General features: G+C 35.4%; 1 pseudogene; it reads right to left on the bottom strand.

The window, feature by feature from the left end:
* Positions 1-55747: 55747 nt before the first annotated feature.
* On the bottom strand, positions 55748-212125 carry LOC118015387 (annotated as a pseudogene).
* Positions 212126-275321: the final 63196 nt, after the last annotated feature.

Consider the following 275321-nt stretch of genomic DNA (forward strand, 5'->3'; position numbering starts at 1 on the left):
GTTGTACTAAATTTTACTTCTATGTTTGTGATCTGCCTTACAAGACATTATTATTTTTCACTGAAGTAGTCAATTTCATTTGCATTCACCTTTTCCAATGTTTGTCATTATTTCTGATATTCTGTGTTTCTATATAGTGTCATATTTATTCAATATGAGGGCCTATCTTTTCGTATCCAGTAGTGAAGCCCACTGATTGTATATTTGCTCAGTTTTTATTTATCTGACACGTCTTTACTTTGCCTTCATTTTTGAAGGATGTTTTTGTTAGAATTCTAGGTGAATTCTCTTTTTTTTTTTGATCACTTCAAAGATATTCCATTGTCTTTTGCCTTCCATACTAATGATGATCCTTAAACTATAAGTTTTAATTTTTTTTTTTCTTTTGGTGCTCCTTTGAAAGCAAAGTGTGATTTTCTTTGGCTGCTCTTAAAATATTCTCTTTCTCTTTATTTTTTGGCAACCTAACTAATAAGTAACAAGTAACTAAAATATTGAAATCACCCATAGATTTCTCTTTTTCTTTCTTATTTTTCTTTGATTTTTGGTCATTTGTTTATTTTCCTTTTGCATGCCTCATACTTTGGACTGGATCAAAATTGTAGCAATTCAAAATGATGTTATCTTCCTCCAGGTGGGCTAAATTTTCTTTTGGAAAACAGCCAGAGCACTGGTGGATCCCCTTGGTCCTATTAAGGCTTGGTTTTAGTCTTTGTTAGAGCTATTTTATTTTTGTCTTTATTCCTAAGGTGTAGCCCTTAATATTACAGTGTTGCCTTTCTGGGGTCTCAGATTAAAGCTTTGGGACTTAGCAAAGCCACTCACCTTGGCAGGGTTTGAACTCCAGCTATTATCCCAACACCATGTGGCTGCTGTGATCTCTGCTTTAGCATTTTAGCCCCCCACATGCTGTCTCTACTAAGACTTAAAAAGATTTTTCTAAGTCTTACTCTCTCAGTGCGGTTTAGAAGTCAGCCAATGATTTAGGGGAGATTTGTGTACGAATTTTTGAACTCTGTCTCTGGGGTTTCCTTCTCCCCTGGGGTTTGCCCTTTAAATGGCAGTATGGGAGCTCCAAAATCTCCTCTCACTCTGCTCAGTGCAGCAAGACTTGCACTTCCTGCCTATGCTCTATTTCCCTTGTCTGATATTTGGAAAATGACTTTAGTGGACAAGGAAGGCCAGAGAGACTATGAATCTCACATTATACATTCCCTTCTCTGAAGGAGGTTAGCTCTTCAAGTCCTTTCTATATTGGATGTTTTCCAAAACCTTCAAATCCATGCTTTATAAATTTTTTCCGCTTTTATAGATGTTTTGTGCTGAAGGATTAGTCCAAAACAAGCTATTTTACTATGGCTGGAACCAGAAGGTCACACGTGTTTATTTTTATAAATTGTACTTTATTCATAAAGGTAATGTAACTCATGATGACAATGAAAAAGAATATAGAAGTTTGAAAGCTATATAATGAAAAATATATTACTCTGACCCCCATTTCCCTTTATAAATTCAACTAAGCTTTGTATGCATTTACAATTATAGATACGCATGTCTTTGTATGTATTTATGAATTTGTACATATATGCATGTGAACTCTTAACATTATGCTACTCTAATTAAGAAATTAACACTTCCTTATTAATTTAAACCACTTTTACCGTTTTTCTTTTCATTTTTACACTTTGTATGTTGTTAAATTTATCAAATCTTTTCCTTAATGATTTCTGAATTTTGTGTCATCTGCTTAGAAGGGTCATCTTACTCCAAGCATATGTTAAAAAATATCTTCAATGTTTTCTTCAGGCACTTGAAAGTTTTCACTTACTATGTTAAAATGCTGAATCAGTCTAAAATTTACTTTGGTATAAGGGCTGAGGGAAGGAGAAATCCAGCTATATTTTTCCAAATGGCTATCCATTTTTTGTAACACTGTTTTTTGATTAATTCATCTTCTTTACATAAATTTGAAAATGCTGCTGTATTTGAACTAAGTTTCTATAAATATTTGATATAACTATTGGCTCTATCTTCTGGTATGTTGCTATCTTCTGATTATGTAGCTGTTAGCCAGTACTAACATGTTTTATTAATTTTTTGTAATATATTTTAATGTGTGTTGTGGCTTACTACTCATATTTAAGAATTTTCCCAATTCGTCTCACATCTTTATATATTCAGTGTAAAAAGTCATTTTTTGTCAATTAGATAGTCCAGTTTGAAAAACACAGGTATAATGTTGAACACCCTGTGCTTTTGCTTTTGATCATAATTGCAGTTCCTGCTACCATTATTTCTATCCTTTTTATTAAACTGGATCAATTGTATCCCTAGAGCCTATTACCTGAGGTCATAGGTCATATGCACTTTGTGATGTGCTAGTATGTCCCTACTCCCTCCATACACATCCCTCAGGCAGAGCCCCTTGAGAGCTCCTTTTCTTTTTCTATCTCCTGTTATAAAACCAAGCCTAGTCCATCTAAATAGGACTTTGATGACATAAATGTATAAACCATATCACAGAGAAGTACTTGATATAAATGGGCAACAAGTTGTAGTCAGTACCAAAAAGAATAGCGTAGGAAAATGTGTTTCAACATTGAGCTGTGCACTGAACTTAGATAATATTCTCACTTAGTTCCTAGCTCTCTGTCTGCTACAAATACTCATCACATTGTTGTAAATAGTAAATACTATTTTAAATATCTGGCTATACTTGGAGAGTAATCCTCCATTCATTTGGTTGGTGCCAAACTAAAACAGAGCTGTTACAGTCACACAGGTAGGTCAGACACTTAGGACCAAAAGTCAGTGAGTCATCAAGTTTTGCTTTCATAATTTCCAGGCGCCGGGGGAATCCAAGATCTGGAAGATCAAAAGAGGGTGGGGATCAGTTCTTGGCTGCTAAATTAGGCGGGAGTGTGGAATACCTACCGTTAATAGAGTAAGGTAAACATAACAGAAAAATAAAAACAGGGAGAATGCAGAAGAGATTAAGCGTCTGGACAGGTTTATTTGTCTGTAATGTCAAAAAGAAATGTACGTGCAGCTGCTCTGGAGGCTTGTGTAGGTTAGATACAACAGAGTTAGGTGTTAATGTATGTCTGGCACATGTTCTAGGAGAGCTCATCACTATACCTTTCCTTTGTTGAAATAGTGTAATCCTTTGAAATGTCTGACCTACTAACTGCTTTATATAAAAAAGAGGTAGTAAAGCATTTGACCTGGTGTGGACCTACCTATGATTATCTAAGGGAATGTTAGTTCATTGCATTGCAAGGTCTACTTTGAATGTATACAGCCTTTAGGAGACATTGCAATATAAATCAGGGTTTCTTTGGTTACTGCCACATTTTAATCATTTAAAAATATTTTTTTGTTCATGGGATAGTATCCATAAATATTGGCACATTTAAGAATTTATGTACAAGAATACACATGCATCAGTGTATACATACTAAGAACCATTTAAGTATGAACAGAAGACATAATTTATTTCTTATATATGCATTATTTCTTTTTATCTGTGCACACTCTATTGCCTCATAACACCACAGGTGATAAAGTGTTGAAATGATAGCATTTGGCATGTAATACAATAAATGTGAAGATTTTGCAAACATTTGAAAATGAGAATATGAATAAGAATTCCTTTATGTGCTCTTTACTAATAGTTATTAATATATATCATCTTTATTGCATATGTTGAATTGTCTTTCCTCTTTATATGAGTCATCTTATTGAAACCATTTAAGCACTTTCCTTGTGTCAATTGAAGATCTATAACAATCCTGTAAGGAAAAAAGGAGTTAAAAAAAAAATAAAAAATTATACTAAGCCACAGGTAGTTTCTGCTGGTTCTAATGGCTCTTGCCCAGCTCTTTTGGTCAATATGATGTTCTGTTTGACAGTAGCTGTTAGTGTAGCACTGCCAGAGAAAGCCAGCCCGTGCATGCACCAGCCAATATTCCTCCACATCCTCACATGTTGAGTAAATCTTTGCTTACTGGCAGCCTTGCCCACTGGTTGGAGCACTTGACTGGAAAGGAGAAACATAGATGTGAAAACTTGGGTTGAGGGGGAAAGAGGAGACATGGAAAAGTTCAGAAAAAAAGAGGGAAAAGGATTTGAGAATTCTTCTCCTTAAAAATAAAAAATAAAAATTTTAGAATGATGAATCAAAGTGGAAAATATTCATGTATAATTCATAGCCACGTAACCATTGCTCCCATGGGTTTTTTTAAACTTTTTTTTCTTTTAAGATTTTATTTATTTATTTATTTAACAGAGGTGGGGGGAAAGCACAAGCAGGGGGAGCAGCAGGCAGAGGGAGAGGGAAAAACGGGCTCCCCGTGGAGCAGGGCGCCTTATGCAGGGCTTGATCCCAGGACCCTGGGATCATGACCTGAGCCAGAGGCAGAGGCTTAACCAGCTGAGCCACCTAGGTGCCCCTGCTTCCATGGATTTTTAAAACAACACAATACAATGAAAGAAGTGTTTGGATAAAAGTATCAACAGTATTGACTTCTTACAAATTCTTTACACTTAGAAGGAATACAGTTCTTCCAAGAGCAAGATGAAGTTTTACTTCCAGGGAAACATGCCACCATAATAGTTAAGGAAATGCTGTCTTTGTTTTCAACATTTTTGAGCCAAAATTTAGCCGATATGTTCTTGTCCTTTGTAGTCTTCTTCATTTGTCTATAGATAAATGTATGCTAGCTATCATTTCCATTTATCCATACATAAGAAACAAATAACTTATTTCACTTTGATAAAAAGTATCAGATTGAAAGGACTGATAGTTGAACAGATGTTGAAAAACATTTCTTTCTATTTTCAAAACCCTAAAACAGAATAAGTGAAAGGAAAAGTATATGTTCATTGAAAAATACTTCCATTTGTTTGCAGTAAGAATGTTTACTTATAGGGTAATAACCTAAGTAAAGTACAAGTGAATTCCTAAAAATAATATAAGCATAACTAACATAACACAACTATTGTAATAATAAATAAAACAAGTATTTGTATGTTCTAGGTGCATATAATTTATTCTATACCTTATGTAATAAAATAAAACCTAAAAGATTTCATTTTTGGAAAGATGACAGTGAGGATCAGGAACAAATAATTAAGCTCTTGTAATAAAAACATATTTTCAGGAACACCATTAAAAATAGATATAAGTATAGGTTGAAATATTTAAAGTTATTAATGTCATTTCACTTCTTACAATCATTTTTAAGCAAACCCCTTTCATAGACAGAATGTGTACAGATTAAGTTGTGTGAAAAGAGAACAATAAACCACTTTGTCTTGCAGTATCAGCAGATGAGTAGACATCTATGAATGGAGAAGATAGAAAAAACTTGCCAATATCAACCTTTCAATCAGATTTTTTTGTAAACATATTCAACAGAAGAGGATAGATATGTAAATTTTCATAAACATTGCTTGTTTAAGGAACAGCTTAGATACCTTAGACAAGCTGGATGTGTAATGTAAAAGATAAAGCAAGATAAGATATTGCTAGAAGAACTCAGAAAACAAAGAATAGGTGTAAAGTAAAAGAATACCCATGATGTAGGTGCATTACATTGAAAGCAGATTTAAAAAAAAGGAGTAATCTGACAATAGAACATGTTTTTGGCAATATCTCCCCTACTCCAGTCAAACACCAACAAAACAACCACCCTATACTTATGGTTTCAGAGCGGTGCTGTACCTCACTATGCCTGCCTCGTAGAAACCAGTGATTCTGATTGCCCCATTGGGTATTGGTGGGCCCAAACAGGTAGTTGACCTTCCAATCTCAACTAGTATAATCAGTAGATGCTTTGGTTTCCTTGCTAGGGTAGTGGCAATGGGGCTGAGTGGGAAACCCATCTCTATTCCCCATCCAGCAGAAGCAGGCAGTGCTTCTATCCCCCCACTACCCCACCCAGATAGTTTCCGTATGGTCCAGTGGTTGGTGAACCTCCACTGCCACCTAGCATCAAGGAGACTGAACAAGATGATGCAAAACCGACTACTCACCCCTCTACTGCCTCCTGCATCAGCAGGGCTCAGTGAAATGGTAAGACGTAGGACTAGTTTGTATTCTGCTTTTCCCTTTCTCTTCCTCTAGTAGCGTGGGGCCCAGCAGGGAAGGGCTCTTATACCTCTACTTGGAAGAAATAGTACTGCACTAGTGGGTATCCCACTTGTGTGGGGTGGTGTGGTAAGACCAAGCAAGAAGCTCGTCTTAAATACCTACTTGGCCCTTGTGCTATACCTCAACAGGAGGAAAATCTTTTATAAATATATATTATAATTTATATAAATATATATAAATATGAAATCCCTGGACATAACACAAATATATTTATGTGTATGTGTTTCATTTTCTTATATTACAAAATCAAAAAGTCCAGGATGCAATAAAAAATCCTATCAAGAACCAGGAAAATACCACAATATGAATGACAGTGGCAACATAGAGACAAATCAAATGTTGGAATTATCTGATGAGGATTTTACTAGACAGGCGCTTTAACCAACTAAGCCACGGCGCCGCCCGCCTGATGAGGATTTTAAAGTAGCCATCATAAAAGCACTTAAGCAATTTAAAATTCTCATGAAACAGGGGTGCTTAGGTGACTCTATAGGTTAAGCATCCGACTCTTGATTTCCATTCCGGTCATGATCTCAGGATCGTAAGATTGAGCCCCGTGTCCAGCTCCGTGCTCAGTGCAGAGTTTGCTTCTCTCTCTCCCTCTGCCCCTCCCCCTGCTCACGTTCTCTCTCTCTAAAATAAATAAATATTAAATATTAAAAAATAAAAATTCTCATGTAACAAATGAAAAAAAATAGAAAATCTCAGTTAAGGGGCGCCTGGGTGGCTCAGTTGGTTAAGCGTCTGCCTTCGGCTCAGGTCGTGATCCCAGGGTCCTGGGATTGAGGCCCATGTCGGGTTCCCTGCTCAGTGGGGAGCCTGCTTCTCCCTCTCCCCTCTGCTTGTGCTCTCTCTCAAATAAATAAAATCTGAAAAAAAAAAATAAAACTCAGTTAAAAAATAGAACATCAAAGAAGAACCAAATGGAAATTATTGAACTGAAAAGTACAATAACTGAACACATAACTCTCTGGATGCGTTCAGTACTAGAGTGGAGATGTCAGAGGATAAAATAAATTAACTTGAGGAAATATCAAAAGGATTGACCTAATCTGAATAACAGAAAATGGATTGAAAATAAATTACTGTCTACATTAAGAAGCAAGAAAGATCCCAAATAAGCAACCTGTTTGCCATAAGCAACCAGAAGAACAAATGAACCCAAAGTTATCAGAAGAAAGGAAATAATAAAGATTAGAGCAGAGATAAATGTAGTAGGGAACCAAAAAACAATAGAGAAGAGAACAAAAGAAACAAACTAAGAGTTGTTTCTTTGAAAAGATAAGCAAAATAAAAATTAAAAAGACAAATCCTTGGCTAGACTACTAATCAAAGAGAACCCACATTGATAAAATTGTAAATAAAAAGGAGACATTGTAACTGATACCTCAGGAATTCAAAGGATCGTCAGAGACTACTATGAACAACTATATGCCCACAAACTAGACACCCTAGAAGAAATGGAAAAAATTCTTAGAAACATACAATTTACCAAGACTGAATCAGGAAGAAATAGAAAATCTGGATGGACCAATTACTAATCAGTAATCCCAAACCTCCCAATCAAGAAAGGTCAGGGCCAGATGGTTTCATTGGTGAATTCTACCAAACATTTAAAGAATTAACACCAATCCTTCTCAAACTTTTCCAAAAAATCAGAGGAGGGAACACTCCCAAATTCATTTTACAAGGCCAGCATTATCTTGATAATAAAACCAGAAGAGGACATTACTAGAAAACAGAACTACAGGCCATTTTCCCTAGTGAATGTAGATACAAAATTTCTCAATAAAATACTACCAAACCAGGGCACCTGCATGGCTCAATCAGTTAATCGGCCTTTGGCTCAGGTTGTGATCCCAGGGTCCTGGGTTTGAGTCCCGCATCAGGCTCCCTGCTCAGTGGGAAGCCTGCTTCTCCCTCTCTCGTTCCTCCTGCTTGTGTGCACTCTCTCTCTGTCAAATAAATACATAAAATCTTAAAAAAAATACTACCAAACCATATTCAGCAGCACATTCGAAGGATCATTCACCATGATCAAGTGGGATTTATCCCTGGGATGCAGGAATGGTTCACTGTACACAAATCAGTAAATGTGATAAACCACATTAACAGAATGAAGTATAAAAATTATATGATGGCCTCAATAGATGCAGAAAAAGCTTGTGACAAAATTCAACAACTATTCATGATAAAAACTCCTTAACAATTTAGGAACATACCTCAACATAATAAAAGACATCTGTGACAAGCCTACAGCTAACATCATACTCAATGGTGAAAGGTTGAAAGCTTTTTCTCTAAGATCAGGAACTGGACAAGAGTGCCCATTCTCATATTTCTATTCAACATAGTCCTAGAAGTCTTAGCTAGAGCAATAAGGCAAGAAAAAGAAATAAAAGGTACTAGAATTGGGAAGGAAGAAGTGAAATAGTTTCTGTTTATAGATGACATGATCTTATATATAAAATACCCTAAAGACTCAATAAAAAAAACTTGAGAACTAATAAATGAATTCAGTAAAGTTGCAAGATACAAAATCAACATAGAAAAATCACTCACATTTCTATACACTAAATGAACTATTCGAAAAAGAAATTAAGAAACAATCCCATTTGCAATAGAATCAAAAAAATTAAATACTGGGGATAGATTTAACTGGAGATGAAAGACACCAAAAACTGTAAAACACTGATGAATGAAATTGAAGAAACAAATAAATGGGAAGATATTCTGTGTCCATGGATTGGAAGAATTAATTTCCTCTTAGTCATTTTCTCTAACTACTCTGACAGAGAAGTTGAAAGGAAATAGCATTTGAATAGATACGCCTTCTTTCTGATCTTTAACTATTGGGCATTTCTTCTTTTTGTTTGTGTTCAGTTTTAGAACATGATTAAAAAGCTCTTTTGTGTAGGAAATTCAAGAAGTTTATCTTAGGTGATTCTGTGTTCAATTTTATTCACAGTATTCTTATATTTATGATTATTTTTTTCCAGTTTATCATAGCTTAAAGATCCTCATTTCTCTCTTTTGAACACATTGGACTACAGTTTTTTAATCTTAATTTTCTGACTCTCTCAATTGTCAATCTATAGCAAAATTTTTTTACAAGGGAAATTTACTTTCTGTACAAAATTTATAGAACTAAAATAATTACTCAAATACTGAATTTATAGAGTATGAGGTGCCCCAAAGGCTCTCTTTTAAAAGGTAGAAGAGAAGAAAACTTCGTCAGGAAAGCCCCATGTAAAGCAATTCTTTCTTCCTGGAAAACTGTGGGTATTAGCAATTTCTGGTGTTTTCATTAGTTAAAAGAAAATGCCAAAGTCATCCTCCTGTGGTTTTGTCTTTTTTAACTTGAATCTGAGTTTCCATTTTTTTGGCTGCATTTTCTTGCTCCTCAGTACTTTACACTGGCAGGGATGCTAGGCCTCTGAAGAAAATTTTGAATGAAACTGCTCAAGTGTTAGATAACCGGAAGGTTGCTAATCCTATTGCTAAACTGATTCATGAGTGGTCTTTTTCACTATATACCCATCCACCTTATAGCCATGTTATTCATAATGCCAAGTGGTTTTACTAAGTCATAAATCTGATGTATCACTTCTCTGCTTAAATCTCTAAGGCTCTCTATTGCCTATGGGGTGTTCCAAGCTCTTCCTTGATCCATATAAAGCTTTCCATCACTATGAAATGGGTCTCCTTTACAATCAACCACATTACTTGCTACTTTGGCTCCAGAATTTATGGTCCCACAATACCAAGGTACCTGTAGATCTCACAATCTAAAGGCGTAATGCTTTTTACTTCTGTACTTCTAATTGTTGGTTTAGGAAGTCATGTCCATTGGAATAAAACAACATGTTGTTTCCCGGATCGCTGAACACTACATAAAAAACTAATGATATACTGTATGTTGGCTAATTGAACATAATAAAAAAATAAAATGAAATATAAAAAAAATAAAACAACATGTTAGAATGTTGGAAAAAATATTAATTGAAGCCATCCATTTAAATCTGCATGATATTTGTAAAAACTTGGCTCAAGCCCACAGATCTATATTCTGTTTCTGTATGTATAAGATGATAGGCAGTATCTCAGTGTTTTCACTTAGATTGCTGTGCATTTCTAGGATCTTATTTTTTATGGTGACTCTGTGATCCCAGTTCCTGGTCCCAGTTGTTTCACTCATGTTTCATTTCCTGGGACTATTCTCCCCTCTTTGCTCCATACCAATACAGATGTTTAAAAAAAAATCACTTAAGTTTCTTAAAACCCAAGTATTTCCGTGTGTAGTGGACCTTATCTTAGTCTAGGGTAAGAGAAAGCATTCAAATTGAAACAACAAAAATGATTCAAAATTGATTATAAGTTCCTGTTATTTAATAATCCTTTAGGCATCCCATTATTTGAATTCAGTAAATATTTTGCCCCAAAGGACTTCTAGCCAGGTTGCTTTAACTCTTTACACCTATTTATCCTTTTAATCTCTTTTCCAGGCCCTTTTTTCTTTTCTTTTCTTTTTTTTTTTTAAATTTATTTATTTGAGAGAGAGAGAACAAGTGGTGAGGAGGGGCAGAAGGAGAGAGAGAGGGAAAAAAAAAAAAAAGAAGGAGAGAGAGAGAGAAGCAGACTCCCTGGTGAGCAAGGAGCCTGATGCAGGGCTGGATCCCAGGACCCAGAGATCATGACCTGAGCTGAAGGCAGACACAACCGACTGAGCCTTCCAGGTGCACCTGGGTCCTTTTTTCTACCAGGAAGACTCAGATACTCTTACCTGGAATGTTAAGCAATTCCACATAATTCTTGACTCCTAATGGCTTCTCCTGAGTTAATTTAGTTAACCAAAATGAACTGAGTGGTTTTGAAGTTTAGACTCATTTTTCTCCCCTTCCTTCAATACATCTCTGTATGATGAAGTAAAAACCTGTATACTCCATTTGATACGAATTAGGCTCTCATAGAAACAAGGGGGAGAAATGGTACGTTTAGGATTTAAAATAACTGTCTCTTGGGGCACCTGGGTGGCTCAGTCAGTTAAGCATCTGCCTTAGGCTCTGGTCATGATCCCAGGGTTCTGAAATTGAGTCCCGCATCGGGCTCCCTGCTCAGCTGGGAGCCTACTTCTCCCTCTCCCTCTGCTATTCCCCCTGCTTGTGTGCTCTCTCTCTCTCTCTCTCTGTCAAATAAATAAATAAATAAAATCTTAAAATAACTGTCTTTTTCTTCTCTGGCCACCCTTAAACATATGTCCTCACTCTCTAAGCACACACCCTCTGATGCATCTCTCAGCAAGATGGTAAGCTCCCTAAAGGCAGGGTGTTTTTTTGTGTGTTTTGTTCACCATATTTCAAATGCTTGAATATTGTTTGGTATATAGTGATACTTGATAAATACATATTTTAATTAAATTAAATTTTGGCTAGTTGCCACATTTTCCTGAATTTTTTCTTCTTAAGTTTATCTGAAAGTTCAAGTTTTTATTGACTACAGTAATATCTTTTATTTATACCATACTTTAGAATTCTAAAAGCACTATAATGCAAGTTAGTTTTATTTAATCCTTACATGGCCTTTGTGGGGGTAGATAGACTAGGTAATATTATTTCTGTTTGGGGATAAGAACACTGAGATACAAAGATAGTATTATTTTTCTTAATTAGTAACTTTGGCCTCCAAACTTTGTATGGTATTTTTTATAACAATAAAGGGCATATGCAAATACATATATAATACAGGTATATGAAGTATTCTTTGTTTTAAACATACTACATTGTGAATTTATGAACTGAGTCTTGGAAGAAGTTACTTGGATTTAAATAAACAGCTGGCTCCACAACATGAAAGCATGCTAAAAGCCTACTTCGACTAGTGAAAGCAAATTTCTTCACAGTGCCTCCATTTTGGGGAGGAGGAAGACTTGTGAATCATTATTTTGAAGAATCGTTTTAATTGTAGTCTTCCTGAGATTGCAATAAAATACAGCCTCTTAAAACTTGCTTTTTGTTTTTTAACTTTTATGTTGCTACATAAGTAAAAAACAAATGGTAGTGAAATATGAGTACCATTCCATTTCAACATTACAATCATAGAAGCAGTTAACTAAAAAATCCAGGAATTATTAGCTGTTTTTAGAATAAGATTTATTTCTGGTTGGGTAAGCCAGATATTTAAGGCAACGTTCAAATCATCTGGAAGCCTTTAGGTCTATAAAACTACATGAAATCTTATACAAATTAGCCTCTTTGAGAAGAAAAAAAAATCCATAGTTCATTTTGTGTTGCTGCTTTATAGATACCAGGTTGTATCTTTGTATTAATAATCTATTAATTTTTATGGAAGTCATAAGACAATACAGAGCGAAACTCTTGCTAAAAATGTATCATTCTAAAGTCAAGCACACCAACTTTCACAGGTGTGTGTCTGGGTGTTATTTTTCTGTTCTTTGACAGTGTTTTCTGTGTAGTTACTATGTAATAGGCACTATCCTCAGCCCTACAAATACAGGAAACTTCCTTACTCTCTTTGAGCTCTCATTCCAATGTTAAAAGACAATCAATACAGGTGCCTGGGGGCTCAACTCTTGATTCTTGATTTCGGCTCAGGTCATGATGTCAACGTCCTGAGATTGAGCCCCACATTGGGCTCTGTGCTCCATGCAGAGTCTACTTGTCCCTCCCCCTTGCTCCTCCTCCTCTCTCTCAAATAAATAAATAAAATCTTTAAAAAAGAGACAATATATTCACAAAATATCTAAACAAATTTTTTTTTATCTAAAGAAGAAAATAATATATTTGGAAAATGTTCAATAAGTGTCTACAAAACAAAGTTCAAAATGAAATTTAATTTGGAATTTTGAGGGGGAAGTTGTAAGCCCCCAGTGCAAGCCGCAGGTTAGCAAACTTGGTTTGTGACTTTTAGTACATAACTTATTTTTTGCATAAACTCCTTAAAACTGAATTGAAACTAAATAATTGGCAGAGCTAAAGTTGTAACATTATCACAAACACAATGGCAACAGCATGATTTTCTGTTTCATCCCAGTGACTGGTACTTCTGGCCAAGAGAGTGATATGTGCCTGCTTAGAACTGAATCATCTTTTGTCAAGCTAGGAAAGAAAGCACTGGTGCAGCCAGGAGTTCCTCCGGGCAGACGTCATTTGGGTTCTCTAATTTAGTAGGGTGCAAATAGATCCTAAAATTAAAAACCCAGTCCTCTGTTTATTTCTTCTGTTTGGGAAGCAGTCAATAAACTCCACAAAACATAAGCTCTGTGCTATGTTTCCAATGTCAGCTGCCCCTGTAGCCAACTTTTGCTTGCTATGAAAGGGTTCCATTGACTTTCACTGACCAAAAACACAGGAGACTGACTCTCCAGGAACCCCACTTTATTTTCAGTTATGGCTTCTTCTGTTTCCATATTTAAAAACAAAAAGTCTTTTTTACCTCTGGTTTTCCAGTTTAACCAGGTCTTCAATTTTACTAACAATAATGTGTTTATATGGTGCTTCAACCCAGTGGAAGCCCCAGTTCCTTATATGAATATATATACGTAGTCTTTCCTTCTTCGCCTTACCTTCCCATTCCCCACTATATACACACAAATCACGTCATTCCTGAAATATGACCTCTCAAGGGTGGAGTATGCTTCATGCTGAAACAGCGTATAACATTGGGTATGACTAACTTCATATGGGTCTGCTGAAAGCCAGAGGGGAAGAAAAAAGAAAAAAGAATGCTCTTCTCTGAGCAAAAGCCATCCTGTACTCTGCACAGAAATGAGGACAGTTGTTGTTCTCCTGCCCTCATTCTCAGAGGGATAGGCTCACCTAGGTCATCCTTATATACATTTGTGTCATAGCATGTTATGTGCTTTTGTAAATTTGAGCTGGAGTCTTAACTCCAACCTAAAGCAGCAATGCGTAATGAAAAGAGCATTGCATTTGAAATCAGAATATCCAGGTAAATTCGACACTAAACAAGATATTTTGACTCTTCTGAGCCTCAATTTATTGATTTTTAAAACTGGAGTAATAATAATGTTAATCATAGGCGATAATTGGGGAATTTAAAAGAACTGTGAGAAAATTTGGTTTACTATACAGTTTATTGTAAGTTTATCGCATTAGGCCGGGCTCCTTTTGGTTCCAAGTGACAGATAACTCTAGCTGAAATGAAACAGAATATGCATTGCAAATCTGGATCTGGTGTTTGCCTGGATTCTATTTCTTGGTGCATCTTGCCGCTCTTCTTGGCCATCTTCTGCTACTTCACATATGCTGTCCCCACACAGAGGACAAGGTAATAGATGACAGGCTTCCAGCTTGATATACAAAAGGAAGAAAACCCCTCTCTCACCCTGTGACTGGGTGGCACATTTCAAGAAAAGGTTCTAATCAGCTATAGTTGAGTTATATGTCCAATTCTTTGATTTCTGTACACAGCTTGGGTGACTGTGGTTAAGGGGAGGCATCCTAGAATTACATGGGATGAGAAAAGAGTCATTCTTTTCTGGAAAGAGGGGTGCTGGGCAGAGAAGAGAGAGTTGGCCACTTTCACTCTGGAACTGGTAAATATTAAAATCCATATTTACTACATACCCTACTTCTTTATCCCTCTTTTTTTCTGTCCCCATTGATGGTTTAAGGCTAATATACCAAACACTTACTGAGCTCCTACTCACTGCCAGTGATGCCAAGTACTAGAAAACAAAAATGAAAAGACGGTGGCTCTCAAGAACTCATTGCCCAGGTGGGGAGATTGTAATGATATAATGTGACCTCCACTATACTTTAGAGATAGGCATAGAGTGCAATGAAATATCACTCAGTGCGATGTGGGACTGGGACAAGGAAGTGTGGCATATTGGGGTATGCTTCCTGAAGGACCTAATATGTAAAATGAATCTTGGCAGATAATTACCCCAAAGATACAAAAGTAGGGATCCGAAAGGGTATGTGCACCCCGATGTTTATAGCAGCAATGTCCACAATAGCCAAACTGTGGAAAGAGCCAAGATGTCCATCGACAGATGAATGGTTAAAGAAGATGTGGTATATATATACAGTGGAATATTATGCAGCCATCAAAAGGAATGAGGTCTTGCCATTTGCAACAACGTGGATGGAACTGGAGGGTATTATGCTGAGTAAAATAAGTCAAACAGAGAAAGACATGTATCATATGACCTCACTGATATGAGGAATTCTTAATCTCAGGAAACAAACTGAGGGTTGCTGGCCTGGTGGGGGGTGGGAAGGATGGGGTGGCTGGGTGATAGACACAGGGGAGGTTATGTGCTCTGGTAAGTGCTGTGAATTGTGCAAGACTGTTGAATCTCAGATCTGTACCTCTGAAACAAATAATGCAATATATGTTAAGAAAAAAAAAAAGATAGCAGGAGGGGAAGAATGAAGGGGGGGGAAATCGGAGGGGTAGACGAACCATGAGAGACGATGGACTCTGAGAAACAAACTGAGGGTTCTAGAGAGGAGGGGGGTGGGAGGATGGGTTAGCCTGGTGATGGGTATTGAGGAGGGCACGTTCTGCATGGAGCACTGGGTGTTATGCACAAACAATGAATCATGGAACACTATATCTAAAACTAATGATGTAATGTATGGGGATTAACATAACAATAAAAAAATTAAAAAAAAAAAAAGAATTAGCCAGGCAAAAATGGTGGGAAAGAATATTGCCGTATAGTTTAAAGTTACACACCATCTGGTTTTCTTTGCTACCTATTTTTTTTTAAAGAGTTTATTTATTTATTTGACAGAGAGATAGCGAGAGCAGGAACGCAAGCAGGGAGAGTGTGAGAGGAAGAAGCAGGCTCCCGGCTGAGCAGGGAGCCTGATGTGGGGCTCGATCCCAGGAACCTGGGATCATGACCTGAGCTGAAGGCAGACGCTTAACGACTGAACCACCCAGGTGCCCCTCTTTGCTATGTATTTTAGACTTCTCTAATTTTAATGTGTCTTGATACTGATCACATCTTATAAATCTTCTATACTATTGACAGTGCTTGCACAGTGCTAACTACCTTATTGATTCTTGCTGCCTAATCTATTTAATGTTGGCGATTGTTTCTTCTCATCACTGGCCATCTGGAACATTTTTTTCCTCCTTAGGAAAATGAGCTAATTATTAATAGTAGTGGAATGGCATATGTCAGTTTTCCTGGAGAGCTTTTCAGATTTTAATTTTTCCCTCCTAAGAATTCTTAACACTACTCCAGTAGTGCCATTTTAGCCAATTTTAGAACCTACAGCCATTCATGCCATTCATACATGACAAACGTCAAAGTGATGCCTCCTCTGAACCAGCCCTTCAACTGAAAAAATAAAAATCTGACTTTTGCCAACTGCTTTGGTCAAACTTTTGTTCAAAAAATATATTAACTTAGGAAAATAGCATCATGTAACTATGCCATGCCAGTAAAAATACCACCATGTCCAGAAACTACACTCGTGGGTGGCTTGATTTGTCTAGAACACCTAATTAAATTTTCTTCCCTTTCCTCAATGACATATTCACAGTCACTGATTGGTTGCTGGAACCATGTGTATCTCCAAAACCACTGATCTCTGATTTAATTCACATGCAAGACTTAGATGCAAGAAAAACAATACTGACTTTGAGTGAACCCACTGGCAACTCTTTCTCTCTATGCATGTTTACCTATCTACATATGGTAGAAGTGGCTTTAGCTATATGCATACATAGGCTGACCAGGATATTTATTCTTAATATGTTGGATATTAGGAGTATTTCTGTATTTAAGTATATCAGTTGACACAATCCCCACATGTGGTTGGGGGAATACAGATATTTTCTCTGTGACTATGAGGTAATTCTCACATTTTTGGATTTTGGATATGAGAAGAGAGTGAGCAATAGTGATGTGCCATCTCTGGAAACTCTCTGGCGGCATTTGTACTTTCCAGGCCTGCTTTACCAATTCCGCCACTAATCCTGTGAAATTTGTTTTATGCACTTATGTTTCATACAAAAAATGTAGACACAATCATATCCATTGACTCCAAGAAGTCATTGGTAGAAAAGCTTTCTTTGAAATAGTCATTTGGTTCAATTACATTCAAGGTATTTTTGAATAAAGAGGATTTTTAACCCATATCTTTTTCTTCTCTGAGGCAAATAGGTGGTCCATTGGTCTTTCTTTGGCTGGAGTATGGAAATAGAGTGACACTGACTTGTGAGATATGAGCACAAGGGAACCCAAAAAGATAAAAGGCAGTGTCCTTGTAAGAAAAGGCACAGTGTAGATGGCCCTGGGTCCAAAACAGGACAAGTAAAAGGACAAGTTTTGAGGCAAGGGGAGAACCTTAGGTTCAGGTTAAGTTCCCTGGGGTGTGTACCTGAAGCAGGGAAAGGTGTTAAGAGCACTCTGGCAGTACAGAACATTTTCATGAATTGTGTGAAGTCAGGTTTCTTCACATTAATGAATGCTTTTAATATGCTTGGCATCATTTTCAAGATAGGAGGTCTGTTTCCACAATTGCTTCTCTGGGCCAGCCCTTCCCCAGTAGGATAGGCAGTAGGCCAGCCATAGAATCATAGGATGTTTTACAGGGGTTCTCTCAGTTTGACCTTCAGGAAGGGGTACTGACGTTGAGAGTGAAGAGTAGGGTCTCTGTGGGCTGAGAGCAAAAGGCAGACTTGAAATATCTGGTGGATTCACTTAGATGAAGGTTGAAGAAGTCAGAAAACTATGGGAAAATTACTTCCATCTTAATGAAAAAGCCCTGGGAGCCATTCTCTCGCTTATCACTGGTCAGATTACACATGTAATGCAAAAAGGTCAGATAGTATTGTCCACCTAAATATCTTCCTACAGGCCAATGCCAGTCTGTGCTTATTATGTGGTGTTTTCCCCCACTCCTGCCAATATTCCAAAGATTATCTGAGTAACCTATATTTTGTTTGGGTTTTGATTAGCTGTTGATATTTTAGGGCTCATAGGGAAGTTGCATGGGGTAGAAACACTGAGTGCAATTAAATGGGGTTTATTCTTGATGGAGAAGGGCAGTAAGACAAGACTAGAGAGGTGAAAGTTGTGCTTTTGATACACAGCCCTCCATACACAGTGATGTAGTTCTCCGTTTAGGTCTCTGTCTATGGATTGGTGGGCAGTGGAATGTGGGTATGGACTTGGAGAATATGAACTTCTTCCAAATACAGGAACCTATTGAGACCCTAGCTGGAGAACTGATGGTTGTAGGAATGGTTAGTGTCCTAGATAGGGACTGTGTGAGTTTATAGTAGCCTTCTCAGAAAGAGTGGCTCATGAACCTGCACTTAAGTTTGTGCTTGGCTGGAAGCTTGGAAAGGAAATGTGCCCGCTTTGGGAGCATACAGGCACCAGGCTCTTGGAACCAATTTAATTGCAGTCTTCCTCACACAAACATACAACAGTTCTTGGCACATAGATACTTTGTTGAATTCTATTAAAATTAAATTGAAACCGAGACATTTTACTCTACATATTATATTTATTCCAGAGCTCATTTTAGAGGCACAGATGATGTTTTAATCACTCTTTCCATCAATGTCTCATATTTATTTGTCTGTGAAACTCTTTGTAAACTGACCTAATTCCCTCTTATTATCTCAAAGCTGGGTGAGATGTCATCAAACATGTCCAGACTTGTTCCTTTCAGCATATTCGCCCCATGAGAGAGTGTTCCCTGCTATCTCTAGCAGACATTTTCTGAGGGGACTCAGTATTGGGTCAATGGCTATTGGGTAGAGTTGGGCCATTTGTCATTTCTGAACTGGAAATAGCCTGATTGGCCAAACTTAGATAACCTGCCTGTTGCCATAGCTGCTGAGGAATGGAGGGCATGCTACTGTGATTGACAGTTCTACTTAAACCTCATGGAGGTGTGTGGGGGGAGGGGGAAGTTATCCCAAAAAGGGGGCTATTGTTTCTAATAGAAGAGAGTGATAGGACTTCCTGGGTAGATAAAACAAAAGCTACCATAGTCTACTACATATATATTATCTTTTAAAGTTGGAAAATTTATATTTGGAATAAATAAAAGGAAGTTCAGAAGTTCTCTTTATATGCAATTCTGGTATAAATATACTAATTTACTATTGTTTATTTCATCCCAGCCATTATAGGCAGTCAATACTTTTTAAGACAATTTAAATTAGACTAGACAAAAAGATGAAGTCAAAAATATAGGGATATGGAAAAGGTTATGAAGTGATAGAAAATAAACTCAGGCTTTGCAAATATACCATATTAAGGTCATATGTTACTTCAGAAGATACAACCAAAGAGATGGAAATCAGAAGATGAAGCTTGGTGGGCAACAGGATTATGGTGGTAGAACAGCTAACCTTTGATTCCAAAATTGCCTTAGTTCAAGCCCTAATTATCTTTTCATTTGATAATGGAGGTAGAGTTCTGAATAGACTTCTTGGGTCCAGTTTGTCTCCCATCTAATCAATTTGTCATTATTATCAACTATTGATCAAATACAAATTTGTGATCATTATAATGTCTTGAAGGACTATGGGGATCAAAATATTAACCACAGTGAGAAATTTCAAACTGGCTTGTCCTAGAAATGGACTTTGAAGGACAAAGAGTGATGTAAGGGAGCTCTCAAGTCAGACAGAACATGATATATATTGAGATGGCTGGAGTGAGACAAGTCTTTGTAAGGCAAATATGTGACATTAGGCAGGACCACAAGAGACAATAGTATGCCCTAATAATGAAATAGGTAAAGATATCAACATTCAAATGAGAATATTAAAAAAGTGTGCTAGCAGATATCATAATCTTATGGCAAGGTGAACGTTATAGTTAATCCCTGAAGCAGGGTTCATAATCAATTGAAGCTAATGGAGTGATGTAACGGGGCACAGGGAAAATGGTATGCAGAATTTAATGTGTATGTGGCCCTAACTTTTGTCAGTTTTCTGATGCTCCATATAAACCCCCAAATGTTCACACTGAAAATAAATTTCTATTCTATTTGCTTTTAATATGTAGAACTTATGTGATTTATTCAAAGAATAGTTAGAAAAAGTGCCATTCAAATTACAGTCATAATATTTGTTCTATTTTTTATGTGATTTTTAACCCAGATTAAATTTCTGAAATTTTACTTTCTAGTTTGAGTGACAGTAATAACTTAATACCATGAATGTTTTCCCCCTCGGTATTTTGTTTTTATTTTCTAATTTTTGGTTTATTGGGAAAAAAGTGGACATTTTAATAAAATGAGTACTTACTCCATTTGGAAATTTTATTTCTACATTTTTTTCTCTTATCTTTAAACAATTCTGAAATATGTAGTTTTCTTATGATAATAAGGTATCATTGAAGCTGTTTTTAACCTAAATTTGTTCCCACTGCTAGTCATTTTTTAATAGCTGGGTAATAGATTCCTCTTTGTGCCTTCACACTCCAGTGGCCAGCACAATGGTTGGCATGTAGTGACTGTTCAAGAAATATTTGTTGAACTGAATTGAAATGAATCAAGTTGTAAATATTTTCTGGTCACATGAGTGAATTAAGAAATATACTTCTCTTGGTTTGGCTTTAAGAGCTATTTTGATACTAGTAATTAAACTTTTGTCTTTGGACCACATTTTGAAATTTGAGTTGAGATCACTAACTACATATAACCTGTTTCTTTCTGGAATTGATGATGAAAAAATTTCAAAGCCTTGCCAATTCATTTTTTGAAAGGAAATATGTGGATATAATAAATGTAGAGAAAGCAGTATTTTACATCTTTGAAACTACTGACTTCTAATTAAAATATTGCATAATTAAAAATTGTCAGCATTTACTTACCACAATATGATGACATGAAGCACTACTTGGAAGACACAAGAATTCTTAAAATGAAATTGTTGTACTGTACAGTGGATCAAAGATCATTCTATAAGCTTTTCCCTAAAGGAGTAAAACAGCCTCTAAGTATATTCAGTCTCATTTATTTGAATTCCATATTAAGCAAGAAGCCTTAACTGTACTCATTTTGTCTCTCAGGCATTTAATTAATTTTGGGAAGCACTGACTTTCAATATAAAAATACATATCCTGATCCTTAGTATGATGTTAATAAATGAGGAAATCCTATCATTTCATTAGTTTACTGTTAAAGTGGTATATATGTATACCACTTTATATCAGATATATATATCAGATATGTGTATCTGATCACCTGAGCTGTGTTATTTTATTTGGGAGAAGAGATGAAATCTATAAAGGTGAGGATCAGATCCTAGAGTGATAAGCCTCCTGAGACAAAATTACCAGGAGAAACAGAATTTAAAGAAGCTAATATCCTCTTTTGATATTTCTGAGTTATGATGTTTTCCTTTTAGAATGATTTCTCCTGAAATTCAGAAGTTAATAAAGGCCAGTTATTGCTAATGAATTCTTCTTCTTTACATGTGTTTATACTTAGACTGGTGAATTGGAATGAGGCTTTCTCTTGTGAACTTCTGAAAAGGTAATGCCAAAATCTTAGGTTATATTGTTGTCAGTGGAACATTTTTAGATGAAAAACTTAATCACCACCTTTCAAAAGAACACTCAAGGCTTTATCTATACTGAGAACATAAACAGTTGTACAATCTACGCCAAGTGATTATACAATTCATCTCTGAACTTAATATACCTCATATGTGAAAAAATTCACTTGTTTACAAGGAGGAAAAGAGTAGAGCAACTTAATACGAAATTATAGAATGGAAACCTTGTAATAGCTTCGGCTTTATACTCCAACATCTTGGCATGAGGTCAGCCTTGCTTATTATGATTGGCACAGGCTGTAGACTGGCAAGTTAGCCTAGTGAGGCTAGAGTAGGTCTAGCTGTTTACATCATTAAATTTTGAATGATGGCATATTTTTACTTTTTTCCGCCAACTTTACCTTTGATAAATAATTCTTAGGATCAATAATTTGTTGGCTGTGACAATTGGGAATGAATCCAGAGAAACTAATTCCATATTATTTATTTTACACCAAATTCTCAAGCGCTCCTAGGGGGACTCTGAGTTATTAGTGTGTATTAAAAGCAGAAACTGAATACAGTAGATTTCCAGTGAGCACTGAGTTTACTCCAAAAGCTTATATAAATGTTCTTATTAAGTTACAGCTCTACAGCTCTATTAGAGAACTGTTTTATTTAATTCCAAGGCAGCCTTTCCAGTGATTGGCATATCTGTCCCCAGGCTAAGGCCTTAAGGTCAATTTTTCACCTTTAAAAACATAATTAAAAAGGTAAAATGAATACCCCCTACCATCCTCCAAAGGTCATTAATTAAAATAGTCCTATAGCAACTTTGGATTGGATTCATACCCCAACGGGAGTTTTACAAAAGAGAGGACTGAAAAATGCCCTAAATTTCACAAATCTAACTGGAGAAAAATTGTTGGCCTTAAAATAAGATAAATAGAGGTTAGAATCCTAGCCCTGCTACTTGGCTGTGTGATTTGGGAAAAATTGCTTATCCTCTCTGAGCCTCAGTCTCTACTCCTCAGTGTTCAGAATATAAGCAAAATAGAGTATGAAATTGTGTAGTAAAGAGCACAGCATAATGTAGATATTTTATTTTGTTTACTTTCAGTCCTTCCCCATGATAATGTGATTTACTTGACAGAGATTTTCATCTTTTGGTTAAGTGCTGTAACAGAATGTCATGAATATTCTGCCACATAGCAATACTCAGTATTTGTTGACTAGAGAAAAATCTCAATTACTTCATTGCTAAAATGGAAAGAAAAAATAACTTGCTATATATATCCTAATTAAAGCTATCTCATAATTATCTTTGTCTTATCATAGGGCATTTATTTCCAAAGTTTTAGGATGTCTGTGCATACATACATATTTTGTAACATAATCTTTTGAATTTATTTCAGATGATTACCTAAATATACATCATTTTATGTAGAACTGTTGTATCAAAATGAATCAATATGTTAAGGCTCTTATTACATGCAACAAAATATATTTCCAAAAATATTGCATCAATTTATGCCCTGAAAATAGTGCATAAGAATATCTGTTTAACCATAGTCTCATCAGAAATAAGTATTCTCACTTTTAAAAATTTTGCTAATGTTGGGGCACCTGGGTGGCACAGTCTGTTGAGCGTCCTACTCTTGGTTTCGGCTCAGGCTGTGATCTCAGGGTCATGAAATTGAGCCTGGAGAGGGGCTCCCTGCTCAGTGTGAAGTCTGTTTCAGGCTCTCTCTCCCTCTCCTTCTGTCCCTCCCCACTACCTGCTCTCTCTAACTTGAATGTTTTTATGAGCTAGAAATGTGGCTTCCTCACAGGATGGGAGGGGGGCGGTCTCACTAACCTTGTATATGGAAATGTCTGCAATAAAAGTACTTCTCGACTTCTGTAAAAAAATAAAATAATAAAATAAAATAAATCTTTAAAAAATTTTTTTGCTTATGTTAAAGACAGTTTGATTTCATTGTCTCTTGCTGTCTTTGATTGTATAAGATAACTGTACAGCCTTACAAAGAAGTTTGCTGAGCTAACTCATGAGTTTTTACCACTGGTAATTTAAAAAGTCCTGACTACCCAGTCGCTGCTCAGTTAAGCAGTGACTGAATGCGTGAGTGAATGACATACTCTACCCCCAGTATGGAGTCTCATGGCAGCAACTTTAAAACACTGGATTTTTCAGACATAATCTTCTCCAATTAAATAGGGTTGTTGCTTTCTATGTATTATGAGTATTGTGTATTGTATTATACTCATAATACTTTATGACTATTTCTCATAAGATTGGGGTATGATAAGTGCTGTGGTAGGAATTAAACAACGTGCTTTGGGACAAAGGAAAGGGCTAGGAGGATGGAACTATGGTCTTTGATCTGGATCTTGAAATATCACAGTGGTAAAAATGTTCACTAATAGGGAGAAGGACTTCCTTAAAAGATAAAACAGGAATGTCAGATTAGGAACAACTTACGAAAGATTCAACTATTAGACTAAATGTATAGTTATTTTAAAACAATGAATAACCATCAAAGTTCACATCATCACCATGTGGACTTTATGATTTATGGCTTTCCAAAGCTAACTCTGGCAACAGTGTATAGCTAATAATTGTTGAGAGAGCCTGAATGTGCAGATGAAATAGAGGAGATGGTTTCACTTTCTAAGTAAAGTTAAGAAAGTCTTTTCTATCTTAAAACAAAACCCTCCCTTTATTCATGTGACGATATAAAAAAGAGGCCACTGGAGATGATTAGCTGCCCTTAGTCTGGAAGGTTACTTGCTTGCAAGCTTATGCAAATGTTTAATTCTTGTATCACTTTGTTGTAAAGTTAAAGGACATTCTGGCTTTGTATCTGCATCAGAATATAGAAAATACATTATTTAGGCTTTCTATCACAACCTTTATATTTTCTAACAAATTATAGCTTGTCCTGAGAACTATATTGTCTCCTTTGTTAACAACAATAAAAAAGGCTTCAAAACCTTAAAAAATATCTACTTTATAACCTTTACATGAGGTCATTTGGAACACTTTATTAGATTTTACCATTCATGTCACAAAAATAACTTTTAATAAAATACCCTAGATTCCCATATTCAAAATCTTTATTGTTTTGTCTGGCCCTTTATAGTTTGTCAGAATAGATTTTATGTATTAAACTGTCTGTTTAGTTAAAAGTACATAATTAAGGAAGGAGTAAATTTCAACAACTTGTCATTTTTGGGGGAAAATAATTTTTAAGCAAGTGTACTGTAGATGACTGTATAAACATAAAAGTAGGATACATGCTGCTGTACAAAAACATACTTTGTTAGCTTGTAGGGTGGCCACACAGGCTGGCCTGCCTTAAATGCCTGGAAAATAAAGCCTTCTTGTTTTGAAGTGATGATCTACTGGTTTAATACTTACTCGTATTAAAAAACAGAATAGGATTTACAATTCATCACCTAACTTGATTTCAAGTTTTCTCCGCTTCTTGATTTTAATCTCTTGGAAGGGTGCTGATATCCAAGTACCTTGCTCTCAGAGATGCAAATTAAAACATTTCTGTACTGACTTTCAAAATAAGGATTCCCATGTGTCTCATGTGAAGTACTCATAGGCATCTTTTATAGTACAGGAAATGCAAGCCAATAGGGAGGTTAAGGAAATTGCTGAAGGACATTCAGCAAGTTGGAGTCAAAGCCAGAAATAGTAAACAGGCCTTCTCACTCCAAGTTCTTGGCACAATTGCCAGATTTTGGACACTTTTTGATGGTGAAAGAATGAGCCATCTTGGCATCATTTATTTCAATTCATTTTGGTGCTTAAGAAAGCAACCTAAACAACAGAAAATAAAGCCCAGAGCAGAAGGTATTATTAAACTTGAATTTAATTCCTAATCCTTCTTTAATCTCTTGTTTTCAGTCATCAGTTATAGGAACAAAAGGTGAAAAGTTAAATCAGGGATATTTTGGAGTGGTGCAGGTAGGACAGCAGGAGTAGTACTACTTTGGTATTATTTACCTTTTCCAACTCAGTTCAGCACATCCTCCTAAAGGATTTAGCCTGTGCCATGGACTGTATAAATCTGCAAACATGATTTAGACATTGTCGCTATCTTTGAGGAGAAACAGACATATAAACACATGCATAGTAATAAAGTCTCTGAAGTGTGAACATCCAGGAGTGTACAGAGCAGTGGAGAAGCTCAGAGAATGTGTGCAGCATTTAAAATAAGATGTAGGATCAGGGAATGCTGTCTTAGGGGAAGTATACTTGCATTGAGCTTCGAAGGATTATAGTTTTAGCCAAAGAAAAAGTCAGAAGGGAAAACAAGCAAAAGGAATAATATCCCTGAATGCAAAGAGATGTGGATTATAAATTTCATGCACGGAATCATAGTTCAATAATGTGAGAATGTAGAGGAAGGTGGTTGAGAGCTGAAACTAGAGAGGTAGGAAGAGGATGCAAAAGACTTTGTATGATATACTAAAGATCATGCTGAATTCCTTTTAGGCATGGAAGCCAGAGGAGGCTTTCACCAGTCACATGGCATGATTTGCTCGTTAGATAGATGATCCTGATTTAAAGAAAACAAACTTAAGTGGATAATGTAACAGTCCAGAAAGGGGTGCTGAGGCAATGACTCGGGGAATCGTAATCAGGATGGTGAGGAGAAGGTAGGTTGAAAAGAGATACGAATGAATCTAGACACAGACCTTGTACTCTTCACAAGAATTAGCTCTAAATGTGTCATAGACTTAAATGTAAAATGCAAAATTATAAAACTCTTAGATAATATAGGAGAAAATATAGGTGACCTTGTGATGGTGATAACTTTTTAGATACAATACCAAAAATACAACCCATGAGAAAAAGAATTGCTAAGCTGGACTTCATTAAATTAAAAATTGCTCTGTAAAGGACACTGTCAAGAGAGTAAGGCAAGCCCCAGATTGAGAGAAAATATTTGCAAAAGATGCATCTGATAAAGGACTGTTCTCCAAAATATACAGTGACTCTTAAAATCCAGCAATAAGAAAACAAAAACAACCTGATATAAAAAATGCCCAAAGAACTGAAGAGACATCTCTCCAAAGAAGATACACAGATGGAAGTAAGCATATCAGAAGATTTTCAACATCAGATGTCATCAGGGAATTGCAAATTAAAATGACAGTGTGATACTACTACACACCTGTTAGAATGGCCAAAATCCAGAACACTTAAAGCATCAAATACTGGTGAGGATGTGGAGCAACAGGAAGTTTTCATTCATTATGGTGGGAATGCAAAGTGGTACAGCCACTTTGGAAGACAGTTTGGTGGTTTCTTACAAAACTAACATACTCTTACATAACAATCTAGCAATTGTGTTTCCTGGAGTTGAGAACTTATGTCCACACAAAAATCTGCACACTGATGTTTATAGCACCTTTATTCATAATTGTGAAAACTTGGAAGTGATTAGAATGTCCTTCAGTAGGTGAATGGGTAAATAAACAATGGTATATCCAAACAATGGAGTATTCAGCTCTAAAAAGAAATGAATTATAAGCCATGAAAAGTCATGGGAACCTTAACTGCTTATTACTAAGTGAAAAAAGCCAATCTGAAAAGGCTACATATTGTATGATTCCAACTATATGACATTCTGGAAAAGGCAAAACTATGAAGGCAATAAAAAGGATCAGTGATTTCCAGTGTTTAGTGGGGAGGAAGTTATGAATAGGTATAGCTCAGAAGATTTTGACGGCAGTACAATTACTGTATGATACCATAATAATGGATACATGCCATTATGCATTTGTCAAAACCCATAGAATTTACAACACCAAAAGTGAAGCTTATGTTAAACTATAGACTGGGTTATAAGGATTTGTCAAGAGAGTTTCATGGATTGTAACAAATGTTCCATTGTGGTGGGGGTGTGGATAGTGGGAAGATTGTGTATGTGGCAGGGATGGGGTAATGGGAATGTTTCTGTAAACCTAAAACTGCTCTAAAAATAAAGTTTATTAATTAAAAAAAGATATAATCATAAGAATGTGGGGATTGACTATGGAATTTGAGGAAAGGGAGGAGTCTATATGTTCTCAAAGAATATAGAAGTAAAAGAATATAGAAATAAAAGTTTTGGGGAAGATGATAAAGTAAATTGGGATTTTAGTGGGCACATCATTGACTGTATTCTTTAGGAAGCTCATGATGTGACTCAGCCTCAGCAAATATGTTAGACCTGGAAATATTTCAAACTTTTAAATAAATAAATAAATATATATATATATCACTTAAAAATCTTTAGAGTAGAAGAGATAAACCAAGAAATGGAACTGAGGAAAAGAATAGTGAACCAGGGATGAATCTTGAGATAACCCTGAGATTAAGGTTCTGGCAGAAAAAAAAAGAAGTATGGTGACAAGAACTGGTGAGAGAAGTAGGGGTATAAATTGAATAGTCACCTAAATAAAATAATAATGTTTGTCTAGTAATTTATTTTTTCCAAGGAATTTATTTTTTCCAAGGAATTTTCTTATCAATTTACTTGCATCTCAAATTGAACATAGGCGAGATAAAGTGCCAGTTTTTACAGTTTTTACAAGTTCATTTTTAGAAATTAAAGAACTGATCATTTCTTCATAATCTACTTGACAGATTCTTTTTATTTAGTGCAACCTTAAATAATAGTATCATCCTTTTTTGTTTTCTATTCCATTCCTAAATTGTTTCATCTATTCTAATTGTTTATATTTTTTTCTGTAAATTTCTCACCCAAATCATTCTTCTTAGCACACAGATTTGCATCTCTGACTCTTTATTGAACATGTTCATTTGGACATTCCATAAACTTTTCCTTTTGTGTTTTCATCGCTGTCAGTGGCAACGATGTTAATCCAATCATTAAAGTCCAAAACTGGGGCACCTGGGTGGCTCAGTTGGTTAAGTGTCTAACTCTTGGTTTCTGCTCAGGTCATGATCTCATGGATCCTAAGATCAAGCTTCGAGGGGGCTCCATGCTCTGCTTGACAATTCTCTCCCTCTGCCCTTCCTCCCCACTCATTCACACATACCGTCTCTCTCTAAAATAAATAAATAAATAAATCTTAAAAAAAAAATCAGAAACCAAGAAATCACCCTTGGCCTTCCTCTCTCCCTCACTCCCCACATCCAGTCATCAAAGCGTATCACTTTTCCTTCCTACCTTCTGGTCTTTCCACTGTTTCCATTCTGTCTAGCAATGCCTCTAGGTTAAAACATCATTTTTTTTTTCTTCCATAAACTATGATAACTATTTCCTGATTCTGCCTTTATTCTTATCCCCATTTAGGCCATTGGCAACACTGCAGACAGATCAGAACATGTCATTTACCCCTGCTTAAAAGCTCCCATTTTCCCACCTATGCCTTCAGGACAAATTCTAAAGCTCTTTCAATGGCACATATGGCTCTTCAGGATCTGGTCACTCTTACTCCTGAATTCATAATTTATCTCTAACTATATCCTATGTTCTCCCCACACAAGGGGCACTTGCAGACCTTGAACAGATGTTTATTTTCTCTTTCTCTCGGGTGTTCTGTTCTATTTGCTTGTTATGCTCACACACACACACACACACACACTAGTAGTGAATGGATACATGGTAATCTTTTCAGATTTTCTCTTTAGCAGAACTCACCATTATATCCTCTTATGTGCATGATTCTCCATCTGAATGTCTGTTTCCAGGCAGCCCAATCTAAGACAGATAATTTGTCTTTGCATGTCAAGTTAGGAGGCCTCCTATGATTAACAATGACTTAGTGATCCTGCTTTGAGATACTTAAGAAACCAATAATTAGCCTTATCTAGTATTTAGCAACTATAATATAACTGTTTTGCTCACCAGGTGATAAACAACTTAAGGACAGACTTTGTCTTTAATGTAGTATTCCCAGTGTCTAGCACTCAGGCACTCAATAATTATTTTCTTAGTGATTAGTGTGCCCAAGGCTATTCAAATATTTGGTGACTTAAAGGTGCCTAAAATGCAGGTCTCCTGAGAACAAGTGCCAGTGTATTTACTTATAAACCACATAGCACTGGTTACTCAATAATATATGGAAGGAAAAGCACTGGGAAATATTTGTTGCCATTTTTCTATACCCTTATCAGATGTTGCTGAATTCTTGGATAGAAATCTAAATTCTTGAAAAGAGAATACAAATGTATTTACAAAATTAAACATGGGAAAGATTATACTAGAAATCCTCCCTCTTCCAGCAAACTCAAAATATTTTTACAATTTTATTAAATTAATTTATTTATTTTAGAGAGAGAGAGATTGAGAGTGAGGAGGGGGCAGAGAGGGAGGGAGAGGAAGAGGGAAAGATTCAAGCAGACTCCATGCTGAACACAGCCAAATGTAGGGCTTGATCTCAGGACCCTGAGATCTCATGACCCTGAGATCTCATGACCTGAGCCAAAACCAAGAGTCAGGTACTTAACTGACTGAGCCACCCAGGTGCTCACAGAAAACTGATGATATATGATATTAATTACAGAAGCAAATCATAGGTGCAATGAAGACTATATGATAATCCTGGAATATTACAGCTGTAGTCCTTCATACAATGAAACTGGAATAGATTTACTTTCAAGAAATATGTATTTTCAAGCATACAGGTCATTGTTCAGAATTGGTTCAGAGCATGCCTTTAGAATTTCCTTTTACTTCATATCTACATATGTATAAGCAGATACTATTACGTCAGGCTGTTTATCTGAGATTAGATAGGGGTCACTGACAATGAAACATTAAAATCCACTGTCCTAGTCTGTAGGCCACAAAATTATCACTGCATTAAAAAAAAACAATCTTGTTAGGTTTGCTGGCATGAAAAATTAAAATGATAAGTGCATGTCAGAATAAAAATATTGGAGTAGAAATGAGTAATGTTGGAAGGAATGTGCTAAAACTAATGTAGTAATTCAAACCAGGGAAAGGCCAACTAAAGTGACTGCTGTTAAAAATAGCATCATTGTTTTTAGTTATTGTTCTGTATAAAATTCTTTCTATTCAAAATTTATGTCTTTGACAATTTCTTATACATATGTGATATAACCTGACAATTTCAACATTAAAATGATTTTTATAATATGTATACATGTACAAAAATTGTTTTCTTTCACGTTTGACTATAGTGGCTGGTTTTATAGCCAGTTGCTATTTATAGTTCTGTTTATTGTCACAATCTCTTATTTTAACATTCTGTGTTTCTCAGCTTCTGAGGCTTATTACTATTGCTCTGTGTCTGAAAAGATGCTTTAAGAATCATATGCATATGTTAGTGCACTGACATACCAGACTTGTGTATACCAATCTCATTCATTATTCTTACCCATTTTAAATGATTTTCAAGGAGTTCAAGGTAGACTGAGAAACATGTGATGACAACACTGACTTTCTACTTAATGACTAATGGAGCTAAGCTCTTAACAAAAAAGGTGAATATACCATCTTTGCTAGTTCAGTTATAGCCATTTTGGGGAGCAAATACAGAGTGATAGAACTTAATTTAATCTGCAGCTTGATTTTATTTTGGCAACTGTCTTATTGTCCACTCTCTAAGGACATGTTGACCTTCTCATTTCCACTTTGGACATTATTTTCCAGCTCTCCTTTTAGTTGTCAGTTTTGTTGTAATATTACTGTTTCAAGTATATAATGCTATACTGTAATTGGCTTTTAAAAGAGTGGTTCTTTTTGTATTTGCCTATTTAGTTTGGCTTAATTTATATGGTGCTGGTAGTTGCTTAAAATATACTTGTTGTAATAATATGTAAAGTAGTTCATTTTAGGCAGCATTGTGTTAAAAAAATTAGTTGACGTAGTTGAGATACAGGAACATTGCCCAATGATAAATTAAAATGAGCATTTAATTATCCACTGATCTTCTGGTGATGATGCAAGGCAGTAATTCTCAAAGGGTAGTTCCCAGACCAACAAATTCAGTATCATTTGGGAAGTTGCTTGAGATGCAAATTCTCAAGATCCAATCCTGACTTACTGAATCAAAAATCCATGGGATTGGGACCCATCTAACTGTGATTTAACAAGCCTTTAAGGTGATTCAGAGGCATGCTAAAGTTTGAGAACTGCAACCGTAAATTATCCATCAGTGTAAATCTATGGAGGCTTTGAAAGATATACATCAGAATGGGAGATAATTTATTTACACTTAACCATAATGCCATACTGTTCATACTGAAAGTCACTCAAATACCTTTCTGCATTGATATTTTTCACATTTAATTAATAGTTGAGCCATTCTGATGAGTTTTAGCTATTTTTCATGAATACCACAGCCTATTCTTTGTCTTGTTGTAAATTGATCCTTTTTTTGTTATAAATATACCTATTTGGCTTTAATAATTGTCTTTGGGTTTTATCTGATATCAAGTGGACAACTCCTCTTTTATTTTCTTTTTGATTAATGTTTGCTGGTACAATTTTTCCATCCTTTTATTTTTATTCTACCTATTTCATTGTATGTGAAGTGAGTTTTTTGTAGACAGCATATTTTTGGATTATGTTTGTTGTTTTTTTAATCTGCTCTCCCAATGTCTCTTTTTAAACTGGTATAGATGATCTAGATTTAAGAAAATTGTCAATATGTAAAGGCTTAAGTTTGCCATTTTGTTTTTTGTTTCCTTTGTTTATTATTCCTCTATTTTTCTCTCTTAAAATTTATGGGTTACTTGAACTTTTTTTTAGGATCCCATTCTGATTTATTTATAATATTTTTTGGTATATCTCCTTATATAGTTGTCTTAATGGTTGCGCAAAGCATTACAATAAACAGTGTACTGTTATTGATGTTTTGCCATTTTAAATGTAGAAAACTTAACTTCCATTAGATCCTTTACCTTTCCCACTTTTAAAATGTCACACTGTATTATAATTTTGCTTCAACAATCAAGTATTATTAGAAACTCAAGAAAACCTATTATATTTAGCATAGTGTTTAACATTGCTTTCTGAAATTCCAAGCCTTCTGTTACTTTTTCCTTTCTGTTCAGAGAATTTCTTTATTTTTTTTTATTTTTGAAGATTTTATTTATTTATTTGAGAGAGAGAGAGAGTGTGTGTGAGAGAGAGAGCATGAGTAGGAAGAGCAGCAGAGGGAGAAGCAGACTCCTTGCCGAGAGGGGAGCCTGATGTGGGGCTCTATCCCAGGACTCTGGAATCATGACCTGAGCCAGAGGCAGAAGCTTAACTGCCTGAGCCACCCAAGGGACCCCAGAGAATTTCTTTAAAGGCAGCTTTGGTAGCAACAAATTCTTTCAGGTTTTTAGTTTTAGTTTTAGTTTTTGGTTTTTGGTGGGGTTTTTTTTTGATAACCTTCCTTTAGAAATACATTCATGAGGAAATTAGAACTATGGCTTAATATTGATTCAACAGCATTCAAAGACATTGTATTGATCTGAGACAAAGGATTTCAAAACCAGATTTAAAAGGCACCTGGAGCCAGACTGCCTGGTTCCTAAATCCTAGACCCACCATTTACTAGCTATGTGACCTTGGTTGAGTGACTTAATCTCTCTGTGCCTCAGTTTGCTATCTTTAAAGGATACTTATATGTGCCCCTTTAATGAGTTAATACATGTAAAGTTCATAGGAAAACAGTGGCTAGCATGTATGAGAAGTAAAAGTCAGCCATTGTTTTTAGTGATTATGGAGCTAGATGCATACTACCACATCTGGATTATTCAATTTCCTCTATTCTGATTTCAGGCTGACATATAATTTTGCTTTATATGTAGAATAAGCAGATTCTGGATAATGCACTAATCTACTAAGCATGTGGAAATACATATTTCAAGGTAGTACAGTAACTTACAGTAGCTTAGAGAGTTTGCTCCAATTCCCAGTGTAGTCCTCAATAGAACCTTCAGTAAACTTCTTAACTTCTAAAGCCTAGTCATCTTCATAGGTAAGTAAATATGGTATGTTCATCTCCTAGAGTTAAAAGAGGATTAAATTAAATAATGCATATAATTTACTTAGCCCAGAGCCTGATGCATGGTGACCGTTCAAGAAGTAGGAAGTCTTGCTCCTATTACAGTGGCTCAAGAAACAGTTATATTTGACACCCTAGTTTAAGACTTATAATTCTAAATATTTTGAGTTAAAGTCCCCAAGTCCAGCAATTCTGGGAAACTAGAAAGATCAAAGTTCTTGGTCTACAAAATAAGAGGCGATCACAGACCATGGAAATTTCAATGGGTCAGATGCCACCATGCTAGGTACTATTTAAAGTATCATCTCCATACTTCTAGACATTTTCCTATCCTGTTAACGATGAAAGATCAGAAACTAGATTTTTTGCCAGGAGGATTCCAGTTAGATTCCATCAACAGGAGACACTCCTATGAACTGAGGGAGCAACCATTATTCTCTGTCAGCACCTGTAGGCAGGCATGTGGGGGCTGCAGACAGCACGTTGAGGGAAATTGTGCCAGCAGTTTCCAAAGTCCTCCCAAGAATCACTCATTTTAGTATTACAGCCAGCCATAATTCTTGATGGCGACTTTTATGTGATTTCCTCACTTCTACATTTTCTAAAAGCAACTTTCCTGATCTCATTTCCCTAGTTCTAAGCTTTGTTGTTGTTGTTTTTATAAACCACAGATTTCCTGTTTTACTTTATTACTAAAACATCTAGAGTGGCTTCTACCATCCTAACTAAACCTATCTAATACAATGACCCATGAGTCCTCTCGGTAGAGATTCTTATGATTTTCTGATAATACAAGTCTCACATAGTGATCCCCAAAGGACAACAATAATTCGAATGTAATAACATTTCTATTAGCAACAGGAATATAGTACTGTGGGGATAGAACATATTACTTCAAAGCTGGGAGCATCAGAGCTGCAACCAAACATGCAAACATGCATACATGCCTGTCTCTGTACCCATCTTAACCTCCTTCTTACTGTAACAAGAGCAAGGCTGCTCTTTTTCCTTAGGTCAATACTGCCTTTGCATTTTGTTCCACATCTCCTCTTGTGTTGTCAATAAACTTTTATTTTATTTATTTATTTTATTTTATTTTATTTTTTTTTTAAGATTTTATTTATTTTTTTGACAGAGAGAGACATAGATAGAGCAGGAACACAAGCAGGGGGAGTGGGAGAGGGAGAAGCAGGCTTCCCCTCGAGGAGGGAGCCCGATGTGGGACTCGATCCCAGGACCCTGGGATCATGACCTGAGCCGAAGGCAGATGCTTAACGACTGAGCCACCCAGGCGCCCAATAAACTTTTATTTTTAATTATCTATTCATAGTCTTGTATGCATCAGATGTTATTTCTCAATGGAATCTTCCCTCTACCTTTTATTTTTTTTTTATTTTTTTATTTTTTAAAGATTTTTATTTATTTGAGACAGAGAGAATGAGAGAGAGAGCACATGAGAGAGGAAAGGGTCAGAGGGAGAAGCAGGCTCCCTGCCGAGCAGGGAGCCCGATGCGGGACTCGATCCAGGGACTCCAGGATCATGACCTGAGCCGAAGGCAGTCGCTTAACCAACTGAGCCACCCAGGCACCCCTTCCCTCTACCTTTAAAAAAAAAAAAGTATAACTTACATTCAGTGAAATTTACCCACTTAAGCCCGATGTGTTTTGACATGTATACAATCATGGAAACCACTATCACCATCAAGATATACAATATTTCCATCTCTCAAAGAATTGCCCTGTGTTTCTTTGCAGGTGATTCCCTCTCCTACATCAATTTCTGGAAACCACTGATCTTTTTTCTTATCATTATAGTTTACATTGTGTAGAATTTCTTATCATTGGAATCAAATAGTATGTAATTTTTTTGTGTCTCACTTATTTCACTTAGCTTAATACTCTCAAGATTATTCATGTTGCTTCCTGTATTAGTATTTCCTTTCTAGCTATTGAGTAGTCTTCCATTGTATGAATATACTAAAATTTGTTTATCCATTCACTAATCCGGAGACATTTGGTTAGTTTCATGTTTTGACTATTGTGGAAAAAGTTGCCATGACTATTTAAGAAAATGCCAAAATTATGATTTTGGCAACTATATACATCTTTCCTTAGGGTGGAAGTGACATTCTAATATAGCTGTATACATCCTAAGTCCCATTCACTTTTAAACAAGTATCTCCTAAAGAAGAAGAGGAAGAGGAGGAAGAGGAGCACTCTCCAAGTCTCATATCTTCTTTTTTTTTTTAAAGGCAAATAAAGTATTTATTAGATTTGTTATAAGTGGTAAGCAAGAATACAGTTCCCCCATGTTTCTTTCACCTCTTCTACATTCTTCCTTTATTTTCCACCTTTTGGAAGAGTTTCTGAGCATCTCCCCACATCTGTTACTTGGTCTCGTATCTTCTAGCCAGTTATCTATCTCACCCCCACACAGCCATAGTTTTAAAAATTATTTTGTGGAGATTAAATGAAAAAAGAAGTTTGTAAAAGTCTAGCAAACCGTTAATGGTAGCTTTTATAGCACTGTTAAGTACTGGACTAGGCTTAAATAAACTAAGCCTACTTAGATGGTCCTGGCATTTCAGAATGTGGAATCATTCTTATTATGTGCAACTTTTTTTTTTTATTACTTGCATAGATCATTAGATTGAAATGTGAGTGCAGGAAAAATTAAGATCAAACAAAAGTATGTGATTACACTTGATTTTTACAATAAGGCATCATTAGGTATTGTTAGGTAAATTATTCACATTGATGAAAGATTATACTTTTTAAGAAAAATTTTGTTCATGTAGGAATGTTTCTCAAAGAGAAGCTGGAAAAGTTTGCATAACTAAATATTTGCTGAAATAAAATGTTTTCTTTGGAGGGGCGCCTAGGTGGCTCAGTCGTTAAGTGTCTGCCTTCAACTCAGGTCATGATCCCAGCGTCCTGGGATCGAGCCCCGCATCGGGCTGCCTGCTCAGCGGGAAGCTTCCTTCTTCCTCTCCCACTCCCCCTGCTAGTGTTCCCTCTCTCGCTGTGTCTCTCTCTCTGTCAAATAAATAAATAAAATCTTAAAAAAATATGTTTTCTTTGGAATTAAAAGTTAGCCAGGTTATTTTTCTCTAGGAACAATGCTCAATATGAAATAATAAATGCAAATTTCATATCTAAAATTCATTCAGGATTTGGAGGTTGGTTTGGGGCATATTCACATGTTTAATTAGGAAAGGAAGTTTTCAAACACCAGTTTTTTGTTTTTTAATAACCATTTCTATTTCATTTGGCAGCATAGAGCATTTTTTCCTTTTTACCTAGCAGCTAAATCTGGTTTCCAAACTCTATTCCAGAGAATTATTTTAGGCATAAATTCCTGTAACTTTTAAATTTTTTTAATGAAAAAGTCTCAATTCAAAATTTTAGAAAGCTAGCAGAAAACTTTTAGATTTTTTTTTGTGCATAAATCTTTTTTTGAGTGTGTATATAAATCTTAATAGATATCTCTAAGCTTTTGAATTATCAACCCAAATCCCATAGCTCTCAGTTAAGAGATTATTGTTTTTATTTATGAAAATGAGTATGTTTCTCATACTTGAATGAAATTATAGTTTGCTAGTTTTTGAGGGATAAAAATGATTCAACATACATTTTTATCTGCAGAATATAAGAAACAGTTGAGTTCATTACATTTCCATAGTGTTAAATTAGAAACTGTAGTTCAAAGTAGATGCATTTCTTAAATGAATTTTTAAAAAAGAGGTCCATATATTTATGACTGCTTTTTGCATAGTCATTTTAAATAGTTAGAGGTTAAACATTATGCCCCAAATAAAGTCTTATACGTTGAATGAAAGTTCCTTCATTAACTTAGAGCTTTTATAATACTTATGAAATACATTTTTAAAAGGGTTGTTTTATATATTTTTGTCCTTCTTATTGCTTTCTTTAAAACACCAAATTCAGATTGCTTTTAACTACTTTTGACCAAGTTTTAAATTCTTAACCAATTATAGCTGTTAATGAAATTTGGTATTGGAACAAAATATTATCTCTAACATTTACTAGTTTTGTCTTTATTATTCATTCATGTTAGGAAAATTCTACCTCAAAGTTTCTTAGGTAGGATTGCTATTTTTATTTTCTTTATCCAATTAGAATTCCTAATATATTAGCTTCCTTATTTTGTTTCCTTTTTTTTTTAAAGATTTTATTTATTTATTCATGAGAGACAGAGAGAGAGAGAGTTGGGGGCAGAGGGAGAAGCAGGCTCCCAAGGAGCAGGGAGCCCGATGCAGGACTCGATCCCAGGACCCTGAGATCATGACCTGAGCCGAAGGCAGACGCTTAACCATCTGAGCCACCCAGGCGCCCTCCTTTTATTTTTCAGTACAGATTTTGACAATAATGGTATCCAAAGGATGCCAACATGCTGTAGAGAAGAAGGAAGGAAGGAGGGAAGGAAGGGAGGAAGGAAAAAGAGGGAGAGAGGGGAAGAGGGAGGAAGGAAGAAAGGAAGGTCCAGGTATATAAAAATATTCTCTGTAGTCATATGTAAAACTAGTTCTATTTCTGATAGTTTAGAACTAAAAAGGTGCTTTTTCTTGAATTTATTTTGACTGTCATGTAAGTCTTAGTTCACTTGATATTCACAGTGTCAATGGATTTGTGTTATTGAGGTATTTATTCATACAGGTACATCCATGTTGTGGCAAATGGCAGGATATCTTTCTATTTAACGGCTGAATAATATTCCATTGTATGTATACACCATGTATATGTATGTATTTTCTTTATCTATGCATCTGTTGATGAACCTGGGAGACATTATGTCAAGCAAATTAAGTCAGTCACAGAAGAACAAATACTGCACGATTCCTCTTATATGAGGCATCTAAAATAGTCAATAGTATAGAAGTAGACAATAAGATGGTGATTATCAAGGGGTGTGAGTAGGAGGATATGGGATGTTTGTTCAGTGGTTGTAAAGTTACAGTTATACAAGTTGAGTAAGTTCCAAAGATCTGCTGTATAACATAATGCCTGTAGTTAACAATAAAGTATTATGTACTTAAAAAATTATTAAGAGAGCAGATCTCATGTTAAGTGTTCTTCCCACAAGACAAACAAATAACAAAGAGACACAAGGAAACTTTTGGAGGTGATGGATATGTTTATTACCTGGACTGTAGTGATAGTAACATGAGTGTATATATATATATGTCCAAGCTCACTAATTGTATACATTAATTATAGGCAGATTTTGTATACCAATTATATCTCAATGAAGCTGGAAAAAAATAAATTATTCTTAGACTCTGAAAACCCACTGCATGCTTATCATGAAATATTGGATCAGAGGCTCTCAGATTTGTTACTTCACCCAATTTCTCAGAAATATGTTAATGTAGCTTATGATTAAGGTTTTTATAAGCAAAACAAGTCAATGGCAATCACCCTGTTTAACCAGCATTTATTATTTTCTTTGGGCTGAGGTGTAGGCATGGGTCTGATGCCCTGAAATATTATGCATTTTTTTAAAAAAGGCAATTATCAGAGTAGTGGATTACTTCTCTGATGCTTCTTGAATTGACCTTTGATGAAATAAAGTCTCTACCTGGTTTTGGACCACCTGAATTAATTCAAGCAAATTAGTCTCTCATAGTAGACCGATACTTCTGTTATGCATGATTCTTCCTTGTGCATGACCCAATTTTGTACAATGATTCTTATACTTTGACATATGAATATACTATAGCAAAGCTTAGGATTCCTTTGATGAGGTCTGGTCTGAATGATAAGTCCCATCATAACTTCTTCCCCATCATTTCCTTACCCCACCAGGACAGTGGAATTATCCTGGACTAAGACTCTGCTCCTATACATAATGACCATTTTATATTCCTTTTCATAATGAGAAATAGCAAGATCTTAAGGTCAACAATAAGGCACACACTATAGTATTGACCGGCATAAGTGCCAGCAGCTAGTTCAGAGGGAGGCTTAGGGACAAGAAGTGGAAGTACACTTTATCTGATCTGAGTAAGCGTTCTTGGGGAGCACATCTATTTCATAGTCTAAGAAGTTGGTAGAAGTGTTTTTACCGAAAGGTAGGAAAAGAATAAATGATATTGATAGAACTCTTTGTTGAATTAGTAAAAACTATTCATTTTTTTTTTTTTTTTACTATTCCTTTTGCTTACTTAATAAGCTTTTCAATCACTCAGGTTTCAGTAGACTAGCAATTTTCTGTCATTTTCATAACTATTGCATTACTCTTTTTTTTTTTTAAAGCAAAAGTTAGCTGTTGGATAATAGTTTGAGAACTAAAATCTGGACCCTAACCTTACCTCTACCACCCACATAAATGGAAAACATTTGGATATTTTCTCTATTTTATTTTTCCTTCAGTGCTTCTAATGTGGTTACTTCATCTTTGACCTAAATCTTAAGTAATTTTTTAAAACAAAGTTACATTAGGAGTACTGATTTTGGAAAAAGGGAAAGCCCAGTTGTTTCAGTAACTGTGGACTTCCAGATAATTCTTTTATATGTAAAATCCTGAAATGTAGTGTCCTAGATACATAATACAGAAACATTAACAATTACTCATTTAAAAATATTCAGCCAATATTTACAGAGTATTTTTTATATGCCAAACAGGGGCAAAACCTAGGCTTTGTGGAACCTGAAGTACATGCTATTTGGGTTGTCTCTATAAAATAAAGGGTGCAAAAGTTAAAGAAGTGAATGTTTTATATAGAATAATGAATCATTGAACACTACATCAAAAACTAATGATGTACTATACAGTGGCTAACTGAACATAATAAAAAATACATTAAAAAAAGAATAAAATTATGTTAAAATAAATCCAAAAGCTTACAAATGCCATAAACACTCCAAAAATCCAGAAAAATAACATTTTTCATAATTGATTGAACAACACACTTCTATAATATTTTCCTTGTATTTTGACTATACCCTTTGTTAGCCTCTTTATATAACAATTATAATATTCTGAGTAGAGGAAAAAATAATATAATTGTGTTTTTCCTCTAGCATAGTGGATCAATTTTTAAAATATCACTATTGATAATTTAGAAAAGTTTATTTGGGCCTCATACATCATTTTTAATAATTTCATAGAAAATTTTATAATTGTCAACTTTGGGAAACCTCAATTAAGTTTCTTTCATATATGTGCCACTAAATCCAGACTAAATACCTTTCCAACTCAAAGTCCTCTTAGAGGAGAATTTTAAAAATACTCAGAGTACTTCCTTGCCATATGGGCCTTGTTGTGTGGTGGCTTATTTTGTCAAAGCCAGTGAGGGGGAGAGTCAGTAGAGAGAGTTTTCTAGTGAAATGGAAGTTATAATTTTACATAATATAATCAGGGAAGTGACATCCTGTCACCTTTGTTATATTCTTTTGTTTAGAAGCAAGTCATAGTTCCTTCTCAACCTTAAGGGGAGGGAATGATACAGGGATATTAAAACCAGGAATGGGGATAATTGATTGGTACCATTTGGACTGTTGTAACCACTCTTGAAGATAAGGGGGATTATAATCTAAAACTGCTGAAGTTTGAGTTGATTATCCTACCTATGGGTTCACAGGGGCAGCATATGTTACCAAAGAAGTAAAAAAATCTTTCTGTGGAGAAAAAATGGTAGTTCCATCCCTAGAACTCCGTAAGTCCAAAATTAGGTCTTACCTATTTTTTTCAAAACTAATTTTATTTATATCAATTTTCAAAAAAACATATTTTAAATTCACAAAAGAATTTATTATTTAAAGAACTTTGTCCTGACTCCAATTTATGAGTTTTTACAGTTGGAAAGGCATACCATTCATCTGTCCTGAAATGTTTGAATTGATCAAAATATGTTAGTTCTGACTATATATTTGTATTAATCATAGAGAATGGCTGTCTCTAGACCAAGAGTTTACAAAATGGACGGTCTTGACAATTACATCATCATAAAATAATAAATCTTTGTTTCTACTTAAACATGTTTTAATAACATTTGAGGATCTGTTATATTCTGTGATTTTGTGATAGAGGCTTTCCTGTATAATATCTCTTTATTTCTTAAAATAATCCTAGTAAATAAATGGAATAGTTGCCATTTTATAAAGTACCATGAATCTATATTGGCCAGCAAAGATGACTTAAGAACTGTCAGAAATATAAGGAAGAAACCAAAATAGCATGATGTCCCAGAAGAAGTGACCAACTGTACAATATGTAGTTAAAAACTCTCATAATATGCAGACAAAAATGTAATAACAGTTAGCAATAGGTAGGTCACTGGTGAGTTTAGCGACATGAAGTCAAGGAGTGATGGAGATAGAATTCAATAATGAGTGTATTGAACTTGTTATGAGGAGCACTGGGTGTTGTATATAAGTGATGAACCACTGGATTCTACTCTTGAAACTAATATTGCACTGTATGTTAACTAGAATTTAAATAAAAATTTTGGGGAAAAAATAAGTGTATTGAGAAGTAAGTATGTGGTGAAGACTGGGTAGTATGCATAGTTATTTCAGGAAGTTTGGCTGTAAAGGGAAAGAAGCATACAAGGGATAATAACTGGAGAAAGAGAATTTTTTTTTTCTCATTTTTTTTTTTTTTTTTGTTAAGTGTGTTATTTTTTAGATTCTAGAAGGTTGATCCACTTAAGCGCTGATTGGAAGAATTAAGTAAGCAACGAGAGATAAAGACACAGGAAAGGAATTATCTCCAGGTCTGATAAGAGATTGGGAGGTAATTCAGGGTGCAAATGGAACAATTGGTCAGAAATAAAATTCTTAAGTTTCCAGGACAAGATTTGCCCCAGGTTTTAATCAGAAAAGGGATAAATTCACTTTGATGGAGTGATGCACATTTCCACACTTTTCCCTCACTTTCCGTAAATATGGCCAGAATTTTTTTTTTTTCTGAGCTAGTTCACCTGTTATTCCTCAGAGGCTCTTATAAATGAACCAAAAAGTGAAATGGAGTGTGGATAAATATGGGAAAAAAATTGTTTTTGGTGAGTTAACAGTTCTGCTCAAATAGAGACTTGATATTAAGGGAAGAGAAAGAAGTGATAATTACTTGAACAGTTCCAAGTCAGTCCTACTTACAACGTCCTTATTTTAGGCAAAAAATAATATAAGCAGCAAGAAGTGGGAGACTAGTTAGAAGATCATAACAAGATTACCCTTAAAGCTTGGATTATTTAAACCAGTTCTGAATATCACTAAATTTCTCTATCAAAACATTGAATAGATGGTATTAGAAAGTTTTAACAAAAGAGCTTCCACTTTTAGAGATGATTCAATCAGTTATTCACTCACAGGTATATATAGGACAGAAGAGTTCCCTGTTCTCTATTAGTACTTCACTGTTGTTTATATTGTTATTAAAGGACATAAATGACATTTTAACTACAATCAAACCACTTTTAGTATTGATATTTTTAAAGATGTATTTATTTATTTTGAGAGAGAGAGCCTGGGTGGGGTGGGGGGTGTCGGGGCAGTCAGGGGAAGAGGGAGATGGAGAGAGAATCTCAAGCAGACTCTGAGATGAGCATGGAGCCTGATGTGGGGCTTGATCCCATGACTCTGAGATCAGGACCTGAGCCAAAACTAAGAGTTGGACATTCAACCAACCACTACCCAGTTGTCCCTAGTATTGATCTGTGATACATATAGCTAATTTTGTGATCTCAACAAGCCACACAATTGCTCTGAACTTTGGATTCTTCTCTTTAATATAAGAAATGTATACAGTGATCTTAAAGGTACCTTTGGCATTATAAAATTGCATATTTCTAAGTTAATAATGAAATCTTTCCATAGGAAAAATGACATACCTGTAAGACTCAATGAAGAAATCCTCCTCTCTAGGAAGGGTTTCTTATTGATCGTCAGGGGGCGATGGATGAGGAGATTGGACATTAGCTACACCAAAACCAGCAGAAGGAATTTAATTCCCAGGGGCACCTGGGTGGCTCAGATGGTTAAGCGTCTGCCTTCGGCTCAGGTCATGATCTCAGTGTCCTGGGATCGAGTCCCGCATCGGGCTCCCTGCTCCTTGGGAACCTGCTTCTCCCTCTGCCTCTCTCTCTCTCTCTCTCTGTCTCTCATGAATAAATAAAAAAAAAAAAAAGAAGGAATTTAATTCCCAGACAGACACTCCATGAATACATTCAGAGTTCAAAAATGAACTAAGCCAAAGAGGGAGGATTAACAAGCTGCCAAATTAGCCACCAAAAGCAGATTCAGAAAGCAAAGGTATAAAGAGCCAAGGCAGAAAAGGGTTCAAAGCAATATACAAGGACAGTGAGAGGTGAATAGACTCTGGGCAATTATCTGGAACAAAATTTTTGCTTTTGCCTATATTTTATGTGTTTATTGAGGCATTGTGTTTGGAGGGATTCCAGTGTTTAAAAGGTAGACCTTTGCAAAGTTCAGGTTCTAAAATACATATACCCTTATGGACTGTTCAGGAATGTGATATTTAATAACTAAAATGAAATGAAATGCTATCTGTATCAGTGCAGAATCTCTTTTGGAGGTAAATGGCAGAAAAAACAATTCAAACTGACTTTAAAAGTGAAATTATTGGTTTAATTAACCAAAAGCTCAGGATTAAGACTAGTTTTTGATAAATCGTAAATTAGAGGCTTAAATGTCACTGTGGATCTTTTGTAACATGAAGTTTCTTTATTAAAGTAAGAATTTAGACAGTTTGTTAAAGAAAATCTCTAAAAATTAAAATGTATTATATAGAAATACAGAATATAAAATAAGATCTTGTACGATGTTGAACTGAAGCATTGGTAATGGAAATCTCTGTCTCACTCCTGATCATGAGGAGAATTTTCAGTTGTCACCATTTAGTATTATGTTTTTTGAAGGTTTTTTTGTTGTTGTTGTAGATACTTTTTATTTATAAAATATGCTTTATCATATTAATGATAAATTTTTGTAAATGTTTCCTTTTTTGAACCTTGAACAGACTTCGACTTTTATCCAACGTAGGATGATTTTAGTTGTTTTCCTTTTTTTAATCATTTAGGGTCTTTTTAGCCCTTATCACTTTCTCTAATCTGACAGTTGGGCAGGGAATGAGTAATCCCCCAAAGCAAATCAGTTTCCTGTCAATGAAAGAGGGGTGATGAAGGCCCAAGGGCAAAACAACCAATATTTTTTACATGATGACAGGTGTCTGTCCACTCCCCTCCCATACCAGCTCAGGGTGCCTTAGCATGTCTCAGATCAGCCTCAATGCACAAAGAATTGCCTTCCTTCTTACTTCAACTGATGTCCCATGGTGCCCTCTGGACCCAAGAATAGAAAAGGAAATATATCCACAGAATGGCCAAATAGTTAAGAGGGCAGAGACTTGAAGCACTGGTAAAATGAGGCTTCTACACTCAGGATTTCAGGGCAGTTGCTGCCCTATGCCATAAAGCATATGTAAGAGAGTATTTATTCTTGCCCAGGGGGCAGCCTGTCCAGGTGAATTATCTTACAGTCCCTAGAGTTGGAGTCCGTTTTCTCTTCACTGCTCTCAAGGTGCTCATCTCTGTGGTTCTTTCTTCTGACCCTCTGGTTCCTGGACCTGGAACTTTTAGACCTAGGGTGTCATTGTGGCACTTCTCAAGGGTGGGCTCCACATTTCTGAACTTCAAAATTTATCATTCATCTCCATGCCTTTCTCTGTGTCTATCTCTATGGAAGCCTTCCTTTTTCAAACAGAAACTTCAAACCACAACTTCTTTCATGCCACCAGAAAACCAAGAAAGAACTGATCTTGAAATCCTTTCCACCCAATGCTTTTTTACAAAGGGAAGCTACCTTATCCTATCCAAATTAATGGATTCAAAACTAAATATAAATTTAATCTCAAGTAGGAATGCTGTTGCCTATGCCCAAATAAGAAGAATAAAATAAGTAAATTCTAGACTAATGATTTTTGGGGCCGACATGATGTTATGTAACATATGTATTCTCATTTTTAGCTAGCAGTGTCAACTCACTAGGGAAATGTCAGAGTAAGAACTTTGGCAATTAAGGCAATTGACTTGGATGATAGGCATGAATTTGAAGATAATGGTACCTCATAGAGTTGTTTTGTGTTTTTATTTACAAAGTGCTGGTTCTGTTTTGGGGACACAGTAAATTATTAAGTTATTATAACAATGATACATGTGATGTTAGTGAGGAAGTATTGCCAAAATAGACTAAGTTCCTTGACTAACCCATAAAAACTTAGTTGATCCGTTAAGGAACTGATGGTACTATTGCAAAAGTACAAAGCAGAATTTAGGCCATCTCTGCTTCTCTTCCTTTGGAATTTTTAAAAATTTCTCGGGGCGCCTGGGTGGCTCAGTTGGTTAAGCGACTGCCTTCGGCTTAGGTCATGATCCTGGAGTCCCAGGATCGAGTCCCACATCGGGCTCCCGGCTCGGCAGGGAGTCTGCTTCTCCCTCTGACCCTCCTCCCTCTCATGCTCTCTGTCTCTCATTCTCTCTCTCGCAAATAAATAAAATCTAAAAAAATAAAAAAAATAAAAAAATAAATCTCTCTACTGGAAACCTTTTTGCCTTATGATGTAAATAGCTGATTTGGTAATTTCATGTTATCATGAAAGCACAAATACCTAAAACACAGGGAAAGTAAGGCAGTGGAAGTGATTTCATTTGCTAAGTGGGAGGCTTTAATTGTGGGTTCTTCTTCTGACCTTCTGATTCCTGGACCTGGAATTTTCAGACCTCCCTCTTTCCTTCTAAGTCTTCCTTTATTGACATACATTCGCCCTGCACTCTAAGTTTACAGTCTCCTAATTCCTTAGGGCTATAGGAAAGATCAGGTGGAAATAAAGAATTTGAGATATAGAAAAGGGAGAAATACTGTATCTAGAGAGGCTACATGTGACTTTCAGATTTGGGCAAGAAGAATGTGAAATTGTGTATGCCACTCCAAGGTCCAACACATCTGCCACCCTGAAAATAATCTTTTTCTAAGAATAAAGTATGAGGCTGAAGGAAATAATATTTTTTAAGTACTTAATATTTGTCAGGCACCAACTAGGATAATTTACATGTGTTGTTTCATTTAATCCTCAGGTTAAATACTGTAATTTTATATCACCATTTAATTTTACAACAGCTTGCGGAGTACTCCTGAAACATATTTTCACAGCAAGCTTATGAGGAAGGCACTATTCATACCCTTATTTTTTTTTTTAATTTTATTTATTTATTTGACAGAGAGACAGCAAGAGAGGGAACACAAGCAAGGGGAGTGGGAGAGGGAGAAGCAGGCTTCCTGCCGAGCAGGGAGCCTGATGTGGGGCTCGAACCCAGGACCCTGGGATCATGACCTGAGCTGAAGGCAGACGCTTAACGACTGAGCCACCCAGGTGCCCCTCATACCCTTATTTTAATGATAAACTTAGAGTCAGTTTATTAACTAGGTTAATTTAAGGATGACTGAGGATGACTATGCTAATCTAGTCTCAGCTTCTTCATTTTACAGGGGACCAACCTTTACAGGAGCAATGAGTAACTTAGAGGGTGCAGGTGAAGCATTTATTGGTACAGTGGCTCCAGTTAGTACTCACTCAAGAAAAGTTTACTGTGATTTTTCCTTGAGGGTAATTTGTTTGCTCAATACCACAAAGCCAGAATGTGGTAGGATTCAAACTCAAAGCAATTCTTCCAATTCCAAGCACTTTTTACTACACCCTGCCTCTTGAATGAAAAGATAAGCATCAGTAAGAATTCCATTGCCCTACTCTTCCTGAGTATGCACACAGATGTATACCTGCCACTTTTCTCACGTGCCTTCATGCTTTCTTTCATATTATTTTTATGCAATCATTTAGATACCTTTTGCAGTAGACGGTATAATAGCCTCCTAAAGACATCTACATCCTAATCCTTGGAACTTGTGAATATGTTACTTTACATGGTAAAAGGGACTTTGCAGATATGATTAGGATCTTTGAGATGGGAAGATTATCTTGCATTATCCAGGGGGTGCCCAGTGTCCTTAGAAGAGAGGGGCGGCAGTATCAGACTCGGAGAAGCCGAGGTTGTAGTGATGGGACCATGAGCTGTGGAGTGCAGGTAACCTCTAGACACTGGTAAAAGGTGAAGAAGAAGATTCTCCACTAGAGTTTCCAGGAGGAACACAGCTTTGCTGACACCTTGAGTTTAATCCTGTAAAAACTGATTTTGGACTTCTGATCTCCAGACCTGTAAAATAAGAAATTAAGTTTGTGGTAATTTGTTACAGCAGCAATAGGAAACTAATATATCTTCCTTCTTTTTATTCTTTTTTACCATACTCCTCTCTACTAATCCACTCAAATACTTCGGCATTAAGGACCAGGTAATTATTAATGTTTGAAATAACAGCAAACATTTATTTTTCATTTTTTTGCTTGTGTCACCCCACTGAATGTTTATGTGGCAGTGGCAAAGATCTCAGCAGCCTGAGTGTCTCTAAAGTCTCTGATCTTCTGGAATTACCCTTTCTTTTAATATTTGAAATAAATTGGCTATGGAATACGATCCTGGTAATTTGAAAAATACAGACTTCTCTTCAATATTCTTGTGGGTTATCAGGGAATTTTAATTGTCTTTTGCATTAATGCTTGTTTGTTGCTGAATTATTTATTTCCTCCTAAAATCTTGCTCCCTGAGTAGAATGGTGGTTGCCAGAGGTTAGGGGATGGGGTACATGGGAGATGTTGGTCAAAGGATACAAACATTGTACTTATAAAATGAATAAGTTCTGAGGATCTAATGTACAGCATGGTGACCGTAGTTAACAAAACTGTATTAGATACTTGAATTGCTATAAGAGTAGATGTTAAATGTTTTCACCACACACAAAAATGGTAAGTATGTGAGTGGATGGAGGTATTAACTAACCTTATTGTGGTAATCACTTTACAACATATACATGTATCAAATCATCTGGCTGTATATGTTAAACTTAAATAATTATATCTCAGTAGCACTGGAGAAAATTTCACTCCCAGGGGTTACAATTCTTTTCTCTCTGGGCTATGTTAAAATAAATGTTAAGACGAAGAACCCCCCCCCCCCCGCCCTTGTCCCTAGTCACTATCTATTTAGTTTATCTGGAAAGTAACTTAGCAATAACATGAAGTACTGTGCATAACAGAACTTTCCCAAAGGTTGGAGTAAAAGAGTGGGTTGATGTTACAAGCCAGCAACATATAAAATATTTAATATTAGTTTGCTGATTGGAAAATGTCTTTGCTTGTTTCCAACTTTGGGAATTTCTTAGTGGGTCTCTACTTGCACCCCTCATGTTAATGGACTCTGTGTTTCTTCCTAGATTCCCTTCTCTTTCATCTATTCTGCCACTGTCCATTAAACAATTATTTTTTTCCCATCTAGAATTTGTAAAAGCTCTCTTACAACCAGCTCCGAGGAAAGTAGTTTGCTTCCAAACTCCCAGAGCAAAGAGAGGATCAGTTTGAAGGAGTATCTCAGAAGGCCAGAGTTGGGGAAGGGTTTTTATAGGGCTTTGAGGGTTGAGGTATTAGTTACTGGATGGCATTAGGGCAGAAGTTAGGAAGAAAGATCTTATAAATGAGGGATTTTCTGGAACAGCCAGTGGTCTTATTTTTGGAACATGTGCATCCTTATAAGGTTACTCTTAAATCAGTTTGATTTTAGTTGTTCTTATACTGGAACATGGAGGTTTGAAGTAGCTGGTATTAAATTTAAGCTTTTAACTCTCTACTGCAAACTATTTCATGGTCTATTTTGTACATCCAAAAGACTCTTTTAGGGACTTTCTAAAACAAAAAGCACTTCTTTGTTTTTTTTCACACTTTGTTGGCATAAAGCATTCCCAGAAGCATTAAAATTAAAGCTTTTTCTAAAATAAGTAAATTCTTAGAAATGGTGTCATTCTCTCAGGCACAAAAAATATGCCAGCCAATTGGAAGGCAGAATCCTGAGTAAGTTTCTTTTGTTTAAAAATCACGTATTTTCCTCCCTGTTATAGTATAAAGTGGGTTTTATTGTCTTTTTTATTCTCAGTTTTAAGGTAAGGAAACTGGTGCTTATAGATTATAAGTAGTTTGCCTAAGGTGTGATATAGAAGTGTGATATCTCTATGCTATCAGAGCTATGATTTGTTGGGAACTTCCTATGAGAAAGCAACACAACTTGTGAGACTCTTGCAAACTGTTATTCCCTCACGCTCTGGGCTTTAGAACATTTTTTAGTAGACAAAACATACTATGGATTTATGGATTTAGTTCATGTCTTTGTCAGAGCAAAAGAGCAATTAATAATAATTCTGAAGTATAAAAGTTTTCAGTATAAAATGCTTCCTAGAATGAATTCTCCTTTTACTTTGGAGGAAAGCAGAAGTTACCTGTTTGCCATATTTATAAGGGGCTCATGAGAAATCTTGAGAACTTTTCTCTATTTATTCATTCTCTCCATCCTCCATCTCACTCAGGATCTGTCTGTGCTGCACCCCAGTGCTTGAGAAAGAAACATGTTTGGAAGCAATACTTTCTCTCTCTTTCTGCCAGACCAGCCCCTGTGTCTATAAAGTCAGCTGCAACATGACCAACTCCTTTATTGAATGTTTATATTATGATTGGCACTGTGCTGGAATGTGGTTTCTTAACATGTGTCCTTGCCCCATCTGAATGGGTGTGCAAGTAAATATAACACCTTATCAAACAGAACACAACCATTTAGCTTATCAGGAATGCACCTGGAATACAAAGAATGTCTTAGAATTTTGTTATTCTTCCAATATGATTTCCTTCGGACCTACTTGGTGCTAAGTATCTAGATATCCATTGTGATGGAGGGGGGAGACTGACTTCCGTATCTGATATAGGGAAATAATCTTACTTCCCTATAAGGGAAGTAAGGAGGAAATGGGAGGAGGGAGGAAAATGGGAGTCTTCTGTGTGGAGGGCCTCTTTCTTGCTAATATTGATCACCTCTCATACATCACAGCCAAACAGAGTTGAGGATAGAAGTGAAGGGCACATAGCACAGGGATCCTGTTCTGCTATCCTAATACAATCATATTTACTATTTATAAAACTCTACGAGATAGATATTTTTAAAAATCATCTTATAAATGAGGACCCTGTGCCAATTTGACAATTAATTTGTCAGAGGTAGTAGAACTTGAAATTAAATTTGGAGTTGTATCCAGTTAGGTTAAGTAAACTGTCCAAAGTTGGTATGCTTGGGTTGACTTTGGAATCAACTCAGTTCAGTGTAAATCCAAACACTAAGCATATGTCCATAATACTCTACTGCCCCTTCTATGTATTTTAAGAGGAGTTACCACATGGTTGGTTTCTTTAATATTTACCACTGTGCTTATTGGAATCCAAGTGTTTTAGGGTTTCTCTTTTCTATAATGTTTAGTAATGACTCATATTTTTTTTTAAAGATTTTATTTATTTGAGAGAGAATGAGATAGAGAAAGAGAGCATGAGAGGGGGGAGGGTCAGAGGGAGAAGCAGACTCCTCGCTGAGCAGGGAGCCCGATGCGGGACTTGATCCCGGGACTCCAGGATCATGACCTGAGCCGAAGGCAGTTGCTTAACCAACTGAGCCACCCAGGCGCCCATAGTAATGACTCATATTAACCTAGTAACTATGTGAGAGTATGAGCATCAGAAGACCAAAATTAATGGAAGTAAAATTTTTTCAGATAAATTCATATTTGTCTACTAATTTTCTTTTAGATTAAACTACTTTCTTACATGCTAATTTTCCTGGGTTGCAATGCCCCATATTATCTGTTATCATACTTCCAATTTCTCTTGAAATTCACACATCCTCATTTTTTTTTTTTTGAATGTAATGAGAGTTGTACGGTGGTCAGATTTATACACCACAGAGAAAGGGAAAAAAGTGCTCTGGTTTCACTGATGACATGAATCAGTTCCTGGTACATAGCAGATAATCAAAGGCTTATTGAAACTTAAAATGAATCATTATTTAAATCAACATGTAAAATGAATCATTATTTTTTAAAAATCTATTAATTTTCAAGATTGAAAGACTCTACTGTCTTTAGTCATGTTTAAAGGTGGCTTTTCTTGTTTGAAAACTCAGGAAGGTAATATTGTTTCTGAAGTTAAAATTTAGTTACTCATGAAGTGGAATTTACCATGTAAATTATGGAGGTCATGTAAACATTGTTTCTGGCTTTCAGAAAATATTGAGGACTTCACCATTTCCAATTGGAAAATAAAGCCAAGTAAATGGAAGTCAGGAGAAAGGATTATAAAAAACACAGTGTTCCCTTTAGCTGGCTTCTCTCTGTGTTTACTCATTATAGCCATTATATTTACAGAACAATTAAAGCAAGGAAAATTGTCATCAGGAAACCTCCTAGACATTCTCGTAACTGCTCATTGAATCCAGGAGATGTGATTATTAACTTCATTACCTAAGAGACAGGACAACCTGAAGTTTACATATGTTTACAAAAAGATGGTTTACTTTATTTAGTAAATAAGGAATTAATTATTATTTTCTAGTAGTAAATACATATGGGTCACTAGCAAGTTAACTAGTGTTTTCTGCCTGCCTGCATTAAAACAATCAGTGCAATAGCATATCCCAGTTTCCTTAGTCCCATGTTTCTTCATTTTAGTGGAGTAATGTATTAAAGCAGAGATGATAGGACCCTGTACCTGGAGAATCTGATTCAGTAAATCTGAGTTTATAAACTTTTCTACATGATATTTTATTTTATAAAAATAAAAAGCCAAAAGCTCACCTAGAGGGTAATCAGATACAGGAAAATTTAGTATACTCTTCACTAAACCAGTGGTTGGCCACCTTTTAAGAGAGGTGTGTTATGGTTTTAGCCTGAGGATGGTTTATTTGTGTATTCACCAACTTGAGGAAGAAGAGGCAACCAAACTGGGTCTTGACAGAAAGTAAAGAATATGTGACCATCAATACTCCTAATGACAGGAGCTGTCACAAGAAATATAAAGGGAACTGTGTAGGTGGTACCATATATTACCCCCTCCACCGTCACCATGTTGTCTTTGGCATATACATCATAGGGCCTTGATTACTGCATTGAATCCTAAAATATAAGCGGAACTTTGGGAGATTGTATGTTGAAAAGTTTACAGGGCACCATGGTTTCAATTTAATGTCTTTTTTTAAAAAGAAGATGACATGCTACATAACCGTGATGAAAAGTTTAGTGGGGTATGGGATTAGTTTTGAAGACCTAGCTCTTGATAACTTTTAGTTGGAATGCCCTTCCAGGCCTGTCGAGGTATAATAACACTGGCACAAAAGTTGGATAGTTTATTTTCATTTAAATTCAAAGAAGGTCATTGTCATGACATGCATGTCCTAATGATATTTGAATCTTTCCACCAAGTGCATTCACAATAACCTGTCATTTGATAAATTAATAAATGTAAGAATGAATGAATGAATTAAATGTACTATATTTCTTTCTTTCTCTTTGATTTGCTTTCTCTGTAATTTTCTCTATATTATTCCAATAGTGTGCATATGGCTAAATCAAGCACTGATTTAAAAACAGACCATGTCATTTTGAGCAACACTTCCTGCAAAATAATAACCGAGATTTTAGTTTTAATATAAATAAACCATCCTCAGGTTACACCCATGACACACCTCTCTTAAAAGGTGGCCAACCACTGGTTAGTGAACAGTGTTCTAAATTCTCTCGTTCTGATTACCCTCTAGGTGAGCTTTTTTTATTTCTTGTTATGAAGTAAAATACACATGTGGAAAAGTGTACATGTTAGGAATGTACAGCTCAGTGAATTCAGTAAGCAGTTTTAAGACCTGTATGAATTCTGTTGTAGCTACTAAGTTTATATTTACCTTCTTGAAAGATCTGCAGATTGCCATGTTCTTTTGCATATATTACAATAAACCTTTAACATGTGTTATTATTATTACATAGTAATATTATGGTATTTCTATAGATGAGGAAACAAAATCAGAGAGTTAAATTATATGTCCAAATTCCCACAGCTAGTAGGTGGAAGAAATGGTACTCAAATCCAGGTTTTCTGGTTCAAAGTCACATGGCTATTTTTCCTTAATGCTATCTTTTGTGAGGTGGATGACATAGCGCACTGCTCCGATCCTCCTCTTCCCCCTCTTAGATTGAAACCACTCATTTCCCCAGCTGCTGGGAGGATTGGTGGGTGACAGCTCTCAAATGAGTCAGCAAGTTATCTTTAGGAGTTGCCCTAACCCAAGAAGAGCACTGCCTAGCCCATGACCACACCCTTTGGGAAGATGTCAGTTCACATCCAGTTACTAGTTGATGCGAGGGTATAAAAAGTCTGCCACTCTTCATAGTTCTGAACAACTCATAAAAACCACTCTAGTTCGAGAGCTTTCCTGGTATGATTGCTGATGCCTTTGTTGGAAATGCATCACACAAAGAAGGTTGGATAGTTTACTTTCATTTAAATTCAAAGAACCTGCCTTCACTGCCCAGTCCAGGTGTTGATCCCAAAAACACCAGCCCATGAACTAACCGTGTGCAAATCGCTATCTTAGAGTCTGCCTCCCAGAAACACAAGTGAACTTCCTTTGTAGTGTGGTTTTCTTTTTTTTTTTTTTCGCTTTATAGAACTTTTATCCTTTGCTTTTTTAACCTTAAAAAATTGTGAAATATAACACACATGCAGAAAAGATCTTTTTCAATGTACTTTATGCCTCCTTAGAACTGTATGCATTCATTCAGTCAACAAAAACTGAGTGCCCATTTATCAGTCAGAAATGGGTTGTGAAAAACAGAAACCACTTTATTTTCAGCAAAAATGGATTTTATATAAGGAATTGGGTTTTTCCAAACCATTCAAATGGCTGGGCCTTCATAACTGACTGGCATATCTGCCACAATCAAAAAGATGGTAATCAAGTCATCATGTTGTACACCTTAAATATATACAATTTTTATTTTTTTAAAAAAAGTTTTTCAGAGAGGAGATGGAGAATCAGAAAGATTTGTTTAGTTGGTGAGTGTAGATCTTAGCACTTTAGCTGCCATTCCAAGATCAGAGAGCAGCTTCTAGAACCCTAGTTTCCAGAGCCTCATCAGACCTGATAGATTTGCACCAGCAAAATGGATACCTTGTATAAACTGTGCTTATTCCCACATTAACATAATTCCACATGTGAATAGATGCATGTATATGATTCAAGAATACAAGTCACCTCTGGAAACTTACCTGGAATCGGTTCAGGAAAAGGTTATTTTTTAGCTTTCTGGCCTTTGCAGTACAGGAAGTCTCCCCAGAAGGAAGTTGGGGCAGATGAAGCATGAGCCAGTCCTTGCCTTCACCAGGCTTACATTTTAGAGAAAATGTAAGACAAAAAATAAACAAATAGATATGGCAGACAATAACACTCCTAAATGCTGTTATTAGAAGATCAGCAAACTTTAATAATGAAAAATGCTTAGGTTTGGAAACAGTCAACACAATTTGTTCCCTACAGGAATTTTTTTCTGAGAAAAAGGATGTTTTATTGACTTGACTATAAATTATAATTATTATTTATAAAAGTTATATAAGTGATCATCTTTAAAGTATCAAAAAGCCAAATACAAATAAAGCACAAAATTATTAAATCGAAAAAGTTCTGACATAATTCTTCCACATGTTATAGGTAATCATAAGAAGAATCATTGCAATAATTACCCAAAGTAATATTAAAGTTAACAAAAAGATGTTTGATCTTAAATGTAAATTCAAATGTATAGTATATCTACAATAATAGATCAGTGTGAAAGTGTATCTACATTTTCTAACAGTAAAAGTAGGTAAGTTGGCAAATGCTGTATTCCTCAATGAAATAAGAAAGCAGATCAAGGATAATATATTGGATAGTCTTATCAACCAGGCCACCTTTGAGGATAAAATTTCAGGGTAGTGTTCTACACATGTAGCTGAATTTATTATTCTAGAGCCAGTATTTTTTTTTACTGAGTTTGCAAATAAAAATGTAACAAATAATTATATGTCAGGACTGGTAGGAATACCAAGTGTTATTTCACAACTGCCACTATGTATTTCTTCTTTTCTGACACAATCTACACAGATCCAGGCTTTCGGCGTTTGAGATGATTCACTTCCTTTCGTTGACGAGTTTCTTTCCCAATATGCTGTTCCTGGATCTGGCTGTAGATAGATTTTGATAGATATTGGTGACAAGCAATGCATTTTATATGAGGATGATGTTGAAATTTCTCCTTCAATTTCTGGTTATAATCTTTGGCTGCTTTTTCTCGTGATGCAAGTATACCCAATTTTTCAGAAGCATTAGCTCTCCATGAACGAATGTTCATTTCATCAGATCCACACATAATATATTTGCTGTCAGAAGTCCATTTTACCCAGATAACGTGTTGCATTCTTTTTGTGTGATAGACTTCCCTGCTTCTATTTTTGTCCACAGGAAGATTCAAATAGATTTATAAAAACTAAGAGACACAAACTCTTTCCTAGGGGGAAAGTGATCCACATCAAGCACCGCAGATACATGATCCACATGTACCATTACAAGAGTGTACAGTGCATGCGTATCAAAAGTACATAGGTTGTAACTTCATTTGCTGCAGTAAAAATGAAAACTGCCATAGGGTTCCAACAAACTGTGTTTGTTCTCATCTCTAAGATGACCTTTTTCAGAGGAGTAGCTTGCCTCATATCATGAAGCACTATATTCCTGTCAGAAGCACAACTTCCCAAGAGAAATGTCTCAATTGGGTTAAATTTAACACTATTTATACTGTTGAATCCCCAGGTCATACAACATATAGGATTGGTTCTTTGTTCATCCCAAATGTCCACTTGATGTTCACATGTGGCAAAACAGCTTCTTTCCAGTGATGATCAATTCCTGTATATACTCCCTTTCCTAATATTGTATGCGATGGTTGGTTCCTTCTCTTCTCCATCCATTTTCCACTACTTCACAGTTTTGTCATCACCAAAACTGAATGAGTACATGTTCTTTGTATAAAACCCTCATGTGTTTGTATTGTACAGATACATCTTCATTTGTCAAGTTCCAAATTCCAACCTCTCCATCATATGCTCCAGAAAGGACCATAGCCAGGCTCTTTGGATGCTTTGCCAAGCATTGACATCATCTCAGTGACCATCCAGGGAAGCAAGGAATGGTTTTGCAAATACCCGTTCGAGTTTGGTAGCATTTAAAACTCTTACAGATTCTTATGGGACCTTAAAAGAATGTAAGGTAGAATCATAGTTTCTTGGAACTGGTGATGTAGATCCAAATCTTCTTTCTTTCCTGAAAGTTCTGAATCCTCAATCTGCCTTTTCTGGTTCCTGTATTTTTCCATTAATCTTTACTGTTGGCATGGAAGTACTAAAAAGAACCTCAGAAAATCTCCTGGGTTCCAAACATAGTCCTCCTTGCTTGTACCATACCAGCAACCAATTTCCCTTGGTAATTGGGATCCATCAGTCTGTTCCTTACAGGAATTTATATAATAATGCCAATGTGATATAGTTATTGAAATACACCATTTGGCAGTCATTGCATGAATTGATTTGGGATCCTGAAAGACAGTGTGTGAGTTTAGATGTGTGCTACCACTTTTGAAAGAATTCTATTGGACTCAGCAAAACTGATCCATTAAGTTTGAAATATTCATGTTATGAAAATTAAACTTGATTAGGACTTGACCTAGCTCACACTCTCCAGATTTCAGATGTGACTAGGTTAACACTGAAGGGTACAAAATATGGATTATTCTATTAAGAGTTTCAAAGGAAAGCAGCTCTTTTGGTTGAGTGAACCTGAACAAATAATACAAAATTGAGTATAGAACACTGATGCTTAAACTGTTCTTAGTGATAGACCCTTTGAGAATCTAGTAAAAGCTATAAACACATATTCCAGACATGCTGAAATATACACATATATGCATATACAAATACTTTACAAATATCAGCCGGTTCATAGACCCTTTGAACTTTTGAGATCTCTTAAAGTCTTTGAGTCTTGGCTTAAGAAGTTCTAGTCTACAATCACATGCTTTCTTAAATTTCTGAGGATTTTGAGTTTTCAGTTCTCAAAAAGTGGTAATATATGTACATGCATGATACACATATAGCATATATATACATATATTATGTGTGTGCATATATAATACACAATACATGTATATACATATAATACATATATATAAATGAAATATATCCTACTAAATATCATGCTAGCAAAGGAGTGTAGCCTACCTAAGTCAGTTGTCTCAAAAATTGTTACTATGCACCCCCATCAGTAACACATTTTTGAGAATATTCTACTACCCAGTTTTCCAGAGGCTAGAAAATTACTCCATTTGTTTCTCTGTTTACATCTGTCACACAGTAATAAAATATAAGCAGATTACTTAATACCAAATGAGTAGTGGTGTGATCTTGAGCAAGTCATGGATCTTTCCTAGTCATGTTTTCATCTATAAATTTGTTTTGTAATTTGATTTATCTTGTTCAGTGCTAAGATTTTGTAATTCTTTCAGTTGATGCTAGAATATGGGATTGTATTTACAGAATTGTTTTTGATAGACAAAGACAATATATGTATGGATCAGAGCAGGTCCTGCTATATACATTATGCCTCAACAATATGAAATAGTAAACTAAAATAAAAGGGAAATTTCTTATGCCCTAATTCCAATATGAATGAATGAATGTGCTTCTCTTTAGGAACACATATTACCTCTTTAACCCATGATAATGAAGCTGTCATGGGGTGTGTGTATGACCTGAGTCTCAGGGTGCTCAGAGCAGCATGGGTAGTGATAATGCCCCTAGGACCTGGTCTGTTTGTCTTTCATCCTAAATTTGCTAAAGGAATGGGGTGGGTGAGGGACTGAAATAGAATGGCTGTGCTTAATGTGCAGGGGCCTCAAAGACACTGATTAGCCAGGAAAGTATTAATAATCAGAGTAGCCATAATAAAGTTATCTCAGGACATGAGTAATAGTATGCAAAGCTAAAGAGTGTCTGTGCCTGCATCTAGGGAGTAGATTTAGAAAACTTGGTTTATTTTATTATTATTATGGATAGAGTGCTTAAAACTAAAATGCTAGGTCGCCAATCCAAGGGGAGGATGCTGGAATGAGGACCAGTATGACATTTGATAACAGGGCAGGGTGTTTAAGAGGGAGGCAGCACTGGTGGCTTCATAATTTGCTGTTTCATTTCTGTTTGGCTTCTGCTGCAACCAGCTGGCATGAAGGATCTCTCTGGTGTTTTGAATCAAGAAGGGAATAAAACATACTTAGGCTTCACTACAGATAACCTGAACATTTTGAGTTTGGTTCATGGCAAGAGAAATGTGTACTTTGGATTTATATTTTAATAGTGGTGGTATGTTGGCTGAACTGATCTCCTTCATGACTTGAGAATTTATTTGTGCAGTAGTGCCTGGATTTAAGAAAGGCAATATATACCTACAGAAGGAAATGTTTATCTTATCTGAAAACAATTGACATGTATGAACAATGGCTGCTTAATGAGAAAATATCTATTGGCAAATAATAGAAATTGTTGAATTTTGGTTGCAGGATTAAGCAGTGGTTTTTCCTCTTAGCCTTATCTTGATCTGTTTAGCTTTGATTTGTTACTTGAATTTAGTCATTGTTATACAATTATGAAAAAAAAGAAAATTTTTTATACCCTTTGTCTTTGAAGTGATCTCTGCTTTTTATTTAATTTTCTAAGAATGTATAATGCATAACAAATACAGATATATGATCTTAAGAGTACATTTCAATTATTTTTATCTATTAATCACACCTTTGTAACTACCTCCCAGATCAAGATATACAATATTATTAGAAGCTTCCTTATACTCTCCTAGCCACCAGCTGTATATTCCATTCTTTGATCTGGCCGAACATCGTCAATATTATTCTGCTTGGCCAACTCACATTGACTTGGTTCCTCCCACATCCCCAAAGAGAACTCTATTATGACTTCTATCACACAGATTGGTTTTGCCTATTGGGGACATTTATATAAATGTAATCATATAGTATTTTTGTGTATATGTCTGTTTTCTTTCACTCAGTGCTATGTCTGTGAGACTATTCATGTTGTTGCTTGTAAAAATAGATTGCTCATTCTCATTGTCATGCAATATTCCATTTAGAATATCAATATTCTAAAATTATGCACGTTCTTCTATTCATGGATGTTTAGGTTGCTTCCAGAATTTCACTATGTCAAATAATGAAATTGTTAATTTTTTGACATGTCTTTAAGTGAACATATATATTCACATTTGCAATATTCAATAGCGTATTTGTTGTGTCATAAGATATTGGTATGTTTTGCTTTAGGAGATATACTGCTATACAGCTTCCCAGAAACATTGTACTTATTCATATTCTCACTGGCAGTACTTTCCCCCCAGCATTTCTGGCAGATGTATAGTGGTGTCACTGTGTGTGTGTATGTCTGTGTGTGTTTTATGTAATCTTTTTTTTTTTTTTAAAGACTTTAATTTGTTTAGAGCAGTTTTAGGTTCATAATAAACCAAGAGGAAGGTACAGAGATTTCCCATTTGTCCCCTCCCCCCCCACCCATGCATCCTCCCCCATTCAACATTCCACACCAGTGGTACCTTTATTAGTATCGAAGATCTGCATTGATACATAATAATCACCCAAAGACCTTAGTTTACATTAAGGTTCAGTCTTCCTGTTGTACGTTCTTTGGGTTTGGACAAATGTGTAATGACATGTATCCATCATTATAATATGATACAGGGAATTTTCACTGCCCTAAAAATCCTCTGTGCTCCATTTATCCCATCCCCTGCCCGCAATGATCCAATTATCTTTTTCCTGTTTCCACAATTTTTTCTTTCCAGAATGTTATATAGTTGGAATCATAGAGTATGTAGCCTTTTCACACTGGCTTCTTTGACTTAACAATATTCATTTAAGGTTCCTCCATGTCTGTTCATGGCTTGATAGCTCATTTCTTGTTAGAACTGAATAATATTCTATTGTTTGGAATCTAGAATTCTATAATTTCTATTGTATTCCAGTTTATTAATTCATTCACCCCCTGAGGGACATATTGGTTGCTTTCAAATTTTGGCAGTTCTGGGTAAAGCTTCTGTAAACATTTGTGTGCAGGTTTTTTGTGTGGACATGTTCTCAACTCCTTTAGGTAATTACTGAGAAGAGTTACTGCTGGATCATATGATAAGAATATGTTAGTTTTGTATGAAGTCACCAAACTGTGTTCTAAAGTGTCTGTACCATTTTGCATTTTCACTAGCAATGTATAAAAGCTCCCATTGCTCCACATTCTTGCCAACATTTGGTGTTGTCAGTGTTCCAAATTTTGTCCATTCTAATAGCTATGTAGTAACATCTCACTATTACTTTAATTTGTATTTTTTTGGTGACATATGATGTAGAACATCTTTTCATATGCTTACTTTCTGCATATTTTTTTGGAGAAATGTCTGTTTAGATCTTTGGCCCATTTTATTTTATTTTATTATGTTATGTTAATCACCATACATTACATCATTAGTTTTTGATGTAGTGTTCCATGATTCATTGTTTGTGTATAACACCCAGTGCTCCATTCAGTACGTGCCCTCTTTAATACCCATCACCAGGCTAACCCATCCCCCCACCCCCTCCCCTCTAGAGCTCTCAGTTTGTTTCTCAGAGTCCATAGTCTCTCATGGTTCGTCTCCCACTCCGATTCCTCCCCCCCCCTCATTTTCCCTTCCTGCTATCTTCTTTTTTTTTATTTTATTATGTTACGCTAATCACCATACATTACATCATTAGTTTTTGATGTAGTGTTCCATGATTCATTGTTTGCGTATAACACCGAGTGCTCCATTCAGTATGTGCCCTTTTTAATACCCATCACCAGGCTAACCCATCCCCCACCCCCTTCCCCTCTAGAACCCTCAGTTTGTTTCTCAGAGTCCATAGTCTCTCATGGTTCGTCTCCCCCTCCGATTTCACCCCCTTCATTTTTCCCTTCCTGCTATCTTCTTCTTATTTTTTTTAACATATAATGTATTATTTGTTTCAGAGGTACAGGTCTGTGATTCAACAGTCTTACACAATTCACAGCACTCACCATAGCACATACCCTCCCCAGTGTCTATCATCTTAAAATTTGGGGAGGCACTTTCTTCTAACAGACCAAAATAAGCCCAAAATCTAGTGTGTGACACTGATCTATGCACCAGCCTGATCATATTTGATCATATTCTATTTTTTTAAATATTTTTCTTTTTTTTTCTTTCTTTCTTTTACCCCAGTTTCAGGTCTCTTCTGATTTGTTTAGTGTATATTTTTCTGGGGTCGTTGTTACCCTGTTAGCATTTTGTTCTCTCATTCATCTATTCTCCTCTGGACAAAATGACAAGATAGAAAAAAATCACCTCAAAAAAAAAAAAAAAAAAGAACAAGAAACAGTACTGACTGCCAGGTACCTAATCAATACAGACATTAGTAAGATGTTGGAACTAGAGTTCAGAATGTTGATTTTAAAGATACTAGCTGGGCTTGAAAAAGGCATGGAAGATATTAGAGAAATCCTTTCTGGAGAAATAAAAGAACTAAAATCTAACCAAGTCGAAATCAAAAAGGCTATTAATGAGGTGCAATCAAAAATGGAAGCTCTAACTGCTAGGATAAATGAGGCAGAAGAGAGAATTAGTGATATAGAAAACCAAATGATGGAAAATAAAGAAGCTAAGAAAAAGAGAGATAAACAACTACTGGATCACGAGGGCAGAATGATACCATAAGACAAAACAATATTAGAATAATTGGGATCCCAGAAGAAGAAGAAAGAGAGAGAGGGGCAGAAGGTATATTGGAGCAAATTATAGCAGAGAACTTCCCTAATGTGGGGAAGGAAACAGGCATCAAAATCCAGGAGGCACAGAGAACCCCTCTCAAAATCAATAAAAATAGGTCAACACCCCGACATCTAATAGTAAAACTTACGAGTTTCAGAGACAAAGAGAAAATCCTGAAAGCAGCTTGGGAGAAGATATCTGTAACCTACAAGGGTAGAAACATTAGATTGGCAACAGACCTATCCACAGAGACCTGGCAGGCCAGAAAGGACTGGCAGGATATATTCAGAGCACTAAATGAGAAAAATATGCAGCCAAGAATACTCTATCCAGCTAGGCTGTCATTGAAAATAGAAGGAGAGATAAAAAGCTTCCAGGACAAACAAAAACTAAAGGAATTTGCAAACATGAAACCAGCCCTACAAGAAATCTTGAAAGGGGTCCTCTAAGCAAAGAGAGAGCCTAAAAGCAACATGACCAGAAAGGAACACAGACAATGTACAGTAACAGTCACCTTACAGGCAATACAATGGAATAAATTCATATCTTTCAATAGTTACCCTGAATGTAAATGGGCTAAATGCCCCAATCAAAAGACACTGGCTATCAGATTGGATAAAAAAACAAGACCCATTGATATGCTGTCTGCAAGAGACTCATCTTAGACCCAAAGACACCCCCAGATTGAAAGTGAGGGGGTGGAAAACCATATACCATGCTAATGGACACCAAAAGAAAGCTGGGGTGGCAATCCTTATATCAGACAAATTAGATTTTAAAACCAAAGACTGTAATAAGAGATGAGGAAGGACACTATATCCTACTTAAAGGGTCTATCCAACAAGAAGATCTAACAGTTGTAAATATCTATGCCCCTAACATGGGAGCAGCCAATTATATAAGCCAATTAATAACAAATGCAATCATATGGCCCATTGTAAAATCAGTAGTTCATTTTCTTATTGTTGGGTTTTAAGAGTTCTTTGTAGGGGCGCCTGGGTGGCTCAGTCGTTAAGCATCTGCCTTTGGCTCGGGTCATGGTCCCGGGGCCCTGGGATCGAGCCCCACATCGGACTCCCTGCTCGGCCAGGAGCCTGCTTCTCCCTCTCCCACTCCCCCTGCTTGTGTTCCCTCTCTAGCTGTCTCTCTCCCTGTGTCAAATAAATAAATAAAATCTTAAAAAAAAAAAAGAAAAGAGTTCTTTGTATATTTTGGGGGTGCCTGGGTGGCTCAGTTGGTTAAGTGTCGACTCTTGATTTCAGCTCAGGTCATGGTCTTGGGGTCCTGGGATCAAGCCCTGCTGTGTGCTCAGTGGGGAGTCTGCTTGAGGATTCTTTCTCCCTCTGCCCCCCCCCCACTCATGTGCGGGCACTCTCTCTCTCTGTCTCAAATAAATAAATAAATCTTAAAAAATAAAAAAACTTCTTTGTATAGTTTGGATAACAGGCCTTTATCACATGTGTTTTTGCAAATATTTTCTCCCAGTCTGTGGGCTTTTATTCTTATTCTCTTGACATGGCCTTTCACAGAAGTTTTAATTTTAATGAAGTCTAGCTTATCAATTATTTCTTTCATGGATTGTGCCTTTGGTGTTATATCTAAAAAGTCATCATCATATCTAAGGTCATCTAGGTTTTCTCCTATGTTATCCTCTAGGAGTTTTATAGTTTTGAATTTTATGATCCAGTTTGAGTTAATTTTTGTGAAGGGCATAAAGTCTGTCTAGATTATCTAGATTCATTTTTTTGTTGATGAATCTGGATTCATTATTCATCAACGTGTATGTCCAGTTGTTCCATAACATTTATTGAAAAGACTATCTGTGATCTATTTTATTGCCTTTGCTCCTTTGCCATAAATCAATTGACTGTGTTTGCATGGGTCTATTTCTGGTTTTGCTATTTGGTTCCATTGATGTACTTCTCATTCTTTCACTAATATCACATTATCTTGATTACTGTAGTTTTACAGTAAGTCTCAAATTCAGGTACTGTGAATCCCCTGGCATTGTTCTTCAATATTACGCTAACTATTCTGGTTCTTTTGCTCGTCCATCTAAACTTTAGAATCAGTTTGTCAATATCCACAAAATACCTTGCTGAGATTTTGATTGGGATTGTACTGAATCTGTAGATCAAGAACTACTGATATGTTGACAATACTGAGTCTTCCTTCCTATTCATGGTCATGGAATACCTTTCCATTTATTTAGTTCTTATTTGATTTCATTCATCAGAAATTTATAGTTTTCCTCTTGTAGGAAATGTTGTTATATTATCTGTCTTATGGTTTTATTTGCTCATATTTCATTTAAAAATTTTCAACTATGTTTTCCAAAGAAATTTGTAATTTTCCTTTATCGTTATGCCCTTTTAAAATTTTAGAGTAAAGGCTGTGCTGATCCCGTAAGGTGAGCTGGAGACTGTTCCTTGCTTTTCTCTTCGGTGAAAGTGTTGTGTAGAATTATTATTTCTTCCTAAATGTGTAGAAGAATTCAATAGTGAAGTCATCTGGGCTAGGTTTTTAAATGTGACTTTTTAGTATGAAAACCGTTAATATATTCAGTTGCTTTAGTAAATAATGGGATAATCTGAAATTCTGTTTTGTTTTATCCTGTCAGCTTTAACATATTTTATTATCTCCTCCCATCCTGGGGAATGTTTTTCTCATTTCATTTAAATTAAAGAAAAAATAACTTAGGACTGTATTTCATTATACAAAGTAAAACATTTTATAAATTTCCTCAGTTACATCAAATATATTAAATACTATATAATATTAGTAGGATATTTTACCAATAGATAAACCCTTATTTGCCTCTTTGATCAATTATCTTTATTTCCTAATGAGATATTAGATTAATTAAAATAAGAATATGTTTTTGATAAACATTATTGGTAACCCATATCCTCCACGTTTCAAAAACCGTAAAAGCTATGTAGTTCCAATAAAGCCCCAGCATTTTTGTTTGCTATTAGTTGGTTTTAAGAGTTCTTTTCTATTTCCTTGATCATACTTCTTTTTAAGGTTAAAGTGCTTGCTACTGTGAAAGACTTCTTAACAATAGTAAGTTAATTATTTAGAAAATTCATGTCTTCACTGTATATTTCATTGTCAGTATTTCATAAAATATACTGTGTCTCTTGCTTCTACCCCAGCCACTCTCTAGAATTTCAGTTAGTTTTTATTACATGTACATTTATTTTTTCAAACATTTAGATTAAAAAACCCACAAAGATTATAAATTTGGTCTCATTTTTTAAGAGAATTAATACAGATTGCAGTCCCTCCAGAAATATCACCTAGGTTGTAAAATGCCCTCAGCACTATTTACTTTTCTCTCCTTAGAAATGGGTTCAGAGTAGAGCAAACCACAGGTAAACTCATAGGGTTTCAGTAGTGATGGTGACGTGAGGTGAGGAATAGTAAGGGCAACGTTCAGGATCTAGGTCAAGAATATTAGTGAGGGCCCCACCAATTCAAATTTAAGGTAACTTGTATGAAGTCCCAAGGCAAGGACTACACAGGCTGTCTTTATTGGGAGTTTGGTTACACAAGCTCTGGGTCAGCTCCCATTCTTTGTGGCTATCCAGGCAGGCCATCTCACCTAGTTAGTGTGGCCAGGTAGACCAAGGAAAGCACCAACAACTGGGTGCTTTTCATTGCTAATCCTGGCCTTGACTCACTCTGTGACCTCTCTTGGTGTGTTTCTTCAGCTGGGAAGTGAAGATAATAATAATGAGCTATTTAACAAGGGGTGTTGTGTGGGTTAACAGTTAATAACATGTTTCATAAGACAAGGCAGCATTGAACTTGTAAATACTAATAGAAAGTTTCTCCACACTACAAAGTAAATTAGTGCTTCTCTTGAAGAAAACCCAATATGCCAGAACATGAACATACAAAGCAGTTGAAATAAGGTGAATTTTTACTTGACAGAAGTAACTTCATTTTCTAAAAGAATACTCCAGTTTTCCTTTTGATATTTGGTTCATCCCTTGCACATTTAAAAACTTTATTAATAAAGTTTATCCATATCTTCTATTACTTTAGTGTTTTGTTCTTAATATACATATTTTGATGTGATTGGATACAATTTTTTTTTCTCAAAAATTGAACTAAGAATAAATATATAGCTTACTACCTGTATATATATGTAAGTCAACTTCATTTATATAAGCCTTTTTGTTAATTCTGTTGCTTAATCGTGAAGGATTCTTTTATTACTTGGGGAAATTGTGTTAAACTTAATGAATTTAAACTTATACATAGCTTTCTAGGACTCTAACATATCACATCCGGTAACCTATCTCCAATAGCTTAGCACTGAGCCAGCTGTTTGTAGGCAAAATTGTACATGCCCACTAAATTAATTCTCCATACAATTTACTTCATTTACATTCTGTTTACTTGCTTTGTTATTCACAAAGATGAGGAAAAATCACAGATATATATGTAAAAGAACTATGAGCTTGCTAAAAGAACATCCAAAGATAGTGATAATTTCTAACCACTAAAAAGTGCTTATTGAATTCAGGAATTATTGTTGATATTACCAAGACAAAGTCAAATGCAAAAAAAACCCCAAAAAAATTATACTGGTAGAGGAAAACTTCAAATAGAAAAATTGAACCCCATGTTTAGTAAGGTATTGTTAAAATAATTGGAAAATGCTCTTCCTTTCTTTATATAGATCTGAATGTCATTTTTTATTTTATTTATTTTTTAAATTTTATTTTATTATGTTAATCACCATACATTACATCATTAGTTTTTTGTTTTGTTTTGTTTTTTTACATCATTAGTTTTTGATGTAGTGTTCCATGATTCATTGTTTGCGTATAAAATAAAATGATAATAATTTGGGAAATGAAAAGGAGTGACTAGGCACTTAATTGAAATTTTGCCCAGGCTATGACTTAATGTTGTCTTACAGTGCTATTAACAATTGTTGTCATTTTATAAATTTTTGGAAATTTTAATGGGAAATCGGGGAGATCTTTATAATACACATCTTATTTGATCTTTACAAATAATGTACTTCTGACCTCATTAGTTCACTTAATATTTGTAAGTTTCTTGAGTGATATGAAGAGTATATATAATCCTTTTCTTTCTATAGAAGGAAAATGAGACTCTGACAGTTCAGTTATTCATCTTTTTATTTTTTTCAAAAAATATTTATGAAGCTTTACCCTGTCATAAAACTAGTTAAAAATTATACTAAAATTATCTTTAAAATGTCTGTCAAGTCCTCCTCAATATGCCATATTGCTTCCATTTTTTTTTACCATCTAGATTATCTTCGCCCATTTTTCAATCTACTTCTAACTTCTTTCTACCACCTAACTATATACATATACATACATATATAAAGGGAGAGAGAGACAGAGAGAGACAGAGGGAGAGAGAAAGAGAAGAGGAGAGAGAATTGCCTTATATTGAGGTGGTATGGAACTACTTGTTTATTTTTTGTCTGTTCATTAAAATGTCCCACCTAAAATTAGATATCAATTTTCTATAAACAACATATGAAACAAATGAAGATAAACCATAAAATTATGGGAAATCTATACTGCTTTCATCATATACATGATTAGCCTTTGCAAATAGAAAAGTCTTGGGATCAGGCCTTGCAAAAAAGGTCCTACCAGAGTCTATATCTATCAGGATATAATTTTGAAATTAATTTCTGCTGTGAGGTAATTCTTAAACTTTGACTAAAAGTAATATTTCACTTTATTAGACATTAAGCACAACAGAATAGAGACCTGGTCTTATTCACGACTGTTCTGCTCTACTACCTATACAAGACTAATTATTTTCAACATCTTTTGGAATGAGTATATATATAAAATTAAGAAGGTGGGAACTATTAGCAGAGGGCCTTCCTCAAGAATCACCACACAAATTTCATGATTCTGATACTGGGTGTAGGTGTTTGGGAACCGTATTCTCTTTATAATTTGAAGTACAGCCCCTGACATAAAAGAATATTTGGCCCAAAATGTTGATAATGCCAAAGTTAATAATTGATAAACTCTGATAAGAGTGAAAGAGATACCAATACTTCTTCTATAATTTAATGACATTTAAAAAAATAATAAATGTTCTTTCATGAGCAAAACTTATTTCTAGATAATCTGATTATCTGATTTTTCTATTAGCTTCTATTACAACTACAGTTGTGACATAGATATTTGAGGTGATTTCAGTTATAAGGTCATAAGTAGACCAATGACATATTTTATTATCTTTAATCAGTAGTCATTTTTGTGCTTTGGTTTGATAATTGGCATCATTAAAGTACTATGGAATTCGATGGCATATAATCTAGCACAGGGTCATCTCATGAAGATCAGTCACACTTACCATACAGTCTTCTACACTCTCCAGCAAGGCAGTGTTGCAAACATTACTCTTTGAGATTTAATTACATCTGTAAAATGGTTATAATACCTCATTCATAGAATTCCTTAGTATTAGAGATAATAGAGGTAAAGAACAAAGCACATTAACATATAGCAATCTCCTAAAATATAATTGTATTATTATTACTCACTATGTAAGTTCCCTTGACCTGTTATTAGGATTTTACCTGCAGTTTACTCAGATTTCCCCAGATGTTGATGCTGTTTTATGATGATATGCAAAATCTTAGGAAAAACTGATAGAATATACTGCTGATATTGGGGAAAAACTGAGAGCTTTCCCCCTAAGGTCAGGAACATGGCAGGGATGTCCACTATCACCACTGCTATTCAACATAGTATTAGAAGTCCTAGCTACAGCAATCAGACGAAAAAAAAAAAAAAAAAAAAAAAGAAAGAAAAGGCATCCAAATCGGCAAAGAAGTCAAACTCCCACTCTTTGCTGATGATATAATACTTCATGTGGAAAACCCAAAACACTCCACCCCAAAACTGCTAGAACTCATACAGGAGTTCAGTAAAGTGGCAGGATATAAAATCAATGCACAGAAATCGGTGACATTCCTGTACACCAACAACAAGACAGAAGAAAGAGAAATTAAGGAGTGAATCCCATTTACAATTGCACCCCAAACCGTAAGATACCTAGGAATAAATCTAACCAAAGAGGCCAAGAATCTGTACTCAAAAGACTATAAAATACTCAGAAAGAAATTGAGGAAGACACAAAGAAATGGAAAAACGTTCCATGCTCATGGAATGGAAAAACAAATATTATGAAGATGTCAATGCTACCTAGAGCAATCGACACATTCAATGCAATCCCTATCAAAATCCCATCCACTTTTTTCAAAGAAATGGAACAAAAACAAATGTTTTTGTTTTTGTTTATTGTCCATGAAATTTGTATGGAACCAGAAAAGACCCCGAATAGCCAGAGGAATGTTGAAAAAGAAAAGCAAAGCTGGTGGCATCACAATTCCAGACTCAAGCTCTATTACAAAGCTGTCATCATCAAGACAGTATGGTACTGGCACAGAAACAGACACGTAGATTAATGGAACAGAATAGAGAGCCCAGAAATGGACCCTCAACTCTATGGTCAACTAATCTTCAACAAAGCAGGAAAGAATGTCCAATGGAAAAAAGACAGTCTCTTCAACAAATGGTGTTGGGAAAATTGGACAGCCACACGCAGAAGAATGAAACTGGACCATTTCCTTACATCACACACAAAAATAAACTCAAAATGGTTGAAAGACCTCAATGTGAGACAGGAGTCCATCAAAATCCTTGAGGAGAACACAGGCAGCAACCTCTTCGACCTCAGCCGCAGCAACTTCTTCCTAGAAACAATGCCAAAGGCAAGGGAAGCAAGGGCAAAAATGAACTATTGGGACTACATCAAGATAAAAAGCTTTTGCACAGCAAAAGAAACAGTCAACAAAACCAAAAGACAACCGACAGAATGGGAGAAGATATTTGCAAATGACATATCAGATAAAGGGCTAGTATCCAAAATCTATAATCAACACCCAAAGAACAAATGATCCAATCAAGAAATGGGCAGAAGACATGAACAGAAGACATGAACAGACATTTTTCCAAAGAAGACATCCAAATGGCCAACAGACACATGAAAAAGTGCTCAACATTGCTCATCATCAGGGAAATCCGAATCAAAACCTCAATGAGATACCACCTCACACCAGTCAGAATGGCTAAAATTAACAAGTCAGGAAATGACAGATGTTGGCGGGAATGCGGAGAAAGGGGAACCCTCCTACACTGTTGGTGGGAATGCAAGCTGCTGAAGCCACTCTGGAAAACAGTGTGGAGGTTCCTCAAAAAGTTGAAAATAGAGATACCATACGATCCAGCAATTGCACTACTGGGTATTTACCCCAAAGATACAAATGTAGGTATCCGAAGGGGTACGTGCACCCCGATGTTTATAGCAGCAATGTCCACAATAGCCAAACTGTGGAAAGAGCCCAGATGTCCATCGACAGATGAATGGATAAAGAAGAAGTGGTATATATATATATATATATATATATATATATATATACACAATGGAATATTATGCAGCCATCAAAAGGAATGAGATCTTGCCATTTACAATGACGTGGATGGAACTGGAGGGTATTATGCTGAGCGAAATAAGTCAAACAGAGAAAGACATGTATCATATGACCTCACTGATATGAGGAATTCTTAATCTCAGGAAACAAACTGAGGGTTGCTGGAGTGGGGGGTGGGGTGGGAAGGATGGGGTGGCTGGGTGATAGACATTGGGGACGGTATGTGCAATGGTGAGTGCTGTGAATTGTGTAAGACTGTTGAATCACAGACCTATACCTCTGAAGCAAATAATACATTATATGTTAAAAAAAAAAGATAGCAGGAGGGGAAAAATGAAGGGGGGAAATTGGAGGGGGAGATGAGCCATGAGAGACTGTGGACTCTAAGAAACAAACTGAGGGTTCTAGAGAGGAGGGAGTTGGGAGGATGGGTTAGCCTGGTGATGGGTATTAAAGAGGGCACGTTCTGCATGGAGCACTGGGTGTTATACGCAAACAATGAATCATGGAACACTACATCAAAAACTAATGATGTAATGTATGGTGATTAACATAACAATAAAAAATGGTAGTTTTACATCACTGAAAAAAAAATCTAATATTTTAAAAACCTAATTGTGGCATCAAAATAAACATCAGATTATGCTCCATAAGAATATTACATAAAATGAGAAATTGTCATATTTTCTGTTACTTCTGTATACTTTGTATGAGTAGTATATGCCTGTTCCATTATATACTGGTCCCTAAGGGCCATGTATCTACAGTTCATGAAACTTGGGCACTAGATGGCACTCTAGTATCCTTGATTAAATGAACACAATTACACTTTTCATTGTTTTCAAACAAATTAGGGCCATTGTTCGAACCTTTAATCAACTGGATTTCATAGAAATATCTGACACTCTAGAACATTGTTTCTGTGATATTCTTATGTGAGTGGAATATGCATATTAAGTACTCAGGACACACACACACTCTGCATCTACTATGAAATTCACCAATAAAGTTTCTCAGTCATGTTGAAAGGCTGGCATCAATTAGTTATAATTTGTCTATATCTCTAAAATCCTAGCTTATACTCCTACCTGGAAAGGTCTCCTTTCTTTAAATAAGGTTCAAGAAGAATTAAGTCTGTTGTGATTGTTTTTCTTTGACAGCTTAATACCTTAAGATTTTCATATTCTAAGGCAAAATGTAAACATATACACACATACACACGCAAAGGAAGGAAAAACCACCTACATTAACTAATAAAATAAATGCATTTATTAAGACTATTTCTGAGGACCATGTAAACTGTTTTTAAATATAGGGGTGCCTGAGTGAGTCAGTCAGTTAAGCGTCTGACTTCAGCTCAGGTCATGATCCCGGGGTCCTGGGATTGAATCCTGTGTCAGGCTCCCGCTCAGTGGGGTCTGCTTGTCCCTCTCTATTTGCCCCTCCCCCTGCTCATGCTCTCTCTGATTCTCACAAGTAAATGAATAAAATCTTTTAAAAAATTAAAAATAAATAATATACACACCCATTTTAAATGCTCATAACTCCCATTTTACAGTTGAAAAAACAGGCTCAGAGAGACGAATTTATCCAATATCATACAGCTTGTAAACGCAGCCCTGATCGGAGCCCAAACTGTGACTATAGAGCTAAGACACTTAATTACTACAGGAAACAGTCTTCCATTGTGTTTATCTTGCACTGTGGTACAGACAAAACTTTTCTATCTAAGCAGAAATATTAACCATTAAAATATTGACTTTGGCATATGCAGAGCTTATTTGGGTACTGATATGATAATGCCAACTATAAAGTAACATTTTTGAGACAACTAGAAACAACTAGTCAGTTGTTGGAGGTGATGTTGGCATTGTAGTTATGTTATATATATTTATTATTTAGGACTATATTCTGAAGTATTTATAATAGGTGAAATTATGAGTTATTTGGGATATGCCTTAAAATGCTCCAGAAAAATGGGATGGGATGATAGATTAAATACAATTAGCAAAATATTAATAGTGGCTACATGGGAGTTCAATAAGTTATTTTTCTAATATTGTGAATATTTGAAAAGTTTCATGGTAAAAGTTTAAAAAGGGATACTTATCAGTTCAAGGTACAAAAATCATCTCAAGAAATCAGTGTTAAAAAGCAGATGCGGTCAACTTTAGAGTTTGTGGCATAGAGCTCTGCTCTTTATAATGAACTCATCTCATAGAAACAGTGCTTTGGGTTTATTAGGTTAAAAAGTTCTTACCTTAGGAATTAGAGAGGAGTATGTTATTGCTTTCAGAACCAGTAAATTTTGATGAGAGCCAGGGGATGTAAAGAAGGAGGAAGTTGATCAGGGTATCTGTCAAGAGAAGACACCTGAGTATCACAGCAGGCAAAGGCACCATGAGAGTGTCAGTCTCTGGGGAGAGCTGAACGGACAAAAAAGAGGATTGGGAATGGAAAAGGTAACAATAAAGGCTTACTATAATTTTGTTCATGGTATATGCCTGGTGATCTGAAGTATAGTAAAGACAGACAACTATGTCTTTATGATTATTAACTCAGTCAAAGACTGTTATAAGAACAGCTCCAAAACATGTTATAGTTAATGAACTACTAGGCAGATGGATACATTTAAAGAAATTCATAATAGGAGCATTCTAAGAGAATGGAGAAGAATGAGAGACCTATAGATAATACCAATATGGGGAGAACGAGACCCTCAATAGTGAATCTTGTTAGTATCATAATAATCATATTTCTACTTTTAAGAATGTTTGCTTTGACTAATTTGAACCTTAAAAGAACCACAAAATCTATTACGCAGTGCTAATCAATGCCCTGCACATTTTCAGGCATGATGGAAGCTGAATAAATATGTTTTGAATGAATAAATAAATAAATGAATACATGAATTAGAATTTAAGTGATATATACACATATGTGCCACAAATGCTAACTAGTCATTCCAGAGACCAAAAGAATAATTTGGATTTTATATTTAGTAAAATATTATTAATTTTAAATGACTCATGAGAGAGACAGTTAGTTCATGGAATTTTTAAAGCTAACTCTGAAAAGAGGATATGTGAAACCTACTCCTTTCCATGGATATGTGGTTCTCTTACAGATAAATCCATTTTTGTATTCTCTTGACTATATTTTAAAGTTAAACTGTAGAGATTCTTTCCTATTTTAGAAGAAAAATTTGCTGTGGCAAGAACAAATTCAGGCTATTTTCTTTTCTCATTTCAAAACCTTTTCCTGACAGTCCAAACAGAAGAAAATCAACTAACAAATTCTTATTTCAGTCACAATACATAAATGTTTTAGGCTCTTTGAAGAAATTAAACATTAGAGTCTCTGTTAATTATAAGCATCTGTTTCTCTAGTAATAAGTAATACTTTTATTTTTATGTATTTATTTTTTATTTTTATTTTTCAGGCTCCATACCCAGCATGGAGCCCGCCAGGGCTTGATCTCACGACCCTGAGATCATGACCTGAACTGAAATCAAGTCAGATGCTTAACTGACTAAGCTAACCCAGGCACCCCAATAAGTAATATTTTTAAAGTAATATAAGTGCTTTTAGTAGAATTAATATTGTATAGTAAAAGTAAATATGTTTATGTTGAATTTGTTTCAGGGTCTCAAAAAATAGGGCTTGATTCAAGAAAGACTTGTTGGATTTTAACAAGATTCTAGATTCCATACATAGCAGTTGTAATAATATGAAGTGAAGCAAACCTCCAAATTGTGTCTGTTCAAAAAGATTATAATGAAGTATAAACAAAGAGACAACATAATTTAATAAATCTAATATCCAGTAGCATAACAACAAATGTAGAGAATTTTATATTATATAACTAGAGATTCTGCTATTGCTCACTTTGTCTTTTGTTCTGAGAGATCTGATACCTATGTTGTCGTTAGAAGCTCCTGGCATTTTATTCCCGTCACTATCTATAAACACTGAGACCTACTGCCTCTGATAGATATCATAGTACTTCAGATCAAGCTTCAAATTTTCTAGATTTATATGCCAGATAAGTACAACAGATATTCTCTGTATTTTTTCTTTAATCTGTATTTACAAAGGGCTATAACTGTGTCTGAGGCATAGAGCCAGTATAACAGAAATATTCTAACTGGGGGGACCAAATGTCCTCATCTCCCTAAGATGAGTGAGGTTTTAGAGCAGAGTAGTATTTCTATCTTTACCATGTCCAACATTTATACCATCACTTAAAACTTTTTTAACACAATCTTTAGCTGTTTGTAGAATTTCTAATGTGACATTATAAAAATGTGTCATATCTATGACTCAATATTCCTTATAGATAACTCCAAGAAAATAATTTTTTATTTTGGAAAAATGTTAGGCATGTTGGAGTAGTCATAATGATTTTAAAAGGTTATGTCTAAATATTTGCGTTGTAATGTAATCTGCATTTAGGATGTCCACTGGATCTTTCTTGGAAAATAACCTTTAGAATTGGAAGGGATCATTTAGTGATTTCCTTTAGACGATGTTTTCCTGGGTCCACTTCTAAGAAGATCCTTCAGTATCTCCCATAAATTATGGGAACAAGTTGTATTATTTTTATACTTTTTAAGTTATTTTAAATTGGTAAAGAAACTATAGTAAAGTACCCATTCTAAATTATATTTAATAAAAATATCCAAAGACCAAATAAAATAACAAATTTTTTTAAATTTTTTATTGTTATGTTAATCCCCATACATTACATCATTAGTTTTAGATGTAGTGTTCCGTGATTCATTGTTTGTGCATAACACCCAGTGCTCCATGCAGAACGTGCCCTCCTCAATACCCATCACCAGGCTAACCCATCCTCCCACCCCCCTCCCCTCTAGAACCCTCAGTTTGTTTTTCAGAGTCCATCGTCTGTCATGGTTTGTCTCCCCCTCTGATTTCCCCCCCTTCATTCTTCCCCTCCTGCTACATTCTTCTTCTTTTTTTTTTTTCTTAACATATATTGCATTATTTGTTTCAGAGGTACAGATCTGAGATTCAACAGTCTTGCACAATTCACAGCGCTTACCAGAGCACATACCCTCTCCAGTGTCTATCACCCAGTCACCCCATCCCTCCCACCCCACACCCCACTCCAGCAACCCTCGGTTTGTTTCCTACAATTAAGAATTCCTCATATCAGTGAGGTCATATGATACATGTCTTTCTCTGTTTGACTTATTTCACTGAGCATAATACCCTCCAGTTCCATCCACATCGTTGCAAATGGCAAGATCTCATTCCTTTTGATGGCTGCATAATATTCCATTGTATATATATATATACCACATCTTCTTTATCCATTCATCTGTTGATGGACAAGTGCTCAATATCGCTCGGCATCAGGGAAATCCAAATCAAAACCTCAATTAGATACCACCTCACACCACCCAGTGCTCCATGCAGAACGTGCCCTCCTCAATACCCATCACCAGGCTAACCCATCCTCCCACCCCCCTCCCCTCTAGAACCCTCAGTTTGTTTTTCAGAATGGCTAAAATTAACAAGTCAGGAAATGACAGATGTTGACGGGGATGCGGAGAAAGGGGAACCCTCCTACACTGTTGGTGGGAATGCAAGCTGGTGCAGTCACTCTGGAAAACTGTATGGAGGTTCCTCAAAAAGTTGAAAATAGAGCTACCATATGATCCAGCAATTGCACTACTGGGTATTTACCCCAAAGAAACAAAAGTAGGGATCTGAAAGGGTACGTGCACCCCGATGTTTATAGCAGCAATGTCCACAATAGCCAAACTAACACAAAATTTTTTACTTGAATGATCATGTTGATTCATTTTTATGTAGTCCTTAAATAATTGTATTTAATTTTAAAAATATATTTGGATTTCTTGATTAAAAAGAAAAAGTAGCATCAGTTAAATTTGTAGCAATACACTGATTCTTGCCTTTCATTTCAGGCCTACCTATATTTGTGAGTCCATTACTATATCACAGACATGCGCACTGCCCTTTGTGAAATGCCAGGAAGGGTTTGGATGTATCCACTCTGAGCAGATGCTTAACTTGCAGTGATGAGGAGTTCAATGACAAGTAAAATGCAAATATATGTTCTCATGATAATGTTCTGCCAAAGTGAGATAATGGTACAAATACTGCAACTGAGACAATAAATAACTATATGTATTTTGAGAAATAGACTCTATTTGCTGAGTATCTGTCAAATAAATATAATACTTTGAGGATTTTTTTTCTGATTTAACAACTGAACAACTTTAATTTGCCTCTCCAAAATCTGTAACAACGTTACCATGTCACAGGAGATAAATGTCTTCATTTTCAGTAAGATGGAAAAACTCTCTTAGAACTAAATATTTGACAAAGATGTCCCTCTTTCCTGAAAAATAAGAGATAGTTGTAAATCATACCTCTAACCATTGCAATTGAAATTCCATCAGAAATGCAAATTTAAACTGGATGTCAATATGTTCAATGATTGTCTCCATATCTGACAAATTAAAGAATGACAACAGTTGTTAGATATTATTGGTGATTCAAATTTGATGGTATTTCCTCTTCTCTCAGTTTCTAATCCCGCATAGTCTTCTCTTGAGTGGGTCCATGTGAAGAATAGGTCATATAGAGTGTGGTTTAAGAACTTGGACCCCGCCCTTTACTACCTATGTCACCTTGGATAAATGACTTAACCTCAGCTTAATTTCCTCATCTGTGAAGCAGAGATAATACATCATAGGGGTCTTATGATGAATAATGAATTAATTATTAATAAAATGTATGGAACAGTGTTCAGTAGGAAAACTCGCTTCTCCTGTATGTTTTTTCTTTACTACTCACATATATAACACTTAACTTTTGGCATTTCTGGTCATCAAATGTGTGTGCTGGGAGATACACAAGCAGTTCCCTGTTACACCAGCAGGGCATCCTAGAATTCAATTCAATTCTGACACTAGCTGAAGTTAGTATCAGATCCTACAAATAAGGGCCTCAGTCCCACAAGACTTTCGTTCCCCGTTTGAAATGTCAGTCACAAGTTCCAGGTTATCACCTGTAGTTCTGACCCACTGGCTACAAATTGAGGTTCCCATGATTCCCTTCTTGGGTTCAGTAATCTGCTAGAATGGCTCACTGAACTCAGAGAAACGTTTAGTTTACTAGGTTACTGTTTTATTATGAAAGGATGTAATTCAGGAACAGGCAGATGGAAGAGATGCATAGGGCAAAGGAAAAGGAAAGGACGTGGAGCTTCCATGCTCTCTAGGCATTCTACTCTCCCCCCATCTCCATGTGTTCAGCAACATGGAAGCTCTCCAAAACTGTGCTTTTGGAATGGAGGCTTCATCATGTAAGCATGATAGATCATTAACCCCACTTCCAGCTCCTCTCCCCTCTCTGGAGAATGTGGCGTGGGGCTGAAAATCCAAGCTTCTAAATATGGCTTGGTCTCTCTGATGACCAGCTCCCATCTAGGAGCCCATATAGAATAGCCTCATTAGAATAAGAGACACTGCTATCACTGAGGATATTCCAAAGGACTTAGGAGTTTGGTGTCCAGAACCAGGATCAAAAACCAAATATTAGAACAAAAGATGCTTGTAGCTCTTATCAATTACAAGGGTAGTTACAAGATAATTACAAGGGGTTTGGAGCTCTGTGCCAGGAACTGGGGGCAAGGACCAATATATATACTATCATCTCTCAAGGGTCTAACCATAGTAAGTGCTACAGAAGTGTTTGTTATTTAAGCAAAAAATAAATATAGAATCTTGAGTGGGTATTGAAATTGCATGGTAAATTTAAGCATTTTCTATTTGTAATTTATTTTTACAAATAGTGTTTTCTCACATATTTCTGACAATAAAATTTTGAATATTTGGATTTTTTTCAAATGATAGCAATGTAAAATAGGGTCCAGTGCATGGACAAAAATGCAGTTATTTTACATTTGAACAAAGTGAATATACCATTTATTCATATATATATACATATATGAATATAGCATTAAAATCAAGTTGTCCAAAAAAGATAATGCTTCATAAATTTTCTCTTTTTATATTGGTAAACATCAAATAACACATTCTCTTTAATTTGTTATTCATCAGGTTGTAGAAATTCTCAAATGTTAACTGTTCTGTACTGAAATATACATAAACTGAGGAACAATACGGATAATCCTGGCACTCAGAACTTGCTCTTGTCAAAGGTTTCTGACCTTGGACTATACAACACACAGCTTTGAAATTTTTCAAGTATGAAATAGAACTTTTGATAGTGTAGAACTGTAACTTCAGTGTTAAAAATCCTGATTATCTTGGTTTGAGTTGTATTTTTAAGTTTAGTTTTGTGATTCTTTCACTTTTTATTTAAACTTTAAAATAACAGGATGTGCTTAAATATTCAGAAGTACATTATTATCTGTGTTGGAGTTGGAGTGATTTTTTTTCCCCTCAGAATCTGACCTGTCAATTACTCAACAGACCTTTTTTTTCCCCTGTTCTTTGTGCCAAAATCCACTTCTTCTGGGTTGTTTGGCCCTCTGTTAGCCCTCACAAGCTGAAATCCTACACTGAATAAACCGTCAATATTTATTTTATAAAGTCTCCTACTTTTATATCAGAAAGGTGGATCATGCGGTAGAGGAGTGAAATCTTAAGAGCACTAATTAAAATATTAATAACCCAAACCTACATTGATGCATTTTTCTAAATGGCACACTCATATTGGCCTTGAACTCCTTGAAGTTTCCAGATTCAATACTTCTGAACCTCTTTGTCTGCTCAAATAACCAAGAAGTGCTGATCTATGACAGACTCATCAACAACACTTTAGCTACCATGTGAGTTCTGAATGGTCTGTACAAGAAAACATCAGCCACAGCCCTGTATCTCATTCAACCCAGAAGTTCGTGCAGCTCTCTGGAGCATGTTTTCCATATAAAGCCAAAGTATGCAAATAAGCCCACTTTAATGGGCTTCAGTAGTTGATTTGGGGTTAGTTTCCCTTACTTCATCATTTCTAAAAGGTACATGTTGAAACACCATGAAATTGAATGAATGTTATGCTCAATTTTGGCTGAAAAGAGGTGGTTTACTTAAGGCAAGTGGGCCCCAGCTAGATTGCAGTTAGAAGGATGTAGAGTACATTAACACCAGACTTGCCCTGGAGGTGAAAGCTTAGTTTTTCAGTAAGTGTGTTGTGTGTGTGTGTGTGTATAAGTGTCTGAATCTTTGTTTCTGATTTTGCCAGGTTAAAGATAACTGTTAATTTGCTACTGCCTGAAATCATAATTTGGTTAAGTGTTTACATTTAACCCTTAGACAAATTGTTACTTTGAATTATGTACCTTATAAATATGTTTTTGTAGTGATGAGGATTTTAAGCATAGTGAGTTTCATGAAGCATTTGTATCCCTAAATTGAACTAATAAACGTGTTTGTTCTTATCAGTTGGATAGGTAACAGAGTTTGGAGATACATACTCTGGTTATTTGTTTAATTTTTAAAATCCCAACATAAAAATCACATTTTCCCATTATATTTTATTTATACTATTATCTATTCCTTAAAAAACCCTCTTGTTCCCATTTTATATTTTCTATATATTCTCTCTATATACAATATATGATATATTATATTTTATAAATATAAATATATATTATTTCTTATAAGGGATAGACAACTTGCCTAAAATTGTGTGAATGATAATAACTTTCTCTCATTCTGCTGAAAAAATAGAATGATCACTCGGAAGTGGAGAAACTTGGTTTTTAATCTCAGTGCTGCTGCAAAACATTTCTTTGACCTAGAGCAATTTCATATATTGGCATGACCGTCACCATTATACCTTTGTTCAAGTTTGCTCTCTGTCTGACCTACCCTTCACATATGTCATCACACATAAAAATTCTACCCAACTTTCATGTTTCAGAAGCTGTTCCTCCTTTGATGCTTTTCCCAGCGACTGAACCAAACTGATCTATCCCTTTTTCAAATTGATAGAATCATAACACATTAATATTAGAAATGTCTTGTAAAATGACATAGGTCAGTTGTCCAGTTAAAGCAGTCATATATCCAGCCAGTCACAACAGATAATCAGACTGTGCTTGTATACTAGCATTGACAAGAAGTAGTAAATTAGGAGAAATTCCATTTTTATCTCCAGAAAACTCAACTCTCAGGAACTTCACACTCACATTGCCCAAATTCTCTGCAGAGCTGAAAGGAAAGTCAATACACTGCCTAAGTGGAAGCATGCAAATATTCAAGCAAATTTATTTTTCTTTACATTAACAAAATCACTTCACTCTCCCCAGAGATTGTCTACCTCTAGACCTCAAATATTCCCCTTGTCTGAGAGTGCAGAATATATTTGGCTGGTAACCAGATAGGATCTTTGCACTATAAGGGGGCATTTCCTTTCTTTCAGAAAGGGAGCAGTGAGAGAAGCAGGGCACCTACCTTAACACACATACGCACACGCACACACACACACCACACACTCTTTTTTTTTTTTAATTTTATTATGTTATGTTAGTCACACACACACTCTTAAACCTACTTCCCTACTTTAATTTTACAAAATCAGCCCAAGTTGTCAGGAGGGATGTGGGAATTAACTTATCCCCTCTGCTTTTGTAAACTGCATATTTAGAAAATAATTTCTCGAGAAACAAGGAAAGATGGAAAATAAATCCTAATTGATGGCAGAGACCCAATAATAAAGAATGCCCCCAGCATCTTTTACTAGATTAATCAAACTCACCATGACAAGTCACCCATGTTTTAGAATAGCTTGTTTTATTTTCAGAATCCAATAGAAACGTTGGTAAATCCAGGTTGCTACTGTTCCTCAGTTCTTGATCAAACAGATGGAAACAGTAGGACAAAATAGAAAGTCTTTACTTGAATAGATGAAAAGGAAATTCATAAATATATATCTGTGTAACAGCCATTGTGAAAAATTCTCTTCAAATCTAATGATTTGTTGTATAATGAAACTATCCTATTAAAATCTTCAAAACTCAGTAAGAGTTTTTTAAAAAAAAATCTTGACTAAGAGATATTTATTTGTCTAATTTTAGTAATTTTAATTAGGTTTTGTTTTCCCAAAACTTTATAGAAATACTCCTGGCTCTGCCAATTTGTGCTGGTAAATGGAGATACTTTTTCCAAAAGAAAGTCTGTCTTTAATTTTCATGAGTAAGCATTTTCCCAGGACTTTGAAAAGGAACTCCAGTCATACAACAAAATTATTTTGCAAGGAAAAATGAACACATTGGCAAATTAAATCATTACCCAAAACTGTAATGCTGAGAAAAGTCATTTTATGTTGTTACCCCATTTTATCTTATTAGAAAGATTTACCTCTGTGATGTAAAAGCAAAAAGAAGAAGAAGGTATGTCTAGAAATTTTAGGGATTGGTAAAAAAATATAGGTTGTCTTTTTAAATTTTTTAAAAAATAATACAGGATGAAAAATTTTTCAGTCATCTAGCACAATGAAAATTGTCCCATGCCTTTGTAGCCCAGAATTTCCATTTATAGAAAAACTGCACAAAAAGATATGTACAAAAATGTTCATTGCAGCATTACTGGTAAAAACAAAAAGAATGGTTACAAACAAAATGTCCATCAGTAGGGATAGATAAAACAAATTTATAAGATGGGATACAGCATATCAGTTAAAGTAAATGAACTAAAAATAATGTATCAAAAAATAAATCTCAAAACATAATGATAAAAGAATTATAAAATAAGATTATATAAAAATATATGATACATTTATAAAAAACACAAAATACTATATGCTCTTCAATAATACATACATATGTATACGTAAATGTGTTAAAAAGATTGCAAGCATATATACTAAGTTCATGATAATATTTATCTCCATTGAAGGGAAAGTGACTAGACATAGGGGAAGGGACTTCAAATTTCGCTATAATATATGTTAGTGATTATATAAAAACAGATAAAACAGGTATGACCAAATTATAACACTTTTAAATTCTGGTTGGTGGATAATTGGTTATGCATTATATTTACTTGGACTGTTTATTCATTTTAGAATTTCTCAACAATGACAAGATAGCCCAGGAAATTAATTTAGTAAAATGTTCATTATTTAAGTAAAGATACATATCCCCTTTTTAAATTATTATTAATCAGGCTTTACATAGCAAAATTTGAAACTGTTCTTTAAGCCTGTATGTGTTTGGGATGACAGGACCTTCAAGTCACTTTATCCATGACTTCTAGAGCTGAATTCAAATATGAGAGTACCGAGTTTAGTGATCAAGCCAGATATAGATTCAAGGATTCTTTGAAACTTTGGCTCAAATAAGACAGTATCATGAGCCTTTTCCTTCTATGAATATACTATTCTGCATCTAGACTCTACTTACTGCTTGAGGGAAAACTCGTGTTATTTTTCAGAAATTACCAAAGGAGCTACTGCTATTTTTAAATGCCCAATAACACTTAACTCCCCCCCTTTTTTTTAGTCTGTAAATTAAGATTTGGAGTTTTCCCCAAATTTTGGTTTGAAATTGATTGATTTTAACACACATAAAGGATTTTCCTTCCACGTTCCCTAGGCCCGCATGAGAACTTATTAGGCAATGTGACAAATGTAGTGATTCTCCATCCCCCAGCTCATAGAGTGCTTTCCTTGTATGGAATGAAGCGGCCATAACTTTAGTTAGGTTGCAAATACATGTCTGCATTTCCACCAATGAGACACTTGCTATGGACTTTGGATATTGAACCTGTGGCTCCAAGTAGGGCCAAATAGAGGGGGTAAGATCATTGCAGGTTTGGTGGTACCACGGACACTTTTGGTAGCAGCAAGAGTCTCAATAGTGCTAGCAGCTGCAGTAAGTTGGCTGCATAATGCCAGGAATAGCAACCCCTTGAATTGTCCTATATATGAGCCAAGTTTTTCAGCCTCAGTTCTGTGACCTAACTAAATAACTTTTCTGTTGGAATTACTCAGAATTCCTATCTGTTGCTTGCAACCAAAAAGTCTGATCTCAATCTACTAAACAATCGAAGTGAATGAAATACCCCCCAAAAGCCAAAAAAGCCTATTTAAGCATGTTTTAGAGCAAAAATATAGAGAAAAGTGAAAATTTCACTTTGAAATGGAATCTTGAATACATATTATGTTTATGTTTAAACAAACAGGTATTATAATGGTGTCAAAAGTTTTTTTTTTTTTTAATTCCATGCATGAAGATGAGTTCACTTATCAACAAAGAATGCAAGTACATTTTTAAGAATTTCCCATTTCCCTCCATGCTGAATAGCCTTCAAGTTTTCCATTTTAGATTTATGTTGTAAGAAGATGTGAAGGGAAAACCATTGTGACTGCTATTGCTGGAGTTGGAAAACCACTAAATTAAGGTGACTAACACTGTCTTAAAAAAGAAAAATTAGAAAAACACATATTAATTTCTCAGTATCAGAGGAATTGGTAATTACTATTTAATGACTAAAAATATAGTTTGTGGAAGGACTAAACATATTTTTGCCCTCAGATTTCATACATAACATGATAGATTTTTCAATCTTATTATCAGTTGGACTAAATTATCTTTTAATCTCAGAGAAAGTACAAATTTTAGTTAGGTTGATATTCTATTTTTAGTGGTATTGCTAGTTGATATGGGTTGAATTGTGTCTTCCCAACATTCTTATGTTGAAACTCTAGCCCCAGCGGGTCCCATGGTATAATGGTTAGCACTCTGGACTTTGAAACTCTAGCCCCAGTATTTCAGAATGTAACTAGCTGTGTTTGGAGATTGGGCCTTTAAAGAGGTAACTATGTTAAAATGAGGTCATTAGGGTGGACTTAAATTCAATCTGGCATGTGTCCTTTTAGAAGAGGAATTTGGACACAAAGGGAAGCCAGGGATGCATTCATACAAAAGAAAGACCATGTGAGGACACAGTGACAAGGTGTTCATCTACAAACCAAACAGAGAAGCCTCAGGAGAAGCCAACCCTGATGACACTGTGATCAGACTTCTAACCTCCACGACTGTGAGAAAATATATTTTTGTTGTTTAAGCCATCCACTCTCTAGTATTTTGTTACGGCAGCCCAGGCAAATTAGTACATCAGTATGACTGGGTTTTCAATGACTAATAAAATCCTGGAACAATTGGGATTCAAATTTGTATGTGTTATAGAATAGAGATCATCAAACTCACAAACATATCAAGAAAGCAATTAAATATGGTGTAATATGATAAAATAAAATGTTAGGTTATGGTTTTATTGAGCATATGCGTGTACTTATGTACATGTATCATGATTTTTTCCCTCACTTTTCGATTCTTGGATATGTCAGTGTATGATAGCAAATTGCCCATTTAGGGAAATGGCAGGCTTCTGTTTAGGGAATTAAACCTATAATTCTACTTTTTTGATATTAAAATATCTTTTTGTTGTTGTTGTTATGTGATGCTGATTGTAGATGATATACCTTTTGTTTTTTCATTGATGTTATTTTCTTTTACTTAATAAAATAACAAGTTTGTAACCCTCTGTCAGGATTGGTAAGAGAAATTTAGCTACCTAGGAAGCAAGGACAAAATTCTCTACAGAGGTTGGCTATAAGAAACAAACAATAAAAAAACTTAGTGGATTCACTTTGGAAACAAAAAGAAACATTGCTCCGTAGTCCTTACCCCACTTACCAGGGATATAAATGAGAAAAAACATGTTGGCAGTAGAATGATAGAATGTTCAGGAAGGAAGAAAATAGTACAAGGTAGAACTTGGCAGAACATTCTTAATTCCTAGTTCATGAAATCATTGTACATTGACTTAGAATTACTTAATTTCCAATTAAATTTTAAAAGATGATATGGACTATATCAACTTGTTCAGTGTTCTGTGTATAATAGGTAATAAATGTTAGAGTAATTTCATTCTTCTTTTATGTAAACATTCAGGAAACATAAAAGTTGAAGAAATACTTTAGTGAAAAAAAAGAAACATAAAAACCATGTTTAGATAATGTTAACATGAACATGGTTATTTTGTATACTAAGCAACAAAGATCACCATGCAGGAGAGGATAGATGAGAGATCTCATGGATATGTATGTGCAGATAAAGGCTGTTTGAAAATGTATATGAATAATTTGAATTTCATATGCAAAGAAACACTGTCTTTGAAGGATTTGCAGAAGGAAGTGATGTGGGCAAAGCAGTGCATTTGAGAGATGATTTTGGCAGAAGTGTCTGGCTGCATGTTATGGAAACACAAAAATGTGGAGGAGAGGTGAGACTACATATGTGGAAGCTGGGAGATGAAATCTACCAGATGTGCAGGATGCCACTGTAGAAATGGAGAAGAGGATGTTATGAAGGAAGAAACATTGTCAGAATATTTTCAGTTTGGGTCCAAAATAATACTAAGTGGTGAATTTTAGGATGTAGAGGTTTTTTTTTTTTTTTAAGATTTTATTTATTTATTTGAGAGAGAGAATGAGAAAGAGACAGCACGAGAGGGGGGAGGGTCAGAGGGAGAAACAGACTCCCCGCTGAGCAGGGAGCCCGATGCGGGACTCGATCCCGGGACTCCAGGATCATGACCTGAGCCGAAGGCAGTTGCTTAACCGACTGAGCCACCCAGGTGCCCAGGATGTAGAGTCTTTTTAAAAACAACCAACAACATAGGGATGGAAGAACAAAGAACCATAGGGCAGAAAGATACAAATACCAACATTTGGTAATATGAAGGAAATATTTTGAATAAAGTAAGTAATTTATTTACATTATAGAAAATTTTCAAATTAAACATGAGAAACACGTTATTTACTTCTCATTTCTCAAACCAAGATTGTTAATTTTTTGACATATGTATGCATACATACACACACACTATCTCATATAGTTTTATATATAATCTGTATGTATTTTATGACATACATTTAAATTAGTTATATATGTTGAATATTTGCCACAACATTAAATGTTCTTCAACAGTATTTATCATACAGTATTCTGTTAACCATTATTCTATGTGATCTTAACAAATTATCTGTAAAAATAGGGTTCTAGGATCGAATTAAATTTAGACACATTACATAAATATCTCTTACATCCTTCTATGTGGAGAAACACAATGGATGTTAAAACATTAACATATTTGAGAATTAATGACCCCTAACTTTATATAATTTTACAGATTCCAAATATTTTTCTATACAATACATTCCAAGTACTAGTGTTTCTTAATACAAGTTTGGTAAATATTGTTCTATTTTAATATCTACATTTTATTCCATTCTATAGATATGGCATATTTGATCAATCCACTATTACTAGACTTCAACATTGTTTCAGGTTTTTTGTATTTCCATAATATAGGATAACTTTCGATTTATAAATTTTAACACTTACTTGATTATTTTCTTATGGGGGTTTTTCTGTTTTTCTAAATTTTAATCACTCAGTGGTCATCACAAGTGCACTCCTTAATCCCAATCACCTGTTTCACCCATCCCCCCCCCCCACCTTCCCTCTGGTAACCATCTGTTTGTTCTCTGTAAATAAGAGTCTGTTTCTTGGTTTGTTTCCCTCTCTCTTTTTTTTTCTTTTTCTCATTTGTTCTGTTTCTTAAATTCCACATTTAAGTGAAATCATATGGTATTTGTCTTACTCTCACTGACTTACTTTACTTAGCATTATACTTTGTAGCTCCATCTATGTCATTGTAAATGGCAAAATTTCATTCTTTTTTATGGCTGAATAATATTCCTCTGTGTGTGTGTGTGTGTGTGTGTGCGCGCGCGCACTAGCTGCATCTTCTTTATCCATTCCTCATCAGTTGATGGACACATGGGCTGTCCATAATTTGGCTTTTGTAAATAATGCTACTATAAACATAGGGGGCATGGATCCCTTTGAATTAGTGCTTTTGTATTCTTTGGGTAAATACCCAGTAGTGCAATTGCTGGATTGTAGGGTAGTTCTATTTTTAAATTTTTTGAGGAGCCTCCATATTTTCCCAAGTGGCTGCACCAGTTTGCTTTCCCACCAACAGTGCATGAGGGTTCCTTTTTCTTCACATCTTCACCAACACTTACTGTTTCTTGTGTTGTTGATTTTAGCCATTCTGACTGGTGTGAGGTGATATCTCATTGTAGTTTTGATTTGCATTTCCCTGATGATAAGTGCTGATAAGCATCTTTTCATGTGTCTGTTGGCCATCTATATGCCTGTTCATGTTTTCTGCCCATTTATACATTTTTTGTATGTTGAATTTTATAAGATCTTCATATATTTTGGATCCTAAGCCTTTATCCGGTAACTCATTTGCAGATATCTTCTCCCATTCCACACATTGCCTTTTAGTTTTGTCAATTGTTTCCTTCTCTGTGCAGAAGTTTTTTATTTTGATGAAGTCCCAATAGTTTATTCTTCTTTTTGTTTCCCTTGCCTCAGGGTACCTATCTAGAAAGAAAGTTGCTACCGCTGATGTAAGAGAAATTACTACCTGTGTTCTCTTCTAGGATTTTTATGGTTTCAGGTATCACATTTAGGTCTCCAATCCAATTCAAATTTATTTTTGTGTATGGTGTAAGAAAGTGGTCCAGTTTAATTCTTCTGCATGTTGCTGTCCAGTTTTCCCAGCACTATTTGTTGATGAGACAGTCTTTTCCCCATTAGATATTCTTTCCTGCTGTGTTGAAGATTAATTGACCATATAATTCTGGGTTTATTTCTGGGTTTTCTATTCTGTTCTATTGATCTGTGTGTCTGTTTTTTTACCAGTATCATACTGTTTTGATCACTATAGCTTTGTAATATAACTTGAAGTCCAGAGTTTTGATGCCTCCAGCTTTGATTTTCTTTTTCAAGATTGCTCTGGCTATCTGGGGCCTCTGTGGTACCATACACATTTTAAGATAGTTTGTTCTAGTTCTGTGAAAAATGCTGTTGGCATTTTGTTAGGGATTGCACTAAATGTGTGGATTGCTTTGGGTGGTATAGACATTTTAACATTTGTTCTTCCAATCCATGAGCATGGAATATTTTTCCATTTCTTTGTGTTGTATTCAATTTCTTTCATCAATGTTTTGTAGTTTTCAGAGTAGTACAGGACTTTCACCTCTTTGGCTATGATTATTCCTAGATATCTTATGGTTTTTGGTGCAGTTGTAAATGGGGTTGATTCCTTAATCTTTCTATGTGTTGCTTCATAATTGGTATATAGAAGTGCAACATGTCTGTACATTGACTTTTTTCAAATTTTTATTTAAATTCCAGTTAGTTAACATATAGTATAATATTGATTTCAGAAGTAGAATTTCGTGATTCATCACTTACATATAACACCCAGTGCTCAACAGAACAAGTGCCCTCCTTAATACCCATCATTCATTTAACCCATCTCCTACCCACCTCCCCTTCATGAACCCTGTTTGTTTTCTACAGTTATGAGTCTTTTATGGTTTGCTTCCCCCTTTTTCCCCTTCCCCTATATTCATCTGTTTTCTTTCTTAAATTCCACATATGAGTGAAATCATATGGTATTTGTCTTCTCTGACTGAATTATTTCTCTCAGAATAATATACTCTAGCTCCATCCATGTCATTGCAAATGGCAAAATTTCATTCTTTTTGATGGCTGAGTAATATTCTATTGTATAAATATACTACATCTTTATTCATTCATCAATCAATGGACATTTGGGCTCTTTCCATAATTTGGCTATTGATAATGCTGTTCTCCATCAGGGTGCATATGCCTCTTCAAATCAGTATTTTTTTTATCCTTTGGGTAAATGTCTAGTAGTGCAATTGCTGGGTCATGGGGTAGTTCCAGTTTTAACTTTTTGAGGAACCTCCATACTGGTTTCCAGAGTGGCTGCACCAGTTTGCATTCACACCAACAGTGTAAGAGGGTTCCTTTTTCTCCACATCTTTGCCAATAATTTGTTTTCTGTATTATTAATTTTAAACATTCTCCCAGGTGTGAGGTGATATCTCATCGTGGTTTTGATCTGCATTTTCCTGATGATGAGTGATGTTGAGCATCTTTTCATGTGTCTGTTGGGCATCTGTATGTCATCTTTGGAAGAATGTCTATTCATGTCTTCTGCCTATTTCTTAACTGGATTATTTGTTTTTTGGGTGTTGAGTTTGATATGTTGTTTATAGATTTTTGACACTAACCCTTTATCAGATATGTCATTTGCAAATATCTTCTCCCATTCTGTAAGCTGCCTTTTAGTTCTGTTAATTGTTTCCTTTGCTGTGCAGAAGCTTTTTATCTTGATGAAGTCCTAATAGTTCATATTTGCTTTTGTTTCTCTTGCTTCAGGAGACATATCTAGTAAGAAGTTGCTGCAGCCAGTGTCAAAGAGGTTGCTGCCTGTGTTCTCCTCTGGGATATTGATGGTTTCTTGTCTCACATTTAGGTCTTTCATCCATTTTGAATTTATTTTTGTGTATGGTATAAGAAAGTGGGCCAATTTCATTCTGCATGTTGCTGTCCAGTTTTCCCAACACCCTTTGTTGAAGAGACTGTCTTTTTTCCATTGGATATACTTTCCTGCTTTGTCAAAGTTTAGTTGACTATAGAGTTATGGGTCCATTCTGGGTTTTCTGTTCTGTTCTACTGATCTACATGTCTGTTTTTGTGCCAGTACTATACTGTCTTGATGACTACAGTGTTTAAGTATAGCTTGAAGTCCAGAATTGTGATGCCTCCAGCTTTGATTTTCTTTTTCAAGATTGTTTTGGGTATTCATGGTCTTTTGTGGTTCCACACACATTTTAGGATTCTTTGTTCTAGTTCTGTGAAAAATGCTGTTGGCATTTTTTTTTTAAAGATATTTATTTATTTATTTATTTGACAGAGAGAGAGAGACAGCGAGAGAGGGAACATAAGCAGGGGGAGTGGGAGAGGAAGAAGCAGGCTTCCCGCCGAGCAGGGAGCCCGATGAGGGGCTCGATCCCAGCACCCTGGGATCATGACCTGAGCCGAAGGCAGCCGCTTAATGACTGAGCCACCCAGGCGCCCCTGCTGTTGGCATTTTGATAGGGATTGCATTAAATGTGTAGATTGCTTTGGGGAGTATAGGCATTTTAGCAATATTTGGAATTCCTATCCATGAGCATGGAATGTTTTTCCATTTCTTTGTGTCTTTAATTTTTAATTTCTTTCATCAATATTCTATAATTTTCAGAGTACAGAGCTTTTATCTTTTTGGTTACATTTATTCCTAGGTTCTTATGGGTTTTGGTGCAATTGTAAATGGAATCAATTCCTTAGTTTCTCTGTCTGCTGCTTCAATATTGGTGTATAGAAATACAACGGATTTCTCTACCTTGATTTTGTATCCTGTGAATTTACTGAGTTCCTGTCACAGTTCTAGCAGTTTTTTGGTGGAATCATTCAGGTTTTCTATATGTAGTATCGTGTCATCTGCAAACATTTGAAACTCTTCTTCCTTGCTGATTTGGATGCCTTTTATTTCTTTGTGTTGTTTGATTGCTGTGGCTAGGACTCCCCAGTACTATTTCATTTTATATTTTTAAAATATGTATTTATTTATTTTAGATGAGGACGGGTAGGGTCAGAGGGAGAGAGAGTCCCAAGCAGACTCCGCACTGAGTGTGGAGCCTGCCATGGGGCTCAATCCCATGACCCTGAGATCATGACCCAAGCGAAAACCAAGAGTTGGAAGCTTAACTGACTGCAACACCCAGATGCCCTATTCCAGTACTATTTTATTTATTTATTTATTTTTCCAAGTGTACTAGAATTTTATTTTGAAACATTACATTACTTTTCACAACTAAGAAAAAATAGTTTCTTTAAAAATTTCAGGTCATAACTATGATTTCTGATCACCCCTGGCCAGACTTATGAAAAGGAAAAGAGAAATGACCCAAATAAATAAAATCATGAATGAAAGAGGAGCGATCACAACCAACACCAAAAAATAAACAATTATAAGAACATATTATGAGCAACTCTATGCCAGCAAATTAGATAACCTGGAAGAAATGGATGCATTCCTAGAGATGTATGAACTACCAAAACTGAACCAGGAAGAAATGGAAAACCTAAACAGACCTATAAACCACTAAGGAAATTGAAGCAGTCATCAAAAATCTCCCAAAAAACAAGAGCCCAGGGCCAGATGGCTTCCCAGGGGAATTCTACCAAACATTTCAAGAAGAATAAATACCTATTCTTCTGAAACTGTTCCAAAAAATAGAAATGGAAGGAAAACTTCCAAACTCGCGTTATGAGGCCACCATTACCTTGATCCCCAAACCAGACAAAGAACCTATCAAAAAGGAGAACTACAGACCAATATCCTTGATGAACATGGATGCAAAAATTCTCACCAAAATACTAGCCAATAGGATCCAACAGTACATTAAAAGGATTTTTCACCATGACCAAGTGGGATTTATCCCTGGGCTGCAAGGTTGGTTCAACATCCACAAATCAATCAATGTGATACAATACATTAATAAAAGAAAGAACAAGCACCATATAATCCTCTCAATAGATGCAGAAAAAGCATTTGACAAAGTACAGCATCCTTTTTTGATCAAAATCTTCAGAGTGTAGGGATAGAGAGTACATACCTCAATATCATAAAAGCCATCTATGAAAAACCTACAGCAAATATCATTCTCAATGGGGAAAAACTGAGAGCTTTCCCCCTAAGGTCAGGAACATGGCAGGGATGTCCACTATCACTACTGCTATTCAACATAGTATTAGAAGTCCTAGCCACAGCAGTCAGACAACAGAAAGAAATCAAAGGCATCCAAATTGGCAAAGAAGAAGTCAAACTCTCACTCTTTGCAGATGATATGATACTTTATGTGGAAAACCCAAAAGACTCCACCCCAAAACTGCTAGAACTCATACAGGAATTCAGTAAAGTGGCAGGATATAAAATCAATGCACAGAAATCAGTGGCATTCCTATACACCAACAACAAGACAGAAGAAAGAGAAATTAAGGAGTGGATCCCATTTACAATTGCACCCAAAACCATAAGATACCTAGGAATAAATCTAACCAAAGAGGCAAAGAATCTGTACTCAAAAAACTATAAAATACTCATGAAAGAAATTGAGGAAGACACAAAGAAATGGAAAAATGTTCCATGCTCATGGATTGGAAGAACAAATATTGTGAAGATGTCAATGCTACCTAGAGCAATCTACACATTCAATGCCATCCCCATCAAAATACCATTCACTTTTTTCAAAGAAATGGAACAAATAATCCTAAAATTTGTATGGAACCAGAAAAGACCCCGAATACCCAGAGGAATGTTGAAAAAGAAAAGCAAAGCCGGTGGCATCACAATTCCGGACTTCCAGCTCTATTACAAAGCTGTCATCATCAAGACAGTATGGTACTGGCACAAAAACAGACACATAGATCAATGGAACAGAATAGAGAGCCCAGAAATGGACCCTCAACTCTATCGTCAACTAATCTTCAACAAAGCAGGTAAGAATGTCCAGTGGAAAAAAGACAAGTCTCTTCACTTCTATTTTAAATAAAAGTGGTCAGAGTGGACATCTCTGTCTTGTTCCTGACTGTTGAGGAAAAGCTCTCAGGTTATTTTGCATTGAGGATGATACTAGCTGTAGGTTTTTCATATATGGCTTTATTATGTTGAGGTATGTTCCCTCTAACCTACTTTGCTTTTTGACTTTCTGTTTTGATGATCTGTCCATTGACATAAGTGGGGTGTTAAAGTCACCTACTATTAATTGTATTATCATCAATTCATTCCTTTATGTTTGTTATTAACTGTTTAATGTATTTGGGTTCTCCCGTATTGGGTGCATAAATGTTTAGACTTCGTATATCTTCTGTTGGATTGCCCCTTTTGTTATTATATAGTGCCCTTCTTTATCTCTTGTTATGGTCTTTGTTTTAAAGTGTGTTTTGTCTGATATAAATATTGCTATTCTGGCCTTCTTTTGACCTCCATTTGCATGATAAATGTTTCTCCATCCCCTCACTTTCAGTGTGCAGGTTTCTTTAGGTCTAAAATGAGTCTCCTGTAGACAGCATATAGATGGGTCTTTTTTTTTTTTTAATACATTCTATCACGCTATGTCTTTTGATTGCAGCATTTAGTCCATTTACATTGAAAGTAATTATTGATAGATGTGTATTTATTGCCATTTTATTACCTGTTTTGTGTTTGTTTCTGAAGATTTTCTTTGATGATGTCTTTCTCTCTTTCATGATTTACTGGTTTTCTTTAGTGATATATTTGGATTTCTTTCTTTTTTTGTATATTTATTGGTTTTTGATTTGTGGTTACCATTAAGTTTATATAACATCATCTGCATGTAGCAGTATATAATAAGTTGTTGGTCTTTTAGGTTTGAACCCATTCTCCTTTCCTCCCCACATTTTAGGTATATAGTGTCATATTTTCTATCCTTTTACTTTGTGAATTTCTTGACTGATTTTTTTACAGAAATATTCATTACTGCTTTTGTGTTTCCTACCTTCATACTGTCATTTTTGGTCTTTCCTTTCACTCAAACAGTCCCCTTTAATATTTCTTGCAGGGCTGGTTAGGGTGGTCACAGCTCCTTTTGTTTATCTCTCCTTCTATTCTGAATGATAGCCTTGCTGGATAGAGTATTCTTGGCTTCAGGCTTTTCTCATTCAGTACTTTAAATATATCATGTCACTCCTTTCTGACTTGGAAAGTGTCTCCTGAAAAAATCTGCTGATAGCTTTTGGGGTTTCCTTTGTATGTAACTGTTTTCTTTTGTCTTCCTGCTTTTAATATTTTTTCTTCATCACTATATTTTGCCATTTTATTTTATTTTTTAAAGATTTTATTTATTTGTCAGAGAGAGAAAGAGAGCACAAGCAGGGGGAGCAGCAGGCAAAGGGAGAAACAGGCTCCCCGCTGAGCAAGGACCCCTGATGCGGGATTTGAGCCAGGACCCTGGGATCATGACCTGAGCTGAAGGCAGATGCTTAACTGACTGTGCCACCCAGGTGTCCCTATTTTGCCATTTTAATTACAAAATGTCTTGGTGTGGATCTGCTTTTGTTGATTTTGTTGGGGATTCTTTGTGCCTCCTGGATCTGGATATCTGTTTCCTTCCCCAGATTAGGGAGGTTTTCAGCTGTTATTTCTTCAAATAAATTCTGTGCCCACCTTTTCTCTCTCTTCTTCTGGGGTCCCTGTAATATAAATGTTATTACATTTAATGGAGTCACTGAGTTCCCTGAGTTTATTTTTGTTTTGCATAATCCTTTTTCCTCTCTTTTGTTCAGCTTGATTACTTTCCATTACTTTGTCTTCTAGGTCATTAATTCATCCCTCTGCTTCTTCCAGCCTGCTCTACATTCCATTAGGTGTTTTTTTATTTTGTTTATTGAGCGCTTTGTCTCTGCTATGTTATTCCTTATCTTTGTCTTAACGGTCTCACTGATGTTCTCTACTCTTTTCTCAAGACCAGTGAGTATCCTTATGATCATTGCTTTAAATTCTCCATCAGGCATGTTACTTATATCTGTTTCACTTAGATCGCCAGCCATGGCCTTGTCCTTGTCTTTCATTTGGGACAAATTCTTCTGTCTTCTCATTTTGTTTAAGTCTCTTTGCCTGTTTCTCTGTGTTAGGAAAGTCAGTTATGTCTCCTGTTCTTGAGGATAATGGCTTTATGAAGAAAAGATCATATAGTAACCTGCAGTGTAGTGTCCCCTGTTCCCTAGGGCCTGGGCTTCCATGAGTGTCTCCAGTGTGTGCTACATTTGCTCTATTGTTGTGTCCTGGCCACTTTATGCTTCAGGCCAGTTGTCTGCAGAGGCTCTCTTCGCCTTTTGTGGGCAGTGTTTGATCCTGGCCTGAATCTGGCACATTTTACCAAGGTGTACCCTGGTCTGCTTGTGATTTGAGGCCTGTCTCCACCACCACCTGAACCGAGGCCTTACAAAACTCCTGGGTAGGGAGATGCAGTGTTGGCAGTGGTTTAGGCCAGTCTTCTGGGGAAGGTGGCCTGCTACCCTGGGACTGAGATAAGTATGGCTGAGAGGGGTGGTCCCACTGGAGCACAATGGTGCAGGGTGTAGTGTAAGCAAGTTAGGTAGTGAGTATAGGCACTGTGCTGGTTCCTGCAGGTGGCTCTGTGTTTATGCTGAGGGACAGGGCAGGGAAATGGTACCTGCCAGTTTATTTGTTCCTGAGGGGTCTTTCTGTGAATGTTATCTCTCTGAGACATGGTCCAAGATGAGCAGCTAACCTCCTGACTGTGTGCCCTAGGCACTCTTTAGATGGCTGTTTTCATGCAGTATATCTGCGGGTCGTTTGCCCTTTGTTTTCTGCAAGAGTAGCTCCAATGCCCTGCAAGCTCTCCCAGAACCAAGCATGCTGACCTTTAAAATTCCAGGCTTTAAACACCACTGGTTGCAAGAACTCACAAAATTCGTGCCCTCTGGCTCCCAAACCAGTTGCTATGGGGATTCGTTTTTCCCACATGCTCCCCTGTGTTCTAGTCTGTCTCTTGCCCTTTTCTGCAACTGAGGCTCCTTCCCACCACTGGAGCCATGATCCATTTCCTTTCCAAGCCCCATCTCTGCACTTCCTACTTTCTTTGATGTAGCCTTGTCTCTTATTTTTAATTGTTGAATTTGTTCTGCCAGTCTCTAGGTCAATTTCTGCAGTATTTAGGATGATTTGGTAATTATCTAGTTGTATTCATGGGCCCAGGCAAGCCTAGGGCTCTCCTAGTCTATTGCTATCTTCCTCTACTCTTCCTTGGTGCCTTGCTATTGGTGTACTTTTTGAGAAAGTGTATACAAATAACTATAGCTTTAAAGGTGTATTGTTATATCATCCTTCAAAAAGTATATTCTAGTTTATTTTCCTATCAGCATTGTTTGCTTATCTGCAAATTCAACATTCAATTATGAATTGATTTTGAAAAATTCAGTACTTATCTAAGCTGTATTTGTGGGATATGGATGTTTTTATTTTAAAATTTATTTTTTACTGTTAAGCTTTTAATTAATTTTTTATTTTAATAAATTAAAGTTGGGGAAATATCTTTGCACTTGGAATTAGAACTGGAAGAAATTTCCCCAAAGTTACATAGTTAATAAGCAACAGAGCTGATTTTAGTATACAAGTCTCATTAGTCCCTGTCCTGGTCTCAGAGACCACTGAACTATACTTCCTCAAGAAAGAATTTCCCTGTCGTGGACTCAGACCCAACCAATAATAGGGAAAGTGTCAAATCCTAACCACCACAGCAGTACAGTCAAGAAATCTGAGTAGTATCTCCAACTCTGCCATTTCCCAATTCTATGAACTTGGACACTCAGCTTGTCAATAATTTAGTTTCCTTTTGTATAAAATGCCATGGGTCTCTTATAGTACAAACATTTTATAGTAGTGAATGTAAGTAAAAATACTACTTTAGATATAAATATCTTTAATTATGAGTATATTATTCCTGTTACTTTTGAATAGCCTTGACTTCTTTTTTAAAATTTGTTTTAAATACTTTCTTATTCTATTTATTATAATGTTTACCATTTTATTGCAGACTCTTAGTAGCTGGCATCTTCTACTAAACAAAATCCAAAATGGAAGAAAAAAAAATACAGAGACAGATTTTAAAGAAATGTGGATAATTATTAGTGGAAAAGAAACTAGTGTAGTTCTGAGAAAACTATTTATGATTAACTTTAGCCCATTATTATTTAAATGTTTTTTCAAAATAATTTCTGACTTATAGAAAAATTGCAAGAGTAGTACATAGAATTCTTGGACACCTTTTGCCAAGAGTCCTCAAATGTTAACATCTTATCAGATTTTCTTTATCACTTTTTCTAGATAAATAGGTAGATAGGTAGAAAATTTTTCTCTAAGCCATTAAAGAATAAGTTACAGACATGATGTCTGTTACCATAAACATTTAAATATTTATTTCCCAAGAACATAACCATAGTATAGTTTTCAAAGAAGGAAATTAATGTTGACGCAAGATTTATTGTTATTTCACCAATATCTATATTAATGATGGTTGAAGCAAAATAAATCCAAAATCATGTGTTATATTCAGTTGTCATATCACTTTAGTTTACTTTAATTTATTTTGTTTCTTTGCATTTTATGTCGATAGTTTTAAAGAATAGAAGATACTTTTTACAATATCCCTCAATTTGAGTTTGTCTGGTGTTTTCCCATGATTATATTGAGAGTATGCACTTTGGGTAGAAATGCCATAGAACTGATGCTGAGTTCTTAGTATATTATAACTGTTAGCACTTGCTGTTGATTTGTCTCATTACTGGCAATGTTAATTAGATTATTTGGTTTCTGTCAAATTTCTCCCCTGTAATGTTACTATTTTACGTATTGTGATTATTAAGTACCTTGTGATGAGATATGCAAAGATATTATAAATATCTTCTTACTCTTGTTGGACTAATTGTTAGCATCTATTTCTTGACTGAATCAATTATTATAATAAAAAAGGAAAAGATATTATAATGGTGGTTGGCAAATGGTGATTTCAAATGCCATTATTCTTATACATTTATTAGTTAGCATGTTACTGAAAAGAAGTAATTTGTCCTCTTTCCAGTTATATATTTACTTATTTATATCGGTATGAATTGTAGATTCCTATTCTGCTGAATATAATTTTTACTTTATTTTGATATTCCAAGTTATAATGCTATTTCCTTTAAGTTGACTCCAGGCCCCTTTGACACTCCTCCATCATTCTTTGTGCATTTGCTTATATTCTGGCTCAGAATTATTCCAGGATTATCTTGATGTTTCCCTACCCCAGTTCTGGAATCAGCCATTTTCCCAAGAATTCTTGGCTTTTTTTTTTTTTTAAGATTTTATTCATTTATTTGAGAGAGAATGAGATAGAGAGAGCATGAGAGGGGGGAGGGTCAGCGGGAGAAGCAGACTCCCTGCTGAGCAGGGAGCCCGATGCGGGACTCGATCCCGGGACTCCAGGATCATGACCTGAACCGAAGGCAGTCGCTTAACCAACTGAGCCACCCAGGTGCCCAATTCTTGGCTTTTTTAAGAAGAAAGTGGTATTGGGACTCCTGGGTGGCTCAGTCAGTTAAGCGGCTTCCTTCAGCTCAGGTCATGATCTCAGGGTCCTGGAATCGAGTCCCGCATTGGGCTCCCTGCTCAGTGGGGAGCCTGCTTCTCCCTCTCCCTCTGCTTGTGCTCTCTCTGTCAAATAAATAAAATCTTAAAAAAAAAGTGGTATTTAGAAATCAAAATCCTATTATTAAGTTTATTCATTACCACTGGGGAGCCATTGCTTATGTTTTTAGAGTACAAAAACAGATAGGTATCACACCGATGTTGCCAAGTCCAATCCAAATCCATGAGCCTTATTCTATCTTTTTAATTTCTGTATTTGTTTCTTTCTTCTCTGGTTGAGAAACCTGTCTCCCATTTCTACAAAGTTTTTATATATGTGTTCAGTTCTAGAAAGCATAGAAAGTGATTTTTGAACTACTTATTCATGCTTTTATCATAAAGAAACCATCTACTTGGATTTCAATTTATTATGAGTGTTTTTAGAAAGTACTTTTTTCTTTTGTGTTTAACTTGGGGGTGTATAATCTAACCACGATGTTAAAAGTGACTCCATTTTGGTGTCAACCCTTCCCTCTTCAAGTTGTAATGTTGTTCATTTGAACACATTTAAGTTAATATATTTTTGTTTGTATTCAGTTTTAGAGTTCTGTGGATTTTATTTAGATTTTTGTATATATGAAATATTAACATGACTATGAAATTCAGATGTGTAGAAAAAGGAATACAGGTATCTTCTGCTTTCCAAAAGTTCATGTTAAGTCACTTTATTTTATTTTATTTTGCAGGCAAGAAAACTCTTTATTTTAAACCACAAATATCAGGTGGCTACAACTATCCATGTTTCATTAAAATCACATAAAACTTAGGTACAAAAGCACCACTGATTATTGGCTGTAGAAAAACTGCGTGAAAAATTTAAATATTCACAGTAAAAACACCACAATATGCACAGTACTGAATTTTTAAAGCCAGTGCATGGAATGCTGAATCAATCTTACACATAGCTTCCAATATTAAACTGATACTTATTTTGCTTGAAGATGATGGAAATTTCCAAAAAGCATGACTATGAGAAGGCAGAATGTCCATCCTTATATATTTTTGTATGCCAACAGGTAGAAGCCTAAAAAATTAGCATTTACAAAATACTTGTTAAAAATAACTTAAAAGTTGCCCCATGAGGTACATTAAATCAATTCAAAATTTTCATGACATTCCATTCTCCCTTGTTATCTACAGATTCAGTTTTCTGTGCCTCTCCAGCTTTAGTTTTACCATTTTCATAGTTTTACAAAAGATCTGCATTAGTACAGTAAAGACTTTTTTTAAAGTGGAAATCTTTGGATCTCTTTCAGTTAACAAAAACAGGTATTAATATAGGTCTTTTGTGAAAGCAAAATGGTATAATGTGAATTTTTGGAAAATGGGGGATATTCTTTGCCCTAGGTTATTGCGGTTTACAAAAGGTTTCATAAGGATGCTCTACTTTTGGATAGCAGGGCAAATATGCCATTTATACCCACTTTTTGAAAGTAGACAATTATATTACTATCTAGCTGTCCCTCTGTGTTTCTTGTACATGTTTTATTTTCCCCTCTTTCTTACACAAAAGGTAACATACTAAAGATACCCTTCTTGACAGCCTTTTTTACTTAACAATAAATATTCTGGAAATTGCTCCATATCAGTTCATTTTCACAGTTGCATAGTACTCTATCAGATACACCGTATAGATGTATCAGAGTTCATTCAATCACTCCTCTATTTAAGGACATTAATATTGTGTCCAGAACTTTGCAGTAACAAATTAAGTTGCAGTGAATATCCTTGGGCATATCATGTGTATTTTAGTATTGCTGGAGATGTATCTTTTGATAAGTTTCTAAAACTGGGATTACTGAATCAGTGAGTAAATATGTATTTTTTGGTAGGTTTTGCCAAACTCTCCTCCACAAGATTTTATAAATTTGTGTTCCCACCAGTAATATATGAAAGTCAGTTTCCCCAAGTCCAACCAATAGATATATTGTTTACCTTTTAATTTTTTTTTCAATTTTGTAGGTAAAAATAGTATCTCAGTGATGTATTAAATTGCTTTCCTCTAATTATGTTTGATGTTGAACATGCTTTTATATGTTTAAAGATAATATTTTAATCTTTTGTTCAAGAGTTATCCATCACTATTTTTTGTCTATTATGCTTCCAGGCTTTTGTAATTTTTCCTCTCAATTTTTAAGAGTTCTTTATATATATTGGAATTATTAGCCCTGTTCTGTGATATGTGCTGCAAATATTATCTCCCAGTTTGTCAGTTACATTTTTATTTCATTCATAGTGTTTTTGTCATGGCTATGAAAAAAGATATAGCCAAGTAGTCATTCTGGATTTCTGGATTTTTAGTCATAATTAGAAAGCCTTCCCTATACCTGAGTTAAAGAATATTTTCTTCTGTAAATTTTTTTATAAAATACGTTTTTGTACCTGTTAAATCTTGACTTTATATTAATCAGTGTCACCTTCACTAGTTTTTTTTTTCTCATTTTAACTAATAACTATTAGATATTTAAATAAACCTTCAATATTTTTCAGCTTTTAGTACAGTTGATATTAGTTGATTTGCTGCTAGGCAATAGTGTGTGATCTTTTTTGAGAGATAAGTGCCTACCATTAAAATTAATAATTCTTCATTATAGAATGTAACAACTTAAAAAAATTAAGAACAGTTTATGGAGCTAAATAGCTCTATGTTAATAAATTCATGATGACTTAAATGATGTAAGCTTGCTTAATTAAAAATGATAATAAATGAAACTAGAGAAATATCAGGCACTAAATCATTTAAGACTTTGTAAAATACTTAATTTGGATGGGGTATTTCTAAGAGAAGAAAGGAGTGTTTATAGACTTAATTACTAAAGGGACAAGATGATTGTTTTAAGATACTGTGGCTCTAATATGAATAATGGATTAGAGAATGTATAAAACTTGGAAAAAGGAATTAAATTAAGGTACTAAAATATGATGCTGGTTTGTTCAAAGCAATATTTGTAAGAGAAATGGATAGATTTAAGACATATTTTGAAGATAAAATCAATGTATTTAACACTGGATGGAATTGGGTATGAGTGAGATGTAGTAGTCCAAGATAAAGTTCAGAGTTTTTGTTTAGGTCAACTGCATGCATAGTTATAACAATCATTTTGGTATCAAAAAACAGTAGAAGAAGGTAAGGGAGGGACTGAGAAAGCTGGGAAGAGATAGCAAGTTGAATTTTTGAAATGTTGAGTTTTAGATGACTATGGAACCTACAAGTGGAGGTTCAGTAAATAGTTGGATATATGGATCTGGTTCCCAAGAGACTTTTCTTGGCTAAAGTTAGTGATTTAAACATATTAACAGAAGAGAATGAGTTTTCTTCAGTAAATTGTGGAGGTACTATAATCATAGACTAAAGGTGACATTGTAGGAGGGAAAATGAACAAATATTAAAAGTTTCTTAATATTACATATACAGATGCATTTCAATGAATCTATTCATTTCAACAGAAACTCTGGGGATGTTGGGCTTGGAAAGAAAGCTTCAAACAGTTTGTGGGTAGGTGTAGCTTGAGGCCAGATTTTCTGGTCAACCAAGTAGGACAATTATAGATGCAAAGTCTACTTTACTGCTGATTTTTTTTTTTTTTAAGCAAGGCCAATAGACCACAGGATTTTTACTAAACAGAAACAATTCTTAACATGCCTTCCCCTGAAATCTTACAAAGCAACAATGAGTGGTAGGAAAGGGAAGGGAGCAAACATTAACTAAACTCACACAGGATAACTATTGTTGCTTAATACTGGGGTCTAACAACACAAAGCTTCTGCTCTATATACTATACAGTGTTTTTAAGTCCCATATCTACAGCACCTTTGTGAACTTTGAAAGCATAATGCAGTAATGTATTTGAAAGGGTTAATGAGGGAAGTCAAGAGCAATAAAAGATCACAAGACAAGAAGGTCAGTCTAGCCAAAGAAAATGGTGATAAATTGTAACCAGGTGTCTTTATTTCCTGATTCCTCAAGTACTGCTCACTCAGCTTTCTCTGCTAGAAAAGGAAGCTTGTGAAATTCCATACAGCATTTGTCAGCTTCAATAATTCCTTGCAAGATCTTAGAATTATTTGCTTTAATCTTAACTACCTCAGAGGCAAATGAGATAAACTATTTGGAAATTATATATGTAGTAAAAGAAAATCTAATGTTCATTGTGATTTAGGAAATTCATAGAAATACCTTGTTGGTGTCCTGTTGTTTGTCTGCTTTAATCTTTCAGGACAAAGAAGGTCTAATTGTGCATTGCTCATGTACCCAGGTCAAAAGTGAAGTTGTGAAGCATTCCAAAATTACATGCTGACTTTTGCAACACAAATACTAAAATTCCTGTGAATATATTTCACACACTATTTATGTTCTCTCTGAGTTTCTTCACAGGGCCAACCTCTCTTTAATTGCACACTGCACTATTTGTAGTATCTTATGTTTTCGTATTGGTATTTCTTTTAGGTCATGTTATTTCACTAGATTATATGGACAGAAAAATATTCAAGGAAATCTCCATTGTAAGGGAAGAGGATAAGACAAAGCCTGAGGTACAAAACAGAGAAACCATCTGAAAAGAGACAAAGTATGAGAACATTTACTAGTGTTGGATCTAGAAAATAGCCTGACCAGAGTGAGGCAAGAAACAAGCCTTGTCACCCAAAGGATACAAGACGGGGTTCCTCTTCTTATTCCAGTTTGAGAAAAGGAATAAAATGATAGAAAAATCCCTTGTATCTAAAATATCAGTGTAGAAAAAGAAAGAACATTCTTTTGCACTGCAAGTAAATGCACCTTTCTATGTGAGCATTTTCATGGAGCTGTTCATCAAAATATCAACTCCCAAAGTTACTCTCCTCCAGGTGTTTCAGTCTTCAGCCTCAGGGAATAGTCTATATTAACCAGTAGATAATTAACCCATGATATCTTGAAAGATGCAGATCTTTTGGGAAGGAGTATGCAGCCTTCTGGTGTCTTGACAGTTCAGTGCTACTAGATTATTTGAGCCAGCAGTAGATAAAAGATTAATTTTAAAAAAATAGTTAAATACAATTTCTTTGAATAAAAATCATGTAGGGGTGCCTGTGTGGCTCAGTCAGTTAAGCATCTGACTCTTGATTTTGGTTCAGGTCATGATCTTGGAGTTCTGAGATCAAGCCCCACGTTGGGCTCCATGCTCAGCCAGGAGTCTGCTTGAGATTCTCTCTCTCCCTCTCCCTTTGACCTTCCCCCTGTGCTCTCTCTTTTAAATAAATAAGTAAATAAATAAATAAATAAATCTTAAAAGAAATTCATGCCTACATTTCATTGTGTTCTTTCCTATTAAGGGTACTAGAGAAAAGAATTTAGAATAAACCAATTTTCAAAATAGTTCCCCTTATTTCAAAAGATCTCTCTTTTTTTTTTTTTTCAAAACTGGTAGTGTTGTTAAGGTGTAGAAAGGAATTCACTCTGTCATGTACTGGTTGTGTTTATAAATTAAAAAAAAAAAAGGAAAGGAAATACATTCAGTTTATGATGTAAGAAATTTAAAAAAAAATGTCAACCTATTATCAAATGACTGATTTTGGAATATTCCAAGGCACTATTTTTTTTAGAGATGGAAGAGATATGCTCCTGGATGGGGATAAATAAATACATCAATACTGTGTCTATGGAATGTCACAAGGATAAGTAGCTTGAAAAGCATCCTACAACTCACCATCTGTTAACATTCCTAGAACTAAAAAATTAAAAATTCAAGTTATTAAATATGCATAATAAAAAGAAATAAAGTGATGCCAAAACTTGGAAGCAACCATGATGCCCTTCCATAGATGAATGAATAAATAAACTGATACATTCAGATAATGGAATACTATTTGTATCTAAAGAGAAATTAACTATCACTGAAATGAAAATATATGGAGGAATTTTAAATCCGTAATAGAAGTGAAAGAAGCCAATCTGAAAAGGCTACCTACTATATGATTCCAACTATATGACATTGTGGAAAAAGCAAAACTATGGAGAGAGTAAAAAGCTCAAGGTTGCCAGGATTAGTGGGGAGGCAGAAATGAATAGGCAGAGCATAGAGGATTTTTAAGGCAATGAAACTGCTCTGTATAATACTATAATGGTAGGTCTTGTCATTATATGTTTGTCCAAACCCATAGAATTTACAACACCAAGAGTGAACCCTAATACAAACTATGAACTTCAGATGATTATGATGTATCAATGTAGATTCATCAATTACCACTCTAGTGAGGGATATCAGTAATGGAGGGGGCTGTGCATGTGTGCTGCAGGTGTTGGGGAAACCTCTCTACCTTCTGTTCAAAACTTGAATCTAAAAGTGTTCTAAAAAATAAAGCCTATTAAAAGGAAATGAGTCATTAAATCTATGAAAAACATGAGTAAACACAAATGCATATTATTATATGAAAGAAGCCAATCTGAAAAGTCTATACACTAAAAAGCCCGTGATTCCAACTACATGACATTCTGGAAAAGGCAGAGATATGGAAACAGTAAAAGAATAAGCTGGTTGCTAGGGGATAGAGGAAAGGGAGGGATGAATAGGAAGAGCACAGAGGAGTTTTTAGGGCAGTAAAATTATTCTATAAGATACTACAATGGTGGGTACAAGTCATTATTCATTGGTCCAAACTTACAGAATGTGCAAATCCTAGAACTCTAATGTCAGTGGTGGACTTTGGATGATAATGTAGTGTCACCATAGGTTTATTATTTATAACAAATGTGTGTACCACTCTAGTGAGAGATGTTGATTATGAAGAAGGCTATGCACCTGTACAAACAGGGGAGCATATGAGAATTCTCTGTACTTTCTACTTGATTTTTCTATGAACCTAAAACTGCTATAAAAGTAAACTCTATTAAAAAAAACAAAAAAAGAAGAAGAAACAAAACTGAAATGACCAAGCTGAAATTCAAAGAAGTTACTCATGTTAAGAAGATACCTAGAAGAAAAACCTTTGGCTTAGTCTGAAGCTTAATGACATGAAAATTGTCCACTTGAATAAAAGAGTAACTTATTACCTGGACTTTTGGATGTTTTCTGATTGGGAGGTAGGATATTTTATAAGAACATTTCAAACAGTGCATTGATTAAAGACAAAAATACAAAGAATATTGATCTGTTTGATGAAGGCTATCTCAAGAATAAAAATTAATAACCAGACAAAATGGTGTAGGAGCCTCAAGTTTTAATTTTAGAAAGGAAAATTAATAATTTTCCAGGAACCATGAAGTAGGAAATTTATAATTTTGGCAACTTGTTTGTATTTAATTTTGTGAAGTCTTGTTTTTTTCCTTTTAGTGATTAGCAGTAAAAGCCACTGGCTTGTTTATTTTTAGTGGCAAGAAAGAAGAGAAAGAACAAGGGAGACAGCATCCCCATTTGACTTCAAGTTTTGGGGAAGAGAAATCCCCAAAGGATAGATTAGTTGGTTGCAACCACAAATATAGAAATAAAAAAATTAGTCCCTTTGGCAAACTGGAGAAAGAGACAAAAAGGAGGAGATGGCTGTGATGTGGTTGAAGATGGGCCCTGGGGCAATGCATATGAAAGGACTTTGAACATCTTTAGTAACAATTCATCATGTAAATTCCAAATAACATAAGCATCGTATAGACATTTGGAAGAGAGGAAAATGATGTTTGTTTTTCTTGATAAGGATACTAGAAAGAAGAAGCTGAGTGCAAGTGAGAACAAATTTTAAAATAGAATATTGTTTATTATTTAGATAAGGATTATTTCCAATAATCACTATAATTTGTAACTGGTGAAGTGAAATGTAGAGTCAAACCTCTCACTGTTTTTTTTCAGTTGCATGGCAAAATAGGATATATTGGTACTAAACTACATCTCATTAACTTCTTTGCCTCAGCTATTGACATGACAAGTTGTTTTTATCTTGAAACTGTGCTAAAATACACTTGGCTTTGCCAAGTCTCTAAAATGGTTCACTGTTTTCTTGCCAGAGAACAAGAAACTAGCAATTTTTAAAATGGGTAATAATTTATTCTCTAATGACCTACACCTACCTCATTTTGGGTAATATAGTGCAGTTTCATTTAAATGTTTTAATGTATTCAAACTTAATTTATTACTAGTAAAAACTACCCAGTTGACATTCATAAAACTGAACTCCTTTGTCTATAACTACGTAACAGATACAATAGGAGTATAATTTGGTAATATAAAATGCTCTCCTTGATTATACAGCACATCTACCTCTCCAACTTCAGGATTGGATATTGTTTTGTTCAAGTTTCACTTTATTGGTTACAGTGCATTACTAACAATTTAAATTTCATCCTTGTTATCATAATGTGCGTATTTGATTACAGGAGGAGATGGTAATAATAGTAAATAATATAACTTACTAGCTTAAGTCCGTCTAAATAGCATGGCTTAAAGTGAATAAGCCAAAAAAACAAAAAAAACAAAAACAAAAAACAAAAAACAAAAAACCCAAAAACTTAAAAGAAAAAGAACTTCCAGGTAGCTAAAGACAAAAACAACTGTCTAAGTCTGCATCTTTCAGTATATCCAACCCAGACAATTCAAAACTGTAAGAAAAAGCATAAAACAACAACAAAAATAATAGCAAAAAAGCAATTAACAAATTGTCTTAAACCCGACTTGAAAACAAAGAATGACTGAACTTCAAAATAACAGTAAAAAAAAAAAGAAAACCATCAAATCCCAGGAAAACAATCTTCACATGATAGCACCACTGCAGTGAACAAGAACCGGCCAAGAAAAGCAGCAGGGAAAACAAAATTGAGAGGATTTTTTGGGCCATTGGGTAATAAAGGGGAAAAATTAGGGTCTTACCAGATAACAGAGAATCAAATGGCAGAGACACACAACCTCTTCCCTAACCATAAAAAAAAAAAAAAATACTACTAAAGGTCTAGATTTTTATCTATTTTGATAAATTGACAAAAGGGGTGCCATTGAACTAGAAGTTTTGTAAAGCACCCACAGTTCACAACAGTGAACAAAAGAAAACTCAATAAATCTACACAGAATTCTTATAAAAATCAGAAAACAAACTTAGTGAGCTTTGATAATACTCTTCATCTTTCCGAAAACTAACAAGAAGAAAAACATGTAGTAAAAAATGACCATGAGACAACACTTCAAATTTAGTTAAATATACTCAAACAGTTTTTTAGGGATGTGAAAAAGATAAAACAAAAAACAAAAAAACATTGAATTATAAATTAAAAATTAAGATCAGAAAAAAGAAGGAAAGATGGATTAAATTCAGTAAAGAAGTGGAAGGCATTGAAAAAATTATTTCAGAAATAAAAAAGAAACTGCATGAGATAATAAAATTATACAAAACCTCATAATAATAATTTAAGAAAAGCAGAGGAACAACCAAGAATACAAAAATTAAAGAACTGAGAAGAGCAAATAAGAGCATGGTAGAATGGAAGACAGGCAAAGAAGGCATAATATTTGTATAACTGGAGTCTGTAAAGATTAAAACAACACATAGGCATAAAATTAATATTTATCATTGTGATTGAAGAAATATTTACAGAAATAGAAAGCCTGAACCCATATATTGAAAGGGTCCTTTAGGAAGCTGGGAAAATTATCTGGAATCATCAACCTTGAGAAATATGCTAATAAAACTACTAAACTTCAAAGATAAAGGAAAACAATTCTCAAGGATTCTACAAATAAGATTAATTAAATTACAAGAGAAAGCAGTTATACTGGGAGCAGAATTTCCAAAATCGTGATACAGAGCCTTACCCTTCTTTTCTTTCTGAATGTTCTTTAGTTTTGGAAAGTTTCCAGGCATATTTGTGAGATAATATAACCTTAATGACCACTGAATATGAATTATGAAATTGACTGAAGGGCTAAACTTTTTTGATGAAGTAATCACAATAGAAGTGCAATAAATGACAACTTTGGGTAGCTGCAGTTTAGAAAATTCAAAGCACTAATAATGAAGACTCTGGCCCTAAGGACATAAAATTGGTATCAGAAAGTTTGACTTGCTCTTTTTCTTCCATTTTTACCCAGTCTTTTGACAAGCCCATGGCTCCTAACATGCAGTAACTGTCCCCAGAGCTTTTAATCCTCATTGGGTCAGTTTTCAGACAGTCCTCCATTATTTTGTATCCAGGACCCTGTAGCTGAGGATCCAGACCAAGGTAACTACAATGGATTGAAAAAGCTTCTAATATTTTTAAAAAAGGAAGAATTTTTGAGTTATTTCATCTCCATTTCAGGTAACTTAGTTAATTATAAAATGGCCTTTTAATTAAATTTTCCTTTTGTAGCCATTACTAGTTGAACCAAAGCATCATCTCTAGTCAGCAAATTGCAGATTGGGAGCAGGAAGGGACTTTACTGTTGAAGGCAAGAATTACAAATATGTAGAGGGGAAAAAAAAGACAAAACAAGAATGAAATTTGTGGATATTGCACACAGCCTGATAGTATACATTGTGAAGGACACAGCATCACTTCAGTAAAATTGCCACTAAAATTTGTAAAATCTAAATCTAATCATGAGAACACATCAGGTCCAAATTGAGAATAATTCTTGAAAATAATTGACCTGTAATCTCAGGTCAAAAACATGCAAGTCAAGGGAAAACTAAGACATTGTTTCAGATTGAAGGAGACTAAAAGAGACATGGCAACTAAATGGAAAAGTGATCCTAGGCAAGTGGAGTCCAGGCCTTTATTGGCAAAATTGACTGGGCTCTATAGATTAGAGTTAGTGATATATCAGTGTTGGTTGTATTGTGGTTACATAAGAGCATATCCTTGTTGGTAAAAACTGCACATTGAAGCATTTGGAATATGGGCCATTCTACTGGTAAGTTACTCTCAAATGATTTAAGAAATAAAAAAAAAAACATTTTGGTAGTAATATTGCAGTTTTTTAAAATAAATCTAAAATTATTTTAAAATAAAATAATATCACACATTATAAAACTAATTATATTTAAGAAAAAACTCGGTTATTTCTAAAACTTCCTAAAAGCAATGGTTATTTGTATAACTGAAAAGCATTTAGAAAAGAAGCTAAATTCTGAGCTAAATGGGAGAGATTCTTCACAAGTATGTATTGTTTTTAGTATTCAATTTAAACAATTTTTGCCTAAGTAGGATAAATAAAACTTACTGATAAAATAGAATCTATAAAACACAACTTATAAAGTCATATGTAAAATATTTTAAAAATTTAGCAGATACAATTTATACTGCATTCAAAGAGAGGACTTCTTATGTAGCTATATGCTCATTATGTTGAAGAAAATTTCCTGTTTTATGAGAGAAAAATAAAATCTGTGAAAACTCACTCTTGAATAGGATAAAACTCAAGACTTAACAAGAAAAAAAATCAATTTCCAGAAAAAGTTTCTAGCTATAATGCTGTTGTTAATGCTCACCATGGCTTATATTTAAGTAATTTGTTTGAATAAACTGTATTTTTCTCTTAAATGTATCATTCAGCTTTCTAAGTAAAGTAGAATAGTTTAGAAGTTAGACTTTGAGAAACAAACCAAAATACCTTCCAGAGATTGACATTTCTAGTTCAATGATTTGAAACTGAGTATTATTTGAGACAATTTTTCAGCTGTTAAAATTAACTATGCAGAGTTATCAGTTCTAATGAAATGATGATTTCCAAGAATAAAACCACTACAAAACTGACTGAAACTCCATTTTTTCCTCTTGGGTCATCATGATTTCTGAACAAAAACTTACTCTTCCTCCCTGTAGTTATATCCCCTGCTGACATTGGCAGAGACAGTATCTTCAGCTGATTCTCAGAATTCAGATTCTTGGCCTTCACTGATTTTTTCTGACTCTGACTCAAGCACACTGAGCTCTATCAATGAGGCCTTTTAGTGGTCTTTGGGAACAGTGATAAATGGGACTTGTTGAGTGTGACTCGTTTTCATGTGCTTTAGCCTTCTTTCCCCCATGATAATTCCTTGGTCTCTGAGAATTGGTTCTCATCCCCTCTTCTGCAGAGTGTCCCACAACTTGCCAGTTGGCACAAAGAGATTCTGAGTTCTATATTATATGGTTCATTAATGCCCATATTTTTTCTGCTGTATAGATCATTTGGCCATAATTTCACATGTAGTACTGTGAATGGAGATATCTTTTCTCAACCCACTTTTAGGTGAATTCCTCCAGGAGCTGGCAAGGGACTTCCAAACATTGGGGCGAACTTGTTGACAAAGTGTACAAGGACCACACAAAGGGAATTGTGAACTGAATGGATGCCCTTTTCTATTGGTCTTCTCAGTGGTATAGATCAGATTGGATGCTGAAGTCCAGACTTGTCTGGAATCTTAAAATTTTAATTTTACTGAGATCCTCTGGCTATATGTTACTTATCCATTTTGTGGGGACTAAAAGTTTTCACATATTACTATTGTCCACATCACATTGGCCACTAAGTCCAATGATTACACAGAACTGCAAAGGAGGCTGAGAAATAAAGACTTTAAATAGTAATAATTTTATTAATTTGGAAGAAGAGGAAAATAGATTTGAGGTACAAATAATGTCCTTTGTTATACCACTTCAAAATATTGTTTTTTAGGGCACCTGGGTGGCTCAGTTGGTTCGTCAGAAGGCTCAGTGCCTTTGGCTCAGGTCATGATATCAGGGTTCTGGAATCGAGTTCCACTTTTGGCTCCGTGCTCTCTGGGGAGCCTGCTCCTCCATATCCCTCTCTCTCTCTCTCTGTCTCTCATGAATAAATAAATAATCTTTTTAAAAATACTGTTTTTTAGGGTAGGATACAACCAAGAAAATCCCTTTGACTTAGTTTTCCTCCAATTATTGCATCTTATTATGAGAAATCCTTTAGATGGTCTGCTGAGTTACAGAAAATTTTGTTATAATGTTATTTTTCCTGGAATGACATAAAGTGGATTTGGATTTTGAATAAATGTTTGGCTGTGGTGAGGTGAGGAGAGTTAGGTATATCATATGATAGTTTATGATATTATACCCTAGTTAGTGTCTCAAGAAAGGGATGCATTCAGACTCCAGAGCAGCTTCCTATTGAAGGAATACTGTTTGGCTGTTCCTTCCTTGGCTGTTCCAAAGTGTCACTGCTGCAAGGGTAGGGACGTTCTGACAGAATAGAAGAAAGTGACCTAACATATTCCTATATCTGTGAGCTTCTCTTTCCCTTCCACCATTATTCTGAATGCTATACCACCAAAATGATGAGACAGTAGGATGGGACCTCTATCCAGGGACTCCTACCCACCTTCTGTCCACTGTTCCTCATCAACCCCCTTCTTTTCAGAGTTAAGAGGTGATGAGAGAAAAAAACCAAAATCTTTAGATGTGTCTATTTAACCTAGAAATATTTGAAACAGATTTGTTCCTCTTTTTTGTAATTGAAGAATAATTAATATACAGTTTTATATTAGTTTCAGGTGTATAATATAATGATTCAACAATTCTATACATTATTCAGTACTCATCACAATAATTGTATTCTTAATGATCATTATCTACTTCATCCATTCTCTCGCCCACCTCCATTCTGGCAACTATGAGTTTGTTCTCTGTATTTCGAAGTCTGTTGTTTGTCTCTTTTTTTCCTTTATTCACTTATTTTGTTTCTTAAATTCTACATATGAGTGAAATCATATCATATTTGTCTTTCTGTCTGACTTATTTCACATAGTATATACTCTCTAGGTCCAATGATCCATCTGATAAGGGTTAATATCCAAAATATATAAAGAACTTATACAACATAACACAAAAAACCTCCCGCAAATAATGCAATTTATAAATGGGCAGAGGACCCCAATAAACATTTTTCCAAAGAAGACATACAAATGGGTTTGTTCCTTTTTTAAACACTGTGCAAATTAGGATAACTTGAGACATACCCATCGCATGTTCATGTTGTAAAGCAAAGCCAGTAGCCATCTCTAAACACCAGGGAATATGAACATCCCAGGAGTAGATCCAAATTCTGCGATCTCTCTAGAGCTGGCCATTTAATAATTAACTTATTTACAGATGTTTGTAAACCATTGCTTTTCCTTTTAGGAAGATTATGGTAGTTTAGAAGACCAAAAATGTTAAGTGACAATGAAAGAGCAGTGTAAGTATAATAAGACTGATGGTAAGTTCTTAATGGGAATCACAAACAGTATGATCTCTGAGTTTGGAGGAGGGAATACAGTTCCTATACAGTGACTAACCAGAGAAGGCTTCATTGAGGACCTGCTAGAGCCCTCAGTGCTCCTGATTCCAGAGTGAGTAAGATCTTATCCACATGGCTAGAATGTACTACTTTACTTCCCTGGTTTTATTCAAGGAAATAGTTCCTTTCTTGATCATTTAGCTTAGGATCAGCAAACTCTTGCCTGCCACTTGTTTTGTATGGCTACTGAGTTAAGAATGGTTTTTACAGATTGTATTAGGTAGCTTAAACAACAGACATTTATTTTCTCATAGTGCTGGAGGCACTTTGGAGCAAGGTCTTGGCAGGGTTGGTTTCTGGTGTGGACTCTGGCTTATAGACAGCTGCATTCTTGCTGTGTTCTCACATGGTCTTTCTTATATGCTCATGGGTCCCTGGTGTCTCTCCTTCTTCTCATAAGAACACCAGTCCTGTCAGAGTAAGGCCCCACTTAAGAGTGACCTCACTTAATCTTTATTACATACTTATAAACCCTATATCCAATATTGTCATATTCTGGGTTATGGCTTTAACATATGAATTTTGAGATGAAATTCAGTACAGAAATGAGCACAATTCATAACAAATGAAAATTTTCAATCAACTTGATAATAGGAAACATTGACTTTAAACCCTAAATAAGAAAAATGTTGTCCCTTCAAGAAAAGAACTTCATTTTTTTATTAGACTTTTATTACAAAAAAAGAAACTGTACTCAATTATTACTTTTATATTGTGAATTTTGTCAATAAAATTTTGGGGAATTTGTTTTCTCTCTTGTTATAAAGCTACCTACATTATATTCTTGATTTTTCCTCTTGGCCTGCAAAGCCCAAAATGGTTACTACCTGTCCCTTGACAGAAAAAGTTCATCTACTCCTGATATAGCCCAAGCAAGTTTTGACTGATTCATTTTTGGCTTTAAGCCTTTGTCTGTATTATAGGCATCTGCTCAGGCAAACATTTGCTGCTTTTGATCTCTAAGTTTTTGCTAGAATTTCCTATTTTTCTTTAGCTCCCTTTCTACAGAGATTCATCTCTTCCCATAAGCTTATTTTATAGACTGTCCCAAACTATTTTGACAAGAATGGTATTAGCTTGTTTAAAGCCTAGTTCTGTTTTAAATGTTTTAGGATTATAGGGGTGTTACTAAGAAAAAAAAAATCCACAGACTCAATGTATCAAGGGAATTTTGAATTTTCTCACAATTATCTCAAGGGGCCCCCAGATTCCTAAATGCCTTCAGTACTAGGAATGTTTAATCCAGATCTGGGTGCCAGGCACACAGGGGAGGAACTGGAGCAAGCTCTTTTTCCACTTCATTCACCCAAATTTTTCTAGACCATTGTAGATTTACCATAGTAGAGGGGATATAAATCCTTTGCATATAAATCCAACATTCTGATAGTGTTGTGCTCTGAAAAATATTTAAAAAATATATCTTGCATTGAAAGGGCTTCTGATTTCATAGAATAGTGTACCTTTGCCTTAATAAATATACTTGAACCATAATCATGGCAAAATAATAATAATAACTGATTTACTGAGCATTTACTATGTATTAGTACTTTTTAACAATATTTTTATGATACAGATACTAATATTCCTAATGTACCAGGTGAGAAAATTAATCTTGGAACATATATATAACTTATCCAAGGTCACACACATTTACCAATTGGGAAAGTTGTGTCTCAAACCCAGTACCATTCAACATCAAATCTGTGTATCAACCACTGTATTTGATTGCCTCCATGTACACTTTTCATATGAAAGCTATTTTAAGCAAGAATTAAAGCAATAGTCATTATCCATCTATGGAGTAATATTACTGTGCTTTAGCTCATTGGTACAGATTGAAATCACTTTATACAATGTCTGAACTTCCCCAAGGTTAAGAAGTAAAACCCTAGAGGGATAGGCAGCCCTGGTGAATATTGGGCCCAGATCTGACACTATTCCTGGTATTGGTTATTAATTGATCCCCTTTGAATAAAATTGACAGACAACTGAGATCTTAAAGGACTTTTGTAGGTTTTTATTGTGCCTGATTTCAAAGGATATGTGTGTGGGGGGAAAAGGCCATGTTTGTTCAAGCCCTGAAGCAATTTTCAGGGACCCCACGAACAGGAAGTAGGCTGCTCAACTTGTGCCAATCACAGTTGCAGAGACAGCTTGTTTAGATAAGTTCCTATAATAGGCAGAACCTGTGATGAGCTGAGTGACTGACAAGGAGGTCTGTCCAATTCCAAGGAATGAGTCCTTTCTAGCCAGTCCATTGGGATGTGGTGTATGTCATGAATTACTGACTACTGCATATTGGTTTACCTTTGTACTTTTTCTAAAATAAAAAGATATTTTTTTCTTTTAGTTTTACCTTCAACATCATTTGATTTCAGGCATTGTACGTATGTTAAGACTGATTACAGTTGCTTTTAATCACACAGGTTTGTAGAGCTAAGTCTAATAGTTGAAAGAAATGAAAGTTACTAAGAAATCCTGAATTTGTTGCTAAAGGGAAGAGCTAGGTGGAGATTTCAGTTGCTAAAATTCTTCTTTATTAATAAAATAAATATTTTAACAAATATAAATAAATAAAATATTCTTTAATAAATATAAATAAATAAAAATTCTTATCTGAATTTTATATAATGTAGCAAGCTGCCCAGCTAGAAAACATTTCAGGCTTTCTTTGTAGAACTTATAACCTTATGTTACACTTTAACCAAAAAAATGTAAGCTAAAATTTGATAGCTTTTTCCATGACAATTTAGCTTTTCTAATATTGGCTCCCCTTCCCTACCCCTGTTTTACTTGTTTTCTTTTTCCTAATAGCATGTGCTTGTGAGGCTAAAGTTGTATAAGCCAATTTACAGATTCAAGAGATTTAATTTACAGACACATGAGAATGAAAACTGTATGTTAAAGATGGTAAAGAGAAATATGGAAGGAGCCCAAGGCATTGGTGACATCATGGAGATACTGTATTAGCATTGACGTGTCTAACTCTATATTCTTCATTGTGTGAGAAAAATAACCCACTATTACATGGATAAACAACTACTGATGGATTTTGTTAATGCAGGGGCCTTATTAGAATTGTGAAAAGAAGGCAGGGCGGCACGGGGGGATTGGGTAGGATATAGTGTATGTGAAAGGTGTCTGGAGTGTGTTCAACCAAAGGTTGAATGTAAAGCACATTTCCTCTTGGTCTCCTTTGAAAAATACCTCCTCTCTTTTGAGACATTATTCTCTTTTGTACCATCACATATCCCACTTCCAAATTTCTGAGTAGAAGCCACCAATTCTTAAATAATTTTCTGCATATTCATGGTGATTAGTGGAGTCATGAGCCATGGAAGTGTATGATTACATTCAGAATATCTCCAGCTTCCAGTCTTAGCAATCGGCACAGGAATGAGCAAGAGAATCAGTCTGGGCAATCACACTCCTTCCTGGGAATTTTCAAATTGGAGTGAGAGAAGGAAAATCCCTTTCCTCTCTTCTCAGAAGTTGGAGGATATGAGCTTGCAACTTCTCAAATCCTGTGAGGAGGGGATATTGAATATAACCCAGTGAGAGAACCAAAGATGAGAGACATTGCAAATTCTACTGTAAATGTAAATTTCTCTCTGCTTTTATTGTGGCTACATAAGCCAGTGGATTGTTTATTTGCTTAAGTTAGATCAGGTTTAGATGTATTTCACTTGCAGTCCAAAGAGTTTTGATGCTATAAAGTAGAGGCACCAGGTTTTATTTGTGACTATTTTAAAACACAGACTAATTTCAAATTTCTGGCATTTATACTTTATAATCTAAGTTTTAGTGTGGTTACATGGCCTCTCATTAACTGATTTGTTACCCTTTGACAGAAATGTGTAAAGTATAATCATTGCTTCATTTAAAAATACCCTGTGATTGAAATTATAGCCAATTAGTTAACAGACTGAAATTCATTAGAGACCCCACACATAGTGGTGACTAAAAGGTTTTCTGTAAAATTATAACTCATAGTTCAGCAAACTGTGATGACTTTGAAAATTAGTATTTTTCCCTCCACTATTGGATTTATATTTAATAGTTCAGGTTCACTTCTCCAAAATAGTTTATGCCCAAGAACATTTCTCTTTTGAATAAAGTTAGGAGTATAGTTCTTAGAAAAGAGTTTACTTTCCCAATTTTGTGGTTGTAAATCAGTGTTTCTTAAACTTTAGCAACAACAAACACAAGTGAAAACCTTTTAAGAAAAAATTCTTTGGATACCAATATTGGCTAGAATGGTTTTGTTTGTACTATGTATGTAATATTTTAACTAGCTACACATGTATTTATGCACATGTTTTGTACCATGATGCAATTAAAGTCAATAAAACTACAAAATATTTAACATTCACAATACCTATATTTTAATGTAATAAATTGTATGTTTTTTAATAAAAACCAAGGAACTATCAAGAGCTAATATATAACACTGACTGCTGTAGACATTTTTGTCATGAATGTACTGTACCTGTACTAGAATTGACTTGGTTCTCACCATTGTATCTACCTGAAACATAAAATCTTTGTTTATACAGTACATGAAATCATTTTGATTTGGCACAAAACTTCTTTTGCATATTAAGCTTATCTCTACCTTTTTTGTAATTGGCCTAATAATACATAGTACAAAACATAGTGTTATTCCCATGAGGTTAAAAACCTCAGTAAAAACTAGTTTATTTTGTAAAAGTATACATCAATTATTAATTATACCTGAAACAAAGTGTTTTCTTTATAACTGTAAATAAACTTCCACAAAGATGCAAACAGATTTGGGACAATTATTGTCATTTTGATTTTAGAACAATCTAAGATCATTAAGCATGAAACATTTGGTGGGAGGTGAATACTCTGTATCCACATTATAAACAGATGAAGAGGTGAGCACTAAAATTTGTATGGGTCATAAAATGATAGTGAATATGTTGAATATTGTTTTTAGATTATTAGCAAGCAAACTTCATTTCTAGCAATGATGGTGTATTTGAGAATTACAAAAATATCATGGAAGTTTTACCAATCTTTAAAAAAAAAAGAACAAATCTGGAGGACTTATACTACCTGATTTCAAGACTTACTGTAAATATGCTGGAATCCATTGTGTGGTATTGGTGTAAAGACACATCAGTGGATAGCTGGAACTAAACACAGAGTTCAGAAGTAGACCAAAGCACAAACATTCAATTAATTTTTTAAAAGAATGCCTTCATTCTTGAAGAATACTTTCATTGGATATAGAACGTTGATATTTATTTCAGCCCTTTAAAGAGGGTGCTCCACTGTCTTGTAGTTTTTATGATTTATTTTTATTGTGTTATGTTAGTCACCATATACTACATCATTAGTCTTTGATTTAGTGTTCCATGATTCACTGTTTGTGTATAACACCCAGTGCTCCATGCAGTATGTGCCCTCCTTAATACCCATCACCAGGCTGACCCATCCCCCCACCAGCCTCCCCTCTAAAACCCTGTTTGTTTCTCAGGTCTAATGAGAAGTTTGCTGGTGTTCAATTTGTTGTTCTTCTCTATAATTAATGTGTCATGTTTCTCTGAGTGCTCTCAAGATTTTCAGCAGGTTAAAGGTGATAATCCTAGGTAAGATTCTCTTTGATTTTGTCATATTTGGGTTTGCTGAGTTTCTTGAATCTGTAAATGTATGTCTGTCATTGAATTTTGGAAGTTTTCAGACATAATTTTTTCAAAATTTTTCCCACTCCTTTTTCCTTTTTTTCTTGTACTTCAATTGCTTATTTAATTGGCTTTTGAAATTTTCCCATAAATCTTGCGGATCTATTTATTTATTTTGTTCAATCTGTTTTCCTCTCTGTCTTTCAGAGTGTATAATTTTGATTGATCTTCATTAACTTCCCCCCCATCATTCTCATTTTGCTATTGAGACAGTCCAGTGAATTTATTTTTAGATATTATATATTCTAAAATTTATACTTGATTAATTTTTAATAATTTACATGTCTTTGCTGAGACTTTTTGTCATTTCATTCATCATGAGTATATGTGCTTTTGTTCCACTAAGCAGAGTTAAAATAGCTGTTTTGAAATCTTTGTCGTATAATTTTCAGCATCTCTATTACCTTTGGGTTGATATATTTTTGGGGGATTAGAGGGGGTTGACATATTTTGGTTGTCTTTTCCCTTCAGGTTATGTCCCATTTTCATGGTTCAGTTTATGCTAAGTAATTTTTTTGCATATTCTTAACATTGGGAATATGATGTGTGGATTCCAGATTATGCGGTAAACTCCATAGTGTTGATATGTTTGTTTTTGTCAGGCAGTTAACTTGGATAGACACAAATCTGGGAAGCAATTCAGATATCAGTTCCGTTCATCAAACCTTAATTGTTAGCTGCTTGTAGTTTGCGCCAGACAGACATGGTTCAGGGAATAGCATGGACTTAAGGTGAATTTATGCATGAAATTGGGTATCTTTGGATATCTTTTCTGGAGCTTCTTTCTAAATCTTTAGAGGCTATTGTTGCTCCAGGAGTCCTTCCTCTGGTTCCAGAAAGATGGTGAAATTTTCTCTCAGAATTTGAGTCACCTGTCATTACAGCCAAGGTCAAACTACATATACCCACAGTAGACAGGGTGAAAAAAAGAAAAAAGAAGCTTACTCTGTTGAACGTTTGCTTCAAATTTTGACCTCACTCCACAAATTTCCTGCTTTTATTCAATCTCCAGAGGCTTCAGGTATTTGTTGTTGTTGTTGTTGTTCATTGTCTAGATTTATGGCTGTTATTTATGGGAGGATCAGTTTCTTAGGAACTAACCTCTCTATGCCAGTTGACAATCTATTACTTTCAAATGGAGAAAAGCCCAGGGAAACTTGTGCTTTCTTTTTATATGTTTGTATTAAATTTGGGACCCTGCTGGAAAATCCTCATATCTTAACATTTAGATCAAATGGAATGGTACTCCATGCTCATGGACTGGAGGAACCAATACTGTTCTCAAAACAATCTACATATTTAACACAGTCTTTATCAAAATACCAACAGCATTTTTCATAGAACTAGAACAAATAATCCTAAAATTTGTATGGGACTTTGAATAGCAAAAGAAATCTTGAAGAAGAACAAAGCTAGAGTTAACACAATTCCAGATTTCAAATTATACTAAAAGCTGTAGCATGGTACTGGCACAAAAATAGATACACAGATCAACAGAACAGAATAGAGAGCCCAGAAATAAATCCACACTTGTATGGTTAATTAATCTATGACAAATGAGGCAAGAATATAAAATGGGGAAAAGACAATTTTCTATAAATGATACTGGGAAAACTGGGTGCTATATGCAAAAGAATGAAACTGGACCACTTTATTATATCATACATGAGATTAAACTCAAAACAGCTTAATGTCCTAAATGTGCGACCTGAAACCATAAAACTCTTAGAAGAAAATGGTCAGTAATTTCTTTGACGTTGGCTGTAGAAACATTTTTCTGGATCTGTCTCCTAAGGCAAGGGAAACAAAAGCAAAATTAAACTATTGGGACTATACAAAATAAAAAGCTTTTGCACAGTGAAGGGAACTATGAATAAAATGAAAAGGCAACCTACTAAATTGGAAAAGATATTTGCAAATGATATATCCAATAAGGGGTTAATATACAAAATATATAAAGAATTCATACAACTCAACCCCCCGAAACAAATAATCCAATTTAAAAATGGGCAGAAGAACTGAATAGACATTTTTCCAAAGAAAACATATTGATGGCCAACAGAGACATAAAAAGATGCTCAACACTACTAATCATCAGGGAAGTACAAATTGAAACTGCAATGAGATATCACCTTCACCTGTCAGAATAGCTAGAATCAAAATAACAAGTATTGGCAAGAAAAGGAAACTTCTGCACTATTAGTGGGAATACAAATTGGTACAGTCACTGTGGAAAACAGTATGGAGGTTCCTCAAAAAATTAAAAATAGAATTACCATATGATCCAGTAATTTCACTACAGGATATTTACCCAAGGCAAAATGAAAATACTAATTCAAGAAGATACATGTACTCCTATGTTATTGCAGCATTATTTACAATAGCCAAATTATGGAAGCAACCCAAGTATTCTTTGATAGATGAATAAATGAAGATGTGTTATATATACAGAATGGAAAATTACTCAGCTGAAAAAAAAAAATGAAATCTTGCCATTTGCACCAATATGGATGGACGTAGAGGCTACAAGAAAGACTAAGAAATTGTGTATTTGAGACCTTTCTTGTTTCTTGAGAAAGGCTTGTATTGCTATATACTTTCCTCTTAGGACTACCTTTGCTCCATCCCAAAGATTTTGAACAGTTGTGTTTTCATTTTCATTGGTTTCCATGAATTTTTTTAATTCTTCTTTAATTTCCTGGTTGACCCATTCATTCTTTAGTAGGATGCTCTTTAGCCTCCATGTATTCAAGTTCTTTCCAACTTTCCTCTTGTGATTGAGTTCTAGTTTCAAAGCTTTGTGGTCTGAAAATATGCAGGGAATGATCCCAATCTTTTGGTACTGGTTGATACCTGATTTGTGACCTAGGATGTGATCTATTCTGGAGAATGTTCCATGGGCAGTAGAGAAGAATGTGTATTCGTTGCTTTGGGATGGAATGTTCTGAATATGTCTGTGAAGTCCATTTGGTCCAGTGTGTCATTTAAAGTGTTTATTTCCTTGTTGATCTTTTGCTTAGACGATCTGTCCATTTCAGTGAGGGGGGGGTGTTAAAGTCCCCCACTATTACTGTATTGTCAATGTGTTTCTTTGCTTTTGTTATTAATTGGCTTATATAATTGGCTGCTCCCATGTTAGGGGCATAGAGATTTACAACTGTTAGATCTTCTTGTTGGATAGACCCTTTAAGTAGGATATAGTGTCCTTTCTCATCTCTTATTATAGTCTTTGGTTTAAAATCTAATTTGTCTGATAAAAGGATTGCCACCCCAGCTTTCTTTTGGTATCCATTAACATGGTATATGGTTTTCCACCCCCTCACTTTCAATCTGGGGGTATCTTTGGGTCAAAAATGAGTCTCTTGCAGACAGCATATCGATGGGTCTTGTTCTTTTATCCAGTCTGATAGCCTGTGTCTTTTGATTGGGGCATTTAGCCCATTTACATTCAGGGTAACTATTGAAAGATATGTATTCAGTGCCATTGTATTGCCTGTAAGGTGAGTGTTACTGTATATTGTCTGTGTTCCTTTCTGGTCTATGTTACTTTTAGGCTCTCTCTTTGCTTAGAGGATCCCTTTCAATATTTCTTGTAGGGCTGGTTTCGTGTTTGCAAATTCCTTTGGTTTTTGTTTATCCTGGAAGCTTTATATCTCTCCTTCTATTTTCAATGACAGCTTAGCTGGATATAGTATTCTTGGCTGCATATTTTTCTCATTTAGTGTTCTGAATATATCCTGCCAGTCCTTTCTGGCCTGCCAGGTCTCTGTGGATAGGTCTGTTGCCAATCTAATGTTTCTACCATTGTAGGTTACATATCTCTTCTCCCGAGCTGCTTTCAGGATTTTCTCTTTGTCTCTGAGACTTGTAAGTTTTACTATCAGAATCTAACCCTACACCTAAAGGAACTGGAGAAAGAACAGCAAATAAAGCCTAAGCCCAGCAGGAGAAGAGAAATAATAAAGATCAGAGCAGAAATCAATGAAATAGAAACTAAAAGAACAGTAGAACAAATCAATGAAACTAAGAGCTGGTTCTTTGAAAGAATTAACAAGATTGATAAACCCCTGGCCAGACTTATCAAAATGAAAAGGGAAATGACCCAAATAAATAAAATTATGAATGAAAGAGGAGAGATCACAACCAACACTAAAGAAATACAAACAATTATAAGATCATATTATGAGCAACTCTATGCCAGCAAATTAGGTAATCTGGAAGAAATGTATGCATTCCTAGAGATGTATGAACTACCAAAACTGAACCAGGAAGAAATAGAAAACCTGAAACTTATAACCACTAAGGAAATTGAAGCAGTCATCAAAAATCTTCCAACAAACAAAGCCCAGGGCTAGATGGCTTCCCAGGGGAATTCTACCAAACATTTCAAGAAGAATAAATACCTATTCTTCTGAAACTGTTCCAAAAAATAGAAATGGAAGGAACACTTCCAAATTCATTTTATGAGGCCACCATTACCTTGATCCCAAAACCAAAGACCCCATCAAAAAGAACTACAGACCAATATCCTTGATGAACATGGATGCAAAAATTCTCACCAAAATACTAGCCAATAGGATCCAACAGTACATTAAAAGGATTATTTACCACGACCAAGTGGGATTTATCCCTGGGCTGCAAGGTTGGTTCAACATCCACAAATCAATGTGATACAATACATTAACAAAAGAAAGAACAAGCACCATATAATCCTCTCAATAGATGCAGAAAAAGCACTTGATAAAGTACAGCATACAGCATCCCTTCTCCAAAACTCTTTGGAGGGACCCCTGGGTGGCTCAGTCATTAAGCGTCTGCCTTCGGCTCAGGTCATGATCCCAGGGTCCTGGGATCAAGTCCCACATCGGGCTCCTTGCTCAGTGTGGAGCCTACTTCTCCTTCTCCCTCTGCTGCTCCCCCTGCTTGTGCTCTCTCTCTCTGACAAATAAATAAATAAAAATCTTAAAAAAAAAAAAAAACTCTTTGGAGTATAGGGATAGAGGGTACATACCTCAATATCATAAAAGGCATCTATGAAAAACCCACAGCGAATATCATTCTCAATGGAGAAAAACTGAGAACTTTCCCCCTAAGGTCAGGAACACGGCAGGGATGTCCACTATCACTACTGCTATTCAACATAGTATTAGAAGTCCTAGCTACAGCAGTCAGACAACAAAAAGAAATAAAAGGCATCCAAATCGGCAAAGAAGAAGTCAAACTCTCACTCTTTGCAGATGATAGGATACTTTATGTGGAAAACCCCAAAGACTCCACCCCAAAACTGCTAGACTCATACAGGAATTCAGTAAAGTGGCAGGATATAAAATCACTGCACAGAAATCAGTGGCATTCCTGTACACCAACAACAAGACAGAAGAAAGAGAAGTTAAGGAGTCAATCTCATTTACAATTGCACCCAAAACCATAAGTTACCTAGGAATAAATCTAACCAAAGAGGCAAAGAATCTGTACTCAAAAAACTATAAAATACTCATGAAAGAAATTGAGGAAGGCACAAAAAATGGAAAAACGTTCCAGGTTCATGGATTGGAAGAACAAATACTGTGAAGATGTCAATGCTACCTAGAGCCATCTACACATTTAATGCAATCCCTATCAAAATACCATCAACTTTTTTCAAAGAAATGGAACAATCCTAAAATTTGTATGGAACCAGAAAAGACCCCGAATAGCCAGAGGAATGTTGAAAAAGAAAAGCAAAGCTGGTGGCATCACAATTCCGGACTTCCAGCTCTATTACAAAGCTGTCATCATCAAGACAGCATGGTACTGGCACAAAAACAGACACATAGATCAATGGAACAGAATAGAGAGCCCAGAAATGGACCCTCAACTCTGTGGTCAACTAATCTTCGACAAAGCAGGAAAGAATGTCCAATGGAAAAAAGACAGTCTCTTCAACAAATGGTGTTGGGGAAATTGGACAGCCACATGCAGAAGAATGAAACTGGACCATTTCCTTATACTACACACAAAAATAGACTCCAAATGGTTGAAAGACCTCAATGTGAGACAGGAGTCCATCAAAATCCTAAAGGAAAACACAGGCAGCAACCTCTTCGACCTCAGCTGCAGCAACTTCTTCCTAGAAACAATGCCAAAGGGAAGCAAGGGCAAAATGAACTATTAGGACTTCATCAGGATAAAAAGCTTTTGCACAACAAAAGAAGCAGTCAACAAAACCAAAAGACAACTGACAGAATGGGAGAAGATATTTGCAAATGACATATCAGATAAAGGGCTAGTATCCAAAATCTATAAAGAACTTATCAAACTCAACACCCAAAGAACAAATGATCCAATCAAGAAAAGGGCAGAAGACATGAACAGACATTTTTCCAAAGAAGACATCCAAATGGCCAACAGACACATGAAAAGGTGCTCAACATCGCTCGGCATCAGGGAAATCCAAATCAAAACCTCAGTGAGATACCACCTCAGACCAGTCAGAATGGCTAAAATTAGTAAGTCAGGAAACAACAGATGTTGGCGAGGATGCGGAGTAAGGGGAACCCTCCTACACTGTTGGTGGGAATGCAAGCTGGTGAAGCCACTCTGGAAAACAGTGTGGAGGTTCCTCAAAATGTTGAAAATAGAGCTACCGTACAACCCAGCAATTGCACTACTGGGTATTTACCCCAGAGATACATATGTAGGGATCTGAAGGGGTACGTGCACCCTGATGTCTATAGCAGCAGTGTCCACAATAGTCAAACAATGGAATGAGGCAAGATGTCCATCGACAGATGAATGGATAAAGAAGATGTGGTGTATATATATAATGGAATACTATGCAGCCATCAAAAAGAATGAAATCTTGCCATTTGCAATAGCGTGGATGGAACTGGAGGGTATTATGCTGATTTCACTGGTGAGGAATTCTTAATCTCAGGAAACAAACTGAGGGTTGCTGGAGTGGTGGGGGGTGGGAAGGATGTGGTAGCTGGGTGATAGAAATTAGGGAAGGTATGTGCTATGGTGAGTGCTGTGAATTTTGTAAGACTGTTGAATCACAGACCTGTACCTCTGAAACAAATAATACATTATATGTTAAAAAAAAAAGAAGATAGCAGGAAGGGTAAAATGAACAGGTGGAAATCAGAGGGGAAGACGAACTATGAGAGAGTATGGACTCTGAGAAACAATGTGAGGGTTCTAGAGGGGATGGGGGTGAGAGGATGTGTTAGCCTGGTAATGCGTATTAAAGAGGGCACGTACTGAATGGAGCACTGGGTGTTATACACAAACAATGAATCATGGAACACTACATCAAAAACTAATGATATAATGTATGATGATTAACATAACATAATAAAATAAAAAACAAAACAAAAAAAGACTGAGTAAGACAAATACCACATAATTTCACTCATGTGGAATTTAAGAAACAAAACAAATGAACAGAGTAAGAAAAGACAGACAAAAGAACAGACTCTAAAATACAGAGAACAATATGGTGGTTGTCTGAGGGGAAGTGCATAGATGGAGGAATGAAGTAGATAAAGAGGATTAAGAGCACAATTATCATTATTAGCACTGAGTAATGTATAGAACTATTGAATTATTGTACACCTGAAACTAATATAACACTCTACGTGAATTATATCTCAATTAAAAAATTGTGGTCCCATTAAAAAAAAGAAAAAAGTAGCAAATACGTCCACCTATAAAGCTTGAGAAATTTTCCTGATTCCTTGATTTGAGTGAAAAATGAAGACTAGTAATAGAGTTTTATGACCTAAAAAAGAGACGCAAAATTCTGTGTTAATTCTCTTGACCCATAGACCATATTTCCATTGTCCTGCTGCTCTCTCTCTTCCACCTGGTTTATAGTTTTGCTTGGGTCTTGCTCCTCTCTCAAATATAGTTTAATATTTCTTGATAGTGCCAGTGACTCTCTAGCCAAACATAACCTTTTCTTGCCAGGTGTTGTTCTGCTATCACAGGCTGTGTTCCAGAAAACCAAATTCTTTCTTCACCATAAATTTAGCTGACTATTCATTTCTCACATCTTCTCTCCTTTCTTCAAAATTACAATCTGGAGGAGAAGATACAAATATACAATGAAATTAGGTTAAAATATTAAAAATTGAAATGAAAATACCTTAAATTTCTTATTCAGCAGTTTAAAATTTTTATCTATTCATTCCTGTTTTTTCCTTTCTTTTTTGTTTTGTTTTACAGCTTATTTTATGGACCTGAAGAAATGACCAGTGGGCAATTTGACAGATATTGTTAGGCTTCTTGCCACATTTGTTCTGTCTCTTAGTAAGAGTCTCATTTACTAAAAGTGCTCCATCAGAATGTGGATGACATTCTTTCAGAGATATTTTAGAAGAGATTCCGACCACAGGGTGAAGTTGGATTTAGCATCTCCAAGGTCACTGTCAGTATTAAGGCACAATGATACATCTGCAAAGTTATCATGTCAAATTGGAAATGAGGTATTATTTTACCTAACCATGTATTTTAGAATTGATAGGTCTTTTGCATACATACAAATTATTCCAAAAATGATACATTTCATACCATTCAAAAAATCATGAAATTAAAGGAATCCAAGTAATAATAAGGGGCTGATTTATTGCTTTACTACACAAGAATTCTGCTGTTAACCTAACAGAGGCTCATTCAACAGAAAAGTCATTCTGTAGGGGAAGAAGCCAAAAGCCCTGTGCTGAAAGAAAACCCATTAGGGCTGATTTGATGATATAATGGCATTTCCTTTCTTTGCAGTATTGTCAAACCTAAACATATTAATGGTGTTCATTTCCTTACCTAGAATGGGAGGATTACATTGGTCTAAACTTTTTGTAAATTTTAGAGCATATGTTACTCTCATTCTTAGACTTGGCACTGAGTTTTAGGAGCTTCATTCCTTTGATCAGAAGCTGTAGAGCCAAAGCCACTTGGGGCTCCAGATCCTGCCTGCCAACCACTGGCCTTCATGATAGTTCATCCTGCCAAGTGGACAGAGACCGATTATTTTCTGGTTCCCAATTTCTGAGTCCTACACTGTAGGTTAGACCAGCCCATAAAGTTGACTTTGTGTATACAGTACTCTGAGATGGCATAATCGACACATTTTTCTTCCTGCACACGGCAGCAGAAGAGAAGAGCTTCCTCTATTAGTTGATCTGCTGAAAGCTTGGTCCGTGGGGAAATAAATCTTTCAACCCTTGAGTTATAAGAACTGTAGTTTACCTTAGGCAGTGTAGATCTTTTAATTTGCTTTTCTGTGTAAAGCCAAACCTTAGTTTTCAGTATTCCCATGTATTCAGGAACACTAAAAATCATTCTTATCTACCTACTATTTTATTAATTATAAAGTATTATAATTACTATACTTTCTGATATTACATTTTCTACTTTGCATGCCCATGATGCATATCTATAACAATGATCTTATTTAGAAAAACAGTAAAAGTAGAACAAATTAAGGATATGTAGCCAATTTTCAGTCTTAACCAACACACTAATTACTCAACCATTTCTATTACTGAAGGACAATTGAGAATCAAATTATCTATAAAATTAAAAATATGCCTATGGCAGATTAAATTACTGTATCATAATTATTCACCATTCTTTGTATTCATACCCTTTGTCATGTAATTTTGCAAGTCCTTTTACAGAAGGTGGGCTATATACATTTATCACTCTTTGGGCTTGTGGATATTGGTGAATGTGACATGACCAAAGCCACAGAAAACAATTGCATGAATGGGCTGGCTCTCTTACATGTCTCCCTTCAAGAGAAGAATATTGCAGCTAGCTCTGTGGTCCAAGGAGATGAGATATACTTGAGAGAGAGCTACATGTCTGACCTAAAACCTGAGACTGGAGGCATAGTCTAGCCTAGGTTAGGTGATTCCCAACTGAGAATGAGCAACAAGAGCAAGCTCAGCTAACAGGAAAGTGGCTCAGCCAATTTTCAGTCAGAGACAGTGGCAACTATTTATGCTTTTTTCCTGTGTTTGTGATATTTTAATATAGAGAATATCTTATTGGTGCTATATACTTTTAACTAAAGTAATCATCACAAATTCACATTTACTAAATTCCATGTCTTTAACTCATAATAGGTCTTTTTGTTTTAATGCCTTTTCAGAAACTCAGTTACCTTAATTACCAGTAACTCTAAAAATGTGGTCTAAAAGTAAAAATATAAAAATTTTGATGTATGACAAGATACATCCTCAATTTCTTAGAAAATTAAAAGGTTAAGAATAACTCATTCTCCTAGATTTACATATTTTTTAAAGATTTTATTTATATTAGAGAGGGAGAGAGCACAAGTAGGGGGAGTAGCAGAGGGAGAGGGAGAAGCAGGCTCCCCGCTGAGCAGGGAGCCCGATGAGGGGCTCGATCCTAGGACCCTGGGATCATGACCTGAGCTGAAGGCAGATGCTTAATGACTGAGCCACCCAGGAGCCCCATAGATTTACATATTTTTAACCACCCACTGAAAAGTAACTAAAACATTCAATGAAAGTGTGCTTATTTTAAAAGTCTTGAAAAACATGGTTTAGATTATGAGTAAAAGCAATACATGTCTGTATGGAACACCTCATCCACTGAAGAGCTCAGCATTGCCATTTCACATGGGTCCTTACAAGATCTGGTGTGGCAGGAGAGGAAAGATGTGCTTATTTTAGCTGATGGGGGTCTCAAGAGCATGTTTTTACTGAGAGATAAAAGAAATTATGGAAATGATTTATTGTTGCATATTAAATGGAAGCATTTTAAATTTAAGGAGATATTCCTCATGTCTATGGCCACCAAAAAGTCTTTATGGCCTACTGATCTTACATTTTGAAAGATAAACTTTTTATTATCACCTATTCTATTTTAAAACTCTTAATATTTTGTCACTGATTTATTTCTCTGTGTATTCCTTCTCATTTGGAGGATCAGAGCTTTAAATACTTAGCACCAAGGAAAAGCTATGCTTGGATAGAGTTATGGTAATCTGTCTCCATTAAGCAGTAAGGATCACCAAAAATAATGAATCCTCACTGCAAAGGCAATTTTGCAGCAGTGACAGAACACGTTTTTTCCAAAATTCTGTTTGTAAACCAGAAGGTGCGTTGTTTTTGTTCATCTGACCAAGTTTTCTCTGCTTGTGAGTGCTCTGGCTCATAAATATGTCTGTGATTCTCTCCCCAACCCCATTCTATGGAATCATTGCTATGCTCATTCAGAATTGTGCTTTCAGTTTATGACATTCTCTGTGCTTCCTGGTTGTTAGCAACTATCTCCAGGCCATTTTCCTAGAACCAGGGAGACCTTTTGATACCTAATGTGATTATTCTCTTGACATGCTAACACTTGCCTTTCTTCACTATTACTTGAGGAAATTCTGTGTTCTGTGTTTATCTGTATAAGGAATAGCTTTAGGCAAATGTCAGAAGAAACACTCAGGTTGAAGTTGGACAAAAATGAGATTTCTGTCAATGAAGGAAATAGACTTGAGCAGTGATATTAATTGTTGTTTATGATATGACTTTTGCTCTACTGGATGGCTGACATTAATGGAAACTATAAGTAAATCCTTTCAAAGAGTAGTAGTATAATAAGATTTTTGTAAAAGATTTTATTTATTGAGAGAGAGAGAGAGAGTCAGCAGAAGGAGGAGCAGAGGGAGAGAGAGAATCTCAAGCTGACTCTGTGCTGAACGCAGAGCCCAATGCGGGGCTGGATCCCATGACCCTGAGATCATGACCTGAACTAACACTCAACTGACTGAACCTCCTAGGAGCCCCTATAATAAGAATTTTTTTTTAAATTAAGCCTACAGTAGTATGTGTATTTAGCATTTGGGGGTCTTCTAAAGTCAATTTGTTAGACCTGAGTAGATATATTCTCAAAATTAGGAATGTCAGTATTCTGAAATTTAGCCTTACTATCAGTGTTTTAATTACTTAATTCAACATATATTTATTTAAAATCTACCATGGACTAGGTGCAGTCTTAGATGTTGAGGGGTAGTGGTGAACATGTATCTGTGCACTCCTGGAGCTTCATTCTAGTGGAGGAGACAAACAATAAACAATAATTATATTAAAACTTTATTACATTTGTGGGAAATGCTATATATAAAAAATGCAGGCCTCAATGAGTATAACGTAATCTTACTTGGTGAAGAAGGGCAGGGAGAAAGTAATATTTAGCTGAAATAAAATTTCAAAGATGTAGTTAACTAGGTTAATAAAAAGTTCTGGGTGCAGATTTTTTAAGCAGAAGAAAGAACAACCTGAGTTTAATAAGAAAATGGTGTGCATGAGGGGCGCCTGGGTGGCTCAGTCGTTAAGCGTCTGCCTTCGGCTCAGGTCATGATCTCAGGGTCCTGGGATTGAGCCCCGCATCGGGCTCCGCACTCCGCGGGAAGCCTGTTTCTCCCTCTCCCACTCCCCCTGCTTGTGTTCCTGCTCTTGTTATCTCTCTCTCTGTCAAATAAACAAATAAAATCTTTAAAAAAAAAAAAAAAAAGAAAAAAAGAAAATGGTGTGCATGAGTTTCCTAGGATTGTTGTAACAAAGTACCACAAAGTAAGTGGCTTAAAACAACAAACTTATTCTTTCATAGTTCTGCAGACTTAGGTAAAGATACAAATTAACTAGGAAATTAAAAGAAAAGAAAATTTGGGCATGCATACTAAAATGTGAGGACTACCCCTAAAATAGTAGAACTATAAGATTGAAGTAAAAATATAAGAACATTTTTTAAATCAATCTGTTGTTAATAAAGAGAAAAAAATAAGCAAAGAATAAGATAAGAAACATAAAACCTTAATAATATGGTAGAAGTAAGTCCAAATGTGTCATAAACTACATGAATATTATTTTTGCCTATTAAAAGACTGAAAATCTCAGATAATATTTTTAGAGTGTTCACTCTGGTTAACATTACAAAGGGAAGATGTGTGACGTGACGTGAAGATGGATTAGAAGGGAGAAAAAGTGTAAAGGGCAAGAAAAGTTCAGAGAACATTTCAGTATTGATGGTGGGAATGAAAATGGAATAAAATAGATATTTTAAGGAGATACTTGGGAAATAGGTTTAATAGTTCATTGTATAATCCAAGGATCAGAAGCCCATGTACTCCTAAATCTTAAAACCCTCTGAAGTTGCCTTCACCACTGAACTTTTAAAATAACTGTAAGTCCCATTTCTCAAAACTGACAAATCTAGTTCCCCGTTTCTGCTTACGGTATCTTGCAAGAGTCATATATAAGTATGTCTCTTAGTGATCTGATACATCCTGTCTCTTCTGAATTCTAGGTGGTTATTATATGATACATGTCCTGTGACTTTCTGTCCCACCTTGCCTTAAATATGTTATAAAACTCATTTCTTTATTTCTAGTAGCTAGTGATATAATAAAGCATTATCAGACTTTTATTCAAAATGGGGAGTCACAGAAGAATGTAATAGAAATGCATCACATTTAAAGTATTAGTCATCCTTTGTCTTAAGACTTTCTTAGTCTTCTCTGCCATTATGAGTTTATCTCTGGTTGTCATTATCCCACAGGCTATGTCCCTAAATCATGTAATTCAACCTTACTTTTTTCCTTCTTACATATAACCTTTCTTTCACACACTATACATTGCTTTCTTAAAAGAAAATAATAATTTAAAACTAATTCTTCTCAATATTTTTATGCAAGCAATTCCATCCTTCCTTTGTACTGCCTCTTATTTCTAGATTGTAATTTGGAGTAATCTTTTAACATTCAGTTAGACCATAAAGATATCTTGTAAAATAATAACAGTTCTCTTCCCAAAAGGAAACCTAAAGTTCAAGGATGATGCCCAGTTTCTGGCTGGTACCATTTATTGAAGTGAAAACATTGATGGACTAGTATTTTGGAGGGGGAGGTAGAATTGGAATGATGAGCTTCATTTTGAGTATATTGATCTTTTTTTTTTTTTTAAAGATTTTATTTATGTACTTGACAGACAGAGACACAGTGAGAGAGGGAACACAAGCACGGGGAGTGGGAGAGGGAGAAGCAGGCTTCCCGCTGAGCAGGGAGCCTAATGTGGGGCTCGATCCCAGGACCCTGGGATCATGACCTGAGCTGAAGGCGGACGTTTAATGACTGAGCCACCCAGATGCCCCTTGAGTATATTGATCTTAATGTACCTGGGGAAAATCCATTTGAACCAAAAGTCGAGAAAAAAGCTAGGCATATAATATTGTAGTCAGAGAATTATACATTCTTTCCATATAGATAATAATTGAAGCCATGGGAGTCTCTGTGATGGATACAGAAGATAGTATAGAGTGAAAGGAGAAGAAATAAGCCATAATAATTACAACATTCAGAGTCTGAATAGATAAAGAGCAGGAGAGACTGACCAAGAATTTGCCAGAGAGATAGAATGAAATCCAGGGGTTTCTAGTGATCATGAAAGCCAAGTGAGGCGGGGGTGGAAGAAAGTATTTTTTTAAGATTTTATTTTATTTTATATTTTATTTTTACTTATTTGAGAGAGAGGGTGAGGGAGAGAGCACAAGCAGGGGGAGCAGCAGAGGGGGAGGAAGAAGCAGACTCCCTCTGAGCAGGGAGCCTGATGTGGAGCTTGATCCCAGGACCCAGAGATCATGACCTGAGCTGATGCCTAACCGACTGAGCCACCCAGGTGCCCCAAGAAAGTACTTTGCAAGAAAGTTGTGATCAACAGCATGTGTCAAATGTTGTCATGGGTTTCAACAACAACAACAACAAAGATAGAAAATAATCCATTGAGCATAATTAGCAACTTTTAATAATAGTTTCAGTGGAGTCATATGGGTGGAAATCAGATTGGAAAGGACTTACATAATGAGGTAAGTGAAAATATAGAGGATATGAGTCTATATAAAATTCTTGACAAGTTTAGCCTTGAGCAGAATGGGTAGTTGGAGGGAAAGGTGGAGTTGAGGTAGGAAGGTTTTACTTTTCTTAAAATGGAAGAGATTTGATCATGTTTGTCTTTTTGTTTCCATCATGTTTAAGAGTTGATGAGAAGAAAGGAGTAGGGAAAATGGTAAAAATAGAAACATTCTAAGAGGAAGGGGATAAATGAGGATCCTGACAGAAAGGATGCCATCAGGGGCCAGAGTCTGAGCAAGACTTAATACTCACTTGAGTAAAATTGAAAGAATTACACAGAAAAAACTCATAGACTCTAAGTATTGGATTCCTGCTATTAATTCAGGTAAACAATGGAGCAAAGATTAGTAAAAGGCAAATTATCTTGGAGAAAGTTTCCAAACTTTGTGTGTTTTAATTTTTTTTCAGTAGAACACATTCTAAGTTAGAATATAATAAGTTTTCATTTATGGTGTCCTTGAATATAGTAATGTATTTTTCTTCTAAATTGCCTCATAATACTTTTTATATTTTCCATTTCATTTTGTGTGCAAAATATACTTTGAGAGACTTTTTTATGCAAAGGAAAAATGTTGATTCAGAAATGTTTACACATAACTTAAATAGTGATGCAATGCTAAAGTCCTTAACAGTCTTTCTCTCATGTTATTAGCAGCTCTAGAACTAATGACTACCTTTTGGAAGTGAGAATTATGAGTGGATGGTTGCTTGACAATCATAATCAATGGATAAATTCCATTTTAGAATGTGTTTGTATAAAGAAGTCCTAGAATTCAAAAATAGTTTTCCAGCACCAGTTTAAGACAGTTTCATTGAGCCTTTATCACAATAAAGATGTTGTGCTATGGGGGTGCCTCGATGGCTCAGTCGGTTAAGCCTCCCACTCTTGATTTCAGCTCAGGTGAGATCTTGGGGTCATAAGATCAAGCCCCCTGTGGGGCTCCATGCTCAGCGGGGTCTGCTTGAGATCCTCTCCCTCTGACCCTCTCACCCCCACTCATGCTCTCTTTCTCTCAAATAAATAAATAAAATAAATCTTAAGAAGAAAGGTGTTGTGCTATGTATAGGGGTTCAAAGATAGATAACGCTTCAGGACTTGCCTAGAGGAATGTTTCAGAAACAACATTCTAACCAAGACTTTATCTGTGTGGGTAATGGAAATAACATTGAAACTATAACCAAGATTTTACAGATTGTCATCACATTGAGGAACCATTATCCAGATAGCATCCTCACTCCAAAAAATTATAAAATAAAATTTAAAAATTCCAAAATTCATTTGTTCTTCAAGAACGACATGAAATGAGATGCAGTCCATAGACCCCTGACATGATTTTCATAGATACTTTCTCTCTTCTTTTGTTCCCTCTCACACACATGCTCTTCACATCTTCTCATTTACTATTATGTAAAAAGAACCTGCCACTCAAGACTTTGTCTACTCCCTTCACCTCTCATTTTCTGCACTCACGCAGTGTCCACCCACAAATACAATCTCCATACATAGTTCTACATTCAGAACATCCAAGGTCCCTACCTTGCTTTGCTGACTATTTTGCTTTACAGAAGATAAATCATGAGGCAAAATATTTAGGAGAGGTTTTCAAGTTGTCTTTCCTTTGACAACTGTTTGAAATTGAACTTATAGTCTGGAGCACAGGGCAAAATGTTCTGTTTTTCTACAATCTATTCCTGATGGTTTGCTGTATTTGTGTGTGTGTGTTGTTCATACATATATTATGCAATGTTTTGGTATACTGCAAAATATTGAATGATGGTATTTTTAACTGTTTTCTTCTTTGGGCTATCTTATCTTTCTCATAATTTAGGCTTTCTGGTTTTAGCTTTTAAAATACATCATTTTAAAATTACATATTCATATTCTCACTTTTATCATTTTGACTTGAAATAATTATTTTGTCTTATACACCTTTAACCTTGTAATATCTTCTAATATTAAAGATACTATTTTAGCTTCTTAAGCTATTGGTCTTAATTTTTATTTCTTTTAATGTTCATTCTTTAGATTTAGAAATTATCTATTTTACTTTATTCCTAAAGTTCTTTAAAAGTTGCAGCTTTTAAAAACTGTTATTTCTTGTTGCAACTTTTTTTTTACTTATTTTTTTATTTTACTATATTATGTTAATCACCATACATTACATAATTAGTTTTTGATGCAGTGTTCCATGATTCATTGTTTGTGTATAACACCCAGTGCTCCATTCAATACGTGCCCTCTTTAATACCCATCACCAGACTAACCCACCTCTTGTTGCAACTTTTAAAAACTATGTTATTTCTTGTCTTTTTTTTTTTAAAGATTTTATTTATTTATTTGACAGAGACACAGCGAGAGAGGGAACACAAGCAGGGGGAGTCAGAGAGGGAGAAGCAGGCTTCCCGCTGAGCAGGGAGCCCAATGCAGGACTCGATCCCAGGACCCTGGGATCATGACCTGAGCCAAAGACAGACACTTAACTGACTGAGCCACCCAGGCACCCCTGTTATTTCTTGCCTTATCCCTTTTTTTTAAGTTTTATTTATTTATTTATTTGAGAGAGAGAGAGAGTGAGAGAGAGAGTGCAAGAGGGGATAGGGTTAGAGGGAGAAGCAGACTCCCTGCCGAGTAGGGAGCCCGATGTGGGACTCGATCCCGGGACTCCGGGATCATGACCTGAGCCGAAGGCAGTCGCTTAAACAACTGAGCCACCCAGGCGCCCTGCCTTATCCCTTTTATTTAGGCTCCTTTACAGTCACAAACTCAGTAGTCATACATTTTTGCCATATTATAATTTTGGCTTTGCCGTAATTATATACTTTCATACTTAAGCTTTAATATTTTTCTACTCTTCTGATTTTAAAGTTTTTATCTTTTAACTCTAATCTTGGGTTTTGCTTTATAATTTTAACACTGCTTATTCTCATCTTTTAAAGTTAGTGTAGGGCGCCTGGGTGGCTCAGTTGGTTAAGTGACTGCCTTCGGCTCAGGTCATGATCCTGGAGTCCCGGGATCGAGTCCCACATCGGGCTCCCTGCTCAGCAGGGAGTCTGCTTCTCCCTCTGACCCTCCTCCCTCTCATGTTCTCTGTCTCTCATTCTCTCTGTCTCAAATAAATAAATAAAATCTTTAAAAAAAATAAAGTTAGCATAAAACTTCACAATTTTGTAGTTTCTATGATAGGTGGGAAAGCTCCGAATGATGGTCAAGATATGTTTTTAGATATAATGCGGTGCCACAGCAGTAGTGATGAAGAAGAAATGATTAGTTCCAGTTGATGGAACATAGGTGGATGGCAGAGGAAATGGTATTTCAAATACAAAAGAGAATTGCCTTCACTGAGGTCTATGTGTCCAGCATGATGAATGTATTTAACTCTGATATATTCCTTTATCCTCTCAACAACCAGGCATAGTTGGTATTATTAAATACAGTTTTTAAATGAGTCGACTGAAGTTTTACGAAGACTGATTTTTCCTGGATTATCCAGAGTAAAAAAATGTAAACTCTGTCCATCTGATTCTAATTCCTCACTCCTTTACATCACATATGCTCACTGAAATAGTTGACCAGGCAATGTCAGGGAACCATTTTGAACCTAATTACAGCTAAGTGAATGGAACCAGAACCATTAATGTACCAACTGTAAGGTAAATCGCATTCTTCATAACAATGTATTTGAAATAACATGAATAAAGCCTGCTTACTCTTTTAAGGTCATTATGAAAGAAAGGTAGGTAAGGGGCTAAGCTTTATAATTTACTACCTACTTAAGGTAATTTTATATGGAAAAGGAAAAATGCAAAGAGGTGTCTTCTACTGACTTCTTTACTCTCAGCAAAATTCCCATGTTTAAATCTCAACCACTAGCATTGATAGAAAATTACTTCTACTTATTTAGTAAAGTAACTAGTAATTGGCATCTAATTATCTTAGAAATATGTTCCTGGGAACATGTGCCCATGTCTTGAAATCACTGGATTTGCTAGTTTTCATTTAGAATTCTAAACTAGTACTACTATGCTCTTTAAGCTTTCCACTACTTTATAAACACTCCTGTTGGCCACAGAGTATTTATACTGTATATGCCAAACTTAATTCACCAAGAGCCTGGATTTGTTTTTCAGTGTTTTGAAAACTGAATAAATTTTGATGATTGATAGCCAGGGTGTGATTCTTTTTCCTGGACTGAAAAATAAATGAAATCTCTCTACTTTTGAATAGTAAACACCCACAATTTAAACAGAGTAAAAGGGCTTTGGTTATTTGTTTTTCAAAGTGCATTCGCTATTAGAAAGTAGACCTAGAAGAAACAACCTTTTATGTTCATTTGATTTTAAAATTTCTCAGTAAAGTTCCATGATTCATTGTTTGCATATAACACCCAGTGCTCCATTCAATACGTGCCCTCTTTAATACCCATCACCAGGCTAACCCATTCTTCCACCCCCCTCCCCTCTAGAACCCTCAGTTTGTTTTTCAGAGTCCATAGTCTCTCATGGTTCATTTCCCCCTCCAATTTCCCCCCCTTCATTCTTCCCCTCCTGCTATCTTCTTCTTCTTCTTTTTTTTAATATATATTATTTGTTTCAGAGGTACAGGTCTGTGATGCAACAGTCTTACATAATTCACAGCACTCACCATAGCAAAACTAATGATGTAATGTATGGTGATTAACATAACATAATAATAATAAAAAAAAGAAATTGCCCATAGCAACCCTGAAAACAAAAACAAAAACAAAAACAAAGAAAACTCAGAGGATCTGAATAGACATTTTTTCAGAAAAGATGGCCAACAGGCATATGAAAGAATACTCAACATCACTTCTCATCAGGGAAATGCAGATCAAAACCATAATGAGATATCACCTCACACCTGTCAGAATGGCTATTATCAGAAAAGAAGAAACAACAAGTGTTGATAAAGATGTGGAGAAAAGGGAGCCCTCATGCACTGTTGGTGAGAATGTAAGTTGGGACAGCTACTGTAGAAAATGTGGAGGTTCCTCCAAAAAATTAAAGAGAACTGCTATATGCTCCAGCAATTCCCTTTCCAGGTATTTATCCTCCCAAAATGAAAACACTAATTCAAGAAAAATGTATGCACCCCTATATCTACTGGAGCTTTATTTACAATAGCCAAGAAACAACCAGAGTGCCCATCAATGGATGAATGGATAAAGAAGATGTGGTGTATATGTATACAACAGAATACTGTTCAGCCATACATTGAATGAAATCTTGCTATTGGAAACAACATGGATAGACCTTGATGGTATTATGCTAAGGGAAATAAGTTAAACAGAAAAGGACAGATACCATACGATTACACTTAAATGTGGAATCTAAAAAAACAAATAAAAAGAAACAAAACAAAACTCATAGATACAGAGAACTGGTGGTTGCCAGAGGGGAGTGGAGTAGAGGGGTGGGCAGGAATGGGTGAAGGGGATAAAGAGAAAAGAAATTTTAACCTCTTAACTTTCATAAAATTAGGGCCAATACTGTAGAATGGGGGCTATCCTGAGTCCTTCCTATTTGGCATATGTTATAGTTTCGTGGCATATTTTATGGAATTGCAGGGGACTGGGAGTTTCAGGGGACAGCAGATTATAACTGATATGTTTAGGGCTGTTGCCTTCCAAAGCACTCAAAATGACTGCTGTGGAAGAGACTGTGGATACTCATGACTATCAATGAGCTCTCTACATTTCTCAGCCTTGTGACTAGTTCTGGTCAATAAAACGTGAGTGAAAATTTTGGCTCTCAAAAAATAGATAGATAGATAGATGATAGATAGATAGATCAATAGATAGATGATAGATAGATAGATAGATAAATTAATAAATAAAAATTTCTCAGTAAAGATACTAGTGACTTGTAAGAATAGTTTCCCTAAAATTTATCAGTGCATTCCTTGTTGACCAAATCAGTTAAACTCAGCATTATTACTAGTGTCTTATTTTGACCTTATATTTGAAACCTTATTACTAAAAAAGGTTTCAAATTTTTCTGATATTACCATATGGGTTAACTTGTGAAGTAAACAGCATATGGAACTTTGGCTGTAAGTTACATGTTTTGAATCCAATTCATATGTCACCCCTTAGTGTGTTACTATATGGCAATGTGATCTTATCTCTAGTATATTGATTGTTAATTGAATTTTTAAACAATTTGGTTATTACTAACAGCCTTTCTCTTCAACATATTAGACATTTTAGACCATTTAGACATTTTAGACAATTTAGTAACATTCTTAATTGCATTTTTCATTGTCAATCAAATGCCAAGATTTTTAATAATGCTTTAAGAAAATCCATAGAAGGTGGGTAGTGAAAGCCATATGCAGTTTAGGTAAAACAATAAGGACTCTCAAAAATAATGAAAAATCACAAGTATTATGATAGTAAATCTTGAAAAGAAATACCTGTCTATAAAAACATAAACCACATGTGGAAAATAAACCATACATCGTTAGAAAAAAGTCTATTCAATTTTTGTTTTAGCCAGGAAGTTAACTTTTTATTCAATCATAATATGTCTCCTTAATTCAGGGTTCTAGTAACTGCCCCAGATATGCTTTCATTACTTCACTTTTTTCTTTATTTTGTTTTTGCCTTTTTTTAAATGGTAATGCTGTTGCCCATATATTTTCAGAGTTGGCTCTAGAAATCAGGGGGAAATTACTTGTAAAAAAAATCACCACTACTTTCAGTACAAACAAATTAGGATTAACCAAAATGAGTGTTATTAGCCTACTCATTTAAAACAAAAAAAGTCCTAAATAGGCTATGACACAAAAAGGAAACAGTGAAATAATGAGAGCCATCCATCATCTATCACTTGTCTAGTCTTTCACTCCTAGTTCTTAGAATAATCCTAGGATAGACAGAGTTGGCAAATGGATACAACATTTGTTACTCCTTTCATCTAATGATCTGACTTCACTGGGTGTCCTCTTCAATCTCTTGTTTTGAGGTTGAGGTTAAGTGTGGTGTGGACAGAGAATATTTGTGATAATATGGCTATCAGGCATCATCTCAACAAGTAAGGTGTAAATGGAGCAATCCAACCCCCTTTCTGCATTTCAGTTCTGCTATTGTGCTCCTCCAGTGCCTTCTACTCTCCATCAGGTCTTCTCTTTAAGATCATTGGATCAGACTTGGGGAGAGACGTTTTCTAGGGTAGGTTCATCAGTGTTTGACCTTTATTATGATCGTTGTGGTGTATTATCATTTGATTTTTCTTTTGTGAATGATAGAAAATCAAACTAGCTTACAACCCTATCCCTCAGTTGTTACCCCACATAACAGAAACAGGTAAGGGTGTCTCATTTCAGTATGGCAGGATTCAGGGCTTCAAACAACAGGTTTTTTTCACAAGCTCTAAACTCTGCATTTGTTTATGTTGGTTTCATTTTCAAGTAAAAATGATCACCAGCTTGAGACTTACATCACATTTAGAGTTAATAATCCCAAGTCAAATGGAATGCCATTTCTGAATTATTCCAGTAAAATTTCTGAGGATGACTGTTCTAGTTTAATTATATGCCCATCTATACTCCAATATCCATATTCAGGTAAATGGGGTATTCTGATCAGTTAGCTTATGGTATATAACCAAACTTTTGTAGACCAGGAGAGCCCATCACAAATTAAAACAAAATGAACACCATAGAAAAAGAGAGGCACTGCCTATAAAAATATTGAACATTTTGGTTGTCAAAATAAAAATAGGGATTTTTGTAGGAAATTTGAAATTGATTAGAATATAACTAAGATCTTTTTCTGAGAGAGAAACACTGGGAACACTTTTTAAGAGTTTCTTTTGTGTGCATATGTGTGTGGATGTATTTTAGCTAATTGGGCTCAAATTTCATGAGTGATTTCATAGTCTTTTTTTCATTTATATTATGATAGTTGTCTGTGTTACTAAAACACTTTTATAAAAAGTCAATGACTATATATATATATTATATTTTTAAATGGATATAATATCAGTTGTAACCATTCCTCTATTTTTGTTTAAATTGATTTTTTAAATTATTTTTCAAACATTGGATTATTTCTGAATGAAGGATTAGTTTTGCGGATAAATTCCTAAGTTATATTTTTGCATTAAGTATGAATGTTTATATAACTCTTAGTCTGTATTGACAAATTTATTTTTCAAATTGCCGTATTTTTAAATGTTCTCTTAGGCTCTCTTTTCATCTCATTCCATTCTCCAATAGCAAACTAATATACTTTCATGGTTTTAATTACTATCTGTAGTCAAATGGTTGGCAAATCTGCATATCTAAACTGAGAATCATCTCCTGAGTTCCTGACATCCAAATCCAACAGCATATTGACATCTCCACAGGGCTTCAAATTCCACATGACAAAAACTATCCCTTGTCATATCCCCATCCTAAAGTATGTGCTCTATTGGATGTGTTTGTTCATTTTCTTTCTTTCCTTCTCAGGAGTCCTTTCTTCAATGCCTTTAATAGATGGAATCAGCATTTCCACAGGGGTGGCTGGGATGCCAGGCCAGGTTTTCCTACTAATAGTTCTTTGCCTTTTTTTCTAAAGTCTAATTTAAATTTATGGCCATAATAAAAATGGGTGCTGTGCATCTTCCTTTTTAACAATCCTGGCCATCAAAATGAAGAAACAGTGTATGAAGTCTTCCATGTTGATTTAAAAGAATTATTTATAAGTAAAATCTTAGTTTTGAAGAGTTTAGGAAGTGAAATTATAAAATCAAAATATAAAATAAAAAATACTGTTTTGTTAATTCAGAAAACTTGTTTTGATATACAAAACATCTCCTGCTCCCCCAAATAAAAATTTCATTAAATTAAATCATAATGCTGGAGGAGATCAAAGCAAAGACAGGAAACAAAGGAGTTGAATTCCTATATAGATGCATTCTTGGAATACTCATGAATATAATATGTTTCCTGATAAATACTGTGGTAATAGCAGAGAGCTTAATCTAATATCAATCTAGAAAGCCACATCTTCATATAGAATTATTTTGTTGTTGTTGTTATTTAGTGTTTTTATATTTTTTAAATTTGATATCCTTTTAGAATGGAGGCATCTCATGTTCTTTAGTTTTTCTTAATGGTCACTTTGAAAAGGAACAGTCAAAATGTTTCTCATGATCATTAGCACTGGTGTAGGTTGAAGTGTTTTTATGTACTGAATTTGCAAAGAAGCATTCATTCATTTACAAGATAATAATGACAAACCCCAAACAAATATTTTAAGAAATGTCAAACAGCCTCAGTTTCTTAATCCATTCATGAACTTTTTAAAATGATACTGGACTCTTGTTATTGCTCATAATTCCATACTTTTTGTGGCTCAGCTGACCAGAATTCAGGAGCTTGATAAAGGCTTCAAAATATAGCTGCTTGTTGGTCTGTCATAGAGAGATACCAGGCTGCTCAAGTTCTAATCTTTTTTATGTAAGCAATGAAAGACAGAGAAGACAGTCTGTTTATCTGAAATCTCATCCCTCTTCTTTATATTTTTTTCGTATTTATAGAAGCCTATTTCCTATCAAATATATGTCTGCATGAGTAATTAAATCATTCTCTTTGAGTGATCAGAGACCTGTAGCAAACTGATGGCAAATAATGCAGGGAATTCTCAGTGTAAGATGAAATAAATGAAAATAACGTAAATACATACATATATATAATAATTTATCTAAATGCTATTATTATATTCATGGCAGTCTTCAAATTTGGAGTATCTTTGTAAAGGTATTTGGCAGAATATGATCAATAAAGAAAAGGAAGGTATTTAGTGACATGGCATTTCAATCCATTACTTACTTAAGGAAAGGCATAGTTGAACTTAGTCTTTAAATATTACATGAAACTTTATATAATTGGGCCACTGAAAGCTGGGATCCGAATTACACTCGAGAAATGACATAAGTGAATGGATACATGCTATTGGTAAAATCATTAATTTTGATCTCTCTTAAGAAATCTATTATGACTAAGTCTTGTGACTAAAAATTGGTGTTTTTCATTATCCCATCTTTGAACACTTCTGAGTCAGCAATGCTGAGATTCACCACAAAGTAACTTCAAGAGACTGCATGATAATATGACGTCAAGTTAAAGACCACCTTAAGTAAAGGTATATGCATTCTAACACCCAGTGATGCCAATGACAGTGTCCTTTTAGAGTTTCTATACGCGAGCGTTATGGGAGAGAATGGTCCTTACTGGATAATGCAGAACACATGGTCCAAGTTTGAGAAATCCATCCTGAGTGCATTTTACCATATGGTACTGCACATGTACAACTTTATTCAAACTTTAGGCATCTTGTTTTAATTTATGGCCTACAAAAACTATTTAAAGTACATAATATATGACTGTTGTGATAAGTAGTATAGCAGCTCATGTTTGCCTTTGTAGAAGAAACTAAGAAGTTTTGGGATAGAACCATTTGGAACTAAAAGTCCACATGATGAGGCTGTCAGTACTTATTGGGGCTGGTATCATAAACAATGTACAATATATCTCTTCAGAGTTTTAAAATCTCATAGCCAACTAAAAAGAAGCCCTAGGGAAAAACTATTCAATGATATTAGCAGGACTCACCATGCATTGGACATACAACATTGAAGTAGTTCTTGTGATAGATACCTTGTGTCATTTTCTTTGTTAAGTTGGAAGAATGTAACATTTTTTTTTTTATGTTGGCAGGGAAATTCTACATGTAAGGCAATTTCTCCTGGCTCTGAGACCACCAGTGATAGGCTCTCAGAAGCAAGGCATACATGTACCTGAATGCTGAAGTTTCCATGTAATTCAGATTCACAAAAACCTGAGATAATGTATTGAAATAGCTGCTGATCGATACAAACTATCCCTTGTGTTTTCCCTAAAACCTACCCATTTTTTTTAAAAAACATTTCCTCAAATGTATGTGTGACATTTATTTCTTGGTAGGACCCTCTTTGACACACAAGTGACAAGATATCTGGTGGCTGTTCTTATTATCAAACATGAAAATAATATGTACTCATGTCTACCCCAAATATAGCCTACCTGGGATATAATCTAGGATTCATGGAATATAATCTGACATTCTCTATGCAACAATTATTTTTTAGAAAACCCCATATGATACTGTTTTTTAAAAAAGGTAAAATCAAGAATAATCCTTTCTAGGGTTTGGATGACCCAGTATTTCCTCACTGTTCCCAGAGTTGTCAAAATCTTTATTAGACTTTTCAAGTTTATGGAACTGTATTCAATGAATTAAATGATGTTTGGTAAGAGGTAGCCTCACTATAAAGACTGCAATTTCCAAGTGAAAATTTGTTTTGATTCTTAGCCAATTGACTTTGCAAAAGCATAAAATACTTGGCCATTATCAGATTTCACTAAAATTTTAGCTTTGCCAAAACATTTGGTCTAAACCTGTATTATTCCCTTTTTAAAGTTTAGAGTTAAATGAAATTTTTCACATCTATGTTATCTTTATATTATTCATCTCTTTAACTAAAAAGTGTTTTTTTAATTTCTTTTTGCACATTGCTTTTCATTAATTAATGTCACTGTGTTCTTACGTAAATAGCTATTAAAGTACTTTATATTAAGTCTTTGAGGTCAGTTGTTTATTTCTCTTCACTTTATTAAAGGTGAAAATTCAACAGAAGAAAATTAATTTAGACTATTACTACCATCATCAGTGTCACCTCTCTGTACGTCAGTATCTCTGTAATGTTTCCTGACTTTTCATCCAGTTTACCCTTCTGAACCACTCTCTCCATGCCTGACCTTACGTATCAATCCTCATTTTTATATCTGTTTTATACCTGCCACTTTAAGGCATGATGTTCTGAGATGGCTGGCCTGGACATAGCCCTGAATCTTTCATTTGTCCGAGAGAGGAATCTGAATTTAAACAAGCTTTAACTAAGTAACTGTTATGAGCTACACTAGACATAGAGCAGCATCACGATTAGCTCATTGGTGCCTTTTTACAGTTCAGAGAAGGCTTCCCTTCTCTAGTGGTAGCAGCTCTTCAGTAGGGCACACACATTGGGTTTCAGCCACCAGTGACCATCTTGCCTGAGTGTCTTTGAGCAGCATGCACAATACAGCCATACATGGTCAGTGCTACAATAAGGATAAAACAAACAAATTGGACCCTGGCTTTGCTTTTGAGGAATTCATAACTGAATTGGGGAGATAAGAATGTATGAAAAAAACTATTATATTAAAAATATGTGCTATGGAAACCCATCATATGAAGCTAATAACTTAGATTTAACAAATTTCTACAACTCTTATGTAACAAAGAATTGCAAGCCTAGGGCCTAAATTGCTGTGTTTTTGAAAAGTCCAAGACCACCCAATGTATTTTTCCTGGACTTGCTTATTCTCTGAGGACATCTTTTAACTGATTACTGGGAACAATGAACTAATCTTAGCACCCCCCTTATGTGCAGGTAACACATAAACCTTTGCTCACTGCCAGAGAGCACATACACTCCCACTTTCAGATAGACCCTCATGCTAACAACAAATAAAGCTTTCTTTTCTTTCTCACCTATATTCTGGTAGTTGCACTCTGAGAACCTGAATATAATACTGCTTTGTAGTAAGGAGTAAGGTTTTCACAGAGATGTACTCTAAGTAATGCAGGATTTCAGGCAGAGATTTCTTCCCAATGAGAATGAATATAGTGACAGGACAGTATTCTGTGGGGAAGAAGCACTATGCCCAAATGCTCTGACCTGCAAAAGCACAAAAGGATGCACATACTCAGCAAGGAGCTCTCACTTATTATAACCCAGAGTCTATATATGAGAAGTCATGGAAAAGGAAGGTGAAGAAGATATATAAGTAAACAAGCAAAGAGGCAAAAAATATAGGACTTGTGCCTAAAAGGCAGTTAAGTACCAGAAGTCTTTAAAAGGACAGATTCATATAATCAGATTGGTTTTTAGAGGATAAGTTGGGTGGTTGTATAGGGCAGGGGGAAGTGAGGCAAGACTACTAACAGTGAGAACATTTTGGAAGTAGTATAGGTCAGTGGTTCTCATCTGGGGTGATTTTGTCCCCAGGAAGCATTTGTCAGTGACTGGCCAATGTTGGAGGGGGAGTGCGCTGCTGATGCCTGGAGGCCAAGGCTGCTGCTGAACCCTGCAATGCAAAACACAGCCTCCAACAACAAAGACTTATCCTGACCAAAATGTCAGTGGTGCCTAGATTAAGAAAACCTGTTTTATTTTATTTTTATTTTTTTATATTTATTTTTTTTATTCTTATGTTAATCCCCATACACTACATCATTAGTTTTAGATGAAGTGTTCTGTGATTCATTGTTTGTGCATAACACCCAGTGCTCCATGCAGAATGTGCCCTCCTCACTACCCACCACCAGGCTAACCCATCCTCCCACCCCCCTCCCCTCTAGAACTCTGTTTAGAAAACCTGTTTTAAATATGGGTGGTAATGTGTAGTATCATACTGAGGGTTTAATTTGTGTTTTATGTAATGACTAATGATGTTGACATCTTTTCCTTTGCTCAGCTAATACTGTTGAGCATCTTTTCAACTTTTCAATGCTTTGATATACTTTGGTGAATTCTCTGTTGAAATAATTTGTATGTTTGGGAGGAGCTAAGATGACAGAGTAGTAGGAGGACCCTAGCCATCCCTCAAACATAGCTAGATAAATATCAAGTCATTCTGAATACCCAAGAAATCAATCAGAGGGTTGACAGATAAAACAAAAAACAAAAAACAGCCACCACACAACTAAAGGGAGAGGCCACATTGTGGAAAGTAGGAGATGCAGAGGTGTGGTTTGGGAGAGAAACGGATCTCAGGTGCTGTGGAGAGGAGGGAGCCCTGGTCATGAAGAGAGGGAGAAAGTGAGAGAAAGGAGCACATAGGGGATCGCGCAAGGAAAACACTTCCCCAAAATCACTGACTGGGAAAACGAGGGGCTGATTTTTGTGAGGTTTTACAACCAGCAGGACTCAAAAACTAGACGTTTTCTTTTTTCTTTTAAGATGTTATTTATTTATTTGACAGAGAAAGAGCACAGGTGGGGGAGAAGCAGGCTCCTTGCTGAGCAGGAGCCCGATGCAGGGCTTGATGCCAGGATGCTGGGATCATGACCTGAGCTGAAGGCAGCTGCTTAGCCGACTGCGCCACCCAGGTGCCGCTTAACCAACTGAGCCACCCAGGTACCCCATCAAAGACTAGAGTTTTAGAGGTCCATGGTGTGGCTGATGTGGAGCCCTGAGTGCATTGCAGTGTGCCTATGGAGAAGGAGGCAGATAGCCTGGTGGCAGATTGTGCAGTCTGAGGATCCCCTGGGATGCACTGGGAGAGACGATTCCTCCTTCTTGGAGTGTATCTGGGAGAGGTGGCATTGCCTCTCCGGGAACAAAAGAGCTAATGGGTGCCATTACCCTCTGCTGTCCCTCAGCATAGGCACAGAGACACCTGCTGATGGTGGTTTACTTGGACATCAGCTCTTTATTGTGCTTTACTCCAAAATCCCCACCCCTGCACTTTGGTGCATATGCCCTTCTGGGACAAAGCTGCATCAGTTCCAATGCGGTGAAACTCCCAGAGGACCAGTGTGGGTCCACACCACACCAGGTCCCTAAAGTTTTAAAACTCAGCCAGCCTACCTTGAATAGAACACAGGTGCAGTGCAGTGCCAGGTGGGCAGGCAGCCCAAATAAGACAGGTGGAGGCAAGGATCCGAGGGACACATGGGACACATGAGGGGAGATTGTTCACTCTGCTGGGAGGGCTTCCCCAGCAGGTGCAAACTCCTCTCTCCAAGGCCCAGGAAGGAGGCTGGCACTATTTCTATCTCCCCTCTGCCCCCCCAACCTCAACATACACTAACTTCAGTATCAGCACAGCGCCAACAGCGGCGGGCTAAGCTGCTTATACCAGGCCCACCCCACTGCACTCTGTAGGTGCTGCTTTTCTCGCACAAGTGGGCCTGACAACCAGAGCAGCAGGCCCCTCCTCTAGAAGAGCAGAACAAACCTCCCTGCATGCACCACATCTACTGACCATAGAGTTCTGCAAAGCTTCAGCTCTATTGGAAGTAGCATGAGGTCTCTTTTAACAAGCAGACAAGATCACACTTAGTTAAAACTCACCACACTCTGGCCAAGGTCCAAACACTCCCCACTGCCACAAGGAGGAACTCTGCAGAAGACTGACCTGAGGAAATAGCTGGTAAAACATAGCAGCAGAGTGCACACAGCACACACACAGACATTTCCTGAATCACAAGGCCCTGGACAGTATATGACCTCTTCTATATAAAAACATTACTCTCAGGAGCAGGAAACATAACAGGCTTTTCTAACACAAAAAAGAAGACAGAGACGTAGATGACATGACAATATGGAGGAATTCATCCCAAAAGAAAGAACAAGAAAAGGTCATGGCCAGGGATCTAACTGAAACAGATATAAGTAATAAGCCTGATACAGAATTTAAAGCAACAGTCATAAGGATACTCATTGAGCTTGAGGAAAGCATAGAAGACATCAGGGAGTCCCTTACCACAGAGATAAAAGATGTAAATATTAGTCATGCTGAAATGAAAAATGCAATAACCAAGATTCAAAACTGACTGAATGTAATGACCATAAGGATGGTAGAAGCAGAGGAATGAATAAGTGATATAAAAGACAAAATTATGGAAAATAATGAAGTGCAAAGAAGAGGGAAAGAAAGATATTAGATCATGAATGTAGACTTAGGGAACTCGGTGACTCCATAAAGCACAATAACATATCACAGGAGTCCCAGGAAGAAGAGAGGGGAAAGGGGACAGAAGGTTTATTTGAGGAAATTATAGCTGAATATTTACCTAATCTGGGGAAGGAAACAGACATCCAAATTCAGGAGGCACAGAGAACTCCCATCAAAATCAACAAAAGCAGGCCAACACCAAGACATATTGTAGGAAATTTGCAAAACAGAGAGATAAAGAAAAAATCCTAAAAGCAGCAAGATAAAAGAAGTCGCTAATTTACAAGGGAAGACAAATAAGATTAGCAACAGACCTCTACAGAGAAATTTGGCAGGCCAGAAGAGAATGGCATGATATGTTCCACGTGCTGAATGGGGAAAATATGCAGCCAAGAATCGTCTATCCAGCAAGGCTGTCATTCAGAATAGAAGGAAAGATAAAGAGTTTCCCAGATAAACAAAAACTAAAGGCGTTTGTGACCACTAAACCAGCCTTGCAAGAAATATTAAAGGAGACTCTTTGAGTGGGAAAGAAAGACCAAAAGCAACAAAAACTAGAAAGGAACAGAGAAAATCTCCAAAAATAATGACAAAACAAGTAATAAAATGGCACTAAATTTAATTAATAAATAATTACTCTGAAAGTAAATGAACTAAATGCTCCAGTCAAAAGACATAGGGTGTCAGAATGGATAAAAAAATAAGACCTATCTATATGCCTCCTACAGAAATCTCATTTTAGACCTAAAGACACCTGAAGATTGAAAGTGAGAGAATGGAGAACCATTTATCATGCTTATGGACATTAAAAGAAAGCTAGACTAGCCATACTTAGATAAACTAGATTTTATTTATTTTTTATTTATTTTATTTATTTTTTATTTTTTTTAAAGATTTTATTTATTCACTCGACAGAGAGAGACACAGCGAGAGAGGGAATACAGGCAGGGGGAATGGGAGAGGGAGAAGCAGGCTTCCCGCGGAGCAGGGAGCCCGATGTGGGGCTCAATCCCAGGACCCTGGGATCACGACCTGAGCCGAAGGCAGACACTTAACGACTGAGCCACCCAGGCGCCCCCAAACTAGATTTTAAACCAAAGACTGTAACAAGAGATGAAGAAGGGGGTCTATCCAACAAGAAGATCCAACAATTATAAATATTTATGCCCCAACTCAGGAGCACCAAAATATATAAAATAATTAATAACAAACATAAAGGAACTTATTGATAAGAATACAGTAATAGTAGGGAACTTTAATACCCCACTTACACCAATGGACAGATCATCTAAGCAGAAAATCTACAAGATAACAGTGGCTTTAAATGGCACACTGGATCAGATGGACTTAACAGATATATTCAAAACATTTCATCCTAAAGCAGGAGAATACACATTCTTTTCAAGTGAACCTGGGATGCTGTCCAGAATAGATCACATAGTAGGTCACAAATCAGGCCTCACTGGTACAAAAATATTGAGATCATACCATGCATATTTTCTGACCATAACACTCTGAATCTTGAGGTCAACCACAAAAAAAACCTGGAAAGACCACAAATACATGGAAGTTAAAGAACATCCTACTAAAGAATGAATGGTCAACCAGGAGATTAAAGAAGAAATAAAAAAAATACATGGAAAAGAATGATAATGAAAACACAACAGTCCAAAACCTTTGGGATGCAGAAAAAGCAGTCATAAGAGGGAAGTATGTAGCAATACAAACCTACCTCAAGAAGCAAGAAAAATCTCAAATATGCAATCTAACCTTACCCCTAAAGGAGCTAGAAAAACAAATGAAGCCTATATCCAGCCAAAGAATGGAAATAATAAAGATTAGAGCAGAAGTAAATGATACAGGAACAGACAAACAAAAACAGTAGAACAGATCAATGAAACCAGAAGCTGATTCTTTGAAAGGATTAATAAAATTAATAAACCCTGGGGGCCCCTGGGTGGCTCAGTCGGTTAGGCCGCTGCCTTCGGCTCAGGTCATGATCCCAGGGTCCTGGGATCGAGCCCCACATCGGGCTCCCTGCTAGGCGGGGAGCCTGCTTCTCCCTCTGCCTCTGCCTGCCTCTCTGCCTACTTGTTCTCTCTCTCTCTCTGTCCAATAAATAAATGAAATCTTAAAAAAAAAATTAATAAACCCCGAGCCAGACTTCTCAAAAAGAAAAGAGGAAGGACCCAAATAAAATCACAAATGAGAGAAGAGGGATCACAACCAACACCACAGAAATACAAAATCTATAAGAATATTATGAAAAATTATATGCCAACAAATTAGACAATCTGGAAGAAATGGATAAATTCTATGAACTATTGGGACTTCATCAAGATAAAATCTTCTGCACAGTGAAGGAAACAATCAACAAAACTAAAAGACACCCTATGGAATGGGAGAGGATATTTGCAAATGACATATTTGATAAAGGGTTAGTGTCAAAAATATATAAAGAACTTATCAAACTCAACACCCCAAACCAAATAATCCAGTTAAGAAATGGGCAGAAGTCATGCATAGACATTCTTCCAAAGATGACATACAGATGGCTAACAGATACATGAAAAGATGCTCAACATCACTCATTATCAGGGAAATGCAAATCCAAACTACAATTAGATATCACCCCACACCTCTTAGAATGGCTAAAATCAACAACACAAGAAACAAGGTGTTTGGTGAGGATGTAGAGAAAGGGGAACCCTCTTGCACTGTTGGTGGGAAAGCAAACTGGTACAGCCAGTTTCTGGAAAACAGTATGGAGGTTCCTCAAAAAGTTAAAATTCGAACTACCCTATGACCCAGCAATTGCACTACTAGATATTTCCCAAAGGATACAAAAATAATTGAATCGAAGGGAAACATGCACCCTGATGTTTATAGCAGCATTATCAACAGTAACCAAATTACGGAAAGACCCAACATGTCCATAGACTGATGAATGGATAAAGAAGATATGGTATATGTATACACACACACACACACACTCACACACACATACACTGGAATATTACTCACCATAAAGAAGAATGAAATCTTGCCATTTGCAACAACATGGACGGAGTTAGAGTCTGTTATGCTAAGTGAAATAAGTCAGTCAGAGAAATACAAATACCATATGACTTCACTCATATGTGGAATTTAAGAAACAGAAGAGATGAATGTAGGGGAAGAAAAAGAGAGAGGCAAACCATAAAACAAACTCAACTATAGAGAACAAACTAACAGATGAATGTAGGGGAAGAAAAAGAGAGAGGCAAACCATAAAACAGACTCTTAACTATACAGAATAAACTAGGAGGTGGGTGAAGGGATGAGTTAAATGGGTGATGGGTATTAAGGAGGGCACTCATTATGATGAGCATTGGGTGTTAAAATTAAGTGATGAATCACTAAATTCCACTCCTGAAACTAATACTACACTATGTTAACCAATTGGAACTTAAATAAAAACTTGAAACAAACAAAAAAAAATTTGTACATTAAAAAAATTGGAGTTATTTTTAATTTTTGCACTTTGAGAAATCGTTAAATTTTTAGGTTTTACATTTAAATCACTGGTATGTTTTGAATTAATGTTTCTATATGGTTCAAGGCATGGATCAAAGTTGTTTTTTGTTAAAACACAAAAATAAAACAATTTTTTGATATAGATAGCTAAGTGTTCCAGCAAAATTTGCTGAAAAGACTATGTAGAAAACCTTTGCTATCTATAGATGTGTCTATTTCTGAACTCTCTATTCTGCTTCATTGATCTGTTTGTCTGCCTTTATGCACATTTTCTTGATTATATGGCATTATACTAACTCAACATTGGATAGTGAAACTCCTCCAACTTTATTCTTCTCTTTCAGAGTTGTCTCTTCAGTCTTTTGCATTTTCATATGAATTTTAGAATCAGTTTGGGGGCTCCTGGGTGGCTCAGTCGTTAAGCATCTGCCTTCGGCTTAGGTCATAGTCCTGGGGTCCTGGGATTGAGTCCCACCTTGGGGCTCCCTGCTCCGTGGGGGACCTGTTTCTCCCTCTCACACTCCCACTGCTGGTGTTCCCTCTCTCACTGTGTCTCTCTCTGTCAAATAAATAAATAAAATCTTAAAAAAAAATCAGTTTGTCAATTTCTGTAAGAAATCTGCTGATGTTATGAATGGGATTGCATTGATATGATGAATTGATCAATAAGATAAATGTTACCTAAAAGTGTTGAATTTTCTGATCTATGAGCATAGTATAAGTTTCCATTTATTTATATTTTTTAGAAATTCTCTTAACAAGTTTTGTCAATTTTAGTATATAGTCTTGTCATGTTTGGTCATATTTCTTTCTAAGCATTTCATATATTTCGTGTTATAATTTAAATTTTTTTACAATGTCCATTTCTAATTGTTCTTTGCTATTCTGCTGAAGTACAAATTATTTTTGTCTATTGACCATATATCCTCCCACCCTGATTAACTCAGTTATTATATCTAGAAGATTTTTTAGAGATTCTTTATGCTTTTGTACATAGGCAATCATGTTGACTGCAAATAATGACAAATTTAGGGGATGCCTGGGTGGCTCAGTCAGTTGAGCGTCTACCTTCGGCTCAGGTCATGATCCCAGGGTCCTGGGATCAAGTCCCACATTGGGCTCCTTGCTCAGCGGGGAGCCTGCTTGTACTTCTGCTTGCCACTCCCCCTGCTTGTGCTCTCTCTCCCCGACCCTGATGAATAAATAAATGAAGTCTTTAAAAAAAAAAAGACAAATTTAGTTCTTCCTTTATAGCTTGAATACTTTTCTTTTCTTTCCCCTTTGCACTGGATTGAATGTATACATTGTTATTTGGTTTGCAAAATTAGGCATTTTTCCTCGTATATTTCTGTTACTATTATCTCATTTATTTGCATTGTGGTCATATAGTATACTTTGTATAACGTGGATCCTTTTATATTTATTGAGATTTGTTTTATAACTCACAATATGAGCGGTATCATTAAATGTTTTATGTGCACTTTATTTTTTATTTACTTATTTTCTATGTGTTCTATCAATTTTTATGAAAGGGATGTTGACATATGTACCTGTAATTGCGGATTTTTCTGTTTCTCCTTGCAGTTCAATCAGCTTTTGATTCGGGAATTTTTCTTTCTTTTTTTTTTTTTTTTTTAAGATTTTATTTATTTATTTGACAGAGAGAGACACAGCGAGAGAGGGAACACAGGCAGGGGGAGTGGGAGAGGGAGAAGCAGGCTCCCCACTGAGCAGGAGCCCGATGCGGGGCTCGATCCCAGGACCCTGGGATCATGACCTGAGCCGAAGGCAGACGCTAACGACTGAGCCACCCAGGCGCCCCAGGAATTTTTCTTTAAAGATTTTATTTATTTAATTGACACACAGAGAGAGAAAGACAGCGAGAGAGGGAACACAAGCAGGGGGAGTGGGAGAGGGAGAAGCAGGCTTCCCGCCGAACAGGGAGCCTGATGCAGGGCTCGATCCCAGGACCCTGGGATCATGACCTGAGCTAAAGGCAGACGCTTAACCAACTGAGTCACCCAGGTGCCCCTGATTCAGAAATTTTGTAACTGTGTTATTAGTATATAAACATAATTATTATGTCCTCTTGAAGAATTGACCTCTTGTTATGAAATAACCTAGTTTATTCCTAGTAATGTTTTTTCTCTGAATCTCCATTTCCAATATTAATTTAGCCACTCCAGCTTTACTTTGATTAGTTAGTAGAATATATGTTTTTCCATGCTTTTACTTATAATGTATTTGTTTTTATATTTAAAGGAGTTTTATGTGCAATATATAACTTGGTCTTTCTTTTTAAATTTAACTTGACAGTCTGACTTTTAATGGGAGTATTTAGATCATTTATATTTACTGTTACTAATCATATAGTTGCAATTAAATCTTTCATCTGAGTACTGGTTTTCTGTGTATCCCATCTGTTCTTTGTTTACTTTCTTTTATTTCCTATTTTTTATATAATTTGATATGTTCATGGTTCTATTTCATCCCCTTTGCTAGCTTATTAGATATCACTCTTTGTTGTTATATTAGTATTTGCCTTAGAATTTGTAGTATACTTGTTTCATTTTTACATTCTGTCTTCATTTGATGTTATATCAATTCACATAGATTATAAGAAACTTATGACAGTACAGTTTCATTTTTGCCCCCTTGACGTCTGTACTGTTTTTTGTCATGTATTTTACTTCTATATACGTTATATATATCACAATGCATTTTTGTTATTTTTCCTTTGAATAGTTAATAATCATTTATTAAGATTTAAGTATAGTAAGAAAAAAAGTCTCAATTATAGAGATGGTTGCCATTTCTGATATTCCTTATTTCTATCCTTATTTTCCTTCTGTCTGAAGAGTTTTCTTTAAAATATATCGGATTGCAGGTCTACTGGTGATAAAATCTAGAAAAGCTTACTTTTCTTTTGTTTTTCAAAAGGGTTAAAAATACTGTAAAAATGGTGTTTCTCTGTAAGTTTCACTTGCTGTGCTTACAATGAAAAAGTTGGCAGCACTGCCAACTTAATCTTTGTTGCTCTTTATGTTATATGTCTTTTTCTTATGGCTGCTTTTAATATTTTTATTCATCACTTTTTAAAATTAATTTGATTACGATATACCATAGTGTAGTTCTCTTCTGTTTCCCATGCTAGGGGTTCCTTGAGCATCTTGATTCTGTAGATTTATACCTTTCATCAAGTTTGGAAAATGTTTGGCCTTTGTTTCTTTAAGGATTTTTGTTCTTTTCTCTATTCATTCCTCTCTTTCAGGAACTCTAATTGCACATATATTTGACTATATTGAGTTCTCTAAATCTCTGTCCAATATTTTTTTCTAGATTTTTTTTCTTTCTGTGTTTTATTTTGGTTTGTTTCTGTTGCTATATGTTTAAGTTCAACATTGTTTTTTCTTCTGCAATTTCTTATCTATTAATCCTGTTTAATGTATTCTTGTTGCAAACATTTTGATTTTTATCTCTAGAAGTTTGAGTCTTTTCTCACGTTTCTACTTATATATCCCATATTTCCTATAGCTTTTTGAACATATGTAATACAATTATAATAACTATTTTATTGTCTTTGTCTATTAATTCTGTGACCTGTATCATTTCAAGGTATGTTTCAATTAATTAATTTTTCATGTCATAATGGGTTCTATTTTTCAGTTTCTTTGAATGTCTGGAAATTTTTTATTAGATTCCAGACATTGTCATTTTTACTTTGAGTGCTGTCTGTGTTTATATTTTTATAAATATTCTTGTGCTTTGTTCTTGGAAATAATTTAGCTCTTTTGGGTCTTGCTTATAAGCTTTGTTATGCAGGGCCAGATCAGTGTCTACTTTTGGACAGTGGTTCTCAATTACAGGTGATTTTGGCCTGCAAGGTATATATTTGGTATATCTAGGACATTCTTTATTTTCACTACTGGATGATGGTAGTGGAGGTAGAGGACTTCTGGCATCTGGTTGATAGAGGCCTATGATGCTGCTGAACATCATACACAAGGCAGCTCCTCCTGATTTGATAAAAGAGTTATACAGCTCAAAATGTCAATAGTGCTGAGATTGAGAAACCCTGGCCTATGAAAATGATGATGAGTTTGAACATATGTAATACAATTATAATAACTATTTTATTGTCTTTGCCTTATTGTAATTGTAATACAATTATAATAACTATTTTATTGTCAATGCCTTAAAGAACTGGCATGATAAGGAGAGGAGAAGCCTGAACTGAGAATCATTTCTCAGGCTAAATAAACAGAATTGGAATCCCAATTGCATGAATATTAAGAGAAGAGTTAGTGGTAAATAGAAGTACTTTTTTTCATGTGAAACTGGACTTCTGATTACATTAATTTGGATCAAGAATAGTGAGAAAGAAGGTCTTAAGAGAAAATGAAGGGAGGCTCCTAAAAATGAAAATAGAGAAAATTGTTTCCTCTCCTGATAGGTTTCATGAATGTGGGAGAAAGCTAACAGAACTTCCAGTCACCGCATATTTAACAGTTGATGATTTCAAGGTACTTTACAACTACAGAAGATGTCTGTGAAAATTAATAAAAAAATTTTAAAATAAGTTTTTAAAAAATTCTTTGATTTTTGTCTCTTGATGCATGATTTATTGATATGTCACATTGTGGACTCAAACATTATAATATCAGGGACTTATTTGGATCAAGGTTCATGTTCCAAAATGCAGGGTTCATATATCCCTGCTCTTCCAGCATAGTTCCTCCCCAATTAATGGAATGATGACATGGCACTGTGTTTTTTGTTTTTGTTTTTTTTAATTCTTATGTTAATCCCCATACATTACATCATTAGTTTTAGATGAAGTGTTCCATGATTCATTGTTTGTGCATAACACCCAGTGCTCCATGCAGAATGTGCCCTCCTCAATACCCACCACCAGGCTAACCCATCCTCCCACCCCCTCCCCTCTAGAACCCTGTTTGTTTTTCAGAGTCCATCGTCTCTCATGGTTCGTCTACCCCTCCGATTTCCCCCGCTTCATTCTTCCCCTCCCACTACCTTCTTCTTCTTCTTTTTTTTTTCTTAACATATATTGCATTATTTGTTTCAGAGGTACAGATCTGAGATTCAACAGTCTTGCACAATTCACAGCGCTTACCAGAGCACATACCCTCCCCAGTGTCTATCACCCAGTCACCCCATCCCTCCCACCCCACATCCCACTCCAGCAACCCTCAGTTTGTTTCCTACAATTAAGAATTCCTCATATCAGTGAGATCATATGATACATGTCTTTCTCTGTTTGACTTATTTCACTCAACATAATACCCTCCAGTTCCATCCACGTCATTGCAAATGGCAAGATCTCATTCCTTTTGATGGCTGCATAATATTCCATTGTATATATATACCACATCTTCTTTATCCATTCATCTGTCAATGGACATCTTGGCTCTTTCCACAGTTTGGCTATTGTGGACATTGCTGCTATAAACATCGGGGTGCACGTACCCCTTCGGATCCCTACTTTTGTATCTTTGGGGTAAATACCCAGTAGTGCAATTGCTGGATCATATGGTATCTCTATTTTCAACTTTTTGAGGAACCTCCATACAGTTTTCCAGAGTGGCTGGACCAGCTTGCATTCCCACCAACAGTGTAGGAGGGTTCCCCTTTCTCCGCATCCCTGCCAACATCTATCGTTTCCTGACTTACTAATTTTAGCTATTCTGACTGGTGTGAGGTGGTATCTCATTGAGGTTTTGATTTGGACTTCCCTGATGCCGAGCGATATTGAGCACTTTTTCATGTGTCTGTTGGCCATTTGGATGTCTTCTTTGGAAAAATGTCTGTTCATGTCTTCTGCCCATTTCTTGCTTGGATTCTTTGTTCTTTGGGTGTTGAGTTTGATGAGTTCTTTATAGATTTTGGATACTAGCCCTTTATCTGATATGTCATTTGCAAATATCTTCTCCCATTCTGTCGGTTGTCTTTTGGTTTTGTTGACTTTGGTTTTGTTGGTTCTCTTCTCTTTTTGCAAAAGCTTTTTATCTTGATGAAGTCCGAATAGTTCATTTTTGCCCTTGCTTCCCTTGCCTTTGGCGATGTTTCTAGGAAGAAGTTGCTGCGGCTGAGGTCAAAGAGGTTGCTGCCTGTGTTCTCCTTTAGGATTTTGATGGACTCCTGTCTCACATTGAGGTCTTTCAACCATTTGGAGTCTATTTTTGTGTGTGGTGTAAGGAAATGGTCCAGTTTCATTCTTCTGCATGTGGCTATCCAATTTTCCCAACACCATTTGTTGAAGAGACTTTGTTCCATTGGACATTCTTTCCTGCTTTGTCAAAGATGAGTTGACCATAGAGTTGAGGGTCCATTTCTGGGCTCTCTATTCTGTTCCATTGATCTATGTGTCTGTTTTTGTGCCAGTACCATGCTGTCTTGATGATGACAGCTTTGTAATGGAGCTGGAAGTCCGGAATTGTGATGCCGCTGGCTTTGCTTTTCTTTTTCAACATTCCTCTGGCTATTCGGGGTCTTTCTGGTTCCATACAAATTTTAGCATTATTTGTTCCATTTCTTTGAAAAAAGTGGATGGTATTTTGATGGAGATTGCATTGAATGTGTAGATTGCTCTAGGTAGCATTGACATCTTCACAATATTTGTTCTTCCAATCCATGAGCATGGAACGTTTTTCCATTTCTTTGTGTCTTCCTCAATTTCTTTCATGAGTATTTTATAGTTTTCTGAGTAAAGATCCTTTGTCTCTTTGGTTAGACTTATTCCTAGGTATCTTATGGTTTTGGGTACAATTGTAAATAGGATCGACTCCTTAATTTCTCTTTCTTCTGTCTTGTTGTTGGTGTATAGGAATGCCACTGACTTCTGTGCAGTGATTTTATATCCTGCCACTTTACTGAATTCCTGTATGAGTTCTAGCAGTTTTGGGGTGGAGTCTTTTGGGTTTTCCACATAAAGTATCATATCATCTGCAAAGAGTGAGAGTTTGACTTCTTCTTTGCCAATTTGGATGCCTTTGATTTCTTTCTGTTGTCTGACTGCTGTGGCTAGGACTTCCAATATTATGTTGAATAGCAGTGGTGATAGTGGACATCCCTGCCGCGTTCCTGACCTTAGGGGGAAAGCTCTCAGTTTTTCCCCATTGAGAATGATATTCGCTGCAGGTTTTTCATAGATGGATGGCTCTTATGATATTGAGGTATGTACCCTCGATCCCTATACTCTGAAGAGTTTTTATCAAGAAAGGATGCTGTACTTTGTCAAAAGCTTTTTCTGCATCTATTGAGAGGATCATATGATTCTTGTTCTTTCTTTTGTTAATGTATTGTATCACACTGATTGATTTGCAGATGTTGAACTAACCTTGCAGCCCAGGGATAAATCCCACTTGGTCGTGGTAAATAATCCTTTTAATGTACTGTTGGATCCTATTGGCTAGTATTTTGGTGAGAATTTTTGCATCCATGTTCATCAGGGATATTGGTCTGTAATTCTCCTTTTTGATGGGGTCTTTGTCTGGTTTTGGGATCAAGGTAATGCTGGCCTCATAAAATGAGTTTGGAAGTTTTCCTTCCATTTCTATTTTTTGGAACAGTTTCAGAAGAATAGGTATTAATTCTTCTGGAAATGTTTGGTAGAATTCCCCTGGGAAGCCATCTGGCCCTGGGCTTTTGTTTTTTGGGAGTTTTTTGATGACTGCTTCAATTTCCTTAGTGGTTATAGGTCTGTTCAGGTTTTCTATTTCTTCCTGGTTCAGTTTTGGTGGTTGATACATCTCTAGGAATGCATCCATTTCTTCCAGGTTATCTAATTTGCTGGCATAGAGTTGCTCATAATATGTTCTTATAATTGTTTGTATTTCTTTGGTGTTGGTTGTGATCTCTCCTCTTTCATTCATGATTTTGTTTATTTGGGTCATTTCTCTTCTCTTTTTGATAAGTCTGGCCAGGGGTTTATCAATCTTGTTAATTCTTTCAAAGAACCAGCTCCTAGTTTCGTTGATCTGTTCTACTGTTCTTTTAGTTTCTATTTCATTGATTTCTGCTCTGATCTTTATGATTTCTCTTCTCCTGCTGGGTTTAGGCTTTATTTGCTGTTCTTTCTCCAGCTCCTTTAGGTGTAGGGTTAGGTTGGGTCCTTGAGACCTTTCTTGTTTCTTGAGAAAGGCTTGTATTGCTATATACTTTCCTCTTAGGACTGCCTTTGCTGCATCCCAAAGATTTTGAACAGTTGTGTTTTCATTTTCATTGGTTTCCATGTATTTTTTTAATTCTTCTTTAATTTCCTGGTTGACCCATTCATTCTTTAGTAGGATGCTCTTTAGCCTCCATGTATTGGAGTTCTTTCTGACTTTCCTCTTGTGATTGAGTTCTAGTTTCAAAGCATTGTGGTCTGAAAATAGGCAGGGAATGATCCCAATCTTTTGGTACCAGTTGAGACCTGATTTATGACCTAGGATGTGATCAATTCTGGAGAATGTTCCAAGGGCACTAGAGAAGAATGTGTATTCTGTTGCTTTGGGGTGGAAATTCTGAATATGTCTGTGAAGTCCATTTGGTCCAGTGTGTCACTTAAGGTCTTTATTTCCTTGTTGATCTTTTGCTTAGACGATCTGTCCATTTCAGTGAGGGGGGGGTGTTAAAGTTCCCCACTATTATTGTATTGTTGTCGATGTGTTTCTTTGCTTTTGTTATTAATTGCCTTATATAATTGGCTGCTCCCATGTTAGGGGCATAGATATTTACAACTGTTAGATCTTCTTGTTGGATAGATCCTTTAAGTAGGATATAATGTCCTTCCTCATCTCTTATTACAGTCTTTGGTTTAAAATCTAATTTGTCTGATATAAGGATTTCCACCCCAGCTTTCTTTTGGTGTCCATTAGCATGGTAAATGGTTTTCCACCCCCCTCACTTTCAATCTGGGGGTGTCTTTGGTTCTAAAATGAGTCTCTTGCAGACAGCATATCGATGGGTCTTGTTTTTTAATCCAGTCTGATAGCCTGTGTCTTTTGATTGGGGCATTTAGCCCATTTACATTCAGGGTAACTATTGAAAGATAGGAATTTAGTGCCATTGTATTGCCTGTAAGGTGACTGTTACCGTATATTGTTTGTGTTCCTTTCTGGTCTATGTTGCTTTTAGGCTCTCTCTTTGCTTAGAGGACCCCTTTCAAGATTTCCTGTAGGGCTGGTTTCGTGTTTGCAAATTCCTTTAGTTTTTGTTTGTCCTGGAAGCTTTTTATCTCTCCTTCAATTTTCAATGACAGCCTATCTGGATAGAGTATTCTTGGCTGCATATTTTTCTCATTTAGTGCTCTGAATATATCCTGCCAGTCCTTTCTGGCCTGCCAGGTCTCTGTCGATAGGTCTGTTGCCAATCTAATGTTTCTACCCTTGTAGGTTACAGATATCTTCTCCCGAGCTGCTTTCAAGATTTTCTCTTTGTCTATGAGACTCTAAAGTTTTACTATTAGATGTCGGGGTGTTGACCTATTTTTATTGATTTTGAGAGGGGTTCTCTGTGCTTCCTGGATTTTCATGCCTGTTTCCTTCCCCAAGTTAGGGAAGTTCTCTGCTATAATTTGCTCCATTATACCTTCTGCCCCTCTCTCTCTTTCTTCTTCTTCTGGGATCCCAATTATTCTAATGTTGTTTCGTCTTATGGTATCGCTTATCTCTTAAATTCTGCCCTCATGATCCAGTAGTTGTTTATCTCTCTTTTTCTCAGCTTCTTTATTTTCCATCATTTCATCTTCTATATTACTGATTCTCTCTTCTGCCTCATTTATTCTAGCAGTTAGCACCCCCATTTTTGATTGCACCTCATTAATAGCCTTTTTGATTTCTACTTGGTTGGATTATAGCTCTTTTACTTCTCCAGAAAGGGTTTCTCTAATAACTTCCATATTTTTTTCAAGCCCAGCTAGTATCTTTAAAGTGATGATTCTGAACTCTAGATCTGACATCGTACTAATGTCTGTATTGAGTAGGTCCCTGGCAGTCGGTACTACCTCTTGTTCTTTTTGTTGAGGTGATTTTTTCCATCTTGTCATTTTGTGCAGAGGAGAATAGATTAATGAGAGAACAAAATGCTAGCAGAGTAACAACGTCCCCAGAAAATATACTCTAAACAAATCAGAAAAGACCTGAAGCAGTGGGAAAAGAAAGGGAAAGAGAGAAAAAAGAGAAAGAAAAAAAAAGAAAAAGAAAAAGAAAGATAAAAACAAAAAGAAACAAAACAAAACAACAACAACAACAAAAAAAAAACAGAATGTGATCAAATATGATCAGGCTGGTATATAGATCAGTGCCACACACTAGATTTGGGGTGTATTTTGGTCTTTTAGAAGAAAGTGCCTCCCAATATTTTAAAGAAAGAAAAACTTATATATGTACAAAAATAAGGGTTGATATGATGAAGGGATGGAATATGACTGTAATGAAGGAAATTATAAAAAATTTATAAAAGGAATTGATAAGAAGTTGTTTGAAAAAGAAAGAAGAGGATTTAAAAAAAGAAAAAATAAAAAAAAAGGGAGAGGATGTGTTCAGGCAGGGGAATAGAAAACACCATATACTAGAGATTTAGGGTATATTTTAATCTGTTAGAAGAAACTATCTCAAAATTTTAAAGAGAGACCAACTTATATATATAAGCCAAAAATATGGGTAACTACTATGAAGGGATAGAATATGACTCTAAAAATGAAAAATAAAAATGTTTTTTTTAAAAAAAGGGATTGATAAGATGTTGGTTGAAAAAAGGGAAAAAAAAGAAAAAAAGAAAAAAAGACAGTTAAAAAAATTAACTTTGAAAGACTAAAGAATCATGGGGAAAAGCCATGAATTCTATGTACAGTATTCCCCTAGCGCTGGAGTTCTGCCGTTCTCATTGATCAGTAAACTTGGTCTTGGCTGGCTGTTCTCGCTGATCTTCTGGGGAGGGGCCTGTTGCCGTGGTTCCCAAATGTCTCTGCCGGAGGCGGAATTGCCCCGCCCTTGCCCGGTCCGGACTAAGTAATCTGCTCGGGTTTGCTCTCCGGGGCTTTTGTTCCCTGCGAGCTTTCCGTACAGCTTTGGAGGCCAAGAGTGAAAATGGCGGCCTCCAATCTCCGCCCCGGAGGAGCCGAGAACTCGGGGCCCCACTTCTCAGTGAGCCCCCAGAAAAAGCCGTCAGTCACTCCCGTCTCCCCGGTCTCTGGCCGCACTCCATGCTCACCCGGCCTGTGAGCGAGCGTTTCTATCTCTGGCACCCGACCCCGGGTGGAGTCTCCAAACCCAGCAGATCCCTGCGGTGCACTCCCGTGCGGCTCCTCCCGGGGGAGGAAGGTGAGTCTCCCCGGATCTGCCGCTTGTTGGGTCCCTGCTGGAGGAGCAGGGGCCCGACTGTGCCGCGGATCACGGTCAATGGCAACCCCGAGCTGAGAGCCCGCGTCTGGGCTCCGCCTCTGCAGCCGGCTTCCCTGCTCCGTTACCTGGGAGCTCTGCCACACTCAGGCACCCCTGGTCTTTCTGTGACCCCGAGGATCCTGAGGCCACACTGTCCCGGAGGGTTCCACCCCCCGCTTAGCCACCAGAGTGACGTCCCTCAGCGGAGCAGGCTTTTAAAAGTTCCGATTTTGTGCTCCGTGGTTCTATCACTTGCCAGAAGCGGCCGACGGAGGCCCTTCCCCCGCCGTCTATCCTCCCGAATATCGCCTCGGATTCACTTCTCCGCACGTCCTACCTTCCAGAAAGTGGTCGCTTTTCTGTTTAGAGAGTTGTTGCTATTCCTTTCTTCGATCCCCTGTTGGGTTTGTAGTTGTTCAGAATGGTTTGATCCCTATCCAGCTGAATTCCTGAGACCAGACGAAATCCAGGTCTCCTACTCCTCCGCCATCTTGCTCCGCCCCCCTCGCACTGTGTTTTTTTTTTAAGACTTATTTATTTATTTGAGAGAGAGAGAGTGAGGGGAGGGGCAGACAGAGAGGGAGAGAGAGAGAGAGAGAGAGAGAGAATCTCAAGCAGGCTCTCAACTAAGTGCAGAGCCCCACATGGGGCCCGATCTGAGGACCCTGAGATCATGACCTGAGCTGAAACTAAGAGTGAGACTTTGAACTGACTGGGCCACTCAAGTGGCCTGAGGTGGCACTTTCTTAATATTAACAACTGAAGAGTCCCATAAGCATGTTAAAATCTCCTTTCTCCCTTCAGTTTGACAGTTTCCAGTCTCTTAGTTAATAAATAATGTTTTCATTTCACACCTAGGAGTTGTTTGTTCTCTAAAGCAGAAAATAAAGTTAAGTTCAAAGAAATAGTTATATTATGAAATAAACTAAGGTTTATTTTCCAAATGACAAAAAAGTATTAAAGATGTTGAATAAAGAGGAATTCATGGCTATAGTGGTACCATCTGCCTATTCACTTGTTTCTTCACTGATTAAGCCTATGAAGAAAGGTGTTATTTCGAGTGTCAAATATCATAACTGAGAAATAGTTCTGGGAAAATTGATATTTTGTATGGGCTCACCCAGAATTTTCAGATATTTTAAGGTAGACTCAGTGGTAAGCTTATGTCTGGACTTCTATTATAAATCAAATATTAAGCACAATTTGGAGAACATGTGTTCTTTTGTCATATTTTCAGAAATGTCTGCTTAAGATAATTAATGTTTTTTTAGACTTTAGAGTATGTATTTTCCTAAACTGAGCATAGTTTATAAGACAAGTATTCCTTCATATACCACAAGTTATAAAAGGTTCTGACATGCAGTAGTAATAATGATGCAGAAACCATAAATAATGTTTTTAATGATATTCACAAAGTAAAATACATTGATAAAATGGAGAATTATATGGGTTTTGGAAGAGTCATTCATTCATTCATTCATTCATTTATTAATTCAAAATATTGCAAATATTTTCAAATGATCTTTTGACCAAATGACTGATCAATAATTTATACCATAATATGGCAAACTAAGGCATGAGTCAAATCTGGCAGTTTGTTTTTTAATAGAGTTTTATTGGTGCATTTGCATATTGACTGTGGCTTTCACAATACAGTAGCAGAGTCATGTGGGTGCAAAGAGACCATATGTGGCCCACAAAACCTATAATATTACTGTCTGACTGAGTCCTGATTAAGTCTCCATTTTATATCACAATGTATTATAAAAAAATAATTCATTAACATTTATAGAGATCTTTACAATTTATTAAAAATTTGCCATAATTTATATCTTTTAAGGTAGGTAAAGATGATTTTATTACTTTTCCAATTTAATAATGTGGTAACTTCATAGCTTCCATCAATGTATTCATATTCTTTGAACTAATTATATTTTGGGGCATACGCCTTTAAAAATAAAACTATAGAAAAAACATTAACATGCAATTATTAATTATGGTACAATTTTCAATGGTAAAACCTGGAAGGAAGTTGTTAATTATGACATAAGAACTGGACTGAATGTTATGCAGTCATTAACTATTTTAACTAGGAAAAATATTCAGTAATTAGAATTTTATTTATAGAATTATAAAATTCTATGATAGTATGTTACATAAAATAAGTAGATATCAAAGTGGTGTACATTATGAATATAATTAGCTATAGTGGCACATTTATAAAAAAGGAAATATACAAAGTCATAATTATGTTAGAGTAATGGTACATGATATAGTCTTGTGATATGTTTGATTTGTCTAGGCTGGAGTCCCCAATTATTTAATCAAACACAAACCTAGGTGTGGCTGTGAAGGCATTTTGTGGATGTTATTAAAATCCATAATCAGTTGACTTTAAGTAAGAGAGATTATCCTAGATATTCTGGGAGGGCTTGATTCAATCTGTTGAGAAGCCTTAAAAGTATGATGAAAAGGAAATTCCATCTATGCACAGCCTTTTCAGCCCTACAGAATTCCAGCCTGCCCTTCCTGAAGTCCTGCCCTATGGATTTTAGACTTACCTCGCCAGCTTCCACAATCATGTAAGTCAGTTCTTTGCAATAAATCAATATATATCTCTTGCTGATTCTGCTTCTCTGGTTGAACCTTGATTGATAGAGATTTTGGTAACTGCTGCTGTGACAAATACCTCAAAATATGGAAGTGACTTGGGAATTGGGTAATAGGTGGAGGCTGGAGGAATTTTGAGAAGTGTAAATGAAAAAGCCTACCTTGCCTTGAACAGACTGTTAGTGGAAATACGGATATTAACAACTCTCCTAGTGAGGACCAAGGGGCATGGTAAAGAAAACATACCGTCTTAGAGAATACCTAAGTCATCATAAACAAAACATTTGTAGAAATGTGAGAATTAAAGGAGCTGCTAATAAGGGCTAAGGTGGAAAAGAGAAACTCATTATTGGGAACTAAAGAAAAGGAAGTCCTTGCTATATAATGGCAGAAAGCTGAGCTGAATTGTGTCCTTTAGTTACGTGGAAAGCAGAACTTGTTAAGTGATGAACTTGGATACTTTACTAAGATTTTCAAGCAAAGTATGAACGGTTCAGCCTGGTTTCTTCTTGCTGCTTCTAGTATAATCAAGAGGAAAAAGGTAAGTGAACTGTTAACTGGTAAACAGAAAGGAACTAGGACTTGATTTTGGAAATTCTCGTCTTTCTAGATTGCAAAAGATGCAAAAATCAAGAGATTTGCTGTCAGGAAAGCATGCTCTTAAGAGACAGCCAAGGGTGTGGCTGGAAAATGTTCTTCTAGCGGCTCAGAAGGATAAAAAGGTCAGGGTATTCAGTCGCACAGAGGACTCTTTGAAGAGATAAGCATGTGGTTCATGGGTCTCCTTGGCCTTATCAGCAGAAGCCAGGAATGTGGTTATCCAAGAGAAACTTGTGGAGAACTCTCTTATCTGGAGCGAATTCTCATAACATACAATGGAGATCCATAATTCTTAACAATGTTCTTAACATTCTTAACAATTATAACAGCAAAAAACACTGTCATCTTGGTCTAAAAGAGACATTGCCAATAGGGTGATAAAATGAATTAACTGAAAACATGTTCTATCTTTGAAGAGCAAGAAAGGACTACTCCTAGAGCAGAATCAGGAGCCCAGAAAGTGGAATCACAAGGCACAGAGGATTATTTCTCAGACTTGAAACCGAATGGAGCTCTCTTAGATGTTATAAAAATTGATATCAAATTGGGACCAATGACACATTAAAAAAAAATTGTCTCCCCTTTTAAATGAGAATGTCTGTAAAATACTATCCCCTACCTGCCCAACATTTTATTTTGTATGCAAAATAACTTGTTCCTTGAGTTTCACTGGTGAATAGCTGGAGATGAATTATGACTAAGGATGAATTATATCCAGAGCCTCAGCCATACCTGATGTAGATAATGAGATTTGGGGCTTTTGAACTGATGGTATTTAGATAATATATTGAACTTTGAGTTGATGCTGTAATTGATCCAGACTTTGAAGGATGTTAAAAAGGAATTAATATATGTTGAATCTGAGTCAGGGCCAGAGGGTAGGCTGTGATCAGCAGAATAATGCTCTCATCTGAAAGATGTGCATATCTTAATCCCCAGAACCTGTGAATAAGTTAAGTAGCAAGGGGATATTAAAGTGGCAGATATAATATGGTTTCTCGTCAGTGAACCTTAAGATGAAGAGATTGTTCTGTATTATCTATAATAATCCAATAATGCAATTCCAACAGAACTTTAAATGATGAAGAAGGAGGCAGAAGAGTAGAGTCAACGTCAGAGTGATACAATGAGAAAAATATTCAGCTGACCGCTGTTGGCTTTGCAGATGAAAAGGGGTAACTGACTATCCAAGAAATGCAGTCTTTAAAAGCTGGAAAAGGCAACAAACAAACAAGCAAGCAAGCAAAAAGCCCATAGTCATTCTTCCTTACCTTCCTTCCGAGAAGGTAATGTGGTCTTGCTAACACTTTGATTTCAGTTCCATGAGATCCATTTCAGACTATGACCTACAGAACCAAAAGATGATAAATTTGTGTTGTTTTAAGCCACTAAGTTTATGGTAACTTTTATAGCAGCAATAGGAATGAAAAATACAGATTTAGGGGTAAAATTTTTCTTAATTTTCCCCCCAAATTCTCTGTACTATCTATATTATCTTTGCAATGGGACATACTAATTTTTTTCTCAATTTCAGAAAAGGTTGGAGATGTTCCCAATATTCCAAAGCTATTAAATGGAAGATCAAGAATTTAAACCTATGGCTTCTGTCTAACTCATATATGCTATCTACTCTACCACACCTAAATATGGTGAAGCAGTGAAAAAAATAGAAGGGATATATCCTGGATGCCATTTTATAGATTCATACATTCAGCCAGTAATGATTGTGCTTCTTATAGGGTCTGGCTTTATAGAAAACATTGAAAATACAAACCTAATAAGAGGTAATAAGCTTGAGAGAAGCTAAACATTAAAATATATGGAAATTGAAAAGTCTAAAGTTTCTGTGTTGTGAAAGTCATCTTTGTTGTGACAAAAAGACTCGATTTATTAGGTAAGGATGCATGTGGGAGTCAACGGAAGTTAAGTTCTGATATGATGGATAGGATCATATTCTGAGAGAGCTTACATATCAGGCAGACGACTTTCACATTGACATGGTAGTAAAAAATTACTAGAGATGTATTTGCTTGGGAGAACCATCATGAAATCATTTTAAAAAGATTGTTCTAGTGTCTTTATAGAAAGAGATTAAAAAATGGAAACAGAGTAAGAGATGCCAATTAAGAAACTCTTGCAGTAATTCAAATGCAGGGCCATGAGAGATTAACTCAAGAGGTAGTGGTAAAAACAGAGGAAAAGGAATGAATATGAATAATTTTCAAAGGAAATACTTATAGGTTTTCATAACTGTTTGACCTGATGAAAAGAAAGAAGAAATAATCATTGTGACTCTGTATTTATAATCTATGAGGCATGAAATCACATCAGACCTAGCATTGGATCCAGTCTGTATGTGTCAATGTCTGAAGCAGAAAAGGTCAATCCAGTAGGGTTCTCTGAGATTAAATGCAAACCTTTAAAGAGAAAAAAAAAATGGTTTGGGGGAAACAGGTCAAGAACTAGCATCTACTCCATAGTAGGTAACATTTGCAAGAAATGGAGTAAGCAACAGTCTGTGAAAAGAAAAATAAGATGAATCCCTAGGGGTTTGGGGAAGAAAGACTCTGGGGGCAAAGTACCCAATGCTTAAAAGCAGAAATGGATTTGAGATTTAATCAAGAGAAGATCCTAAGAAAATTTCCCAACAACCAACAGGCAGATGGAGATAATAGTTTTAGGCCGATGGGCTTTACCTCTGATATACCACAAGGCTCTCACCTGGCCCTGAATTCTTAGAGAATATGATTTGACTGACCCTATCACCTCATTTTATGTCTAATAAAGTTACATCTGTGGAATTGCATTATATACCTTTGTAAAGTACCTAATGTTTTTAATATAAATCTTTGAATTTCAATTGAATTTAATGAAAAAACATATATGCTTCTAAAACATGACCATCAGTATATGTATTAGGATTCAAAGATAAATAAAGTATGATTCCTACCTTTAAAAAACTTAAAATATAGTTTTACTTATTTTACTTATTGATTCACAATCAAATGCATTGCTATATTTAAAAATCTGGTCTTGGGGAAAAATTTCCTAAATATTGAAAATTGGCTAAAAAAATGACTTTTCAGTGAATGCACTCATTTTAATTAGGTTAATATTTGTATTTCAATGATAGTGATTTAAATATAACTGGGGCTCCATTTTCTTACTTTTTAGCCAAATGTAACTACAGTCAAAAAGTTCTTAGTTTTAATGAAAAATGTGGCAGATGTTGTATGCCCTCTAGTGGCCACAAAGTATATCTTTATATCTTGCAGGGGTTTTGTCAAGAATGCATTTCACAAGTTTGGATGTTAAACTTATCTTTATCTACTGGAAGCCTTTGAGATTATCTGGCTAGTAAATAAGGTATAAAATTATATTTCTACAAAAAAACAAGAAAACAAAAAAAACCACACCCTATCTTTTACTAGAAAAGATAAGATTGTGTGTGTGTTGATATCCTTTGAAGGATGATCAAAGAGATGACTGAAATACATCCAAACTTTTGAAAATGATATGAGCTGGTTGATTGATTCAACATCACTGAATGAGGAAGAGCAGCTCTACAAAGTATTTTGCAAGATCAGAATTATCATTAGACACTGAACAGGTAAAATGAAGTGTGCATATTATTTGAAGATAGAATTGATAAATGAATATTTTAATATGCTTTATAAAGAGTTTCTTGTCCCATTGTTCTATGTCTATAGTATTCCTTCATCTCTAAAATTAAATTTCATTTTTTATTAAAAAAAGAATGCATTTCACATGTCAGACATACTAATTTTACTAATATCACATTTTAAATATTCCATAATTCTTACTTTATCTTAACTGCAATAGTGCAAAGTAAAATTCTAACCTCTCAGTATGTAGGAAAACATATGCTATATGTTTTCTAGGGAAAATTTTCTAACTACATAAAATTTTGTAAACGTAACACAGTAAGAGCCACATCCAATAAATGCAAAAAAGAAAATATGCAAATTAAATTATCCCCAAAACAATGATATAGTTCATATTGCCCATTATGCTGTGCTAATATGGACCAAAAGGAGAACTGAGAATATCTGGATACTAAGCTGCTTTATTAGTCAAGATTCTACAAGAAACAGAACCAATGGGATATATAGAGAGATGTATTTTAAGGAATTGGTTCATGTGATTGTGGAGATTGGTGAGTCTGAAATCCTTAGGGCAGGCCAGCAGGCTGGAAACTTATATAAGAGTTAATGGTGCAGTCTAGAATTCCAAATCTGCAGGGTAGGACAGAAGACTGAGAACTCAGGCAGGATTTTTATGCTGCAGCCTTAAGATAGAATTCCTTTTCTTTGGAAAACCTGCCTTTGTTTTTAAGGCCTTTAACTGTTTGGATGTGGCCCACTTACATTATGGAGGGCGATCTGTTTTACTTAGTCTAGTAATTGTAAACGTTAATCACATCTGCAAATACCTTCACAACAACATCTAGACTAGTATTTGACCAAACAACTAGGCATTATAGCCTAGCCAAGTTGACACATAATATAAACCACCACCATTACCAACCATAGTTTTAAGTGCTTATTGTCACTCATTTTTTGTCTTCATCATAATTCACTGAGGCAGGTGCTCTTAATGACTCATTCAAACTAAACTGAGGCACATATTGGTAAAGTAACTTGCCCAAGGGTCATAACCAGTAACTGGGGGATTTGGGATTTAAAACCTTGCTTTAAATACTAACTATAGATGTTCCAGTGAATCTATATTACATTTTTTTCAGGAAATATTTTAGGTATACACACAAAAAAATAGAGAATATTAAACATACTTGTACTTCCCAGTCATTTTTGTCAAATTTTACCAGTTGGCTTCATTATTTTTTGAATTTTTTAAAATAACTAAATCATACAAGACATAGTTGAGATCAGTTGCATAGCTCTCCCTAATACCATAATTCATTTATCCTTTCAAAGTAATCACTATTCTGAATTTGGCATTTATCACTCCCATGCATATTTTCTAGAAATTTTAAATATTTTATTTATTTATTAGAGAGAGAGCGAGTGAGTGAGCACGTGCGCAAGTGGGGGGAGGGGCAAACGGGAAGGGAGAGAGGGAAAGACTCTCAAGCAGACTCCACACTGAGCGCAGAACCCATCATGGGGCTCAATCCTATGACCCTGAGATCATGACCTGAGCCAAAACCAAGAGTCGGATGCTTAACCAACTGAGCCATCCAGGTGCCCCTATTTTCTAGAAATTTTAAACACAGATTTGTATTAATAAAAATATTACATTATATCCTTTTTCTTGTTTTTAAGTTTAAGTATATGGTACAATATTTTGTATAAATTACATTTTGTTGAGTTAAAAAGGACATTTTTGGGATTTATGTATGTTGATACGTGAGGCTCTGATTGATTCATTTTAATTAGTTTAGTCTTTCATTGTTTGGATATACCACAACTTATTCTGTACTTTTGCTAATGGGCATTTGGGTTATTTCAACTTTTTCACTATTGCAAATAATACTGCAATTAATATTTCATATAAGTGCTTATGTGTCTCCTGTGAGATTATCTCAGAGTATACTAAAAGTGCAATTACTAGTCAGGAGACAGGCCCTAAGGTGGGCTTCAGAGATTTTCCTCTTTCTGGTGTCCACACATTTGTGTAACCCACTTCCCTTGACTGAGAAACCCCTGTGATTTGCTTCTAACCAATAGGACATGGCAAAGGTAGTGAGATAGCTCTTCTATGAGTAAGTTATGTTATATGACTATATCACAGCAGACTGGAGCCGACATTCTACCCACAGGTATGATGAAATCAGCAGTTATGTTGGAGAAGCCCATATGACAAGAAACAGCAGATGGCCTCCAGGACCTTAGGACTGCCTTTAGCCAATAACCAGCAAAAATCAGGATCTTTAGCTGTACAGTCAGAAGGAAATTATTTTAGCCAACAACTTAAACTTGGAAGCTATAGTAGGCAAAATAATAATCCCAAATATGCTCACATCCTAATCCCTAGACCCCATGAATGTATCACCTTACATGGCAAAAGGGATTTTGCAGATGTGATCAAGGGTAAAGACTGTGATAGGAAGAACATCCTGGATTATCCAGGTGGATCCAATCTAATGATAGGAGATTTAAGAGCAGATAACTTTTCCTAACTTTTCCCAACTTCTTTTTTCAGTAGTTACAGAGAGAGGGGAAGAAGGGTCAGAGAAATGCAAAAGTGCTGGCTTGGAAGATGGAGAAAGGATCATAACCCAAGGAATATAGGCAGTCTTCAGAAGCTGAAAAGGTAAGCTAAAGTCCATAGTTGATATAGCAGTCAACTGGTAAACTTGCCTTTTATTAACTGTAGTAAATACCTTTATCCTGAGTAAAGATCCTAGTATCCATGTCTTGGTGGTAATAACAGACTACTTGTAGTTATAATGTGCCTAGTGTATCTTTTTCCATCCATCCTTTTTTTTTTTTTTCTTTCAAATAGACTATTTTTTAAAACAGTTTTAGGTTCACAGAAAAATGAGTGAAAATTTTGGAAAGTCTCTATATACCATCTGTCTTCCCTTCCACAACCTCCCCCATTCTCAACATCCTCCACCAGAGAGGTACATTGGTTATAACTGATGAACCTACATTGAAATATCATTATCCCCAAAGTCCAAAGTTTATATTAAGGTTCACTCTTGGTGTTGTACATTCTGCGGGTTTTGACAAATGTATAATGACATGTAACTACCAATATATATATTGTATGTATAATATATATACATTACACATATAATTGCATATATTACAATTCCAAATTATTACAACATAATTACATATTTTATATATGTATATACAGTACAGTATAGGATTGTTTCACTGCCCTAAAAATCTTCAGCGCTCTGTCTGTTCATTTCTTCCTCCCCACTAATCCTGGCAACCACTGATCTTTTTACTGTCTCTATAATTTTGCCTCTTCCAGAATGTCATACAGTTGGAATCATATAATAGATAGCACTTTCAAATTGGCTTATTTTACTTCGTAATTTGCATTTAAGTTTCCTCCATATTTTTATGGCTTAATAGCTCATTTCTTTTGTTTGTTTATTTTCAGTTTTAACATTTCTTTTTTAAAAAAGATTTTATTTATTCATTTGAGAGAGAGAGAGAGAGAGAAAGCATGAGTAGGGGGGAGGGGCAGAAGGAGAAATAGACTCCCCACCAAGCAGGGAGCCTGATGCAGGGCTCCATCACAGGACCCCAGGACCATGACCTGAGCTGAAGGCAGATGCTCAACCAACTGGGCCACCCAAGTGCCCCAGTTTTAATATTTCTGTTTTTAAAATGCTTAAGGAATATACTTTTCATCTCAAAGCATTTGATATTTGTGTTTAATTATGAATATTTTCCCTATCATTTAAATGGCTTAGCATATAAGGAAATATTTTGCCTTACCTAGCAATCGCCAAAAGGGTTTCTACTAGGATCTAGCCAGACAAATCATTTGTTTTAAAACAACCAATAGGCTATATGTGTATTTTTTAAGTGGTATATAATAGCAGTTTAATATGAATTTCTAAACATTACATGATTCAAAATCCTAAAAGTTTATGCTTTTCCATTTTTTTAATGTATTAACAATAGAAACCTTTTGACACATAACTTTTGAAAGTTGTTGAAAAAGTTAAAAGCTAGTTTGTGGTATCTCTATTCTTATGTCCAGGTTCACCATGACACTGACACGGGCCCAAGTAGGGATTAAATGTACTAGCTAGTAACTTATAATGTGTTATTTAAAGTCCAAAACGTCCATAGAGGTACTCTGTACCAGCATGTCTACTTTTTTTAATCAAAAATGTATAGATTAATGGTGTGTATTTATTTTACCTGTTTAAAACCAGTCCGCTTTAGCTCCCTGACCAATAGAATACAAAAAACCCATCCAGGGAACTTATACCTTGGCTGTGCTGAATCATGACTTCCCACACTTATCTTGGTGGTCATGATCCAGAGCTGAAGCATGTCCTGCACCTGAGAAAATGGTCTGGAAGTGTGCCTAGGAATCTCCATTCTCTCTCATGGTTGTCTATGCTTTTATCCTTTTACCTTTATTAAAGCTTTATATGAGTGTATGTTGGTTCATAACCTCCTCAGGAGCTTCCTGGATGAAATCTAAAACTAGCCCCTCTCGGGAGGTAGAGACTGAAGAAAGAGGTAGGCCACTCCAGGTTGCCAGGTGGCAGGTTCAGTGAGCAAAGGCAACCTACATACAGGGCTTGTCTTGGGCAGCAACAAGGGAAATAGATCTTTGCACCCACCCACCAAATCTTAAAAGTTTATATAGAGTCCTTAACTGGGTTCAGCACACTGGACTGTATACTGTCCAGATGGTCTCAGTACCACATCACCATCTCCAGTCTATTATGTCTTTGGGGCAGCCTCTGGGAGTGGGTAAGGCAAGCAGAACCCATATTCCATGGATAGGGGAGGTGGTGAGGAGCCTCTTATTGCCAAGGTGCACCTCATAGGTCAACTGGAAGTCATGTCATCTTGATGACCTCCACCAGCAGTGTACCCTGTGGTTTAATGAGTTCTTTCAGTTATCTGACCCTGTGTAATTTGCTGCAGTTGGTGCTCCGAGCAGGAGGCTTGAAGTGGCCCTTGGCTGTATAATTAAATGATGGATAAGGCTTAGTTTGGAAGAAAGGAAGATGAGGAAATGGGATATGAAGGACCTTTGATACCAAGCTAGCTCTGCTAGGCTAGCCTTCAATTCAGTGGTATTGTGACCATTGACAGCAGAATAAACATATCAACTTAGAAATGGATAGATCTGGAGCTGAGGGAAATACCTAAATGGATGAAAAAAGAAATTGTCAGTCAAGAATTCTGTGCCTTGGCTGCTGTTAGCTGCTTTGGCAAAAATGAGAGTAACTAAGAAAAAACACGAGGCTTCAGGTCTGCCAGGTTACCACCATTGATTCTGTGTTAACAGGAAGGGACATGATGAAATCAAGGAGTAGTACAAGTACTTCTTTTGATCAGAATGTTACCCTGCCTAACTGATAATCACTAAAAAAGATTATACAGGCTTTGGACAGGTGAAGGGGAAAGTGGGGATCAAGAGATGCCCCAAACCTGGAATATTCAAAGAGCTCAGGCAGTCTATGTTTTGCAGAAATGTGGATATCCTAATCTCTTGAGCCAGTGGAAGGCAGGGTTATGTGAAAATAGCTTGAGAGGGGGAATAGTCCAACTCCACTCTCATACAAAGCTGAACAATCCTGAGGGTGCTGAAATGTTGGAAGTACAAGCACCTTCAGATTGATTATATAAGGACAAAATATGCTCTAATTTTAGGCTTTTCACCCAAGAAATAATTTATGTGATAAATAGGGTTCAAATGCTTGGGATTCTTGTGTGACCCTCCTGTTGGGAGGTAAAGGGATATGAGAGAAGCTGTCACAGACCTATTGGCTCAACTCCGAAAGGGTTAAGGGATGGAAAAAATGTTAGAAATATTTAGGAGAAAAAAGACCATTAAGCTTAAAAGGCATAGGGACACCTGGGTGGCTTAGTCAGTTAGGTATCTGCTTTCAGCTCAGGGCTTGGGATTGAGCCCTGCATCTGGTTCCATGCTCGGCGGGGAGCCTGCTTCTCCCTCTCCCTCTGCCGCTTCCCCTGCTTATGCTCTCTCATTCTCTCTCTCAAATAAAAAAATAAAATATTTTAAAAAAGAGATTAAAAGGGATGAAAAAACCTCAGGACAATTAAACAGGTTGGGATAGTTAGTTAAAAATATCATGAAAAAGGAAGTAATAGATGGAATAACTACTAAAACTTTAATAGCTTGCTGGAGAGATTATGTGGTCCATCTGCACCACCAACTCCAAAAGTTACAAAAAAAGATTTGTTCAATTTATCCTAGCCATAGTGAATTTTTAAAAATCTTATGGTGATAGGAAAAAAAAAAAAAAAAAGGATCCTCATAAACAACACTGATTAAAAAAATGCCAGCTAAAGAATGTATCAGGTTGGTCCCAGGGTGGAAAGTGTTGGTGCCTTCATAGCAGGGAATCCAAGACCTTTTGCATTGGTGTGTGTGGAATATCATGGACATGATGAAGAAATTTTATTGGAATTGTTCTACAGCGGCTCATAGTTTACTGTCAGATCTGCTAATAAAAAGCAAAAAGGCAACATAATTAAATTATGGAGTTGTGGTATATTGTCAGTGACTTAAAATGGAAAATATGGCTTGAAGTAGAAATTTATGAACAAAGATTACTCATGGTTGTGTACCAGAATATGTTATTAGAATGTATGTGATATCTTGAAGGGGAGGGATGGGAAGCTCTTCCCTCAAACAATTGGAGAAAGGGATCTAAAAATCTGCTCTATATACTATTTTAATTGTTAAGCTAAATGGAAACCCTGAGGAGGACCTTACCCACTCAAGTGATTAATGGAAAACAATATAGTACACCTGGGGGTTATTAAGAAATTCCTGACTTGGCTAAGGTTATGATAGACACAAGTATATTATCACCCATAGAATACCCTTTCTAGTAATCCAGTGTGGCTTGGAAGAAAAGTTGAGGAATCTTGGAAGTTAATTGTAGGCTATGGAGGACTGAAAAAAATGGTTCCTCCAACAGCATCAGCCTAATAGTGTAACACTTCACATTTGCAACAAGCTAAGAAGGATTGGTATTCTGTGATTGATTTATCTAACAATTTCTTTTTTAACTTCAATTGTGGAAGAAAGTCAAAATCATTGTGCATTTCTGTTAGTTGGAATGTAAATTGGTGCAGCCACTGTGGAAAACAGTATGGATGCTATTTAAAAAAAATTAAAAATAGAAATACACTATGATTGACTAATTTCACTACTAGGTATTTACCCCAAGAAAATGAAAACACTAATTTGAAAAGATATATCCACCCCTAGGTTTATTGCAGCATTACTTATAATAGTCAAAGTATGGAAGCAATATAAGCATCCATCAATAGGTGAATGGATAAGAAGATGTGGTATATATGTGATGGAATATTACTCAGTCCTAAAAAAAGCATGGGATCTTGCCATTTGCAACAACATGGGTGTACCTAGACAGTGTTATGCTAAGTGAAATAAGTGAAAAACAAATGCCTATGATTTCAGTTATATGTGGAGCAAAACAAATGAATAAACAAAAGTAGACACAGACTCATAAATATAGAAGACAAATATGATTGTCATGGGGGGGAGATGGGGGGATGGGCAAAAAGGGGCAAAGAAGAATGGGAGGTACAGGCTTCTAGTTAGGGAATGAGTAAGTCACAGGATAAAAGGTACAGCATAGGGAATATAGTCAATGGTATTATAATAGCATTGCGTGGTGATAGATGGTAGCTATATTTGTGGTGAGAATAACATACAGTTACTGAATCACTGTGTTGTACACCTGAAACTTATGTAACATTGTGTGTCAATTATACTTCAATTAAAAAAAAAATCATTATCGGGGCACCTGGGTGGCTCAGTTGGTTAAGCGACTGCCTTCAACTCAGGTCATGATCCCAGGGTCCTGGGATCGAGCCCCGCATCGGGCTCCCTGCTCAGCAGGGAGTCTGCTTCTCCCTCTCCCTCTGCCTGCCACTCCCCCTGCTTGTGTTCTCTCTCTCTCTCTCCCTGTGAAATAAATAAATGAAATCTTTAAAAAAAATCATTGTCTATTTATGTTGGACAGAATCCAATACAGGTTTACTGAGCTTCCATAGGGATATTTAAATTCTGCTTAGTGACATAACCGGTTCAATTTGATTCAATTGAAATGTGCAGTTATACATTTTATTGATGATAGAATGCTGATCTCCATCTGAAGATCATGCTAAAGCAATTAAAAGTTCTGATTGATCATATCACTACCAGAGACCAGCTATAGCCAGCTAAAAATGTAGGTTCAAGAATACGTGGTAATATTCATAAGAATTACTTGGGCCAGAGACATTAGCAACATTCTTCAAACAACCAAAAATAAGCTACTGTTCCTGCCAGCTCAAAAATTGAAACAAAAATTAATTGGTTTGTTTTGTTTTGTAAAATTAGCTCCCACTCACAAAGTTACCAGAAAAAAGAAAAGCTGAATTTGAATGGGGCTCTGAACAGCAGTAGCCTACCATGCAGTGTCAAAAAGCCATGACCTAATTAGATACTTCTGGGGTCATACAACCTCAATGATGATCAAATGATCGGAGTGTCAACAACTCCAACCATATTTGCTGAGGTCTTGGCCAAAAGCTTGTTACTGCCTCCCAGTGGTAACCACTGAGATTTTGGACTTGAAATTTTCCTAATGCAATTCCCAGCTCTAGTCTCTGACGATCGTTTGCCTGTTATTGTGCTTTAGTTAAACCTGCTTCTCTTACAGAAAGATGTAAAATTATTTTGAGATCTGAAATACACATCATGGCATGCATTATGTAAAAACAACATTCTAGGAAAGAAATCCAACAGATACTCATCAAATGGAAATGGACCACAGCAATACATAAAAATGTGGCTTCCATGACTTTGGGCCCTTTCTTAGATCCCCCTGAGGAGTTATCTAACCCCATAGCTGAAGGGCCCCACACCCTATGATCATTTCTCAAGGATGCCTAACAAGCATCATGGTTTACAGATAGTAGTTTCAAGCTGGAAGGACAACATTTAGTCTGGAAGGCATTGTGACACATAATTGGTTATTACTTCGAATAAAGAAGGTAAAGATAAGTCTGCTCAATGGGTAGAATTAAAAATTGTGTTCCTTGTGGTGTCAAAGGAACTGGTCATAAAAATAAGGATATGATATGGACTTTTATAGATTTTTGGATAAAAGTCAATGAACTAGAAGTATGGTTCAGAAAATGAGCTTATAGACTGGAACATAAGAGGTTCCTTAGCATTGGGTGCTACATAATAGAAAATCTTAAGAAGGAGGAAAGTCCAGGCGTGCCTGGGTGGCTCAGTCGGTTAAGCTTCTGACTCTTGATTTCAGGTCAGATCATGATCTCAGGGTCATGAGATCGAGCTGTGTGAGGCTCTGCACTCAGCGGAGAGTCTGCTTCTCCTCCTCTCCCTCTGCTCCTCTTACTGCTTGCGTGTATGCTCACATTCATGGGCATGCTCTCTCTCTCTCTCTGTCTCTCTCTAATAAATAAATCTTTTAAAAAAAGGAGGAAAGGGGTGCCTGGGTGGCTCAGTCGTTAAGCGTCTGCCTTCGGCTCGGGTCATGATCCCGGGGTCCTGGGATTGAGCCCCGCATTGGGCTCCCTGCTCGGGGGGAAGCCTGCTTCTCCCTCTCCCACTCCCCCTTGCTTGTGTTACCTCCCTAGCTGTCTCTCTCTCTGTCAAATAAATAAAAATAAATAAAATCTTTAAAAAAAAAAAAAAAGGAGGAAAGTCCAAGTGTAGCAGGTTGAAGCCCATGAAAAAAACAAACAAAAATACTTATAAATTTATAAACAAACAAATAAACAAAGACAACTGGAAACAGAAATTGCATACCCACATTTGGTCTTTGGATGACTTCTTTGTTATAGTAGATGAGCAACCATGAAGAATTTGAGCAATGAATGATGGACAGTAAAAAAAAAAAAATAATAATGTATTCTACTGTCCCCTGTCTGATGAGAAAGTATCCTGGGAGCTGCACTGGGAAGTCTCAGACCTCTTTAATGTTTGTCTACACTTTGTTTCTACTGCTATTTCATATTGTTGAGCTTTATTTAAAGATTAACATGTATAAACCCTGAAGTCTTGAGATCTTATCATCTGGATCTGTATAATTAGTGTCATCATATAAATCAAATTTAAAACACTCAAGCAACATTTCTATTTTATAAGGATCATGATTATACAATCTTGTTATAGTTGAGTCTTAAATCTTATTTATGGTAGACTTTCCTTCATGTGTCTATTTATTATTGACTTTCAAATGCGTGCTAATCTTCGGTGAGGCTTTATGTTGAACAATCCTGTAAAGCTAGGGTTGGGGGTACACAGAATAAAACTCTAGAATAGTTTTGTGTTTACTTTTGTAAGGTGCCCCAGGGATTCCACCTCCAGAGGTTGACTTCTTATATTAACTTTAGCCATTTCCAGATTTCATGACCTTTGAAAATTTTATTTTTTTTCATGTGCTGGGTATTGCTTTATTTTTTTTTTAAGTTTTTATTTAAATTCCAGTTAGTTAACATAAAGTGTAATATTAGTTTCAGGTGTACAATGTACTGATTCAACACCTACATACAATACCTAATGCTCATCATGAGTGTACTTCTTAATCCCTATCACCTATTTAACCCTTCCCCACCATCTACCTCCCCTCTGGTAGCCATCAGTTTGTTCTCTATAGTTAAGAGTCTGTTTCTTGACTTTTGCAAATTTAAATATAAAATGCTTAACATGATAGAGTATAAAACATAGTAGGAGTGAAGTCAGCAAAAATTGAGCAGCATGAACTTCAGGGGCTGTCCTTGACCAGAAACACTGAAAAACTGGCAAATCTGTCAGATTCAAACTTATAAGGAATTCTGGAAGATAGTCAAAGGTTTAAAGCAAACAAGTGAATGTTTAACTGGGAGAAAAGCCACTGAAACATGGTAGGTGAGGTTTTGGGCATTTTAACTTACCTTTTTTCTATCCTGCTGTCCAGGATGTTAGCAGTCTTGAAAGCTGCAGCCCATGTTCTTGGTATGGGTACCTGGTTCCAAAAGGAGCAGAATGGACCTTGTTCCCAAGGAATTGTGTTTTTCTGTTTTGACCTGTCTTTAGGTTCCATGGAGGCCTGATGCAAGGATCTAGCCTTCATTTCACTTAACTCAGAACTAAGTGCAGAGAAGTGCCTATGTGGAGCATGTTCATCAAAAACACAAATGAAAGGCAAATGAACACCTTGTTCTGCCTGGGGAATAAAATAACAGTTGTAGAAAACAATAAACATGCTGAAGGCCTGGATGGAGAAGCTGGAGAATGTAATATTTTGGGGCATAAGGATTTTAAAAGCTTCTTCACACACTGGGGAATCTAGAAAGCCATGTGCATGCACAGGGCAGTATGCATGCTCAGAAAACACCAAAGAAGAGCATGTGCTTTCACTTCTGGCTGATCTTTATGATCAATTCAAACAAGAAGTAAAGGATCAAATAGAGAATTAAGAGTTTTCTACCATCTTTTCCCCCAAGTGCACTGATTTTGACAATCATCCATGTTTGAGAATGCCTTTGTGAAAGTCTAACAGTCCAGTGGAGAACTTCTAGCATACGTTAGAGGAAAAAAAATCCCTGATTAAATGCAATGAGGGGGTTAGGAGTAACAGTTTTACTTTACCTGCATAATCCCTTCCCTAGATGGTACAGCCCAATGTCAAGAGAAACACTCTCATGTAGAAAAATAAGAGCATGTGAGTGAGCACCTGGCTTCTAAGCTGTATTGAACACTGGGAAGAGACCCATTTCATTCTCACCCCATCCAGAATACTGAGGTGTGCTGATGACTGGGACGTAGGAGCAATTGAAATCATACCAAGTGTTTTTGCTGAGCACAGTGATATGAAATAATAACCAATAGTGGGAAGAAAACTGGAAAATTCACAAAATCTGGAAATTAAACAACATACTATTGAACAACCAATGGGTTAAAGAAGAAATCAAAAAGAAAATTTAAAAAGCATCTTGAAGCAAATAAAAATGGATAAAACATATCAAAACTTCTAGGATGCACCAAAAGCCGTTTTAAGAGGGTAGTTTTGAGTGATAAGCACCTACATTAAGAAAAAAGATCTCATATGGAAAACCTTATCTTTAAAGGAACCACTAAAAGAGCAAAGGAAACCTTGAGTTAGCAGAAGGAAGAAATAACAAAAGTCAGTAGAAATAAAAGAAATAGAGAACAGATAAACAATAGAAAATAAGAATGAAAATAAAAGCTAGTTTTTTGAAAAGATAAAATTAACAAAGCTTCAGCTAGACTGACTAAGCAACAATACTCAAATAAAATCAGAAATGAAAGAAGAGACATTACAACTGATATTGCAGAAATACAAAGGATCATGAATACTGAATTCCGAATACAGAATACCATGAACAATTATACACCAAAATAAATAACATAACCTAGAAGAAATGGATAAATTCCTAGAAATATACAATCTAACAAGACTTAATGATGAAGAAATAGAAAATCTGAAAAGAATGAGTAAGGTGATTTAATCAGTAATTCAAAACCTTCCAACAAAGAAAGGTCAGGAAAAGATTGTTTCACTGGTGAATTCTACCAAATATTTAAAGAAGAATTAATACCAATCCTTCTCAAAGTCTTCCAAAAAAATTGAGGAGAAGGAAACACTCCCAAACTCTTTTTGTAAGGACAGAATTACCCTGATGCCAAAACTAGATAAGACCCTACAAGAAAAGAAAACTATAGGCCTATATTCCTGATGAATACAGATGCAAAAATTCTCAACAAAATACTAGTGAACCCAATTCAATAGCACATTAAAAGGATCATACACCAAGATCAAGTGGGATATTTGTTTGGAATGCAAGGATGGCTGAACATATGTAAATCAATAAATGTGGTAATCACTTTAATAAAATGAAGGATAAAAATCATATGAACATCTCAATAGATGCAGAAAAAGCATTTGACAAATTTCAACATCCTTTCATGAAAAAAACTATCAAATCCAGTATAGATGAAATGTAACTCACCACAATATGACAATATGACAAGCCCACAGCTAACATCATATTCATCAATGAAAGGTTGAAGCTTTCCCTCTGTAATCAGGAACATAACAAGGGTGACCAATTTCACCATTCCTATTCAACATAGTACTGGATATCTTAGCCAAAACAGTCAAACAAGAAAAAGAAATAAAAGACATCCAATTTAGAAAGGAAAAAGTAGAAGTGTTTCTATTTGCAGATGATATGCTCTTATATATTAAAAGTTCTAAAGCCTCCAGCAAAAAGCTGTTAGAACTAACAAATGAATTTAGTGAAGTTGCAGGACACAAAGTCGACATAGAAAAATCAGTTGTATTATATACACTAACAGTAAGCTACCTGAAAAAGAAAGAAAGAAAATAATTATATTTACAATAGCATCAGAAATTTAAAGAAATACTGGGGCACCTGGGTGGCTCAGTAGGTTGAGCATTTGCCTTCAGCTCAGGTCATGATTCTGGAGTCCCAGGATCAAGCCCCACAGCTGGCTCGAGTCTGGCTTCTCCCTTCCCTCTGCCCCTCCCCCTGTTCCTTCTCTCTCTCTCACTCTCAAATAAATAAATAAAATCTTTTTTAAAAAAAGGAAACTTAAAGAAATACTTAGAAATAAGTTTAACCAAGGAAGTGAAAGATCTATACAGTGAAAACTATAAAACATTGAAGAAAGAAATTGGAGGAGACACAAATAAGTGCAAAGGTATCCCATGTTTGTAGATAAGAAAAATTAATATTGTTAAAATGTCCTTCCTACCCAAAGCCATCTACACATTCAATGCAATGCCTATTAAAATTTCAGAAGCATTTTTCATGAAATAGAAAAAATCCTAAAATATTTGTGCAATTATAAAAGACCTCAAATAGCTAAAAATTCCTGAGAAAGAAGAACAAAGCTGCAGACATCAAACGTTCTGATTTCAAACTTTATTATAAAGCAATAGTAATCAAAACAGTATAGTATTGGCATAAAAACAGACACACAGACAAATAGAACAGAATCAAAAGCCCAATCACAATCCCATGTATAAATAATAAGGGAGTCAAGAATACTCAATGGAAAAAACATAGTTTCTTCAATAAATGGTGTTGGGAAAATTGAATATTCATATGCAAAGGAGTGAAATTGGACCCCTAATTACATCAGTCACAAAAAATAATTTGAAATGGATTAGACTTAAATGTAAAATCTGAAGCCATAAAACTCCTAGAAGAAAACAGGGACAAAGCTCTTTGGCATTGTCCTTGGCAGCAGTGTTTTGGATATGACACCAAAAGCACAAGCAACAAAAGTAAAAATACACTAGTAGGACTACATCAAAATAAAACCTTCTGCACAGTAAAAGAATCAACAAAATTAAAAGGCAACATACGGAAAGGGAGGAAATATTTGCCAACTATACATCTGATAAGGGATTAATATCCAAAATATATAATAAACTCACAACTCAGTGGTTAAAAAAACTGATTAAAAATTTAGCAAAGAATCTGAATAGACCTTTTCTAAAGAAGACATGTAAATGGCCAATAGGTGAAAAGGTGTTCAAAATTTATAGTCATCAGAGAAATGCAAATCAAAACCATGATGCGATAACTTCTCATATGCATAATAATGGCTATTATCAAAAAATAAAATAAGTGTTGGCGAGCATGTTGAAAAAAGGGTTCCCTTGTGCACTGTTGGGGGGGAATTTAAATTGGGACAATCACTACAGAAACCAGTTTTAAAATTCTTCAAAAATTAAAAATAGAACTACTATGTGATCTAGCAATCCCACTTATGGGTATGTATCCACAGGAAATGAAATTACTGTCTTGAAGAGATTTTTGCACGCCCATATTCATTACAGCATTATCCACAATAGCCAAGACATAGAAATGACATAAGTGTCCATCGATGGATGAATGGATAAGGAAAATGTGAAAGAAGAAAAAGCATGAAAAAGAAGAAAATTATTTTATTTGCAACAACATGGATGGACTCTGGGGGCATTATGCTAAGTGAAATGAGTCAGAGAAAGACAAATACTACATGATCTCACTTATATTTAGACTCTAAAACCAAATTCATAGAAACAGAAAGGAGAATAGTGCTTGCCAAGTGCTGTAGGATGGGTAAATGGAGAGATGTTGCTCAAAGGGTGCAAACTACCAGTTATAAGTTGAATACGTTTTGAGGGTCTAATGTACAACATGTGACTATGGTTAACAATAACATTATATACTTGAAAACTGCTAACAAACTAGATCTTAAATGTTCTCACCACAAAGCACATTCATCTGCACACACACACAACACAGACAACATTGTTGTTATGTCAGGCGATGGATCTAATAGCTAACTTTATTGTGGTAATCATTTTGCAATATATATATGTGTATCAAATCATTATGTTGTACACAAACTTGCACAATGTTATATGGCAATTATATCTCAGTAAACCTGGAAAAAAAAAAAAGAAATGAAGCTAAAGCAGAGTTGTAAATTACCTGGCCATATGCTTAAAGAATGTTTCACCAAGAAGGATTTTTAAATTTCTCTTACTTCTTTTTGGTTTTTTGGTTTTTGGCTCAAGGCATTTATGGAAATATCTGTCAAACCAATAGCTAACCACCAAGCTAAAAGAAGAGAGACTTCAGAAACCACACATGATAAAAACATACAATGTTTACCAAACAAAGTTTAGAAATGTTGCTAAACAAATAAACAATTACAACCCCACATAAAGCATAAACAAAAATTCTAGAACAATGTAGAATCTGATTTCCAGTGTTTCTATATCATAACATTCAAAATGTCCAGTTTTGGGGGCACCTGAGTGACTCAGTTGGTTGAGCATCTGACTCTTGGCTTTGGCTCAGGGCATGATCTCAGGTCCTGGGATGGAAATCTGCATTGGGCTCCATGCTCAGTGCAGAGTCTGATTGTCGCTCTCCCTTTGCCCCTCCCCCTGCTCTCTCTTTCTCTCTCTCAAATAAATAGGTAAATCTTCAAAATGTCCGGTTTTCAACAATACATTATGAGATATTCCAAGAAACAAGAAAGTGTGACCCATTCACAGGAAATAAAAAGGGGGAGGGGGATTAACAGAAACTGTCCCTGATGTAACACAAACAATACAAAGACTTTAAATCAATTATCTTACATATGCTCAAACAGATAAAGGAAACCATGGGCAGAAAGCTAAAGGAAAGCAGGAGAGCAATATCTCAGCAAATAGAGAATATCTATAGAGAGAAATTAAAATAAGGAACCAAAAAGAAATTTTGGAACTGAAAAGCATAATAAGTAAAATGGAGCATTCATTGTAGAAGTTCAAACGCAAATATGAGCAAGCCACAGAAAGAACGAACACATTTAAAGTTAGGTCAATTAATTTGTCTAATTAATAGGTCAATTAATTTGTCTAATTTGTACTTTAAAGTATCAGGGGAAAAAATAAGAGTGAAGATAATTGAACAGAGCCTAAGGCACTTGTAAAACACCATCAACACACTAACATACACATAATAGGAGACCCAGAAGAAAAAGAGAATGAGACAGAAAAATATTTGAAGAAATAATATCCAGAAGCCTTCCTAAGTTGATGAAAATTAGGGATCTAGACACCCAAAAAGCTCAATGAATTCCAAGTAGGATGAACTAACAGACATCCATGTATAGACACATTATAATCAAACTATCAAAAGATAAAGACAACGAGAATGAAAACCTCGTAAGTAAGAGAAGCAAATCATAACATAAAAGGAAATCTACAAGATTAACATTTCATTTTTTATCAGAAACTATGGAGGTCAGAAGCCAGTAGGGTGATATATTTCAGGCCCTGAAAAGAAAAGAAAAAAAAAAAAGAAAAGAAGAGGAGAGGAGAGAAGAGCAAAGAAAAAAGTAAAGAGAAAACTGTGAGCCAGGAATTTTATATCTAGCATACTATCCTGCAAAATGAAAGAACATTTAAAACAGAAATGCAAGCTGGTGCAGCCACTCTGGAAAACAGTATGGAGGTTCCTCAAAAAGTTGAAAATAGAGCTACCATACAACCCAGCAATTGCACTACTCGGTATTTACCCCAAATATACAAATGTAGGGATCCGAAGGGGTACGTGCACCCTGATGTTTATAGCAGCAATGTCCACAATAGCCAAACTGTGGAAAGAGCCAAGATGTCCATCAACAGATGAATGGATAAAGAAGAAGTGGTATATATATATATACACAATGGAATATTATGCAGCCATCAAAAGGAATGAAATCTTGCCATTTGCAACGACGTGGATGGAACTGGAGGGTATTATGCTGAGTGAAATAAGTCAGTCAGAGAAAGACATGTATCATATGATCTCACTGATATGAGGAATTCTTAATCTCAGGAAACAAACTGAGGGTTGCTGGAGTGGTGGGGGGTGGGAGGGATGGAGTGGTTGGGTGATAGACATTGGGGAGGGTATGTGCTATGGTGAGTGCTGTGAATTGTGTAAGACTGTTGAATCACAGACCTGTACCTCTGAAACAAATAATACATTATATGTTTAAAAAAAAAGAAGATAGCAGGAAGGGTAAAATGAAGGGGGGGAAATCAGAGGGGGAGATGAACCATGAGAGACTATGGACTCTGAGAAACAAACTGAGGGTTCTAGAGGGGAGGGGGGTGGGGGGATGGGTTAGCCTGGTGATGGGTATTAAAGAGGGCACGTACTGAATAGAGCACTGGGTGTTATACGCAAACAATGAATCATGGAACACTACATCAAAAACTAATGATGTAATGTATGGTGATTAACATAATATAATAAAATAAAAAAAAATTAAAGACTTGAAGAAAAAATATTCCCAGAGAAACAGGAGTTGAGGGAGATCATTGCTAGTAGTCCTCCCTTGCAAACATGCTAATGGGAATCCTTCAGGGTGAAATAAAAGGATGCTAGACAATAACTCAAGCCATATGAAGGAATAAAGAATACAGGTAAAGGTAACTAAATATGTAAATATAAAAACCAGGATTATTGTATTTTTTATTTGTAAATTCTCTTTTTTCTTTACAATTTAGAAGACAAATGCATAAAACAATAATTATAAACCTATGTTAGTAGGCACATATAATGTTGTAATTTGTGAAAATAACACTATAAAAAGGAAAGAATAGAGATGTATAGCAGCAGAGGTTTTGTATACTATTGAAGCTAAGTTGGTATAATTTCAAACTAGGTTGTTGCCAGTTTAAGATGTTAATTATGACTTCAAAGGTAACCACTAAGGATATAATTTAAAAATATTCACAAAAAGAACTGAGAAGGGAATCAAAATGGTATATGACAAGAAGAAATAAACAAAAAAATAAAAGACAGAAATTAGAGGAATGGATAAATAAACAGGACCCTTTATGTGCTATCTACAAGAGTCAAAGAAACTAATAGGTTGGAAAGAAAAAAATGGAAACATATATTCCATGCAAACCATAAAAAAGGGCTGGGGTGGCTATGCCAATATTAGAACAAACAGACTATGTAAAACATTGTTACAAGAGGCAATGAAGGACATTATATATTGAATTAAAGGATCAATCTATCAAAAATACATAATTATATACATAAATGTACTTAGTAATAGGGCCTTAAAATATATGAAACAAAACTTGACAAAATTAAAAGAATAGACAGTTCTTAAATAACAATTGAAGATTTCAATACCCCACTTTCAGTAATGAATAGAACAATTAGAAGATCTGTGAAAAAAATAGAGGACTTGAACAACACCAAAAACTAAGTTCATCTGACAGTCATGTATAGAATACTCTACCGAACAACAGTAAATACACATTCTTCTTAAGTGTACATGGAATAGTCTTAGGGTAGACTGTATGCTAAGCCACAAAACAAGTCTCAATACATTTAAAAGGCGGAAGATTTATGCATTTTGAAGAGAAACCGGAGTATTCAATACATTTAAAAAGACTGAAATCACACAAAGTATCTGCTCCAAAACAATAGAATTGAACTAGAAATCAATCACAGAAGAAAAACTGAGAAATGTATGAATGTGTAGAAATTAAACAGCACACTCTTAACCGGTGGGTCAAAGAAGACATCATAGGGTAAATTAAGAGATACTTAGAGGTGAAGGAAAGTGAAAACCTAATATACTAGAACTTGTGAGATTCAGCAAAAGGAGTGCCCTGGGGTTATTTTATAGCTATACCTGCTTATGTTAAAAAAAGAAAAAAGAATGATCCCAAATCAAGATCCTAAGCTAAACTGTAAATAAAAAGAAAAAGGGGGTGCCTGGGTGGCTCAGTCGTTAAGCGTCTGCTTTCAGCTCAGGTCATGATCACAGGGTCCTGGGATCTAGCCCCATATTGGGCTCCTTGCTCCATGGGAAGACTGCTTCTCCCTCTCCCACTCCCTCTGCTTGTTGTTCCCTCTCTCGCTGTGTCTCTCTGTCAAATAAATAAATAAAATCTTAAAAAAAATAAAAAAAATAAGAAGAGCAAGCTAAACTCAAAGCTAGCAGAAGGAAAGAAATAATAAAATTACAGTGGAGATAAAAGAAGTAGAATATAGAAAAACAATAGAACAAAAGTTGGTTTCTTGAAAAAATCAACAAAATTGACAGATTTTTAGCTAGACTAGAGAGAGAGAGAGAGAAAGAGAACTTACATTAGAAAAGACAGTAGAGGGCGCCTGGATGGCTCAGTCATTAAGCGTCTGCCTTCAGCTTAGGTCATGATCACAGGGTCCTGGGCTCAAGCCCTGCATCGGCTTCTCTGCTCCGCAGGAAGCCTGCTTCTCCCTCTCCCACTCCCCCTGCTTGTGTTCCCTCTCTTGCTGTGTCTCTCTGTCAAATAAATAAATAAAATTTTAAAAAAGATAAAAAGAAATAAAAAGAAAAGAGCAAGCTAAACTCAAAGCTAGCAGAAGAAAATAAATAATAAAATTACAGTGGAGATAAAAGAAGTAGAATATAGAAAAACAATAGAACAAAAGTTGGTTTCTTGAAAAAATCAACAAAATTGACAGATTTTTAGCTAGACTAGAGAGAGAGAGAGAGAGAGAGAAAGAGAGAACTTACATTAGAAAAGACAGTGGAGGGCGCCTGGATGGCTCAGTCATTAAGCGTCTGCCTTCAGCTTAGGTCATGATCACAGGGTCCTGGGCTCGAGCCCTGCATTGGCCTCCCTGCTCCGCGGGAAGCCTGCTTCTCCCTCTCCCACTCCCCCTGCTTGTGTTCCCTCTCTTGCTGTGTCTCTCTCTGTCAAATAAATAAATAAAATCTTAAAAAAAAAAAAAAAAGAGTGGAAGCATTACTAATACAAAAAAAAAAAAGAAAAAACAGTCACAAAGGACCACATACTGCATTATTCTATTATATGAAAAGTCCAGAATATGCAAATCTATAAAGACAGAAAATAGAACAGTTGCCTAGGGCTGGGGGCAATGGGGGTTGGAGAATGATGGCTAGGAGGTATCACATTTTTTTTTTTAAAGATGATTTTTTTTTTAAAGATTTTATTTATTCATTTGAGACACAGAGATACAGAGAGAGAGAGAGCATGAGCAGGGAGAGAGGCAGAGGGAGAGGGAGAAGCAGGCTCCTCGCTGAGCCAGGAGCCCGATGTGGGGCTTGATCCCAGGACCCTGGGATCTTGACCTGAGCCGAAGAAAGACGCCCAACCATCTGAGCCACCCAGGCGCCCCGGTATCACATTTCTTTTTGAAGTGATGAAAATCTTCTAAAATAGATTGTGGTGATGGACATATACATCTGAATACTCTAAAAGCCATTGAATCATACACTTTAAATAGGTGAAATGTATGGTATATGAATTATATCTTAATAAAACTGTCAGATATTTCTGAACTAAAATGTGTTAAGAAGAGTTTTACACTTTACATTGGAATTTGGGGATGAAATGGTGACAGTTACATCGACCTGAGCAAATGAAGAAATAAAGAGATCTTCGTTACTTTCAGGGACAATACAGTTTTGTACAAGAAAGGACATACTACAGAGTGAACATGACTTAGCTATGAATTGTGAATTATAATGGGAGGGAAAATCTAAGATGTGGTATAGTGGAGGAGGGAATGGGAGAGAGTGAAATCCTTTTCTTTGATTATGGGAATTTAATTAATAGGGTCGAAAATAGAAAAAAAATTGAGATGTAAAATTATAAGTACATTACTTAGATCTATAAATGTGAATGCCATCAGTCTGAAAAAGTGAAATGCCTCTGCAGAAAGGAAATTAGAGAGAGAAGGCAGATAGGGATTCCTGTTTTTCATAAAAAGCCTTTTAGAATTATTTTATTTTTAATATGTGTACATTTAATATTGATTAAAAAAACAAACTTAAGGAGTGCTGTAATATGTATACTTAATATATACCTAACCAAAAAATGTTTTAATGAATAGCAATATATATAGCTAAAATATTTATACTAATATATATACTAATATATAGCATACAATATATATATATATGTGTATATCATCATAGCTAAGGAAGTAGTTTCCTTGGTCTTCTCTAACATTTCTATTTTTTTTTTATGTAAATAGACCATTTCTATCTCTAAGTAAAAGAAAATTAGGCCCCCAGTAATTTGACTCTGCCTCAGACATCATAGTTGGCACTATAAAATATAAAAGAGGCAAAGAAAGGATGAGAAATTAACAAGGAGACTATTGTAGATGGTAATTAATCAAGAAAGCAAAAACTAGAATTTGAATGACTGTACTAATTTAGGAAATGACATGCTGGGGATAATTGCAGTAGATTGCCCTATGCTGACACCTAATGTTCACAGAGAACTGTTAAGAAATGTTTGACTATGGACCTGGGTAGAAAGTCAAGTTAGGTCATCCATCAGTGTGGGTGTCCTTACTCAGAAGTTCCTTAAAAAAATAAAAAAATAAAAAATAGGTCACATACTCAGCTAATACATGTAAGTCATAGCAATTAAACGCTAAGAATGGCACTTGTTTGGATGAGTAAGTCTGTTTTTAAAAGTAACTTTTCCACAAGTCAGTAATACAAAGTATGTGAAAATGTAAAAATTAATCATTCTACTTAGTTTCACTGAGTGCACAATCAACAATTGGTACACTAGAGATGGATGTGGCAATTAAAGCACTTTATAGATAGATTTAGATTTAAATACAGATCTATCTTCCTTACAATATATCAGTAGATCATCTCTGCAGGGAATGGGAAAGTATTCACACAACCTTCTAAGTTGGCTCTGAGACAGCACTAAAAAGCAATACCAGGGGCATTAAGCTTCCATTCAAAAATTTATCCCTGTAGAAAGCCTTTGCACATAGTATCAATATGTTCAATTTATAGCCTACTCAAAACTTATTTATCTTGAAGTGGAAGGTTTGATTTTTTTCATTTCAAGGTAATGTTCTTAATATATACTATTTTCTTAATATTAATGAATACTTTGGGTAATCACCAATGCTACATAACAGTAAACAGAATTATTATAGCCCTTTGGTATAGTCATATTTCAAAATATGGAGCCCCTAGATATGTGGCTTATATATAAACCATTTAGTGAAAAAATGGAAAAATATTGTTACACCTAGGATAATCATTATTTCCAATATTATCTTTTATTTCAGCCCCAAATAACTAAGCCTTCACTCAACAGACACATTTGACATTTATCAGCACATAAAAAGTTGATTAAGGTTAATATATGACTAGGCATTAAAGGAGATAAAAAGGAAGCACAAACCCTCTGGGCTTAAGATATTTAGATGTCTCAGCTCTTGATTAGCACATCAGATAGAGCGCTGCTGGACTCTTACTAAAAAGACATTGTCATCAGTCCTTCTCCCATTTCCATGACAATAATATTAGAGATAGAAAAATTTGAAAAACCTACAAATGCCAGTTTTGTTCAATCTATGTTTCAACATCTGCCTCAATTTTTCCAGTGAGGTTGCAAATACTACTCTCTGCAGTACACTCAGCTGAAATTTAATAAGGTAGAACTATTGGAAAAATTGTTGAATATTCAAATGGGATTAGGAATATATTATATTTTCTCTGTAAGTAAAGATTTAAAGGGAACTCATTACATTGTATTTCTCTTCAGGGGTCTTCTAAAATACAGTTATTGGTACTAGATCATCATTGCAATGTTAATGGAATTTGTTGTTTCTCAGGAGCAAATCTGTGGATCAGGAAACATTACTACTTTTCTACACTTGCACCATATAAAAAGAGATATCATGTGTTAGTTAAAGACTTATATTTGAGTACAGAATTATCTAAAATATATTGACTCCTGAAAGCTTTAGACATATTTAACATTCGGGGCAAGTGAATCTCTGTTATAAATGCTACTATTTGAAAAGGCAACGCTGTTTAATAAGAGTATGAGACTGTTGGCTTTTAAATATACAGTTCTTCAAAGAAGAAATATTTTGGAAATAAGGAAAGTTTGTATTTTCAGCAATGACTTACAGGGTGTTGGTTTTTCCTCTTGAACTGAGAACAGCAAGGGTGACTGAGTGCTGTAGGAAAAACCTAATAAAGCCCTGTCTCATAACGAAAACTTTTTCTTAGTTTTCAGATCTTACTTTGCCTAGTTCAATATTTCCCTATCCATCAAAGAATAGCTTTGAATAACTTGATTTATGAGCATTATGGAAGATTATTCTTTTCCTTTTTCCCCTTTTTAATTTACACTAAGAATAGTAAAGGAAATCGCTGCTTAATTCCTCTTAAAAGAAATGTCATTATTTCTTTTCAAAATATTTTATATAGTTTATGACTCAACCATAAATCACCATGCCCAATGAATAGAGGGGCACTATTGTGGATAATCAGGAATAGTTGCAGATCCAAAAATTAAAAAAAAAAAAAATTATGTATGAAGTCTGTGTTACTGCGATCATAGATAAGAGGGTGTCACTGATTTTCACTTCTTCAACATCTGAAAAAATCCTACTCTAACCCCATTCAAGGAGCACATTGTTTGAGCAGCTGACCTTCTTCTTACAGTTAATTGTCCCCTGCTCTATGATTATTTCATAGTACTCTGTAGATTACTTTGTACTACTGTCTAGACTGTAAGTTCTTACAAGTTACTGTCCCTGTTTTACTCTTGTGTGTATTCTTAACACTAATTAATTGATTCCTTCATTCATCATTATTTGTTGAGTATTTATTACTCAGTCAATATTATATAACATAGTCAGGCACTGAGTATTATATAACACAGTCAGGCACTGTGTTAGGCACGAAAGTGAAAATAGTGTTGAAAATATAATGGTTGCCTTCTTTCCAAAGCTTCAGTCTAATGGAGAAGACAAACATAACATTTGTTTGTTTGATTCTTAATAACAATTGGTAAGTGTTAAGATGCTATGCTAGATATAAACAAGGGAGATACAAAGCTAGCAAAAGGGTTAAAGCCTGAGCTGACATCTGTAGCATGAGAATAAGTTACTAATCAAAACGATGGCAGGGGTGAGATGGGGAGAAGCTTTAAGAATTGAGAAAGTGCAGGAAAATCCTATATGGTGAGAGGGAACATGGCTGGCACAAGGGGCTGTTCCTAGAGTAATTAGGACAAAAACAGGTGTCTGGGGCTGAGGAGAAGCTGAAAAGGGAGGTAAAGCCAACCATCTATGGGTCTTGTTGGCCATATTAATGGTCTTGGAACTCTAGCCTCAGAGCAATAATAAATAGATGAGGGGACTAAATGAGGTGATGTTTTAATAAGATCTGCCTTCACTCTAGATTTTACATATTTTGATAGTCGCAGTATGGAAACCAAATTGGAGCCCAGTAAGAATGGATGGTGGAAGCCAATGAATATAGGTCTCTCAGCCCAGTGCCTACATGATCAATGGATTGTTACCTCATCCCCAAATACATACACAAAAATGTTTATAACCAAATAAGAAGAATCCCAGTGGGGACCAGAAAGGATTGTATTTAGAATTTTTAAAAAATTCCAGCCTAATAAGTGATTCACTGAGTTTCTGGAAGTCAAGAGAATTTGGAGAAGTGATAATGGTTGTTAAAAAAGAGTATTTAGAGACCATTTAAAATTTAATTTCATTAATAGATGTATAGATATGCACTGTTTTCCAACTTTTAAAAGCTGTTCTGTGTATCCATTTGTTTTATATATAGTGAGACTGAACATACAAATGGACAACAGCAAGACCATATATAATACAGAACTCTGACCCATAGCCTGCAACAACCAGCTGAGGAAACAAATCCATTATGTACAGTAACCAGCCCTTCAGGAATCCAGTCTGCTATCTGTAAGTTAAATTTGTATGAAGTCAGACCATGATTTCTAGTAACAGTCCAAGAGCCAAATAGTAACAATTAAACAAAAAAGACTAGACTGAATTAGTAACTCAAAGCTTTTATAATTTTTGTCTGACTTTCTACCAACCAGAGAAAGCAAATGTGTACTCCCCCCTACCCTAAGCAATCACATAAAATGCCCCACTTCTAGTTAGCCCATCTACAGCTTCTCTCTGCCAACAGCTTCCACTCAGGATGGAAGCCTTCCCTTCTTTCTACTCCTCTGCCTGCCTTCGAATCTGCCAACCCCATAAGTGATGAGTGATGATGGCTGATTTCCTTGCTATAACTCTGAATAACTTTTGCTTCTGCTCATTTGGTTGGTCTTCATTTATTTCCACAGTAGACTCTCTATAGTGGAGAGTTCTGTTGTGGAGCTCGGTATCCATTTGCTACTTCTAGCCATATATCCATTTAATTAGGATCTGAGATATTGAATGGAAGAGCTGCTGTGTTTTTGAGTTAATGTGTGTGTGTGTGTGCATGTGTGAGACAGAGAAAGGAAGAAATAGGTAGTAATAAAGAAACAAAGAGAGTGAGCAGGGTATTTAGGAGTGGAAAGTGGTTATATTCATTCAGCTCATTTATATTGAGCATCCACAATATGTCCGGCACCATTTAAGGCCTTTTTGATACACAGAGGACAAGCCAAAGATCCTTGCCCTCATGGAACTTATATTATAGGAAAGAAAAAGACAATAAACACATAAATTAATAAATAGAGTCAGAAAGTAAATTATACAGCAGTTTAGAAGATGGTAAGTACTATTTAAAAAACAAAGGCAAGGTGAAGAGGTTGTCAGGGGCCTGGGTGGAGAGTAAATTAAATAGGTGGTCAGAGAAGGCCACATTATGAAGGTGATAGTTAGCAGGAACTTGAGGAAGAGGAAGAGAATGAAGAGTGCAATAAGTAAATTTACTTGAGGGAAAACCTTTTTTAAGCTGAGAAGAGCTAAAACAAGGGCCCAAAAATGGAAAGATGCTGGCTATGTTCAAATAATAGCAAAGAGGTGAATGTAGCTGGAATTAAGTCAGTAAAGGAGAAGAAAGGACATGAGGTCAGGAGATGGTGGCGTTCATATGTGGGAGAGGGATGTTCGTCCATCATAAGAATCTTGGCTTTTTATCTGAGTGAAGTGAGGAGTTGTTGCAGAGTTCTGAGCAGATGAATGGCAGGACAAATTCTAAACAGATTCTCCGCAGCTGCATTGAGAATAGACTAGAGGGGGAAAATATGGCTTTAGAATACAGTTTTGTGTTTACATTTAAGTATTAGTATGTCTAATAATATAAATACACAGCAGCTAAAAACACAACTAGACAATTCTGGAAACACCAATTCCAGAGGTGTTAGGGACCTGGAACTCTTTCTGTTTTCTCTTCTTCTTCACCTTCTCCCTATTCCATCTAACTAGAGATCAGTCCAAGACAAGCTACCCCTTCTCTCTAAGTTTGACTACTCTAGAAATTTAATAAGCCTGGAAGAGGATGTATGGCCTCAAATAAACTTACAGTAAGACAAAACATTCTAATAACATCCCTTAAATTCAAATCCCAATTTACAGATCACATGATGCCTGCATCCCCTGTACAATTTTCAGTCTAAGTGACAATTATATCCAATATCATTCTATCATAAATAATTGAGCAAGATGCACTGGGAGAGAATAGGAATCATTAGAGGAAATTAAAGTATATACATTCTGAGGCAATTATGACAACTGCTAATTTTTAAGAGAAGAAAACTAGAACTGGAATAAATGTAATTTAAATCTTAACATTAATATTGAACTTGCTCCCTCAGAATCTTGCCCATGGTCTATGTCAGAAAATCCCTGTAGTTTGATGTTAAAGTGATGCTAAAAAGTAAGGTTTTGGACTGATACAAAAAGAAAAACACATGCAGAGAAAACTGGCTTATGCCATAAAAACAAAAACAAAAACAGAAAATGTGTGGTTCAGAGGAATTTATTACTTAAAAATTCAATCTGTTTTCTGACTAATCATGTGAAGACAAATTTGAGATGGAGGAATGTAAAATATCTTACATTTGACATCGATATACTATTCTGCCTCTTTGTATTTTCATGGAAGAGAAAAATGTAGGAATCCCAAAAGAATGCATGTCCAGTTAACCTGGTTATGGCCCATTGACAAGGCATTCCTTTCCAACCATAAATATTTTCTGATGGTTGAGAGATATTCCAAGAGTATAACTCATTTAGATATTCCAATTAAATGAACAAAGACCTATCTTCACTACTTTTTTTGAAGCCAATTATCAATACATTTGCAGAATATAAAATTGCCACTATCATTTTTTGTTTTTTCACATCTGCACATTTAGCAGCACTAAAATTATTTACTTAAATTTCAGATAATCATGAGTTTCAACTAAAAACCATATAAAAATCAAAATAGATGTTATAAATAACCCTCTGCCCATTTAACTCATGCAATATATAAGGAAAAACAAAGTAAACTCCAGGGGACTAAAAATAGCCCATGTTGAAATTATTGTTTAAAATAATTTAATTTTAAAATAGACTTTGCAAATCTTTTTTTCTTCCCATCTTTGTTTTAAGACCTTTTATTGGAAATTGTATTAAATACACAACTGGGGACTCTTAAGGCACCATTCAAAGAATCAAAAATTATTTCCCATTATATGGCAAATATCTATTTTTATGTCTTTTTTTACTAATCTGTTATTGACCATAGCATATGGCCCCCCAAATGAAAGTTATATTCATAAATCTGTCTCACAGTCCTGTGTGGCCATGAACTGTTTTTGCCAGTCTTTGAAACCACTATTTTGGGTGTTTCTTTCTCTTAGAAGTTGTATCACCACCAATACACAGTATGACACATCTTTTTTTGTTTGTTTGTTTTTGTTTTAAGGTTTTATTTATTTATTTGACAGAGAGAGACACAGTGAGAGAGGGAACACAAGCAGGGGGAGTGGGAGAGGGAGAAGCAGGCTTCCCGCCGAGCAGGGAGCCCGATGCGGGGCTCGATCCCAGGACCCTGGGATCATGACCTGAGCCAAAGGCAGACGCTTAACGACTGAGCCACCCAGGCACCCTATGACACATCTTTTGTAGCTGAGAATACAGATACAAAAATTAATGAGTATGGGGGTGCCTGGGTGGCTCAGTCGGATGAGCGACTGACTCTTGGGACTGACCTCAGATTTGGGCTGGGGTCATGATCTCAGGGTGGCAAGATCGAACCTGTGTCAGGCTCTGTGCTCAGCAGGGAGTCTGCTTGAGATTCTCTCCCTCTGCCCCTCCCCCCACTCTCGAGTGTGCTTGCACTCTCTTTCTCTCAAATAAATAAATAAATCTTTTTTTAAAAAATTAGTAAGTATAGTATGGTGGAGGGCATATGGAATATGGCATCAGTGTACTGGAGTTCACATCCCACTTTGTTCAGTTTCAAGAAGCTGTTTACTTCAGAAAAATCAGTTAACTTTCAGAGCTTTGGTTTTCTCACCTGTAAAGTGATGATAGTGAAAATGATCTCATAGTATTGATGGGAGTGAAAATGTTGTATAAGGTGAACCAGTCTATAGAAATTCTCATTACCATAGTGATGTGCTTATCTGATATATAAACAACTAAATTAAAGCACAAATCCTCTTTATGTTCTACTGAAAGAATGTATCTTATTGATGGTCTAAAACTGATAATCTTTTGCAGGTTTTATTTATTTATTATTAATTGATTGGCAAAAGATACGTAATAAAGATGAGAAAAACTATGTGGTTTTCCTATTAGTGTTTGGCCAACAGATAACTGGAAACAGGTGTGCCTTCAGCCTTTTACAATACGAACGTGAGGCAGTGGGAGAAACTTTTCTGTGCTGTTTCATTTACTGTTATAAGTAACCTACCCACAGTTGTTGACCTATATATCTCAGTGTGATGTATACAACATTTCTGTAGAATATCAGATTGAGATAAAATTCATTTAGCCAAGAAAAAAGAATTTAATTAAGATCAAGAGAGCTTCCTTCAGTCCCTAGAGTCCTTAATGGGAGCACTCCATTGCCAGTCATTGTCTCATGGAGGTGAGGTCTAACAACATCCAGAACATACATCAGTACTTGCCACTGTATTATCCTTGCTTACTATGAGCTTATACCACTGTTGTGAAAGACTATAATAATTGAGTGCTTCTATTTAGGGAAACATTTATTCTGAGTTCTTTTAGGTTTTGAGACAAGCACAGCATCAAAAAATCTTGTCATTACTGGGTGGGAAAGGGAATAAGAATCAGTGCCCAAGTAATCCTGAATAGCATGTCTTCTTCCAGATTCTCAGCCTATTTTCTCCAGTATGTATGCATATTCTTACATGCATTGGTTGTGCAAACATTTGCTTGTTTAAATCTCTGTGTATATAACCTTAATGATGTCAAATATGTCACTATTGGCTATGAGCTTTAATGAAAACATTTTCATCTAATCTCATTTCCTTCCTATATATACATAATCTATTTTGATGGATCCTAGTAGTTGACTTGAGGTTCAGTAAAAAGCATAATTTACTAGATTAGACCACAAATACAAATGAATACCTAAATCATCTCTCAACTATTTGCAAAAATGGAAGTCTATAATGATATGAAAATAACAAAAGTAATTTCTTTTGGGGTTTGGAACCCACTTTTTTTACTTAATGTGCAAATATACATTTTTTTCAAGACTGAGATGTCATAGTACTTTATTTCAAACTTATTTTTAAAAAGTAACTATGAAGACCTAATTCAGAGAAAACTTGGGATGGAGCTCAAGTGCCACACTCTGATGCTGGACATGGACCAAGTCCCCTGACAGGATATAGCATCTCATTGTGGAGAGGAAGGGAGCAAAGTGCACATATTAAGTCAGTGCAGTCACAGTGCTCACCATCCTCATGAGGCAGACACTAGTGCAGGCATGAGTGAGGAATAAGACATCAAGTGGGGAAAGAGAGGTGGCATTCCTGTGAACTCTACCTCTTTACGTAGATAAATTATTCAGGATTCTTGGGTTAGTCAACAAAGAAGTCTTCCCAAAACAAGTTTACCTGCTGATCCAAGCAAGTAAATAGAAAAATGCACTTAGATTAAGAGGTGAAAATTGAAAGGGTATATTCATTATCACTCTTCATAAAGATACTATATATATATATATATATATATATATATATATATATAATATCCCTCTAAATTTACTATGTTTGGAGTTCCAACTTTAGCAGGTTTGGTGATGGAATGTCAATAAAGCTAATTAAAGATTTCCATAAACCACAGAAGTGAAAGGGACTTGGAAGAATCATCTGTTGAAAACTGAGGGTTGCTGGAGTGGGGGTTGGGGTGGGAGGGATGGGGTGACTGGGTGATAGACACTGGGGAGGGTATGTGCTCTGGTAAGTGCTGTGAATTGTGCAAGACTGTTGAATCTCAGATCTGTACCTCTGAAACAAATAATGCAATATATGTTAAGAAAAAAAAAAAAAGAAGAAGAAGGTAGTGGGAGGGGAAGAATGAAGTGGGGGAAATCGGAGGGGTAGACGAACCATGAGAGACGATGGACTCTGAAAAACAAACAGGGTTCTAGAGGAGAGGGGGTGGGAGGATGGGTTAGCCTGGTGGTGGGTATTGAGGAGGGCACATTCTGCATGGAGCACTGGGTGTTATGCACAAACAATGAATCATGGAACACTTCATCTAAAACTAATGATGTAATGTATGGGGATTAACATAAGAATAAAAAAATAAAAAAATAAAAAAAAAAGAATCATCTGTTGACATTTAAATATCTACTGTGCAAAGGGAAAAGCAAGATTTGCATCCAACAATGCCACCTGGTTAATCCAGCAGTTTTTATAACCTGGCAAATTGTTTTTATGCAATAGTGCATTTTTATGAAATTAGCTGGCTATTGTCAGTGTTCTAATCAACATTTTTCTCATCTCCCTTGCATTGGAGTAGCTCCATTGTAACAGATGTTTCTCTCTTTAGTGCAGAGGTAAAACTGCATGTATCTTGACATAGGCGGGCAACACTTGGCTTTGGAACATTAAGTCTTCCATCAGGTTATTCCCTCAGTTTCAGTCATTGGCTTAAATAGGACTGTTTCTTCCAAGCTCAACAACATGGTATCCAAACACTATTTCTCCATTAGTCACCTGGTTCCACACTCCAAAATGCAATTCAGACTTGGAAACAAGTGTGTATCCATGACCTTTTAGGTCTAACATGGTCTGGTGGAAAGCATATTGGAAGAGTGTTAGTCTCACCAACTCACTTGGTGACCTTTGACAAATTACTTGACCCCAATGTGCTTCATTTTCCTTTCTACACAGAGAACAGGAGGAAAAAATATATAGCTTCCTTCCCTATCTTTCAGGATTTTGTAAGGTTAAAATGAAATAACTGTTATCTACATTTAAATGTAGATGCTGAAATGTCCTCCCTTTCTGTGCTGGTAGAAACATGTCACCACATTTATAAGACAAAATGTTGAAAATGGGTTTAGTAGAAACACAATTTACTCCACTTTTATTCCCTGGAACACATTTATTCCAGTAAATAATGATGCCTGGTATGTTTTAAAATGGTAAAAGCACAAGATTCAAAATTCAGAACTGGATTGAAGTTCTGACATAGCTACTTAAAAGGTCTCTGCTTCATTTCCAGAGACTTTGCCAATACCTAGCTCCATACATGTGGGCTTAGTAATGCCCTTCCGTCTTATACTTAGCACAATCCAATTTAAGAGACAATCTTGGCTGAGATATAGAACAGTCTAACAGCCAAAAACAGATTCTTATTCCTCAAATCCAGTGACTCACAGACATCTGCTGGGCTCCTACATTGTTCAGTTTGTCTACCTCCTTGCAAATGAGGTCTAGTAAATAGTATTACCAGTTATCATAGCCAGGGCAGATATGCTTCAAGTCACAGTGCTACTAAACTTGAACCAACCCTCTGAATGAGTACTACAGTTTCCATCTAATGAAACTTCAATTCTGGCATAGTTTGTAGAATACAATAGCAATCAACATTTGTGAATGATAATGGGATTCTCTACCCCGTTTTTTTTTTTTTTTCTGTCTTCCTCCCTAAAACTGACTCCTTTCCCTCATGAATTAGGGTCTGAGTTCCTAACTTACAGGATGTATCCTTTAAATGACACCCATTCATTCATCTGATAACTGTTCCTGAATTCTCTAAAGTTGTACTCCAAATTCTAAATGGAAATATTTGTATTTTTAGACCATTTCTGGAGTCCTAATTTTAACTTTCAGGTCATCTGGACACCAATGGCCTGATCCCTGGAGACTCTGGGGTAAAATTTACATCTAGATCAGTTCCCTTGTTTCTATTCCATTGTGACATGTGAATCTTCAAGAAAGCAGAAACTTCTCCCAGGCATTCAAAAATAGGTATTGATTATCCACTATGAGTCAATCATAGTGTCTGGATGGCATTATAATGAATTAACATTTATTTAATATGTGTTATGTATTAGGAGGATTATTCTCAGGGTTTTTTGGTTTTTTTTTTTCATCCTCACAACAACTGCATGAGGAGGTATTATTCCAATTTCTATTTTACAGACAAGGGGCTTGAGGCACAGGGAGGTTAAATTATTTGCTGAAGGTTACATACCTAGTTAGTGGTAGGGCTAGGATCTGAATGTGGGCAGGCTGATTTCAGAACCCATGTTCTTAAGCACTATGCTATACTGAGACCAGGGGGGTGATTATAGATTGTTTCCTGAGAAGAGGTGATGTTTGATAAGGGATTTCAAGAGTAAGTAGAAATGGCCCAAGCAATAAATTGGAGAAAGAACATTCCCAGAAGACAAGACCATGTGCAGAGATATGGGAGTATGAAAATACATAACTGGTTTAGGAAGTATGAGAAGTTTACTATAGAGCAAAGGTATGGATTGAAAGAGCAATGACAGATAACTCTAGAAAGATGAGAAGGAGCGGGAAGCGTCATGCCTAATGTCTTAGGTGTTTGGATTTTATCCTGTTGTAAATGAGGAAGGATCAAAGAGTTCCAGCAAAGGTGTGACATAGACAGTACCACTCTTAGACATGGGCAAGATGGATCACTAACCTGGAGCAACACATATTACAAACATACACAAATTTTATTTTAAAATATATGGACCTTCTAGTAGAGTCATCAACTCATCCTAATTTGCCTGGAACTTTCTCATTTCAGCACTGAAATTCCTATATCCCAGGAATTCCCCTCTGTTCCAGGCAAATCAGAAAGTTTGGTCACCCTAACTTCCGTTATTTGTAATCTGAACTGAACTTCTACTCTTGTGACTACACCCATTCAGGCTCCAGGAAAGTGCTTCTTTACATATTTTTTTTCCCACACATTCTCAAAATGAAAGGTGACCACATCTAAAAGCCATGGAGGATTATAGGTTGTGCTATTATTAATGTTGTGGGTAGACACTACTTTGAAGTATGACCAGAATTGGAGCTGCAAAAATATTTAGGTAAAAAAAAAAAGCAAATTTTCATCAACTTGTCAAATCCTTCCCTTCAGGTATCATAAATATAATGAATACTTGGAATTATTTTGTTGCTTTCCAGTTGTGCTAAGCATCCATTTTCTTGCTTATTGTATTTCAATTCAAGGTATGGAAGCACTCACAAAATAATATGATATATGCAATAGTTGCATATAGCAACAGAGGAGCATTTTGCATTATTAAGCAATTTATAACTTTTAAAATTGGCTAAGAAGTAAGTGATACACCATAAAAGAGGTATGCATGTGATATAAAGTTTTATATTAATGTGTAGATATTGCTTTAAAAGAAGGCAAAAATGTGATATGGTTAATATTGATTTATAAAATAAAATTAAGATTTTTGTAATAGTTACTGCAATAATAATTTATCATGTGTAATCCCACTTCAGAGTTTGAATATTATATGCAAAATTCATTGTTCATCTCTGATTTAAGTATTTCTTTCAGAATTTTATTGACAGTTCCAGTTGCTATTGTTTCAGGAGAGAAATTTCTCCAAATCATTAATAAAAAGCTATTTAAGAGCTATAGCAATTCAAAGGAAGCTTTCTAATTTGGTATTACTATCAATAGCACACAAATTATGAGAAAATCCTGCTAATAATATAATTTGTGATTTTGCCAAAATAAAGTCAAGAAACATAAAATTTATTGAAAAAAATATACAATAATTTTGTATGCTTTTATTTCTTACATAAATATTATCATCCCAACATCAGAAAACCTAGACACAGGCAGTAATGATTCATTCAGTTTTCTGATAATCTGCCAAACATTACATAGAAAAAATAGCTTTGAATTATATATTGTGATTTTGTTGCAATGAAAGCATATTTTTTAAGGTAGGAGGATATAGTTTATTCTATTTAACATTTTGTTATAGTTGTCCATCACTTTTAAATATCTAGACATGTAGTATGTGAGCCCCCATTTGCACTCTTGTTCCGAACCTAATACTGTTAGCAGCAGGTCTGAGCACAGGTGATTAGATATGCAATATGGAAAGGTTATCTGCCAACAGTTTAAATCCTGGATTAGAGGAGAATTAAAGTAAAGGTAGAGAGATCAATTAAGAAGAATTTTTAGCAATCCCAAGCTCCTGGAAGACATTGAGATTTCTGGCTTGTATGCGAGAAATATATATATGTGTATATTTATATATGTGACTAGAATTTAGAAGAGAGATCTGAGCTCTACATTTACAATTCTGTGTCATTAAAATTAGTAAGGATCAGTTTCACAAAGAAGAATGTGTGTAGTATAGACTATAATATGTCAGAAACAAGGAAAGAGCTGGTTTTAAGAGAAGGGGAGTTAACCTATGTCAAATGCTGTAAAATATCAGAAAAAAAATTAAGAATTAGGGGCGCCTGGGTGGCTCAGATGGTTAAGCGTCTGCCTTCAGCTCAGGTCATGATCTCAGGGTCCTGGGATCAAGTCCCACATCAAGCTCCCTGCTTGGCGGGGAGCCTGCTTCTCCCTCTCCCTCCCTCTCCCCTGCTTGTGCTCTCTCGCTCTCTCTGTCAAATAAATAAATAAAATCTTTAAAAAAAATTAAGAATTAAAAATTGCCAGTGAAGGGCATTGAGAACAGAAAAAGAATTACCAGTGGCTGAGACATAAATAGAAGATAAGTAATTGGAAACTGTGAGATTAGACTGCTTTTCCCAGAAGTTTGGCAGTGGAGGGAAAAATGTTTTCTACTGAATGTAATTGTGACAATATGGCAGTGTTTGTGAGAAGCAAGAGTTCAAGAAAGATATGTTGTTGGGGCATCCGGGTGGCTCAGTCAGTTAAGCATCCAACTCTTGATTTCGGGGCAGGTCATGATCTCAGGATTGTGAAATCGAGCCCCACATAGGGGGAGCTCTCAATGAGTCTGCTGGAGATTCTTTCTCTCCCTCTCCCTCAGCCCCTCCCCCTATGCATGTGCATGCTTCTTGTTTTCAAGGCTGTAGTGGTGAAGGATGTTTATATTCTGAGTGGAAAGAGATAAAAGGTGAGGCTGAAGACATAGGGGAGAGAGTGTTGATGAACAGTGGCATAAGAGAAGAGTGGATCCAGAGCACATATAGAGGGACTCACCTATGATAGAAGAAAAACTATTCTATGAAATTGGAGAGAAGGAGAATGAATTGATGTGAACATTTGCTTAAGTAGAAATTTTTTTGGTTGCAAGTAACTGCAACCCATTCAAACTAGTTTAAACAAAGGGGGCTGGAGGGTGATAGAAGCTTCAGAGGTATCTGCTAGAATCTCAAAGCAGGAGACCCACCTCACTAGGGACTGGAAAGAGAAATCAGAATCTCATCAAGATCCAAAATCACTCTTTTCAGGATTGTAGTTCTCTCATCTCTGCTTCCTTTGGTATCTGCTTCAATGTTACTTTCTCTGCCTTTCTGTGTGCATATGGCTCCTGAATTTACATATGGCAGTTCAAACGTTCATCCAAGACTGCCTATGATCTCTGAAACCAAATTTCAAATTCCCAGAAAAGATAATCTAATTGGCCTAACTTGACTTATACGCTGATACAGTCATCTGTGGTCAGGGAACAGTAAGAGTTGTGTTATTGAACAAAAAGAACCCCTCAGCAACAAAGAGCCCATCTCTGCAAGCTCTGAGCCTGCACAAGAAACTCCTATTCCTGACTCAAATTATTTATTACCAGGTAGATGAGTTTATTAGTGAGGGAAGGCCAAGAATTGAAAGAATTCCTGTCAGCCTTTACTTAGTTATTGAGTTAAGAGGTAGAATTTTCTGCTTAGTGTGAGTGTGGCAGTGTTATACAAAAGAATTTTAATGAGAGTAATGAAGGTTAGAAGTGGCTCTTTTGAGAAATGGAAGCTGGATTTCTATTGTGGCCTAAGAAATTTCAGTAAGACAGCATTGGGTTTCCAGCTGAGACTAAAGACCATGAATCTATCCTGATGCCAATTCAAATTATTGTCTGTATAGAAATTCTTGGCAGACAGGGTGTAAGACAGAGGCTGAATAAGTAGACTAATTCAGAGTTAGAAAGTTTTCAGGGGGTAATATAGAATTTTAAGTTTGTTTAGAAGAAAAATAGACAAGGCAGTGAGATATTAGCAATCTAGTGGTTTATGTAATGAGGTTTTAGGGGACTGAAAGACAGAGGGAGAGAGAGAGAGAGAGAGAAGAAAGTGGGGAGAAGAGAGGAAATCATGAACTAAGTATCTCCAAAAGGTAAAAGATGTGTAAGCATATAAATGTGAAAGAGCTTGGTGGAAGTTGTAGTAGAGTATATTTTGGAATGTTGGCTAATTCTTAGCAGTGACCAGTTCCAAGTTATGACAATGCGTGTGGTTGGCTACAGTAGAATTGAGGTGCAGGTGATTGACATTAAGAAAGGCAATAAATTGTGATACAAGAATACTGGATAGATCGGCATAGATATTGAAGCTAACTTGGATGATAGTGTATTTAGAGGTGAAAGAAGACGAGCCAGGTACAACCAATAGCATCTGACCTGGAAGCCTTAGATACCAGCATTGAGATGGAAGATAGAACAGCAGAACACCAAAAACCGAAAGAAGACATTTTTCTATGAGTGGGTTGGAATACTGTCTTTGGAGGAAAGAAGTAGAATTCTAACACTCTTTCCTCCTAGCGTGCAAAGTACAGAATTTTGGACAATAAGTAAATCCCCATTTAAAGATATAATAGGGGAAGCAGAATTCTTCACATGGTCAGATTTTGACCTTAACAAAAGACTGAACTGGTTTAGAATAGTTGGTTTCTTTATCATGAAATTAAATTATATCTGGCTCAGATGGAAGGGGATCAAATCAGGAAATTGTTAGGAGGTGGAAAGAGTATGAATAATAATGAAACTTAGTATTTTACATCCTTCCTATCACCCAGATACTTGCAAGAATCGTAAGTGTAATGTTATCTCATTTTAAATCATCACAAGAACCCATGGAGTATATACTATTTTGCCTGTTTTACAGATAAGAGAAGAGAGGCACAGAAGGGTTAAGCAACTTGCCCAAACTTGTGAAGGCAGTAAGAGGCAAAACCAATGATTCAAGCCAGAAAGTCTGGTACCTGAGCATACTCTTAACCGCTATGTTATAATGATGGAAAGATGCAGGTCAGGAGAGAGAAGATGAAGACAAATTTAGGAACTCAGTTATGCAAGCAAGATAAAGACCGGAAGGACTTGCGTTTTGGCTTGCAATTTGTTACTGCACAAGATTACAGCAGTACCAGGCATAGCAGGTTTATGTGGTTTAAATGTTCCCCAACAAATGTCAATGCCAATTTAAGAGGTGCAACTGTACCTCCAAATGTGCAGGCTGCAGACTTTACTCAGGATTTCATAGAAACCTTTGGTGAGCAGGTGTTCTATACTTCAGAGGGGAAGGGGTAGGGAAGCCTAATTCTAGTCCAAGTATGTAAGTGGCACAATTAGTTGCTTAAGGAACCTTTACCCTCTTTTAAAGAGAGGCTCTGGTCCCTTCTCCAAAGATGAGTTTAAATATTGAAACACCTTTGAAAGAACTCTAGTCTAGTTGTGCATCTAACTAGTCAACTTACCTTTCCTGCTCTTCCTTTCCTTAAATAGCTGCCAGGTTTTAAATCTCATGATATGACCCTAGACTGGTTAAATCACATGATCTCTGTGAACATTAGTGCCCTCACTTGTAAAATACAAATAGATAATATAAACATCAGAGTCATAAGGGAAAATCTCAAAACATGTGTATGAAGATTATTGGAAAACTCAAAAGCACTAAATGAATAAATGTTGCTCCTGTTAATAAATAATAATATTTTTCACATTTGGAGTGCTTGTGATATATCCAGCATTTTATTGTTATTTATACTTATTGTCTCATTAAATCCTCATAACAATCTTTTGACATGAATATGACACTACATCTACTTTATATGTGGAGAAAAGTGTGCTTACATGACAAACATTAAGTCATGGAGGTGGGATTCAAATCCAATTTGATTTCAAAGTAATGTTCTTAATATATACTATTCTCTTAATATTAATGAATACTTTGGATAGTCATCAGTGCTACATAACAGTAAGCAGAATTATTATAGCCCTTTGGTATAGTCATATTTCAAAATATGGAGCCCTTAGATATGTGGCTTATATATAAACCATTTAGTGAAAAAATGGAAAAATATTGTAAAACCTAAGACAATCATTATTTCCAATATTATCTTTTATTTCAGCCCCAAATAACTAAGCCTTCACTCAACAGATACATTTGGAGTTGCGTATTGTGTGACTATAGGTGTCAGCGCAAGACAGTTTTGATTTGTGCTATTGCCATGGCATACTCAATATTTTTACTCTCATTTGGACAATGAATGATATGAACACCCTACTTTAATGTTTCTCACTAAACCTAGAAGCTGGATCCTACCATTGCTCCTACCAGTGACAGACTCTGCTTGCACTCATAGAAATACCGCAGTCTCAAAGTCAATCTTTGAGATAGCCATCCTCTGAATATGATGAAACATTTACAAAGTGTTTCCTGTATTCTACAACTCTTCTAGTAGGTACCTAGGTTAATTTACACCAGAAAAAAGTCAGAAACCATAAATTATAAAGAACTCTAATTCACATCCCTATATTCTTATATAAATATGATTTAAATGTAGTATATTTTTATTCAAATGTCATTACCATAAATTCTGTACTACATAGTTAATATGGAGTAACCTATGGTAACCTATCCCTAGTGATACATTTTATAAAATAAAATCTTATATTTTTAAAATTTTCACAATCAGAAAATTACTCTTTGTTTGACTTTATACTGAATTTTGAACTTTCCCTTGGCATTGCTCTTTACATGGTGATATTGTAATCCCTCTTGCCTAAGTCAATACAGTTCTCATCTTGTAACGCTTAAAGTTTCATCATGTCACCTTAAAGATAGTATTATCTTTTCTTATTCTATTATTTTCATATATTTTAAATATATTGATATAAGGTTTTTAAAAGTAGAACTCAAGATAATTAACAAAAAAATGAAACACATAATTTGAATTTTGCTTGTTTTTTGAAGACTTTCCAGTCAAAAAGAGCTTACTCAATTCCTCAGGTTAAAAAGATTCAGTTAGAATAATCTTTTTTGTCAATGTGGAAGAATGTAGATCAAGGGCCTTCAACAACACTGTCTGCTCCAGACAGAAAACAATAGCAAGCAAATTAAGAGCAGCTGTTTAGATAAAGTAACCTTGAACTGCTTAAATATAGATAAATTCATAAGAAAAAGTAAAATAATATTTACCAATTATTATATTTGGTTCAATTAGGAAATTTTCCTTTTCTATTCTTACTTTGTCTCTTCGACATATTGGTAAAAACTGCTGTAAAGGTATAATTTTACATAGTGACAAGGTCACTGGTTTTACTTTTGCTGCTGCCATCTACTCTACATTTTTTAAAAAGTTAACAGTGATGATAGGATGGATGGATTTTGGAAATCATTTCTGAAAATCTATAGAAAAAGATAAGAAATTATATTATCAATGCCATGTATCCAAGTACATACACTATTATTTGTCCCATGATGTATAGTGGGGGCTTCTGGCTTTGATTTTAACTTGAAATATTTTAGATTAATATACACTTCCTCATATTAGACCACACTGAGCTTAGAAGCTCCATAAAACGTAATTAACACAGGGCCGCCTGGGTGGCTCAGTTGGTTGATTTTGGAAAACAAAATACCTTTTTTCTGAGTTTGATACACAGAGCTTTCCAATAGAGGGCTCCACAAGACTGAAGGATGTTATATTCCTCACATAAGAGGAGGTTCCTCTTATGAAGCCATTTTATGATTATGCCCAACATAGTAAACAATATTTTGAAACTCCACCCATAGTATTTTCTACAACCCCCTACAGTCTCAATAGACTTTTTAAAATGGTAATCCAGTACTGATTACAATGGGATCATTAGTTTGATTTTGACACTTTAAGATATATGTAAACTAGCTGGCTTCTCTAGACTCTTGTCTGATGATACAAAGCAATCTACTGTCTGAACTGCAGGACGCATGTGGACAAAAGAAGCTGTTTCCTTGGAAACGACTATGTGAAAGCTCTTGGAACATCTCCTCCCCAGGAGTTAATTTGTTTCAGATGGAGAAAGGTGATTACTTATGAGTCAGAGAGAGAAAGAGAGAGAGAAGCTTATAGGGCTTTTTTTTTCCCTATCATCACTGTTAACTTTTTAAAAAATGTAGAGTAGATGGCAGCAGCAAGAGTAAAACCAATGACCTTGTCACTAGGTAAAATTATACCTTTACAGCAGTTTTTACCAATATGTCGAAGAGACAAAGTAAGAATAGAAAAGGAAAATTTCCTAATTGAACCAAAGTAGTCCACAGCGTGCTGCCCACCCTTCCCAATTTCCCAACTTGCTGGAAATTGTCCAATGCTCTGCTTCACTTGAATGTCGATCATTATAAAATTCAGATGTTTACTACTTGGGTAGAATTACCTATAAAAGATAATGACCTCATTTAATAAAGATGGAATTTCTGACTCCTTGGTTTTCCAGTTTTCTCCAGTTGTAATGAAGTACTAATCCTGCTAAATTAGTATTTTGCTTGACTCTTTGTCTTCTTTGTCCCTTCTGGCATGGATTCATTAGGAAGTGTATTGTATTCAGGCCTATTGAAACTTCCTCAATTTTGAACACATGGTAGTAGGTCTTCAGCAAGGGTCTGCTAGTTGATTGATTAATTGTTGGCATCCTGGCCATGGCTGGAATTATGGTTTAGAGCTATAGAACTGAATAGAGCAAATCAGTTCAAATGTGGAAAAAACTTAGGACTTATTCTTTGGTATCATTTTTCTAGAACTAAGTTAACCAGACAACCAATTGCCGCACAAATTAAGAGGACTCACCAAAAATAAAGCACACTAAATAAATAACTTCAGTAGGTAAGTTGACTAAGAACAGTTATTGTGTTAATTACGTTTTTTTTTTTTTAAGATTTTATTTATTTATTTGAGAGAGAGAGCATGAGAGGGGGGAGGGTCAGAGGGAGAAGCAGACTCCCCGCCAAGCAGGGAGCCCGATGCGGGACTCGATCCCGAGACCCAGGATCATGACCTGAGCCGAAGGCAGTTGCCCAACCAACTGAGCCACCCAGGCGGCCCTGTGTTAATTATGTTTTATGGAGCTTCTAAGCTCAATGTGGTCTAATATGAGGAAATGTATATTAACCTAAAATATTTCAAATTAAAATCAAAGCCAGAAGCCCCCACTATAAATCATGGGACAGATAATACTGTATGTACTTGGATACATGGCATTGATAATATTTCTTATCTTATTCTATAGATTTTCAGAAATGTAAATTCACATTTTCTGTAAGTTTGTAGATTTACAAGGAAAAAGAAGGTTTAATAAAACCCTTTCCTTGTGGGGCACCTGGGTGGCTCAGGTGGTTAAGTGTTTGCCTTTGGGCTCAGGTCATGATCTCGAGTCTGGGAATTGAGCCCCGTGTCAGACTCTCTCTCAGCACGGAGCCGGCTTCTCTCTCTCTCTCTCTCTCTCTCTCTGTGCTCTCTCTCAAGTAAATAAATAAAATCTTTAAAAAAAAAAAAAAAACCCTTTACTTGCTATTCAACTGTATTGTCATGTAAGAATCTTAAAGAATTCCCACAAAAATGAAGGAAATATTAATTCTTAGGGATGTTGATCAACATCATTCAGCTATTCTCAATCTCATTTCTTCAAGTTCTTATAAGATACTCTAAACCAATAAATGAAAAATATTATACAGATAAATTATCATCAGATACACTAAATATCAATTAGTTCTACTCATTTGAGCAAATATAGTTATTATTAGGGAGTGTTACACTTTTTTTATGACAGTAATGGAATTTTTAACTATCACCAAGTTCCATAGAAAAGCTACTTGATTACCACAAATATATAGATGCACTGACCTTCACAAGAGAAAGACAAAAAGCACAATTCCATTTGGCCTCTTTTTCTAAATATGTAATGTTGAGTAGCATAAACATGTACTTATGTATCATCCAACCAACAATCATGTTAGGATATATTTAAGTAAATAGAATATCTATCTATACTATTATGTTAGCTTGGGCTCTGGAAAAAAAAAATAATATCATCGACTAGGTAGCTTAAATAGCAATTTATTTCTCCCAGTTCTGGAGGCTGGGAGGTCCAAGGTTGTGGGACTGGCAGATCCCATGTCTGATGAGGGCACTCGTTCTGGCTTACAGATGGACATTTTGCTGCGTCCTCACAGGGCAGAGAAAGAGAAAGGGTTCTGGTCTCTTCCTCTCCTTATAAAGGCACTAATCCCATTATGGGGGCTCTACCCTCATTATCTCATCTAAACCTAATTACCTGCCAAAGATCCCACTTCCAAATACTATCACATTGGGTATTAGGGCTTCAATATATGAAGAGGGGTGGGGGACACATAACATTCAGTCCATAGTAGTTATTTAATATCTTATCCCTTCCTTTCAAGACAAGTAAGAATTGAAATCTCTGTGTTTAGGGGATTATAAAACACTCTTGAGCAGGGGTAGAATTCATAATTCTGAGGAGGCCACTTTTTGAAAAAGCACTCTGAATGATGAGCCTAAGAAGATACTTTCCTTTTTCCCAGAGTCATCTTTCAAAAGAGAGATGGATTTTTATATAAAATTTCATAAGAAAGAAGTACCATTGTGCTGCATAATGATACAAATATGGAACCCATCATAAAAAGGAATATTCTTCCAAAATATAAGACAGGAAAATATTTCTCTTCCTTCTTATAGGTTTATACTGTGGTATCTTAGAAAAATTAAGGTATGCCTTTAGGTTTTGTGTATGTGTATGCATAAGAAAAAGAATTAACAGTGAAATAGTGAGACTTTCAGAAAAAAATGGATAAAGTTATATCCTCACATACTCATTCATTCAACAATAGTTATTGTTTGCTTATGCTACATATTGTTTTAAAAGATTAGATACATTACTAAACAGGTTAATATCCCAGACTTTGTTTTGCTTATATGCAGATGGGAAATCTTACCCAGGGATTAGACTTGGGGTGCTATTTATCACATCTCAATTGTTGGCAGGTACTAAGAGTGTCAATAACAAAACTGGACAGTTCCTGAACTTGGAATGCTAACTCTGAGAACTTGGTTTGGCCTGCTCAGATCAGTTGACTACCCCCCTGCCTCACTATGACTACCATTGTCATGGGGCTATTCTTGACTTAGTAAGGCATGTGTGTAGAAATGTACTGCTAAACAGTCCTGTGTCCTTTGGTCTTCCTGGCAGGGTAAGGGGAAGAAGAGAGTTGGATTAAGATCGAAGCCAAATCCCGTGAGTGGGATGTGGATTATCATAGTACCAAGGGGAACATGAGTTCATGAGTTCCAATCCCAGACCAGCCATAAGTGAAGTAAACAGTGAAATAGGAAGTGCTAACAACTCAAGAGCAGCAGCTATCAAGTGGATAATGCTAAAGTGGACTGAAAACAATCCCAGTCATTTCCCAACAAATACATGATAGTAAAGTGACTCTTACATGGTAGCACTCCTGCTATTGTAATTGCTACAAGTCACTGCATGCCCTTTTCACAAGTGAATATACAGTTAAGCATCCCCTTTTATGGAAGTCCTCATTCTATTTAGAAACTTGAAGTGACCTGTTAAAAATGTAAGCTCCATGTGGGTAAGAATTATATTCATCTTATTTACTGTTACGCCCCCAACACCTAGAATGCTGCTTTGCCTGTAGAAGGTAGGAGATGCAGGTTTGTTAAGTAAGTAAATAAGTCCACAGCTGATGCTTTTATTTATTTGCCGCAAAGAAGGACCTAAAATCTAAGTAATTGTCTTGCAAAGATACTTACTTTTCAAAATGCCGTGTAGCAAGTAGTACAGTTACTTAGGTTCATTTATAACTGGTTTGTTTTGAAAAGCACAATAAAAAATAAAGAAAAAAAGAAAAAAAGAAAAGCACAATAAAAATTAGCTGTAACACACATGCAAATTCCATATCAAAATGTAGGGATTATATGCCAGCTTTTCTAAAATTTATTTTTGAATGGATGAGAAGTAAGTTTGATTACACAGTTTTTGGCGTAAAACACTGGCTTTTGATCTCCTATTTGTATAAGAACTTACCTGCATCTACAATGATACCAAATGCTTTCTTCTACTAATGCCCTGTTTTCTCTGGCTCTTTTATGCTTTTTCATTCATGTATAAATGTGGGCCTTTTCCAAGGTTCTCCCTAGACTCTGACTTGGATCATTTCACACATTTTTAAATATAACTTATATACAGATTTTATCCTAAAATGTTCACCGCTGGCTTTGATTTGTCACCACAGTGTTTTCTTCCTGTCTTGACTCAAAAGGTCAAAAAACAATACTTGTCTTTTCATGCTTCTCCTCTTGAATTCAATATTTCTGATGTTTCACTATTTTCCCAGTATTCCAAGATTGAATCCATGCAAGTATCTTATTTCTCTCCTCAAGATTCCCAAATAAAGTCAGTTGACAAAAGAAGAAAAATTCTGTCACTTATCCCTTTACCTTAATTTCTCACATCTTTATTCTATCACCTTTCCTCATTATTTTTCTCCTGTACTTTTATATAGTCTTCCAATAGCACATTTTAGAAGTCTTTCCCTTTTAATTCATCTTATACATTACTCTCAGCAAAACTTCCAAAAGTACTGCTTGGCTCCCTTCATGTACCTAATTCAACTAAATAAAATATAAATCCTAAACTTGACTTTCCAGACCATCTATGATGTTGAGACTCCAATGTACTGTTCTAAATTCTAACCTTTGCAAAACCTTTATGCACATTATCCTCCAGAAAATTTAAATAATTGCTTTTCCTCAAACACAGCATGAAATTTCCTACCTCTCTGCATTTCTTATGCTATTCCTTCCATTAGGAATACACTTTAGGAACACCTGGGTCATGAGATTGGGCCCCATTTTGAGCTCCATGCTCTGCAGAGTCTGCTTGAGATTCTCTCTCTCCCTCTGACCCTCCCCCTGCTCACACACACACTCTTTTTCTCTCTCTCTCTGTCTCTAAATAAATAAAATCATTTAAAAAAAAAGGAACACACTTTTTAAAATATTTATTTGAGAGAGAGAAAGAGAGTTCATGAGAGGGATAGAGGGAGAGAATCCTCAAGCAAACTCCCCGCTGAGTGCGGAACCCATAGCAGGGCTCAATCTCATGACCCTGAGATCATGACCTGAGCGGAAACCAAGAGTCAGATGCTCAACTGAGTGAGCCACCCAGGCACCCCCCAAAAGGAATACACTTTAATCTCCCTTCTATTTAAGTCTATTTACCTGAAATTTTCTTCTTTTTTCATGGCTTTCCTTATTGTAGTAATTATGGTTGTGTAACAAATTACTCCAAAACTTAGCAGCTTGAAACAACTAATAATTATTATCTCATAATTTCTTTGCATCAGGACTCTGGGCATAATTTAATGGATGCCTGTGTCTCAGTGTCTCTCACTAAGCTGTAATCAAGGTGTCAACCAGGGCTGCAGTTATCTCAAGGCTTGATTAGGAAGGGAATCACTTTCAAACTCACTCATGTGGTTGTTAGCAAAGTTCAGTCCACTGTGGACTGTTGACTGAGGGCCTGGGGTTATTACTGGCTTTTGAGTGGAGGCTGCCTTCAGTTCTTTGCCTCTCTGCTCATCAGAGCAAGCAAGTGAGAGAGCTGGAGAGACTGAGCAAGATGGAAGCCAGTGTCATTTTGTAATGTAATCTCAGAAGTGACATCCATTTATGGTATTCTGTCCTTTAGTAGAATGTCACTCACAGGGAGGGGATTACATAAGGATATGAATATTTAGAGGCAAGAATCATTAGATGCTATCTACCCATTATCCTCCTTAACTGTCACCCTTTTCTTGTTTCTCTTAGGAAATACAAACCTTTCTTTGTTAGTATTTGAATGCCTATCCTAGTTGATTGGCTTCCTTTTTGTGCCACCTAATCACTTTTCTTTTTTATTAGAGTACTTCCCTACATACTATTGAGCAAAATATATTTAATTCTCGATATATTTGTATCTACCACTACATTTTATATACAGTATTTTTGACTAAATATTGCTGAATGGTTTCTATCTCTGTCATAATCTCTCAACAGGAGAATCAGTGTCTTGTACTTTTTTATTCAAACTCTTATCTCAAATATCATGAACACTCTAACCAGAAAAAAGCAAAACATACCCAGTGAAGAAAATTGGTAAAATGATCCAAATTTATTTTTTTCTTGCTGGACTCATGATATGCCATTGTGGTTTTTAACAGTGGAATGTTTTAAACAAAGTTCTACTACAACAAAATATTCTTGAAATCAAGAAACAGTTCTAATGGCATTTCATCTGTATTTGCATTACTTTCCACACACACACACACAAAAACCACTTAGAAATTGTTGATTTGCACATGGTCTTGAAATAAATACACCACAGAGTTTCTGCCTTCTGCCATATAGATGCAAACTTTGTACACTGAAAAATGTATCTAAAACTCATATTAAAGAAGATTGGTTTATAAGGTAATACCCGTTCTTGAAACCTAGATCCAGACAATAATTTTGTAAAACATAGTCTAACAGTGAATGGATATAGTATCTTTACCTTACAAAATGTAGGGGAAGTAATAATTATTTGTCATACATTATATTAATTAAACAACACTCCACATTATTTATTATTATAAATTATGCTATAAAATTCTTTATGCCTTTTTAAATATTTTACAAATATATTGTCTACATTAGATTATGCTCTTTTACCAGAAATGCTTTATTTGCTTCAAGAGAATCCAGTACTGGCCAATTACAAATGAATGTATATTGTAAACAACTGTCAAATGTAGTGATTTATTTTCTCCTTTGAACATAAATAATAAAAGTAACTTTGAATAGTTAATGCATGCAAATTGTGAGTATGTCATTATTTCTGTAATTTTTTACTATCAAAAGATAGCACCATTTTGCTTGATTTTAATCATTGATAATTTTTCCTCAAGGACATGTTGCTTGGGAGGCCAAAGGAATTGTTGGTGATGCTAGAGAAACATTTAAAGGACAACATCGCCCCACATGATATACAGAAGTGTCATAAATTAAATGCACCATCTGCTGCTGCTTAAATGAACTAGCAATTTAAAGGCCCCACAAAGCATACACAAACTTCAGAAAACATTATATATTTTTTCTATAAGTATAAGAGCTATAAAATTTGATTTGGGGGCTGGGGGGGGCAAGGAGGAGGAAACCACAAAATCCTTGAATTCCCTCTGAGATTAAGTTAGAATCCAGATCTTCCTGAATTCAATTCCTTTTAACATTTTGCATCAGATCTTTCGTTGATCTGGTTTCCCAAAAGATATGTTTCGCTTTCATAATTCATTCCCAGCTTGGCCTGGAATAAGATAGCTTACCTCCACATTCTTGGCAAGCGACATTTCTTTGCTGGAAGAAAAGTTCACCTCTTAACTGAATGTTTGGCTAGAGATCAGGAAAAAAATAAGATCCGATTTCTTTTACACTTGACTTCCTTCTTCATGTGACCCCTACACAGAATTGTCTTTATTCTTCACTCTGTCAGCTGGAATATAATAAATTATGCCAGTTCCTGTTGATCTAGCACTCTTAGGAATTCTTAAACATATTCCACAAATAATGTATCCTTCAGTTCATTGAAATTTAGCAGCTTGAGATTTCATTCATCTCAACAAAGGTTATGAAATGTGTCTTCTTTACTTCTTAAGAGGCCCAATGTACCAACTGCCTTTAAACTGCTATTTGATTTTCTAGGCTTCTAACTAGAGCCAATGTTCCTTCTTTACAATGTTGCTGACTCCTCCGTTTTAGCTGCCTCTCTTTCCACCTTCTGGGCCTGCAAATTTTTCTCATCCAATTTTTATTTTTATTTATTTATTTTTTAAAGATTTTATTTATTTATTTGAGACAGAGAGAATGAGAGACAGAGAGTATGAGAGGGAGGAGGGTCAGAGGGAGAAGCAGACTCCCTGCCGAGCAGGGAGCCTGATGTGGGACTCGATCCCAGGACTCCAGGATCACGACCTGAGCCGAAGGCAGTCGCTTAACCAACTGAGCCACCCAGGCGCCCCTCTCATCCAATTTTTAAACGGCTGCTGCTTTGTTTACACAAATTAACAATCCCCTACCAACTCTCCTTCTCTTACCTGCCCCCCTTCCCCCTGCACAGTCTAGTCAATAAGGGAAGGCATGGAGGAAAGAGGTAGAGAAAACTATGGATTCTAAAGTACATTTGCATGAGGAGAGTGGTTATAATTGAACTGGTTTAATATTAAGTTCTTGCTATTCCAGTGTATATGTGTGGAAATTGAACTATCCATGTAAAATAAGTACAAAGATTACATTATTTCAATCTTAAGAAATAAGACAAATATACTAAGAAGAATGGTGTTCTTTAAAATTTACCAATTATTGAAACAATATAAATGGTGGCTTTTTTGTTGTTGTTGTTGTTGACAAAGTAGAATACAATATGGGAGGTCTTTTGTTATTATTTAGCTCAGATATCTATCTATATATTTATATGTGTATGTATGTGTATATATATATATGTATATATATACATATATATATTTATATAAATATCTTTCAGTCATTGTTTTTTGCTGTCATCTATCAAGAGAACACCACTGCTCCTACTCATATTATGTACCCCTTATGGTGTCTAGAACAAGATCTTGAACATTGCAGGCTTTCAGATTCTTGTTCAGTAGTTTGAAGTGAGTTTTTAAGTAAAAACATATAAAACAGAAGAATCTCTTGAAGATTCAATAGGAACAAAGGCCTATAAAGTGTTTTCAGCTGAATGTTTGGAGTGAGAAGGAAAATAAAGAAATGTATCAGTGAGCATCTAGTCAAGAAAACAGCTTTTAGCACCACCTATTTTAATGGAGAAAATTTAATAGAGGACTGGAGGACTACAAAGACAACAAACAAACACAATTGAGATAACAGATAGTAATTTAAATGGGAAGCCTTCATCTGTAGGGCTAATGGAACAAAAAGGAGGAATTGGTCATTAGACTCTAAAAGCTTGGAGTAGGCTTCCCATGGGGTTGACACCCACAGCTTCTAAGGAGAAGTGCTATCCTGTTGATGCTGGTAACTCAGAACTTCTGAAGAGGAACCCCAAGGAACTGAGTCTACACCTCTGAGAAGCTGAGCACCAGGCCACTGGTGCTAGTGTCTCTGATAAGGCTATTTAGGTTGTAAAACAAATAAGGAAAGTGAAAATTATAAACCCATTACCACTGAGCCAACTGCTGCTGTCTGAGAGGGATTAAGAGTCATTCCTCAGGTGACACAGATGGGAAGAGCAAGCAAAAAGAACGGAGCATTTCCCTTCTTCCTCCAGCCTTCCAATCTCTCTTCATTGGCAGGATCTAATAGGAAAGCGCTGGGTAAGCAAAAATGTAGTTTGCTGAGTTTTAACTACAGAATCACAGAACAGAATATGGGAGACTATGAGAGACGATAGCTTAATAACCAATGCAAAAAAAGTTAGAGGGAACCAACTGAATAAGAAAGACATGCTGCATGACTGGGGCAGACCATCTGGGTGTGTGCGAGGATTGGGAAATGTGCTAAGGAGGCTGGAAAAGGGTGCTAAGGAAATCCAAGAGGTCAGGAGATTTGTGGCCTTTAGGAGAGCCTTGGTACCTGGTTCACATTTCTTTCTTCATATCATGGATGCTACTCTCCTTACCTCATCATGCCTTGACTCCTTATTGGCTGTAGACTGGAATTCAGCTGCCTTACCCTTGTGCTCATATCCCTTTATGATCTGGCTCCTTGCTTTCTCATCTCATCTTCTCATCCTCTAAAGGACCCTTGCTCCAGTTACCTAAAACCATTTGCAGTCCCCCAAATGTGACATGTTGACACATTGCACATACTGTTCTCTCTTTCCAGTATGCTCCTATTTATCATTCAGAACAAAATTGAACTGTCTCCTCCAGGTGAGCCCTGTCTGTGTAGTCAAGATTTCTAATAAATGATCTGTATCACTCTATTTTTCTGACCTCACGTCATGTTTCCTTCTCCCTGGCTCACTTTATATTGGCCACACTTGCCCTTATGTTCTTGTCTTAGGCTTTGACACTGACTTGTTCCCTCCTTGGAGGATGCTTTTGCCAGATTTCCATCTGGCTCATCCCCTTGTTTCTTTTAAATCTTTGTTTAAATGGCATCTTCCTGAGGAGGTTTTCTTAACCATTGTTAAGGAAATTGTAGACTGCAAACTCGTTCGCCCCTCTCTCTCTATTCCTTTCCTTGTTTTACTTTTCTACATAGTCCTTATCACTTTCCAGCATGTTATATAACTTACTTATCTCATAACATCTGCTCAATGAAGGCAAGCTTTTGGTCTGTTTTGTTTACTGTTTGTCCACAGCACCTGCACAGGGTCAGCTACATGCTAGGTCTCAGAAAATATTATTGAATCAATGAGCTGGGACTGAATAAGACATTGCAGAGAACGAAGATACTGAAAACTGTTAGCTGCTGAAGAAAAGTAATGAAACATGGGAGCAAAAAAGAGGTGGTAGATTTGGTGACTGAAGTCAGTGGTGACTCTCAAGAGGTAGTTTTAATAGGAAATAGAAACCAAATTTTAAAAGTATGAATAGGTAGTGACTGTTAAGGTAATGAATTCAAACTTTCTTTTTAAAGATATTATTCCCTGAATGTACAGAAAGACATGGAAAGAAAAAAGTAAATAACTTTTTTTGTGATTTTATTTATTTATTTTTAATTTAAATTCAATTAGCCAACAAATATTTTTTATAGAAAAGATATTGGGACTATTTTTAGGCTGAGCAGTAACACAAAACAAGAATTTGATAGCTTTTAGAACATATTTTTGAAGGAAAAGGAAGCAATTGATTGTGAGCATAAGTAGCATGATTAAGCTTAAAAATAAATACCAATTCTCCTCTGTGACTAGAGGAAAAGCAAAAATGTGAAGGTAATATTTTTTTTTTTTTTTTCTGGAGAAAAAAGGAGAGTTGCAGAAAGCCTTTGAATGAATTAGAAAATTATACCATGTGCTCAGAACAGGAAGGGACAAGTGCTCTGCAGCAGCAGCAAGAGGACCTCCAGACAGAGAGAGAGAGGGACAGAATCACAAGTGCCCAGAATACCTGTCTTGCTCTATGAGGCCATGATGGAGTGCTTCACATGGTTCCTCAACTAGCTGTCTCTGCATTTCACAGAACAAACACAGGATTAGTGGAAGGATACTGACATTTGTTGGCATTGCTTCTTAATTGAAAAAATGGCAATAGTCTGAGAATAACTGATAGAAGCAGGCCAGTGTTGATTTGAGCTTCTCTCCAGGACTTGGCAAGTAGGAAGTGGAGAGGAAGGAAAAAGAGTAAGTGTCATTTGCTTAGGTTTTTGAGGAATGTAGGATGTGTGGTGAAGAAGGTCCACCTTTCATTTAACATAGTGAGTACAAAGAACATTTGCAGCAATATTAATAACGTAAGAGATTGCCCTTCAACTTAAGCCAAGTCATACCACCCAAGCACACAGTGAAAAGAGATAGATAGCTGGCCTGTAAGGGAAGTTGGAAACAAGACTGGCAAAAGAGAATGAAAATTGGACAGAGTGGAGATGGGGCGGTGATTGAGGTCACAATGATGAAGAAAGCAAATCTGTTGTGAGTAGTTGAGGGAATTTAGAAAAAAAAAAGATGATCTCAGAGCAATGTATTCAGATAATGTATTTGTTCATTGTGGTGTTCTTAGGTTTATTCATGTTTATTCTGAATGTCTTAGTATTCCTTACACTCACTGCTCAATTCACCTTGTGAGGCAAACCACTGATTCTGTAAAACTCAAGGGACAATGCCAAGACACCAGCCTGTTAAAATTACTTGGTTTTGAGAGTAAGATTCCCATTATTTAAAGCATACGATTTCTGTGATCATATGCTGATTGGTAGTTTTCAAACTAAGGTTTTAAAATATTTACAAGTGTTATTAAAGTGCTTGAACTCTTGAGGTCTGGGATAATATGCAAGTAGATTAATGTAATGTTGGGTATGTCAAAAAACGAGTGGTGTTTTAGTTTGCATCTGTATAAACCCCTGGGTTATTTCTCAGGTGTCCTTTTGTTTTTTCTTTTCATATTAAATTCTGAGTATTTGAAGCTACTAAATTCTGAGATTTTAGTATTTTATTATTTATTTATTTTATTTTAAAGATTTTATTTATTTTATTTGAGAGAGAGAATGAGAGACAGAGAGCACGAGAGGGAAGAGGGTCAGAGGGAGAAGCAGACTCCCCGCTGAGCAGGGAGCCCGATACAGGGCTCAGTCCTGGAACTCCGGGATCATGACCTGAGCCGAAGGCAGTCGCTTGACCAACTGAGCCACACAGGCGCCCTGAGATTTTAGTATTTTAAATGTGGCACTAATATTTTTAATTTTCTCCTTTATATCATTTCAACTTCTTCAAAATAAAATTTACCAAATAAAATGAAATTTTCCTTTTACAGATTGAGAATATACAATTTTTTAAAGAGGAATACAATTAAGAAATGTTGATAGGAAGCAGTATTAAATACATCTACAGATTTTTAAAAACATTATAAAACCCCTAAATTTCTGAAATCACAGTACTCTCACATATTATTATGGGTTCAACCATCTCCAAAATAGTATACTTATACTGTAAATCCATTGGCCCCATTTTTCCACAGGTCAACAGAATTTTATACAGTGAAAAAAAAATGCACTCTTCAAAAATGTACTCAACTTGTAATCCAGCCTTACAATGCTTTTAAAAGTACTTTCTTTATCAATGGAAGAATCTAAATAGCATGCCAGTATGCACATAACCAGCACAAATATGCAAGATTTTGCTTGCTTGGTTATGATTTTTAAACTAGTCTAATTATCTACTTATCTGCTGTATGACCTGTAATGTCACCTAATATTTCCTCACCATATTCTGAAGTTTAGAAACACATACTGCCAGGATATAATACTTGTCTATAGGGTAAACAATGACTTGCTCATTAAACTCCCTTACAGTATAACTATGAAGCACTCTTTGAGAACTTATGGCAGTTAATATAATTAGATTATAAAGAAGCTCATTGTCACAAGAAAAGTTTTTGTAAATGTTGTAAGTATATATGGCTACAAAAAGAATGAAATATAAACAAGTACTGAATTCATAATGTATTTTTAAATAAAATCTATAATATACTGAGAATGACCATAATTACTTGGATTTAAATCAAGAAGGGCAACCATCCCTTCTGAAAATTCTTTGATGCTCTTATTTTATTTATTTAAGATTTATTTATTTATTTGAGAGAGAGAGTTGGGGGGAGGCGCAGAGGGAGAGGGAGAATGAGAATCCCAAGCAAACTCCCTGCTGAGTGCAGAGCCCGACATGTGACTCCATCCTAGGACCCTGAGATCATGACCTGAGCTGAAATCATGAGTCGGATACTTAACCAACTGAGCCACCCAGATGCCCAACTTTTATGCTCTTCTTAGGCATACAAATGCTATGTGCATCTCTCTATTTAACTAAAAACCCTCCCTCACCAGAAAATATGCTCCATAAGGGTAGATACTGTCTTTTTTTTCCTTATGGTAATTCATCCATTGTATCCCCAAGACTTAGTACAGTAGTTGACCCATATTAGGGGCTCAATACATATTTGAATGAATAGAATAAATCTTATGAATCATCAAACATTTTAATACCGGCATAGCATACTTTCTATCATATTCCAAAATATGGGGTGCCTGGGTGGCTCAGTTAGTGTGGTGTCTGCCTTCAGCTCAGATCATGATCCCAGGGTCCTGGAACCCATCTCGGGTCCCTACTCAGTGGGGAGCCTGCTTCTCCTTCTCTCCCTTGCTCATGTTTTCTCTCTTCCTATCTCTCTTTCTCTCTCTCAAATAAATAAATAAAATCTTAAATATATATTTAATTTTCCAAATATTTAATATTTAAATAATTATTTATTTAATAAGTAAAATCATACATATATAGTTAGAATTAAAATTAGTTAAACATTTGGAGACTGTTGAAAGAAAAGTCTGGGGAAATTTATTTATTATCTTTCTATTTTTAAATATTCTATTACCCTGAACATCCATCCTCAGGGAAATGTTTTCCTAGGCTCTGCCACATGACCACAGGTATATTGGACCAGTTTTGAAAAACTACTTGAACAACTCAGTCAGTCATGGGTTTCAGGGCTAGTACTTCTAGTTCCCTACTGTTGAGTGCAACCATATAGATGAGTTATGATTCACTGTCCCAAGGCAGTTTTCAGATTTTTCTGATTCTTAGTTTTAGCACTCAACCCATGATACTTGATATTCATGAGCCCCTCACATTATTCACCAAAAATTCAGGAGTAACAGAAGTTACACTCATACTTAGAGATCTATCCAAAACCCTTGAGCAACTACAGAATGAAAGAAAGCAGAGTGGCATCACAGGTCAACAGAAGTGGCTTTCCTGGTAAATTTTCTGACTGCACTCACATTCATTGCTCATGTTCAATAGCTTTAGGTACATCCTAACACCTTTTTTTTTTTTTTTTTTAATTTGTCAGAGAGAAAGAGAGCACAAGCAGGGAAAGCAGCAGGCAGAGGGAGAAGCAGCCTCCCTGCTGAGCAGGGAGCCCAATGTGGGACTCGATCCTGGGACTCTGGGATCATGATCTGAGCCAAAGGCAGACACTTAACTGACTGAGTCATCCAGGTGTCCCACATCCTAACGCCTTTAAAAAAATTTGTTGTCTTCTAGGAAAATTAGCTAAAATCTAAATTTAATGGATATTTAGTCTGACCATAAAGCAAAAGAATCATAAAGGGGATTTGATTGTAAGGTCATAGTATAATCTACATGCAGCCAGACTAGTTTGCTTATGTCTGGAAGTCAGCCTTAAGATAGAGTTTTATCAAAAGAACTATGAGTCTGGTATTAGCAACAGAGTAATTTAAAGCAAACTGTCTAGTAGTCCTACATGGGATTCTAGAACAGAAAAAGGACATTATGAAGAAACTAATGAATTTTGAATTGTTTGGAGTTTAGTTACTAATAATGTATCAATATGGATTAATTAGGTGTGATTAGTATACTATAGTAATATAAGATGTCAACAGGAGGGGAAACTGGATGTGGGCCATATAGCACCTCTCTGTACTATTATTGTAACTATTTTTTAAATCTAAACTTGGATTAAAGACTTGAACGTAAGATCTAAAACCATAAAACTTCTAGAAGAAAACATAGGTTTCTTCTAGGTAAGCTCCTTGACATAGATCTTAGCAATGATTTTTTTAAAAAAATCTGACACCAAAAGTAAGAGCAACAAAAGCAAAAATAAACAAGTGAAACTACATCAAACTGAAAATGTCTTCACAGCAAAGGAAACCATCTACAAAATGAAAAGGCAACTTACTAAATGGGAGAAAATATTTGGGCATCATATATCTGATAAAGAGCTAATATCCAAAATATATAGAGAACTCACACAACTCAATAGCAAAAAACCCAAACAATCCTATTATAGATGGGCAGATCTGGACAGATATTTTTCCAAAGAAGACATACAAATGGCCAACAGACACATGAAAAGATGCTCAACATTATTAGTTATGGGAAATGTAAATCAAAACCACAATAAGAAATCACCTCATACATGTTAGAACGGGTAATATCAAAAAGACAAAAAATAACTGGTGTTGGCAAGGATGTGGTGAAAAGAGAATCCTTGCACACTGTTGGTGGGAATGTAAATTGATACAGCCACTCTGAAAAACAGTATGGAATTTCCTTAAAAAATGAAAAGTAGAAGTACCATACAATCCAGTAATTCCACTTCTGTGTATTTACCTGAAGAAAACAGAAGCACTAATTCAAAAAGATATATGTACTTCTAGGTTTATTGCAGCATTATTTACACAGCCAAGATAGGGAAACAAACTGAGTGTTCATTGATGGATAAATGGTAAATAAGTTGTGTGTGTGTGTTGTGTGTGTGTGTGTGTATTTGTGACTTTAGAAAAAAATAATTGAGGGAGGTACAATGATTGAGATTAGGCAAAACTGCAGTAAATACATACTCACCATAACAACTATAATTTAGTCCAAAAGGAGCGAGCCATCCTCTACCCAAAGTTTAACAATAAATGGGTGTGGAATGGGAAAGCTGGTAATCTGTTTTATCTTCTTTTTTTAAAAATATTTTATTTATTTATTTGACAGAGAGAGAGACAGCGAGAGAGGGAACACAAGCAGGGGAGTGGGAGAGGGAGAAGCAGGCCTCATGCGAGCAGAGAGCCCTATGTGGGGCCCAATTCCAGGATCATGACCTGAGCAGAAGGCAGACACTTAACAACAGAGCCACCCAGGTGTGCCTGTTTTATCTTGTTTTTAACAAGATGGATAGGATGGATAGGATGGATAATGCGTTCTTTAGGTTATCTATATTAATTAAATATGCTTTAGAAACAAAATTCTACTTGATATTTTGAAAAACCCACCCTATGTTCCTTAGGTTAATATTTTTACATTCCTAGTCATTGTGCTACTATAGCTAAATCAACTAAATATCAGTTTATGTAGTGTGTCTCAAAAGATCTACAGACAGCAGGGTCTATGCTTAACTAAAAAGGAGCTTTTTATTTTTTTTTATTTTTTTATTTTTATTTTTTTAAAGATTTTATTTATTTATTTGACAGAGAGAGAGCGAGAGCGGGAACACAAGCAGGGGTAGTGGGAGAGGGAGAAGCAGGCTTCCCGCCGAGCAGGGAGCCCGATGTGGGACTCGATCCCAGGACCCTGGGATCATGACCTGAGCCGAAGGCAGACGCTTAACGACTGAGCCACCCAGGCGCCCTCAAAAGGAGCTTTTTAAAATAAAGAAGGAAGCAATAATGTTCCAAATGAATGGCCCTGGGCAAAATATATAATGAAATATTATTCAGCCATACAAAAGAATGACATTTTGCCTTTTGCGACAATGTGAGCGGGCCTCAAGGGCATTATGCTAAGTGATATAAGTCAGACAAAGAAAGACAAATACCACATGATTTCTCTTATATGTGGAATCTAAAACAAAACAAGACAAGACCAAACTCATAGATACGGAGAGAAGATTAGTGGTTGTCAGGAGCAGGGAGTGGGGAGATGGGGGAGAAATGGGTGAAGGTGATCAGAAGATTAAAAGAAAAAAAGAAAATTCAATACTAAAAACTTACTGAAACCACAGCTCTGTGACTCATCTTGATTGATATAAAATAACATAGTTTACATAAAATTACATTAAAGAAGAAAAATGGAACATAAAATGATATTTTTAAGACCAAGTAATACATTGGTTAATTATAACTATACAGAATGCTTATATGTACATTAATAAAGATAGATTACCTTGAATAATAAAAATGGTATATATAATATTTAGTATTTTTGGTCAGTTTGTTTAAGTTTGGTAGGAAATTAGAATGGAAAAAAAGAGTTGTACAGAAAGAAGATTCACTGCAATTTAAGGAGAACCAATTTTAAACAAGTGACCCTGTGATACTTTAAAATAAAATTTGGGGGTGCCTGGGTGGCTCAGTTGGTTAAGCTTCTGACTTTTGATTTTGGTTCAGGTCATGATCTCAGGGTTGTGAGATCAAGCCCTATGTAGGGCTCAGCACTGGGCATGGAGCCTGCTTAAAATTCTCTCTCCCTCTCCCTCTGCCCTCCCCCCAACCCTTACTCACACATACTTTCTCTCAAAAGATTAAATAAATAAACTTTAAAATAAAGTTTTATTTTTTAAAGGTAATGGAATTGAAATTATTCTAAAAAAAAACTAAGGTTTCCATTAACCATGCCAAAATGATTGAAATTCAACATTTTTATTCCTCTTTTCCTTAGTATCTCATGCATCATAACTGTCTCAAAAACTCTTTACAATGCCAGATGAAAATTCCTAAATTCTTATCCCACAACAGACCGCTAGAGTTCATTAATTCATCCTGCTGGTTGATTTTTTCTCATTTCTCTCATTTCTTCTTCTTCCCATCAATATAACAGTTTCTCTGTTACCTGCCTCATTATTTAACCATATGCTCAGTCATACTTTTCCGCAATCATTGGGCAAGACAAATTTTGTGTGTATGTGTGAGAAAATGACTATACATATACTAATATTTTAGAAAGTTATGTAGCACAGGAGGCTTTCAGCAAAACAAGTTTTTTAAAGGTATGCTCGCTTATTTATTTATTTATTTATTTATTTATTTATTTATTTATTTATTTATCTATTTGACAGAGAGAGATACAGTGAGAGAGGGAACACAAGCAGGGGGGCAGTGGGAGAGGGAGAAGCAGGCTCCCTGCAGAGTTTATAAAATAATTCAAATGAGGTTTATTAATGACTGAGAAATAATGCTTCTTTTAAATAATCTAGCTGTATGCCTTGATATGGAAATGAAAACTAGATACCATCATATTGCCAATTATCTACAAATTATTGTATATAGTCACAGAAACTCTAAAGATATTCTTTCAACATATTATGGAGCTTAAAAACTAATTCTAAAATTTTTATAGAATAGGGTGGGCTCAGACATATTCTAGGTAGTTCAGAAATGAAAATAAGGATAAAGAGCTATCCTTATAAGGTACACCTATCACCATCTGCTATACCTATATTTTATGTTATTTTTCCTCTTTCTTTTACAAACAAAATATATGTTTCCGGATGAAGTATTGTCTCCCCACCCCATTGCTATATCCCTTGCACATGATAACACTTTATTAATATTTGTGGAATAAACTAATTATAGATCTATTGTCTTCAAGTCAGTGTAGTAATTGTGGAGAGTAGCCAAAGAGCAAAAAACCAAGAAACAAACACAAATATACCTGGTATCTTAGTATATATCAAAGATGGTATTAAAAGTTAGTTAGACTCAAAAGAATCAGAGCTCCTTGGTCAATTATATATATAAGAAAGAAAAAAAAAAACAAACCATAAGCCTGAAACATCTTTTCTGCAAAAATATGAGAAGTACCCAAAGAATGATGGGGACATGTGAAAAGGTCATAGAAGTCATCTTTTTTTTAAAAAAGATTTTATTTATTTATTTGACAGAAAGAAAGACATAGCGAGAGAGGGAACACAAGCAGGGGGAGTGGGAGAGGGAGAAGCAGGCTTCCCGCGGAGCAGGGAGCCTGATGCGGGGCTCGATCCAAGGACCCGGGATCATGACCTGAGCCGAAGGCAGACGCTTAACGACTGAGCCACCCAGGTGCCCCATAGAAGTCATCTTGAAGGGGTTGCCACTAGCCAAATTTGGGATAATTTGTACATCAAAATAAATATGATATTTGGAGATTATGATATATTGAACAAATTAAGAATCAATGAGTCAACATTGATATAAGTGAATGAATAAATGAATGAATGAATAGGGAATGTTCTTCCTTGAAGTAGAATGCCAACTCATAAATTGTAGAAGGAATGATGGAAGTGTAAAATTAGCATTTGCTAACCATCATAAGGAATTAGATGCAAGAAGGGGTTAAATGTAAATATCTGGGTGAATCTAAATAAATGGGCTATATCTAAATTGTTGGATTAAAATTAAACAAGACAACTAAAATACTGGACAAAAGCATAATATAAAATGGGACAGGGTGATTAGAGTTAAAGCATACTATATTCTGTATTAATCAGAAGGAGAAAGAATGAAGATTAGTTTTAAAACTTTTAAGTTAAATATATTTTGTTATAAAAACTTGCAAAAATTTCAAGGCTTGTCTTTAATGATTACAGACAAAATGTTGACTGGGGTTACAGTAATCCAGACTGGTAAAGCTAAAGAACCACTTCCAAAGCTCACCCATATGCGTGGCAAGTTAATGCTGGTTGTTGATAGGAGACCTCATTGCCTTGCCTCATGAACCTCTCTATAGGACTCCTTGGGTGTCCTTTCAAAGTGTCAGCTGGCTTCCTCCAGAGTAAATTATCTAACAGAGAGAGAGAGAGAGAGAAACCCCAGTGTTGTTATGCCCTAGCCTTGAAAGTCATACTATGTTTTTTTCATAATATTCTATTTGTTACATATGACAGCTTTATTACATATGGGAGGTACTACACAAGGGCAGTGAATATCAGGAGGTAATGATAATTGGTGGACATTTCGTAAGTTGGCTATTATATATGCTTTTAAAAAATGTGTATTTTACTGTTGCTGGATATGGTGTTATAAATACACATTAGCTCAAGCTTTTTATTTGTATTATTCAAATCTTCTATAGTCTCATTTTTTATTTTAAAATAATATTACTCAGCCATCAGAAAGGATGAATACCTACCATTTACATCGACATGGATGAAACTGGAGGGTATTATGCTAAGTGAAATAGTCAATCAGAGAAAGGCGATTATCATATGGTTTCACTCATATATGGAATATAAGAAATAACGCAGAGGATCATAGGGGAAGGGAGGGAAAACTGGGAAGAAATCAGGGAGGGAGACAAACCATGAGAGACTCTTGACTCCGGGAAACAAACTGAGGGTTGTGGAAAGGGAGGTGGGTGGGGGGATGGGGTAACTGAGTGATGGGCATTAAGAAGGGCATGTGATGTGATGAGCACTGGGTGTTATATGCAACTAATAAATCATTGAACACTACATCAAAAACTAATGATGTAGTATATGTTGGCTAATTGAATTTAAATTAAAAAAAAGAAGAGGATATTAGAACACAGACACACGTGGAAGAAAGAAAGACAGTGCAAAGACAGAGGGAGAAAATGGCCATTTACGAGCCAAGGAGAGAAGCTTTAAATCTTGGACTTGGACACCTTGATCCTGGATTTATAATTTCTAGAAACGGGAGAAAATAATTTGTATTATTTAAGCCACTGAGTCTTTGTTACTTTTTTATGGCAGCCCTAATAGATGAATATACTCAGTAATGACATCCAAAAAAAAAAAAAAAGATGCATTCTAAAATAAAATAAAATAAAATAATGTATAACGTATGCATAGTAAAGCATACAAATCTTGAAATTTGACATATCAAGAAGTGGGACATTACTAACACCCAGAAATCTCCTCCAGGCCCCATCTGAGTAACTACTTCCACAAAGGGAACCATTATTCTGACTTTTAACATTGTAGTTTAGTTTTTCCTGCCTTTCTTTTAAAAAAGGTACATAAATAAAATCATAGAGTAAACACTCTTTCGTTCCTAGCTACTTTTGCTCAATTTTATGAGTTTCAGCCGTGTGGTTTCATATAGAAGTGGTTATTTGCTTTCATTGCCTTATATAATTAGACTATATGATTACATGAAAACATTTATATTTTAGCTGTTAATGTTCATTTAGGTTATTTTCAGTTTGTAGCTATTATAAAGAATGTAACTATAATAATTTTTATACATGTATTTGGTGTACAGATGCTTACAGTTCTATAAAGCTCATAATTAAAGTGAAACTGCTGAGTCAGAGGTATGATTATGTCTAATTTGAAAGGTATTTCCAAATATTTTTCTCAGTTGATTTTACCAAATTATGGTCCTTCCATAAGCATATGAAAGTTCGAGTTGCTTCACATCCTCACCAGTCCTTGATATAAACTGTTTCTTATATTTTAAAATTTTAGTTTTTCTATGTATGCATAGTAGAATTTGTTATAATTTTGGTTTATATCTCCCTGATGCTTAATTTTTTAAAAAGACTTTATTTGAGAGAAAGAGGGGGAGAGCACACGTGCGAGGGTGTGAGGGGCAGGGGAGGGAGTAGCAGGGAGCCCCTCATATGGGGCTCAATGTGGGGGGGCTCCATGCAGGGCTCCATGCAGAGCTTGATCCCAGAACCCTGGGATCATTACCTGAGCCGAAGGCAAACACTTAACTGACTCAGCCACTCAGGTGACCCTCTCCCCGACATTTAATTTAAAAAAGTGTTTGTGTGGAGGTCCAGTCGGTTAAGCGTCAAATTCTTGATTTCAGCTCAGGTGATCTCAGGGTCTTGGGATGGAGCCCGAGTCAGGCTCCAAGCTCAGCAGGGAGTCTGCTTCCTCTCTTCTCTCCCTCTGCCCCTCCCCCTGCTCCTGCATGTACTCTCTCTCTCTCTAAAATAAATAAAATAAAAATTAAAAAAGTGTAGTAAATATATACATATACATTAAATATAAACTTCGCTAATATAAAGGATATATTGTATACAATTTACAAATAAAAATTAAAAATTAAAAACTGTAAATTATATAGCTAATCTGTGGTTGCATTTTGAAAAATGGAATTTTGCCCAGTCCACTAAATGTTTTGTCAATGAGCATATTGTCATTAAATCATGTATGTTATATACTCTTAAAATATTTCTCTGACTCATAGAAATTATATTTATTAAACTGAAACCTCTTTCAGTTAAAGGAGTAGCACTACACATACCATTGGTTTAGTAGAAGACAACTAGTTTCTCATATCTGCCTCTGCATTCAATCTGTTGACATATTACATGTGATATTTGAGGTTTCTGGAAAACACTGAACACTCATGAAACAATTAGAGTGAAAGACATAAATAGCATTGAAGTATTATTTTGAAAATAGTTTTGATCTGTGGATCTGCTAAAAGGTCTTATGGACTTTAAGGGTCCACAGGCCATACTTTGAAAACTATCAGAATTCTGCATGCAGACACAAGTTCAAGTTTTTGTAAGAATTTAGAATATGGTATAAATGTTTTCAAATCAGTGAGGAGGAATTATTTTACACATTTTGTGTGTATTTTTATTATCTTACTGTAGAGAGCTGTCCTAAGCCACATAAGAAAACAAGAATTCATAAAGGAATATATTGATAGATTTCACGCCATAAAAAGTAAAAACATTGGAATGGCAAAAGCCACCCAAAAACCTGGAAGTTAAGTGATCATCTGGGAAAAAATATTTGCAACATATGTAACAAATAGCAGGGTTAACATCCATTATATTAAACAAACAAGCAAAAAAACCCTCTAAAAATTAATAAGAAAAGTACAGAAAAATGTGTAGTAATATAGGCAAAGTAAATGAATAAGCAACTCACAGAAAAATATAAATATATTGAGATATTAAATATATTAAAATATACTCCACTCTAGCATTATTCAAATAAAAACAAATTATATACTATTAAGAGATACCCCACTCTAGAATTATTCAAATAAAATATATTAAGAGATACTGCACTCTAGCATTATTCAAATAAAAACAAATTAAAATAACAAGTGATACAATTTTTGCTAATGAGATTAGCAAAATTTAAAAAGATTTATAAAATTCAGTGTTGATCTGTATGAGCAACAGAGAAGTGTCAGAAGTAATTGGATTGTACAAATAGTATTAACATGAAAAAAATTGCCAATGTATATAGAAATTTTAAATGTGCATGTGTTTGACTTACAAGTTCCATTTTTAGGAATCTATCTGTAGAAATACTTACAGATGCACATGAAGATGTTAGAACAAAGATATTTTGGCAGCATTGTTTGTAATATCAAAATAGTGGGATCATAAAATCAACCCAATGTGAGAAAACCCAAAATGGGATGCAAACAGTAAAATAGAAGGTAACTGCAATATGAATGAGTAACACACCACACTGAAGGGAGTGATAAAGAAAAACACTAACTTAAGTAATTTTGGAAAATAATATTTCAACTCTATAAGACTAAAACAAAAATATACAAATATAGTTCTAGTTAGTAAATTTGTTTCACAGGATTATATGTTAGCAATTCTGAAAACCCTTCATGTATACTCTAGGATTAAACAAATAAGTAAATATAATGTGAATAATGAGAACCAGGGTACCCACTGCTGGAGAAAGTAGAAGGCTAGAGTGAACACTATATTCCTGGATAGAAATTGAAGATATAAGTATGAACTTTTAATATGTGTGTGTGTGTGTGTGTGTAACATATATACACACATACACAAATAATATAGAAACAGAAACAGATGTGTGTGGATGTGTGAGTAAATAAATATATACTGGGGCTCCTTGGTGAAATGGCTGATTCTAGTTCTGGGTCATGGGAAGTGCAGGAAGTAAGAAAGTACTCAAAAATGATGAAGTCATGTCAAAAAGACCCAGAAGACAACAACCTGAAGGAGCTCCCAATGTAAAAAAAATATGGCGCAAGTTGAGCAAAGAGATAAATATTGATAGTAATGGACTATAACCCATATAATATTCAAAGAATAAATAAATAACTGAAGGAGAATGGATAACCTTCTATTACAATAGAATTTCAATTAGTAAACAGAATGATAAAAATAGAAAATTATCAATAAATAAACCACTAATAATTGTTGCAGACAAGAATCATCAATGGATGCTAAACTTAGTGGGCAAAAGTTGGATAAGAACTAGGATTTTTCTTATTCTCAAAATATTCTCTTAGTTACTTAATAATTATAAAGGAAAAAAGTAATTTTACAGTGGTAAAACCTCTAAAAAATATTTTAAAAGCTATTTTTAAAATTCCGATTTAACCAAGTGACCAATTTAAAATCACCAGCAATGAGACAAACTGACATCATATACCTCTGGAAATGATATATTAAGAAGGACACAACATTGCTTCTGTAGTGTTCTTGCCAAAAATACATAACTTGGATTAAATTATGGAGAAACGCCATAAACCTAGGTTGAGGAACATTCTACAGCATGAATGGCCAGTAATCTTCAAAAGTGCTTAAGGTCTGAAAGACAAAGAAAATTGCAGAACTGTCCCACAATGGAGGAGACTAAGGAGACATGACAAATAAACACAATGAGTGATTTGAGATTTAGGTATGAATCAGTAAAAAGGGCATTAGAAGAATTCCACTAATTCAATTCAAATCCAAATTCAAATTCAATTTGGAAACATTTGAGTGAAGTTCTTTGATGGGTTATAAGTATTATATTGACTTAATTATGATTAACCTACTATGGTTATTTAAGATGTTAAAATTTATGGAAGCTTTATAAATTTGTTGGACTCTGATATTATTTCAAAATTAAAAGTTAAAAACTATACAAAATAGTGGAATCAACTTAATTGTACATAGAACAATTATGGCCTATCTACCCTGTGGAGTATTAACACTGCATTTAAAAAGCACAGAGGAGACCTAAATACACAGACATGAAAAGATGTTGATGAAATTCTTTCAAATAAAAAAAAAAAAGCTGTGGAGTAATGTGTATAAGCCATGTATATACCAAATAAATTACAAATGGACTTATAGGAAAACATTCTGGAATAATTCAAACCAAACATTTCACTACTTTTGTAGTAGAGTTAAGTTGTGAGGAAAGTGAAAATGAAAGGAACCTTTCATATTTTATTATATATACTTCTAAATTCTTTTAACTTAATAACAAGAGTGAATTGATCATTTTTTAAACAAAGAAAAATGAAGAGAGAAAAATGAATCTCCAGTTAGTTTCAATTTGTTTATAACATAAAGGTAAACTTAAAAACATTCTATTTCCTATTCTTCAAATTTCAACCATATCTCCCACAATTAGATTTTTTTATCTTAACTGTCTGTCTTTGTGAATAATTTATTCACTTGTTTCAAAATAATCTGCTTTAATTCTCTTTTATATTATATTTTTATTTTTTAAAGTTTTATTTAAATTCCAGTTAGTTAACATACAATGTAATATTAGTTTCAGTGATTCAACACTTACATACAACACCCAGTACTCATCACAAGTGCACTCCTTAATCTCCCATCACCTATTTAACCCATCCCCCCACCAAAATAAAAAGCTTCTGCACAATGAAGGAAACAATCAACAAAACTAAAAGGCAGTCTATGGAATGGGAGAAGATATTTGCAAATGTCATATCTGATAAAAGGTTAGTATCCAAAATATATAAAGAACTTATAAAACTCCACACCCAAAAAATGAATAATCCAATTAAAAATGGGCAGAAGAGATGAATAGATATTTTTCCAAAGAAGACATCCAGATGGGCAACAGACACATGAAGAAATGCTCAACATCACTCATCATCAGAGAAATACAAATCAAAGCTACAATGAGATACGACCTCATACCTGTCAGATGGCTAAAATCAACAGAATGCCCAAAATCAACAACACAAGAAACAATAGGTATTGGCAAGGATGTGGAGAAAGGGGAAGCCTCTTGCACTGTTGGTGGGAATGCAAACTGGTACAGCCATTCTGGAAAACAGTATGGAGGTTCCTTAAAAAGTTAAAAATAAAACTACCCTACAATCCAGCAATTGTACTACTAGGTATTTACCCAAAGAATAAAAAAATACTAATTCAAAGAGATACAAGCACCCAGATGTTTATAGCAGAATTATCAACAATAACCAAATTATGGAAACAGCCCAAATGTCCATTGATTGATGAATGGATAAAGAAGTGGCATGTATACACAATAGAATATTACTCAGCCATAAAAAAGGAATTAAATCTTGTCATTTGCAATGACATGGATGGAGCTAGAAAGTATTATCCTAAGTGAAATAAGTCAGAGAAAGACAAATAACATATAATTTCACCTTATGTGGAACTTGGGAAACAAAACAAGCATAGGGAAAAAGAGAGAGAGGCAAACCAAGAAGCAGACTCTTAACTATAGAGTATCTTATTTTTTTTTAATTAGAAATAGAAAGCTTCACCACAAAGGAGACGCTAGGAAGACTAGGTGTTCCCAATCATTGGAGGCTGTGATAATCTTTTTCAGTTATTTCTCTAAGACCTTTTAATATCTCTATTCCTTATTACTGAATGGCAGCTCATGAGGAAACCATTCTTTTTAAATGTGTTTATTCATATAGTCCACTGTTCTCAACCCAATAATTGTTCTTAACCAGATAATTCAACACAGACATATGTCAAATTTCTCTTCCAGAAAGGCAAGGAAGGTTTCTTTGAATACAGTGCAGGAAGATTCCAGATGCATATTTATTTCTTATGCATGGAAGAATTTATGTTTATATATTAGGGTGGGAGAACTAGGGAGATTTTGTTAAAGGGTACAAATTTGTAACTAGAAGATAAATTAATTCTGATGATCTAATCACAGCACAGCTTATAGTCAACAATACTATATATATAGCATATACTATATACATGTATATAGTATACTATAAACTTCAAAGTTGCTGAGAGACTACATCTCAGTTGTTTTCACTGCAAAAAATAAAAATAATAATAATAATGTGACACAATAGAAGTGGTAGCTAATAGTATGGTGGTAACCATATTGCAATATATAAATATATCAAATCAACAATGTTATCCTGATTATATCTCAATAAAAATAAATACAATTTTAAAAATTTAGATAAACTGTTAGCTGTTAGATCAATAAGATCAATAAGAAAAGTAAAAATCTTTATTTTATCTTCACTTACTCCTTTTCTGATGTTCTTCCTTATATACATCAAGTTTCTGACCTATATTATTTTCTCTCTTTCTAATGACTGTCTTTTAATATATCTTGAAAGGTAGTTCTACTGGTAAGAAATTCCCTTAATTTTTGTTTGTTTGAGAAAGTCTTAATTTCTCCTTCATTCACTTTTGAAGGATAATTTTGTAGGGTACAGATTCTAGGTTGGTGATTTTTTTCTCTCAACACTTTAAATACTTCACTGTCTTCTTGTTTACATGGTTTCTGAAAAGTTGGACATAATTCTTATCTTTGCTCCTCTGTAGGTAAGGTGTTCCCCCCCCCTGCCCCCGGCTTCTTTCAGGATATTTTCCTCATTTTTGATTTACTGTAGTTTGAAAATGATATGCCCAGGTATAGTTTTCTTGGCATTTATCCTGTCTGGTTTTCTCTAAGCTTCCTGGATCTGCAGTTTGATGTCTGACATTAATTTGGGGATATTCTCTGTCATTATTGCTTCAAATAGTTTGTTTTTCATTTCTCTCTTATCCTTCTGCTATTCCATTTTTCATATGTTATACCTTTTGTAGTTGTCCCACAGTTCTTGTGTATTTTGTTCTTATTTTTCAGTTTTTGTTCTCTTTGTTTTTCAGTTTTGAGGGTTTTTATTGAGAGACCCTCAGACTCAGAAATTCCTTCTTCAACCATGTCCAGTCTACAAATGAGCCTATCAAAAGATCTTCATTCCTGTTACAGTGACAATGTTTTTGATCTCTAGAATTGGTTTTTGATTTGTTTTAGAATTTCCATCTCTCTGCTTACATTGCACATCTATTCTTGCATGCTGTCTATCCATTAGAGTTCTTATATTAAATGTTGTTGTTTTATATTTCTGGTCCCATAATTCCAATAGCCCTGCCAAACCTAAATCTGATTCTGGTACTTGTTTTGTCTCTTCAAACTGTATAAATTTTTTGCTTTTTAATATGCCTTGTAATTTTTTCTTGATAGTCACACATAATGTACAGGCTAAAGAGAACTATGATAAATAGGCCCTTAGCAAAGTGATGATAAGGTGTGTGTATGGGGGAAGCATTTTACAGTCCTACAATTAGATCTCAGTCTTTTAATGAACCTGTGCCCCTCAACTGTGAACTTTCCTCTTCTCCTTACCATTATATATGGGACATGATGGCTACAGTGTGCTGGAATTGTGTATTTCTCTTCCCCAAGGTAGATTAGGCTGTGATGAAACCCTAGTAGTTTAGATCATGATAAAATAGTTTCTCTTGAGTGAAAGCCTTGTTAAGAACCTGGAAGACATGCCAAGTGAGAAAAGCCAAACACAGAAAGACAGACTGTATGATCTCACTTATATGTGGAATCTTAAAAAGTTGAACTCATAGCAACAGAGAGTAGAACAGTGATTTCTAAGGGTTGAGGATAAAGGAAATGGGGATATATTGGTCAAAGGGTACAAACTTTCAGTTATAACATGAATAAATTCTGGAGACCTTATGTACAGCATGGTGATTATATACAATACACAATATATTATATGATGTACTATGTACAATATACTATATTAATAATGTGCATTTGAAATTTGCTAAGAGTAAATCTCAAGAGCTCTCACCACACACAAGAAAATAGAATATTGGGGAACCTGGGTGGCTCAGTCGTTAAGCGTCTGCCTTCGGCTCAAGTCATGATCACGGGGTCCTGGGATCAAGCCCCGCATCGGGCTCCCTGCTGGGCGGGAAGCCTGCTTCTCTCTCTCCCACTTCCCCTGCTTGTGTTCCCTCTCTTGCTGTGTTCTCTCTGTCAAATAAATAAATAAAATCTTTTTAAAAAAGAAAGAAAATACAATATTTTATATACTATATCATAAGTAATATACTTTATACAATAATAATAATGTATTATACAGTCAAAAATTGCTGAGAGAGTAGATCTCAAGTGTTCTCACCACAAAACAAACCAAAAAAATAGGTGACTATATCAGGTGATGGATACGTTAATTGGCTGGTTGTAGTAATCATTTCATAAAATATACATATATCAAAACATCATGTTATCTACCTTTTTTTAAATTTTTTTTAAAGATTTTATTTATTTATTTGAGGGAGAGAGAGAGAAACAGCATGAGAGGGGAGAGGGTCAGAGGGAGAAGCAGGCTCCCCGCTGAGCCGGGAGCCTGATGTGGGACTCGATCCCAGGACTCTGGGATCACGACCTGAGCTGAAGGCAGTCACTTAACCAACTGAGCCACCCAGGCGCCCCATCATGTTATCTACCTTAAATACATACAATTTTTATTTGTCAATTATACCTCAGTAAAAAAAAAAAAAAAAGAATGAGTATGTGTGGTCTTTGCTCAATTAGGATACAAATGTGATGGTGGGAGCTGGAGTAACCACTTTGTTAATAGACACAGAAGCCAAGGGTGATAGTGACAAAGCTTCCCTGTCAGCCCTGGGCCACTGACATCTGGGCTATTTTGTGAATGAGAAATAAACCTCTATCTTTTTCTTTTTTTAAAGAACAGACTGCTACAGAATATTTCCAGATGGTTCTTTTGCTCCTCCTTCTGCTGGAAGCAGGAGGGGATTCTTCTCTGATATTCATTGTAAAAATCTGGTTAAATTTCTGGAGATCAAACTCACTAAATATGGGAGCCCCTTGTGAGTGCTCAACCCTGGAGTTTTTAACTCTCAGATTTGTTCATTCTGAGCGTCTAGCAATTTGTAGAATTATAATTCACATTTTCCTACCCCAGCAGTGGTTCTTGCCCAGGTTTTTGCCCAGAGAGTTACTGCTCTGGTAAGTTGTGATTCTCTGTATTAACCTGTCTTTACAGTTATGAGGGCAGCAATTTGTCCTGTGACCTCACGTCTAAGAAGATCTAAGAAGAGCTGTTGCTTTTTCAGTGTTTTTCAGCTTTTTACTTGGTGTTAAGATAGAGTGATGATTTCTAAGTTCCTTCCATGCTAGACCAGAATCTGGAAATCCCTCTGATTATGCTTTTAACTTCACTTTATCTGTCTGTACTTTTACTCCAGGTACACTAGCCAAGTTTTAGTTTTACTAATGTTCTTTGTTCTCAAATATGATTACATCGAAAGTGAGAAAACTCTCTTAAGAAAATTAGCTTTTTGTGGAAAAGATTGTTATGGTTAGTGGAGGAGTGTTGCTGAGACTAGGGTCATGGTTTGATGCACTGATTAAAAGGGACAAGGCAAAGAGCAATTTTGAAGTTGCTAGGCAAAGAGAATGTAAGTGATGGAGCAAGACCCAGAAATGAAAATGAATTTGACATAGCTTTCTTCCAAGGATGACAGAAATTTAAATATCTCATTATTCCTGGGCAGCAATTACTGTTTATGATTAGTGAGAAAGGAACCATAGGTTCAGAGAGTTTAAGTGACTTGCTCAAAGTTACAATGGCGAATTAGTGTAAGAAGATCCTAATGTACCAAATACACCAATGACTATCATAATTGGATTTTAAATATTTAACCACAGAAACATTATGCCAAAAAGCTTCATTTACCATGGGTTCTGTACCTTAGAACTATTATTCTTTTTTTTTTTTTTTTTTCAGAAATGAAGTTAGTTTTGCAGGGTTATTTTTAACAAAATTGACCCTGTCAGAAATATTTTTAAGAAAGCCATTAGGCCATCACATGTATAGTGCTATGGTTTCAGTTTGGACTTTCATTCTACAAAACCATTTCTTCTGATCGTGAAAGGACTTTTATAGTAAGCACCATTTCATCTTGACTACTTTGGACATGATACAAATATACATTTATATACAGGAAAATAAGGGATGGCATTTTATTTCAAAATTATCATGTATAAAATGAAATAGATATGAATAATGAGAAAACTGTATTCTACTACTAAAGAAGTAGTTGAAACCATAGCATTTATGCATTAGACTTGCTTTTTCAGTATAATGATGAAATTGTGGAGGAACACGATGCAATACATTAAATAATATATCAACTATGTACTGTTAAATCATGATTTAAATATATTATCCTTGATTGCTAAAGTTCAGAGTGTACACTAGGGAAATCAAGTTGTTCTGAACTTAGTTATATGGTCCTTAAATAAATTATGCTTTACTAATGCATTTGCTTTTGTACAAAATTTTGTTTTAGACAAAAGAAGATGGGAATATAAATACCTAATATAAAACAAGATTACCAAAATATGCTCTTATCACGATGAGAAATGCAATCATTTCTCCAGGTCAGAAATATAATCTTGGTAGTACTCATAATGAAGATGGCATTGTTTTAAATTAAAAAGGACATTAGATTTTGTTAAGAGAAATGGATTATACAACAGTCTTTGTCATTAAGTAATCATACAATCTGGGGATAGTCATCTAGTTTTGCCAGATTTCAGTTTCCTAACTAGAAAATGAGAGAGTTACATATAATAACTCTAAGTTTTCTGCTAATATTAAGAACTACATGGAAAGAGCTTAACACATACTAAACAATGTATAAACCCTTTCATTTTGTATGTAACAATTTGTAAGGGAGATAGTACTATCATTTACAGATGAAAAGCTAGAAGTTCAGAAAGATTAAACAATGTATTCGTGGTTAGTTAATTAATTGTAGAATCAGGATTTGGACCTGCCTTTCAATCTCAAAAACCCAATTTATTCCATTTCTATCATGATAACTATTATCTTTGACTAATACTATCTCATGCCCATTTTTTACTGAACTTTATGAATCTTTGTAAAAAATAGAAGAAACAGAGGCATTAATTCCACTTGATTTTCCTGAGGAAACAAAAAAAAAAAACCTCCTGCAACATACAGTAGAAGGAAATCATCACTGAAGGGCTGCCCATTGATAGAGTGATGTACAAAGGCATGTGTCCCTCAGTTTCAGGAAGGATGTAACAACGTTGCTGTGAAGATGCAAACCCTGAAAACCAGAAAGTGACTACCTGTGTTGTCGGCACACTCAGCTGAGTCTACTTACAGTAGGACATGCCCACAGTTATTTTCAGATGCTAAAGTATGTCTGCAGATCATTGATTTCTCTTATAATAATGGAGATTAAGGGGAATTGAATTTGCAATAACTGAGCACTCTGTGTGGGGATTGTGGAGGTGATGCAGAACCATCCCATAAGGAAGGCAATAGCGGAAGGGAACCTTCCTTGCCCTTCAGATGAAAACTGTTGCTGACAAGTTATAAACAGGTGACCTTGGATCTCTCTTGAATTTTGCATCTAATATAAAGATTTTTAAAAAAAAATTATTTAGGGGCGCCTGGGTGGCTCAGTTGGTTGAGCGACTGCTTTCGGCTCAGGTCATGATCCTGGAGTCCCTGGATCGAGTCCCACATCGGGCTCCCTGCTCGGTGGGGAGCCTGCTTCTCCCTCTGACCCTCCCCCCTCTCATGTGCTCTCTCTCTCTCTCATTCTCTCTGTCTGAAATAAATAAAATCTTTAAAAAAAATTATTTAACAGAGATAGAGAGCACAAGTAGGCAGAGCGGCAGACAGAGGGAGAGGGAGAAGCAGGCTTTCCGCCGAGCAGGGAGCCCGATGTGGGACTCGATCCCAGGACCCTGGGATCATGACCTGAGCCGAAGGTAGCCGCTTAACGACTGAGCCAACCAGGTGCCCCATATGCATATTCTTAGGAGATAATCTTGGGCCTACTTGGGATCAATACATTTTTGCTGTTGGGGTGCTGGACCTTCTGTCCTTCAGAGTCACCTGTCACCCAGTCAACCAGCCCCTGTCACCACTTCTGAACTAGAAGGAAACAACTACAGGTCTTGAGATCGGATTTCAAGGAGCCTCCAAATGCCTCATCCAAGAGCGAGGTAAGAGCGCTAATTCCTCTTGGGTTGAACTTTGACTGATGGGAAAGCAAGAGTTACTGGAGCCAGGCAGATAAATTCCACCTTTATCCTACCTCCCATGAATTACTCTGAGATAGTATGTCTGTGCAACCCATCCAGAAAAGTCCTGCACACAGAATGACATTGTGACTCTTCACAGCTCATAATGAAACAGTAGTAAGCACAGTAATGTGCTTCACATGGCTTCACATCTTTCCTTACCTCACTCCCCTTGACACTCATTCTTGCTCTTCTGGTTTTGTACTTCCCACCAAGTGAAGCATCACCACTAGCATCCTTGCCTCTGATTCTCTTCACTAGGAAATGGTCTAGGACAGTAGATCTGCTGAACTATATAAAGATGATCAAGTAATTTGTGAGAAGCACAAAGAGTAACCTGGGGTCTCCCAGTTGGAAGTGAGAAGATAGAGTAAAACTCATCTTTATAGATATTCAAGGTATGCTGGACACAGCACCTCATTTAACCATATTATTCTCATTATAAAGATAAGGAAACAAAAACTTGGAGAGGTCTGGTGACTTGCCCAAGCCACAGCTTTTATAGAAGAGTGCTAGGATTCAGAATTAGGTTTTTGTTTTTGTTTTTTTTTTTTGACCCCTAAACTGTTTTTTGACTCCTAAATTGTAAACTGTCTATAACTAATAAATAGAGGAACTGAGAGAAGACATTTTTGTATGCACACACCCTAATTAAAATTTCAGTATGATAATTCACACATATACAACTAAATTAGGAGCTCTTCCTTAGAAACAACAGGAGCTAAAATAAAATATTATAACCACCCTGTCATTGAGTTCCTTCTAAGTCGTGTCAAATAAAATAATTTCATTTAGGAAACATTTTGAGAAGAGTGCAAACTCTTAAAAAATATTAACTAGTGTATGAAAAAAAACACTTCAATAAAAAAGAAAGAAAAATCCAAAGGTTCATTGTACTGCTGGCATATTGTTGGCAGGTATTTTAAAATCCAAACTCCAGAACTGAATGTTCGAGCTACTTAAGGGAAATACCCTGGGGCCATTGGTCTGGGCCTGGACCACCGCTCAGACCCTACACTGGCACAGAATAGTCAGTGGTGAAATTTTCAGCACAGTTGAAGGCATTTATGGGAAAGCCAAGATTGAAGGTGAAGGGAAATGAGATGGAGGAAATGAAATGGCTGTATTATTCAAATGTGCTGCAGACAAATTTTCAGCTCTGGAAAAATGCACTCTGTATTCCAGGTAAATGTATTAGGTTAACTGATTCCAGGTGTTTTAAAGGATAATTGATCCATTCAGAAAACATTTTTTAAGTACCTACTATGTGAAAAGAAATGCTATAAAAAAAGACTGTGTGAACAGCCTTCAATCATTTCTGGAATTCTTCCCACATCCAAATCATCAGTCTTTATTTTATTTTCATACATTTACAAAATCATAATTTTCTCCAGTGTAATTATTCATTAAGGAACTGGGAGGTTAATATGCAGTCTTTGTATTCACAATCTATATTTTACCTCAGAGGTTTTTCTCTTCCTCTCCCCCAATAACCTGAACTAAATTTACTCTGGTATTCTTTTGTGAAAAATTCCATAGGTTTAAAATGCTTTTGACTTTATTGTTTTCTACAGAGAATTTTCCAGATTTTACCTAGAGAAAGTAGAGCACATTATGAGTACTAAGGGAAAATTTCATTGTTTACTGAAGTAGAATATCTGGATAAAATAAAACCATAGAACATAGTATTATTCTTTGTCCTCAATTCTTTGTGACTACAGGAAGATAATTAATGCTGAAATAGAATTGGTTTGAAATTAAAACAACTGAAGATATTTATTATTATTACTTGCTTTTTGCTTAAGCATATTGTACTGAAAGAAAATTCTTCTGACAGAAGGCATTTATCTTTTATAACTTCAGATTCATTTTGTTGTCTTGGGAGTGGAACATAATGTAGTAACTTCGTAATTGTAATATATATGGATAAACCTTCAGACAAAGATTCTTTGTTTGACCAAACTTTAGTCAGACTCCTGAACCCTCTCCTAGGCCCATTTGTGCATTTTCTTATAAAATCCAGTTTTAATGTGAACTTTGCTAACTCAGTTTAGCAGGAACCCCCCCACCTCAATATCTGATCACCCTCAATATCTGATCACCCTCAATATCTGATTGGGTTCCTCATCTTCCATTATCCCCCAGGTGATGTCTGATTATACTGATTTGTCTTTTTGGTAAGCCAGAATCCCCCTTACCCCTAATATTTTCTCTTAGTAATTTTCTGTCCACTGACCTCCACCCTGTTCCTTGGTTATAAATTCCTGTTTGCCTATGCAGTATTCAGAGTTGAGCTCAAACTCTCTTCCCCACTGCAAAATCACATTGTAGTAGTCCCTATACCTATCACAGTGGCACTCCACCCCTTTAAATAAAACCCTCCTTACTGTAAACTTTAACAAGTATAATTAAACATTTTTTCTTTGACATTCCTCAACTTCATGTTTAAAAAAATAATAATACTGTGATAAATGTCCTGGAGGGCAAATCCTTAGGCACATCATTTATTCTTTTCTTCTTTTTGCTGCTCTGATTGGGTGAGTTCCATTGCCCTGTCTTTGAATGGACTGATCCTTTCTTCTGCTTCATCCAATCTGATATTGAACCCCTCTAATGTATTTTTCAGTTCAGTTATCATATTCTTCAGCTCTGTGACTTCTATTTGGTACTGTCTTATATTATCCATCTCTTTGTTGAAGTTCTCACTATGTTCATGCATTCTTCTCCCCAATTCAGCGAGCATCTTTATGACTATGACTTTGAACTTTGTATCAAATAAATTACTTATCTTCATTTTATTAAGTGTTTTTTTTCCTGAGGTTTTATTTTTTTCTTTCATTTGGAACATATTCCTCTGTTTGTTCATTTTGTTTGACTCTCTACCTTGGTTCCTTTACAGTAGGTGAAATAACCAGTCTCTCTCTCACTCTTGAAGGAGTGTCCTTCAACCCTGCCTCCGTTCCTGGTTCTCTCTCAAACTTCTGTGCTTGTGTAAGCAGAATATTATATTTTTAATAACTCCTAGTAGTTGAGGATGTGCCAAGACTCATCATGGGGGAGGACCTAGCATCTAGATTCTGGGTGACTGGAAGCAGCCTCAGCTTTTAAAAGGCATCGGCTTTTAAAAGTATACAAATACACACAGTCCTGTGGGACCACAAGCATAAGCCTCACTGGCCCCCAGTGTGTGGTGATCTGGAGGTGTCCCCTGAGCAGCAGTTGCAGAAATTGGGGCTGGAGAAGCTAGGGTATAACCTCTTTTTTGAGTGATACTGGTGAACTGGAGCAAGGCAGAGGGGGAGCACCAAGATGGCATCCATACCCTATATTCCTTGAGAGCAGCTCCATAGACCACTAAGCGTGTGCCAAATCTAAAGTCTGCCCCTGAGGCCAAAGTTCTGGGACAAAGTGGCTTACTTCACAGAAAGACTGGGGAGTGTGCCTTAGCCAGTTGTCTGCACAGTGCCTGGGGGTGGCAGCCTGCCAAGAACTGTCTCTCCAATTTCCACAGTCCTGTGGGACCCAAGAATGAAAGCCCTCATGAGCCACCAGAGCCAGGCAATCAAGGGGTGTCCCCTGAGCAACAGCTGCAAAAACCACAGTAACCAGACACAAAAACCAGGGCACCAGATGTGTAAAACCTCCCCATTCCCAACCCTAGAGACATTGGTACACTGGAGCATAGCAGAGGGTAAGTGTGAGGATCAAGCATATAAAATATATCTACACATAAATAATAAAATATGCAGGAAATTAATGTAATCACTTTTATTTAATCTTTAAGTAATTGGGCTTTCTTCCTATGATTCTACTCACTTGCTAACGGGAAGAAAATAAAAGGCCAGTCTAATCTAAATCCTACTCTCATCTGATCATTAGAACAATACTAGGAAGAGTTCACTCTCCCCCAAGAAATGAACAGCCGCTAGTCCATTGATATGTACTTGAAGAAACTTGAAATATGGCCACTTCAAAAGGAACTGAAGAAGAAGAAGCTAGGACAGGATCTCTACTCTCACTATGTCCCTTACCTTATCTCCACCTCGCAGGGCAACTCTTAATAGCTGCTTCCTTCTGACTTCCCTAAAAGATGCTAAACAGGGAGAAGGATTACAGGAACCATGAGAAATCCTCTTTCTAGGCTGTAGTCTTGCTAGAGAATTCTATTTTGCATATCAAAACCTGAACATAACTTCATTCCTTATGTAGCAAAGTATAATGCTTCTCCGTTTTCACTTACCTCTACCAAATAGATGGACAAACACCTCTGGCTTGCCAAGATGAAGGTCACCTCAAAGGAAAAAGAGAAATAGACTTAATGTTTTTCAAAATGTCACCTCATGTCAATGAAATTCATAGGAATTTAATGCATTCCATTAGCATCAGAGAGTACCTTCCTATACTTTACATATTTCCACCTTTAAGGCCAAATAATTTTTCTATTTTTTATCTTTTATTTTTTCTTTCTTGAATCCACCATCGCTTCTCTATAATGTCTTAATGTTTTTGTAAAATTGTTCATTGATGCTGCTTTGAAAATATTAATTTTTCTTTGCCATTTAATTTTAGCTGTTTGTGCTTAAGTATTGTTTCTCCTTGTTACCATTGTTTGACTTGTACAAAGCAAAAATAAAGGGGGTTGAAGATGGGAAGGCATGTGATAGAGACATAGATCCTCTTTGACTTATCCAGTCAAACTTCCTTAGCACGGGATCAAAAGATGAGGGCCTCTCACCTTTTCTGCCAGCTGCCCCTGGCTTCCATTAACAGAGCCATCTGCTTTTGAATGTATTTCAGTGATTCATACCATATAATTTTTCTACTTTTAAAGGTATATTCACAGTTTTTGAAAACAACTGGCTTCCCTCTCTGCCAATCCAAAATAATCTGAAAACTTAGCCAAAGTTCAATATATTCATAAAATGAGGTTTAAAAAATTGAGGTTTACTTTCCCTTTGGCCTACCTAAAATATTTTACAATAATTACAATAAAAACAAGCATGCATATAATACAACTTCAAACCAAGCACTGAACTTAATACTTAACATATATTAATCCACTTAATCCTTGCAACAATCCCAAAAGATAAGTACTAAAATTTTTCAGAACATACAGATGAGGACACAAGCATGGTGAGTTTAATTAACATTCCCATAGTTATACAGCTAGTTCAACATAATTTTTGTAGGATTTTATAACCAGGATATAACTTCAATTTCAAGAGATCTCTGAACCCCATGAAATTCCATGAAGAATCTGGTTAGATTTTTCTAGGTAGAACATCTCCATCTTTACATCAGATTTTGAAAGTAGTCTGTGTTTCAAAAAAATGGTTACAAACTATTCTAAAGAGTTTCAAGTGTTGTTCTCTAAGTTACCTAAAAGTGTACTTTTTTGTAATTCTTCTCATTGTACGTTAGGAATCCGATAAATATTTTTGATTTGACAGAGCATCTGTCTTAACTGAGAAGTGTTTGAATTGGTAATAACAGAGTAAGTAAATTCACCAATCAGAAATAAATGAAATCATAATTCATTCATTAATCATCCCCACTAAGTTGTAATAATAAATGGAATCTAGAAATGTATAGGCGTATAGCAGTATTTATCTCAATATAATATTAAAATTATATATGTCAAAGAATATAACACAACAAAAATATATGTTATTAGATCAAGGTCAGTATGTTTAGCCAGTATATCATAACAATAGGTTTACTGAAATCCAGGATGATCCTTCACCTCGTTAAAATTGAAATTTTTTTTTCTATAATTCCTATAGAATACATATGATAATGAGTATGTATTTGTTTTTTTTTTATGAAAAATGCACATTTGTTTAATTGTATTTGTTTTGAATTACAAAATGTATTTAAGTCTCTGATGTGGGGTTATATGATCCTTTTCTTAACACTTACTTGGCCTTATGCTGGCATGTCAGCAAATGTAATTTAGGCACTTGCAGTCATAAGAGCTCTAATTATGACACAGGCACAAACACATGCAAACACATACGTGCCCACACACAAACATCTCTAATGTCTGATTCATTTTTTAAGAAGCACATTTAATAACATCTTCTCTAGAATTTACTTATTTATATTCACATCAAAATGTCCACTCAAAAAGTATACTTTTAACAAAATCACTTTAATTCTTATCAAGTTGCTTAGATGGTTCATAAATATCTAAACCTCGCATTCTGTGTTGGCATAATTTTATTCAATAGAGTAGACAAGAATAATACACATTTATTTTAGAAGTGGTTGTATCTGATAACTGGACTGGTCAAGAATATCTAGAAATATGAAATGAGTCATTTAAAACAGCTGAAGCCCAGGTGTGACATCTTTGGTGGACAAGATTATAGTCTTGAAATGGCAATGAGAATGGTTTATGTTTACAATTCTTCATGATTGCAGGCTTGTCATGAAAATAAATTGCCTGTAGTCCCTGCCATTTTCTATCCTTGTCTCATCATGATAATAAGGCATCAGGTTTCTTATATTAAATATATTCTGAAATGCAATTTCATATAAAGTTGTGTAGGGTACTAAAACACTTGCTACCTACGTTTACTTGTAGATTTCACTTACATTCATATTTCTAAAGGTACTGCCTGCTCTGTCTAGTAATACATAAAAATTAAACCATGGTCTGAAATATAGATGAAAATAAGATAGTAATCCCCAATCTCACATTCATTTCTTAGAGGTGAAATTTTTTTTCTACATTCAGAAATGCCCAAAAGTTTATCCTATACCCATAGCCAATTCATGAATAGGATGGAAAAAGGCAGTATATTGTCACACAATTTTTTTCAAAGGAACATAAATGTTTTCATGTAGTCAGGTCACTTGCTGTCTTACTATTGTTTCCTAAAGTACTCCCACACATAAGTCATGGTTACAAGGACCTGGTTTTGATATGTAATTTTCCCGTCAGTCTGAGCAAGACTGTAATGCGTAAGTGCTGGAATTATCACCCTATTAGGAGAATACAATTGGAATGGAGCATACTAGTATTTTTTAAACAAGAATAGGGATCTTAAGAACTATCATAAAGATCAAAAAGATGTATTTACTTCCATCATAATTATGTGGTTATATATTTTGGGACTAGAGGAATGTCAAAAAATGAGTAAAAAAAGCAGGAAAATTATGAAGATTTTAAGAACTCTTTGGAATCATAAATAAATAAAGGAATAAGTAAATGTCAGGATAAAACAATCTTAAGAAGTTTGGATATGAGCAAAATACCTTGTACTTTCTCTATTATAAGTATCTGACTCTTGATTTTGGCTCAGGTCATGATCTCAGGGTCATGAGATCCACGTGGTGTTCTGTGCTAGGCGTGGAGCCTGCTTAAGAATCTCTCTTTCCCTCCCTCTGCCTCTTCCTCCCCACTTCATCCATGCTTTCTCTCTCAAAACAAAACAAAACAAAGCTTCTCAGAATGTAATCATTTAGTTAATTCTGTTGTATGTTACATCATTAGCTTCAGGAGAATAGAAACCCTATGTGTACTGCATGGCTCTATCCCCAGTCTCTGGTACTGTGTTCAACACATGGTGGACACTCAATACATGTTTGCTAAACTTGTATTTATCTTGAATATCAAATAAAGAAAACTGAGTGGAGACTATAGAAATATTCATAGGTTCCAAAAGTAATAAGAATGCCGGCATTATTGTGTCAAATATTGAGGCAGAGAAAAAATAATATATAGATAATACAAAAATATAAATACAGGCATATGTTCACTTTATTGTGCTTCACAGATAATTATATATTTGACAAAATTGAAGGTTGTGTGGCAACCCTGCATAGAGCAAGTCTATCAGTGCCATTTCTCCAACAGCATTTGCTCACATTTTGGTAATTCACACAATGTTTTAAACTTTTCCATTATTATTATATTTGTTACAGTGATTATGACTTATTGGAAGCTCAGATCATGGTTAGTATTTTTTAGCAATAAAGTATTTTTTAATTAAGGTATATACATTCTTTTTTTAGACATAGTGCTGTTGCACACTATTTACTGTAATGTATACATAATTTTTAGTGTGAACATAACTTTTACATGTACTGAAAAACCAAAAAATTCATTTGGCTTGCTTTGTGATATTCACTTTATTGTGGTGGTCTACAATGGAACCCATAATATCTCTGAGGTATGCCTGTATAATATAAAAAATAGAAAATCTTATGAGCCATTTGGGACCCCTACATATCTTCCCACCCCTTACTGTTATTATAAAAACTTGTTTTAACTAAGCTGCTCTATTTTTATTACAAATTTCCTTTATTATAAATTACCTTTCCTCTTTTCCCTATTTTACTTTTGCACCCCTATTTTACTTTTGCACATATTTTTCTAACAGTAGCAAATTGGCTTCACCCCTTATGCCAATGATGATTGATCGATATTAGCTATGTTGAGGATTTCAAAGACTTCTCTGAGAGAGGGCGAATGCTGTTAGCAATGTTGGCAAAGGGTAGAGTTATTAGTTTGAGGCAGCCTTAATTCATGCATTTCCTTATATTAAAATCTTCTTTGTCTACAATTGTTTCTCCCTTCTTTATACTTATCTAAATGTCAGCAAATCTTTAAGACCTAGAACACATGCTATCTCTTCTATAATAGCTTTCATAACCATTAATCCTAAATGATCACACCTTTCTAGGTATGTATGTTTGCCTAATTTCTTTGTCGATGTTGTTAATTATGTACTTAATGTCTTTTCTAAACTATGAGATTGTAATCTTTCAAGAACAAAGTCTGCATTTAGTTGTTTTTCTTTCTATATTATTTATAATTCCACACATGTAAAATCTCATTGTATACCAATTGAAAGATAAAGTTTTATATGTAAAACTAATCAAGGCAGCTTTCTGTATCAGTACACTGGTGTGTTGTCTTTTGAAGTTAATTATCAGCAGATTTTTATTTTTTGTTAAATTTTTTAAAGATTATTTTAGAGAGAGAGAGATGGAGGGAGAGTGTGGGGGAGGGGCAGAGGGAGAAGGAGGGAGTCTTAAGCAGACTGCTTGCTGAGCGTGGAGTCTCATGCAGAGCTTGATATCATGACCCTGAGATCACAACCTGAGCCAAAACCAAGAATACCATGCTTAACGACTGTGCCACCCAGGTGTTCCATCAGCAGTAAGTTTTTTAAAATGAGTATGTAAGTCTGTTCACATCTTCTGCCCATTTCTTGATTAAGGGGTGCACGTGATGTGAAATATGCAGCTGATGAATTGTTGACCACTACACCTGAAACTAATGATGTGCTATGTGTTGGCTAATTGAATTTAAATTTAAAAAAATGAAAAAAATGAGTATGTAAGTTAATACAATTTTACATATTACTACAGTATTTATTCTACTATAAATGTGTTTTATTTTGTAAAACTAATTTCAAGTTAAAACTTTTCAAAATTAAACTTTGTCATAAAATCTCATCTGCATCAGGATGCCTGGGTGGCTCAGTTGTTGAGCATTTGCCTTCAGCTCAGCTCATGATCCCAGGATCCTGGCATTGAGGCCTGCATTGGGCTACCTGCTCTGTGAGAAGCCTGCTTCTCCCTCTCCCACTCCCCCTGCTTGTGTTCCATCTCTCTCTGTCAAATAAATAAAATCTTTAAAAAAAATCTCATCTGCATCTTAATTCTTTTATTATTTTTACTGGCATCATGCTTAAGAATTCCCAATCCCTATTTTTAAAATATAACATTTAGATATATTATAAAACAAAATCTCATTACTTTGAAACTCTGGTATGTTTAGGATAATCTTTTACATTGTGAGAAGTTTTCCTTATTCCAGAATTTGCTCTTGGTAGATCCAGTCTCTTTATAATCACAAAAAATAGTTCTTAAAGGAATTTTACCATTAACATACTAAATGCAAAATTAACTTTCACGTAATTAGACTGTGTAACACATACTTAAGTTTTTTATTCTGAATCCTTCTTAAAATTAATTCAATTTTTAAGCTTGAGGTTGAAATGTCCTTACAAGTATGCATCATCTTTGACATCAGGCATCACCTAACAATCTCATCCTCAACCTTAAGCTTAGCTGAAGATTCGACTTCTTCTGGAATGTTTGATATAATCACCTCGATCCTTATCCTCAGGAAAAGGCTCGAGCCTTTCCTCTCCATATTCCCACAGCATGTTCTAAGATCCTCGGTAACTTCCATTAGTCTTTGTCACCCACATTTATATTTCATGTATATCTATATCACAACTTCTACCTTTTTTGGAAAGCTATGCTTTCTTTTGCTTTTTATATCCACAGTGCTTACTACTGAGTACATAATGAATAGAATAGAAAAATGAACAGAAAATTGATTCACTTGGTGCTAATAGAACTTGCAATGAGTAATGATAGAGGACAGTCCTTCAGTTAACAAACCCAGATTCAAAACTGTGACTGACACTTGAGAGTTTTGGGAAATTACTTAATTTTTCTACACCTCAGACACTCTTTGGGGAGTGGACATAGTATATATATCTCATAGGGTTGTGAAGAAGAAATTGAGAAATGCACGAAAATTATTACAGGTGCACAGTGTGTCAAGCAAATGGTATGCTATAAATAGATAATTTGGGTTATTTTTTCTTTATTTTAGTTTTGCTCTTATTGTTATTTAAATATAACAATTACACCACTAAGTGACTACTACATAAAGTATATTTAAGGGATATTCTGGTTAACAGACAGAGCCAAAACTCCTCATTCCTCAGTCTTTCTTCTTGGTCATTTAGGAGGTGGGAAAATGAGGAAGCTTGCAGTGAGCAATGAAGGAGGTAGGAGGCTGCTGTAGGTTCCATGAGGTTTAGGAGTGAACTGCTTCTGATCTACACAGGGGATAAAGGCCCTATTTGGAAAAGATGCAGAAAATCAAAGTCTAGAACAAGTTAGAAATCAAAGGAGATAAATCACAGAAGCAAAATATGATCTGACAAATCCGGTCAATTGAAAAGAAGACTAAAGTGGAAAAATGAGAATTAACATACCAGGGATACATGGGTTTGCTCTGGGTGTTGATTGTTTGCTGTTTTGCTTGTATATTTTTTTAATGTAGATGTTGGTTCAAATCATTTAGGACATGACTACATCTTACCCATTCATTTAAAGGGTTGAGCAAAATAGTATATTTGGGTTATTCTCTTGATCCAACTAACATTCTAAAAATATTTTCAATGTACCTTTGAATGCTCAGAGCCCCTAATAAATCCAGCAATCAGTGAAAAGTATATATTGATTGCCTAATATGTCCCCAGCCCTTGCTGGTCTTTCAGAAGTCTAATAGACACCATCAGGGACTGTTTAGGTAATTGGGTGGATAAGACCATTATACACATAAAACAAATATGAAAAGTCTAAACTGACAGAGGAATTTCAGTATTCACTATTAATTAAACAACTTCAATTATATATCTTTCTTAAATGTATTGAACAATTTCCTGATTCCATAAAAAGAAAAAAATTTAATATAAGTAAATGGTTCTTAATAATGAGCATCATCAATATAAACATCATTGGCTATTCTCTGATATAATTATAGTACTCAGCTCTTTTTTTATGGCAGAAGCAAAGCACTCATATCTTTTAAGCACATATAAATATTGAAAAATAATTGTTGAATTAAAGAATAAAGAATAAATTTTCTTATTTTAAATACCTCTTGTATTAAATATTTTGTGTCTGAAAGAGACATGTATACATTAAAGTATATAATTAAGTGCAACTATTTGATACAAGTTCCACAATTCACTTAATTTCAAAAAGAAAAACATGTATGAAGTCTGCATAGTGAGGGAAATGACTCAGACTCAATAGTTAACGTTTCTACTGTGTCTCCTTTAGAATGTACTAAGTACTGGGGAAAGGCTGATTTATCTACTTAATTGAAAGAAATCTGTGCAGTGTGTAAGGCATTTCAGGCACAGTGAACTGCATGAACAAAGAAACAGATTCAAGGGGGGGAGGAATTTGGTGAACTCGACAGATGGCAAGGAATTTGGTTTGACTGGAGTAGAGGTTGCATGAAAAGAAATAAAAGGTAGAGCAGAGATGAGATGATGGATGGATCCAAATGTCTAAGAATATGGAATACCCTGCTTGGATTATGGATGTTACTCTTTAAAGCAATGGTTCTTAAACATCCGTGTGTTTCAAAAATCTGGTGAGACTGTTAAAAAATGCAATTGTTACGAGGGAGGCGAAAGACCTGTACTTTGAAAACCATAAAACACTGATGAAAGAAATTGAAGTTGACACAAACAAATGAAAAGATATTCCGTGCTCATGGATTGGAAAAATTAATATTGTTAAAGTGTCCATACTACCCAAAGCAATTTATAGATTCAATGCAATCACTATAAAAATACCAACAGCATTTGTCACAGAACTAGAACAAATACTACTAAAATTTGTGTAGAACCGCAAATACCCCAAATAGCCAAAGCACTCTTGAGGGGAAAAAAAAAAAAAAAACCCAACACAACAAAGCTGGAGGTATCACAGTTTCAAATTTCAAGATACACTGGAAAGCTGTAGTAATCAAAACAGTATGATACTGGTACAAAAATATACACATAGATCAATAGAACAGAATAGGGAGTACAGAAATAAACCCACTCTTAGATGGTCAGTTAATTTATACCAAGAAGGCAAGAATATACAATGAGGAAAAGACAGTCTCTTCAATAAATGGTGTTGGGAAAACTGGACAGTTACATGCAAAAGAATGAAACTGGACCACTTTCTTATATCATACGCAAAAATTAAAAATGGATTGAAGACCAAAATGTGAGATCTGAAATCATAAAAATCCTAAAAGAGAACACCGGTAGTAATTTCTCTGACATCAGATATAGCAACATTTTTCTAGATATGTCTCCTAAGGCGAGGGAAGAAAAGCAAAAGTAAACTATTGGGACCACATCAAAATGAAAAGCTTTTGCACAGCAAAGGAAACGATTGACAGAACGAAAAGGCAACCTACTTAATGAGAGAAGATACTTGTAAATGATATGTCTGGTAAGGGGTTAATATCCAAAATATATGAAGAACTTATACAACTCAACACCAAAAACACAATCCAATTAAAAAGTGGGCAGAAGACCTGAACAGAAATTTTTTCAAAGACATATAGATGGCAACATATACATAAATAGATGCTTAACATCACTATCAGAGAAATGCAAACCAAAACCACAATGAGATATCAGCTGACACCTGTCAGAATGGCTAAAATCAAAAAGATAAGAAATAACAAATGTTGGAGAGAATGTGGAGAGAAAGGAACTCTTGTACACTGATGGTGGGAATGTAAATTGGTACAGCTACTATGGAAAACAGTATGGAGGTTCCTCAAAAAATTAAAAGTAAAAATATCATTTGATCCAATAATTCCACTACTGTGTATTTCCCCAAAGAAAATGAAAACACTGATTTGAAAAGATAAGTGCACCTCTATGTTTATTGCAGTATTATTTACAATAGCCAAGATATGGAAGTAACCTAAGTGTCCATTGATAGACAAATGGATAAGGAAGGAGTGGTATATACAATGGAATATTATGCAGCCATAAAAGGAGTGAGATCTTGCCATTTGAAACAACATGGATGGACTTAGAGGGTATTATGCTAAGTGAAATAAGTCAGACTGACAAACACCATATGATTTCACTCCTATGTGGAATCTGAAAAAATGAATAATCAAACAAAAAGCAGAATCAAACTTATAAATTCAGAGAACAAACTGATGGTTACCAGAAGAAAGGGGAGTGGGGAGATGGGCAAAATGAGTGAAGAGGAGTGGGAGATACAGGCCTCCAGTTATGGAATGAATTAGTCGTGGGAGTAAAATGTGCAGCATAGGGAATATAGTCAATGTTATGTAATAGTGTTGTATGGTGACAGATGGTAGCTACACTTGAGTTGAGCATGGTGTGGGGAAGTATCACTATGTTGTACACCTGAAACTAAGGTAATATTGTGTGTCAACTATACTCAAAAAAGTTCTAAAAACTAAGGAAATGTGAATAAAGTATGGATTTTAGTTAAAAAATAAAAATAAAAATGAATTAAAAAATACAACTGTAATGTGGGAGTGACATCAGCAAGATGATGGTATTGGAATTTTTAGTGCTGGTCCCTTCCCAGAAGCATCAATTTGTACAACTATCCATGCACAAAAGTACCTTCACAAAAGCTAAAGATTCCAGGTAAGGAATTATAGCACCTGGGTAGAGCACAAAAGTAAGAAAAGATACATCGAGGAGGGTAGGAAAGACAGTTTCACATTATCCCTGTTTCCTTTCCCCAAGCCCAGGCAGCCCAGCACAAAGAGAAATACTCTCCCTTACCGAATAGAGGAAGAAGAGTGAAGTGAGCACCCAATTTCACTGCAAACCCCTGTACCAACACCAGGCCGGTGCCAGTGCCAGCCTGGCTCCCATGGATCTAAAATCCAGAATGGCTCTTATGGACCCAGGCTCCTGGCTCACCTTAGCACCAGGCCTGCCCATGTGGCCCAGGCTCCAGGTGAACTCCCATGAACCCAGGATCACAGCCTGCATCAGCACCAAGGCTAGACCCCACAGATCTGGAATCTGGGACCCAGGCTCCCAGCCCACCCCAGTGCCAGGGCAACCTCTATGGACCTAGCCTCTAGACTGGCTCATATAACTCAGGATCCCAGGCTGCCCCAGCACCAGGCTGACCCAAGTGCCCCAGTCTCTAGGCATGCTCCTGTCGATCAGGTTCCAGGCCTACCCCAGCACCAAGCAGGCCCCATGACCTTAGGTTCCTGTTGGGCTCTTATGGATGCAGGCTCCAGGCCAACATCAGTTTCAGACTGGCTCCCACAGCCCCAGTTTCCAGGCCAGCTCCCTTGGACCTTACTATGAACATGTTAAAAAGTCAGAGAAGCCACAATTTTATAGTAAAAAATTACTGTTCTTTTGTGAGGATATTGTGATGTCTTCTAATGTTCAATAATTCACTACTAGAGCTGAGAGCAAACATCAGAGAAAACAAGTACTATTTATTTCTTTTACATGAAAAGTGGCCTATATTTATTTATTCAGCTGCAATTTATTGAGGATCTTCTATATGCCAGTCATTTCACTAGTGCAGAGATTCAATGTGAGCAAAACTAGATACATTTCCTTGGAATGTCTGTTTGGTTTTGGTATTAGAGTAATGCTGACCTCATAGAATAGGTATGCAAGTGTTCCTTCTGCTTCTATCTTTGGAAAGAGATTATAGAGAATTGGTATAATTTCTTCCTTAAATGTTTGGTAGAATTCACCAGTGAACATGTCTGGGCCTTGTACTTTTTGTTTTGGAAAGTTAATTACTGATTCAATTCTTTCATACATATAGGCATTTTCAGATTATCTGTGTCATCTTCTATAAGTTTTGGCAAAGTGTGTCTTTCAAAGAATTGGTTCTTTTCATCTAGGTTATCAAATTTGTGGGCATAGAATTACTCATAATGTTCCTTTATTATCCTTTTAATGTCTATGTGATCTGTAGTAATGTTCCCTCTTTAATTTCTGATATTAGTAATTTATGTTCTCGATCTCTCTCTTTTACCTATCAAAAAACGGCTTATCTATTTTACTATCCTTTCAAAGAATCAGCTTTTGCTTTCTTTGATTTTCTCTATTAATTTTATGTTTTCAATTTCACTGATTTCTGCTCTAATTCTTATTTCTTATCTTGTGCTTACTTTAGATTTAACTTTGCTCTTCCAAGTTTCCAAGTTGGAGAGTTAGATTATTGATTTCAGATTTTTAAAAAACTTTCTAGTATATGCTTTAAATGCTGTAAATTTCCCTCTAAGCACCATTTACACTGCAATTCACAAATTCTGATAAGTTGTATCTTCATTTTCGTTCAGTTCAAGTTTTTAAAAAATTCCTCTTGAGATTTCTTCTCTGACCCATGTGTTATTTAGGAATGCACTGATTAAACTCCACGTATTTGGGGATTTTCCGGTTATCTTTCTGTTACTAATTTCTGGTTTAATTCCATTGTGGTCTGACAACAGACATTGTATGATTTCTGTTCTTTCAAATTTGTTAAGATGTGTTTTATGGCTCAGAATTTGGTCTTTCCTGGTGAACAGTCCTTGTGAGCTTGAGAACAGTTTGTATTGTCCTGTTGGATGAAGTAATCTACAGATGTCAATTATATCCAATTGATTGATGGTAAACTACTGAGTTCCACTGTGTCTTTACTGATTTTCTGCCTTCTAGCTCTATCCATTTCTGATAGAGGAGTGTTGAAGTCTCCAACTATGGTAGTGGATTCATGTATTTCTTCCTTTTGTTTTATCAGTTTTTCCCTCACATATTTTGATGCTTTTGCTATGAGCATATAAATTAGGGATTATTAGGTCTTTTTGGAAAATTAACCCTTTAATCATTATTTAATGTCTTTCTTTATCCCTGATAACTTCCCTTGCTTTGAAGTCTGCTGTCTAAAATTAATATACCTATTCTTGCTTTCTTTTGATTAGTGTTAGCATGGTATATTTTTCTCCATCCATTTACTTTTAATCTGTATGCATCTTTATATTTAAAGAGGGTTTCTTAGAAGCAACATGTTATTGGGTCTTGTTTTTTTGATCCATTCATCAGAATCTGTCTTTTAACTGGTGGATTTAGAATATTAACATTCAAACTGATTATTAATATAGTTGGATTAATATTTATCATTTTTGTTACTGTTTTCTATTTGTTGCCTCATTCTTTGTTCCTATTTTTGACTTCCACTCTTTTTCTGCCTTTTGTGGTTTTAGGCTGAGCATTTTATATGATTCCATTTTTTCTCTTTTCTTAACATATGTTTTTTACTGGTTTCCCTAGAATTTGCAATATACATTTACAGCTGATCCAAGTCCACATTCAAATAACATAATACCACTTCACTGGAAGTGTGAGTACTTTATAGTGATAAAATAATTCCAATTCCTGCTGCCTATCTTTTGCTAGCATTGCTATCATTCATTTCACTTACATATAAGCTAAACATAGATACATATTTACACATAATATATGCATGTAAGATTCAGATTATATATAAACCATTGTTGATATTGTTTCAAGTAAATTATCTGTTATATCAATTAAGAATAAGAAAAATAAAAGTTTTTATTTTATCTTCACTATTCCTTCCCTGATGCTCTTCCCTTCTTTAGAACTAAGTTTAGATCTTTTTCTTTCTGAAGATTTTTTTTTTTTTTTGCTATTTCTTGCAAAATAGGTCTAGTTGCAACAAACTCCAATTCTTATCTGAGAAAGTCTTTAATATCCTTTACCTTTTAAGGATAATTTTGCAGGGTACAGATTCTAGGTTGGTGGGTTTTTTTTTTTTTTCTCTTAATGCTTTAAATATTACACCCTGCTCTTTTGCCTCCATAGTTTCTGAGGAGAAGTTGGATGTAATCCTTATCTTTGTTCCTCTGTAGGTAAGAAGATTTCTTCTTCTAGCTTCCTTCAGGATTTTTTCCTTATCTTTGATTTTCTGTAGTTTGAAAATGATATGCCTAGATCTAGTTTTCTTGGACATTTATTCTACTTGATTTTTCCTTGAGGTTTCTGGATCTGTAGTTTGGTGTCTGACATTAATTTGGGAACAGTCTCAGTCATTATTGTTTCAAATATATCTAACATTCTTTTCTTTCTTCTTCTGGTCTCCCATTATGCACATGTTATGCCTTTTGTGGTCGTCCCACATTTCTTGGATATTCTGTTCTGTTTTTGTTAGTCTTTATTCTCTTTGCTTTTCAGTTTTGGGGGTTTCTAACTAGATATCCTCAAGCTCAGAGATTCTTTCCTAAGCCATGTGCAGTCTACTAATAAACTCATTGAAGGCATTCTTTATTTTTTTTACAATGTTTTTGATCTCTAACATTTCTTTTTTATACTTATGATTTCCATCTCTCTGCTTATATTGCCTTTCTGTTTCTGCATGCTGTCTACTTTATCCATTAGAGCACTTAGCATGTATATCATAATTATTTTATCTTCCTGGTCTGATAATTCCAATATCCCTGTCATGTCTGGTTCTGATGCTTGCTCTGTCTCTTTAAATTGTGTTTTTTGCCTTTTAGTATGACTTTTAATTTTTTCTTGGTAGACACACAGGCTGTACTGGTTGAAAGGAACTGCTGTAAATAGGCCTTTAGTAATGCAGAGGTGAGGTGTGTTGGGGGAGAAGTTCTATAGCCTTATGATTAGGTCTCAGTCTTTTAAAGTCTATGCCTCTGGGCTATGAACTTCACAAGAGTTTCTCAGGCTTTTTCTCCTTCCTTTATGTAGAATAGGATGGCTAGAATAGGCCGTAATTGAATATTTCCCTCCCCTCAGGTCAGTTAGACTGATAATATCTCAGCAGGTTAGACTCTGGCTAACTAGTTTCCCCTGAGGGCAGGCTTTGGTAAAACAAAGTACTCAGGCATACATCAAAATGATTCCTTTTCTTCTCTTCTTACCTGAAGCATGAGGTGATTTTCTTGGATTACTGTGGGAGCCTGGTCAGGTTCCCTAAGCAAAAACTTACAAAAGTATGGGCCCGTTATAACTGGATCCCCCTGGATTTTTTAACTATCGGAGTTGTCCACATTGAGCCTCCAAAAACTTTCAGTTACAGTTTGGGTTTTCTTACCCTGGTATTGGTCCAAGAAGCAGTTTCTGCTTGTGATTCTGTATCCTGGTTAAGTTTTTACTCCCTGTGGTCACTTGTCTGTCTCTCCAATATTGGGAACAGTGCCTTGCCCTGTGTCCTCTACTCTAATATGGATCCAGAAAAGTTGTTGATTTTTCATTTTGTTCATCTATTGACCTATTGTTAGGATGGAGTGGTGTCTTCTAGGCTCTTTACATGTGGAACATAAACTGGAAATCTTCTAGATAGATGCCCTATCTTGTTTGCTCTTCCTAGCTAGATAACCTTTTATGGGAGAAGACTAATGGGAGATTGATGGGAGTGGTTAAGGGCTAAGAAGAGGTGCATTAGAAACAACTAACCAAATCAAACCATTGTAATGTCTCGGTGTTGTAAATGTTGAGTGAAAATAAAGAAGACACATTTATAGTTAAGAATGATATGTTTATACCAATGCAAAGAATTTTGAATCAGAAATCTTACATTTGATTATATCCCAGTTCTTCCTCTGTTTAGTTACATAACCTTTTCCAAGGTACTCAGTTCTCATGATTTATTTATCTGTAAAATGATAGGAAACAAAAATCTCAAAAAGGCTAGCCAGCCCACGTTATAAGGCCAATTAAGATAACATGCATGAAAGTATTTTATATATTATAAAGGGTATGGGGATATTATATGACATTATTAAACAAAGTACCATATGAAGAACTGCTTAAGTTCTCTTGAGCTTAGTCTATACATACTCATTGGTGAGTATGTTTGCAAGTGTTTGTTTGCAAGTTTTTATTGGGACAAGAGTGTAGCTATAAATTGCCCATCTTGTTTGGCATTTAATTATCACAAGAGAATGATCAATGTTTAAAAGTTTAGAGTCTGCCCTTTTAGAACTGATTTTCTGGTGATTGTTGAAATCCCTTCTATCTGTTAACTTGTCACTGGAGGATTTTTAAGAACCAGCCAATTTGAAATTCCTATACAAACAAAGCTACCTTTAATGTAGTCACAGTTCCATACATTAAGTTATGGAGTTAAACTTGGATTCCCAAAAAATCTTCCTTAACTAAAGCATAAATACTCTGGCTTTCCAACTTTTATAAACTGGGTCAAAATTAAATTTCAAGAGTGAGATGTTTCCTTAATGTTTCCTTAAATGAACTGTTGACAACTCTTTGGAACATTTCACTATTAAATTTGGCTTCCCTCACAATAAGGCTTCTTCTGTACAGATTGTTAAAATCTAGTCACCACACAACCATAGATCCAGAATTTTCATTTTTGTTCCAGAATGTTACTGGGAGGGATTTTGTCCTTACAAACTGCATAAAATTTACAGTAGTATATTTGTAAAAGCAGAATGCTGAAATAGATCTGCTTTGATTCCTTGGTAAAGAGAAAAGAAGGGCAAGAAGCTTCAGCTTCTATTTACCCTGGCATTAACTCAAGATAAGCCTTAAAATTGCTTTTTGGTGTACAAACAGTGTGGTTTCTCCATCAAAAGGTTATTTGTTATAAAAGGGCTTTATTCTGTAAGACATTGGGTACATTCACTTTTTAATTAGAGCTGCCAAACTCTAGGCCAGGGTGAGGTCAAAATCATCTTTTTATGATGCTCTTTTTCCTGATTATAAAAGTAATAACAAGTGCAACAGAACCAATTTCTTTCCCAGAGGATTCTCCCAAGTTAACTGCACGATAAAAAAATTAACCACAAACTGATGCCCTGATTCTGCCCTTCTAATGTCTTGAAGACTTCTTTAAATGCTACATTGTGGTATAGAGAGACTACGTTTGGGCTAAAAGTAGTGTTGTATTGTTGTTATTTTTGTTGTACTTCTTTTTCATAGTCATCTGGCACTCAATGAATGAATAAATGAATATATGAATGAGTATGTGAATGAGCTTTTACATGAGACATTCTTTTATTTTCTCATGGCCTGCCAGATGGGCAAGGAACAAAATACAGTGGCAGTCAAATACAAATTTTATGCCACTTTAGTGTTTATTGCTGAGAATTATGGAGCAATATCAGTAATACAGTGACTAAGCATGAGAATTTTTATCATTTAGTAAATAATGAAACAGTGATAGTATATTTGAGACATTAATTGGATTATTTGAGGGGTTTTTTTTTTGGTGTTGAGTTGTATAAGTTCTCTCTATATTTTTTATATTAACCCCTTATTGGATATATTGTTTGCAAATATCTTCTCCCATTCAGTAGGTTGTCTTTTAGTTTGTTGATGGTTTTCTCTGCTATGCAAAAGCTTTTTATTTTGGTGTAGTCCCAAAAGCTTATTTTTGCTTTTGTTTCTTTTGCCTAAGGAGACATATCTAGAAAAATGTTGCTAAGGCAATGTCCAAAAGATTACTGTCTATGTTTTCTTTAAGGAGCCTTATGGCTTTAGGTCTCACATTTTGATCTTTAGTCCATTTTCAGTTTGTTTTTGTGTATGGTGTAAGAAAGTGGTCTAGTTTCATTCTTGTGCATGTAGCTGTCCAGTTTCTCAATACCATTTGTTGAAGAGACTGTCTTTTTCCCCATTGTATATTCATGTCTCCTCTGTTTTACATTAATTGACCATATAAGCATGGACTTATTTCTGGGGTCTCTTTCCTTGTCTATTGATCTATATGTCTGTTTTTATGCCAGTACCATACTAGTTTGATTGCTAAGCTTTGTAATATATTTTGAAATCCAGGATTGTGATTCCTCCAGCTTTGTTCTTCTTTCTCAAGATCAATTTTGTTATTTGGATTTTGTGTGTGCGTGTGTGTGTGTGTGTGTGCAGTTCTGCACAAAATTTAGGGTTATTTGTTACAATATATTTGGGATATGAAATCAGTATGTTTCTTTTTCACTATAGATTCTGGTTTTCCATGCCTCCCTATCCATTTAATTCTTTAATTTCTTATTTTATAGAGGTAAGGTGAACAGAGCTTAAAACAAAGTGATTATTCTTCAATAAGACAACAATTTGAGTATCATACTTTTAAAATATACTTTCATAGAGAAATGAAAGTTTTGAACATTAGGCTTTCTTGAAAAATAAAATCTTGTTTCAAAAAGAGAGAAAAAAATTGTTTTCAATTCACAAAACTTCCCATTGCAAAGCCAGAGCAAAACTTGAGAGTCTGAGCTTAGAGTTTTTCTAAAAAGACATAGAAGAGAGGATGGAACAATGTAAGGAAAGTCCCTGGAAATCAAAGGTGAAAGGATAGTCTTTTGGTGTTGGGATGGGGTTGGAAAGATTTGGAGGAGATGGCATCATGATACAGAATCAACTTTCCCTTTACTCAACCACTCAACTAAACCCTGAAAGAGAAGATAAGATGTTCTGATAAGAAATAATAAAGCCCAAAGAAGGTGATAGGGAAACTAAAAACAAAGGCTCTTTTTGTGCCTGGCTTCCTATTTAGAAAGCTGAACAGACTATATTAAGGGCACATCATAACATCATGGTTCTGTCAAAGCAGGATGAAAATAGAAATTTCAAGTGTGGGCCAATTCCCCATAGTCTATTTGGCATACATAGAGGGATTGGAGGGAGGATATGGAAATGATGAGAATCTGGTGGACCATGACTTCCAGAGTGATGCTATTACAGGATCCCAGTTCTATGAAGGCACCAGGGACATCACCATAAGACAGCATAGACTAAGAAAACAGGCCAGCCAGAAGACTTTTATTTCCCAACCAGGAGGACAGGTGCTCTTTGTCCTCCATTGTGTCATACCATATTAGTAAAGAAAAGGGGAAGACCCTTTCACATGGGAAGAAATTTGAAATGACCATCCAAGTGACACTAACAACAGGAATAAATATTGGCATACTAAGATTGAGGTTTGATTTTGTTTTTCTCTTTTTTCTTCTCCTTAATCAGTGAGAAAGGGTGCTTCAGAGTAAAATGAGATCAGATACAGAAAATAAATCATGCTGCATTTAACATGTCTGAGTTGTAGTATATAAATTCTGACCCCACTAAAATGGCATTACTCAGACTTTCCTTGGAATTTCCCAAGCTCGGCTTCCATTCTTGGCTGCGGGACTGTGGCAAGGTAGTATTAACATTCTCAGATTAACAGTTGCATTTTGGGAGGTGAGGGCAACTTGGTCATTCTGAGTAAAATCCCATGATTGTGATGTACAATTATGCTCTCACACAGAAAGAATAGTAAAGGCTGATTATGCTAATCATTTCAGTATCATTGGATACAATTTTAAATATAATTTTATAAAAATGTAAGGTATACTTAAAATCATAACCAAAACAAACTAGTGAAAATGGTTTAGAAATAGTTCAGAAAAATTATGTCAAGATGAATGTTATTTTTGGAAAATAAAGATATGCTAAACTAATGTACCTTTACAAAGCTTTCTAAGAATTGATTATATTATTATTATTATTATTATTTTAGAGCTGTAGTATCGTTTCTTTTTTAAAATTTAATTAAATTTTATTTTATTGTTATGTTAGTCACCCTACAGTATATCATTAGTTTTTGATATAGTGTTCCATGATTCATTGTTTGCGTATAACACCCAGCGCTCCATGCAATACATGCCCACTTGACATGGTTGTAGTACTCTTAGTTTAGTTATTTTTATGGTAACATAAAGCTAATTATTTTTAAGATAATATTCCAGAGCAAAATATACTGATAAGATTTAATCATAAAAATTTTGTAGACTTCCTTCTATTTTGCCTAATTTTCCTTAAAATGCATTGGCAGAATGAAAGCAAAGTGAAAATTTGGATAAATATAATTTCTTGAGTAATTTAAAGAAATGATCCTATTATTTTTTATTTTTTTATTTGTAGAGTAGTGTTACAGGTATTTCTGATTTCCTTTCCCCAATCCTGTATTTTAATTATCTGGAGAATGCACTTAGACTCTACCCTGCCAGTGAAAATAAAGCCCAAAAGATGGAGAAATGCATATCTTTTAGATCTCAAGTTCTCAACTGATAAAATCAAGATTTTGGACTAGAAAAGAGCTAAATATTTAAATGTATAAAGTTTTATGATTTGGACATTCCTTAAAATTCATCACAGTATTCTTTAATACTTATAATAAAATCAGAAGAAACAATTACACGCACACATCATTGCGTTCATATCCATCATAGTATCACACTATCACGTTATTTTAAAACTCCATAAAAATTATGTAAGGAATTGCTTAATCTTTAGTTTTGTAGGAAGGGGGAAAAAAGCAAAAAAAAAAAAAAAAAAAAAAAGAACAACAACAAAAAAGAACAAAAAAAACCCCACTAAACTTCAAAATCAAGAAAGGCCCCATATAGCCATCTGGTGGCTTTTTAGGGAAATACATCTGATTTTTCCCATCAATATTTGAAAATTGGTATATTAAAGAAAATAAATTATTCTTACACTAAGTTAGTATTTGTATGATTCTAAAGATCTCTAAAACATTTTCATTACTTCTGAATTTATATTTGCTTTCATATTTTTCTTCAAAGCATGAAACTTTTCCCATTTTAATATCATTGTTCTTTGCTATTCTAAATTAGTTCATTGTTGCTTTTTTAAGATAACAGCTTTTCTAAAACATCATCCCCACATAGACTAAGGACTTAAAGTTGGATAACTGTATGGATTATCTTTTTATAACATACTATTATATATACACTATGTTCATGCTATTATATATTTACTATATATATAGAAGTATATATATACTATTAAATGCCAGGTTTCATAATCATATGGAAAGCATAACCCAAGTTTTATAAATAACATGAAAAAGTATCTGTGTAGTAATAGATAAGCCTATGCTAACACTGTTAAGCTTCACTAAAGTAGAAAGAATCAGAGAGACTTTATACCATTCTAAAGAAAATTGCACAAAAAAAGCCTACCTATGTATGCTTTCATATACTATATATCATTTACATAATTTTACAAAAATTCTGAATATGTCTTTTAGAAAAAGATTTTCTTTTCAATGTAGCTGTTTCTAAGCAGTGAAATAAAAACAAGTTTATAACTTAACATGAACATGATGAAATGAAGAAAAATTATAGCTAAGTGAGGTTTTGTACGCAGAGACAAAACAAATGTGTAAATTTACTAAAGGAATGTTTTGTTTCATGTCTATATAAAAAAAGAAAAGAATGAAAAATAAACTTAAAATTATGAAAAATAATCCATGTAGTATATTTTTCCAAAAGACAACAATATTCTCAATATGTTAAAATGTAAAGATTGTTCAATAAAACAAGTATATGTGGTTATCAGTGCATTTGCATAATACAATAATTTTATTGGTAACAGAGTGTTTTGCTAGGCTTTTGTGGCATCATTCCATATGAAATTTAATGTAATGTTCACTTAAATATGGAGGCTCATCTACACATATAACTGAGGTGAAAACTGCTTAGGATTGATTTTCAAATGCATAATATATTTATCCTGTATGATTTTATTGCCAATTTTATGAATAGTGAGTTTTTCAGTCAATATAACTTAGAGAAGCAATATACAAAGTTTTAGTCCAGTGAGGATGCAAATTTAGAATATAATCACAGTGATAACTAAGGAAAACATTAAAACAATCAACAACACTTATTTTTCAACTTTAACATTTCAATCTAGAAATGTTAATGTGAATAATGTGAGTAAGTTAAAACTTGTGACTTTTAAAATCATTCTAGTTGGAGTAGCACATAGCTAAGCTGATCAAGATTAGTTTCCTCAGTGTCTGACTTCTCAGTGTAGTTTGTCCTCTCCTTCTCAAGCCAAGAAAAACATGGAAATATTAATTTTTTTCGACTTTATTTTTAGAGGCATTTTAGGTCACAGAAAAGTTGAGACGAAAGTACAGAGATTTCCCATAACCCCCTGCCCTCACACATGCATAGCTTCCCCATTATCCACATATTCCACCAGAGTGGTACATTTGTTACAACTGATGAACTTACATTGCCACACCAAATCATTCAAAGTTTACAGTTTACCTAAGGGTTCACTTTTGATATTGTACATTTTATGGGTTCTGACAAATGTATAAAGACATGTATCCATCATGATAATATCATACCAAGTATTTTCATTACCATAATATCCTCTGTGCCCCACCTATTCATCTTCCCACCCCACACCCTCAACAATTGGCAACCACTGATCTTTTTACCGTCTCCACAAGTTGTGTCCTTTACAGAATGTCATATAGTATCCAGTCTTTTCAGATTAGCTTCTTCCGCTTAGTAATATGCATTTAAGTTTCCTCTGTGTCTTTCATAGCTTGATAGTTCATTACTTTTCACAGCTGAAATCTATTCCATTGTCTGGATGCACCACCATTTAATTCATTCCCTGTTTTTGATTTTGGCCATTCTAATGGGTGTGTAGTGGTATCCTGTTGTTTTAGTTTGCATTTCCCCAATCACGTACAACATGGAATATCTTTCCCTATGCTTATAAAGCTATCTGGGTGTCTTTCTTGGTGATGTGTCTTTGGCCTATTTTTTAATTGGGTTATTTGTTTTCTTATTGTTGAGTTTTAAAAAGTCTTTGGACAATAGTCTTATATCAAACATGTCTTTTGCAAATATTTTCTCCTATTTGTGGCTTATCTTCTCATTTTCTTGACAATTAAAAGCTTTCACATAATGAGAGCTTTTAATTTCAATAAAGTCCATCTTATCAATTATTTCTTTCATGGATTGTACCTTTGCTGTTATATCTAAAGTCATCATCATATCCAAGGCCATCGAGGTTTTCTCGTATGTTCTCTTCTAGGAGTTTTATAGTTTTGCATTTTATATTTAGGTCTATGATCCATTTTGAGTTAATTTTTGTGAAGGATGGGAGGTCTGTGTCTATATTCTTTTTTTTTTCTGCATATGGGTATCCAGTTATCCAGAACCATTTGTTGAAAACACTATCATTGTTCCTTTGCTTCTTTGTCAAAAAGTAGTTGCTATATTTATGTGGGCCTATTTCTAAGCTCTCTATTATGTTTTATTGATGTATTTGTCCATTTTACTAATAGTACACTGTCTTGATTCTGTAACTTTAAAGTCTTGAAATTGAGTACTGTTGGTCCTCCAAATTTGGTCTCTTCTTTCAATATTATTGTTTGCTATTCTGGGTCTTTTGCCTCTCCATCTACAATTTAGAATCAGTTTGTTGATATCTACAAAATAACTTGCTGAGATTTTAGTTGGAATTGCATTGAGTCTATCGTTCAAATTGGGAAAAACTGACATCGTGACAATATTGAGGGTTCCTATCCACGAATGTGGAATTTTTCTCCATTTATTCAGTTTTTCTATTCTCTTCATCAGGATTCTGTAGTTTTCTTCATATTGATCTTGTCCATGTTTTGTTAGGTTAATGTCTAAGCATTTTTTTTTTTTTTAGGTGCTAATGTGAATAGTACCATGCTTTTATTTTAAATTTATTTTATTTCATTTGTTCATTGCTGGAAAATATGAAAGTGATTGACTTTTGTATATTATCCTTGTTACCTGCAACTTTGCTATACTTGATTATTAGTTCCAGGGGTTTGTTGTTGTTACTGTTAATTCCTTAGGATTTTCTATATAAATGATCATGTTATTTGTAAACAAAGGTACTTTTATGTCTTCCTTCCCAATCTGCATACCTTTTATTTCCCTTTTTGTTTTATTGCTTTATCTAAGATTTACATTACAATGTTGGAAAGGAGTGGTGTGAAGGGATATCCTTGCCTTGTTCCTGATCTTAACAAGAAACTTTTATTTTCTACCGTTAAGTATGATATTAGCTGTAGGGTCTTTGTATATATTGTTTATCAAGTTGAGGAAGTTCCCCTCTATTGCTAGTTTGCTGAGAGTATTTAACATGAATGGCTATTGGATTTTGTCAAATGCTTTTTCTGCAGCTGTTGATATGATCATGGGATTTTATTTTTTCCTTTATCCTGTTGCTGTGGTGGATTACATTTATTGATTTTTTAATGTTGAACCAGTCTTGCATACCTGGGATAAATCCCATTTGGTCATTGTGTATAATTATTTTATACATTAATGGATTCAATTTGCTAATATTTTGTTGAGGATTTTTGCCTCTATGTTTATGAGAGACATTGGTCTGTAGTTTTCTCTTCTTGTAACATCTTGGTCCAGTTTTGGTATTAGGGTAATGCTTGCCTCAGAAAATGACTTAAGAAGTATTCCTTTTGCTTCTATCTTATGCAAGAGAATATAGAGAATTTTTATAATTTCTTTCTTAAATATGAGGTAGAATTCACCAGTGAACTCATCAGGGCCTGTTGCTTTGTGTTTTGGAAGGTTATTAATAATTGATTCAATTCCTTTAATGGGTATAGACCAATTCAAATTGTCTATTTCTGGTGTGAGTTTTGGCAGATTGTGTCTTTCAAGAAATTGTTCCATTTCATCTAGGTTAACAAATTTGTGGACATAGTTATTCATAATATTCCTTTATTATTTTTAATATCCACAGGATCTATAGTATTATCCTCTCTCATTAATACTGATATTAATATCTATGTCCTCTTCTTTCTTAGCCTTGTTAGAGGATTATCAATTTAATTGATCTTTTCAAAAAACAAGCTTTGGTTTCACTTATTTTCTCTATTGATTTCCTGTTTTTAATTTCATTGTTTTCTGCTCTAATTCATATTATTTATTTTCTTCTACATACTTGGGATTTAACATTTCCCTCTTTTTCTAGCTCAAAGATGGAGGGTTAGATTATTGATTTTAGATCTCTTATTTTCCTAATATATTCATTAAATGCTATAAAGTTCCCTCTAAGCACTGCTTTTATTGCATCCCACAAATTTTGATAATTTGTGTTTTCACTTTTAAATAATTCAAAATATTTTTAATTTCTCTTTAGATTCTCCTTTGGAAGCATCAAATTTTGAAGATCCAAAAATTAGGCAAATTTGTGTGGGAAAAACTGAAATCATATGCATGAAACAGATTTTCCTACACCTACCTAAGTTTTTTGTCCAAAATATTGGTGTGAATGTTCTATATCAAAAGGTTTATGCCTTTATTACTATACTCAGAACCATGGGTTGTATTTGTTTTTGTGTATACTGTGTGCTTTTTAAATTTTTTTAAGATTATTTATTTATTTATTTGACAGAGAGAGACACAGCGAGAGAGGAAACACAAGCAGGAGGAGTGGGAGAGGGAGAAGCAGGCTTCCTGCTGATCAGGGAGCCCAATGTGGGGTTGGATCCCAGGACCCTGGGATCATGACCTGAGCCCAAGGCAGACGCTTAATGACTGAGCCACCCAGGCGCCCCTGCTGTGTGCTTTTTAAAATAAATGGATAAGAGTGAAGATTCTGGAGTCAGATATTCCTAATCTAAATGCAAACTGTACTGCTTAATGAATATCTCTTATTGAAAAATGTATAGTAGTAAGGTAATATTGGTAATATTTTTTTTCATTGTGAAATAAG

This window comes from Mirounga leonina, unplaced genomic scaffold (genome assembly GCF_011800145.1).
Source record: "Mirounga leonina isolate KUSES-001 unplaced genomic scaffold, KU_Mleo_1.0 Mir_165, whole genome shotgun sequence".
In the NCBI taxonomy this organism is placed as follows: Eukaryota; Metazoa; Chordata; class Mammalia; order Carnivora; family Phocidae; genus Mirounga; species Mirounga leonina.